Genomic DNA, 288358 nt, shown 5'->3' on the forward strand with positions numbered 1-288358 from the left:
CACTTTATTAGACCACATTCTTTTTCTAATCTCCTTTCTCATATGTATTCAAATGAGGGGAAAGTATCCCTTATTTATACTAGTTAAACCACACCAATTAAGGCCAACTTATCTAGGTGGGGCCGACATGGACAAAGGTGTGAATGGTTCCCATGCATCCTCTCCCACGCATCCAACAGAAAGAAAACATGACATTTATCTTGGATCACCTATCCCATAGTCAATTCACTCATCAGCCCCACTTACATGTTTAATTTCCACGACCTTGAGTCTAAGTTAGAGTCTTAAAATATTTCATGCTACCAAACCAAAAATCTCAACTAGAACTACTTTGCATAACGGAAAATATATAGTAGTAAATCACATATCACAAGTATACACAATTTTTAACAAATATTGTACAATAATGTACAACCCAATCATCGTTATATTAAACAAAATATGAATAATACAACAATCAATGGTATACAAGATACAATGACAAACATGCTTCACAAACTCGATGTTGTATCTTGTCCAGATGGTCCTTCACTTCCGTAATGCTCACTAGATGCCCCTTAGTCCTTCAAAGAACAACACATAAAGACTCTAGGAGGGCTTCCACCCATCATTGTTGCACATCGATTCTGTAGCATGTACATAAGCTGATCTAATTTGCTCTCTGGGTAGGCCTAATTCATAATCTCCAATCTTCTAGGCTAGTAGTCACCTTTGTCCATCAAGGTGCTGCACTTCGACACCAAACTTCACCCAACCTTCAGCGCCTCTTAGTCACTTCAAGGTAGCTCATGTAGGGATACTTTAGGCCATCAACACACTACCCTCCACGAGACAAATGATGCCCAATCCTTCACTGCAATATCTGCTCCTAATTGGGGTTTCTTATTGCTCAAGACAATCCCAATACACGGCTCCCACAGGCTGCACCAATTCTGATCCTAATCCAGTCAACTCCTTGACCCAACGCACCTCCAAATGCGGTTGTTTTAAACTTTCTACAATACTGCAATTTTGGGACTGGTTAGGGCACTAACCATAGTCCATAGAAACCCAACAAACTAGCCCATAATTTCTCCTATTTGTTGCGGTTGTACTCCAACTATATGTTGCTCTTCATGCTGCTCTTTTAGGGTAGTTTCAGCCCAAAGCAAGGGATTGTCTCCCTAAAAGTATTGCGACACCCTACAACACCCTAACTAGGACTGCGATAGCCTCATGGCAAGACTGTCCACCCTCCAGCAAGCCTCCAAAGACCTATTTTGTCCCTCCCTTGGCTGCAGCCTCCAAGAACAGGGCTATGACCCTCAAGACAACACCTCCTTTAGCTTTAAACAAGCTAGCATTCGTCCCTTCAGGCCTCGGCCTACCTTTAAGTGTCTCAGCCTCCAACAAATCCCTCGGTCACCCTATAATAATGCTTAAAAATGTCCCTCTTGCTGCGTTGTTCTTACCTCTCTTGCTGTGACCCAAAACATACCTTCTCCTCCTTCAATGAGTTGCTCTCTCAAGGCATGCGTTGCACAAATCGATGAGTTAAATTGACCTCCAACACCTTCTATTTATACATTAAATGGAGGGCTCCACAAATTAATGAAGAGACATGTCCCTGGGACGAATTCACTTTAATCCTACATGACTTGATTGTCCATTAATTAATTGTCAACTTCAAAAATTCATATCTTTGTTTCTAGAGCTCCGATTTGAGTGATCTTTGGAGCATTGGAATCAGCTTTCCAAGATCTATCACCTAAATTTTTCTCAAGCTCAAATTGATCATGATTTTGACCCAAATACTGATGGGTGAAAAACCCCATGCTTGGTTTCCAAGCCCACAAGTGACCCTTGTGGCACTTTTCCCTCCAAACCCCGAACCCTAAGGCTTGGAGTACCTCCCAATCTACACAAATAAACACTCCCTCTTAGAGAGGGAGGTACTTCCAAGACTAGGAAGTAACTCATCATCAGCATCACTGCTCACAACACTTTCCCAAGTCCTGGTGCTCACAATCACAACAATCCCTGTATGGTGAACTACGCCCTTCTTAGAAGTGTCACTGTCACTAGAAGCATCCTACTTCTTCTTCTTCTCATGTATCGCTTTCCAATCTCTCCATGATTCCTTCTTGGTAGTTGTAGGAGCACCCTTGCTCCCCACTGACCACATGCTCTTCTTGGGTTGCAAAGTCTCCCTCTGAACATGCAAGCTCCCTCTCGAACTCGACTCCCTTTGAGTCTCTGGAACCTAGACCTTCTTCTCTGGAAAGTGTACCTTCTTCTTGGGAACCTATACCTGCTCCTTTGGAGCCCGCACCTGCTCCTACTTCTCTGGAACCTGCACCTGCTCTACCTACTTCTTCCCATGATCCACAGGCTTGCCCGTCAACCTGTAGAGACCATGCTCTCTAACTCTGAGTACAATCCCATTGGACTTAGAGCCTATGGGCCTGAGTCTTGCCTTCCCATCCCGGAACAATACCTCAAACCCCTTCCTCTCTATCATCGAGGCAAACATCACGCTATATCTAAGTCCTAGTACAAATAGTACATCCCGAACCTGCATCACACGTCCTATCTCCATCCTGAATGGTACAACACTCGATCCTTAGATATCCAACTGACTCTTGTCGCCCAACACCATGTGCAACTTCAAGTCCCATTCAGCTAGAGTCTCAAAAACCTCCCATGTCCCTCTCATATGCTTCGTCACACCACTGTCCACATACCATCCATCCTCATTGATAGTACCCTGCGAGAAATGAGAAATCATAGCAAAGTCCTTCTCTTCCAATCTCCTATTGGGATCATCTATCTCAGCTGAAGTGGCAACACTGATAACCTACCTTCCTTTCCTCTTCTCATAATCTCCCTTCTTCTTCATCAGGCATCTCGAAGAATAATGACCCATCTTGCAAAAGTTGAGACACTTAACTTTACTCAAGTCCTTCTTTTGCTTACCCTTCATTTGTACTCTAAGTGCCACATATTCATCGAAAGGCTTCTTCTTAGGATGAAGATCCTCGTCTTGAAACGCCTCCTGAATGAAGTTATCCCACAACCTATCCTAGTCTGGCAGCTTTTCTCTGGCAATGATTCCTTTGATGAAGGACTTCCATTCCTCGGTGAACCCTTTCAAGGAAATCCTTACCATATCTCCATCTAAGATAGTCACATCGATGTCAGCAAGCTCATCTTTGACTTGAGACAATCTTTTCAGATACGAGGTTATGCTTTCACCCTTTATCATCTTGGTGGACTTCAACTTATCCTCCACTGCCAGTACCTGGTTCTCGTTCTTATTTTGGAACAAATTCTGAAGAGCCATCCACATCTCATGTGAATTGTTCTTCTCAGACAAATGAGGTATTAGGGCATCCTTCACACCATCTAGGATGATCAATCTTGCCCTCACATCCAAATCTTCATATATTTCCAGATCCTTAGGTTCGGTTGGCTTCTTGATCTCTTTCTTGGTGAACTCCCAGATCTTGTTGATCTGCAAGACCAACTCGATCCTTTCCTTCCAAGGAGTATAGTTGGACAACCCCTCCAACCTGTCCTCATATCGGAGACCTGCCCGCAACTTCGACATTTTAGTGAGCCCTTCACTTACAATGTGACCAACTCCCTCTCACATTGTACTTCGCTATGCACAACTCTGATTTACTTACTTCCAAAGTAGCTTAGACACGCTCTAATACCATGTTGAATTTCCACAACCTTGGGTCTAGGTTAGAGTCTTAAAATCTCTGACACTACCAAACCAAGAATCCCAACCATAACTACTTTGCACAATGGAAAATATAAAGAAATAAATCACATATGCACAAGTATACACAATTTTTAACAAATATTGTACAATAATGTACAACCCAATCTTTGTTATATTAAACCAAAGCTAAATAATAAAACAGTCTATGTTATACAAGATACAATAACAAACATGTTGCGCAGACTCGATGTCGTATCTTGTCCTGTCGGTCCTTCACTTCTGTTATGTTCACTAGCTTCCCCTTAGTCCTTTAAAGAACAACACATAAAGACTCCAGGAGGGGTGCCACCTAACACTATTTCATGCCACTTATGCAGCATGTAAACGGACTGATCTAATCTACTCTCTGGGTAGGCCTAATTCTTGAGCTCCAATCTGTCAGGAAAGCAGTCACCTTTGTCCATCAAGGTGTTGCACTTTGGCACCAAACTTAACCCAACCTTCAGCTCCTCTTCGTCACTTCAAGATAGCTCGTATAGGGCTACTTTAGGCTATCAACACCCTTCCCTCCACCAAACCAATGACGCCCGATCCTTCATTGCAAGAACTCGTCCTAATTGGGGTTTCTTATTGTTCAAGACAATCCCAATACACGGCTCCCATAGGCTGCTCCAATTTTGATCCAAATTTGGTCAACTCCTTAACCCAACACACCTCCAAACTTTGTTGTTCTGAACTTGCTACAATACTGCAATTCTGGGACTGGTTAGGGCACTAACCACAGTCCCTAACAACCCAACAAACTAGCCCAAAATTGCTCCTATTTGCTGTGGCTGTCCTCCAAGTATATGTTTCCCTTCATGCTGCTCTTTTAGGGTAGTTTCAACCCAAAACAAGGGACTATCTTCTTAAAATTATTGTGGCACCCTACAACACCCTAACTAGGGCTGCGACAACCTCTTGGGAGGACTATCCACCCTCTAGCAAGCCTCCAAACACCTTCGTTGTCCCTCCCTTGGCTGCGGCCTCCAAGAACAAGGCTACGACCCTCAAGACAACACCTCCTTTGGCTTCAAACAAGCCAGTGTTCAACCCTTCAGACCTTGGCCTACCTGCAAGTATCTCGGCCTCCAACACAACCCTCGGTCACCCTATAATAACCCTTAAAACAATCCCTCTTGCTGCGTTGTTCTATCCTCTCTTGTTGCGGCCCAAAACAAACCTTCTCCTCCTTCAACAAGTTGCTCTCTCAAGGCACGTGTTGCACAAATGGATGAGTTAAATTAACCTCCAACACCACCTATATCCACTAAATGAAGGGCTCCATGAATTGATGAAGAGACATGTCTTTTGGACGAATTCACTTCAAGCCTACATGACTTGCCTGTCTATTAATTAATTGTCAACTTAAAAAATTCATATCTTCGTTTCTAGATCTCCGATTTGAGTGATCTTTGGAGCGTTGGAATTGGCACACCAATCTCTATCACTTAAATTTTTCTCAAGCTCAAATTGATCATGGTTTTAACCCAAATCTTGATGGGAGAAAAACCCCATGCTTGGGTTCCAAGCCCACAAGTGACCCTTGTGGCGCTTTTCCCTCCAAACCCCGAACCCTAGGGCTTCGAGTACCTCCCAAGGTACACAAATCAGCATTACACATTAGGGATTTATTTCAAGTTTAATGGTAAAATGCGTATAACATTTATGTTTACACTCTATCGGACGACACAATCACTTGAAACATTCTTTTTTGGATACTCACATCTACACTCCCAATGCTCCCATGATCCAATTACTTTTAGAGTATTATGATTTTATTTACTTTCTTGAATTGCAGCTCTCCCTTCTGCCTCTCTTTAGCTTTTATGGATAGCCTTATCTTTGATATCAATAGCAAACCTCTAAGCTTACATGGATAGCCTTATCTTTGACATAAATAGCAAACCTCTCAACCATATGTACAATATTTAATGAATATTACAAATGGTAATATTACAATGATAGAATGATAACATTTAAAACTTGAGAAGAAAAATTGAAGCATAAAATATGTAAATAAAGGAACTAAATTAAAGTTTATTAAAAAAAAATTGACCTTCCCAAATTCATAAGCAAAATTGATCCGTGGGATGTGAATTTTGAAAATGCTAATGGGAATTTGGCTCAGGTAATAACAATCCTATAATCAAACCACGAGATACGTAAATAGCATAATTGAATTGAAGCTTACTCAGAAACAAAATAACATTATCAAACCTCACAAGCAAAATTGAACTTCAGGGAGATAATTTTGAAAATGCTATTGAGAAATCGATTGGTGTAATAATGTTTAATTTTGCTAGTTCCAAGTAAACTTAGCTTATGGAAACTGTATATAAAAAAAAATTCAAATTTTTTTAACATAATCATATCATGCGACTAAATGTAACATCTCCCGTAAACGAAAAAAGAAACAAGCATAAAATAAATAATATTAAATTATTTAAATACATTCATTACCTCCCCATCTACGGAATTCACCGAGGCTTGAACTTATGTTTAAATTAATTCTATGGTTTTTAAGTCTCCCTCAGACTTCCATGCAGGAAAATCCGTGTTGTATCAACATGACATACATGCTGACAGGCATTTGGACAGTACTCCTCCCTTTGCTATAACAGCAGCTTCTCCCAAACTCGACACATAAGCCCTCCTCATCTGTAGTCATTAACTTCACTGCACTGACAATTAATGGAAACTGCAGGAAGGACACCCTTCTTGGGATTCTTGAATGAATTCAACGGAGGAGATCTCCTCCAATGCATCGGACGGTTGGCTGCTCCCTAATTGTCTGTTCAACCTCTCACTTACCAAAGACGAGACTCATTTTGCTCCTTTTGGTTCTCTGGGTTTGGCTCCGCCTTGGGTTACGTTGTTTGCCATGGTTGCAGACCGAGAATTCTACAAGTGACCTTCCTTACGCGGCAAGTCTACTTGATATATTTGCAAGTCAGGGTGAGACAGATTTTCTATTCAATAATTGGATCTATGCATTTCGATTTGTCTTTCTTTACGGTTCTACAGACAGGTCCTAATGCGTTTTTCTGGTAACAGGTTGGGGTGTCAAGTATCAGTTTCGCCATCAATGGGTGAATGGAGTATCCTCTCCTCCAAGCTAAGCGCTTCACCTCTCCCGGGTAAGTCCACACGTTCATCCCTGAACAAGGTCTGCATGGTAGTTTATAGCAGTTGCCGAATCTTCTTATGGCTACATATTTGTATATATGTGTCTTGTCAGGTTGGGCTGCCGTGATTTCTCTGGAAACCAAAAGGGGTTTCGTTGTTGTTCTGTTGTCGAAGTCCCTTCCATGACTCCGCCGCTCGACGAAGGGTTTCCTCAGTTTTTCTGAACTCTGTCGAAGTGGCATCAATATAAATCTATGGTGCTCACTAGTTACATAATAGTTTAGCAGAGTCCTTATAATGACTCTGGAGCCGACTCTGTCTCGGCCTGTTGTTAAATATGTTTGACTGTTTGATTTCCTTGCCTATTAAAGCGAGTTGATAAGTTATAGGACTTTTATCATGTTAAATGGTGGACCGCTTCTCTATTTTATGTCTGGTATGAAATCTTGTGGCTTTAACGCCAGGATTGAGGCAATCAGCCTTTGTGTGTGGGTTATGGTGTCTGCTCAGCATTTTCCTATTTCTCTGGTTCCAATACATGTATATTCTGTCGACTCTGTGTGTGAAATGCAAGTATAAACATTTTTATCCTGTCTGTAGCATTACATAATTTCTCTGTATGTGAAATGCAAATACAAACACTTCTTATCCCGTCAGTAGCATTACATAATTTGTTTTTAGCTGGTAATAAATGTTGGGGACTGGTTTCCACCAAACTCTTATGCATATTTTCAGTTTCAATAACCTACTTGATATATGGTGTTAACTTTCTTGGTTGATACTTGTCTTTTTCTATTATAAGCTATTCGTAAACTTTATAACCATGATTCAAATGCGTTCGCTGTGCCGCTATATATATATATATATATATATATATATATATATATATATATATATATATATATATATATGCATGTTATACTCTCAGGGTTTTAGAGTTTTTATTGGGACAGAAAGAGCCATGTCCTGTATGCATCTAGACTCCGGAAACAGCCGATCCGTGGCCAACCCATTAAGTTATGCCAGGTTCTTAATCACTCTTGTTCTTGTTAATTTCACCAGTAATTGTTGGGTTTACATGAGGATCCCGTGAGGAAATAATTGGTACATTATGGTGTTTTACTGGTTTTATGGCTAAATTAATTTCCATTCAGGTTCCCCCTCTAATCTGTCATTTGTTTTTTTTTTCCTTAATGCATAGAAGGTGTACCCTTTCCCCGTATTTTATATACTCCAAACATATAGAGGGCAAGGTTTCTCGATTGCAGCTAGGTCAGGGCGGCCGCTTAACTGGCTGTTCCAAGACTAATGGCTTTAGCCCTTAAAAGCCTTCTGTCGTTATCTAATTGTCATAAGGAGACTAGCCTAACTCGTACAGACCATCTAAATCAAAAAACTACTGGCCAACTCAGAAATCTAATTTACCTCACACTCAAATGGGTCCCTCTGTACACTGTTTATCATTTCACTTTTTCTTATTTCGTAACCTTTCTACAGTACTAGTCCAAATAACTGAAATAGAACCTTCAGTAGTACAGTATCTGCAGCACAAGATTGTCATAACGGTACTTACCTGTATCCGGTATGAACAACACTTATTCTCTCTTTACTCAGAACCTTGTCACCACTGGTTCTCTGCTTGTCTTCCTCCCGTCTGCAAGATTTGTTGACGCAACCAAATCTCCCCCCAAGCTTGTCTGCCAGGTCACAACCTTCAACAAACTTTTCCCTGCACTGTCGTGCCAACGCTATCTGGTCCTTACCAGACTTAGCATAACTTTGCCATCATGGTCCCATCTGTCCCCACAGCATGGTTCTCCCCCTTCCTCTTTTCCTTTTCCCACCCCCTTTCCTTGGGTGGTTACGGTTGGGAGGAACAGTTAGGTTTTTTGGCAACTGTTTTATTATTAAAAGAAACAACTCCCAAATGGGAAGTTACAATTTTCAAGTATGACTCGATTTAATTCTCAAGTGCAGAGTTAACAATTACCATTAATTCAAAACAGTAAATAGCACATTGTCCAATGTCTTTTAACCTATAACAGTAATAAAATATTTACAACCATTTTTTATCCGGGAATATTACATCTTCCCCCCTTGAGATTGGACATCGTCCCGATGTCTCCCAGCCATGAACAGTTCTGGGTAATTTCTTCTCATAAACTCTTCATCTTCCCAAGTGGCCTCATCAGGCCCAAAGTGCTGCCATTGCACTTTAACTTGGGTAATATCCCGCTTCCGCAGTGTTGCCTCTCTCCGATCGAGGATTCTCAACGGTTCGACTTGGATCTCTCCTTCTGGTTCTACCTGCACATGCAACATCCTACGTCAGTTTCCTGCTAAAAGGAAGACGTTTATACAGATTTGTCGGTGATAATCCTCACCTGAACAGCCTACCAATTAATTACATGGTTAGGGTCATAAACATATTTTCTCAATACGGAAACATGAAAGACATTATGAATCCGCATGTGGCTTGGTAGGGTGAGCTGGTAGGCTACCGGCCCCACTCTTGCTAGGATCTGGAATGGGCCACAGTATCGAGGTGCTAATTTGGCACACCCGTTCCACTGTAATGAACTTTTCCTTGCGCGTATCCTCACAAAGACATGGTCCCCGACCTGATATTCTTTAAATCTTCTTTTCTTATCAGCAAAGTTCTTCTGCCTATCCTGGGCTGCCTTCAAATTAGATCGTGCCTTTTTCACCAGTTCTTCCATTTCTTTAAGCATCTCGGGACCCAGCATCAATCTGTCCTCCGGTCCACCCCAGCTCGAGGGGGTGCGACACTTTCGCCCATATAATACCTTGAAAGGGCTCATCAACGATGAGGTGTGGTAGTCTTTATTGTAAGCAAATTTGACCAAGTGCAAGTAATCCTCCCACTTGGTTGGTTGCTGCATTACGTATGCCCTTAACATATCTTCAACTACCTGGTTCACTCGTTCCGTCTGCCCGTCCGTTTGAGGATGATAAGCCATGCTAAAATTCAGCTGTGTTCCCAATTCTTCAAACAGAGTCTTCCAAAAGACTGATGTAAATTTTACATCCCTGTCGGAAACTATTACCTTTGGTAACCCATGCAATCTAAATATATTCTGCATGAACACATGTGCAATCTGTGCAGCTCTATAGGTAGATTGTATCGGTATGAAATGTGCTGACTTGCTCAGTTTGTCTACCACTACCATGATGGAATCGTTATTTTCTTTGTCTTAGGCAGACCTGTTATAAAATCCATGGATATGGTTTCCCATTTCCATTCCGGTATGGGTAGTGGTTGTAATAATCCTGCAGGGTGTTGATGCTCTGCTTTGATTTGTTGACACTCCAAGCATCGTGCCAAATAACCCGCCACGTCTTTCTTCATTCCTGGCCAAAAATATTCCTTTCGCAACGCAGTAATCATCTTTTGATAACTGGGATGTCTGGCATAGTGACTCTTATGAAATTCATCCAATATCATATTTTTGACATGGTTCTGATCAGGCACATACAGCCTCTCTTTATAATATAGCATTTCGGCAATGTCTATGGCATAATCTGGTTGTTTTTCCTTGCTGGTGGGTTGCTGTATTTGATGTTTTATTTGCTGGTAATTAGCGTCTTGTTCAGCTGCACTAGTAATAATTTCCCTGAAGGGACTTTTCCCTTCACTGTAGGAGATTTCATATAGGCACTGCACTTTTCTGCTTAAAGCATCCGCCACCCTGTTTTCTTTTCCCTTTAAATGCTTAATTTAAAAATCGAAACCACTCAGAAAGTCTGCCCACCGCGCTTGCCTTGCATTCAGTGTGGGTTGACTAAAATAATTAGTCAGGCTGTGGTGATCAGTTAATAACAGAAATTTTCTTCCCATCAAATAATGTCGCCACATTTTCAGGGTGTGAATCACGGCTGCCAACTCTAAATCGTAAGCAGAATATTTCTGCTCATGTTCTTTCAATTTCCGTGATTCATAGGCTATTACCTTCCCTTCTTGCATCAATACACCCCCTACTCCTTCTTTGCTCGCATCTGTACACACCACATAGTTTTTATTGGGGTCCGCAATGCTTAAAACGGGTGTTGTGGTGAGCAGGTGTTTGAGTTGCTCAAAGCTCCTTTGACATTCTGGGGTCCACCTGAAAGCCCTTCCCTTTTTCTGCAGGGAAGTAATGGGGTATGCTACCCTTGAAAATCCTTCCACAAATCGCCTATAATAGCCGGCTAATCCCATAAAAGAGCGGATGTCCGCTACATCTTTAGGTACCGGCCATTCCATTATTGTCTTTATCTTCTCAGGGTCAACTGCAATTCCTTCCTTAGTGATTATATGCCCCAGGTACTGTATCTGTTCTTTATAAAATTCACATTTACTGAATTTAGCATACAATTGATGTTCTCGGAGGGTTTGCAGTACCAATCTGAGATGCTCTTTGTGTTCCTCCATTGTCCGAGAATAAATCAAGATATCATCAATAAAAATCAGCACAAACTTGTCCAAATACTGGTGGAATACGTTGTTCATTAAACACATAAAAGTGGCAGGGGCGTTGGTCAACCCAAAGGGTAGTACCACAAATTCATAGTGGCCATACCGTGTTCTGAAAGCGGTTTTAGCTATATCCTCTTCTTTAATCCGGACTTGGTGATATCCCGACCGCAGGTCAATTTTCGAAAAAACTGTTGCTCCCTTTACCTGATCGAACAGTTCATCGATACGGGGCAGTGGATATTTATTTTTGATAGTCAATTTATTTAGCTGCCGATAATCTATGCACATGCGCAGGGTCCCGTCTTTCTTCTTAACGAACAACACTGGGGCTCCCCAGGGTGACACACTGGGGCGGATATAATTTTTATCTAGCAGCTCCTGCAATTGCATTTTTAACTTTGTCAATTCCGGTATACTCATTCGATAGGGTGCCTGGGATACCGGAGCTGCTCCTGGCACTAATTCAATGGTAAAATCTATGTCCCGCTTCGGAGGTAACCCGGGAATTTCCTCCGGAAATACATCAGCAAACTCCTGTATTACAGGGATATTTTCTATTGCTGCTGTCTTGTTTTTTGTGTCAGCATAACCCACTTGGATCGCGTAAATCCGACATCCCTTCCTGATGCATTTTGCTAACTGGGAGGCGGTTATAGGCCGAAGCTGCACTGGCCGTTTGATCCCCTGCATTTCTTGTTGAATCCCCAGCTCATCCCTATAGCTGATAGTCTTGGTTTTACAATTAATTACAGACCAGTGTTTTTCCAGCCAATCCATACCAATTAAAACATCATAAGAGCCAAGGGGAAGCATATTTAAGTCTGTTGTAACTAACTGGCCTGCTATTTTTAAGGGGCAGTTTTTAACTTTGGCATTCACCCGTCTCTTTGCCCCTGTAGCCAACTGAACCAGCCAAGGGTCTTTAAATTTAACAGGCTGTAACCTGCACTGCTCCATAATTCTAGGGCTAACATAACTTAGTGTTGCACCAGGGTCAATTAAAATAGTGACAGTAAGGTCTAAGAGTGTACCTTCAAATTCCACCATAGTCGGCTGGTACTCTGCCTGGCGATCCTCTAAAGCAGCATTAATCCTCGGTAGGCTTCGTCCTACATCACCCACTGTAGAGGCTTCATAGACCTGGGACACCTGATCAGTTCCTTTACGTTGGGGACAATTTTTCACATAATGGGGGCCTCCACAACCCCAGCATTGCACTGGAGGCCTTGTTGTCCCCTCATTGTCATTTTTCCCAAATTGGTCATTAGTCCTAGACTCATTGGGAGGCTTTAGTCGCAGCGAATTCTTCTGTGAATTTTGCTGCTGGCTTGGCCTTTGGTAAAACCTCTATGTCCTCCACTACGGCTACCTTTGGTACTACCAGTCAATCTGCTGCTTTTCTTATCCAACCATCTCTTATGTAGGCCATCTCCCTTTTGCTTGCTCTGTTGGTAACACATCCGGGCTTTACGTATGGCCTCGTCCATCATTTTTGGATTATCGAATTCGATTCTTTCCCTCATACCCAAGGGTAGACTGCTGACAAACCTCTGTACTTTGGCTTTTTCCTCCCGGATGTAGGGCACATAGCGGAGCAGAGAAGTAAAACGAGTGATGAATTCGTCCATAGTCTGTTGTCCCAAGCGCAGATCATGGAATTCTCTAGCTTTTTCATCATAGAAGCGTTCTGTCAAGTATCTTTCCTTAAAGTACCTTTGAAATTTTTCCCAGGTAATAGTCTGTTCACTCACTCCCTTGACCATCTTCACCTCTTCCCACCACAAGGTGGCCTTCCCTTGTAGTTGAAAAATGGCCAACCTTGCCTTAAGGTTGTGGTCATATTCGTACAGTTGAAAATATTTGTTCATGTTGATCAACCATGCTTCAGCTGCCTCCTCTTGTTCTCCGTCAAAATGTGGCGGTTTAATCTTGTGGAATTCCCCTTGCAACTCTATCCGCTGCCTTTTTGACGTTTGCTGTTCAGAGGCATTATCAGACCGTTCCTGCTCCCTACCTTCCGATTCTCCAGGTGTTGTGTTTTGGTCCTGTTCCCCTGATATTCCTTGTTGCTCAACACTGGGGTGCGGTGGTATCTGATTTTTCTTATCCGAAAGACTCTTTATAATTCTCTCCTGTTCCATCGTTATTCTGGCGTTATCCTCCCGTAAACGGGCCATTTCATGCTTCAATTCTTGTACAGTTTCCAGAATGGCACGGTTTGCGCTGCGAGTCTCTTCGCCGAGCTGTACCCACAACTCGGGATGGTTCCCTGCAGGTCCCTGACCTGCTACAAATCCCTGGGATACGCTATCTGTTCTTCTCATCCTGTCGACCTTGCTCCTGTACTCAAACAGAATTTATCAGGGGAATAATTAAACAGGTTATTGATTGTTATAAATATATAAATATATTTCCCGCGCCACTGTCCCAGAGGTCACAGTTTCTGGAACTTGGCTCTGATACCATATGTAACATCTCCCGTAAACGAAAAAAAACAAGCGTAAAATAAATAATATTAAATTATTTAAATACATTCATTACCTCCCCATCTACGGAATTCACCGAGGCTTGAACTTATGTTTAAATTAATTCTATGGTTTTTAAGTCTCGCTCAGACTTCCATGCAGGAAAATCCGTGTCGTATCAACATGACTTACATGCTGACAGGCATTTGGACAGTACTCCTCCCTTTGCTATAACAACAGCTTCTCCCAAAACTCGACACATAAGCCCTCCTCATTTGTAGTCATTAACTCCACTGCACTGACAATTAATGGAAACTGCAGGAAGGACACCCTTCTCGGGATTCTTGAATGAATTCAACGGAGGAGATCTCCTCCAATGCATCGGACGGTTGGCTGCTCCCTAATTGTTTGTTCAACCTCTCACTTACCAAAGACGAGACTCATTTCGCTCCTTTTGGTTCTCTGGGTTTGGCTCCGCCTGGGGTTACGCTGTCTGCCATGGTTGCAGACCGAGGATTCTACAGGTGACCCTGCTTCCTTATGCAGCAAGTCTACTTGATATATTTGCAGGTCAGGGTGAGACAAATTTTCTATTCAATAATTGGATCTATGCATTTCGATTTGTCTTTCTTTACGGTTCTACAGACAGGTCCTAATGCGTTTTTCTGGTAACAGGTTGGGGTGTCGGGTATCAGTTTCACCATCAATGGGTGAATGGAGTACCCTCTCCTCCAAGCTAAGCACTTCACCTCTCCCGGGTAAGTCCACACGTTCATCCCTGAACAAGGTCTGCATGGTAGTTTACAACAGTTGAAATATCTTCTTATGGCTACATATTTGTATGTATGTGTCTTATCAGGTTGGGCTGCCGTGATTTCTCTGGAAACCAAAAGGGGTTTCGTTGTTGTTCTGTTGTAGAAGTCCCTTCCATGACTCTGTCGCTCGACGAAGGGTTTCCTCATTTTTCTGAACTCTGTCGAAACAACATCAATATAAATCTATGGTGCTCACTAGTTACATAATAGTTTAGCAGAGTCCTTATAATGACTCTGGAGCCGACTCTGTCTCGACCTGTTGTTAAATATGTTTGACTGTTTGATTTCCTCGCCTGTTAATGCGAGTTGATAAGTTATAGGACTTTTATCATGTTAAATGGTGGATCGCTTCTCCATTTTATGTCTGGTATGAACTCTTGTGGCTTTAACGCCAGGATTGAGGCAATCAGCCTTTGTGTGTGGGTTATGGTGTCTGCTCAATATTTTCCTATTTCTCTGGTTCCAATACATGTATATTCTGTCGACTCTGTGTATGAAATGCAAGTATAAACATTTTTATCATGTCTGTAGCATTACATAATTTCTCTATATGTGAAATGCAAATACAAACACTTCTTATCCCGTTGGTAGCATTACATAATTTGTTTTTAGCTGGTAATAAATGTTGGGGACTGGTTTCCGCCAAACTCTTATGCATATTTTCAGTTTCAATAACCTACTCGATATATGGTGTTAACTTTCTTGGTTGATACTTGTCTTTTTCTATTATAAGCTATTCGTAAACTTTATAACCATGATTCAAATGCGTTCGTTGTGCCACTATACAAACATATATATATATATATATATATATATATATATATATATATATATATATATATATATATATATATATATATATATATATATATATATATATATAGATATATGCATGTTATACTCTCAGGGTTTTAGAGTGTTTATTGGGACAGAAAGAGCCATGCCCTGTATGCATCTAGACACCGGCAACAGCCGGTCCGTGGCCAACCCATTAAGTTATGCCAGGTTCTTAATCACTCTTGTTCTTGTTAATTTCACCGGTAATTGTTGGGTTTACATGATGATCCCGTGAGAAAATAATTGGTACATTATGGTGTTTTACTGGTTTTATGGCTAAAGTAATTTCCATTCAGGTTCCCCCTCTAATCTGTCATTTGTTTTTTTGTTTTTTTTTCCTTAATGCATAGAAGGTGTACCCTTTCCCCGTATTTTATATACTCCAAACATATAGAGGGCAAGGTTTCTCGATTGCAGCTAGGTCAGGGCGGCCGCTTAACTGGCTGTTCCAAGCCTGATGGCTTTAGCCCTTAAAAGCCTTCTGCCGTTATCTAATTGTCATAAGGAGACTAGCCTAACTCGTACAGACCATCTAAATCAGAAAACTACTGGCCAACTCAGAACTCTAATTTACCTCACACTCAAACGGGTCCCTCTGTACACTGTTTATCATTTCACTTTTTCTTATTTCGCAACCTTTCTACAGTACTAGTCCAAATAACTGAAATAGAACTTTCAGTAGTACAGTATCTACAACACAAGATTGTCATAGCGGTACTTACCTGTATCCGGTATGAACAATACTTATTCTCTCTTTACTCAGAACCTTGTCACCACTGGTTCTCTGCTTGTCTTCCTCCCGTCCGCGAGATTTGTTGGCGCAACCAAATCTCCCCCCAAGCTTGTCTGCCAGGTCACAACCTTCAGCAAACTTTTCCTGCACTGTCGTGCCAATGCTATCTGGTCCTTACCAGACTTAGCATAACTTTGCCATCATGGTCCCGTCTGTCCCCACAGCACGGTTCTCCCCCTTCCTCTTTTCCTTTTCCCACCCCCTTTCCTTGGGTGGTTATGGTTGGGAGGAACAGTTAGGGTTTTTGTTTATTTGGCAACTGTTTTATTATAAAAAGAAAACAACTCCCAAATAGGAAGTTACAATTTTCAAGTATGACTCGATTATAATTCTCCAGTGCAGAGTCAACAATTATCATTAATTCAAAACAGTAAATAGCACATTGTCCAATGTCTTTTAACCTATAACAGTAATAAAATATTTACAACCATCTTTTATCCGGGAATATTACACTAAAACCCGGATGAGAAATTATCATTAAACCCTCTCAAAATATAAAAAATAAAAATAATATTAAAGCAATACAAAACAAAATAATAATTCGAACCTGACATGTCTGAGTTTTTTTCATATTTTTAATTAATGAGTTTTTTCTTATTTTTATGTCAATTTTTTTAAACAACATAAAAATGCTGCCATCAATCAAAATACTAAATTTCATTCTAATAAATATTAAGCAATATTAGAAAAACTACTCCACATCCATCAAAATTTTAAAAATTAAATTTTAAAAAAAAAAAAATACTTTCTACTTTATTAAATTTCATTTCAATAAATATGAAGCAACATTAGAAAAGCTTTACAAACAAATTTAAAATTTACAAACAAATCTAAATATTTTGAGTAAAATTTAAATATTTAAAATTTGAATTAATATATGTTTTGTAATATTTGGTTGAAATATGAAAAAATATTTTTTATTCAAATTGTAATTTTTTATTATTTTAAATGTATTTTTGAGTAAATAAATTCAAAATATTAATTATAAAAAATTCATAATTCAAATTTGTTAATTTTAATTTATTTTTATAAATAATTTAAAAAAAATAAAAATTCTCGGGGCAAAAAACAACATAGTCTAGGTGTCAATTTCCCCTGAAAATAATGGAAATTTTAGTGAGATATTTGGCATAAATTTTGGAAAATTCATATTATATCAATTATGCTGCAAGATTTTGAGTGTTATAGAGGTTTTTGATGGTGTTGATTCCATTTCTACTATAAAAAAAAAATTGGATTCAAACTTCCCAGCATTCTTACTGTCAATTTAAAAAAAAAAATATAAACACCATCCAAAATCAAAAGCAAAATAATGGTCCAACAATGCCCAAAAAAATAGGTAGAACAGCATGAATCCCAAAAATATTCCAGAAAAATATGTCCAATAATATAATAGGTAGACTAGGGCAAATAGGAAGCGCTTTAAGTTAATGAGGTAGATTAGGGCTAATCCGAAGTGCTTTAAGTTAATGAGTACAAGGCAAGGGCATTGACATATTTGATTTATCTCATAAAATCTGATCATATTAGAGTTTCAATTGTTTTTTTTATAGTGGAAATAGATTCAACACCATACAAAAAAACAGAAAAATTTGACAATAACACAATTTCCCAACGGCACGCAACTCCAAAGCAACACAGGTGGAAGATAAACCCGCGGAAATACGAGACCGGAATCTTCTGAATTCGAAGGCACTCGAACATACTGGTTTCTTCTACAATTTCACGTAGCTGCCAACGGCACGCAACTCCAAAGCAAAACAGGTGGAAGATAAACCCGTGGAAATACGAGACCGGGATCTTCTGAATTCGAAGGCAATCGAACATACTGGTTTTTCCGTTTATGTATATCTATTCTACAATTTTCCATCCTCGCCATAACCTATTTATTGACTGCATAGAGCAAAACAATTTAGTGGATGTGAAGATTGGTGTAACCAGAGACAAAATCTTGTGCTGGAGACCATGGGAGATCAGAATAAATCAAGCCGACTCATATTGGTGGCCATAGACGAGAGCGAGGAGAGCATGAACGCTCTCCAATGGGCACTTAACAACGTGTTTAAACCGCAGGATAGAATCACTCTAATTCATGCTCAGCGCTCTCCGATTTCCCCTTTTTCAACTGGAAGCCCAGGTCAGTCTAGAGAATTATTTTTCTCCGGCTGCTATGTAGATTGGCGGGATGCATTTCACTGTAAAATAATATAAGGCTCTTGGGTTTATTGATTGAAAGGGTTTTACTCTTTTGGCCACATAAAGCAGAAAAATGAGCGTTTTGTGTTGATTCATCTCAGAACTTGTGATGGAATTTCATCTTGAGGTGTTTTACTCTGTTTTGGGTATGTTACAGAGGCCGAGTTCTAATTGCATTTTGGTGTGAGCAGGTTTCATGGTGCCCTTGGATGTGCTGAAGATGTTGGAAAATGATATCCAGAAGTCTACCGAGAAGATATGGGCCAAAGCATCGGAAATATGCAAAACTAAAAATGTAAGTTAGGTCTACTCATACTGTACATTGGAATTAAAGAATTTGGTGTGAACTAGATTGCAGGGTTGATTAAATGTAGTTTTATTGATGTCCAGTTGAATGGTAATATTGAAAGCCTGTCTCGTTTGATCAGAGGTTGACTGTATTGAATCCCTCCTTGCCAAACTTTCATTGCGAATTGCACCGGGAGAAGCAAGGCGCCCTAGGGGATTCATCAACACTCTGTAACACTATGTATGTTGTGGTATAACAGTCCTAGACGTTGAATTGGAGCTGTATAATGTAGAAATTCAAAGAGATCCATCTACATTTGGGTTAGATAAGCCTTTAGGGTTTGATATGCCTTTAGGTTGCCAAACTGGACTAGGTATTTCTTGAATTCAAACAAATGGTCAATGTATAAAATATTGGATATCAAGATATGCAACTTTGAGCTTTGCGATATTTGGGTGCATGTTAAGCCTAGGATTAGATAGGTCTATGCTCGCATGCTCCTTGATTGAGTGTTGAAATCCCTCAATCCATTGACAAAAAGAAATGATGTGCAGCTAGAAGCCAGTGCGGATTTCCCCATCTACACTGAAAATGTGGATGGCTAATAATCATGGAACTTACATTTGAGCCTTGACCTTTAAAATTTCAAAATCAAATCCCACCTTTCAGCAACATACTGGTTCAGTTTGAATTTCTGGTTATGTTCCTTTATGATTGTTTTGGAATTTATGGATGCGTTCAACTTCAAGCAGATTCTATTCATTAAGGTCTTGGCTCATTTTAGTTAGAATTGCAAGCTTGAATACGGAGGTCCTTCAATAAGTCAGCTCCATGTTATTAATTTTGAAAATTTAATTTAGAGGCTCATTGCCATTACTAAATCGGTCATGATATTCATCCTATAATGTAAATCCTGAGATATTTGCACACTTTTTCACTTCTCACGCCCATGGCATTCTGCAGCTTTTCCGTCTTCTTTTCCTCTGTAGTTTCATAATGCAAAACCTTATAGAGTTTTTCTGCTACCGTTCCAGGTGACTCCGGTGACAGAGGCTCACATTGGAGATGCGAGGGAGGTCATATGCGATGCTGCCAAAAGGTATAATCCTGACATGTTGGTGCTAGGTAGCCATGGATACGGAGCTCTTAAGAGGTATTATTGAATTAAATTTCCCCCTTACTTTCACCTGTAAGAAATGCATTTGCAAAATAAGCAGTGTTACTGATATGCTTGATTTGAAATGATTTATGTCATTTTGTTTCAGAGAACTGGCAACTCTCTTTTTAGTGTTTTATTGCTTTTTTATCTTGTAATAGAACACTTGTTTTAAGCAGAGGACATTGAATTTTGCAGGACGCTTCTTGGCAGTGTGAGTGATTATTGTGTCCACCATGTACAGTGCCCTGTTGTCGTGGTGAAGCCCAAGAATGGCCAGGCTCATTGATTTCCATTGCCCAAGAATGACCAGGCTCATTGATTTACATTGGCCTCATGTCAGCTATGTGCTTTGATTCATCTTATAATTGTTGGCCTTTGTGCCTGATATGCAAAAGCAATTGAAATATTGAAATATTTTGAAACATAGACTAGGGAATCTCAATGGTCACTCATAAGATCTGTTTGTGAGTTCCATTTTTATTAAACATTCAAAATGTACTCTGTTTCATGTAATGTTGTCATGAACATGAAATATCCTTTATGTAATATGTATCGTCATTGCATGACTTGATATTTCATTTGAATCCTGCTCCGTCTGCATCTTATTGTTTCTGATAATATTTTTTATCACTTTCTATTAGGTATCGACGATTCACATTGACTCCATTGGAAGTCTTCTTGCCACTTCCAGGGGAGCGGCTGGGTCGGGGGAATGCTTAATTGCGGCTCCACAAGGCCGAATCTGTGATCCATAGAGGTCATTGTGAGTTGCATCTCATTAAAAAATTTAAAAAAAAATTTGCCTGGTTCCTATCAAATAAAACTCTATCCAACAATAGTTTCAGGTGCTAGTAAATGTCATATAGTGTACTGGTTGTAACAACCTCAGAGGTGGCCTGTATCTGACACCCAATCAACAACTTTAGCTAATACCTCCATGTCAGTCGGATAACTTCTTTCCTCCACAATTTCTCTTTCCACCTGCTTTATTTCTTCTTGAATCGGCCAAAGAGTATGCTCTCTATAGAGCTCTCAGCCCTTTGTTGGGCACAGGAGCCTCCTTGCTCTCTGTAGTATGTTGTGCCCCATCTATTGCATGCTCTTTGAAGGGCATGGTGGACAAGTACCCACAAACACACTGCAAAATGACCACTTTAAGTGGAGCTCACACTAGGAACCGACCACGGGAAACTCATTAAGATTCGAAATAGTGGTTGAAGGAAAGGGGCCAGGATCCCAACATGAAGCAAGTTGACGAGGAAGAAGATAAGCATCAGCAACAAGGAAGGGAGAGTTGGGCTGAAAGGTAATAAAGGTGAAATCGTATGAGGGAAACCCAGAAACAGAGCCCAACTTCCGCAACCAGTGGAGCAGAGGCTTAATAAGAGCAAGATGAACTAGAGGACCTGCCGAAGAGCTAGGATAGGTACAATAAAAAGAGCTAGAAATCAAGAAATATAAATAGAATGCCCAAGAACCTACCAGAATAGGAGTCTACTGAATTGAGTTAAATGGAGCTGTAACATAATTCAACTTTCAAATCACACTTACGTAGATTGTGGAGCCATCCCTCGTGCTGAGTGTTCGCACCATGAATATTTAATATAGCTTCAAAAAAACGGTGGCTGATGGGGAGACCAGAGAGGAGTGGAGTGAGCGGCGGTAGAGGACAAAGAAGCATGAAAAAACGGTGGCTCATGGAGAGACCAGAGAGGAGTGGAGTGAGCCAGAGAGGAGTGGAGTGAGCGGTGGTAGAGTACAAACCAGCATTTAGGACAGGATATCAGGAAATGACTCTTTAAGTCTCTTATTAGATTAGTATTTCCTTTTTTCATAATAATAAAATGTTTAACTATAATACAAAGTTGTTTTTTTTTTAGATTTTTTTGTGAGATTACTGAGCAGTTGGTACAATGGGATGTTATTATTTTTATCTAGTTATCCGGACATCCTTGGGTCATTATGATAAGATTTAAAGAGTAGACTCCCTATCATTTTTATCCAGTTTCAAATAAATCCAAATCTAGTTTCAAATAAATCGAAAGCGGACATCCTTGGGTCATTATGATTTTTGTGAGATTACTGAGCAGTTGGCATGATGGGATATTATTTTTATCTAGTTTTAAATCCAATGCGGACATCCTTGGGTCATTATGATAAGATTTAAAGAGTAGACTCCCTATCATTTTTATCTAGTTTCAAATAAATCCAATGCCCACATCCTTGGGTCATTATGATAAGATCTAAAGAGTAGACTCCCTATCATTTTTATCTCGTTTCAAATCCAAAGCGGACATCCTTGGGTCATTATGATAAGATTTAAAGAGTACACTGCCCACCTTTGTAGAGTTGGGGTACTTATTATAACTAACTAGGTTACTTAAACAAGTTACCAATTCACCATAAGTAAAAACATAAAACTAACTACCACTCAACTTTACTATTCTTAAAAACCAAGACCCTACATTGCCACGTCCTCACTCTTAGATGCTCAGTGGGACAACTGTAATATGGCCCCCACCTGTTGCCCTATCATTTAGGAATATAGCAAGACCATACATTGCCACGTGCTCACTCTTAGATGCTTAGTGGGACAACTGTAATATGGCCCCCACCTGGTGCCCATCAGTTAGGAATATAGCAAGACCATACATTGCCACGTGCTCACTCTTAGATGCTCAGTGGGACAACTCTAATATGGCCCCCACCTGTTGCCCATCATTTAGGAATATTCATTTAATTTTAATCTTGTTGTCCATTTGCTCAAACTTAAAAGGATAATTAGTTTAAAATAAAATAAATTTCATACCTTATGAACTCTTTCCTAGCCTTTTTCTTTCGTGCATTTGTTTAAACTTAACATAATAATTAGTTTAAAATAAAATAAATTTCATACATTATGAACTCTTTCCTAGCTTTTTCTTTCTTACATATCACTCTTCCTAGCCTTTTCTTTCTTACATCATCACTCTTCCCAGCCTTTTCTTTATATGAGTGATAAATTATTAATTTATCTTACATCATCACTCTTCCTAGCCTTTTCTTTATATGAGGCATAAATTATTAATTTAAAATATTTTTATACAAAAATGAATTAGTCTAATTTATAAATGTTTTATGGCAATATAATCTCAATTAAGATTGTGTTGTTTAAAATACACATTTTTGAATTCAGTACTTTGAAAAACTTTTGGAGCAGCCAATTTCTAAATATGAAATACTTTGAAAAACTTTTGGAGCAGTCAAATTCTAGATATTAAATAATTTAAACTCAAGCTTAACAAATTCTCTGCTACATTTAATTAAAATTTGATTAAAATTAACCAGAAAAATATGAAATACTTTGAAAAACTTTTGGAGCAGTCAAATTCTAGATATTAAATAATTTAAAGTCAAGCTTAACAAATTCTCTGCTACATTTAATTAAAATTTGATTAAAATTAACCAGAAAAATACTTGACAAAAACTCTTTACGTTAAATTACACTCGTAGAAAAATTACACTCGTAGAAAAATATAATTTTTATTTTTTTTAAATCTCAAATAAATTAATATTAACGCACTAATTTCTCAAAATATTTTACTCCCTAATCCATTAACCCGTTATTCTATTAATCACTCACTTTTAACTCATTTATCCCTTAAGCCACTAATTCATTATTCCTCTAATTAACCTCTGGGCTATACTGGGAAACTCCAGGCTGAGCTTTTCTAAAATTTAAAGAATATGCAAGTAAACGGCAATCATAGAAAGAAGTATCTATTTGGAGTGAGCGAGACCCAAAACTCTGCCACTAATTCATTACTCTTCTAGTTTCTAAGTGTGTAATTTTTAACTTTATTAACCTCTTGACCCGCTAATCAACTAAAATTTGAAGAAGATGAATATGCAAGTAAAAGGCAATCATAAAAAGAAGTCTCTAGTGGGAGTGAGCTAACCTCAAACTCAACGTGTATAATGAATCATGAAACTATGAACTTACATTTAAATCATCCGTTGGTTTAAGATGGTATTAAATGTCTCAATATGTGTCCACTTAATGTGATATAGAAAGATGGTATTAAATGTCTCAATATGTGTCCACTTAATGTGATATAGAAAGATATCTCAAATTATTGATCCATTAGATAGGAATTCAAGTGTTATCTTAAATCGGATTTTTAGAAATGAATTTGAATTTTCCAAAATAGTGAAAATTAAAAATAGGTTATTTTATTATTTATTTATTTATTATTATTAATTATAAAAATATTCATGCTTGATGATGGTGTGCGATCAATGAACACACGAAGAAACAAATTGGAGGGATGGTCTGACATGCCCCAACAGATGGGATTGATGACGAGGACGTGTGCTGAGGGTACCAAGGCAGAGAGCCCCAAGTGGTAGTAGCAGGGAACAATCGCAAAGGAGCCCATAATTTTTTTAAATGGTAATTGGAGTTTGATTTACATTGCTAGCTTGTTGGTTATGGGAGTAAGTTACAAAGGGGGTGGAGTAGTGGTGTGTGCACATGCTCTCCCCCTGTGCATGCAAGTTCAAACCTGTAGACTTTAGGATGTATTCTTCGAAGGTGATGGGAGCTTGGAGGCATTGGTTGATTTATGGTTTACTAGGAGGGAGTTTTGGGATATAGGTGCTTACAGTGGAGTTGGTAGCTCGGTCGCTGCTGCAACATATGCCTTCCACAATTCTCTTATGAGCGTCGAGGAAGGGACTTGAGACGACCCTCTACATTGCTAGTTAGTGTGGCTCCCTTTTTCCTGGTTTTTATCATGGGGTGGTGGACGACATTGCTTTGTGGCCTTGCATCCGTGGGGTACTATAGGAATTTGACATTGGTTGTGTTTGCTTGGGTGTTGGGGGGCGACTTGAATCATGTAGGAGACCCACAATAATGGAGAACAACATTAGGCGGGTGTTGGCAAGCTAAGGATACATCGAATTGTGTTTGGTCGTGGATGAACATAGCCTCATTGAGGCAAGTGGGCTTGACCACTCTCGGTAGAGCTAGAGCGGGGGTCAGTGGGTGAGAGGGATCAAATGCATAGCAGGGCCAACCCGGTGTGGTAGAATGGAAATGCAGTGATAAAGGGGTAGGCTAAGATGGGGAGCTAACCCACAGGGTCAGTTGGAAGAATGGGTTGTGTGAGGGGAAGACCATGAGGAGGAGGGCACCTTGATGGAAGAGGAGGTGGCGAAGGAGTTGCCTTGATCATCCGGTCACGTCGAACAACCTCTCACAATGTAGACCATTGTAGAGTGTTGATTTGGGGTAGCATCGGATGTGCTCTAATCCTCAAATTTTGCAGGGAGGCTTGGGCACATGCATTCCAAAGAACCCAAAAACTATTTTGGGAAATTCCACCCAGAGACCATTATATTAAAATAATTAATATTTTTAATGGGGTTCCTAAGTCTAAACTTAGGAAAATTAAAATATTAATGGGTATTGACCTAATTATGGGTGAAAATTCTATTAAAAGATGGAGATTAAGTAAAAACGATATGAGCCTTTGATTAGGAGTTAATCTAGGATTTTGGTTGTCCAACATGAAAATATAAGAAGGGGCTTGAGGGTCATCTGGAAAATACACCAAGAGAGATGAAGAAATCAATTTTTTGAAGTGAGAAATTCTTAGGAGGAAAATTTGATTGAGGAGATTTCTTGCAGTTGAGGGGTAGGGATAAATTCCAGAGAGAAATTTTTTCAGCCAAAGAATCATTAGAAGAGAGAGGCAGAGGGTGATCTAATAGCCTAGACCCAAAGGCTGACGTAGGGCCACACAGAGGCAGCGCAAAGGGTGAGAGAGGGTCTGAGATTTTGCTGAGGAGAGTTAGTTTAAGAAGCCGAGAGCTAGTGTAACACCCTACGGTTCATACCGGGCGCGCGCTCCTCCAACTCACAAAATTGACTAAGTGTTGGTCACCATCGCATAAGAGGCGCGCGAGTTATGGGCGAGCGAAGCCATGTTTATATGCGATGGATGATGGGCGATGAACATAACCGAGCCGACGGTGAGAAACGAAGGCAAGGGGCGTTCATTGTTATGTTTTGTAGCGTCGGCCAGGAGACAACGCACAAGCTAGTGTGCGTATAAACATGGCGACCTGCGGTTCATTTGGAGCATCAACCGATCTGACATCGCTCTTCGTCGCACAAGGTAGTGCGCACTTGGAGAAGGCGCAGTTTACCGCAGCTCGGGTGGATGAGCCCGCCGAGCCGGGCGAGGGTCGTGTAGAGGATCCGGTGGCGCATACGGGTATCGCACTTGGTTTGGGTTGTGGCGTGGGCGAAGGTCGTGCACGGGTGCGCCCGCCCGCCCAACGCCGAGTTGTGTGGTCTTGTGTTATTATATCTTGTTGTGTGTTGGCGGTGGGTTCGTGCACGGGTGCGCCCGCCCGCCCAACGACACGAGAGGTGTATGTTGTATGTGTAAAGTTGTATTTTGGTGGAGTCTTGGCAGACCGCCATGCGCTCTTGCACGGGCGGGCGCCCTCCCGTTTATGGAACGCCGGTTGAGCGCGGCTCCCGGTCATGTAACTTCGCATATATAATAAAAGATTGATTATTATTATTATTGCCGAGTTGATTTTATTATTGTATATTGTTAATGGTTTCCGCACATTAATAATATGAATTCATGTGTATTATGAATTGTTAAGGCGTAGTTCGTAAAGTTTATTAACGATGGAACATCTTAATAACTTAGGCGGTGCCGCACCCGGCCAATTTAATGAAAAAAGAATTGGGGGCGTGACAGGTGGTATCAGAGCAGGTTCACGGGGTGTTGAAGCTGTTGAACGAAGTAAAGGTGAAATGGTGAAGCCTGATAGATCAAGGTTGCTCATGACAGGTGAAGCTGATAAGGTTATGGAGAAATCATGGATGAACAGTCTGGGTTTTGTGGACTTGATGGTTCATGGCAAGACCATTCAAGCTCTGGTGGACGCGGGTGCCACACATAACTTTATGACGACACGGTTGGCAAAAGAGGCTGGGCTGACGATCACCCCATCGAATATGGAGGTCAAGGCAGTGAACTCTAGAGCTAAGGTGGCAGGGTTGGTACACGATGTACCTGTGCAGATAAAAGACTGGAAAGGTCAGTTGGACTTCACGGTGATGGAGATGAACGACTTTGATATGATACTCGGACAGGATTTCTTGAAGGGCAACAAGGCTATTGTTGTCCCCTTCTGTGATGAGGTGGTGCTGGTTGGACAGTCACAAACTTGGACTTTGCCCACTCATAGGCAAAGAAGGGAAGTCAAGGTGCAGCATGTTTCGGCACTGAGTTTGGAGAAGGCTATGAAGGATTCAAATATGGAGACATATGCGGTGATGTTCAAGGATGTTGAAGGTGATGGAGTGGGGACGCCTGTTCCAGCTGAGATATCTGATGTGCTTACCAAGTATGTGGATTTGATGCCTGATGAGCTTCCGAAGAAACTTCCACCAAGGCGTGCAGTGGACCATAGCATTGAGCTTGAGCCAGGAAAGCAACCCCGGCTAAAGCACCTTATCGATTGTCAGGGCTTGAATTGGAGGAGTTGAAATGCCAGTCAAAGGAGTTAACTGAGGCAGGTTTCATTAGACCTTCAAGGTCCCCTTATGGAGCTCCGGTATTGTTCCAGTGGAAGAAGGATTCGAATGAGCTACGGATGTGCTGTGATTACCGTGCATTGAACAAGCAGACGGTAAGGAACATGTATCCTTTGCCATTGGCTGCTGATTGCTTTGATAAGCTTGCAAAAGCCCGAGTGTTTTCCAAGCTGGACTTGAGGCATGGGTATTATCAGGTGAGGATAGCTGAAGGAGACAAGAAGAAGACCGCGATACTAACAAGGTATGGTAGCTTTGAGTTCCTTGTTATGCCATTCGGGTTGTGTAATGCTCCTGCTACGTTTTGCACTTTGATGAACGATGTTCTACGACCATACTTGGATTCGTTCGTAGTAGTATACTTGGACGATATAGTGGTGTTCAGTGACAACATGGAGGATCATAAGAAGCACTTGGCGATGGTATTTGAGGCACTGAGGGCAAATCAGTTGTTCTTGAAGAAGTCTAAGTGTGTGTTCGCTCAGACCGAGATTCCGTTCCTTGGGCATATTGTTGGTCAAGGGTACATACGGATGGAGCCGAGCAGAGTGAAGGCGATTGAGGACTGGGTTGAACCGAAGAATGTCCATGAGATGAGGGTGTTTTTGGGCATGACCAACTACCAATGGAAGTTTGTAGAGGGGTACTCCAAGGTGACATCGGCACTGACGGACTTATTGAAGAAAGACAAGAGGTGGAGTTGGACGAGCAAATGTCAAGAGGCATTTGATGACTTGAAGAAGAGGATGGTTACAACACCTATACTGAAGTTGACTGACTTCGAGAGACCATTTGAGGTACACATTGATGCTTCAGATTTTGCCATAGGAGGAGTTCTTATGCAGGATGGGCATCCGGTGGCGTATGAGAGTCGAAAGTTGCAGGACAGAGAACGAAGGTATCCGGTTCATGAGAAGGAGATGACTGCCATCATCCATTGTCTTCATGTGTGGAGGCATTACCTGATTGGGAAGCCGTTTGTTGTCAAGACTGACAACGTTGCAGCAAGTTATTTTGCATCACAACCGAAGCTTTCTGCGAAGCAAGCTCGTTGGCAGGACTTCTTGGCAGAATTCGACATGACTATCGAGTATAGACCGGGTAGACACAATGCGGTGGCAGATGCCCTTAGCAGGAAGGGACAACTTGCAGCATTGGAGGAGGAAGAAGACTGAGCAGCAAGGAGTAGGAGTCGAGTTCAGATGTCAGAAGAGATGCAAAACAAGATCAAGGGAAGTGTTGAAACCGATACTTTGGCGCAAAATATAGTGAAGCAGATAAAGAAGGGGAAGACACGAAAGTTCTTTCTACGAGATGGGTTCTTGTTCTTTGGAAACCGACTCTATGTTCCAAAGTCATCTGGACTCAAGAGGCACCTTTTGAAGGAGTGCCACGACTCACCATGGGCTGGCCACCCAGGGCAGCGTCGTTCTTTGGCATTGTTGGAGAGAGGATTCTTTTGGGAGAAGATGAGAGAGGATGTGGAGGAGTATGTACATACGTGCATCATTTGTCAGCAGGACAAATCGGATACTCAGAGACAAGGAGGACTGTTGCAGCCTTTACCGATTCCAGAGAGGCCATGGATGAGTGTCTCGATGGACTTCATCACTCAGTTACCATAGGTTCAGGGGTATAATGGGATTATGGTCGTGGTCGATTGTTTTTCCAAGTATGTTGTCTTTGTTCCTACAAAGATACCTTGTGGAGTCGAGCGGACAGCGGAGTTGTTCTTTAAGAACATAGTGAAGTATTGGGGGATGCCATTGAGTATTGTGTCGGACAGAGATCCGCGTTTTACAGGGAGATTTTGGACCACATTGTTCAAGTTGGTCGGGACAGAGTTGTTGATGAGTTCAAGTTAACATCCGCAGACAGATGGGCAGACCGAGAGGATCAACGCATTGCTGGAGGACTACTTGCGACATTATGTGACGGCTGATCAGAAGAATTGGCCTGAACTCTTGGATATTGCTCAGTTTAGCTACAATATTCAAAAGAGTTCTGCGACGGGGTATAGTCCATTTGAGTTGGTAAATGGACAGATGCCGGTTGCACCGCATACCGTAGTGACGGGAGGCTTCTTGAGAAGTCCTCATGCGAGGAAGTTCATGAAGGCTTGGGAGGAGACCTTGGAGTTAGCACGGTTACGCTTGCACGATGCTGCAAGGAGGATGAAAAAGTATGCTGATCGTGGAAGACGGGAGGCACACTTCGGTGTGGGAGATATGGTGTTTCTCAGGATTACCAGGGAGCAGTTTCAGCCAGCCAAGGGGACGACGAGCAAACTGACACGGAAGTATGAGGGACCATTTCGAGTGAAGAAGAGAGTGGGGGAAGTTGCTTACGAGCTGGAGCTTCCACGCCATATGAACATGAAACACCTAGTCTTTCATGTGAGTCAGTTGAAGAGATGTAGACTTGATTCAGACCATCCAGAGAGGGTTGAACCGACGAGAGGACCAGCCAGGATTGTGGACAGACCAGGACTAGAGTTGGAGAAGATTTTGAGTCTCAGAACTACAGGAGTTGGTTGCCACATGCGACGGGAATTTCTTTGCAGATGGAAGGATGCACCGGAGGAGGACAGCTGGGAAACGGAGGATTCACTTTGGAGATGGAAGAACAAGATCGCGAAGTACGACAGGAAGTTGAGAAGGAGAGCAGGAATTGTCGGGACGACAATGACTTCTGGTGGGGGAGGATGTAACGCCCTGCGGTTCATACCGGGCGCGCGCTCCTCCAACTCGCAAAATTGACTAAGTGTTGGTCACCATCGCATGAGAGGCGCGCGAGTTATGGGCGAGCGAAGCCATGTTTATATGCGATGGATGATGGGTGATGAACATAACCGAGCCAACGGTGAGAAATGAAGGCAAGGGGCATTCATTGTTATGTTTTGTAGCGTCGGCCAAGAGACAACACACAAGCTAGTGTGCGTATAAACATGGCGACCTGTGGTTCATTTGGAGCATCAATCGAACTCACATCGCTCTTCGTCGCACAAGGTAGTGAGCACTTGGAGAAGGCGCAGTTTACCGCAGCTCGGGTGGATGAGCCCGCCGAGCCGGGCGAGGGTCGTGTAGAGGTACCGGTGGTGCATACGGGTATCGCACTTGGATTGGGTTGTGGTGTGGACAAGGGTCGTGCACGGGTGCGCCCGCCCGCCCAACGCCGAGTTGTGTGGTCTTGTATTATTATCTTGTTGTGTGTTGGCGGTGGGTTCGTGCATGGGTGCGCCCGCCCGCCCAACGACACGAGAGGTGTATGTTATATATTATAACTTGTATTGTGGTGGAGTCTTGGCAGACCGCCGTGCGCTCTTGCACGGGCGGGCGCCCTCCCGTTTATGGAACGCTGGTTGAGCGCGGCTCCCGGTCATGTAACTTCGCATATATAATAAAAGATTGATTATTATTATTATTGCCGAGTTGATTTTATTATTGTATATTGTTAATGGTTTTCGCACATTAATAATATGAATTCATGTGTATTATGAATTGTTAAGGCGTAGTTCGTAAATTTTATTAACGATGGAACATCTTAATAACTTAGGCGGTGCCGCACCCGGCCAATTTAACGAAAAAAGAATTGGGGGCGTGACAGCTAGGGTGTGAGACCGAGAGGCTAAGAGCAAAGACTCTGGGCAGCAAATCGATCAGCATACTGAGTGATACAGAGCTTCGATAGGTTGATGCAGAGCCTACGTGAGGACTACACAGAGCAGCATAGGGCTTGCCAAAGGCCATTCATTCAGTATCCGAATTAGTCGAGATTTTCTTAGTGATTGTGTGAGGTAATCTCACAAATTCTTTCTGCCAGTATTTAGCCCTGTAACTGAATAACCCTGGGAGGTATTCAAAGAGTTATTCAGAATTTTCTACTGCTTGATAATAATAAACCCTCAGAGTTGCTGCACTAGTTTTCTCGCATTGGGTTTTTCTAGGAAAATTTGTCCACAAATAACGATGTGATGTGTTGTATTTTCTTTCTTGCTCAGTGTCTTGTTTCCATATAATAATTAATTAAGTGAAGACTACAGCTGATCCAGATTTAAGCAGGAATGCAATAGATTACAGAGATAACCATAAATACAAAGATGCGATAACCATAAAAACAGAGATGCAGCGGAAATAATACTTCATTTCATTAATGGAGAATACTGAAATGTGCTTACAAATAGAAATAACCCAGCTAGGGCGATGGTAGCTTATCTCTGAGAAGAGATGTGTCGGCTACATGCCTCTGAACTGTTTCGAACTGTCTTTACAATGAGGCTCGAAGGCCTATTTGTTATTGAGAAACAATGGAAAACCCTTAACATTCCAAAACCTAACCCTAGAAGATGAAACGCCAAACTATGGGCCCCGTTTGGGTAAATTGGTACATCAACTTTCCGGGGTCGTAACTTTGGCATACGATCTCCATTTGACGCGCATGATAGCCCGTTGGAAAGATCTTTTCGAGGACTACGACAAAAAAAACAATTTTTTACCTAAAAAATCGCGGAGGTAGATTTCCCAAAAAACATCGTTTAGGGCCTCAAAACGGCTCCCGAAGTTTAGGACCCGAAAAACTACTAAAAATAGTAAACTGCGCTATAATTAAGGAAACTGAAAAACTGAAAGAGACAATTGTGGGGGTCCAAATGGGATAGGTGGGTGGCCACCAACATCCACCTGGATCAGCAGTAGTATTTACTTTGATATTTACAAATAGTAAATAACTTGTATGGATTAACAAGTAGGAGAAGTAACATCAGTTTGTTGCAATAGGGATTCTGGTATAGGATTTTTCACATGGTATCAGAGTTTGATGTGAAACAGGAAGAACAGATCTAGCACTGAAGGAAGGGCCAACTTGTTGCAACAAGCAACACTTCGAATCCTTTGAGGGATTGTGTAGTTCTAGTGAGGAGGGCTATATTTTCGAGGTTGTCTCTCTCTGAGTGAGTTGACAGAGAGGTAAGATTGCTAGATCGAAAATTTTCCAAGGCAGAGGGAGCCACACAGAGCCTCAGTGCAGAGCTAGAGGGATGCAGTTTTTTGCAAGCCGAGTGCTGGGCAGAAAAACTGTCGGAAGAAGGAAGCATATCACATAGTGAGGAAATACTTCCTCAGTGGTTTCTTGCCAAGGAAATCAATATTTCTCATTCGCTGGGCAGTAGAGGAGTAGTAGACTTACCAGCTCCATCAGGGAGTACGTAAGTCAACCTAGAAGCTATGTAGTAGGGTGAAAAAGGGAGTTGTTCGACAATTTTCAGAGGATATGGCAACCAGTGGCTTGAGGGATCAGGACAGGTTGGACAGAGCATCCAACTACGCCATCTAGAAGGCTAGAATGTCTTTCCTTCTAGATGAGCATGCCCTCAAGACGTATGTCAACAATGTGGTGGTTGAACTTGCAAATGCAGATACACTGAAAAAGTACAAGGCTGAGATGGAAAAGGCCAAGAGGATGACCCTGGATGGAGTCAAGGATGTGGGATGCTTTGGCCACATTGTATCAGGGATCTTTCGAGCCGTGGAAGATGTACTTGGAACAAAAGTTGAGATCTGCGTAGATTCAGAAGGGAGAATGTGTGGATCCATTCCTCACGAAGTTGAAGGAGACCCGTGATGAGTTGTCAACTGTGGGGCATACACCTCAGGATTCAGAGTTAGTGAGATTGACCCTAAATTTTGTCTCGGATGAATGACAAGTCTTTGTCCAAAGTACCTTGGGCAACACAACATTGCATAATTGAGATGAGACGTGGGCAACTCTAAAACAAGAAGAGCTGAGGAGAGACCTGGTCAAGGTCAAACTTGACGGAAGCAACAACAACAGTGGGTCAAAGCCCAAGGAGGAGGAGGACATTACAACCCTTGCATCGAAGGGACCACAGGGGCAACATAGATGAAAGAAAGACATCTCCAAGGTGAAGTGTTTCAGATGTGGCGAGATGGGACACTATGCATCCCAATGTCTTTTGAAGAAGAAGGACAAGGATGAAAAGCACGATCCTAAGGTTGCAGCCACGAAGATCGAACAAGAGTTTGCCATGATAGCCGAGATACCTCTAGGAGGGAGTTGTAGTTCAAAGGAGCTACAGATGGGCATGATCATTGAGGAGTCCACCTCTTTGATCAATACCTTGCTACGGGAGTCGGATTTTGCAATAGTAGGATGGACTAGTGTCAGATTGTGCCGAGGAGTGTTGGGGAGATAGTTGCAGTGGCTAGGAGCACCAGAGTCTGAGCAATGTAGAGTAGAGTTGGAAGCGGTGCATATGGCACAGAGCATAGGTCAGCAACAACGCAATAGATTCAAAGGGTCAGCACAGAGACTAGCAGCAGTCAATTCCAACATTCATGAGTGTTAGCAGTGGCAATGCTAGCAACATAGTAGATGCATCGTTTGAGAGAAAGATGTAGTACACATATATCATTGGAAGTGGCAGTGTCAAAGACAACAGTATAGTTGCAATAGCAACGCAGTAGTTGGTGGACAACATGTCATACATCAGCATCGTAGAGGACGATGCTTCAGAGCCAGAGCAGTATGCAACAACAATATATTGCTAGAGCACATTCCTCGCTAAAAGGGAGTGTTGATTTGGGGTAGCATTGGATGTGCTCTAAGCCTCAAATTTTGCAGGGAGGCTTGGGTACATGCATTCCAACGAATCCATAAACCGTTTTGGGAAATTCCACCTAGAGATGATTATATTAAAATAATTAATATTTTTAAAGGGGTTCCTAAGTCTAAACTTAGGAAAAATAAAATATTAATGGGTATTAATCTAATTGTGGGTTAAACTTTTAGAAAGAAATGAAGATCAAGTCAAAACAATTTGAGCCTTTGATTAAGAGTTAATCTAAATTGTTGGTTATCCATCTGGAAGATATAAGAAGAAGCTTGAGGATCATTTGGAAAATACACGAAGAGAGATCAAGAAATCGATTTTCTGAAGTGAGAAGTTCTTAGGAGGAAAATTCGATTGAGGAGATTTCTTGCAGGTGAGGGGCAGGGATAAATTCTAGAGAGAGAGATTTTCTCATCTGGAGATTCATCAGCAGAGAGAGGTAGAGGGTGATCTAGTAGTCTAGCGCAGAGGCTGACGTAGGGCCACGAAGGGCCACGCAGAGGCAGCGCAATGGGTGAGAGAGGGTCTGAGATTTTGCTAAGGAGAGTTAGTTTCAGAAGCCGGGAGTTGTGGTGTGAGACCGAGAGGTTGAGAGCAGAGACTCTGGACAATAAATCGATAAACAAACTGAGTGATGTGAGCCTAGAGAGGTTGACACAGAGCCTGCGTGAGGACTGCGTAGAGAATTGTAGGGCCTGCCAGAGGCCATTCATTCAGTATCTGGATCAGTTAGGATTTTCTCAGTGACTATGTGAGGTAATCTCACAAATCCATTCTGCCAGTATTTTTCTCTGTAACTGAATAACCCTGTGAGGTATTCAGATATGTATTCGGAATTTTCTACTGCTTAATAATAATAAACCCTCAAAGTTGCTGCACCTGTTTTCCCGCATTGGGTTTTTCCGGGGACATTTGTCAAAAAATAACGGTGTCATGTGTTGTATTTTATTTCTTGCTCAGTATCTTGTTTTCGTATAATAATTAATTAAGTGAACGTTGCAATAGTATTTACTTCAATATTTGTCGTAGCAAACAGTAAAGAACTTGTATGGATTAACAAGTAGGAGAAGTAACATCAGTTTGTTGTAGTAGGGATTTCGGTATAGGAATTTTCGCACGGAGTAGCTGTGTGGCATCCAAATCAACCTGGACATCCTCTGAGAGCAGTGATATGAAGATCAAAATGAGGTATTTGCCTATATCAATGATTTGTAGTTTTCTTTTTGAACATCTAGCCTCTATTCAACACAACCAACGTCGAGTTGATGAGAATTTGGACGAGATAGAGGTTAGATTGTGTTGAAGGCTGGAACTTGACTTCCTCAACATCGAGGAATACCACCTGGTCGGGAGCTTAAAGCAACTCCATTTCCGTTGAAATTGGTGGGTCTGACTGGGTATAAAGGGATCAGTTTCCTGTTTTAAAGAAATTTATTATAATAACAAAATGAAACTAATGAAATGATTTTATAGCTAATGATAAAGCTACTAAATAAATGTATTCTACCTATTTCCCGGGATAACACATCTTTATATGTGACTCAAAGAAAGATTTCACAAAGTATATAACAATATAGATCATTCAATACTTTTATGAAAAGAAAGCATATATGATAAACTAAATTAATTAAATAGTTAATTAATTTAATTAGTTAAAACTCAATCACATATAATATCTTGTTATCTCATACATAATCACAAATGATTCAATTTTGCACATCAGTAGTGGTAATGACTGATTGTTTTCAAAGCATTTATATAACGAAATAACGTATAAGAAATTCACTATCTAATTCAATAACACACAACGATAACATAAAGGTAATAGTACCCGATTCATTAGCGCTTAGCTTATGAGAAGATAACTTTCAGGCTCAACTTCTCAATTAGATAACTTTGGATCAAACAATAGTGCAAGTTCAAAGCTGTCTTCTCAAAATTCTGGACCCCTTTCTAAATGCATGAAAGGGGTTTAAATAACCTATTAATATTACAAAAATAGTAAACTTAAAATAAAAGTCTTCAAAAAAATTTCAACAAACTAAGCTAAGATAAAGGACAACTAAATTAGTGATTTGTTGTAACAAGAACTCATGACTGTGCTCCAGATTGATTCTTCATCTGTGCTCTGAGACCACATATGTCCGTGAACGACTTCAACTAGGGGGGATGTACCGGTTTCATGCTCAGAGATCTTGTAAACACTGCATCGCTAAGCACTACAAGAAGTTGCACTGCTACATTTGAGAGGCACCTCAACACGAGCCACTGACGATGTGGTTTCATTAGGAAATGCCAATAACTTTCAAGGTTTTCTTGTGATATACTATGAATATCTTCAACCTTCTTCTGAGATGTTTCTTGCCGAGATTGTTTTAAAGTTTTGACATCTGGTAAGGTCCTTTGGGCATACTTGTATTATATTGGCATACAATAAGGTATTTGTAATGTATTCGGTGAAATTTGAGGCAATATTTCTGACTCTGATAATAGCCATTTCTTCCCATTTCATTTTGATATCTCGGTCACTGAAAATGATATCCTTCTATGATTCTTGAATTCAAGGAAGATCAACTGATCTTCCCTGAGCATTGTCTTGCCAATCTATGTACTCAGAGAATTTCTCATCAATTTCTTCATAAAACGTCCTCAAATCGGACAATTGGTTTACTAGAGAATAACTGCTCTTTAACAAGTCATGAATTAGAGCTAATTTTTGACAGAAGATAACCTACTTGTTTGTTAGGAGTATATCCAATTCTAATGCCTCCTTGCGGACTTCATTTATATCTGGATTCTCCCTCAGCTAGTTTATCATTCGTTGCAATTGCAGTATCTGTTCATATTTGTCCTTCACTTCAAATTGAAATTGTCATTTTAAATCATTAAAAATTTTTTGCAACTCGGTAAGCTTTGGTTGTCGTTGTTGCTGGATTGCTTGCTTTTCAACCTAGAAACTTTGTTCTAATTGAATAATCTTTTGATCTTTTTCTTTTATCAATAGTTGTATTTTCGTAGCTTTATCAATGGTAGCACTAGCGTAAGCTCCTATGAACTGAGATAGTCTGTTCAATTCCTCATTAGGGGTTGTTTGAGCTCCTTTCCAAAGAACTTGAAAAGGAGTTTCATTTGAAACTAGCGCTTGCGATTGTTCTAACTTTATTTTCTTTCTTGACCTGCTCATCACTGCTTTATGTTTTGGACTATAAAATATGTCCAAAGGCGAGATTTCTTCAATCTTGAGGACTATCTCGGTAGTAGGGAATGAAAGAATTATTTCCATATCATCGGCAACAATGGATTTATCGACAATTTCAGCATCAATGTTCTTCTCGGGAGTCTCAAGAATAGTATTCCCTTGGGAAGCCTCAATAGTAAACAAGGTTGTCCTTGTAGTTTTTAGAACCTGCTCTGTCTCTTTGTTCACTGTAACATGTTCTGCTTGTATATTGGCTGACATACCTATAACTTGAGTTTCTTCGGCTGTGAAAACACGATTGAACTCCTCCCATACTTCATCCAATTTGTTCTCCTCTTTAATTTTTTTTATTTGCTCAATAGTTATAATAGTTGTCTCGGAGACTTGGGAAATAATTGGAGCTTTCGAAGGGGAGGCAGTTGTATTTGAAACTTCTAAATTTTGTTGAGATTATTTTAACAGTAATTCTGGAAAATGGGCTATTCTTCGCTGACAATATTGATTGAATCTAATCAATTCATCAGGACTTAGACAATCCGTTGCCGTTTTTTCTACCATAGAATACTCTGGAACCATTTCAAACAAATCATCGAACTTGTCAGGCTTACTTGAAAACTGTCTGAGCTTAGCCTATGCTGTAACATCTTTCATGACCCCATTAGGGTCATATGGCCTGTTTGGTATGGTTGGAAAATTAAAGGCTTTTAATTGTTCAATTTCAAGCAGGGAATGCTTGAAATTCTCTAAGGCATAGGTACCACAAGAGATAGGAAAAGATGGCTAGGCAATTTTCTTGGCATCTTTAAGCACTTTAGTCAAGCCCTTACCAATTGTTTGATAAGCAATTTCCTTGGCCAGCAATTTATCCGGGACAAAAAGGGGCAAAACATGAGGATGGGCAAGGCTACCAAAAACTCGAATGTAAGTAAATGACTCTTCCCCAAACCACTTTCCTAATGGCTTTAAGTCTCTATTGGCTTCTGTAGTGAGTCTAGGGGCTTTGGTGCCAAAGAATTCTTAGCGGAGAGGGAGCATGATCTCATGACAAATTTTATAGAAGTGAGCATGGTATTTTGTTTCCCAAAGGATATCGAGATAAACAGGTATAGGACTAGGAAATTGGTCTGTCCATTTCCATCCTAAAGATGGAAAATCATAAGAAAAGAAAATTGCATCCATGACATAGGTGCTCATAAAGAAAGGAGGAGTCGTTCTTTCAAGAACATTGTGCTTCTGTCTATAATTGCAGATTTGAGTGGTCAAATTGTTGGAAAAAATAGTCGCCTAATCCATGATATAGCCATCAACAGTGGCTTCTATTAATGGCACCCATTCTTCAGAGAATTTATGTGTATTTGGATAACCATAGAGGTGACATAACATAGCATCAATATGAGATAAAGGGCCAACAATAGAGGCTCATATCCTCACACTTGTGTTTGTTTAGGTCCCTTCTCCATTCTTTGATCAGCTCTGCAGGATTCAAATTCTCTTGCATGAATTTATGGACAAATTGTGTATCATATTTCTTCTGAGTTTGAGGTAGATGATACATTTTCCTTAAATCCTCAGCTTTAAAAGACCCAATAAATGTCTTCTTCGGAGTTATAAACGCTCTGTCCGTAATGTCCAGATGATCAACAACCCTTCTTACCATATCTGTATATGGCAGAATTTTTGTGCGGGCAACGATTTTGTGGAGAAATGAATTGGCCACATCATTCCATGCATCGTTATTATTTAGGGGAGAATCATGAACAATAGTAGTCTATTTCTCGATTATTATTGGATTTTCATCCTCGAATAGTTTGCATATTTCCTTCCAGGAGGAGGAACCTACATTCGGAGTGCATGTAGTATCTGTAAATAAAGGAGACATCTCAGACACTTCTTCAGGGGGCAAGATTGATTCTTGTTGAATTACGAACTTCCTTCTCGCCTTGATTATCCTTAACATGTCCTTTAACTGCTCTTTATTTTATCTGTTGAGAAACAAACCAAAATAAGCACCAAGAACTTAAAAGATGCAAAGAGTCATATCAATTCAATGCAAGCCTTATGGAAAATCCTTTCACATTAACTCAAAATTATTACAAATCATAAAAAAACCTCGAAATTAGAACTACGTAGAGTGGTCATTTAATTTTTGAACGTTTGTTCACATGACGCTGACACTTGTCATTATATCAGGAAATCCTTTATCGATGTTTGGTATCGGGTGATATTGACATAACTTAGCGATCTATGATTTCTGAAAAACATAAAGGTGCGAGATTCATATTTAGCGAAATACCGAGGTTTTAACAGAATGTGATATCGACATCTGTTAATTAACGAAATGCGATATCAACATTTGACAGATTGTGATATCAGGTTCGGCATTTCGCTATCGACATTCTACTGCTATCGTTATCGGGATTTCACAGTTTGTCTTTCGCTATTTTGCAATCGACTTTTTGCAGTCGGCCTTTCGCTATTTCGTAATCGACTTTTTGTTGTTAGCTTTTCTTTGAAACTGCTGATACTACCTATGGGTTTTAATAAGACCAATATTTTTATGATATTTCCATTTATTTGTTACGATTTCGGGATTCGTAAGACTTGCAATTTATTTCCTAAAAACTATAGAAGGATTCCTAAAAAGGTTTTATGCATTTTTCATAAATTTTCTTGTTTTATTCAAAAATAAAAGAATAAATATAAAACTTATCCTATTTTATCTAAACAAGAAAGGATTCTATCCTAATTTTTTAAAGGGTCCCAATTATTCTTTTTCCTAAGTCTAAAGATAATGGGGGGTTGTTGAGTACCACAACAATTGGCAACACACTGGTCGAAACAATTAATCTTTGTAATAATAAATAAGATGTCAATCTTTATCAAGAATTTTTTTTAGAAAGTTTAAAAATGATTGAAATCTAGATCGATATAGATAACTTTGAGATGAAATAACTTGTTTTATCGTAAAGTTTCTCAAGGCTTGTTATAGATGATTTTTTTTGTGTAAATCAGTCGCTAATAGGTTGAAAAGATAAAGTAAAAACTATTAGAAGCTTAGCGTATTGGATAAACTTATTAGTCACTGGTAGAGCCTCTGTTGCCAGCAGGCGTTCATAGCCTCAACATGGTTGCCATTTAACCAAAATAAACCAATATCCCATCCATATTATAATAAAATTCTTTAGAGGTAATGAATTTCTTTTTATTCTTTTATTTATTTATTTACTTTAAAGTGATTATCCTGGTTTGGTAGCCAGAAAACCATTCACAAGTTGTAATAAAATTGAACAAGCCGACTTGTAATGAGATCTCTTGTCTCAAATTCTAGTGACTATGAGCCACTATTTTGGTTTGGTTTCCAATAGTGATAGTCTATTTTATTATTTTCCCATGATCATGGTAAACAGGCTCGTGATGAGACCTCTTAACTTTTAAGTTTTTTATATTTTTGAATTACACTCTGAATTTTATTATATAAATGGATGGAGAGGTTTCATTCACTCTTTATGGATCTTGGATGACCTTTTGAAGTAAACGATGCTAAAGACTTCATAATAATTTCTTCTTTTATAAAGATAAGTTTTCAAAACCAACTCATAACAAATAGATTTTTTATGAGTTTCAAACCAAAATATTTCATAATTAAATGGTTATCTTATCTCAAAGCTTTAAAATAGATTCAATATTTAGATTCCAATTTAAAGTTTTGCTTTCTAAATTGTTTCTTAAATAAGTTAACAATTCAATAATAAAGAGAAACTTCCAATGTGTTTTTCAAAAGCGTAGTACTTTAGTAACAAAAAGGAAATGATATTTGCATATAAAAATATTTACATATTGTACAAGAGAACCTATGTTCTTTCAAGAAAAATATTTTTTTGAGTATAAGTCCATTAACAGGAAGAGTTTCCTTCTTCCCTTGTAAATCTTTCAAAATGAAAGTTGATGGACCTATCTTCTCAAAAATATGAAAGGGACCAAGCCAAAGTTTTTGAAATTTTGTATGTTTCCCTTTATCGTCATGTACTTTATCTCATTCCAAAACTAAGTCTTTGATTTCAATTTTGTTTTATCTTTGATTGAATTCATATCAAATGAAGCTTTGACCAATTGTTGATGGTGAGCATTGACTATCTTAGCTTTATTTATTTTCTCTTCCAGCTTTAGGATTTGAGACAGTCGTAATTGTAAAGCAAAAGAAGGATGTTCTTCAATGAATTGAACTAGGGCCAATGAGGGGAGAGCTAGATTTGGAGGTAGGATAACTTCTTTCCCTATACCAAATGGTAAGGAGAAGTACCTATTGACGTCTTCTCATTTGTTTTATCAACCCATAAAGCAAATATTAAAGCTTTGTCCCAGTTCTTTTGATTTTGGTCGATAGTTCGCTTGATAATCCTTATAAGATTTTTATTAGTGGATTCTGCAAAGCCATTTCCCTTAGGGTAATAATTTGTAGAATATTTAAGTTTAAATCCTCTCTTTAAAGCAAATTCAATCATTGCATTTCCAAAAAATAAGAAGCATTGTCAAAAATAAGAGCATGAGGGATACCAAACCTGGTAATAATAAGTTGATCAATGAATTCAATGATGCTCTCAGAATTGACTATCTTCAGAGGTATTTCCTCTACCCATTTTTTAAAATAATATTTTGTAGCCAAAATGTACCTATGTTGTTTGGAAGAATGAGGAACGATCTCACTTATTATGTCCATTCCCCATTGCTTGAAAGGTTTTTCGAAGTTAACTGGTTGCAAGGGCATAGAAGACTTCCTCTATCTTCCTGAAGAAGTTTGACAATTTTTTCATCTTCTTACATACATGTGTGTATCTTTGAATAAAGTCGGCCAGTAATAATCAACGTGCATAATTTTGTGAGAAGTTGTATCTCCACTATAATATCCACGTGCTGACCCATCATGAAGTTCCTGTAAGACCTTTTCTGCTTCAGCTTTTTCCAAACATCTTAACAAAACAGAATCATAATTTTTTCTAAATAACACATCATTGATGAGTTGATATTGATTGGCTTTCAATCTCAAGGCTCTCTTTTTCTTAACATCAAGCTCAAGTGGAGCATAACCATTTTTCAAATAAAAGATTAAGTCAACATATTGAGACTGAGTATTAACAGGGAGTACCTCTGTGATTTGTTCAATATTACCTGTTACTTCATCTACTAATGTATCATTCATTCCTGTGACTAACCTGCAAAAACCTTAACCTTTTACAATTTTAGCGAGTTTGATTTCTAGATCATATTCTTGTAATGCAGTAACCTAGTTAGCCCTTTTTTCTCCTAACTCCTTTTGAATAAGTAATTGCTTGACTGTTGAGAAAGGAACAATAACTTTAACATGAGTTTTTAGAAGAAAAGGTCTAAAATATTTGATATCTTTGTAAACTGTGAAGGCTTGCTTTTCTACTCCTGAATAATTTAATTTAGCTCCTTGAAAATTTGAGCTGAAAAAAACAATAGGGGCTTTGATAGAGAAGGGGCATCAATTACGGCTTGTTTGATTGCTTTGAATGCTTCTCTTTCATGATCTCCCCATTTAAAAAGCAAATCTTTCTTGATCATTGTTTGTAATGGTAGGACGATTTGAGAAAATTCAGAGACAAATCTCTTAACAAATTTGATTTGGCCAAGAAAATATTGCATTGATTTTTTGGTATGTGGTAATGGAATTTATGAAATTGTTTTAATTATTTCTGGATCAATACAAATTCCATGTTTGGATACAATAAAACCAAGGAGTTTACCTTCGCTAAGAGCAAAAAATGATTTCTTGGGGTTTAGAAAAATTCCATACTTTCTGCATCTTTCAAAGATCTTCTTTAAATCATGCAAATTATTATTCCTCTTTTTTGAATATATGGTAATATCATCTAGATATACCACAACCGTTTTATTAATCAACCCTTTGAAAGCAATGTCCATTGCTCTCTGGAATGTAGCTCCTACATTCATTAGTCCAAAAGGCATTTTCTGATATGCATATGTTCCCCACTTTGTTCTGAACGTAGTTTTTAACAATCTTCTGGATGAACAAGGATTTGATTGTATCATGAAAATCCATCTAAAAAATACATTAGTTCGGAACTAGCAACTGATTGTAAAACTTGTTCCATTGATGGGAGGGGAAAATTGTCCTTTTGAAATGCCTTATTTAAATTCCTAAAATCAATACAAATGTGAATATCACCATTCTTCTTTCTAACCAGTACAAGATTAGAAACCCACTGGAAAGATGATTTTGGCTTTTAGAAGTTTATTCAACTCGCTTTTAATCCCAGTCTCCAAATTCGGATGTATCTTCCTAAGTTTTTGTTGAATGGGTTTAACATCTGGTACCATTGGGATAATGTGTTGAATGATGGAAGCATCATAAGTTTTCAGATCTTGATAATTCCAAGCAAAGATGTCTTTATATCTCTTTAACAGACGAATAAATGCATTTCTTTCTTCATATGAGAGACCAAGACCTAAGTTAATATTTTGGGGTTTGATATCAGATCCTAGGTTAACTAATTCAAATCTCAAATTTGAACTTTGAAGTTTGCAGTTGTTGACCTTTTTAAATCTATCTTTTAGATCGTAAAGGTCCTCAAGCTTAACTACAGGTTTTGGCAGAGCATTTTTTCATTTGATTTATTCAATTGAGAATCATGTTCATCCTCATCAATTACTTGGTCAAGATAGGATTCTTCAGATGTTAAAAAATCTAGGATATCTTCATCATCATTGAATACTCGCCAATTGGTAACATTATCAGGAATGGATGGGCAAAAAATAAACTCTATAGAAAATTTGTCTGGACTAAAATATTCAGGTGGGATTAATTTGGATGCAATATTGGAAAAAATATCAACACTAGCATTCTGTATTCTTGGTATTGGAGAAATATTGAATGCTACAAAATGTGAAGTAAGATTTTGAATTAAGGATTGATAATGCCTAAGGTGATTTGAAATGCAATGGATATTGTTTCTGACTTGTTTTATAACAATTTCATAATCATCAAATATTTGAAGATATTCAACACCAAGATTTATCACTTTATACAATCCTTGTACTAATGCTTCATATTCTGCAATATTATTAGTACATTCAAATTCTAGCCTACATGCCAACATAGTTTTTTCACCAGTAGGGCTTATTAATATACATCCAGCTCCTGCACCGTCACTAGATTTAGAACCATCAAAATAAAGTGTCCAAAATAAAGATTCATGCTTATTTACAAAAGTATCTACAACATTAATACATTTAGTAAAATCCATTTGTGAATAATTTTTAATTTGAGAAGAAACATAATTTGCTAAAAAGAGAGATTCCTGAGCTGTAAAACTTCCAAAGAAAGGTTCCAAAGAATAATTGTCAAGGATGTTATTTGTAAAAACTATAGACTCATTTTATTCATCCAAATCAATAATTGAGTGCTTCATATGCTTTTCCCCGTCTACCCGAATTTGATTTGGTTTGCCATTGTAAGGAAGCCATATATGTGATCAATCCATGGCAAAATATCTATGCAATTTCTCAGACCAATCTCTGCTTAAGATAAGACCGTAAAATTCAGGAATATTATCAACACTCAAAATATCAAACTCTAACAAGCCCTTGAATTTGAGGATAATCTTATTAAAATAGAATTTAATTCTCCTAAGACCTTAACCTTGGTTTTATCTAATTGCATAATTTGCACAACAATTTTCTCACAAGTTATGTTCAGTTTGAGACAAACTGAATATGGAATTATATTTGAGGAAGCACCTAAGTCTATTAGGCAATTGTGAACATTTTTATTGAAAATCTCAAAGGTTAATAAAAAAGAGGGGTATGAGAATTGGATCGATCTCCAATTAAAATTGCATAAGAGGCGTCAATTTTGTTAGGAGTATCATCCAAAGGCTTTCCTTTTCCTAATGAAGCTTTTTCAGTTGGCAAAGGAGTTGTAAGAAAAAAATTTAATTCTTTAAGTAAAAACTTTTGTTGTTGCTTAAGTTTACTTACCTCATACATGGAAATATTAGCTTTTACTTTCTTCATATCTTCCACAATATTATACTCTATATCTTTATCAGAAACAATAAGAGTTTTTGATGTAGAAGGAGAATTGGAAGAGGATGGGATGGATTCAGAAGATTTGGGAGGAGATTTATTCATTGTGCTTTTATCCTTACTAACAGGAGTAACTGGTCTTTGTTTTGAACTTGAAGAAGGTGAATCTATAGATCTTTTACTCCTAGTCTCTACGGGTAAGGCTTCTCCTTCTTCCTCATTTTCTGATGTAGTGAGGATGAAATCCCATAATCCATGTGCTTCGACCAGCTCTTCTTCTTCTGATTCTTCTACAGATAAAGATAATTCTTCATCCTCTTCTTGATCTGATTCAACGTTAGATATGACATTAGGTGGTTGAGATGATGAAGGTTGAGCTTTCTTAAATGGTCTAAAAGGCTTTTTTGAGGAATCTAAGACCTGTTTTTTAATCTTGACCATTTCATTTGACATTGTTTTAAGGAATTTCTGTAATCCTTCTAAATCGAAAGGGTCTTTAGATGGCTTCTTTTTGGTTTCTTCTTTGAAAGTCACTTTCTTAGATTTTCTCTCTTCTAGAATGGTTTTCTTCTCTAAGGCTAAAATCATTTTTTCGACAGATAAAGCTTCTTTCATATTATCACTTAGAGTGATTTTATTAGCTCTATCTATGAATATGGCAATATTAGAGGGCAGTGCATAAATATATCATTCTACCTATACATCTTCACTAGGTTGTGAAGTATTTGAAATCTTGTTAAACAATTTGTTGAAACTATAATTGAAATATTTGATTCATTCATTTGGGTTTGTTTTAATATTGTAAGTATCATTAATTAGTGTAGCAGTTGCATGATCATCTCCAAACTTTGTAAAAAAATTCTCTTGAAACACATTCCAATTATTAATTGAACCTGATGGTAAGGAAAAATACCACGATCTTGCTAATCCTATAAATGTATATGGAAAAAGTCTACATACACAATCTTCTTCTGAAACCCCTTTGAGATTAATGGCCAACATATAATTATGCAAATGTTCTTCAACTTGAATCCCTTCATCAGGATTGAACTTAGGTAACCATCTTTCTGGATATTTAGGCAAAGGATGAAGGGGTGATGGCATGTTAACAACACTTGGATTTGTCCAAGGTCTATTAGCCATTGTGGGAATTTGAATAGAAGAAGTTGTAGTAGTAGAAGAGGCTGACTGTGTGGAAGAAGTAGCCCCTGCGCTAGTACTACCTAAACTAGCACCTGTTGGTTAGGAGTGGGCGATAGGGATGAACAGATTGGTCGGATGCGAAGAAGTTAATGAGGCAGAATGAAATAAAGGTGTTTTTTGTGGAGATGGTGACAAAATCTCACTAGTCGATGATTGAGCTTCAAACTTTTGCGTCTTTCTTTGGTGGGAAGGTAAGGAAACTCAAATGGAGTGACCCCAAGTTTCTCATTTTGAGAACGAGTCAAAATATGAGAAGTGGGAAAAGATGATGTTACGCTACCTTAAGATAACTCAAAATGTTGAGGCTTTTCTTTGGAAATAGAGATTCCTTCTAATTTCTCAATTAAAGTTTGAACTTTAGGTAACTCTTGTAAAGGAGGTTGATCGGTTGTCTTAGGGCATGTACTAGGATATTTTTTTACAACTTCCAGACTAGGGGTATGAGATTTCGAGTGAGATCTGGAAGTCACGAGAGATTTTGGGGGAGAATGACTCTTCAGATAACATGTTGATTTGGGATTAGACCTTATTACCATTCATAGTTGGGTCCCTCTTTCTAGCGCCAAAAATGTTGAAGGCTAGAACTTGACTGCCTCAACATCAAGGAATACCACCCAGTCGGGAGCTTAAAGCAACTCCGTTTCCGTTGAAATTGGTAGGTCTGACTGAGTAGAAAGGGACTAGTTTCGCGTTTTAAAGAGATTTATTATAATAGCATAATGAAAAGAATGAAATGATTTTATAGCTAATCAAAAAAGTACTAAATAAACTTAGTTTATCTATTTCCCGGGATATCACATCTTTATATGTGATTCAAAGAAAGTTTTCACAAAGTATATAACAATATAGATCATTCAATACTTTTATGAAAAGAAAGCATATATGATCAACTAAATTGATTAAATAGTTAATTAATTTAGTTGGTTAAAACTTAATCACATAAAAGATCTTGTTATCTCATACATAATCACAAATCATTCAATTCTGCTCCTGAATGCCCAAAAATGCCTGTGTAGCCTCTTTCTGCTCCTGATTTGGTAAAAAATTGAAGAAGTTATGACCTTTCCAAGTTTTGTGCTAATCGCACCGCAAATTCCCCAAAATCTGGCACCATCCTACAAATTCTCCCCAAATTGTGCTAATGGAGCGACAATTTTGCCAATTTTCGAGTGAATTGTTGAACACTTTAAATGTCCTCTAATGCCTATAATCCAAAAATCATGGCCATATGGGGGCCACGTGCCCGGGGTTAAGGCCAACAACCCGCCCCCACCAGCCGAGTCCCTGCTCCATTCACTAGTGGTTGTATCAGTGATGCGTGCCCAAGGGCTGGCCCATTCCTCGGATTGGCATGCTCATACCATTTAAATATATGTCGAAACCATTATATGTTAAGACTTATGGCATGACATTTTGGTATGTGGCTTGTCTCGTTGCTTGGTGATTGCGGGTTCAACCCTCATTGCTACTACCTGGACCTCGACCCAGAATTTTGGTGGCCCTGGGCTGCGACGTGGCGACCTCTGGCTGGGCCACGTGTCAGCCCGTGGTTGGCCACCAACCACCCAATAAAAAACTGCTAAATTGCACCCATGAGAATGTGCCACTTGGCACAACGTGATTCATCGAAGGCCATTGAATAGTCAAACTGCCACATAGACCTGCACAGTTAGCGCCACGTGAACAGTACGGACTGCTGACTAGGCTGTCACATTTTGCAAAAATTCGCTTGTTTGGGAAAGTGAACAAAACATGATTTTGGGAGCATACGGTGTTTGTTTTGGGCAAAACGAGTTGCACTAGATTCAAGATGACGAGCACTACACATTCGTTCAAGTTCCACACCGATCCGAAAACTTTGAATTTTGAACTATTTTTTGAGCACCCAATCAAGTGGGTTTCAACAAAGGATGGTGTGACTTGCCAATGTGTGTTATCTAAGGAAAAGGAAATAATGTTGATAAGTGCATTGATGATATGTTAATTCTTGATGAAGGAGGGGCGCAATCTTCATTTACTATCACTTATCAATTTACATGGATGATAGCATCATCTCACGTTGGGAAATCAATTGTTCAAGTATACTTGGCTCAATGGTGGTGATAATAGGTTTTTTATGGTTGGGGGGCTATGAGGTGGCTTCTCTTATGGTGAAACAAGCACTATGACATTCTACACAATTGAATATGCTTGGATTGGGATCGGTTATGACATGTTGATTAGGTTTATTATAGGTGCTAAAAGTAGTTGATGGCCATGCCCAACTAGCAAGTTCATGCCATTGTTGCAAAACCACTGAGCTTTTTGAGTGGTATGTGATGTTCAAACAAAATGAAAACTCTAGCTCCATGATAGGATCTGCCTATTGCCATCATCCACTCTATAAATATTAGTTGATACATAAGAAAGCTAATTATTCCACCTTAGAAATGTACTTAGAATAGATTATCTATGAAGTAAAACAATTCTCTTTTTAAAATTTTATAGATTTTTATAGATTTGATAAACTTGTTTTATGATGATTGGCATTATAAATTTCAATCATTGAAATTATAACATAGAATTTTTTTATTGAGAATTCCTTTATGAATCGATCTATAATATTAAGATTTATTAAATTACAAAATTTTATTATCAAAATTGTGAATTTTCATTATCAGATTCCATCACATAGCTTAAAGAAGGAAGATTTTGACACAAAAACACTACATTTTAATCGATCTTTCAACTATTGTCACATCAAATACAAATAAGGAAGATGATAAATGTTTTTAAATTGTTTAGACATTGGTTATATTGTTCGTAATGTGTACTAAACATTAGTAAGTAGGATGTTGGAATTTAATATTGAGTATGATATACACAACTAAGGATACAATGTGTGGATTATAATGATGAGATTCCACATAATACAAGATTCTTCATTATATAATGTACAGATAAAGATTAAGATTTAGGAATTCATAATTTTATTTGTGTGTTTGGCAATATGTAACATTTTCTTCTTATTAATAATGAAGAGGCAATTAAAGAGATTATATCTTAAAGTTAACTCTACATAGTAAAAAAATTAATCCTTTACACAATCAAAATATTAATATCTTAAAATTAAATTCTACACAATTAAGAACACTGAATTTAAATTAACTCTACACAATTAAAGATTTTGTATCTTAAACTAATTTTAACTTTTGAAGCAACAGATTCTCCATGAATTAAACTTGTTTCTCTATTAACACGTACATCACCATTACTAGAGTTATCACACACGAATGCCTCCCCTCTATCGGCTAAATAAGTTTCATTCCCTCTCCATCGATTAATACGTTTCATTTAAATAACAATTAGCATTTGCACCTTATGTTGCAAAGGAAACGTCGTAAGGCATAGAGTGGGGAAGAATAGGGACATGTATAGAGTGGGGAAGAATAGCATAGAGTGGGGAAGAATAGGGACATGTGAATGGACATTGTTGAAAACAAGGGTGGATGATAATGAGTTACAATTGCAATAGTTAGTTATATGTATTCTGAAAATGGATATTTTGTAAATAATAATAGTTTGTGGAAGAATAGCGACATGTGAATGGAGATTGTTGAAAGAAAGGGTGGATGATAATGAGTTAGAGTTGAAAGTATTACTTATGTGTATTTTGAATATGGATATTTTGTAAATAATAGTAGTGTGTGGAAAAATAGCAACATATGAATGGACATTGTTGAAAGCTAGGGTGGATGATAATGAGTTATACTTGAAATGATTAGTTATGTGTATTCGAATATGGCTATTTGGTAAATAATAGTAATGTCATGTAGAGGTTATCCATTATCCATGTTGTTGTTTTTGATTATGTGAACACGTTTATTTTTTTGTTTTTGTTTTTGTTTTTGTTTTTTTGTTTTTTTGTTTTTGTTTTTGTTTTTGTTTTTGTTTTTGTTTTTGTTTTTGTTTTTTGTTTTTTGTTTTTTGTTTTTTGTTTTTTGTTTTTTGTTTTTTTGTTTGTTTGTTTGTTTTGTTTGTTTTGTTTTGTTTTTTTGTTTTGTTTTGTTTTGTTTTTTGTTTTGTTTTTTGTTTTTTGTTTTGTTTTTTTTTTTTTTTTCGAGATGTAATTTTCCCATGTGCTACCTATTTATGGTGTTATTAGAAAATACTATTATATTGTAATGGAAGAGGTGAAAGAAACGATACGACATTGTGAACAACATCATGGTCGTCGTTCCATATTTGAAAATGCATGAAAAATTGTTGGAGCCATGATGATAATAATAAAAATTCCAGCATGATTTTGAAAAAATTTAGCTAAATTTTTTGAAAATGTGGATTATAGTTGTCATGTTTTATAATTTTGAGTGCCTTAATTTTGCACAGAAAATGATAGAAATTACAGCATGATTTTGAAAAAATCCAGCTAATCTTTTTTTTTAATGTCAATTACAGCGATCAAGCTTCAATATTTTGGGTGCCTAGGCATTCATGATGGATGCTAAATCCATTTTCGCCATCCAAAAACAATTTAAACACTCCCACAGTCAAATTTCTGAATTTTCCGTCCAGACAAAATTGTGACCTCTTTAGATAAGACTGGAAAAAAATGGTCTAACTTTGTGTGGGAAACATGATTGAACATCAAAGTTTCAAACGAATGCGTACACGCATAGAGCATTATTATGGAAGATTCCTTCTTCAGGGAATTGTAATATAAGCCATGAGGATATTAAATGTCCTTAAAAACTAAAGCACAAAACTTGGGAGCTTCAAGTCCCAGGAATGGAATTTGGTATTTGGTAACATTTTACAAGGGAAACATGATTGAACATCAAAGTTTCAAACAAATGCGTACACGCATAGAGGATTATTATGGAAGATTCCTTCTTTAGGGAATAGTAATATAAGCCATGAGGATATTAAATGTCCTTAAAAGCTACAACACAGAACTTGGGAGCTTCAAGACCCAGGAATAGAATTTGGTAACATTTTTAAATGGAGTTTCCAATACAAACTGGCACGAATCACCCACAAGCTTTCAAGTTCATGGCCCCTAAATTTTTTCATTCTTGATAATTTTTTCTCACTCTTTCAATGTCAATTTCATGATGCTTCCAAAAAAAAAATTACAAAACAATTTTATAAGTTTTAATTTCTATCTATAAAATAGCTACTCCATCGTGAAGAACAGATATTATTGCTACTCCATCATGAAGAATAGAGAACTTGCGAGCTTCGAGACCCGTGAATGGAATTTGGTAACATTTTAAATCGAGTTTCCAATACAAGCTTTCTCAATCTGACAGAATCACCTACAAGCTTTCAAGTTCGTGGGCCCTAAATTTTTGCATTCTTGATGATGTTTTCTCACTGTTTCAATGTCAATTTCATGATGCTTCCAAAAAACTATAAAACAGTTTTAAAGTGTTAGTTTTTATCTATAAATTAGCTACTTCATCATGGAGAATACAAATTTGTTAGGTAATATTTGGCATTTCACATCATGTTGTATTATGAGTCATTGTGTAAGTAAAGCAACATTGTGAATCTAGTGTGAGGAGGATCAAGGTGTATTTAGTAGTCACAATTGATTGAGGGATGAGGCACATTGAAGAGTCATAGATAAGAGAGACGCATTGAAGAGCAATTTGGTAGTACACCATGAGAAACTGTGTGAGGCATTTTGCCACCATTTGGTCATCTCAACATATTTGTTACTTTCTGAAACTAGCATTTCCCAGGTATGCTTGTCCACTAAAGTTTGTTATGTGATTCATTGTAGTGTTGTAAGTTACACTACATGGTTTCTTAAATTCTGCTGTGGTTTTACTAATTCCCTATATGGTCTGCTAAAGCCAAAATATTATAGCTTATGACATGACGTGTGAAGTTTACTTTCCAGGCTTTAGATATAGAAAACAGTAGCTGAGTTTTGTTACTTGTTAACTGTTGAATAGTTGGGTATACTAACATGTGAAGTTTACTTTCCAGGCTTTAGTTATAGAAAACAGTAGCTGAGTTTTGTTACTTGTAACTTGTTGAATAGTTGAGTATACAAATTTAGATGAATATATTACTGTAAGTGCTAGTATGTGGTTGGGCACATCATCATTTAGAAAGAAGAAACAAATGACACAGCAAAAAGAGTCAGCATCCGTCTTAGTTCCCAAGGTTGAAGTTCAACAAATTAGATGTGTAGCTAGCTCATTGAAATAGGATTTAAGTTTGGAACTCATAATTTTAATCCAAGTTCCCCAATTTGAAATAAGCAGCCACCTTCAACATGCACATAAATTCTATGGTGGGCTGGGCAAAATTACAAGAAAAATATGTATGTATTAAGAATAATTGATGATATAGCTGTGGGTTGTTCTCAATGGTGATAGTCAGCAACATTTCATTGTATTATTCCCATACAAGGGGAGGCCACAGTTGCTGCCAAGTTAATAAAAAATTTGTTGGTATAATCACCTTACTTACAATGACAATAACCACTATTACACTAGTAGCACATCAAATCATATCTAAAAACCAGTACACAAGAAGTTTATTATATCAGAGTAAATGTAACCCGCATGTCTAATTCAACTCCATTACCAGTAGTTCATTCTATCAATTTGTGATGCTTATATGACATATATTGTCTAAAATGACGCAAGCATAAAAGTTCAATGCAGTACTGCAAGCCTCCTGCTCTGGTTGAACTCATTCAGTCAATTTGTGATTCTTATATAACATATAGTCTTTAAGGAAGCAACAAAGAAAACTTTAGTACAGTCCTGTAAGCCTCCTGCTTTAGTTGACATTCCATTCATTTACATTCCAAGGAAAATTGTAAAGTTATAACTAAAATTGTAAGTTGGTTTGGATGGCCTAAGACCCGACATATCAAATCAGCAAAGGTAATTACTAAAATTCAGGTTATAAAGTCCCAAAGCCGTTGGCATTGCTCCACTATGAAAATTATTGATCTTAGTGAAACCGCATATTTATGATACAAAGAAAGTGTAGATACAATATGATCTTTGGATGATAAGCCTTCACCTAAAGGCTAAAGTGTCGACACATCCTTAGCCTGAGATATCTCTAAATAGAATGGATACAATAAGATTTAGAACATGACATTCACTAAACTCGTACTTTGAAACCAATTTCGAAGTATCCTCATTTATTAACTTGCATATCTACAAGCATACAGTGCAACAGGGTAAGTATAAACAGGGCAGGCCACAACATAAAAGGTTTGAAGCTGATGCAGCTTCTCCTGGTTACAGTGCCTCTCTTCACTTTGTCCATTGTATGACAAGTACATGTAGAAAAGCTAGCAAGTTGATCAATTGGAAATCCAACATACCATTACATTTCCTCGAAGAGCTATTTAATCCTAATCCACATCTGAAACCATTAACAACTCACAACCAGTGCAACATAAATGTCTGCCAAATCATGGAAATACATGTAAACAAAGAAAACTACTATGCTAGGCATACTAAGCAACCTGGAGTTCTTTGATTTTTGTTCACCTTAAAACTGTTTGACAAATTTAGATGAATCTATTACTGTAAGTGCTAGTATGTGGTTGGGCACATCATCATTTAGAAAGAAGAAACAAACGACACAGCAAAAAGAGTCAGCATCTGTCTTAGTTCCTAAGGTTGAAGTTCAACAAATTAGATGTGTAGCCAGCTCATTGAAATAGGATTTAAGTTTGGGACTCATAATTTTAAGCCAAGTTCCCCAATTTGAAATAAGCAGCCACCTTCAACATGCACATAAATTCTATGGTGGGTCGGGCAAAATTACAAGAGAAATATGTATGTATTAAGAATAATTGATGATATAGCTGTGGGTTGTTCTCAATGGTGATAGTCAGCAACATTTCATTGTATTATTCCCATACAAGGGGAGGCCACACTTTTTGCCGAGTTAATAAAAAATTTGCTGGTATAATCACCTTACTTACAATGACAATAACCACTATTACACTAGTAGCACATCAAATCATATCTAAACACCAGTACACAAGAAGTTTATTATATCAGAGTAAATGTAACCCGCATGTCTAATTCAACTCCATTACTAGTAGTTCATTTTATCAATTTGTGATGCTTATATGACATCTATTGTCTAAAATGGCGCAAGCATAAAAATTCAATGCAGTACTACAAGCATCTTGGTCTGGTTGAACTCATTTTGTCAATTTGTGATTCTTATATAACATATAGTCTTTAAGGAAGCAAAAAAGAAAACTTTAGTACAGTCCCGTAAGCCTCCTGCTTTAGTTGACATTCCATTCATTTACATTCCAAGGAAAATTTTAAAGTTATAACTAAAATTGTAAGTTGGTTTGGATGGCCTAAGACCCGACATATCAAATCAGCAAAGGTAATTACTAAAATTCAGGTTATAAAGTCCCAAAGCCGTTGGCATTGCTCCACTATGAAAATTATTGATCTTAGTGAAACCGCATATTTATGATACAAAGAAAGTGTAGATACAATATGATCTTTGGATGATAAGCCTTCACCTAAAGGCTAAAGTGTTGACACATCCTTAGCCTGAGATATATCTAAATAGAATGGACACAATAAGCTTTAGAACATGACATTCACTAAACTCGTACTTTGAAACCAATTTCAAAGTATTCTCAGTTATTAATTTGCATATCTACAAGCATACAATGCAACAGGGTAAGTATAAACAGGGCAAGCCACAACAGAAAAGGTCTGAAGCTGATGCAGCTTCTCCTGGTTACAGAGCCTCTCTTCACTTTGTCCGCTGTATGATAAGTACATCTAGAAAAGCTGGCAAATTGATCAACTGGAAATCCAACATACCATTACATTTCCTCGAAGAGCTATTTAATCCTAATCCACATCTGAAACCATTAACAACTCACAACCAGTGCAACATAAATGTCTTCCAAATCATGGAAATACATGTAAACAAAGAAAACTACTATGCTAACCGTAGTCAGCCTATGTGATGAAACAATATCACCAAAAGTTCAAACTAAGCATGTTACCAATAAAACTGTTGGCTAAACCTATAAACAATCTTAATCATCCACTTCTACCTGCCTTCACAGTATTAGGCCTTTACCAACAGGTGTGTGATTAAGTCATTTCTCATCTTTTATCAGCTACCAGGTTTGACAGAAAAGAAGTGCAAATTTCCTGCCTCCACTATCTAACAGATCTGCTAATTTCTGAATCATTCAAAACTTGAACAGGGCCAATATATTGAAATAACACCATGAGAGCCTCAGAACTTGTGCCTCCATTTATAAGCTATCTTAACTAAGCCATTTCTTTTGGTAATCCAAATAACAAAAAAACCATTCCATTTCTTTCCTTTAAAATAGATATTTTCATCCAACAACTTCTAGTGGCACGCAGAGGCAGATTCATTGACTTTTACCATTCATGCCAATCTTGGTATTGAGAGGCAGATTCATTGAAATCAGATATTTCTTTCAGCAAAATATAGTAGTGTGATGAATATGTTGGCAACGATTAAATGACCCCTGGTCCACTGCAACGAGGAGAACATGATTCAATAACTATTCGAAGGCTCTGCATGTACAAATCTAGTACACTGTTTTCTTCTACCCAAGCTGCATTTATGGTTGTGATTATCACAGTCTTGTTAGGCATTGAAGTCTTTTCTAGATCACTCCCTAAATCAAAGGCAGTTACAGATGAATTCAACTCTGAACTCTGTAAGAGATTGGCTCTTAATTGAACTGTAATAGCCATGGAAATTTATTTATAAAAAGTATGCCATCAACTACACAATTGATATCTACAGAAATAGAAGGCTAGAAAACAAGAATTTTAATTTATAAGATCCAATTTACATGGTTGGTCAACATGTAGAAACCCCTTGTGTCATCGCTTTGTCCAAGTGGGGAATAGTAATATGACAGTGGAATCACTATTGTGAATATGCAGAGACATAATACTATGGCATGCTTATAGATCGTTGTTGGTTGAATGACTTGCAATTGGCTTTCAAGCTGTTGGTTCACCATAAGTTAGATATACAAAATATTAGTTGGATCTTAAGAACAAATAAAGCTAGGATAAAAGGTCCAAATTTATGAAATTATTAGTTTCTTCCTTCCCCACCTTTCCATTGTTATTATTATTATTACCAGATAGCTCCCTGGATGCCGTCAAACAATTAATATTTATTTTATTAGAACAAATCAAGGTATGGATAGAAAGCTAAAATTTTTGAAATTATTAGTTTCTTCCTTCCCCTCTTTTTCGCTCTTAGCATTATGACACTTCCTTTCACATCCTACAGTGGATTGAACTTGCAAGAAAATTTGAGGTGAACCTTAGATCTCTGCCTCTTTTGTTCATTTTTGTACAAAAGGAGGTATATACATCTTCAGTTCATATTTCTAGCCATTATCAACACCTAATACATGCTTTTGTATACAGGGAATTAAATTTTCATCATGTTTGAACTCAACTATTTTCCTTCCAAGGCTGGCTAAAATGGTTGTTGGGCTGAGGGCCTCCACTGCAAATATTTTTATTGACAATGGCGCTTACAAAGAGTTTATTTTCAAGCATTTTCAAGTGGCTTCTATGGATGAAGAAAGTGCAACAGTAGTTCTAGTAAGTTGATTAGTCTATAAAAGAAATTCCCATTTGAAGCCTTGAGTAGGCTATGAGTGAGACTTTTTGCCTCTACATAAGAGTTCATTAGATAATGTGTTCTAAAAACCCCTCTCACATACTCAACTACATGACTGCCCTATTCAAGAAGCCAACTATTCCAATAAGCATGTGAATGAAAATCACCTATACAATTTACAAATTACAACAACAACCAACCAACAAAAAAAAAATGTACTCAACAGACTAAGGCAACAAACTGGTCAAGTAATAATCCTCAAAAGGGCCAATACACTGGGACTGTCCATTCAACTAGGTATTACCACCTATATTTTATCCCGATTTAAGTATATTTCCAGTAACAATTCACCAAACCGTAGTCAGCCTATGTGATGAAACAATATCACCAAAAGTTCAAACTAAGCATGTTACCAATAAAACTGTTCGCTAAACCTATAAACAATCTTAATCATCCACTTCTACTTGCCTTCTTAGTATTAGGATTTTACCAACAGGTGTGTGATTAAGTTGTTTCACATCTTTTATCAGCTACCAGGTTTGACAGAAAAGAAGTGCAAATTTCCTGCCTCCACTATCTAACAGATTTGCTAATTTCGGAATCATTCAAAACTTGAACAGGGCCAATGTATTGAAATAACACCATGAGAGTCTCAGAACTTGTGCCTCCATTTATAAGCCATCTTAAATAAGCCATTTCTTTTGGTAATCCAAATAACAAAAAAACCATTCCATTTCTTTCCTTTAAAACATATATTTTCATCCAACAACTTCTAGTGGCACGCAGAGGCAGATTCATTGAATTTTACCATTCACGCTAGTCTTGGTATGTAGAGGTAGATTCATTGAAATCAGATATTTCTTTCAGCAAAATATAGCAGTGTGATGAATATGTTGGCAACGATTAAATGACCCCTGGTCCACTGCAACGAGGAGAACATGATTCAATAACTATTCGAAGGCTCTGCATGTACAAATGTAGTACACTGTTTTCTTCTACCCAAGCTGCATTTATGGTTGTGATTATCACAATCTTGTTAGGCATTGAAGTTTTTTCTAGATCACTCCCTAAATCAAAGGCAGTTACAGATGAATTCAACTCTGAACTCTGCAAGAGATTGGCTCTTAATTGAACCGTAATAGCCATGGAAATTTATTTATAAGAAGTGCAAATTTCCTGCCTCCACTATCTAACAGATCTACTAATTTCTGAATCATTCAAAACTTGAACAGGGCCAATATATTGAAATAACATCATGAGAGCCTCAGAACTTGTGCCTCCATTTATAAGATATCTTAACTAAGCCATTTCTTTTGGTAACCCAAACAACAAAAAAACCATTCCATTTCTTGCCTTTAAAACATATATTTTCATCCAACAACTTCTAGTGGCACGCAAAGGCAGATTCATTGACTGTTACCATTCACGCCAGTCTTGGTATGCAGAGGCAAATTCATTGAAATCATATATTTTTTCAGCAAAATATAGCAGTGTGATGAATATGTTGGCAACGATTAAATGACCCCTGGTCCACTGCAACGAGGAGAACATGATTCAATAACTATTCGAAGGCTCTGCGTGTACAAATCTAGCACACTGTTTTCTTCTAACCAAGCTGCGTTTATGGTTGTGATTATCACAGTCTTCTTAGGCATTGAAGTTTTTTCTAGATCACTCCCTAAATCAAAGGCAGTTACAGATGACTTCAACTCTGAACTCTGCAAGAGATTGGCTCTTAATTGAACCGTAATAGCCATGGAAATTTATTTATAAAAAGTATGCCATCAACTACACAATTGATATCTACAGAAATAGAAGGCTAGAAAACAAGAATCATAATTTATAAGATCCAATTTACACGGTTGGTCAACATGTAGAAACCCCTTGTGTCATCGCTCTGTCCAAGTGGGGAATAATAATATGACAGTGGAATCACTATTGTGAATATGCAGAGACATACTACTATGGCATGCTTATAGATCGTTGTTCGCTGAATGACTTGCAATTGGCTTTCAAGCTGCTGGTTCACCATAAGTTAGATCTACAAAATATTAGTTGGATCTGAAGAACAAATAAAGCTAGGATAAAAGGTCTAGATTTATGAAATTATTAGTTTCTTCCTTCCCCACCTTTCCATTGTTATTATTATTATTATAATACTAATAATAATAATATTATTATTACTAGATAGCTCCCTGGATGCCGTCAAACAATTAATATTTATTTTATTAGAACAAATCAAGGTACGGATAGAAAGCTAAAATTTTTGAAATTATTAGTTTCTTCCTTCCCCTCTTTTTTGCTCTTAGCATTATGAAACTTCCTTTCACATCCTACAGTGGATTGAACTTGCAAGAAAATTTGAGGTGAACCTTATACCTCTACCTCTTCTGTTCATTTTTGTACAGAAGGAGGTATATACATCTTCAGTTCATATTTCTAGCCATTATCAACACCTAATACATGCTTTTGTATACAGGGAATTAAATTTTCATCATGTCTGAACTCAACTATTTCCCTTCCAAGGCTGTCTAAAATGGTTGTTGGGCTGAGGGCCTCCACTGCAACTATTTTTATTAACAATGGCCCTTACAGAGAGTTTATTTTCAAGTGGCTTCTGTGGATGAAGAAAGTGCAGCAATAGTTCTAGTAAGTTGATCAGTCTATAAAAGAAATTCCCATCTGAAGCCTTGAGTAGGCTATGAGTGAGACTTTTAGCCTCTACATAAGAGTTCATTAGATAATGTGTTCTACAAACCCCTCTCACATACTCAACTGCATGACTACCCTATTCAAGAAGCCAACTATTCCAATAAGCATGTGAATGAAAATCACCTATACAATTTACAAATTACAACAACAACCAACCAACAAAAAAAAATATGTACTCAGCAGACTAAGGCAAAAAACTGGTCAAGTAATAATCCTCAAAAGGGCCAATATACTAGGACTGTCCATTCAACTAGGTATTACCAACTATATTTTATCCTGATTTAAGTATATTTCCAGTAACAATTCACCAAACCGTAGCCAGCCTATGTGATGAAACAATATCGCCAAAAGTTCAAACTAAGCATGTTACCAATAAAACTGTTGGCTAAACCTATAAACAATCTTAATCATCCACTTCTACCTGCCTTCTTAGTATTAGGATTTTACCAACTGGTGTGTGATTAAGTTGTTTCACATCTTTTATCAGCTACCAGGTTTGACATAAAAGAAGTGCAAATTTCCTGCCTCCACTATCTAACAAATCTGCAAATTTCTAAATCATTCAAAACTTGAACAGGGCCAATGTATTGAAATAACACCATGAGAGTCTTAGAACTTGTGCCTCCATTTATAAGCTATCTTAACTAAGCCATTTCTTTTGGTAATCCAAATAACAAAAAAACCATTCCATTTCTTACCTTTAAAACAAATATTTTCATCCAACAACTTCAAGTGGCATGCAGAGGCAGATTCATTGAATTTTACCATTCACGCTAGTCTTGGTATGCAGATGCAGATTCATTGAAATCAAATATTTCTTTAAGAAAAATATAACAGTGTGATGAATATGTTGGCAACGATTAAATGACCCTTGGTCCACTGCAACGAGGAGAACATGATTCAATAACTATTCGAAGGCTCTGCATGTACAAATGTAGTACACTGTTTTCTTCTGCCCAAGCTGCATTTATGGTTGTGATTATCACAATCTTGTTAGGCATTGAAGTTTTTTCTAGATCACTCCCTAAACCAAAGGCAGTTACAGATGAATTCAACTCTGAACTCTACAAGAGATTGGCTCTTAATTGAACTGTAATAGCCATGGAAATTTATTTATAAGAAGTGCAAATTTCCTGCCTCCACTATCTAATAGATCTGCTAATTTCTAAATCATTCAAAACTTGAACACGGCCAATATATTGAAATAACACCATGAGAGCCTCAGAACTTGTGCCTCCATTTATAAGCTATCTTAACTAAGCCATTTCTTTTGGTAATCCAAATAACAAAAAAACCATTCCATTTCTTGCCTTTAAAACAGATATTTTCATCCAACAACTTCTAGTGGCACGCAGAGGCAGATTCATTGACTTTTACCATTCAGAGGCAGATTTATGATTTTTTTGTGCAGAAATGAAGATAAAGCATACGAACATCATCCACTTCTACCTGCCTTCTTAGTATTAGGCCTTTACCAACAGATGTGTGATAAAGTTGTTTCTCATCTTTTATCAGCTACCACCTTAAAACTGTTAGCAGTTTGACGAAGTGTATTCAAAACATTAGAATGAAGATGTTTGGACAATACAAATTGTGTCTATTTCCATACAGATCAAACTCTATGAAATTGACACAAGCAGTCACAAAAAAGAGGTGAATGAAGTTTTCTAGACATTGTTTATAACACAAACCTAACATAAGATAGTTCCAGATTTTGAGATCGAAAGATACACAAATTCAACATCAAACTAAGCCTCACCAAAAAAATATTTCAAATGCAATCCAACATACCATTACATTTCCTCGAAGAGATATTTAATCCTAATCCACATCCGAAACCATTAACAATTCATAACCAGTGCAACATAAATATCTGCCAAGTCATGGAAATAGATGTAAACAAAGAAAACTACTATGCTAGGAATACTAAGCAACCTGGAGTTCTTTGATTTTTGTTCACCTTAAAACTGTTAAAAATTTGACGAAGTGTATTCAAAACATTAGAATGAAGATGTTTGGACATTACAAATTGTGTCTATTTCCATATAGATCAAACTCTATGAAATTGACACAAGCAATGACAAATGCTTTGCTAAATAGAATGCAGTCTTCACAAATTAAAAACCAATGTAGCTATAGACCCCAAAATTGGCTCCCCTGAAATAGAGATTTCCACTAAAGATCATTATGAAGGGTTGCAGGTCTAGAAAAAAAACCATATACAACACTAATATGATTTCACTTACTGACAATCCAAGCCTGATTTAACAATCTTAAGCACTGACCGTTCATCTGTTAGGTTTAGTACAAAACCGAGTGGCCAGGAGCTGAAAATGGATAGAGATATATTCGCGATAGGTTTTCTTCATTTAAACGTATAAAATTTCTGAATTCTTAGTTTATGCCCAACTTTCCCCATCTCTAAACATTCAATGGCTGGAGTCTTGTTTCCATATATAAAAATTTCCTCTGACTCCATATATAAAAATTTCCTCTGATCGTTGCTGGCGGTGTGAGTGGCATCTGTTTCTTTTCATATGTATTTTTGCGCACTGCTAGGGTCGATGTGGTGTTCTGCTTGCGAGGAAATAGTATCGAGGCTTCGATGTGTTCCGTGGCAAAGGCATCTTGCCGCTGCTATTGAGCAGACTCTCTGGTCTTTGAAAATTCTGAAATATATGTAGTGTAGGTTTTTAAGCCTGTTCGTGGACTGATTCTTGGTTGTGCAACTCTTACAGTCTTTATCTAAATGGCATCTTTATGTCGATGACAAATCCCTAAAATATTTTTGAAATATTAATGTACCTCTAGAATGCCATTTGTACTCTCTCCTTTTCTTAATGCCATTTGACAGTAGGAGATCAAGTATGTCAGACTCTGGAGCGATGCATGTGATTTCTCTTGGCAAGGATAACTGGCAGGCGTGGAAATTGGGGTGTAAGTAGTTGATCCCAGCAGATTAGATAAAGAAGCTGTAAGTTTCTGCATATATATAGAGTTAGCATTGGTATAAGTATTGAAAGCAATCTTTTTCTGTTGGCACCAAAATGCTACATGCACGTGGAATGTCTTCGGCCACACCCACCCTGTCACGATTTATCGCCTCACCTGTTACGAGAGGGGTGAAGGGATTCACATTTTACACTAACCTCAATTTTCCATTAGTTTAGCACATAGCTCATTCCTATTCAAATTCATGTCCCTCCCTTGGATGAACTTTCCTGAACTGACTCTACATATTCACAGTCATTACAGGTTAGTGCTCAGTACCGTGTCTGCCCAGCCAAGAAAGATGAATAAGTTCGGTATATTATTATTTGTTCTATCTATAGAAATGATCAAAATAGAAGCAACGAGTAGATTCAAAGAGGTGTTAGACTCTTCTTTCCCTGGCAATGGAAATTTTGACTACAAAGATACCCTATCGAAGAGCATTATGTTCTTCGAGGGGCAGCGGTCGGGTGTTCTTCCACCAAATCAGAGATTGACATGGAGGAAAGATTCAGCCCTCACAGACGGATTCGACCAGAATGTATGGATATTTTTAAAAAACATACGAATAACTGTTTTAGCCTTTCATCTCAACCCTTCAACTATTTTAGTTTTTCTTCAATGGGTACTAAATAAATCGAATGAATGCAGGTTGAATTGGTTGGACTATATTACCATGCAAGCGATAACGTAAAATTTTGGTTTCAATGGCTTCTACTACTACCATGTTAGCCTGGAGCGTGTTCGAGTTCGGCAATTTAATGGGCCAGAAGATTGAAAATGCCAAAGCTGCGATTCGTTGGGCTACAGACTATTTCCTCAAAGCTACCATCCAACCGAAAAAAATCTTCGTGCAGGTATGACCGACTGAAAGCTATAGCCTGCCCCACTCAATCCAAGCATTTCAAAGAATATAACAGACAAGAAATGCATGAGTAAATTCTTATTGATTTGTGATTGCCAAGGTGGGTGTTCCCAACACTGATCACGATTGCTGGGACCGACCAGAAGACATGGACACATCTCATACTGTTTACAGCATCGACACCCGAAATCCGGGCTCCGATGTCGCTGGAGAAACTGCAGCAGCAAAGGCTACCACGTCCATTGTTTTTTGAACATCCGACTTCTCTTATTCTCAAAGTCTTTTCAAACTACAACTCAGGTAAATTAAAATATGGGCGACTAATTCATGAACTGTTTCAGTTTTGGATCAACGATCAAACCTTGTTCAATCGTCTAACACCACAAATCCACGGTGAACAATAGGACACGGTGACGGTTGAGGCAATTCATTTCAAAGCGAAACGCCTTACGACGTAAATATGATTTTTTGTAGTTTAAATGGAATTGGTTTTATTTTAAATGTGTACACCTCGCAAATGTCATAGAACATTTAATTAGTTTTCTATTTGTTAAGTGGCGAGAAGTTTGTTTTTAACATCAAAAAATCATTTGAACTATTAAAACCACAGAAACAATGTGAAAATGATATATTTATTGTGTAGAGAGGTGTATTTTACAATTTAATAGGAGGGATAGTATAATTTTTTTAGTTAATATTAAATTGATATAAGTATTTCTAAAATAAAAATAAAATATTATCTAAATAAAAAATAGTGTCTACTATAACATAAAACAAAAATGAATATACATATTTGGTTAGTTTTATATAAAACTAACCTAGATCTATCTTAATTTTAGATTTATCAAGAACATAGAGTGATTAAATCCCTCGAGGTGCAAACCTCTTCTTTTAGTGCAAAACTTGAGGAAATGTTTTTTTTCCTAGATTTGATCCCTTTCGGTGCTTGAGAGATCTGGGGTTAATATGGATCCTGTTAATTTTTCTTTAAGAATTGTTCTGTGCTACAACTATTACTTCAACAATTTTCAATAGCTTCCAAAATTACAATTTCCACTTCTTCAATTAGCCAATAACAATAGAGCAATAGTAGATGGAACAATTATACAATGTGCACAGTGAAAGACAATCAAGAGACAAGACACAATATTTGGTCAATGACCAGGGAAAAAACCCAACGAGGGGGGAAATCCTTTACAATTCTTCTTCTATTAAATTGTCTTCAAATATTCAACAGAGAGAGTACATAATCTAAGAGTCAAAGTCAAGATTTTACTAGCCAATATCCAATATCCAATCAAGTCAATCTTCCAAGCAATTTTATCCAAAATAGAGACAAGAGAGAGAGAGTCAACTCTTGGTGCAAATATTTCCAAGTCAACTGCAGTAATGTTTGTCCCTAACTGGTCATTAGTCAAAGGTCAAAGCAGTCCTCCAAGAGCTCAATCAAAGGTCGATGAATTCAACCTTCTTTGTTGGTCAACCAAAAGTCAAAACAGTCCAAATCTAAGTGATCAAACTTGTTCAACACAATGATGAAGCCTGTGGTTAAAGTATGAAATAGGTTTGCGGTCAAAGTGCTTAGACTTTCTCCGTTTTTGTGCCAAAAAGTGCATCCTACCCAATCAAAAACATTCCCAAAAGACCGAAGTAAAATTCATCCCAGAAAGTCAAAGTCAATGCTAGCCAAAGTTGTAGTCATCTTCATATTTCGACCACTTGTGATTTTTCATCCTCTTTCTCTTTCGCACGTGTGAGAAAAGCCCTGGAATTTTAGATAGGCCAAACCCAAGAAGAGAGAGAAGATGTGTGTTGATGTGATGCCAAATGAGGACTCAACTTGTATTTATATGTGTTGTAGGATTGCTCATTTTGCTTCTAGGCTGACCTAATCAAATGTGCCAATGTGGGTTTTCCATCAAAAATATATTTTTCCTTACCCAAATTGAGTTCTTCAAGAGTTAATTTTGGTCCTCTTGGAAAGAGGAATTTAATGCAAAGGTTGGAATTTGTCACTAAGCCGCCAAATTAACACCCCCTCTCAGCTAGGGAGAAAATCCAACTGTATCATGTGATCGTCATAAGTATCTCACCATCATGTCATGTGCATCTGTGCTCATATTTTCTTTTCTATGCTCATCTCATGCTGAAAACTCTCAAATCTAAAAAAGAAGAATTATTGCAGGGGAGCTCCAGCTACCACCCTGACTCCATCACCATCGGGAAGCTATAGATACCACCCAGAACTAAAGACAATGGGAAAGATCAAACCTACCTTGAAGCGTAGGGATCACAATTTATCCCAAAGTCCTTGACAATAGGTCAGATAACTTACCGTAGGTAAGGATCACACTCTACCCTATTGTCCCTGATATTGCATCTTAACCCTAAAGTGTCAAATGGTAGAACACTTGCATCCACCAACTTGGGAAAGATCCACCTACTACAAGGGGTAGGGATCACACTCTATCCCAATTCCCTCATCCCATTGGCCAGATGGGGAGATTATCCCAAAAAGTAGGAAGGATGCTAATTGGGGCATACTCTAACCAAGGGAGATCCTAGGTCTCTACACCCTATCGGTCAGAGGTCTCTCATCCCTAGTTGCCCATCAACTCCATTCCTCACCTTGGGAGCTTAACCAAGGGGGAAGAGCACTGAGCAATGTTCTTGATCAATTAGCAACCTTATCTAGAAGGGTCATCTCAACCAGTCCAAGTTGTTCTCTAAATATCAAGAACTTCCATTTCGAAAAAGTCTTGGTGAGGATATCAGCTATCTGCCCATCTGTCGAAATGTGAAGGAGTCTCACAACCCATCTCTGCACCATGTCTCAGATGTAATAATATTTGATCTTAATATGCTTGGACTTGTCGTGGAACACATGATTTTATAACACACGAAACACACTCTTGTTGTTGCAATAGATAACTGTTGTGTCTAGGACCTACTCAAATAACTCTCCAAATAGCTTTCTCAACCAAACTGCTTCACAACTTGCCAGGATGGCTTCAATATACTCGACCCCAGTTGTGCTAAGGGATACAAACTTATGCTTCCTTCTCATCCATGATATCATGGAATATCTTAGACTAAAACAACATCTGGAAGTACACTTCCTATTGAACATACTGTCATCCCAATCTGCATTTGTATTTCCATGTAGTCTAACATCTCCAGCGACATATCTTAGTACAAGGTTAATAATCACATGTAGATATCTCAATACATGCTTGGTAGTGACCCAATTTACATGGTGAGGCTCGGTCATAAATTGGCTCAAAGTGTTAATTGCAAAGCATATGTTAGGGCGAGTGTTCATAAGGAACATTAGAGCACCAACTAGTTATCTATACTCAGAAGGGTTTGCTAGGTCTGGTCTGGAAACCTCTCCACATAGCTTCTTGAAATTCATCTCCATAGGTGTAGGCAAGGACTTGCATTCAACCATGACAAATATCTCTAACAATTTCACAACATATTTTCCTTGTGAAAGGAAAATCTCGCTCGATCTTTTCCATACCTTTATTCCTAGGAAATAGTGCATCAAACCAAGATCTTTCATCTCGAATTATGAAGCCAACTCCCTCTTACATTCAAGAATGAGAGGGTATACACCTATCAAGAATAAGTCATTAACATATAATACCAAAATGAGAGGCATACCTTGGATTACTTTGAAGTACAAGTTTGGATTGACACCGTTCCTTGTGAATCCAAACTTCATCAAGTAATTGTCAATGTGAGCATACCAAGCATGGGGGCTTGCTTCAATCCATAGAGAGCTTTCTTCAGTTGGCACACATAGGTCTTTCTGTCATGAACTTCAAATCCTGGAGGTTGTTCGACATATACTTCTTCTTGAAGCAAACCATGCAAGAAAGAAATATTCACATCCTTTTTGTGAAAAGTCCATCCCTGACTAGAGGCGAGTGAAACAATGGATCGAATGGTGGTGTAGCGAGCAACCGGATAAAATATATCATTGTAATCCTCTCCCTCTTTCTGGGAGAACCCATGGGCTATGCACCTTGCCTTGTATTTTTCAATGCTTCCATCAACCCTATCCTCAATTTTGTGGAGCCATTTTGAAGTCGACATGGATTTCCCATTTGGTCTCAATACAACATCCCATACATTGTTATTCATGATAGGTTGGTATTATTTTGCTATAACATCCTTCCAAACTTGTTTTTTAATGACTTATTCAAAGGTAGGAGGCTCAATTTGAATAATCTTGCTCATCGCTACAACATATCACTTGTAGTTGCATGACTTCTTGCTTTCTTTAAGGGTCCCTCTGGTGGGAATGTGTCTCTAAGAATCCTATAATGTGTCAAAAAGCCATAGTTACCTGTTCCTAGCAGGAGGATCACATGGAGGAGGATCCAAGGGGTTCATGGGCTCCATAGGATCATCAACAATATCTTTCTCAGATTCTGGAATGGAAGGACCTTTTAGAATATCCATATCATCACTCTTCTTTTCATGAGGAGGAGGCAGAGGAAGGTCCCTTTCTTTTCCAAAGGCATCATCTTCATCAAATGTTAAATCTAGGCTAATTTCAACCTTCCTTTGACTAGGAATAAATGCTTTGGAGTCTTCACAATATCCATCAAACGTACATTTTATTCTAGAGGCTTGCAACTTGTTTCTTTTGTCTTTTGGTACATGAAAATACATAGGGAAGCCAAATATATGGAGGTGACAAATGTCGGGCTTGACACTCGTGAATACTTCTTTGGGGGTCTTGTTGTCCAATTCTTGAAAATACATCCTATTTTGAACATATATTGCTATATTTGTTGATTCTCCCCAAAGGAACTTCGAAATTTTTTGATTATGGAGCATGGTTCAGGAAACTTCCACAATAGACCTATTATTTCTCTCAACCACTCCATTTTTTTCAGGATTATAGGGCATGATGGTTTCCTTCTTGATTCCTTCCTTCTTGAAAGAATCTATGAACTCATTTGAAATGTATTCCCCACCGTTGTCAGGCTTGAAGATCCTTCATTTTCTTCCCTATTTGATTTTCAGCCAAATCCTTGAAGTCCTTGAATATGTCGAAGGCCTTGTCCATGTTCTTTAAGTAATATATCCATGTATTCCTAGAGGAATCACCAATTAAAGCTATGTAGTAGAGATGTCATCCAAGAGAATGTATGGGAATTGAACCACATATGTCAAAATAAATGAATTGGAGGATTTTGTTCATCTTGTTCTCGCTAGAGGGGAATAGTACCATTGTCTTCTTTCCACTGACACATTGAGGACATATGTCATCATGTTGATCTTGAAAATCAGGAATCCCAAAGACCAACTTCTTCAATTTTGGAAGTGCTTCCTAGTGAATATGGGCCAATATTTGATACCACAACTCACATTGATGATTTATGTCATGAACGATTGCTAAAAGGGTCTTTCCAGTGACTCTATAGAGTCCTTCAAATCTAGATCCCAATGTGAAAGCATCTCTCATAGAGGATCCAACAGGCCAATTACGTACTTTTCCTTTGATGAAAGCAACCCTCATTCCTTTCTCTTCCAAAGAATATATGGATACACAATTATTCTATCCCAACACATGCATCACATCATGAGGCAAAAGAGATTCCACAAAGTCCAAGTGAAATTTAATAGACCCAAAGCCTTTATCGAGTTGCGTAGATTTATCTCCAAGAATAGTATTCAAACTTGACTCCGTCTCTACCAAATTGGAGAGAACTTCCTTATACCTAGAGAAATTATGAGAGACCCCACTATCAACCAATCAACTATCCCAAGCATCCAAAGGAGAGGAACTAGAGAGAGCAAAAATAAGGATATATTCAAATTGATTAGTAGCATTATCTCATACCTAGAATTTCTTGACCTCTTTTGTGGACAATAGCCTTCTTCATGATCATCAAAAGTGTCTCTTCTTCTTCTATCATTCCTTCTTTCATCTCTTCTATCATATGAATTGTTGTGGTTGTAGCCATGGTTATTGTTGTAGGACCTTGAAGTGTTTATTATTGAAACATCTCTCTTCTCAAGGAAATCTCGAGCATATAGAATTTTTCGATGGAAATTGTAGCATTCAACATAGTTATCTCATATTCTTGAGTCCTTAGAGTCTCCGTTAGATTGAGGAGGTCTTCTTCCATTAGATGGCTTTCCCTTTCCTTTCTTCTTGTTCTTCTTCTCCTTCATTTGGCCTTTGAATTCTTCCACTAGATATCATCAATATTTCCTCTTGATTGCATAGAGCAAGTAGCTCATCAAAAGAATGGATCCTTTCTCTATTGTTGATAGAAGTAATGAACATGTCGCATGATGAAGGGAGGCCACTAAGGACAATCATCACCAAATCCATGCCAGGTACAATTTCTTGAGTAGTCCGAAGTTGATCCTTGATTTCAATGATTCTCATGAAGAATGATTGCATAGTCTCTCGCTTGTGCTTCTTAGATTCCTTGATTTTATTTTTAAAATCCATAATGTGGCTCAAACTGTTCACTTCATATATGCTAATAATCTTATCGTACATTTCTTTGGAAGTCTTAAAAGATGAAATGTAAATAAGTAGATGATCTCTTAAAGAATCAATAATGATCTTCTTAGCTTTGATCTCAACTTTCTCGTACTTGGACTTGACAACTTGGGGATCATTTTCTTGTGGTGCTGAAATATTTCCTTCCACATATTCCAAGACATCATACTCATCTAAGGTGACATTAATCCTGGTCTTCCAAGCTACAAAGGTAGATGCATTAGATATCTTTTCATTATCCTTTTGTAGGTTTTAACCTCGTACAGAAATTACCTGCATACGAATTCTATAACACATAAAATAAACAATGCGAGAGCATAACACATAAAACACATATACACAAAGATTTCCCCTGGATCCCAAAACCGGGACTACCAGCTTGATTTTTCATTATGTTCCTTTCAATGTTACAATACATATTTATACATGCCGAAGCATCCAATACCATGGACCGAAAACCATCGCGTCCAAAACCATGGACCGAAAACCATCGCATCCAAAACCATGGACCAAAAACCATCGCATCCAAAACCATGTGCGAAAAATCATGCACAAAACCATAGGTAGGTCCACCCAACCTAATATAGGGTCCAAAAACCAAATTTTCTGGGGCGCTGCTCCAGACCCCATAGAGTGGGGTTACCTACACCCCTCAAACCCCCTGTGACCCCCCCGCTACTCAATCGGCACAACAAAGAGGGGGCTCCACCCCCCGTTTAACTACATGGGCTAGTCATGGAAAGAATATAACACAACCCAAAATTCTCCCACTTGTTGTTTTTTTTCCACATAGGGCCACAAGAGAGCTTATTCATTTATCCAGCCCTGCAACACCCATTGTTTCTCTACACCAAGAGAACTTCTTAGAGCTCACATATTTTGTCAATGCATCTGCAGTATTCTTTAAAGTGTCCACCTTTACTAGCAACACCTTTTGGTCTTCTATCATATCCCTCACAAAGTGATACTTAACATCAATGTGCTTTGTATTTGAATGATATGCAGGGTTCTTTGCCAAGAAAATTGCACTTTTGTTGTCACAGTCTATCCTTATAGCTCCCTGTACTAATCCCATACTTGAACACAATCTCTGCAACCAAACTGCTTCCTTGCTTACATGAGTGGCTGCCATGTATTCTGCCTCTGTAGTTGATAGTGCCACTACAGATTGTTTATTACTCATCCAACTGACTGCACCTCCAAATAGGTTAAACACATGCCCACCTGTAGATATTCTTTGATCCAAATCTCCAGCCCAGTCTGCATCAACAAAGCCATGAATATCCAACACTCTGTCCAATCTTGGTCTTCCTTGGTAGCACAAACCATAATCACCAGTGCCACGCAAATACCTAAAAACCTACTTCACTGTTTATCCAGTGCTCCTTCCCTGGTTTTGACATAAACCTGATCAATACTCCCACTGCATATGCAATGTCTGGTCTAGTACAGACCATTGCACATATAAGGCTACCAACTACACTTGCTTATGGAACACGGGACATGTCCTCTTCCTCTTCTTGTGTCCTGGGACACTGTTTAGCAGATAACTTTACACCTACAGGAATAGGAACCTTCATCGGTTTACTATCCTGCATATTAAACCTCTGCAGTATTGTCTCAACATACTTCCTCTAGTTTAACTAGAGTTTCCTATTTTCTTGGTCTCTTTTAATTTCCATGCCCAAAATATAGTTTGCAGCACCAAGATCTTTCATGTCGAATTTGGAGGAAAATTGGGTCTTCAAATCCTCGATAATTTCTTTGTCATTTCCAACCAACAACATATCATCCACATACAAGACCAGATAAATAACATGGTCACCAATTAAATTAAAATACACACAATGATCTGCTTTGCTTCTTGTGAAGCCAAGTCCCTGTATAAATGTATCAAATTTCTGATACCACATCCTTGGTGACTATTTTAACCCATACAGAGACTTCTTTAACTTGCATACATTTCTTTCTTACCCTTCACTGTAAAACCTTCAGGTTGTTTCATGTAGATCTCCTCTTCCAGATCCCCGTGAAGAAATGATGTCTTCACATCCATCTGTTCTACCTCAAAATCAAAAGCAGCAACAATAGATAAAAGTAATTTAATAGAAGCTACCTTAGCAACAGGAGAAAAAATATCACCAAAATCAATTGCTGGCACCTGGGAATAACCTTTTGCTACCAACCGAGCTTTGTATTTCTCCACCTTTCCTTCTGCATTTGTCTTCTTCTTGAACACCCATTTGCTGCCAATGGGTTTCCTTCCAGCCGACAACTCCACCAGATCCCAAGCCTCATTTTTGTGCAAAGATTGCATTTCATCAACCATGGCCTCTTTCCAGAGTTTGCCATCCTCTGAATCTATTGCTTCCTTCAAAGTTATGGGATCATCATCAGTAATAGATAAAGCAAAATTTGAATAAAAAGCAGATGGACTATACCTTTTTGGTTGCCTGCTTTCTCGAACTGATCTTCTCACACCCGGAGTTTGTGGCTCTTCATCTTTTGATTCCTCCTCTATTGTAGAGTCTGATTCTTCCTCCTTTAGCTCAAACTCTATCTTCTCAGGTTCCTTTGATGGGACTACATGTTTAATAACATTTTTCACCTCTCTAAACACCACATCTTGGCTTTACACAACCTTCCTTGTTACTGGGTTCCAAATCTTATCACCCTTTAAACCTTCCTTATACCCAATAAAGAAGCACTTTTCAGATTTACTATCCAACTTGGTTCTTTTCTCCTTTGGAACATGTACATATGCATCACATCCAAATACCCTCAGATGTGAAAGAGAGGGTTTCTTACCAGTCCATACCTCTTGTGGAGTCTTATCCTCCAACGTTGATGAAGGTGATCTGTTGACCAGGTAACATGCTGTCTCCACCGCCTCCACCCAGAATTCTTGTCCTAACCCAGACCACTGAGCATGCTTCTTGCCCTTTCCATCAACATCTTGTTCATTCTTTCTGCAACTCCATTTTGCTCAGGTTTATATGGAGTAGTCTTCTGCTGTGATATACCACACTTCTTACAAAATTCTTCAAATTCCTTACTACAAAACTCTCCACCGTTATCTGTCCTCAACACCTTTATCTTCTTCTTTGTCTGGTTTTCCACCAGAGCCTTAAATTCTTTAAACCTGTCAAAGACTTCAGATTTCTTCTTAAGGAAATATATCCATGTATTCCTTGAGAAGTCATCTATAAATGATACATAGTACACAGACTTACCCAGTGATGGAACCTTCACAGGTCCAAACAAATCACTGTGCACAAGCTCTAATATACGTTTCGCCCTCTTACCACTAGAGGGGAAACTCACCGATTTTTCTTCCCATATACACAATTTTCACAGAAATCAAAATCTAGAGAGCTATTACTCATACCTTCTACCGTACCTTTACCATGAAGTATTCGAAGGCCCTTCTCTCCAATATGTCCAAGCCTTTGATGCCACAGCATGGTCTTATCTCCAGAGACCACTAGATTTTCTGCTCCACTTTCAGGAACCACAGAACTGTTGCACCCATCAATAACAGTGCTACCTTTCATCTTGTATAGAGTTCCAATCCAAACTCCCCGCATCAATACCAGTGCTCCTCGAACCAGTTTGCAGGTATCCTTCTCGAACATTGCTTTTACACCTGCATCATCCAACTTGCTTACGGAAATAAGATTTCTGCCCAATGCAGGAATATGCAGAACACCCAGAAGTGTTCTAACCCTTCCATCTTGCAACTTCAACTTTACTTTTCTGTGACCAATGATTCTAGCCTTCCTGTCATTCCCAAAGAAGACATCACCACCATCATATTTCTCATACTCGCAGAACCACTCTTTATGGGGAGTGAAGTGAAAGGATGCACCTAAGTCAATCAACCATGCCTCATGATCTACAGGTGTACTTGAAGAAGCCAAGTACACATCCCCACCTTCATCTAAGGTGGTTTTCGCCTCTACAAGAGGAGCATCATCAGATCCCTTTCCTTTGTTAGGAGCTTTAGATTTACAATCCCTTTTGTAGTGCCATTCCTTTTCGCATTTCCAGCACACCACCTTTATAGGTTTTCCAGGAGATTTAGATCTCCCTCTCAATTTAGATTTCCCACTTGATGACTTATTTTTGTTTCTGTTCTAGGATCGTCCTTGTACAGACAAGGCATCACCATTCTGGCTCTCCATATTTTTCCGTCTCATCCCCTCCGTCAGCAAGGATGAGACTATTTCATCAAACTGCAAGGCAGTTGTATTGCTACCTATTGCAATAACCAGAGTATCCCACGAATCTGGTAGAGAACACAACAAACTGATGCACTTATCTTTATCTAAAATTTTAATATCAACAGATAATAATTGACTTACCATAGTATTAAATGTGTTCAAATGCTCTGTCACTGAGTCTCCATCTTTCATCCTCAGGTTATACAGTTTTTTCCGCAGGAACAATTTATTCACCAGAGACTTAGATTGGTACAAAGCCCCTAACTTGTCCCACAAAGCCTTCACTGTAGCTTCCCTTGATACATTCAACAGTACTGAATCTGAGACACAAAATCGTATTGTGCTCTTTGCCTTCCGATCCAACTTCTTCCATTCTTCATCGGACACTCTTGTTGGTTTAGTACCCGGATATATCACGATCCATTGATCTTTATCCACCAACAGATCCTTCATCTTGTGTTTCCACAACTCAAAACTCCGACCATTAAATTTCTCGATCTCTATCTTTCCACTACTTGCCATCTTCTTTCACCACCAGAATCAATCTTGCAAATCTCCCACTGAACAGGGTCTACCACAGGCCCGAGTGAAACCCCTCAGCAACAAATGTGTTCCCTTGAAGCCAAAATAGATCTGATACCAAATTTAGGTTTTAATCCCGTACAGAAATTACTTGCATTCGAATTCTGAAACACAGAAAATAAACAATGTGAGAGCATAACACATAAAACACATATACACAGAGATTTTCCCTTAGATCCCAAAACCAGGACTACCAGCTTGATTTTTCATTATGCTCCTTTCAATGTTATAATACATATTTATACATGCCGAAGCATCCAATAACATGGACCGAAAACCATCGCATCCAAAACCATAGACCGAAAACCATTGTGTCCAAAACCATGTGCGAAAAATCAAGCACGAAACCATAGGTAGGTCCGCCCAACCTAATATGGGGTCCAAAAACAAAATTTTCCAGGGCGCTTCCCCGAACCCCATAGAGTGGAGTTACCTACACCTCTGAAACCCCCTGTGACCCCCCCTGCTACGCAATCAATGCAACGAAGGGGGGGGCTCCACCCCCCTTCTAACCCCCTGGTTAACTACGTGGGCTAGTCGTGGAAAGAATATAACACAACCCAACACCTTGAAGTATGAGGTAGACATATTTTCCAAACCAAAAAGGAATTTTCAATCAGCTGCTAGAAGATGGATGATCTTTCTCTATGTCTCTTGGGCTTCTCTTCACTTCAACTTTGATACCATGTTAATTTTTCTTTAATAATTGTTCTATGCTACAACTATTACTCAACAATTTTCAATAGCATCCAAATTATAATTTTCACTTCTTCAATTAGTCAATAACAATAGAGAAACGATATAAGATTGTTCAAATTAACTGAGAGCGGGAACGGCCTCTGCAACCCAATCTAGGGTTTCTGCAACTCCTGCAACGGCAGACATGCCAAGCATAGTACAGCAGGTAAAGATCAAGCGGACGGGTGGTCAGAATAGAGCGGCCATCGACAAGGAGTAAAATGCAATCCCCTCAGGGGGAGGGCCAGGAGCCTCCCCCCGATAAGGATAGTCGGATGCCGTCAACGGAAGAAAAGGAAAATGATAATGAACAGAGCGGAGGTAATACGGATCGTAGCAAGCAGAAGGGCAAGGACATAGATCAGGAAGACAGAAACAGAGCAAGCTCTTCCACATGCAAGCCAGTAGCAACGGACAGGCCAAGAGTGGAGTTCCCAAGTCATCGCATCAATGCAAGGATACAGTACATGAGAGATCACGCGCTGATTGGCAAATTCATAGGAATATGGCCGACGGAGAAAGCGCTGAGAAGTTGGATTAGCGCTAAATGGCATCCAAAAGGAGACATCACTCTGCATCTAGGAGCAAAGGGGTTTTTTACGGCAGTTTTCAACTGCTTGGAAGATCGCAATAGGATTCTGGATGGGGGTCCCTATTTTTTCAACTCTGCAGGATTATATCTCAAAGCGTGGGTGGAAAGATTCAATCCAGATAAGGAAGACCTGAGCTACGCTCCAGTGTGGATAAGGTTGTATTCGTTGCCATGGGAATACTGGGAAGAAAAATCCCTTCAGGAGATTGGGGATGCTCTTGGTGAGTTTGTAAAGATCGCAGAAGAAACAAAATCATGTAGATACACATCTTATGCTCGAATATGTGTTTATATGGACCTCAAGCAAGCACTGCCAGACACGGTAAGTTTCTTTCATGAAGATTCTGAATGGATTCAAGTTATAGATTACGAGCATGTCCCATTTAGATGTAGGAAATGCCATGATATAGGGCATCTCTACAGAGACTGTCCACTTAATAAGAAACCCTCTTCCCAAGAGAGCTCAGATAATCAAACATCAGATGGTTTCACTAGGGTAACAAACCGAAGGAGAGGGAATAGAAGAACATCAGGCAATCCCAAGGCAAATCCGGTCAACAAGCCAATACCCACAATGAGTAATCGCTTTGAGACCCTAGCCAAAACTGATATGCAAGACCTGGAAAAGGAAGCGCAGGAGAACAAGGAATCCAATAAAGAACAGCTAGGAGAAACTTCAGTGCAAACAGGAGATATGACTCATAAGCAATCAACCCCGCAATCGCAAGCAAAATCTGTATCCTGGCAATCTCAAGGAATGGAAGTGGAATACACTGAACCCAACAACAAATCATCAAAGGAACGAGAGGAATCCTCTCAAGAACCTCAAATCATGGAAGAAGATCCAGAATCTTTAGATATAGGGGATCTGGATATTCTAGGCCTGGAACAAGCTTGCAAGACAGGGAATTTTGAAAAAATACCAGATAGGCAGGTGGATAACCTAGTAGAAGTGTTAAACAGAGCATAGAATAAATAATCGCTAGGTGTCCAGACATGAAGCCCATGGGATGGCAAGTTCATCAGAAAGGATAATAAGAAAAGAGGCAGAAAAACAGCGCTTGAGAGAACCATCAAGATAGGAGAGGTATTAGTGGAGTCAGGGAGGTATGCCAAACTGACAAAATATTTTAATACTGACCCCCATCCTTCTCAATGAAGCTGATATCATGGAATATAAGAGGGCTAAATGGCCCAAGGAAAGGCAGATTATTAAAAAATATGCTTATGCTAGAAAAACCAAGTATACTCTTTCTGCAGGAAACGAAATGCAACTCAATAATCTTGGAAAAAATAGCAGCGAAAGTCTGGCCGGGAGGGCTAGTAACAGCTGTTGATGCACAGGGAGCCTCAGGAGGACTTGCAATTCTCTGGGATGCGCGAGTTATACAATTAAATGACATACAAGCTAATAAAAGCTTCATTCAGGCAACATTTCATCTCATAGGTACTAACACCTATGGATTTATAACTAATGTCTATTTTCCTCAGGACAATGCTCAAAAAGCTCAAATCCTGAACACATTGTCAGATCTCAGCTCAGAAAGGCCACACCCACTTTGGATTTCTGGAGGTGATTTCAATATGACAGCAAGCATGGAGGAAAAACAAGGGGGTAGAAGCATAGTAAATAATGATGGTAACCTCTTAAAAAATTTCATTCATACTAATTGGTTGGTGGATGTTCCCACAAGTAATGGCCTCTTCACCTGGAGCAACAAGAGAGAAGGAACGCAGCAAATTGCATCGCGCCTTGATAGATTTCTTATCTCAGACAATGCAACTCATTTAGGAGGGGAATTTACAGCATCCATACTGCCTATCTCAGGATTTGATCACTGGCCCATCGAACTTCAATGGAACAGACCTGGTAACAACCTCAAGCGACCCTTTCGATTTGAATAATTTTGGCTAAAGCATCCGGACTTCGAGAAATTAGTTAGTTCAACTTGGCTCAACTTCAACCCTACTGGAGGTACCAGAATGTCCAAGTTTCAGCAAAAACTCAAGCATCTTAAAGGAGTAATCAAGCGCTGGAATCATAATACTTTTGGTAACATTTTTAAAGCTCAAGCCACTCTCAACTTAGAAATGAAGAGGATCCAGCAAAACATTATAACTGAAGGTCGCACGGAGGAATTATCCAAGCAGGAGCAATTCATTGAATCTCAAATTTTAGAGAGGGACAAACAGGAGGAAACATTATGGAGGCAGAAATCGCGGATTAGATGGTTAAAAGATGGAGAAAAGAACACAAATTTTTTCCATAAAACTGCAGTCCAACGCAGAATGAACAATTGTATTACTCACATAAAAAATGAACAGGGGGACAAAATTGAAACTCAGGAAGGCATTGAAGAGGAATTTCTCAGCTATTTTAAGAAAGTACATCAGGAACCCAATATAGACAGAATGCCGGCCATTAACAGGCTCCTAAAGGACATCCCTAAGTTAATAACAGAGGAACACAATAGTCTTCTCCTCAAACCCATCAATCTACAGGAAGTTGAAGAAGCGGTTCATCACTTAAAGGAGGGAAAAGCGCCGGGTCCGGATGGTTTTACCTCAAACTTTTTTCATAAGTTCTGGGACCTTATAAAAGATGAGGTATGGCAACTAGTGGAGGAATCCAGGGCACTTCGATGGATGTATCCAGGGTTAAATGCCACATTCATCGCCTTAATTCCAAAGGGGGAAGATTCTAACACTCCTGACAAGTATAGACCGATCGCATTGTGCAATATCATCTATAAAATTACATCAAAAGTCATAGCAAACAGATTAAAACCGCTGCTCCCTCTGATTATCTCGCCCGAGCAGTCTGGGTATGTAGAAGGCCGGCAAATAACGGATGGGATTATTCTAACTCATGAGATAATCCATTCCTTAAAGCAAACCAAAAAGCCAGGTATGCTGCTTAAATTAGATTTGTCCAAAGCTTTTGATAGTATCAGTTGGGTCTATATTCAAAAAATTCTCACTGCCTTTGGGTTTGCTCCATCATGGGTCAGATGGATTTTTAATCTATTGTCTTCAGCTTTTTTATATGTTTTAATCAATGGAATCCCCTCGGCCACATATCGCCCCTCTAGAGGTATAAGGAAAGGAGACCCCTTATCCCCCTTTCTTCTTGTTATTATGGCTGAAGGTCTTGGCAGAAGTATCACCTCGGCCAGGCGTGCTCTGCTTCTAAAAGGCCTTTCCTTCAACAATTCACCCTCCTTCACCCATCAGCAATTTGTTGATGATAATATGCTCTATGGTCATCCATCGGTGCAAGAAGCACGCATTCTCAAATCAATTCTGTCAATTTTCTCTGATGCTTCCGGAGCCCTTATAAATCGAGTCAAATCCCAGATTTTTTTCTTTAACACCCCTGTTTCCACCCAAAAAGCTATCGGCCGCATTCTAGGATTCACTACTGCTTCCCTGCCCTCCAAATACCTAGGTGCTCCTTTAATGGCCTCAGCTCTCAAACACTCCTCTTGGAATCAGTTGCTGGAAAAATTGGAAGCTCGTCTCTTCCTTTGGACTCACCGAGCCCTTAACATGGCTAGCAGACTTGTTCTTATAAAGGCCGTCCTAAATTCCATGCCCTTGTATCTCTTCTCCATCCTTGCTGCCCCTAAATGGGTTCTCAAAGAAATCAAGAATCTCCAGCGCAAGTTTTTATGGGGAAGCTTAGGACACAATAGGAAATGGGCTCTAATCAAATGGGATAAAGTTTGTCTTCCTAAGAAAGCAGGGGGTATTGGGCTAAGAGATCCTGAGCACAGTAATAAAGCAATGGGCGCAAAAATCTGGTGGAGATGGCTAGCCTATCCTAATACTCCGTGGGCCTCTCTTTGGATAGCTAAATATGCAAGCAATTTTCCTATGGAAGAAAGAATACGAATGACGAAAGTCAGTATGGGATCGGCAATTTGGAATGCAGCTATACAACATAGAAGTCTCATACAAAATATATACTCCAAAATCAGCCAATATCAGAGCAGGAGACCAGTCAGTTAGCTAAGGTAAATCAATTCTGGAGCTCCTCTACATCTCAAGGACACAGGCAATGGAAAAAGGCAAACCAAACATTAATGAATAGCTCTGAACAAATTCAACAGTCTCTCAATATAGAATTACAAAAGAGGCAAATCACCATTTCAGAAGAATCAGACATTCTAAGATGGGGCTATGAGGAGAAAGGAACATTCACCACAAAGGAGGCATATAAGATAATAGTCCAAGATCAAATAAACAAAGACACTTTATGGGACAAAATCTGGGACACTCACAATTGGCCGAAGGTCTCCACCTTTTTATGGCTCTTATGTCACAATAAAATTCTGACTTGGGACAATCTTCGGAAAAGAAGCTTCTTGGGCCCATCCATATGTCTGGTATGTAAGCAAGAGGAGGAAACAGCCATACATCTTATGCAGACATGTCAAATGGGAAGAAAACTTTGGGAAAAGGTCGCCTTCCGCTGCCAAAAAGATGGTAGAGTGCAAGGAGATCTCAAAGCAACCATTCGCAACTGGAGTCAAAAGCCATTTCAAAGTAATCTTCTTAACACTATGTGGCAAATTATACCTGGCTTACTAATGTGGAACATCTGGAAAGAGCGAAATAGAAGAGTTTTTAAGGATCAAATTATGCCTTTAGAGCAAATTTGGACTAAATTTCAGCAGAACATCATGGAGTCTCTATCGATCAAAGAATGGTACGCAGAAGACCTCCCCACTTTACCACAGGAGAAAACAGTATGGGACAATTGGAGAATCCAGATAAACCAACAGCCAATTATAAAAAAGAATCCCATAATGCAGGTAAAAGAATCAAGTCAATGGATACCGCCTCCCATTAACATGTTCCAGCTCAACTTTGATGGCGCATCAAAAGGAAATCCAGGGAAAGCAGGGTATGGAGGAGTCGTAAGGGATCACAACGACAATCCTCAATGCATTTATCTGGGCTCGAAAGGCTGGGATACTAATAACTCAGCAGAATTGGAGGGACTATGGAGAGGTCTCAAAATGGTTCATGAAAGGAGATTGTTTCCAATCATCATAGAAGGGGATTCGCAAATTATAATTCGAATGATCACAAATCTCATGCATGGATCTCCCATTCACAAAGTCAGCAATAGCTGGAGAATGGCCCAGAGGCTGGAGCTGATAAACAATTGGCTTTCTAAACATCAAGCGATCTCATTGAAACATACCAGAAGAGAAGGAAATAAACTTGCTGACTTTCTTGCTAATCTTGGAGTGGAAGCTGAGGTAGGTTATTTTGAAGGGTTGTTATAGCTCCAAATCTCACTCTTATGGTTTGTGATGCTGCACTTATGGCCTAGGGCAACCCCTCCTTCCAGACCTGGTCCAAAAATTTAAAAAACAGTGTTTTATTCCCTATACGCGACTTTGCCCTGTGTTAAACGCGTGTACACGCGGGTCTGTCATACCCAACACGCGTGTATCTATTAAAACACTTAAAAAAATATAATTTCCTCTTTTTCGGGCGGTGATCGCGGGTTTACCTGCTGGATCACCTGTTAGTGCCCGTGGCCCAACTGTTCCCAACCAACTCCTAACTAAAAAACTACTTTGGAGAGGGTATAAAAAGACATCAAAGGGAAGGCCAAAGGGGAGAGAGAAAGGAGAGCAAGATTATTATGCTGAGATTTTTCCCTTAGACCAGGTCTGAAGTCCTTGGTGCATCCTGCACTTCCCCAGTGGAGTCGCCAATTCTGGTGAAGTCCTCCTCGGTTTTTCGGCAGAGTTCCTTTCCTTGTACTTACTTAATGTATTTCGGCCATCATGTTCCCCTTCTGATCTCATACATTAGGGGGCATCTGTTATAGCTCCAAATCTCACTCTTATGGTTTGTGATGCTGCACTTATGGCCTAGGGCAACCCCTCCTTCTAGACCTGGTCCAAAAATTTAAAAAACAGTGTTTTATTCCCTATACGCGACTTTGCCCTGTGTTAAACGCGTGTACACGCGGGTCTGTCATACCCAACACGCGTGTATCTATTAAAACACTTAAAAAAATATAATTTCCTCTTTTTCGGGCGGTGATCGCGGGTTTACCTGCTGGATCACCTGTTAGTGCCCGTGGCCCAACTGTTCCCAACCAACTCCTAACTAAAAAACTACTTTGGAGAGGGTATAAAAAGACATCAAAGGGAAGGCCAAAGGGGAGAGAGAAAGGAGAGCAAGATTATTATGCTGAGATTTTTCCCTTAGACCAGGTCTGAAGTCCTTGGTGCATCCTGCACTTCCCCAGTGGAGTCGCCAATTCTGGTGAAGTCCTCCTCGGTTTTTCGGCAGAGTTCCTTTCCTTGTACTTACTTAATGTATTTCGGCCATCATGTTCCCCTTCTGATCTCATACATTAGGGGGCATCTGTTATAGCTCCAAATCTCACTCTTATGGTTTGTGATGCTGCACTTATGGCCTAGGGCAACCCCTCCTTCCAGACCTGGTCCAAAAATTTAAAAAACAGTGTTTTATTCCCTATACGCGACTTTGCCCTGTGTTAAACGCGTGTACACGCGGGTCTGTCATACCCAACACGCGTGTATCTATTAAAACACTTAAAAAAATATAATTTCCTCTTTTTCGGGCGGTGATCGCGGGTTTACCTGCTGGATCACCTGTTAGTGCCCGTGGCCCAACTGTTCCCAACCAACTCCTAACTAAAAAACTACTTTGGAGAGGGTATAAAAAGACATCAAAGGGAAGGCCAAAGGGGAGAGAGAAAGGAGAGCAAGATTATTATGCTGAGATTTTTCCCTTAGACCAGGTCTGAAGTCCTTGGTGCATCCTGCACTTCCCCCATTTTGCATAGGAAACCCTTGTTTCCATGTGTATTGGTGATCATTCATCCTTGACATCATCATTGAGTAAGGCTTGGAAGGAACTCTTGTTGGAGGCTGGAGGCTGGAACGAATCCGGGAGGAAGCTTGCTTGGAGCCTGCTGAAGGTGTTCAGGTGATATCTTTCTGATATATGTACTTTATTTGCCTTTATATATAAAGAAACACGTCTTTGTTCCCGAATAATCTTTCTTTATGCTTATGAGATTCTTGTGTTGAATTCTTATGAAAGTGGTTACTTAAAGATTTCTTATAACTAACTTTATAGCATAAAGATGATTTATATATAAACTTCTATACATGTACTGTTGTATTCTTTGATTTGTTTGTCTTGCAGGTCAAAGAAAGAAGAAGGGAACTCCAAGAAGGGTTTGCACCCTAACGGTCTTCTCGAACGTAGGACCTTAGGTATGTACCCTAAACATTAGAATTTGCTTAAAAGTAAAAAAGATGGCTGTGTGTGTGTGTTTCTTTGTATAAGCAATTTTCAGTCTGGTAGAGTCTCAGCCCAAAGGACTCTAGGGGTACTTTCCCTTCAACCAAGGGTCTATAACCAGTATAGCCACCGAGGACCAACTTGCAAAATTCCAGGAAATTGTTAATTGGGATAAATCTCAGAAGAAGAATACACACCCAGATGCGGGTGGTATTAAGACTCATTTATGACAAGCCGCATAACACAGGCAGCTGGCCTGGCAGACGACAGGTGGATCGTTTGCAGGGTACGCGTAGCAGGTGGGCAAATGGACTTAAGCGTAGGTGAATTCAATTCCGGGCAGTCTCGAATGTTGGTCTTGCAGTCCGGCATTAATGCAAGCATGCGTGATCGGCAGATAATTTGGTTTATTGTCATGGATCTGTTCACTACGCCTGTTTCAGTCACTGGAGCGTTTCATAGCGAGGCAGAGCTGCTTCAGTACCCCTGTCTGGCGTTCCGAATCTGGCTGTTAGCGTGGATTTGTAAACTCTTCGAAGCTGTCTGCGTTCCTCAGGTAATAGATTTACTTTGTCTCAATCCCTCTGCTCGTCAATTCGTGCTTCTGAAGATGCCTCGACGTCGAGGTGTTCCCCGCAGAGGCAGTCATACCGGGAATAGAGGCCAACCTTCTCGCCCTGTTCCTCAGAATGTTATCCCTATTGCCTCAGCATCCCCTTCTTCTCCGCCTCTGGAACAAGCTAGGCCCATTCCGAATAATTCATTCCAGACCTCCAGATTCACTTTTCAAAGCCGGCTTAATAGGCCTGTTTTGACAGCAAGTATCACTATCATTCTCGCGGAGGAAGACAGTAATCAGGTCAGCTCGGCTACAACTACCCCCTCTCAATCTCAGGGAGACAGTGTGCTTCTCGGGGACCTGACAGGGATGGTGTTCCAGGCAGACAACCAGCAAGATGTTGGCCATGTCTCGGAGGTGCCGCAACAACCCGTGGATCCGGCTCAAAGTGATATTGTGCCTTGCGGCCCGACTCAGTGGGCAGGCGGTATTTTAAATTTGGTGACCACTCCTGATGGTGGCGCACCAGTATATGATGACAGTGGTTTTGTGACCTGGGTTGCTTCTTCCAGCCAGGCGGAAAAGGAAATGCCGGATTCACCAAAGCATGCAGATTAGAACTGTTTCCTCACTGCCGGGTGGTCTAAGCAATTTTGGGTATGTGTCGTCAATTCTGAGGTTAGATGTCTCTGTCTGGTTCATACTCTGGCTACAGAGTGTGGCCAATGTCATTCCAGTCTCTATTTTTTGTTATAGAAATGGCTATGATAGTTGCTTCTCAGTTTTTGTGGTCAATGAAGGGCATGACGAACTCAGTCTGGGCAATCTATTTCAGTATGTCAGGGCCCGAATTAAAAATTTTGTAGTATGTTTTGTAAATTTGGCATTAAGTCTGAACTGTAAGGTCTCTGAGTTTTTGGTAGAGGAATGGTCGCGGCCTCCTTTGAGGTTATAACCTCTTTGTATATATTTTTTATTTTTCTTTAATAGAATTAGCATTTACGGAGAAAAAAAAAAATAACAATAGAGAAACAATATATAGAACAATTATATAATGTTCACAATGAAAGAAAACCAAGAGACAAGAGACAATATTTGGTCAATAACCAGGGGAAAAAACCCCACAAGGGGGAAAATCCTTTGCATGTGTTCTTCTATTAGATTGTTCAAATGTTCAGTAGAGAGAGTGCATCATCCAAGAGTCAAAGTCAAAATTTGTCTAGCCAATATATAAAAACCAATATCCAATATCCAATCAAGTCAATATGCCAAGCAATTTTATCCAAAATAGAGACAAGAGAGAGAGAGAGAGTCAACTCTTGTGAAAATCTGTGCAAGTCAACAACAGTCAACTACAACAATTTGTGCCCTAACTGGTTATCAGTCAAAGGCCAAAAAATCCTCCAAGATCTTGGTCAAAGGTCAATGAATTCAACCTTCTTTGTTGGTCAAAAGTCAAAATAGTCCAAATTTGAGTGATCAAACATGGTCAACGCAATGATGAAGCCTGCAGTCAAAGTCTGCAATAGGTTTGTGGTCAAAGTGCTTAGGCTTCCTCATTTTTTGTACCAAAAGTGCAGCTTTCCCAATCAGAAATATGCCCAAAAGACTTAACCAAAATTCATCCCAAAAAGTCAAAGTCAATGCTAGTCAAAGTTATAGTCATCTTCATATTTCGATCACTTGTTGTTTTCGTCCTCTTTCTCCTTCGCACGTGTGAGAGAAGCCTTAGAATTTTAGATAGGTTGAACCTGGAAAGAAGAGAGAGAATATGTGTGTTGATGTGATGCCAAATGAGGAGGACTCCACTTGTATTTATATGTGTTGTAGGTTTTCTAATTTTACTTCTAGACTGACTTAATAAAATGTGCCAATGTGGGTTTTCCATCAAAAGTATATTCTTCCTTGTCCAAATTGAGTGCTTAAAAAGTCAATTTTGATCCTTTTGGAAAGAGGAATTTAATGCAAAGGTTGGAATTTGTCACTGAGCTACCAAATTAAGAGATCTAGGCTGGTTATATCCCCCTCCATCTCTCCTTCTTTGTCTCTTTATCTCATCCCCCCAAACACATACACACACTCTCTCTCTCTATATATATATATTTCTCCATCACTCCCTCTCTCTGACTCTCTCTACTTCCCTTTCTCCCCCTTCCATCTATATCTCTATTTCCCTTCGTCTCTCCTTCTTTGTCTCTCTGTCGCACCCCCATAATAAACATTCTCTCTCTCCATATATATCTTTCTCTCACTCTTTCTCCATATCTATCTACCTCTCCCTCCCTCCCTCTTCCCCTTTCTCTCTCTTTCTTCCCTTTCTCTTTTCCTCTCTTCCCCATTCTCTCGCTTTCTCTCCATATCTCCCTTGTCACCCTCTCTCTCTCTCTCTCCTCCTTTCTCTCTTTATGTCTTTCTTCTTCGCTTCCTCTCTCTGCCCCTCCAACTCCATATCCTTCTCCCTCCCTCTCTCCTTCTCTATCTCAAGTCCTCTCTATTTTGCTTCCTCTCTCCCTTTCTCTCCAACCTCCCTCTATCTCTCCCCCCATCAGTCTCTCTCTCTCTCTCTTTTCCCTCCAACTCTGTTCCTATCTCTTTCTCTCTCTCCCCTTCTCCCCCTCCACATGATTACATCTCCCTCCTTCTCTCTTTCCCTCCTTCCCTCTTTCCCTCCCCTCATTTCTCTCCTCTCCTCTCCTTCTCTCTCTCCTTTCCTTATATCTCTCTTCCCTCCTTCTCTCCTCTCTCTCTTACTCTCTCTCCATATCTCTCTTGTCACTCCCTTCCTTTGTCTCTCTCTCCAGAGTCTATCTCTCTATACTTTTTCCTCCCTCTCTCTCCCAAATCCCTCCCTCTCTCTCACTATCTCCATCCCTCTCTCCTTCTCTCTCTCCCCCTCTCTTCCCCCCGATCTCTATGTCTCCCTTTCTTTCCTCTCCTTCCCTTTGACTTCCATCATCTCCTTTCTCTTTCCATGTTTCCCTTGTCACTCCCTCTCTTTTCCTCTATCTCTCTACGTCTTTGTTCTTCCCTCCACCTCTCTCCCCCTTTAACTCCATATCTCTCCCCCTTCATTTCTCCTTCTCTACATCCCCTCCTCTCTCTCTTTATTCCTTTCTCTCCCTTTCTCTCACACCTCCCTCTCTCTCCTCCCCATCACACAATCTCTCTCTCTCTTTCTCTATCTCCACTCTCCAACTTTGTCATTATCTCCCTCCCTCCCTCCTTCTCTCCCCCTCCCCCCATTTTCTCTCTTTGTCTCTCTCCATCCACATGATCGAGAATTTTCACTCTTTGTAATCAATGATGTTGAAAAATGTAGCAAGAAAGACTTAATTTGACTTTAGCCTTAGTCAATTGAGTAAAATCGAATTTCCACATCAGCAGGACAACTTGGAGGAAGTTAAATAGTGTGACATGGATCTTGTGTAATGTTCCTAAATATGAATTTAAGTGATAAACCAATTAAACAAACAGTGCAACAGTGGAAAATTAAAAACATTTAGCAAACACCCATGAAACACTGTAATACTAGAACTGTTGAGCCATATATTATGAAATATGAGAGCATGAGTACAATATATAAATGGAGTAGTGCACCTGGGCTTGTCTCAAGGACAAGCTGGACCAAACCCAGGTGGTAGAATAGTTGGAAAGATGGTTGTTCAGCTGCTACTCTACTATGCTCTGTGTTGTCCCAGTAAACTGTTGATCTGCTGACTTCGGCCTGCTGGAAAGTGCCCAAAAACTGCCCAGAAAATTCTGCCCTTTTAGCCTTAGAATCCTTGGACTAGAAAAACCTAGAAGGAAATTTCTTTGATTTTGACATTGGATTTTCAGCCTCTTGGGATATACTCTCCACCTACATCTTCTGACTTTTGACCTGCTAGAAAGTGCCCAAAAACTGCCTAGAAAATTCTTCCCTTTTAGCCTTAGACTCCTTGGATAAAACCCATAAAAACCCATAAGGGAATTTCTCTTATTTTGACTTTGGACTTTTGGCCTCTAGGGAGCTGCTCTCCAGTGACTTCCGCTGACTTTCGGCCTACTAGAAGGTGCCCAAAAACTGCCCAGAAAATTCTTCCCTTTTAGCCTTATACTCAGACAAAACACAGAAAAACCTAGAAGGGAATTTCTCTGATTTTGACTTTGGATTTTTGGCCTTTTGGGAGCTGCTCTCCGACTACATCTGCTAAATTTCGGCCTGCTGGAAAGTGCCCAAAAATTGCCCAAAAAATTCTGCCCTTTTAGCCTTACACCTTGGACAACACCCAGAAAAACCGAGAAGGGAATTTCTCAAATTTTGACTTTGGCTTTTTGGCCTCTTGGGTGGCTAAATCAACCTCTGCGTATTTCTGGCTGCCCAGAAAACACACAGTCCCTTCCTTTGCGTGACTGGCTGAGCTATAAATTGTTGCTGGAAACTCCTACAATCTCTGTGAAATAACTTCCCTAAGGCGAGCATGGATGGTCCCCCGAAGTAGAAGTTGAATCTTCCCTACAGAAGACTTGTGGCTAAACAGCCGGTAGACTCGCTAAGCATCAGAGCGTACAAGAGTGAGTTTATTTGTCAAATATTCAAAATGAATACAAAATGAGAGTTGATCTCTCTTTATAACTCCTTGGGTCCCCTTAGCCTCATGTGGGCACCTCCATCCACTCATTCGATTTTCCCTCCAAGCATATCGAATGGCTAATTCGAACTCCTATGTGGGTGGCCCCCATATTCCACTAGCAGCTAAATAAAGTTGATTTGGCCCCTAATTCCCTAAGTCGAAAGTGTGGGGCCCTCTTCCTTAGTTGAATGTGCAAAATTGTGTAGCAGCACCCTGTTAATAATGTGTTTGAGAAGGGACATGACATCTTGTCACTCATTTAGCTTAGTAAATTTGAGTTAGAGTGCTTGGAGTTTAATTACACATGTGTTATTGCTAAATTTTAGTAATCTCATTCATTTATTTTCAGTTGTATTCAGTTAACTGGCCTCTAACTATTGTTAGAATTAGTTGAAGGTCAGTTGTGTAGTGGGACATCAGTTTAACTCAGAGATATGTTACTTAATTGATCAATCGACCCAAAATAATTAGTGCATGCAAGGAATTGGAGTTCCTCAGCTGAAGTGGAGATGAAAAGGCAGTGTAACAATAGTTGTAAACTAGCTTGAGTGTACAAGTGTTGCATGAGGTCAAGTGATCCATCCTTGGGAATTGCACAATCAATTTGGAGGAAATTCCTAAATAATAGGGGATAATTTCCTCAAGATTTGCGCAAGGAAATAGGAGGCTAGGTGAGTTGATATTTGGCTAAGTGTTGGCCAGAGTTGTTCATTGAGCAGAGAGAACAATTATTCTTTTGCAAGTTGAGCTCAGAGTTGGAGCTAGAAATTGTAATAGATTCTCTATTCATCTGATTAATGCAAAGAGGCTTGAGGGGTTTTTCCCAGTTGGGTTCCCCTAGAAATCATTGTGTATTTGTGATTTTTCTTATTGCATGTCTATGTATGTTTTTCTAAATTATTAATTTCCTTCTGCAGATTAGTAGAGTAGAATTACCTCTCTTGATAATAGATTAAATTTCTTGAGAATTTGCAATTCTATCAAATTTCTACATCGTATTAGAGCCTCATAATTCACATTAGAACCAATATTTAGAACTTGTCTCTCAAGAATTTCGAATTTGCATTTTCTGTGCAACAGCTTTTCTTCAGGATCAGGAGGATGTCTTTCAACGGACTGAGATTGTATTATGCCTTGGAATGTATCTAAAATTTCATAGCATTGAAGGATCAAATGGAAGTAGTTCTTGATGACAATGGTGTGTTAGAATATGTTAAAACTGACATTTCAAACCTCCACAGTCAGATGCACAACAATTAGTCCAATGGAAGAAGGATGTTGCGAAGACCAGGAAAATTCTTTTGGAAGGTGTGAGAGAACAGGTGGTCTCACATATCCATGGAAAAGAGACACCATTTTCTATGTGAAAGGAACTGACTGAGCTATTCAAAAATAATAGTGACCATAAAAAATTGGCCCTAAAAGGAAAACTTCAAAACATTAAGATGCAGAAGAATGATACTATGATGCGGCATCTCTTCACATTTACACAATTTCGGGATGAGCTTGGAGGGGTTGGTGTGAATTTTGTAGAAGATGACCTAGTGATCCTAACTCTTCTAGGCCTTCCAAAATCTTGGCACAACTACTAGGAATCTGTGAATGGAAGGGAAAAAATATCGAATTGGGAAATGTTGTGGTCCGATTTGGTTCAATAAGAGTTCAGGAGAAATAACTAGGATGGAATATCATACTAAGCTGAGGATGAAGAGAATTTTGCATTGGTTTGAAAGGGAAGAAGGGAAAAGGGAAGAATACCCAGAGAAAACCTGAGTCCAACCAAAATAATGGCAAGAAGAAATAGACGAGTAAGATAAAATGCTTCGACTGCCACGAACTCAGGCACTATGCAACAAAATTTCCACACAAGAAGTCAACCAATAAGCCTTCAAGAGTAGAATCAGGTGAAGCACTAGCTTCATAATTTGAATTAGACTTCACCCTAATAGCATGCATGGCCAACACTCTTATGGGGAGTGTGTGGTATCTTGATTCTGGTGCCTTGTTCCATATGACAGGGTGCAAGGATTTTCCCAGTAGCCTGGAGGAGAAGGATATCCATATGCATATCGAAATGGGGTATGATGGGAGGTCTAGTGCTACAGGAATTGGTACTGTCATCTTTGAGAGGGAGAAATCTTCTCCTCTTCGCCTCAAATATGTTATGTTTATACATGGGCTGAAGAAGAACCTAATCTTTGTAGCAGTATTGGAGGATCATGACTATGAGGTTATTTTCAGTAGAGGGAAAGCATTTTCTAGACACATAGCTACCGGGAAAGTGAAGTCGATTGGGATTTATGTGAAGAACCTATACAAACTTTAAGTGGGAGATTTCACCGCATCAAGCAGTAAGGCAGAAAATGTATAGAGACGCGATGTTAAAGAATCATGGCATAGGAGATTGGGTCATCTAAACCATGGTTCCTTAAAAATCATGCAAAAAATACCCACTGGTCTTTGTAGACGCTTCCTTGACCAACAGGATGTCTGCAAGGACTGCATATTGGGGAAATATGTCAAATCCAAATTCCATGATCGAGATTTTCGAGCAGATGTAATCTTGGAGCGAGTCCAATCTAATGTTTATGGACCCTTTTCTAAAGCCTCAATTATGTTATTTTTATTGATGATTTCTCTAGGAAATTCTAGATAATCTTCATGTGGAAGAAGGATGAAGTTGTCTTAAAATTTGTTGAATTCAAGGCATTGATTGAGAAGGAGACTAGGAAGAAGGTGAAGGCTCTCAGGAGTGACAATGGAGGTGAATTTGTTTCACATGCCTTCAAGGATTTATGTGTGAAAGAAGGTATTCGAAGGGAACTGATAACACCCCATAACCCACAACAGAATGGGGTAGTTGAGAGGAAGAACATGAGAATAGTGGGAGTAGCAAGGGCCATGTTGCATGATCAGGGGTTTCCATTACATCTATGGGAAGAAACATGCAACACTGCAGTCTACTTGCAGAACCAGAGTCCTCATAGAATACTTGGCATGATCACACTGGAGGAATCTTTCTTTGGGAGAAAGCCTGATGTGTCTCATTTCATAATTTTTGGAGCTTCAATTTATTTCCATGTCTCCAAGGATTCGAGGAAGAAACTTGAGCCTACAACAAAGTTGGGAGTTTTTGTGGGATACACCGAAACTCCACACAATTACTGGGTGTATTTTCCTTCACTGAGGATGATAGTTGTAAGGAGAGATGTCAATTTCGATGAGGACAAAGCTATGAGATGCTCTCTGGAATGAGAGATGAGTATCCCATCAGAGTAGGAGCTTCTAGCTCCAATGGAGGAGCCTCAACATGAGCTTCATGAGGTTTTGGAGCAGCCACATGTAAAGGAGTAGACAGGACGCAGAGTGGAGCCACCCACTCAACTAGAATCTTCTAGAGAGGGGAGAAATAGAACCAAAGAAGTTGATAGATTGTTGCAGGATGCGCAGAAGAATGCAAGAGCCCCCACATCATAACAAGGTAGAGGAGGTCACCTGATAGGTACATGGGTTACATGGCTATCATGACTGAGTTCGTTGAGATAAATCCTTCCTCATTTGAGGAAGAAGTTGCTCAACCAGTTTGGGTTGATGCCACGGTGGAAGAGTACAAATCCATCATGAAGACATGCAATGGACGGGAGCATCAAGAAGTAAAAGGCCAAATTTGTGCCCTAAGGATTCTCTCAGATAGAGGGAGTGGACTATGAGGAAAAATTTTCACTAGTTGTAAGATATTCCTTGATTAGATCCATTCTAGCATTGGATATGCGGATGAGGTGGAAAATCCACTAGATGGATGTGAAGACCGCCTTTCTCAACAATGTTGTTAAGGACAAAATTTACATGGAGTAACCAGAAGAATTTGAGACACATGATCGAGAGTCGTATGTGTTCGGACTCAAGAGAGCATTGTATGGTCTCAAATAGGCACCCTGAGCATGGTACACTTGGATCGACATTTATCTCATTGGATTGGGATTCACCAAAAGTGAAGCAGATGCAAACCTCTATCACATTGTGGTAGATGGTAAATTTCTTATTCTTGTTTTATATGTTGATGATTTAACATTGATAGGTGATGAGAAACTGATTCGCTTTTGAAAAGAGGATCTTGAAAGGGAATTTGAGATGAAATACATGGGCCTCATGCATTACTTCCTTGAGCTGGAAGTATGGCAAGGTGATGGTGAATTATTTGTGTCTCAGAGGAAGTATGCCTTTGAAATCTTTCATAGTTTTCACATGGAGAATTGTAAGTCCATGGATACACCTCTAGCTATAAATCGGAGGAAGGAGAATGCCACTTCAGGTGAAGAGGTTGATGCTACCATTTACAGGAAACTTGTGGGATCTTTGATGTATCTGGCGAACACAAGACCCTACATGTTCTATGTAGGAAACCAACTAAGTCAAGCTATGGTGAGGCCTACCAAACTGTATTGGAAGGCAACAAAGCATGTGTTACACTACCTTAGAGGCACTACCGAGTATGGATTATGGTACAGGAGGACAAACAGAGTGAAGCTCCAAGGCTTCACCAATGCAAATTGGGTAGGGAGTCTGTTAGATAGGAAAATTACATCAGGTGGTATCTTTAGTGTTGGGTCTAAAACTATTTCTTAGTACATTAGGAAGCGAAGGTCTGTGGCGCTTAGCTCAATAGAGGCTGAATACATGGCTGCAAGTTAAGAAACATGTGAAGCAATCTGGATGAGGAAAATACTTGTGAGACTATTTAGTCAAAAGATGGACCCAAAAGTGGCATATTATGATAATTAAACTAGAATTAAGCTCTCTAAGAATTCGATATTTCATGAAAGGTCCAAGTACATTGATATCTAGTTTCATCATTTGCGGGACTGTGTGCAAACGAGAATTATGTTGCAACAATACATTCCAACTGAGGAGCAAGATGCCAATATCTTGACAAAGGCATTGTTAAGAGGCAAATTCAAATTCCACAGATGTAGGATAGGGGTGGTGAAAAATTTCTTTCTTGCTAAGAGGGAGTGTTGAAAAAATGTAGCAAGATAGACTCAATTTGACTTTAGCTTTAGTCAAATTGAGTAAAATCGAATTTCCACATCAATAGAACAACTTTTAGAGGCACTTAACTAGTGTGACATGGATCTTGTCACTCAGTTAGCTTAGTAAATTCGAGTTAGAGGTCTTGGAGTTTTGGTAAACTCGGGAAGTCCAGTTTGATTATGATACAAACAAAGAATGATTTAAACGATCAAGCATTGCATAATGAGAATGAAATGCCTACCCAAAATTGTGTGCTTTATCCATATAGATAAAGGAATTTCGAGAAAATATAGTCATCATGACACAAGATCATTGCCAAAGAATTAGTTCTTATACAATTGATAAGATGATCACTACAAATCCATATATGATCATAATATGGAATGCATTAGTTAATCTATCTTAAATTATTGATTAGGCGATTTGAATACGTCAGATTAATAGGGATGATTGAGGATTTCCTAAAATAGGAGGAAGTTGGAGAAAAAGTCATTTTCTCTTTCCCAGGGGGATTGAATCATTACCTTATTCATTATCTATTTATTTATGAAAGATTGAACTGTTTGTACCCGAACAAAAATAATTCGTAAGGAAGTTGCTATTGAATCATTTTGTTAATTACAACCAAGAGATCTCATAGGAAAGAAGGATGAGCAGTTCAAGGCGTAGCATTAGCACTGTTATGTAGGCTTCTCCTTACTGAGGGTTCAAATCCCTCTCTTATGCATGTGTAATTGCTAAATTTTAGTAATCTAATTAAGTTATTTTCAGTGATATTCAGTTAAATAACCTCTAACTATTGTTAGAGTCAATTGAAGGTCAGTTGTGCAGTGGGACACCAATCTCACATATATATTTTTTAGTTAAGTGATCAATCAACCCAAAATAGCTAGTGCATGCTAGTGCTGAAGTGGAAATGACAAGGTATTGTAACAACATTTGTAAACTATCTTGAGTGTACGTGTGTTGCATGAGGTCAGGTGATCCATCCTCGGAATTAGGCAATCAATTTGGAGAAAATTCCTAAATAATACGGGCTAATTTCCCCATGATGTACGCAAGGAATTAGGAGGCTAGGTGAGTTCATATTTGGCTAAGTGTTGGCTAGAGTTGTTCATTGAGCATAGAGAACAATTATTCTTTTTCAGGTTGTGCTTAGATGATCCGGGTGGATCTTCAGATACAATGGCATGGAAAAACTTAGAAATCAAAGTGATCGGAATGAAGTCAACCCAGGAACAGAGCAGAGATCTTGTCTTTCTGATTCCAACGGCGCAAATAGTACTTCAATCCAAGTTCAGATGATGAAGTTATTGCAAAAAAAAGGGCTCTTCAATCCTTAAGAAAATGAAGAATTTCCTTTAAAAATGGGTCTTAAAGCCTTAAAGGCAAATCACAATCGGAGGTTGCATGTGGGTGGACTTAAGCTTTTCACTGTGGAACCCCCGATCGCCAATCTCCGATCATATCGGAACGGAGGATCGGAGGCAATTGCAACCGGTGGTTGTATATGTATATATATCGGCAGTGGCAGGGAGCGGTCGGTGATATATCGACGAGCAAGTAGTCGGATTGGTGATACACCGATCGGCGGAACCATTATCGGGACATTAGAGAATTATATATAAGCGGGACCAACGCGATCGGTCGACGCCGATATCGGCGATCGGCGGTCGGCCCTTCCCCATGAATAGGACCTATGGACCAGCGAAACACCGATTGCGACTTCAGCGCAGACCCGATAGGAAAAATAAGCCCGATTTCATGATTTTGAGGTCTGGGTATATGGTTTTGAGGCGTTTTTTTAGTGTTTTTTTGGGATTTTAAGCCTTTATCCATGCAATGATAAAAGGACCCTTTTAAGAAGTGGTTGCGCCCGCCAATACTTCCACTCTTCCACTCTAGAGGCAGGGCGTGCACCTCAAAGAAGAAACATGGCTGAAGAGGAAGCTCGTATTGAAGAGGAGCGCAATTTCAGAAAGACTTTCTATTCAATGGCAGAGAATATCAGTCAGCTAGTTATAAGACTGGAAAAAGTAGAAGAGAGGAACCCAGAAGGACAAGGTTCAGCTCATGGGAATGATGGAGAAGAACCCCCTCCTTCTCCTTCTAGTGGTGAAGGTTCTTCTTCCCCTCACCACCATAATTAGAGAAATCCAAAGGATGCATCTAAGAAACCTTTTTTTAGATTAGATGTTAAATTTGATCTTCCTGTGTTTAATGGTGAAAGTAATGTAGAAAATCTTAACAATTGGATTAGGCAGATTGAGGTTTATTGCAGGATTCAACAAATTGTAGAGGATGAGGCGAAAATCTAGTTGGCCTCTCTACGGCTGGGCAACACAGCTCTCTTTTGGTGGGAGAGTAAATTGCAGAGCAGAAAGAATGTGGGTAAGCTCTTTTCCTCATGGTTTGATTTTACTTCTGCGTTAAGGGAACAATTTTATCCCTTAGGATACAAACAGAAAGCTTTGATGAATTGCAATATTTAAGGCAAGGCAAAGGGCAGGATGTTCAGAGTTTTACAAAAGAATTTAGGAAGCAAGCACTGAATTTGGGTATTGCACTTGATACACCTGAAGTTGTAACTAAGTATATTGGCTCACTGCATAGTTATATTCAACATTCATTATTGTTGTTTGAACCAACCACTATTGATGCAGCTAGTGTGAAAGCAATTCATATTGAGAATAGGGGCAAGAATGAAAGAGAGGACCAATCCAGGAAGCCATCGTTCAAACCTCCCAATCCCCAATCCAAAGCGAAATGGAAAGGGAAGGAGAAGAAAATAGCAGCAGCCAAAGAGGGAGAGCAGCCTTATTGTAATCATTGCAAGAAAGAAGGCCACGATGATGATCACTGTTGGAAGAAACACCCAGAAAAGCACCCAAAGGAGTATGGAGGAAAAGGGAAGTAGAAAACAGTGGTAGTAGCACATCAAGACCTTGGATCAGATTTAGGAGATGAAGCGTTGGTCACAACAGTGGGAACAAAAGGTACCTTTACACCTCCTGTTGATTCTAAATCACAAGGAAGCACCAGTTCTATAGATGATTCCATTTCAAATGATAGAAAAAGGATTGAATTAATTCATATCAGAGTTGTAGTAAATCATACCAAAGTAGAAACTCTGTTTGATACGAGGTCCCAAGCAAATTTAATTGCAGAATCCCTCGTAAAGAAGCTTGGCTTAGAAACAAAATCGCACCCAAAGCCTTAGTCGCTGGGATGGATACATGATAAAGCTAAATTGAATGTAACCCAGCAATGCAAGGTAAAATTTGTGATTTCTTCTAAGCTAGTAGATGAAGTAGAGATGGATGTTATATTGTTAGACATTTGTGGCATGGTATTGGGGAGCCCTTACCTGTATGACAGAAAAGCTATATTTTTCCACCATGAAAATAAATACCACATCACTAAGGATGGGATAGAGTACATAGTGCGGGCTCATCAAAAAAAATTTAACGCCAACCTTGTAAGCATTGGGTAGATGAAATGGCTGGTGAACTCCAGCAAGGCGTGCATGCTTATGGTCGTCAAGGAAAAGGAGGCCGAATTCGCAGACGCGTTCCAAGGCTGCGATGGTAAGCATAAACAAGAATTGATGGATTTAATTGCTGATTATAATGTATTGTTTCAGGATTCGTGTGGACTACCTCCGCAGAGGGAGATCCAACACGATATCCACCTATTGTATGATGCCCCTCTCCCGAATATTGGCATGTACAAAATGTCAGCAATCGAAATGGAGGAGATCAAGCGTTAAGTGCAGGAATTGTTGGACCAAGGTGTGATCAGGTCGAGCTCCTCCCCATGCGGGTCGTCGATTGTTTTAGTGCCAAAGAATGACGACAACTGGATGATGTGCATGGACTACCCCGCACTCAAAAAAATATCAGTAAAAAATCACTATCCCCTCCCACACATAGATGATTTATTGGATGAATTAAAAAATGTTGTATATTTCACAAAATTGGATTTGCGTAGTGGCTATCAACAGGTTCGAATTGCGGAGCAGGACTTGTGGAAAACCGCTTTAAAAACCAAGTAGGGGCTGTTCGAATGGATGGTAATGCCATTCAGGATTTGCAATGCTCCAACCACCTTTATGTGGGCTATGAATCATATATTTTAGCCTTTCATTGATGAGTTTGTTCTTGTATATTTAGATGATATACTAGTTTTCAACAGGATTTGGTTTGAACATATGAGTCATGTAAAGAAAGTGCTTAATGTGTTGAAGAATGAAAAACTCTTTGTAAAATTGTCAAAGTGTGAGTTTGGGAAAACCTCTTTGGGTTACCTAGGTCATATTGTTGGTCATGGTCAATTAAAAATTGATCCCGCTAAAGTTGAAACAATTGTAAGTTGGCCTAAACCTACTAGTGTAACTGAGGTCTGTAGATTTCTAGGTGCAGTCCTATATTGGAGGAGATTTATTGCTAATTTCTATGTTATTGCAACACCTTTGCACACATTGACAAGTGTGAAACATGTCTTCCAATGCGGAGGAAGACAACAGAAGTCCTTCGAAACATTGAAGGAAAAAATTAGCACCGCGCCCATCTTAGCCTTACCCGATCTCCAACAGTGATTTGAGATCAAAACCGATGCTAGCAGTTATGCCATGGGAGCTGTACTGATGCAGCAAAAGAAGCCAATTTGTCACCATTCTGAGAAGTTTTCTCAAGCTATGATAAACTATCCCACCTATGACAAGGAGCTTTATGCCTTGATGCAGAGTGTGAAAAAGTGGAAACACTACCTGATCGACAAGGAGACCATCATGCATACAAATCATCAGCCCTTGTAGTACCTTCAGTCACAAACCAAGTTGTAGCAAACTCGTCATTTTAAGTGGATGGGCTTTCTTCAACAGTTTCATCTGGTAATAAAGTATAAGAAGGGCACTAGCAATAAAGTGGCCGATATGATATCTCGCCCTCCTATTTCTGCTTCTGTTATTTTGCATAATGCTTCGTTGTCTTTTGAAATTTATGCTGAACAATATGCTAACGATGATGACTTTAAGGAGGTTTATGCAAAAATAACCCATGGTTCACAGGTGGACAACTATCACTTGCAGGGGAAATTGTTGTATCACCTTGGTAAATTGTGTATTCCCACAGGAGAAAGAGTGCATGTAATTCGAGAGGCCCACACCTCTCTTGTGTCTTGACACTTTGGTGTCGAGGAGACTTTAAGTCATGTACAAAGATTTTGCTTTTGGCCTCATACGTAAAACATTGTGACTCTCTATGTAAAGGGTTGTGTGATGTGTTTTGTTTCAAATCCATCTAATAGAAAACATGGGCTCTACACACCACTCCCTATTCCAAGTCATCCATGGGAAAGTGTGTCAATGGACTTTATAGGAGTTCTACCTTTGTCTAGGTGTGGAGCTATAAAAAGGGTCTCTTTCACCTCTAATTACCTCACATTAGTTGTCAATCCAGGAACGTTTTGTTATTTCAAAGAGTGTCTCAGTCTGAGGCTATCATTTGTCAGAGTAATGCTAGTAGTACAGTGTTCAGAAATACAAGAGTAAATGGATGCTTGTTTATAGTAAACTACTTCAAAAGATTAAACTACACATTCAAAAAACTAAGCAAGTTATCAATCAAGGGTTCAGTAGCAGTAACTCATCCCTTTGTAAACTGATGGAACTAAGGTAAATCAGAGAATGGATCATGCATCTGGGAGCCAGGCAGTAAATGTCAATGCTCACTACAACCCTGGATCGTTCTTCACACCAAAATAACAAAGAACAGGAAATAGAACGGCAGATAAGAAATGGAATAGTGAAATAAGAAATAGAATGGAAAATCTGAAATGGAACAGAAAACCTGAAATAGAACAGCAAATCTGAAATAGAACAGCAAATAGGAAACTGTAACAGCAACTAAGTCTAGCAAGCAGTAACACCTTAGTCTACAAGATCAAATGCACGAATCGTGACCTACAGGAATCAAATGGCAATCCTTCACTCTTAAGGATGAATTGAACAACACACCAAAATGGAACAGCACTGATCAATGATGAATTATAGAACAGTACTTCAAAACCATATATGCACACGGCACACCTTGATAGTAACCTGATCTCGTCAAACCAGTTATCACTCTTAGTTATAAAAGATTACGACTGCATTTCAGAATGGAACAACAATGTCTATAAATCTGACAATCGCAAAGAACATAATCGCTAAGATGAATTCCGTAATATCAATGAATAAGTGCACAACATAGAGGCTTTGTAATTGAACAGCAACAATATTCTGTAAAGACTGACAATATTATATCAACACTTAGAAGAACAGTGATATGTTGCAGAGTCAATGCGATAGTTCTGTCTTAGTAAAGTAAACATAACAGAGCATGTGATGTAAACTAACAAAACACATTAGATTACCAAATAACACTGATAAGCAAACCATGCATAAACCAAACGTAATATTATAGGAGCAAGTGTCCTCCAGGGCTGGGCCCTTAGCCTCCAGGCGTACACCGCTTGAAGTTATTCCAGACTCAGGGATGAAATAGCAACCGAGTTTGTATTAATGCATAAAATAGAATTACAGTAGATCAGTTCTCAACGAGACTCGATGATCAAAGTTCCAATCTTCAGAGAAATTACATAAAACATAAGGATTCGACCCCCTCGAGCTAACAGTGCTGCCCCTTTTATAATGATGAAGACGGAAATGTCTAGGTGCAAAAATAGTTAAAGCAACGATCCCTCAGGATCAAAGGATCCTGAGGGATTCACGGACCATTAGTTCTCAGTTATCTCTTTTCCTTCTTGCGCCGAGCCGACATCTCCACTTCCTTTCCAGGGCTAATTCGCTTTGATCTTTTTGCCTTGTTTGCATACAGTTCCTTGTCAAAGGGACATAGGTTAACCCGGCCTTGATCTTTCCTTCAGCACGAAAGTCTTTTGTTTTCCCTACTTTATGCATAAGAAAATGACAATTGTCAGTGTTTTCGCTTTGCACATTAATCTCATAGGTTTCATTACAATTTCTTATCATTTTACTAGTTCATGATGCAAAAGGTTTGTAAGTTCTAATGAAAAGATGCTGAAATAATTACCAGAAACATACCTTCTTTAGTACTCCACACACCCCCCTGCTTACCCTTTTTCATGCCCTCATGAAAACATTGTAGTTGACATTTAAGGCAGTGAGGGACTAGGCTGGAGATGGAATCTCATGTGGAGGTCTACAACCATGATGCATAACTAGGTGTTCAAAGAAATGGCCTGTCTGACCCTCAAGCATCTCATACAGGGCTTGGTACCCAGGTGCAGGGTGCCAAATAATTGGACTCCGAAACCTATATCCTAACCAGGATGGCCCTGCCCTCAAAGTGACTTCGCCATAGAGGCGCAAGTGATCGGCGGCTAACTTAAAATTTTCATACTTAAATGGCTCCCTGAGTTGGATATTCGGATTAGAGATTTGATATCAAAATTTAGCCGCATCAATGGCAAGGTATTTAATAGTGAAAAAGTATTCTATTCCTTGTTGATTGATTGCTATGTGAATGGGTCCTAATGCTTCAATTACACCTGGAGTCTTCATGAGGTTCCTATGTTCTCTCCACAACTATACTGGATTCCTAGGCTCAGCTCTTATCCACAAATCTAATCTGTTTTCTTGCCTTTGGAAAGCGTTATAGGCTTTAAGCCATTTAATTTGATTAACCCCAAATGAAATAAATGCCTACAATTGGATATCCCCAACAAAAGGCCCAGGGTTCAGCTCAGTCTCTTGGTCTAATACAAGGTTATGTAAGTAAAACTCACACAGTAGTCTTTGAACTTTTACCCCGTAGTGCTTACAACAGTTTATAAAATCATCGAGGGTATTAATTTGTATGGGAGCACCTGCTTTAATAACCTTTATTTTCAATTGCAAATATCGTTCCATTAAAAACAAGGCATAATTCTTAGCAGGGGCTCTACATGCTAGGACGTCATTGTACAAAGAACATAAGGTATCCATCTGCTTGATAACTATATCTAACCTACGAGTTACCTGCGCGACTTTTTATTCTTCCCTTCGCCACCCTTCAAAGGCCTGGCTTTCGGATAGATCGACGTTCCTAAGCTATTTCTATAGCTCTTCATACCTTTCCCGAGGGACCATTTGCTCTCTGAGATTTTTTGTTGCTTGCTGAGCTTGAGTCAAACCCTCCCATAGGGTTTTCGTTCTCGGATCTCTTTCCCATGTGGCGGTGGAGACCTGGAGTTTTACCTAAATTTTCCTATTACGTTGTTTTGCGTTCATGACCCTTATCACTCCCGAGGGTGGTGCCACTGTCTGAATTTCATTATCGCAGGTCAATCTATCATCCATTTCTATCTTAACGTGGATATCAGGCGAATGTTGTTCCTTTTTAATTTGAACAGCAGGCTGCTTCTCAACAACATTTGGAACAACATCCCGTTTTTCGACAGGGTTTTGAACAGCAGGGTGGACTCTGGTCCTTCGTTCCTTTGTCTTGAGGGTTTTGCTGGATCAATTACATGTTTCCTCCCCGATGTCCTTTTTACCCTTTTCTATGCTTTCAAAATCCTGATTTGCTGTCGAAGCTGGACTATTACATTCAATAGTCGCCGTTGTTCTTTCCGTAACTTCTTAATTTCCTCAATTTCCTTAGAAGGAACAGCAGACTGTTCACTGCGGCCTAGACTATGATCAATTCCCTGATTTTGTTTCTGGGGTGCTTCTTTGTTGCTCTGCTCTGGCTGCTCCGGGGCAAGAACCCTAGCTGGTTCTGTTATTTCTTGCGTGACTTCCTTTTTTGCCCCCTGCCTCCAGAGTTTCTTCTGGTGTCGTCTGGCTAGGAACAGATTATTCCTGTTCTGCATCTCCTGTCATGTTTTCATCATGAATGGGCTGACTCTGCTCTTCTACTTCCTCTGCATGTGATTCTTCAAGTGCATTTCCCTCCTGAGCAGAGTGTTCTTTTGGTTCTTCTTCAGCATGGAGGTTTGATGGGATGGAAGATTGGCCATATTCGCCTATATTGGCCAAAACTTTGGCCAATTCATCTTCTCTCAATGGGTCCTACACTGGGCTACCTTCTTGCTGTCCCGTTTCCTCCTCCTGCTCAGATTTCTCGGTTTGTTCCTCATTTTCTCCTCCCTCGTTTTCCTGCATTACTTTCTCATTGTTTTCTTCTTCTAATCGTGGGGGTTGCTCATCCCCTGTATCTTGTATCTCTACCGGTTGGCTGGTATTTCCTTGGGGCTTCTCTAGCCTCCCTTGTAGCCGTGCTAGTCGAGCCGATTTCCTTCATTTTTCTGGACGCTCAGGTGTACTGGTGGCATGTTTATGTTTCGGGGATGGTGTGGTCAATCTTCCATCAATTATGGCAATTAGCTCTTCCCAGCTGCTCTGCTGCTGGGTAAGGCTATGGCTGACTATTAACCATATCAACCCATGATGACTAACAACTGATTCTACATGCTGTGCCTTTTTCATGCTCCGTGCAACATCATGTAGTAATGAATTCAAGAATGCAGGTAAATTTACAGAGCATTTTTGTTTTAACACAGCTAAAAGTTTAAGGTGTCGTGGTCTTACCACGTCTTTTCTTCCTTCACAGGTGATGTAGCTTTGAATGGTCCTTGCCAATTCCGCCCACGGTTCTCCTAATGCTGCTGGCAAAACCCCCTTTCCTCTAATTGTCAGGCTCTAGCCTTCGTCCTGGAAGGTTTCTATAATCTTCTGCAATCTCTCCTTCTTTAGCGTCCATACAGGCCTAGTGGCTGGCAGTCTCGAGACCTCTGCGATTATGTCATCGGTGACTGCTATGTGTCTCCCCCTCACTGTGGAGTGATCCTCTTGAAAGTTATGCAAGAATTCAATTGCTACAGTCTCGTTGGGTTCTTGTAAGCGATTGAAATAAGTTAGCCACCCGACTCTTGCCAGGATTTCCCGTGCAGCATCAGAGACTGTTAACACCAGTGGTTCTCTCTGAATCGATCTCCCTCCCATGTTTATAGTTTTGCTGTGAAATCTCAGAATTTTGACAATGGAACGGCAGTTGTTCACGCTGTTAGAAACACAGAGAGGTTGACAGACGCGAGAATCGCTCAAAATCTAATGCTGCGGAATATACAATGGAAATGGCTTAGGAACAGCAAGTCATGCAAAAAATAAAAAATAGTATACCGTTGAGCCGTGCTATTCCCAAGTACGCAGTTTCCCGAATAGCGGTCTGACACGTCATCCAAGGAATGATGAGGTTAACCTCCCCCCCCCCCCGCAATGTGATAGGCCGTCCTGGCCGTCAAATAAAGGAGCGGCGTGCCAGTCTGTTCTGAAGCAGAGTCATAAAGGAATAGCGTATGGCAATATGCCATGTTTACAAAGGTAGTAGATTACCGAAATCGAGGTGTCAAGTTGGATCGCTTAATACGTAAGAGACTGTTGTGATATGATGCAAGGCTGGGAGGATAGGACATCTATCGTACATACCGAGTCTCATGCGGTCATTATCAACTGCTCTGTCATGATTGGTGATAATAGATTTCATGCGTTGTATGGTTCGGAAAATAATATGCATTCATCTTATATGATTGATTACTAAGGTATAAGAAACAGAAGGGTGCTAATAACTACCTATTGGTGTAAATAATGTGACTTCAATACCATTAACAGTGCTCTGCTGCCGACAGGTGTCCATAACCTTGGCAGAGTTGTTTATTTCACCCATGGAACCATGATCCTTTGTGTATGCTTAGGAAGTGTTGTGTGATGTCAAAATGTAGGCCATTATGCTAGCTTGGTGACTAGTTAGCCATAATTCCATTCACGAGGAAGGAGCGAAAGGTGGGTAGGCCGGCTCGTGATGAGACCTCCTATTCCAAGGGTTCTTTATGCAGGCTGGCTCGTGATGAGACCTCCTGTTCCAAGGGTTCTTTATTTGATATACCTTTTAGACCATATCCCTGGTGTGGTGGCCATAGTGGGAATGCCACTTCACTTTCTTCCTCACGATCATGGTAGGCTGGCTCTTGGTGAGACCCCCTATCTTGCATTTGACAACTTTATATAAACAAGTCAATTTGCTCTTTTTTCTCTTCTTTTTTTCTTTTTCATAAAGTACTGTCCCATTTATACAAAAAGGGTGGTTCAACACTCCTTAAGAGTGGGAATATTGGAAGAAGTCTTAACATCTCAATAGGAAGATATAAACCCTTTGCTCTTATTCCTGAATAATAATCAAAGAGGATTTAAAAGGAACCAACATGATAAAGATAACTAATCAAAGCATAGTTAGTGAATCAATGACAACAAAAGAGAATAGGTAAGTGTGTCCTTCCCTCTGTCCTTTTACCAATCCAGAGTAATTTCTTATAAAAATAAGGATTTTATAATTCACCTGATTTCAGTATGTTGTGATTTTGTATCCATTGCATAAGTGCATAGCTGTATTCCAAAAGACTTGAAAGAACAGGAACAGTAAGCATCCTTAATTTAAAACAGCAAGGGGAACAACCATAAGCAAAAGGAATACGAGGATGTTGCTGCTTCAAAGAGGAAGAGCAAAAGAATACAAGTGGTGTTCCTTTTAGAAAAAGGAACAGCAAAGATCAGAAACGTTGTTCCTTTGGAAAAGGAACAACAAAACACACAAATGCCATTCCTTTGGAAAAGGAACAACAAAGAGCAAAAGTGTTGTTCCTTTGGAAAAGGAACAGCAAGACACACAAATGTCGTTCCTTTGGAAAAGGAACAACAAAAAGCAAAAGTGTTGTTCCTTTGGAAAAGGAACAGCAAAAATCGAAAATGTTGTTCCTTTGGAAAAGGAACAGCAAGGCACACAAATGTCGTTCCTTTGGAAAAGGAACAACAAAAAGCAAAAGTGTTGTTCCTTTGGAAAAGGAACAACAAAAATCGAAAATGTTGTTCCTTTGGAAAAGGAACAGTAGAAAGCAAAAATAAAGAAAAAGAACAAAATTAAAGCAAAATGACGGCTGATCCAACAGGTGTTGTTCTTTTGAAAAAGGAATAGCAGAATGAAAAATGTTGTCCCTTTGAGAAAAGGAACAACAAAAATAATAACATTGCTGCTGGTTCGAAAAGTAACAGCAAAGCATTTGATTCAAAAATATGTACAAAAACAAAATAAATTATGTACAAACTGTGAAAATATATAAATTACTTAATGAATCACAGGTGAGGAAGACTTCTCTCCCTCCCCGAAAATTTCCATATTAGAGTCTTGGCATAGCTGCTGGCAGAAGGACTCCTGAGTGAGTGGTTTGCGATAAAGGCGAACTCAGTGGCCATTTGCCTTGAAGGCATATCCAGAACCGTCAATAGTGATTAGAGTAAGAGTACCATTGTCATGTACCTTCTGGATTTCGTATGGTCCCAACCAACGAGTCTAGAGTTTCCCGGGAAAGTCTTGAAACCTGGAATCGTACAAAAGTGCCCAGTCTCCTTCGTGGAAGACTTTATTTTTAATGAGAGAATCATGCCATTTAGCTCGCTGCTGTTGGATAAGTGCAATATTTTGGAGTGCAGAGAGCCTGATTTCATCGAGCTCATTGATCTGCTGCAATCGATTAATCTGTGCCTTCGTTAAATCTAAACCAACTTCCTGTGTTGTTCGCAGTGTTTGGATTTTGAATTCTATGGGAAAAATGGGTTGCTTGCCAAACACTAATTGATAAGGTGAGTAACCAGTGGTACTTCTCCATGTTGTTCTGTAAGCCCACAGTGCCTCTGGTAGTCTGGCAACCCAATCACGTCTATGTGACGCAATTGTTTTTGTTAGGATTGCTTCTATTATTTTATTGCTGCTTTCTACCTGACCATTTGCCTGTGGGTGGTATGGAGTAGTGATTTTGTGTTGGACATGATAGTTTTTGAGTGTTGCAGCTATTTTGTTCCCAACAAACTATGGTCCACCGTCTGTAATTATATCTCTTGGAAGGCCATAATGCACAAATATATGGAACAAGAACTGTATGACAGAATCTTCTGTAGCTCTCGGAAACGCCTCTGCTTCAACCCATTTGGTGACATGTTCTATTGCCGCCAAAATATATGTTTTCTAGTTTGAGGGTGGGTTAATTGGTCTGACGAAATCAAGGGCCCATCATTCGAATGGTTCAATGACAAACTGTGGATTCAAGGGCATCTCATTAGACTGACCGGGGGGTCCTGCTCTCTGGCAACTGTCACAAGCTTGGATGAATTTCTTTGCATTTTTAAGAATGGTAGGCCAATAATACCCTGTTTGTAGGACGTTATGTCCGGTTCTGCAATAGGCGAAATGTCCGCCACATGGTCCGTCATGGCAGGCTTTTAAAATGTCAAAGATTTCATCCTCTCGAACGCATCTTCTAATATGCATGTCTGCCCTGTGTGGAACAGGTAGCCTCCAACCCACGAGAATCGAGCACTCTTCTGAACAATCTGTTTCCGCTCATTAGGGGTTAGATGTTTCGGTAGTTTACCTACTACTAGGTAATTGGAAACATCAGCATACTAGGGTGTTTGAACAACAACAACAAACAGATGCTCGTCTGGAAATTGATCTTCAACTGCTGCTGCATCGATTGGCTTTGGCATTCTTGAGAGAAAATCGGCTACAGGGTTTTCTTTTCCAGGTCGATCCTTGATTGTAATATCAAATTCCTGCAATAAAATCAGCCATCTAGTTATTCTGCCATTTGTGATAGGCTTGTTTGCTAAATATTTGATGGTAGAATGATCTGTATACAAGATAACAGGGTATCCAGTAATGTAATGTCTAAATTTATTGACAGCATGTATTACAGTTAAAAATTCTTTCTCAGTAATAGTGTAATTTAATTCAGCAGGGGATAAATTTTTTCTAATATAATAAATTGCATATGGTTTTTTATCCTCTTCCCGCACAAGGACTGCTCCAATGGTTGTATCTGAGGCATCAGATGATATCTGAAATGGCAAATCCCAATTTGGTCCTCGAAGGACTGGGGCTGTGGACACAAGCTTCTTTAGATCTTGGAAAGCGCGTTCACATTTTTCTGTCCAGAGAAAATCAATGTTACCAGTTAGTGCATACAGAGGTGTAGCAATATGCGAAAAATGTTCTATAAACCTCCTATAATAACCAGAATATCCAAGAAAATTGCGTACCTCAGTTTGAGTGGTAGGAGTGGGAATAAGCAAAATTATTTGGATTTTGGCTGGGTCTACCTGAATGCCAGCTGCTGAAATATAGTGTCCGAGAATAAGTCCTTCAGTCATCGTCATATAGCATTTTTCATGGCTTAAACAAAGCCTGGTAGCAATGCAGCGTTGTAGGACTTTTTCCAATGTATCCGATGCTGGATCGAAATTGTCTCCATACGGTGTAAAGTCATCCATGTATACTTCAAGTCCTTCATTTATTAAGTCTGAAAAAATGCTGAGGATGGCCCTTTGGAATGTGGCCGGAGCATTGCATAAGCCAAAAGGTAGAACTATGTAGGAAAATGTTCCCTAAGGACAAGTAAAAGTGGTTTTGTCTTGGTCTGCAGGGGCAATCTGGATCTGATTGTATCCACTGAAGCCATCCAGGAAAGAAAAGAATTTATTTCTTGCCAAAGTGTCTAATACTTGGTCAATGAATGGGAGAGGGAAGTGGTCTTTTTTTGTTGCTTTATTTAGTTCTCTATAGTCCACAAAAATTCTCCATTTCCCATTCTTTTTTGGTACCACCACAAGTGGAGAGACCCATTTACTATCGGAGATAGGATAGATGAAATTGACATCTAAAATTTTTTGAAGTTCAACTTTTACTACATCTTTTAGATGAGGATTAAGTCTCCTCTGAGGCTGGCGAACAGGTCTCGCATCTTTTTCTATGTAAATGTGGTGGGTACATAATTGAGGGTCAATTCCTTTCATATCAGGATAGTCCCATGCAAATGCTTCTTTATATTTCCTCAACAGGTGGATGAGCTTCGTTTCTTGTTTGGAGGTGAGGTTGGCATTAATGTTTAAGGTTTTTCCCGGTTCGATTTCCACAATTTTACTATTTGCAACAGAGGTAACAGGTATCGTTTGATCATGTGTATCTTTAAGAGGATCTTCTTCTAATTCGTTATCGAATGCTGCCTCTATCATGTGACACTGTGTGCGGGATCTAGATTCAGTTTGACTAATAAATTTATTAATGGCATCGTCCTCTGTCTGATCTTTAAAATCAAGTGCCTCTTGTATAGTTAATGGAGATCTAATGTTGTCAGTAAGGTATGATACAGGGTGCTTATTAGTTTTGATCATTGTGACACTTGGCTGTGCTGGAGGATATAAGGCTAAGTTCTTGATATTCGCTCCCCTCGTTATGGTCATATTGCCTTGTCGGCAGCCAATATAGGCATCGGCAGTTGCAAGCCAAGGTCTTCCTAAAATCAATGGGTGTCCATCAAGTCGGCTTTTGGGATTTATTACCAGAAAATCAGTCAGATATTCCCAGGAGTCAACAGATACCATGACATCATGTAGCGTGCCCTCTGGCCTAACCATAGATCGGTCAGCCAGCTCTAACAAGGTAGAGGTGGGTTCTACAGATGTAATGCCTAGATTTTGACAAGTAGTAGTTGTTAAGATGTTGATTGCAGCTCTTAGATCAACTAATGCATTAGGGAAGGTTTGACCATAAATTTGTACGGTGACTATTGGATTTCTTGGGTCTTCGTATTTAATGGGCGTTTCTTTTCCTGATAATAAGTCAGATAGAGTGCCAACTACTTGGACTCTTGGATTTTTTGCTGCATTCCTCCTTGGTTTCTTTACACACAATTCTTTGATAGTCTTTGCATATATCGGAATGTCTTGAATGGCTTGGAGGAATGGAATTTTTATGTACAAATTTTGTGATTCTCCCAGAATGTCAAAATCAGGATATTTTGTAGGTCGAGGTATGATTAATCGTTCTCGGAATGGGGGAGAGGGTGTGGTTGTTTGGTTATGAGTTTGTTGTTTGTTCACATCCTCTTCTTGTGACAGATGTTCTATGGGTAACTGATTTTCAACATGGGCTGTCTTTTCTCCCTCAGTTTCAATAATACGCCCAGATATTAACTGAAGATCATTACACTCCCTCAAATTAGCTCCTATTTATGATGTTTCTATTATTTGGATAGATTGGACCGATCTGTTATTTGGATTGGGGTTGGGTTGGGCTGGGAGTTGCGGTCTCATATTAGACTGGGGATTTTGTTGTAAGGATGGTAGTGTAGGTTGAGGGAGCGACATGGTTCCTACTGGCTGCTGCATCGGTCTTTGCCAGTTTGTCTCCCAATCTGAACTTTGTGAAGTAGGTGGAGTCCATTGTGGTGGGTATGCGTTACTTTGCAAATATGGTGGAGTATAGGGAAAATTCGGCCAACCAAATGGGCTTGCCTGATTCAGCCATGGGGTTGATGAAGGAAACCACTGAGGTGACCAGTTTGGGGGCGGGGGTTGGGATTGACTTTGCCACATATTATATTTTTGAGCATTATACTGCAGAGACTAAAAAGAAGAGGTCGGGTCTGAAAACATACCAGATTTTCGCGGCTGCCACTGACGGCACTGGTTGAGCAAATATACCGATTCTGGATCTTCTTCTGCTTCCTTATATACTGCTTTTAATCCAGGAAGTGAGGGACAGCTTTCAGTAAGGTGATCTTTTGTGTAGATGGCGCATGTTCGGACTGCATCTAGTGGACACTCCTTATGGCTATGTTTTTTCCTGCATCGGGGACAGAAGATTGCCAAATTCTGTTCTGCCTCCATTTGCTTCTGCTTGGCCTACATAACATCAAGTTGTGTAGTTAACGTCCCTAGTATATCAATTTTAAAATTTTCCAATAGATTTCCAATTTCTGCACGCGTTACTCCTTCTGTTGAAATTTTATTATCTCTTACAAACCGATCATGTTCTGTTGGTTTCAATCTTGTGCTGCCTCTCGAACTCCTGATACATAAGTCAATAATGTCAGCAAAATTTTCTTGATAAATATCTCCTTTTCCCATAATATTTAATGTTTCAATCCATTGTTCCTTCATGCCCCTAATTAATGTTGTTTTTAACACATTATCAGGTAAAGGTAGTGATGCATAAGGAGATCTTTGAAGATTATACTGAAAACGTTCCACATACTCCTCTAATGTTTCATTTGGTCTAGCTACCATCTGAAATATTTCATCCTTCATTTCTCTAGACCTGCAATAGTCCTGATATTTCTTTAGAAAAGATTCTTTCATTTGATCCCAGTTATTTATAACCCCGCCACCTAATCCCATAAACCATCTTAAGGCAGCCCCTTTTAATGTAGATGGAAATAATTTTAGTTTCTGGGGTTCGGTGGTGTAATCATATCCCCTACACAGCACATTGAATTCAAATAGAAATGCATCCAGATCTTCTGATGTAAAACCGTGGAATGTAGGGATATGTTGAAGAGGTATTGCTTTCATGGGCACATTTGCTACAGTATTCACTATGGGGTATTGTAATGTAGAGGTTTCGGTGTTTGGCTGGTTTTGAGCCATTTGGTCGAATATATGCCAATAACCTTCTGGGATATCTAGGAGGGTATTCCTAGGTTGAGAAGGAATGGATTTAACAAGAATGGTTTTAGTAACACTTCCTCTGTCTGGGATAATGAGAGTGCCTAATGTCTGAGGAGATTGAGTTTCTTCAACAATTATTTTTGTAGCACTTCCCTTGTCTGGGTTGTTTAATGGCTGAGTTGTTCCAAGAGGAGACTTTGGTTTCTTAGTCTCCCCTGTTTCTCCTCCTCCTTCACAAAGATTGCTGAAATTCCCTTCTTGCAATAGTTCTGGAGTAGAATTTTCAATTTCTTGAAAGTCCTGCTCTTTAGTTTGACTATGCACCTCAGCAAAGGCTACAGATGGTGATCCTGTGGCCTGAAGGGAACTAGTAGGTTGTCTAGAAATAACTTTTCTGGGTCCTACTGAAGGCTGAGATTCTGCTTTCTTGAAGATTTCGTCTATGAAGGTTGATCGACCAAGGGTCACCGGCCCCTTAGCTTTTTCTGGCTTGGGTAGAGGTTTGGAATTCTTTTCTGGCTTTTTCTTCTTAGTCATGCACACAAATCAACTTCTAAATTCTACCCAGACAAAACAGCAACAAATCTATAGGAAAGCGGGCAGGGGAGCAGGGCTGTTACATGCTCCACACGTAGGTTCTTACCTTCCGTTTTTAAAACCCAATTCTTCCCTAACAGGTTCTTACACTACTCTGAAAAAACAAATGGCTACACTCTTTCCCCGACAACGGCGCCAAAATGTGGAGCTATAAAAAGGGTCTCTTTCACCTCTAATTACCTCACATTAGTTGTCAATCCAGGAACGTTTTGTTATTTCAAAGAGTGTCTCAGTCTGAGGCTATCATTTTTCAGAGTAATGCTAGTAGTACAGTGTTTAGAAATACAAGAGTAAACGGATGCTTGTTTACAGTAAACTACTTCAAAAGATTAAACTACACATTCAAAAAACTAAGCAAGTTATCAGTCAAGGGTTCAGTAGCAGTAACTCATCCCTTTGTAAACTGATGGAACTAAGGTAAATCAGAGAACAGATCATGGATCTGGGAGCCAGGTAGTAAATGTCAGTGCTCACTACAGCCCTGGATCGTTCTTCACAAAAAAATAACAAAGAACGGGAAATAGAACGGCATATAAGAAATGGAACAACGAAATAAGAAATAGAACGACAAATATGAAATGGAACAGAAAACCTAAAATAGAACAACAAATCTAAAATAGAACATCAAACAGGAAACTGTAACAGCAACTAAGTCTAGCAAGCAGTAACACCTTAGTCTACAAGATCAAATGCATGAATCGTGACCTACAGGAATCAAATGTCAATCCTTCACTCTTAAGGACAAATTGAACAACACACCAAAATGGAACAACACTGATCAACGACGAATTATAGAACAATACTTCAAAACCATATATGCACATGGCACACCTTGATAGTAACCTGATCTTGGCAAACCAGTTATCACTCTTATTTATAAAAGATTAATACTGCATTTCAGAATGGAACAACAATGTCTATAGATCCAACAATCGCAAAGAACATAATCGCTAAGATGAATTTCGTAATATCAATGAATAAGTGCATAGCACAGAGGCTCTGTAATTGAACAACAACAATATTCTGTAAAGACTGACAGTATTATATTAACACTTAGAAGAACAGTGATACGTTGTAGAGTCAATGCGATAGTTCTGTCTCAGTAAAGTAAACATAACAAAGCATGTGATGTAAACTAAAAAAACACATCAGATTACCAAATAATGCTGATAAGAAAACCACGCATAAACCAAATGTAATAGTATAGGAGCAAGTGTCCTCCAGGGCCGGGCCCTTAGCCTCCAAGGGTACACCGCTTGAAGTTATTCCAGACTCAAGGATGAAATAGCAACCGAGTTTGTATTAATGCATAAAATAGAATTACATTAGATCAGTTCTCAACGAGACTCGATGATCAAAGTTCCAATCTTCAAAGAAATTACATAAAACATAAGGATTCTACCCCCTTGAGCTAACAGTGCTGCCCCTTTTATAATGATGAAGGTGGAGATGTCTTGGTGCAAAAATAGTTAAAGCAGCAATCCCTCAGGATCAAAGGATCCTGAGGGATTCACCGAATCATTAGTTCTCAGTTATCTCTTTTCCTTCTTGCGCTGAGCCGACATCTCCACTTCCTTTCCAGGGCTGATTCGCTTTGATCTATTTTGCCTTGTTTGCATACGGTTTCCCATCAAAGGGACAGCGGTTAACCCGGCCTTGTTCTTTCCTTCAGCACGACAATCTTTTGTTTTCCCTTCCTTTTGCATAAGAAAATGACAATTGTCAGTGTTTCCACTTTGCACATTAATCTCACAGGTTTCATTACAATTTCTTATCATTTTCCTAGTTCATGATGCAAAAGGTTTGTAAGTTCTAATGAAAGATGTTGAAATAATTACCAAAAGCATACCTTCTTTAGTACTCCACACGAGGAAGGGTCACGACTATTTGTATGTCGTCGTTGATCATTTTAGCAAAATGTGTATTCTCATGCCTTGTAAAAAGAAGATTACTGCAGAGAAGAATACTTCTCTTTTCTTTCAGTATGTTTGGGTCCACTTTGGATTACCCACGTCAATTGTGTCAGATCGAAACTCTTGCTTCCTTGGGAAGTTCTGGACCAGCTTGTGGAGAATGATGGACACCAAATTGAAAAGAAGCATGACATTTCACCCACAAACCGACGGGCAGATAGAGGTTTTTAACCGTACCATGGTACACTTATTACAAGGCTATTGTGGGAAACATCCCAAGTTGTGGGATGAACATCTCCCCTATACACAACATTCCTATAATCGAGCGATGCATTCATCGACACAGTGTTCACCATTCGAGACATTCTTTGGTTACCTGCCAAAGGACCCTTTAGACATGGTCTTTAGAAGGGAGGATGGCTCCAGTGAATGTAATGATAAAGACAAAGCTCAGCAGTTCATTCAGGGAATCCAAATGATTCACCAAGCAGTGCAAGAACAATTGGAAAAGAGTCAAGACTATTACAAGGCTCAACTTGATAAACACCAAGTTGACCATCAATTCCAAGTGGGCGACAAGGTTTGGTTCCACATCAGCAAAGACATGATGAAGGGAGAAGGAAAGAAGTTGCAGCCAATATGGTATGGACCATTCACCATATTGGAGAAGATTGGAAATAATTCCTTTCGTCTTGACTTGCTAGTATATATGCAGATGTACTCAGTAGTGAATGTGGAGAACCTGAAGCTGTATGAACCACCTTTGATCATGGACACTGATGAGGTGGGCACAGTTCCTACCATCGATGATTTTGCATCTGAATATCTCGATGAGTTTCTCGAAGACATCATCCTCGACAGAAGAACCAGGACTTCACGACGAGGAGATGTAGAATACCTTCGAGTTGGATTCAAGGGAATGCATCCCAGCAAGGCCAGATGGCTGGAGAAAGAGAAAGTGAGGGCACAGTACCCTCACTTGCCAATTGACTAATGAAAAGCTTTTGGCAATCCAAAAGCTCCTTAATGGGGAGGATTGATCTAGGTGGATCTTTAGATACAATGGCATGGAAAAACTCGAAAATAAAAGTGATCGGAATGAAGTCAACCCAGGACCAGAGCAGATATCTCATCTTTCTGATTCCAATGACACAAAAAGTACTTCAATCCAAGTCCAGATGATGAAGTTATTGCAAAAAGAAGGGCTTTTCAATCCTTAAGAAAATGAAGAATTTCCTTTAAAAATGGGTCTTAAAGCCTTAAAGGAAAATTGCAATCGGAGGTTGCATGTGGGCGGACTTAAGGTTTGGACCGTGGAACCCCCGATCACCGATCTCCGATCAGATCGGATCGGCGGATCGGAGGCAATCGCAACCGGCGGTCGTATATGTATATATATTGGCGGTGGCAGGGAGCGGTCAGTGATATATCGGCGAGCGGGCAGTCGGATCGGTGATACACCAATCAACAGAACCATTATCGGCACATCAGAGCATTATATATCAGCGGGACCGACGCGATTGGCTATCGACAATCGGAGGTCGGGCCTTCCACATGAACAGGACCTATGGACCAGTGAAACACTGATTGTGACTTCAACGTGGACCCGATAGGAAAAATAAGCCCGATTTCATGATTTTGAGGTCCGGTATATGGTTTTGAGGCGGTTTTTTAGTGTTTTTTTTGGGATTTTAAGCCTCTATCCATGCAACGATAAAAGGACCCTTTTAAGAAGTGGTTGTGCCCGCTGATACTTCCACTCTACCAACTTCCATAGTTAACTAGGAAAGCCCAATTTAAATGGGATCTTTTCTGAAAATCCATTATAAAAGAGGATCAATGGAAGAGCACGGGAAGAGGCATCTTTATGGTTGCAACACGCTATTCGCAGGAGGCCGAGAGCAATTATTGATCTATTTTGAACAATTTAAAGACTCCAACCCTTGTTATTGCTACGGGAAGCTTTGGTGTTGCATACCACTCCATCTCAGGCATTCATTTCATAGCCATCAGGAAGATTGGAGGTATAAGCCTCTTTATGGATAGATTGATAAATGTAATTCTGTTTATTCATGCCATTTAATAAGAAAGGCCTTCCCATTGTTGAGTCGGGCCTGGAGACGTAGTCCAAATTGGATGAACTCTGTTATCAAGCCTTGGTGTTCTCTTTTGTGCCTTTTTATGTGTTTTCTTCTTCTTTTCATATGTGCACATTTATGTGTTAAGTTGCAATTTTATATGCAATTGTTTTCTATACATCTATAAGCGAAAACATCCTGGATCATTAGAGCTGGAGCTAACAATTGTAGTAGATTTTACTATTCATCTGATTAATGCAAAGAGCCTTAAAGGGATTTTCCAGGTTAGGTTCCATTAGAAATCACTATGTATTTGTGATTGTTCTTTGTGCATAGAGAACAATTATTCTTTTGCAGGTTGTGCTTAGAGTTGGAGCTACCAATTGTAATAGATTTTACTATTCATCTTATTAATGCAAAGAGCCTTGAAGGGTTTTTCTAGGTTAGGTTCCATTAGAAATCACTGTGAATTTGTGATTGTTCATTGAGCATAGAGAACAATTATTCTTTTGTAGGTTGTGCTTAGAGCTGGAGCTAACAATTGTAATAGATTTTATTATTCATCTGATTAATGCAAAGAGCCTTGAAGGGTTTTTCCGGTTAGGTTCCATTAGAAATCACTGTGTATTTGTGATTTTTATTATTGCATGAGTCTATGTATGTTGTTCTAAATTGTGAATTTCATTCCACAAATTAGTAGAGTAGAATTGTGTCTCTTGATTTTAGATTAAATTTTTTGAGCAATTATAATTCTATTAAATTTCTACAAATGATATATGTAAGGTCTAATATATTTTACAATTTAATTTTCTGTTGTGAAATGAGTTATGGTTTTTGGGCATGTGGTATTGATAAGTCATGGTATTAGCCCATGGTATTGTAACAAGACCTCTTTACAAGATAATAATATCCATGGTAAAGTGGGGATAAATATCCATGGTTAAGAATATTGTTATATTGTAAGTATACAATATTTTTTGCTTATTATTAAATTTAAATATGGTTATGGAATCATTATTAGTCCTGCCAGTCGATCCACCTATTGATCACTATTAGTTTATCATTGACCAATGCAAATTATAATGTTTAACTTTGAAAAATAAATATTTATTTTTAAATGTTATTAAAAAAAATAATTTTCAAACATTTGATTGGAATCTTATTGCAGTTTTTTTCCAATATAATGGTTCATGCATAATTTTTAGATAATTGTGTAGTGATTATTTTCTTAAGATTTGCAGAAAAACCATCCATAACTTTAAGCTTTGAAAACAGGTTATACTTAGGTAAATAAAACATTTCATTAAAAAATGGGTAGGAATAACATGCAAATAAATATATATTTCCCACTATTATTTATGTTTTCCTTGAGTAAAACTATAAATAAGTAGATGTTTACTACCAACTAAAATTGTTATCCACTTCACATCTCAATTTATTAGTTCCTACCAAAGCAAGACTCTAGGGTGGTTTTTCTATAGAATACTATTAATTTAACATTAACAAATTGAATTTTCTTATTTTTAATTTTTTATATATAGATGTTAAATGTTTATATTTACAAATATTTAAGCCTGCATATTTTTCTTTGTTGTTAAACACATAATATTTATATAACATTATATATTATATATGTTATATGTTATATGTTATATGTTTTTATTTTTTAATTTAGCGAACCTTATATTATTTTGTTTATTTTGTTTATGTTAAATGTTAAATTTTACAAACATTTATGCTACACATCTCCCTCTATACTAATGTAATAATTATAAAGTATCGCTAATCCCATAATCATTGTAATTCCTTTCGTGCTTAACCTAGAATTGGCATGTATCCCTTTTAAAATAAAAATAAAATATTTTACAAATAAAAAACAATGTTCCTTATAATTGTTGTGTCAAGAGGAGAGGTGCTCTAGAGCCTAGTATGAGACATCCCATAATCATTGTAATTCCTTTCATGCTTAACCTCGAATTGACATGTATACCTTTTAATATAAAAATAAAATATTTTATAAATAAAAAAACAATGTTCCTTATAATTGTTGCTCCGAGAGGAGAGGCACTCTACATCGCAGTAGGGTAGATCTCACATAAAAATGTAAACATGTAAATGTAAACATAAATGTAAATGTAATGTCTAATTATTAGTATGTATAAACACAATATAAATTTAAAATATAAAGAGGTTTAAGAACACTCAAAAAAAGATGTATGGTAAATAAATAAAAATATAAATAAACTAGAGGTATGGTAAATAAATAAAACCTTTTTTTTATATTTACTCAAGAGTATGGTAAATAAATATAAATATAAATAAACTAGAGGTACTTAAATAAATAAAACCTCCTTTTATATTTATTCCATAAACCTCTTTATATTTAAAGAAAACTCAAAAAATATGTTTTATTTAGGTGAAGCCTATGGGCCAAATACCATATTTATAAAAGAGGTATGGTAAATAAATAAATATAAAAGAGGTATAAAGAGGTATGATAAATAAATAAAAATATATCAAATAGGATTAGAAATCAACATATAATTATATACCAAGCCTATGGGCCAAATACCATGGTAAATAAAAGAGATATGATAAATAAATATAAATATAAATAAACCAGAGGCATGGTAAATAAATAAAACCTCTTTATACTTACTAACACTCAAAAAAATAGGTTTTATTTAGGTGACGCCTATGGGCCAAATTATTATTAATACCATACAAAAAAACATTATTAACAAAAATATTAATATTAATATTATTCTTATTCTTATTAAATCTAATATTCATATTAATATATTATAATATTAATATTTTTAAATTTAATAACTTTGGATTAATATAATATTAATTTTTTTTTATTATAATGTATATTAATATATCATGATATATATTAACTTTAGATATATATGGGAGGGAAGAATGGAAGAACAAAGACATAGAGTGATAGAGGTGGAGAGATAGGAGGAATGACAAAGGAGAGATGGAGATAAACTTAAGGATAGGGGAGAGGAGGAATGAAGAGAGAGAGAGAGGGGGAGATGAGTGAGAGATGTAGAGAAGGGTAAGAGAGGGAGAGAGAGACACAAAGATGGAGGGTGCGAGAGAAGGAGAGGGGGAGGGAGATAGTGAGAGGAATGGAGGGCAGAGAGAAAGAGAAAGAGAGAGATGGGGAAGAGAGGGGAAGGTGGGAGAGAAAGAGAGAGAGAGGAATTGAAAGAGAGGAGGAGAGAGGGAGGGAAGAAGAAAGACATAATGAGTGAGAAGTGGGGAGAGATGGAGTGACAAGGGAGAGATGGAGAGAGAGAGTATGTTTAGGAATGAGATAAAGAGACAAATAAAGAGAGATAGAGAGAAGGGGGGCACAGAAGGAGAGAGGGAGGGATATAGTAACATATTTGGAGAGAGAGAGAGAGAGAGAGAGCGATGGGGGAAGAGAGAGAGAGAGAGAGGGAGAGAGAGGAAGAATGAGAGACAAGACTTGAGAGAGAGGAGGAGAGTGATGGGGGAAGAGAGAGGATTGAAGGGTAAAGAGAGAGAGTGATGGAGGAAGAGAGAGGGAGGTAGGAGAGAAAGGGGGAGAGAGGAAGTACGAGAGAGCGGACTTGAGAGAGAGGAGAGAGGGAGGGAAAAAGAAATACATAGAGAGTGAGAAGTGGAGAGAGAGGGGGAGTTACAAGGGAGAGATGGAGAGAGAGTGTGTATGTTTGGGGTGAAAATGGGCGAGAGAATGAGAGAGGAGAGAGGGAAGGATATAGTAACAGAGTTAGAGAGAGAGAGAGAGAGGGAGGGAAAGAGAGATGGAGTTGGAGGGGGAGTGATCCGAGTTGACTCAACTCCCGGATTTAACCAAGATCTTTTAATTTTGTGATGTGATTAGAATTGCATTTAAAATAGCATAAAGGAATCTAAATTCATGTTGTAAAGAAGAAGGAACATGACACCATCAACAACATAAAATAACAAGACATTGATAATGGAGTTCATCCAGGAGGGACTACGTCTCCGGGCCCTGGTGTCAAGATGGTGTAGGCTGCTGCTTTAAGTGTTGTTAATAGTGATGATGTACATAGGTGGTGGCGTCGCTATCATACAAGGAAAATGCCCTCACGCAGGAGTGGCTCCAAGAGATGTTCCGCTGCAGGAACTCTCATTCAAAAAGGACTCCTATCATTATGACCTAAACTCATGCATGAGGATAATGAGCATCCCACCAACATGGCATAAAATGGATCTCAATGCAAACATACATGGCGACAAATGAGTATCCCATCAACATAACAACAAAGAGATCTCAAACAAAACATGATGAATCATGACAACAAGTACATCCCACAGATGATTTCACGTCACATCAAGCAAGAATCATGAAACAAATAAGAAAACAAGATCCCACATCAAACATCAAACATGGATTTGTGCAACACAATGCATCTCATAGCAAAAAGAAGTACATGAACACACTTCATATACCTCACATCCTAGGGCAATCTGAAGAAAAGGATGTCAAATTGTTGAAGCTGGCCGTACCATCAATCTCGCAGCGTTGAATCTCATGGAATGATTGCTCGCACATTGAATGCTGACACCTGCACTCCACTTTGAAAAGTGGATGAAGCATGAAATGCTCAAATGGGAAATCTGAATGCACCATCAGATTTATGGCATCGAATAGTGAAAAATTGACTGTCAAATTTCTGAATTCTGAGAAAGTGAAAATCTGGGGCTTAAGGAATCTTTTAGATTCCCCCTAGATTCCTCAAATATTCTTTCCTCCGTGTAATCTGAAGATCTGCTGCTTAAATCAAAATTCTGACTGCGCCATCAGGTTCGTGTCACTGAGAGGTGTAGGAAAGACATAAAGTTTGTCCAATTTGAACACTGGAAAAATTTCACCCTCCTGAAAATTTTGCTCAATCATGGTTCTGCGTGCTCTTTTTTTAGGGTCATGGTTCCGTGACAAGCTAACATATCTATAAACCATGTTTCACTTATCAATGTGAATGGGTTGTTCATGCCTCCTCCTTTTCTGTGTTGCCATTCTTTTCCAACACTTAGAAAATGTATGGTTATGTAATCCACAAAAGGTACATGTTTTTCGATGCTTGATTTATGTTTATCATTAACAACATGATTATAATCAAAATGAACATTCGAATATCGAAACTAGTTATACCTTTCCTTGCCGTCTCTGGTGTCATTATGGTGATAAGAGCTTGCCTGAGCTCTCTCCCTGTAATGGCCACTACCATGGGATGATGGTGAGGTGTTCCCATCATTCTCTTTCCTTGATGATTTCAATGATATCTCGGAAGAATCTGACACCTTTGAGCATTCTCCTTTGGTGTATCCCAATCCTGCAAATTGAGGTCTCTACACAACCTATAATGGTTGAGTTATGCCTTGGTTATTAACACCAAGTTCTTTTTCCTCCTTGTACCTCATCCTGGTAAGGAGCCTCATGTTTGTCCCTATAATTGGTATCTCCACATCTCCAACAGAAATCATACCATGTGAGAACAAAACTGAAAGGAAATCAACATATTTTACCTCCTCTGTTGATTTGGAAAGAACTGATGAGGGCTGCTCATCATCTATTGTTGGTGGTTCATTGTCTGTCTTGGCGCATTCCCCAACTTCCTTCCTGACATACCCAAGTCCTGCCTGATGGGGTAATTCTTCTACTTTGATGGGGTTGACAATGCCTTGGCCATTAATGCCCAAGCATTTTCCTTCATAACCCATTTTCTTCAATAGTTTGGAGCCAATTCCTGTGGTATGATTTTCAAAAATAGCGAAATCATCATCAGGACACATACATGAATTTAGAGAATTACTTTTTACCTCACATGGGTCATGCTGCAGCTTTTCCAAGGCCTCGTCCTTAGCTTGCAGCTGTTGTAGCAAACTCTGTTTTTCCTCTTTCTCTTCATGTAGAAGCATCTTCAATTCAACGTTCTTTGTTTGAAGATTTTGTTTGTTGTGCTTCAGTTCTTCCAGGGCCTCTTCCGTGGCTCGCAACTGAAGCTGCAATCGCTCCTTTTCCTTTGTCTCTTTTTGTAGAGCTTCATACATTATTTCCACCCTTTGGGAAATTTTGAGCATGGTCTTGTACATCACTTTTTCATCCTCTGTCGCTGCACGTTCCATTGTTCACACTTGCAATTCACATCCATGCAAAGACTGCTCTGATACCAAACTTGATCCAAGTTGACTCAACTCCCGGATTTAACCAAGATATTTTACTTTCATGATGTGATTAAAATTGCATTTAAAATAGCATAAAGGAACATAAATGCATGTTGTAAATAAGAAGAAACATGACAACCATCAACAACATAAAATAACAAACGTTGATAATGAAGTTCGTCTAGGATGGACTATGTCTTCAGGCCCCGGTGTCAAGATGGTGTAGGCCGCTGCATTAAGTATTGTCAACAGTGATGATGTACATAGGTGGTGACATCGCTATCATACAAGGAAAATGCCCTCATGTAGGAGTCGCTCCAAGAGATGTTTTGCTGCAGGAACTCTCATTCAAAAAGGACTCCTATTAGTATGAACCAAACTCATGCATGAGGATAATGAGCAACCCGCCAATATGGCATAAAAGGGATCTCAATGCAAACATAAATGGCGACACATAAGTATCCCATCAACATAACAACAAAGGATCTCAAACAAAACATGATGAATCATGACAACGAGTACATCCCACAGATGATTTCGCATCACATCAAGCAAGAATCATGAAATAAATAAGAAAACAGGATCCCACATCAAACATCAAACATGGATCTGTGTAGCATAATGCATCTCATAGAAAAAAGAAGTACATCAACACACTTCATATACCTCACATCTTAGGGCCATCTAAAGAAAAGGATGTCAAACTGCTAAAGCTGGACGTACCATCAATCTCGTAGCGTCGAATCTCAAGAAATAACTGCTCGCACGTTGAATGTTGACACCTGCACTCCACTTTGAAAAGTGGATGAAGCATGAAATGATCAAATGGGAAATCTGAATGCACCATCAGATTTTTGGCATCGAATAGTGCAAAATCGACTGTCAAATTTCTGAATATTGAGAAAAGTGAAAATCTGGGGCTTAAGGAATTTTTTAGATTCCCCCTAAATTCCTCAAAGATTCCCTCCTCTGGGTAATCTGAAGATCTATTGCTCAGATCAAAATTTTGACTGTGCCATCAGATTCGTGTCGCTGGGAGGTGTAGGATAGACATAAAGTTTGTCCAATTTGGACATTGGCAAAATTTCCCCCTCTTGAAAATTTCGCTCAATCATGGTTTCGCCTGCTCTTTTTTCAGGATCATGGTTCTACCTATAAATTAATTAATAAAAAAATTATGTCTCGATTTTCATGCACACTAAGAAAATGAAGGGTTTATATGTAAAAACATGGGCGGAGTTTACCAAGGAAGTTGGTTGGCGCGTTGGTGAAATATGGAAATTGGTTAAGGAGAGGTCGGGGGATCAAATGTCGCCTCCCCACATAATCCGCATATATTTTTTTCGCAATTTGTTTGAACGGCATGGATTTGTCACATCAAAATAATACGGTGGATTTGGGTTGTATTAATGTGTTGGCTATGGTTTTTGTGTATGCCATACGGGGCCACCCGGTGGGGGTCGACCCACGTGGGCTGAGCGGGTTCAATCCCCAACGGCTCCACAGTTAACATGACAACATTAATGGAGAGGTATTTGGGGTGTGGTCCGGGTCCACCGAAGGTGGCCCGCCCACCCCTTTACATAGATTTTGTTATATAGTGGGAGGTTGGAGGGTTGGCGGGGGTCATGGCCTGTCGTCCCACTTTTAATATTAATTTATTATGAAGGTTGGGGCCAGCGGGGGTCACGGCCTGTCAGCCCAATTTTTAAATAAAAATTTGTTTTCTATAATTAAAATTGGGTCCGGTGGAGGTGGTGGGGGTGATGGCCCGCCACCTATATCTATATATCTATATATATATATATATATAAGAGTCATTTCTTAATTTGTCTAATATAAGGGATATTAGACAAATTAAATATCCAACAAATTCGCCCGCTTTCAAGAGATAGGTTTCATGCCCCGGAGTCGGTCAAATAGTAGGACGCTTAAACCTGGCCCACAGTCCAATTTTGAACAAAATTTTGACTGGCTCGTTCTCCCTCATATGAGCTTGGATTGACGAACTGTTCACACTGCTATGATCAGGACAACAAGATCTACGCTCTGGTCCTAGTTCAAAATAATTCTGATCAATTTGATTTTTGAGCTTCCATAAGCCCTCTTTGTCCTGTGTGTGTCTCTGGAGCCACTTGGATCAGGGAGAGAGGGAGGTAAGAATAAAGAAATAGAGAGAGAAAGGTGGAGAGAAAGTGATCAAGTGCTCAGAATTATGCTCAAAAGCAAAGTGTCAGAATCTTTTCAAACTTAGCTTCATATTGAAGAGCTCATCATTTTGAATCCAATGGTGCAAATGACACTCAAATCCAAGTTCGTATGCAGAAGTTAGAGAAAGTAAAAGTTCAAGTTTGACTTGTCTACATAGCAAGATTGGGATGATGTGGCAAGGTCTTCAGCGAATGAGGAGAGGCCAAGTGGTAGCCCGCCATTGGCCCTCGCATATCGCATATCATAGCGATAAGTGGTTCAGGTTAAAGAATCGGCCTCGACGCAGACAGGTTGCAATACGATCTAATCGCAATCACAAATTGCAGATGGACTTGTATTATGGAAATTGGCCCCCGACAGGTTGGGTTGCAATGTGATATCGCAATTTCATATCGCAGGAAAACACAAGTCCCACTAAAGACTAACGCTAGTTCTTCACCGATTATGATGAGCGATAAGACCTCGGATGCGGGATTTTATATGTAACAATTTAAGTTCCCATCGGATATGTCGATATCGCAATCACAACGTTTCACTGTGTTAACAAGACCTTCCACTTGCAAACACTCATTGATTGCGATGAGCGATAAGACCCGAGATGCGAGATTTTATATGTAACAGTTTAAGTTTTGTTGGGTCCGACAATATCACAATCTCAACGTTTTTGCTGTGTTAACAAGATCTTCCACTTGCAAACACTAGCCGGTTGCGATTTTTGATACGACTGACATGTTATGGCCTGTAGTGCAGTGAATTTCTCGCTCTGCCAGTGGATTTTGGAGAAAAAATGTGGTTTTTGGTAAGATTTTAGAGCATTTTGTGGAACAAATACTGGAAGAACTGGGAGAAGTCATAACTTCTTCAGTTCTTATCCAAATTGGATGCAAAAAGAGTCAATTCTAGCAGTTTTGGGGATTATGAACTCATTGAGACAAGTTTTAGAGACATTTGAGCATTGTAAACACACTTTTGTTGTAATTTGAGCAATATAGAGAGGACCAAGCATTGGAGGCTGGACTAAGGAGATGTTGCCTAGAAGGGGTGAACTCCTCATCAAATCTCTGTGTTGTGTGTTGCATTTTGATGTTCTTTGTTGATATTTTGTTGTTGTTCAACATATGTTTTATGTTAAATTGTTTCTAACATTTACATAAGAAACTCTCATGGGAATGAGTTAATTAAGCAAAAGTATTGAATCCTTTGGCACTTGATAAGAAAATGATAAGCATCTTGGGTTTTAATTTGAATGGGGAAGTAACACAACATTACTAATTTTCTCCATTTCAAATTAATTTGGTATCAAAGCAATGGTTTTTGCTTACTAGATTTGCTTTGTGAAAGAAGGATTTAATTGTTTTCAAGTTTATGTCATGCTTACAAGGTTAAAAATCAAAAGAGGAGAAGAGAAGTGGGTTGAAAGCCATATAGTTGGCTCAAGGGGAAGAAGAGCAAGGTTGCCAAAGTCTTCTACACCAGTACATCCTCAAGTTGCAAAAGTTGCAGTTGAGTTTTCAGAGACCATGTCTCATGAAGGAGAACCTACAAAAATGACAAAAGATGATAAGACATTCAGAAAGGCTTTCTTTGATATGACGGAGATGGTGAAGGTCCTCTATGAAGAGAGGAACAACAGGTTACAAGGAGAGAGTTCCAAACCTCCTAAAGGAGAAGGCTCTTGAGGAGATGGAAAAGGAGGCAATGGGAATGGAGACAAACCTCCATCCTCTCCACCATCTTCTTCATCTTCTACTTCAAAATCATCTTCACCCTCTTCAACTATGACAATCCATACTCATACTCATTATCATTATGCAAAATGAACTGGTAAATCACCTTTTCTAAATCTTGATGTTAAATTCGAGTTGCCTATGTACAATGGCAAAGTGAATTCAGAGAAGCTGGATAATTGGATTCATCAATTGGAGGTTTATTGTAGAATTCAGAACCTTCAAGAGGATGATATCAAAATTTAGTTGGATTCATTGAGAATGGAGGGTGCAACACTCATTTGGTGGGAAGCAAGGACTCAAGACGAGATCAAGAAACATCGTAAGATCTCTATTACTTGGTCTGATTTCATTGCCGCTATAAAAAGACAATTTTACCTTTTAGCCCATATGAAAAAAGTTAGGTAAAAATGTGCAAGAGTGTACTCAAGAGTTTAGGAGAAGAGCTCTTATGCTAGGAGTAGACTTTCATTCAGAAGATACTTTGTTGAAATATATAGAAGGTTTGCATAGCTATCTTCAACATACCATTCTTATGTTTAATCCCATGAATCTTGATGAGATATTTGTTCAAGCTACACACTTCAAAGCAAGAGGGAAAAATGTACAAGAACAAGGTAAGAAGAAGCCAATCTAGACTGGTGAAAAAGGGAAGAAATAAAAAGGAAAGCAAAAGAAAAATGCTTTTGTTAAGAAAGAAGGGGAGAAACTCATGTGCAAGAATTGTTCCAAAGAGGGCCATGATGAAGCGCATTGTTGGAAGCTTCATCCAGAATTATGACTGAAGAAATATAACAATAAAGGGAAACATAAGACAAACGTTGTTGTACAACAAGACTTGGGTTCCGACTCAGGTGATGAAGCAAAGATTGCAGCCACAATCACTAAAGGAAAAGTCGTGGAAAAATCAAGCAAAGAGGAAGTCGTGGCAAGCACTAGTGTAGCAAATAAATCCAATAATGCTTTAAATGAGGAAAACATAATTGAGTTTTTCCATATCAGAATTATTTCCGAACACACCAAGATTGATACGTTGTTTGACAGTGGATATCAAGGAAATTTAATTTCTATGGACTTGGTCAAGAAGTTGAATCTGGAAACCGTGCCTCATCATAAACCATATCCGTTGGGTTGGATAACCAAGGATGAAAATCTTCAGGTCACAAGGAAATGTGTTTTCAGGTTTGCAATCACTGCCAATGTCATTGATGAAGTCGAATTAGACGTTGTGCCATTAGATATTTATGGGATTGTGTTGGGAAGCCCATATTTGTATTATAGGAAATCTGTTTTCCATAGATTTGAGAAAAAATATCATGTTTTCAAAGATGGAGTGGAGTATATTGTGAGATCCCATCACAGAAAGCTTAATCTATTTTTGGCAAGAGCAGGGCAAATGAAGCGACTGGTCAATTCGAGCAAGAATATCGCGCTCCTTATGATCAAGTAAAAGAATGACGCTGAGCATGAATCCTTTGTAGGCTGTGACATGAAGCTGAAATATGAATTGGTTGATGTGGTCAATAAATATGGAGACATGTTTCAAGAACCAAAGGGATTGCCACCAAAAAGGGGAATTCAACGCGAAATTAAGCTACAACAAGACTATCCACTTCCAAATATCAGTGTTTCTCTAATGCCAATTCTGGAAAGTTTAGAAATTAAGAAACAAGTCCAGGAATTGTTAGATAAAGGTGTAATTATTCTCTCTACTTCGCCATGTGGTTCACCAATTGTTTTGGTACCCAAGAAACATGGAACCTGGCACATGTGTGTAGATTATCGATCTTTGAATAAGATTACAATAAAAAATCGATACCCACTGCCTAGAATAGATGATTTGCTAGATCAGCTGAAGAATGAAAAATATTTCACTAAATTAGACTTGAGAAGTGGATATCATCAAGTTAGAATAGCTTAGGAGGATATTTGGAAGACTTCTTTTAAAACCAAACAAGGATTGTTTGAGTGGTTGGTTATGCCTTTCGGTCTTTGCAATGCTCCAACTACATTCATGAGAATTATGAATGATGTTTTAAGATCCTTTCTTGATGAGTTTGTAATTGTCTATTTAGATAATATTTTGATATTCAACAAATCATGAGAAGAGCATGTCAAGCATGTGAAGAAAGTTTTGGATGTCATGAGAAAAGAACAATTATTTTTGAATATGTCTAAATGTGAATTCGGGAAAACTTCCTTAGTGTATTTGGGCCACATAGTTGGAGGAGGTGAGTTGAAGATTGACCCCTATAAAGTCCTAGTCATTGTGAATTGGCCAATACCCAAATCAATCACAAAAATAAGGAGTTTTTTTGGGAGCAGCGTAGTATTGGAGGAAGTTCATCGCCAATTTCTCTTCCATAGCAGCTCCACTACATGCTTTGAACAACGTGAAGGTTGTCTTCCAGAGGGGAGGAAAACAAAAAAAAGCATTTGATGCTTTAAAACAAAAGTTCAATTCAGCCCCACTTTTAGCATTTTCGAACTTGAAACAACCCTTTGAAATACAAACAGATGCAAGTAACTACACCATGGGTGCAATTCTTTTATAACATGGTAAGCCCATTTCATTTCATTCTGGCATTTTTAATGGTGTTGTTATTAATTATCCTACGTATGATAAAGAGCTTTATGCATTGGTGCAAAGTGTGAAGAAATGGAAGCATTACTTGATGGGAAAAGAAACCATTATTCACACCGATCATCAACCTTTGCAATATCTACAATCTTAAACAAAATTTAGCAATCAAGGTACTTTCATTGGATGGGATTCTTACAACAATTCCACTTGGTAATTAGGTACAAGAAAGGTATTTATAACAGAGTTGTTGATATTCTTTCTAGACCAATTGTTAATGCAACCATTTTACTCAAGAATCATTCTGTTTTGCCTGAAAGTTATGTTGAGCAATATGCACATGATGCTGACTTTCAAGAGGTATATTTAAACTTGAGTCAAGGCCACCAAGTTGAAGAATTAGACTATGATGTTCATGATAATCTGTTGTATCATTTGGGAAAACTTTGTGTTCCACAAGGAGAGAGAGTAAATGTCACAAATGAAGCTCACACTTCTCTTATTGCTGGACATTTCGGTGTAAGTAAAAAAATGGCAAATCTTCAGAGGTATTTTTACTGGCCTTGTATGCTTGAAAGTGCACCACATTTTGTTAGAGGTTGTTCATTGTGTGCGGTCAGTAAACCTAGTAATAGGAAGATAGGATTGTACACACCACTTCCAGTACCTTCACATCCATGGGAGAGTGTTTCTATGGATTTTGTAGGAGGTCTTCCTTTTTTGGAGCTGTAACAAGGGTCTTTTTCACCTCTAGTTATCTCACATTACAAGTCAATCCGGGAGCGTTTTGTTATTGTAAAGGATATCTCAATTTGAGGCTATTTGTCAGGATAATGATTCGTAGTATAGATCTAAAGAATACAAGAGTAAACGGATGCTAAGCTACGCTAAATTACTTTTGCATAAAGAAATCACACACGCAGCAACTTCGTCGGTCGAGGGTATGGAATTAGTAACCTATCCCCCTAGAAACTGATGAAGGAGTATGGATCATGATCTGGGAGCATTATAGCGTCTGCTGTATCTCACAACAGCCTTGACCCTCCTCTCATGCCACTTCAATAAATGCAAGCGAAAGGAACAGCAAGAAAACAGAATGGAACAGCAACTTCAGAAATGGAACAGCAATAAAAGGAACGGCAGTAAATGGAACGGCAGTAAAGAAACTAAGTCTCGCGAGGTCAACACTTCCAATCCTTGGCACACACTTACATACAAAGGGAAAGCAATCGTTTATACAAGTTTGCAGCTTAATCAAATGGAACATCAAATTATTAAAGACAGTAAACGTCAATCATATACATATCAAATGGAACAGCAAATCATTAAAGACAGGAAACGTCAATCATATATACACGATCTGCAATAATCACCAATAGTCCATTACTCCAATCACCTGTAGCTGAAATATTCTACTTATGAATTCTGTAATTGATGCAAACAACTCAGATCAACAGTATGCGAAGAATCCTGAAAGTATGATATGAACTTGTTACAGAGATTTATAACAGGAAAGCTACAGGTGAATAAGTATGAGACGACATGCAATCATAACAGATTATAAGAAACAAACCACACAAAGCAGAATTGTAATGGTACAATCAGCCAGTGTCCGTTGGAGCCGGGCCCGAAGCTTCCAATGGCGCACTGCCGTAAACTACTTCAGACGCAGGGAGAAATTAACACCAAAGATATTATATTAACTCATCAATGAGAGTACAAAACTAAGTTTCAGATAGACTCAATAGTCTGAGTTCAACTAACAGTAAAATCCGTGAACAGAAAGTTAAAGATACAAAAAATAAATCCCCTTAATTTCCAATGCTGCCCCCCTTTTATACAATCAACGACGGAGTTCTCCAGGCGACAAAACGATTGAACGTAGCGATCCCTCAGGATCAAAGATCCTGAGTGATCCGCTAAACTGTTAACGCCTTCCTTTACTCGGCCTGTATTTCTGAACTGGCAGTCCTTCGTCTCGTTCCGGACTGATCTTCCTTGATTTACTCGACCTGGTCTGAACCTTATTTAGAATTGGAGGGACAGCCGTTATCTTCTCATCAAATTCTCGTTTTGCGTTGCGCTTTCCTGCTTTTACCTTTCCCTGCGTAGAGAAGACAACTATTAGTGATTGGATCATTTTGGACTCGTTCTTATTGCGTTTTCCCTACCTTATAATAAAGAAAAGATTACAACTATTGCTTAAAACATCACTAAATTATTTATTAAAACATACCTTCCCAATGCTCTACACACCCCCCGACTTACTCTGTTTCATGGCCTCATGAAAACGTTATAATTAACATGGAGAGCAGTAAGAGAATAGGCTGGAGAGGGTACTTCATGAGGGGGTCTGCAACCATGATAGGCAACCAGATTATCAAAGAAGTAATGCAACTGATCTGCAGGCATATTATACAAGGCCTGGTACCCCGGTGCAGGGTGCCAGATAATTGGGCTACGGAACCGATATCCTAACCATGATGGTCCAGCTTGCAGAATGCACTGGCCATAAAAGGGCAATCGTTCAGCAGCCAGCTCAAAGTTCTCGTATTTGAAGGGCTCCCTGAGCTGGACGCTTGGGGTGGAAATCCGATAACGGAATTTGGCAGCCTCCAAGGCGGAATCTTTAATAACCAGGAAGTATTCTAAGCTATTTCGGATCAACTCCTCATGCATGGGTCCTAGTAGTTCTATAACGCCAGGGTTTCTCATAAGGCTTTTGTGTGATTGCCATAGGCGAACTGGATCTTGAGGCTCAGCCCTGACCCATAGATCTAGGCTGTGCTCCTGCCTCTGAAAGGCATTGTAAGCCCTGAGCCACTTTAACTGATTGACCCCGAATGAAACAAAGGCTTGCAGCTGTATATCCCCCACAAAGGGACCAGGGTTTAGGTCAGTTTTTTGCTCAAGCACCATATTGTGCAAATAAAATTCGCATAATAATCGTTGGACCTTAACCCCATAATGTTTGCAACAATCAATGAAATCATTAACAGTATTAATCTGAATGGGGGCACCTGCCCTGACAGCTTTTATTTTCAATTTTAAGTATCTTTCAAGGAGGAATAAAGCATAATTCTTCGCGGGGGCCCTGCAAGTCAAAACATCATCATACAACGAACATACAGTGTCCAATTGTTTAATAACAGCATCTAGTCGACGTGTTACCTTAGCAACCTTTTCCTGTTCCTTCTGCCATCCTTCAAAAGCCTGACTCTCCGATTGACTCATGTTTCTCAGCTGCTGTTGCAGTTCTTCATGTTTTTCCAGAGGGATCCTTTGTTCCTCTAACTGCTCAGCCCTCTGCTGCAATTCTTCGTATTTTTCTCGAGGAATCCTCTGCTCAACTTCCTGTTGCAGCTCCTCATATTTCTTTCGAGGGATCATTTGTTCCCGTAGCTGTTCAGCCTCCTGTTGGGCCTGTCTTATCTCGTGGCGCAAGGCCTTAGTTTTTGGATCCCTTTCCCATGATTCCTTGGAGGCAGGAAATTTCGCCTGGACCTTCACATTTCGTCACTTAATTTTCCCTGAAGGTGGTGTCTCAGTGTGAACTGCTCTATTTTCCCCTTCCTTCTTGACATGTATAAAGGGGTACGGTGGTCCCTCTGTAAATGCGATGTCGTCTTGTGGCTCTGTTTTAATTGGAACGACCGTTGGTTCTAATGGGCTGTTTGGAATATCAGCCTGCTCCTCTATGTCAATAGGAACGACATTCTGGTGTTCTATTCCAGATGGAACAGCATTTTGTTCCTTAGTATTAATTGGAACAGCTGCAGGTTCGCTGGCAGAGTATCGACCTACTAGATGCCTATAGGTGCTCTGCCTTCTCCTCTGACAGGACCCAGCTGTATTTGTCCTTCTTTTTCTTCTTACAGTCCTCCTTATTCTCAAACTGGCTTTCAGACTTCGAATTTTCTGCCGAAGCTGGCCTATAATATTCAGCAATTTCTGCTGTTTTCTTCTCAACTTCGTAATTTCTCTTGCCTCGGCTGTGGCCACATGGGCGGCCCTCAGTTCTGCTCTGCTTTCATCGAGGGTTTCTTCTGTCATTCGGGGAACATCCTGTTCCCGACAAACATTTTCATCCTCCATGGCATCAGCAGGTGGATCTCCTCCTGGAGTTTTGGGAACGGCTTGTTCCTGATTGGTATTCACATTTTCTTTGTCAACGACAGGGGGGTTTTCTTCCCCTGCCATTCCATCATGCAATTCTTCACGCGTCTCTTCCTCAGAGGGTCCTTCGGGAGGCTCTGCCGGACTGGAGGGTGAAGGATAACCTCTAAGGCTGGCCAAGATGGTGGCCAACTCTTCTTCCTCCACAGGGGTTTGCGGATGGCTACCCCCCAATTGTTCCATCTCCTTCTCCTGAATTGGCTGCTCAGTAGCTGCCTCTGGATAGCTGGTCTCGGCCGCAGAGTCATCATTCTTATTTCCTTCTTCAGCTTCTACTTCGTTCTCTGTTTGTCCCACGTTTTCCCCAGGTATTTGTTCTGGCGCTGGAGGTTCCTCTATTATTTCAATCGGCTGGTCAATGTTTGGCTGGATTTTTTCCAGCCTACCTCTTATCTTTGCCAACCGAGCTGACTTTCTAGGCCTCTCGGGCTGTTTGGGTGTGCTGGCCACCTGTTCTTCCACCTCCACCTTTCTGCGTTTTTCAAACTGTTCTGGCGTGCCAGAGGAATACCTTCGCTTTAAGGTAGCACGTCTTTCTTCGGGCAATTCCTTACGTTTTTCTGCATGTCTAGTTGCTTTAGGGGTACATTTTTGTTTCCCCAGCTTTATGCGTTTCTTCGTTTGCTCGGTTGTGCCCGAGGGTTGCTTAGGTTTTGGCGATTCTCTGGGTTTTTTAGGTGTTTCAGAGGTGCTAGCGGGGTGCTTCGCCTTTGGGGATGGTGATGCTGCTTCCCCTCCAATTGCTGTAATAAGTTCCCGCCAGCTACTCTGCTGCTGAGCGAGACTGTATGTCACTATCAGGCGGATTAACCCGTGGTGGCTAACCACTGCGTCTTCATGGTGTGCCTTTTTCAGGCTCCGAGAGGCATCATGCAGCAATGAATTTAACAATGCAGGGAGATTCACAGCACATTTTCCTTTTAACACAGCTAAGAGCTTAAGGTGACGCGGCCTTACCACATCTTTTCGTCCTTCGCAGGTGATGTAGCTCTGTACTACCTTTGCCAGTTCACTCCAAGGTTCTCCCAGTGTTGCCGGCAGCACTCCTTTTCCCTTCACTGTCAGCTTCTGCCCTTCATCTTGGAAGATTTCTATGATCTTTTGCAGTCTTTCTTTATTTGTCGTCCATATTGGACCTGAGTCTGGTAATCCGGTTACTTCCGCGATTATTTCCTTCGTGACTGCTATCTGCTTCCCATCTACCACTAAGTGTTCTTCCTGCAAATTCTGCAGGAATTCCATGGCCACTATTTCGTTTGATTTGCGCAGGCGGCCAAAATAAGTTAACCACCCTGCCTTTTCTAAGATCTTCCGAGCGGCTTCGGAGACTACGAGCTCGCTCGGCTCGCTTCTGATAGACTTTCCCCCCATGGTTCTGTTTCAGGGTCTAGATGGAACAGCAATGCAAAGAACGTAATTGCGGCAAAAAAGAAAAGACACAGAGCATGCATGAATAATTGATCATAAATAACAACTTTTGCAAAAAATAGCATTGTCATGCCGTTAACGCATATCGTACCTTCGTATCATATCATTTCCGAATGATGTGTTAACACGTGGCCGGCGGAGTAATGAAGTCACCTCCCCCCCGCGCGAAATGATAGGCTGCCTCAGCCGTCAAATAGAAGAAGGCGGTCATCCCATCACCGAGTCATAATGGAACAGCTTATAAAGTTTTGCCATGTTTCAGATTAGACAAAGAAATACCGAGATCGATGCGACAGATAGATCGCGTTTAACATAAGCCTTCGTGATGTGATGCAGAACATAAGGATAGGACGTCTAGCACTCATGGAAAGTCTGAGATAGTCATAGTCAATACCTTTGCCATAATTGGTAATGATAGATGTTCATGTGACGTATCCATTAAGGTGTAAGATATAATTATTACGAGGATAGAAAGAAATATTTAATAAGATCCAAATTGGTGTATATGTTTTGACTCCAATACCATTAACAGAGCTCTGCTGCCGACCGATGTTTATAACCGTGGCAGAGTTGTTTATTTCACCTCGGAACCATAGTCCTTTGTGTAGTTTTGAAGAGCAATTCTTGTCAACATGCAGGCCATCATGCTGGCTTGGTAACCAGATAACCATGACGCCATTCACCAGAGAGGCGCGAAACGTGGGCAGGCTGGCTCGTGATGAGACCCCCTGTTCCAAGGTTTGTTTATATAATGAACCTGTTGGACCATATCCCTGGTGTGGTGGCCATGATGGGAATGCCACTTCGCTTCCAATCTTATGATCATAGTAGGTTGGTTCTTTAATGAAACCCCCTATCCTGCATTTGACAAATAATTTCTTTTGATTTTGCTTTTGCTTTTTTTCTTTTGAGATGGACTTTTGCTCTTGTATAGTTACACATAAGGGTGGTTCAGCCCTCCTTAAGAGTGGGAATGGCGGAAGAAGTCTTGTTATCCCAATAGGAAGATATAAATTTTCTATTCTTATTTCCAAGTAATAATAAAGAAAATTGTAGGAACGTAACATGATGAAGTTTTCCAACAGGGCAGAGGAGGTGAGACTTATGGCTGAAAAAATGATGAGTGTATGGATCCTTCCTCTGTTGCATCAATACTAGGGCTGTTATAGATAGCGATTTATGATGTGCTGATCTCGATATATCATGCCTTTTATATTTGTTGCATATATAGCTGCTACTTATGGCCTCAGGAAAAGGATGGACAACGCTTTCTTCTTATAGATAGGACGAGGGCATACTATTTCTTTCTTACAAGGGAAGGTGGGAGGGTTCTTTTGATGCAATGTCCTAAGATAACAAAAGCACTCAAATGCTGCTTGCTAAAAAAAGAACTGAAAAAAACACACAAATGTTGCTCCTTCTAAAAAGGAATAAAATTCAAAGGTGCTGTTCCTTTTGAAAAGGAACAGCAAAAATTCAAAAGTGCTGTTCCTTTTGAAAAGGAACAGCAAAAACTCAAGGGTGTCGTTCCTTTTGAAAAAGGAACAGCAAAAACTCAAGGGTGCTGTTCCTTTTGAAAAGGAACAGCAAAACATGCAGGTGTTGTTCCTTTTGAAAAGGAACAGCAAAACACACTAGTGCTGTTCCTTTTGAAAAGGAACAGCAAAAAAATTCAAGAGTGTTGTTCCTTTTGAAAAGGAACAGCAAAACACGCAAGTGCTGTTCCTTTTGAAAAGGAACAGCAAAACACACAAGTGCTGTTCCTTTTGAAAAGGAACAGCAAAACACACAAGTGCTGTTCCTTTTGAAAAGGAACAGCAAAACACACACGTGTTGTTCCTTTTGAAAAGGAACAGCAAAAAGTGCTGTTCCTTTTGAAAAGGAACAGCAAAAATTCAAGAGTGCTGTTCCTTTTGAAAAGGAACAGCAAAACACGCAAGTGCTGTTCCTTTTGAAAAGGAACAACGAAAACACGCACTCGAAACATATATACAAAATTTACAATCTTATATACAAAATGTGGTAATAAAGAATGAACTGCTTACCAATCTATAGGGGGGGAAGTTTTTGCTTCCTCTCCCATCATCTTGATGTTAGTATCTTGGCGTAGCTGCTGGCAAAATGATTCCCGAGTGAGCGGTTTGCGATACAGACGAACTCGGTGGCCGTTTACCTTAAATGTATATCCAGATCCATCGATTGTAATCAAAGTAAGGGTCCCATTGTCATGGACTTTTTGAATCTCGTATGGTCCCAACCATCGAGTCTGAAGCTTCCCCGGGAAATCCTGAAATCTAGAATCATATAACAGATCCCAGTCTCCCTCGTGAAATATCTTGTTTTTGATGAGCGCATCATGCCACTTGGCTCGCTGTTGCTGGATGAGTGTTGTATTCTGTAATGCAGCAAGCCTTGTTTCGTCCAACTCATTAATTTGCTGTAATCGATTTTTCTGTGCTTCACTTAAATCCAATCCGACTTCTTGGGCAGTTCGCAGGGTTTGGATCTCAAATTCTATAGGAAAAATGGGTTGCTTTCCAAACACTAAGTGATATGGTGAATAGCCGGTGGTACTTCTCCATGTGGTTCGATAAGCCCACAGTGCCTCCGGTAGTCGGGCGGCCCAATCGCGGCGGTGTGAGGCAACAGTTTTTGTCAAAATTGACTCTATTATCTTATTACTGTTCTCGACTTGCCCATTTGCCTGCGGATGGTATGGGGTAGTAATTTTGTGGTGGATGTGATGGTTATTGAGTGTTGCAGCTAATTTATGTCCCACAAATTGTGGTCCTCCATCTGTAACCACTTCCCTTGGAAGACCATAACGTACAAACAAATGGAACAAGAACTGTATTACCGACTCCTCTGTAGCTCTGGGTAATGCCTCCGCCTCAACCCATTTGGTAACATATTCAGTTGCCACCAAAATGTAGGTTTTTTGGTTTGATGGGGGGTTGATGGGTCCGACAAAGTCCAGAGCCCAGCGTTCGAAAGGTTCGATCACTAATTGAGGCCGCAAAGGCATTTCGTCTGCTGGGCCAGGTCGTCCTACACGCTGACAACTATCACAGGCCTGGACAAATTTTTTGGCATCTTTGAAAATTGTAGGCCAGTAATATCCCGTTTGTAATACTTTGTGTGTTGTTCTGCGTTCAGCGAAATGTCCTCCACATGGCCCGTCATGGCAGGCTTTCAAGATATCAAAGATTTCGTCTTCTCGAATACATCTTCTGATTTCCATATCTGCGCCTGTGTGAAACAGATAGCCCCCAACCCACGAAAATCGATTGCTTTTCTGGACGATCTGTTTCCGTTCATTGGGAGTTAAATGTTTTGGAGGCTTACCTACTGCGAGATAATTAGCCACATCAGCGTACTAGGGAGTCTGAACAGCGACAGCAAATAAGTGTTCATCTGGGAATTGGTCCTCAACTGCTGCTGTTTCAACTGATTTTGGTATTTGTGAAAGAAAATCAGCTACAGGGTTCTCCTTCCCTGGTCGGTCTCTGATTGTAATGTCAAATTCCTGTAACAAGATCAACCACCTGGTTATTCTTCCATTTGTAACAGGCTTGTTTGCTAAATACCTAATAGCAGAATGGTCTGTATACAAAATAACGGGATAGCCTGTAATATAGTGTCTAAACTTATTAATAGCATGTATCACAGCTAAAAATTCTTTTTCGGTGACAGTGTAATTTAATTCAGCCGGAGCCAAATTTTTGCTGATGTAATAGATAGCGTATGGTCTTTTCTCTTCTTCTTGACCCAAAACTGCACCGATTGCTGTGTCTGAGGCGTCGGTTGAAATTTGGAATGGTAAGTTCCAATTAGGTCCTCATTGAGTCTTCTCTGTGGTTGGCGAACAGGTCTTGCATCTTTCTCGATATAGATACGATGTGTACATAGCTGGGGATCAATCCCTTTCATATCGGGATAGTCCCAAGCAAATGCCTCCTGATACTTTCGTAGGAGCTGGATGAGTTTGGTCTCTTGCTCTGGTGTCAGATTAGCGTTAATATTTAAAGTTTTGCCCGGTTCAATTTGTATTACTTTGCTGTTAGCAACAGAGGTTACAGGTATATTTGGGTCATGGTCATCTTTTAGAGGATCTTCCTCTAATTCGTTATCAAATGCCGCTTTTATCATAAAGCATTGTGTATACGATGTGGATTCTGTTTGATTAATGAATTTATTGATGGCATCATCTTCCGTTTGATCTTTAAAATCTAGCGCTTCCTGGACTGTTAATGGTGGTCTAATATTATCAGTAATATATGAGGCAGGGCACAGATTGGTCAGTGATATATGAGGTGTGATGCTTGGCTGGGCTGGCGGGTACAAGATTAAATTTTTGATATCCGGCCCTCTGGTTATGGTCATGTTTCCCTGCCGGCATCCAATGTAGGCGTCAGCAGTAGCGAGCCATGGTCTACCTAGAATTAGCGGATGTCCATCTAGTCGGGTTTTTGGATTAATCACCAGAAAATTGGTCGGGTATTCCCAAGAGTCCACTGAAACCATGACATCATACAAGGTGCCTTCTGGTCTTATTACTGATCGGTCAGCTAGCTCTAGTAAAGTGGAAGTAGGTTCTACCGATGTGATTCCAAGCTTCTGGCAGGTTGATGTTGTCAGGATATTAATTGCAGCCCCTAGATCTACTAAAACGTTGGTCAGGGTCTGCCCACGGACTTGAACAGTGACAATTGGGTTTCCAGGATCCTCATATTTAATTGGTGTTTCTTTCCCTGATAAGAGGTCGGATAAGGTGCCGACTACCTGGACTCTAGGGTTAGGGGTTATATTTCTTTTTGATTTTCTGCTACACAGGTATTTTATGGTTTTTGAATATATGGGAATATCCTGTATAGCCTGAAGGAATGGAATTCTTATATACAAGTTTTGGAGTTCTCCCAGAATATCAAAATCCGGATATTGCATTTGTCTCGGAATGGCCAGTCGTTCTGGGAAAGGTGGAGAAGATGTAATTACTTGCTGATGAACCTGGTCTTTACTTACATCTTCTTGTTGTGACGGTTGTTCTATCGGTAACTGGTTTTCAATATGAGCGGTTCTATGTCCCTCAGTTTCTATTATTCGCCCAGATCTCAACTGAAGATCATTGCACTCCTGCAGAGCAGATTCAATCTCGGAAGATTCTATAATTTGAAGAGATTGAACTGGTCGATTATTTGGGTTAGGGTTGGGTTGGGCTGGGGATTTTGTTGCAAGGCTGGCAGAGTTGGTTGAGGGAGCGGAATTGATCCTGGTGTTTGATATGTCGATCTTGGCCAGTTGCTCTGCCAGGGTGAACTTTGCGAAGTGGAAGGGGTCCACTGCGGAGGATATGAATTATTTGGCCAATATGGCGGAGGATAAGGAAAGTTTGGCCAACCAGCTTGGTTCATCCAAGGGTTCGGAGTAGGAAACATTTGAGGCGACCAATTTGAAAACGGGTGCTGAGACTGATTTTGCCACATATTCTGTTGCTGAGCATTAAATTGCGGAGATTGAAAAGAAGAGGAGGGATCTTGAAACATACCAGATTGCCTAGGCTGCCATTGACGACGCTGGTTAATAAAATATGCTGATTCTGGTTCCTCTTCTGCTTCTTTGTACACCGCCTTCAAACCAGGAAGCGAGGGACAGCTTTCAGTCGGATGGTCCTTGGTGCAAATAGCACATATTTGAACTGTATCGAGCGGGCATTCTTTCTGGCTATGTTTCTTTCTGCACCGAGGGCAGAAAATTGCCAGATTCTGTTCCGCCTCTGCTTGCTTCTGTTTAGCCTGCACAATATCAAGCTGTGTAGTTAATGTCCCCATGATATCAGTTTTAAAATTCTCTAGCAGATTTCCAAGTTCCACTCGTGATACTCCTTCTATTGATGTTCTATTGTCTCTAGTGAAGCGATCATATTCTGCTGGTTTTATCCTTGTGCTGCCTCTTGAGCTCCTGATACACAGATTAATGATGTCAGCAAAATTTTCCTGATAAATGTCTCCTTTTCCCATAATATTCAACGTTTCAATCCATTGCTCTTTCATACCTCTAATCAATGCAGTTTTCAACACGTTATCGGGCAGAGGTAACGATGCATAGGGAGATCTTTGCAAGTTATATTGGAAACGTTCTACATATTCTTCTAAAGTTTCATTTGGTCTGGCTAACATTTGAAAGATTTCATCCTTTAGTTCTCTTGATCTACAGTAATCCTGATATTTTTTTAAGAAGGCCACTTTCATTTCTTCCCAATTGTTTATGACTCCACCACCTAAACCCATGAACCATCTCAGAGCTGCTCCCTTCAAAGTAGAGGGAAACAGCTTTAACTTCTGGGGGTCAGTGGTGTAATCGTATCCCCTGCATAACACATCAAATTCGAATAAAAATGCATCAGGGTCTTCTGATGTGAGTCCATGAAACGTCGGGATATGTTGAAGCGGAATTGCCTTCATCGGTGCATTCACAGCGGAATCTACTATGGGATATTGCAAAGTAGAGGTTTGGGTATTTGGCTGATTCTGCGCCATGGAATCAAATATATGCCAGTAATCTTCAGGAATTTCTAAGAGAGTATCCCTTGGTTGAGGAGGGGTAATCTTAGCGGGAACTGTTTTTACAGTACTCCCTTTATCAGGGATAATGATGGCCCGTACTGCCTGAGGTGAATGAATTCCTTCAACGAGGATTTTTGCAGCGCTTCCTTTATCCGGATTGTTTAAAGGCTGGTTTGGTTCAATAGGAGATCTAGGTTCCTCGATTTCCCCTGTTTCTCCTTCTCCTTCGCAAAGATTGCTAAAATTTCCTTCGTGCACTGGTCCAAGAGTCGAATTGTCAGGTTCTTGAAAGTCCTGCTCCTCTGTCTGACTGTGCACCTCAGCAAAGGCTTCAAATGGTGATTCTGAGGCCTGAAGGGAACTAGCAGGTTGTTTAGAGTTTACTTTCCTATAACCTACTGATTGCTGAGATTCGGCTTTCTTATAAATTTCATCTATAAAGGTCTTTCGTCCAAGGGTCGCCGACCCCTTGGCTTTTTCGGTTTTGGATGGAGGCTTTTGATTCTTTTCTGGCTTTTTCTGCTTAGTCATGCACTCCAATTAAATTACTAAATCAATTCTGCTAGGAAAGCGGACGGTGGAGCAGGGCTTTTACATGCTCCGCACGCAGGTTCTTACCTTCCGTTTTTAGAATCCAGTTCTCCCCTAACAGATTCGCACACTACCCTGTTAAAAGACAAATGGCTATACCCTTCCCCGGCAACGGCGCCAAAATGTGGAGCTGTAACAAGGGTCTTTTTCACCTCTAGTTATCTCACATTACAAGTCAATCCGGGAGCGTTTTGTTATTGTAAAGGATATCTCAATTTGAGGCTATTTGTCAGGATAATGATTCGTAGTATAGATCTAAAGAATACAAGAGTAAACGGATGCTAAGCTACGCTAAATTACTTTTGCATAAAGAAATCACACACGCAGCAACTTCGTCGGTCGAGGGTATGGAATTAGTAACCTATCCCCCTAGAAACTGATGAAGGAGTATGGATCATGATCTGGGAGCATTATAGCGTCTGCTGTATCTCACAACAGCCTTGACCCTCCTCTCATGCCACTTCAATAAATGCAAGCGAAAGGAACAGCAAGAAAACAGAATGGAACAGCAACTTCAGAAATGGAACAACAATAAAAGGAACGGCAGTAAAGAAACTAAGTCTCGCGAGGTCAACACTTCCAATCCTTGGCACACACTTACATACAAAGGGAAAGCAATCGTTTATACAAGTTTGCAGCTTAATCAAATGGAACAGCAAATTATTAAAGACAGGAAACGTCAATCATATACATATCAAATGGAACAGCAAATCATTAAAGACAGGAAACGTCAATCATATATACACGATCTGCAATAATCACCAATAGTCCATTACTCCAATCACCTGTAGCTGAAATATTCTACTTATGAATTCTGTAATTGATGCAAACAACTCAGATCAACAGTATGCGAAGAATCCTGAAAGTATGATATGAACTTGTTACAGAGATTTATAACAGGAAAGCTACAGGTGAATAAGTATGAGACGACATGCAATCATAACAGATTATAAGAAACAAACCACACAAAGCAGAATTGTAATGGTACAATCAGCCAGTGTCCGTTGGAGCCGGGCCCGAAGCTTCCAATGGCGCACTGCCGTAAACTACTTCAGACGTAGGGAGAAATTAACACCAAAGATATTATATTAACTCATCAATGAGAGTACAAAACTAAGTTTCAGATAGACTCAATAGTCTGAGTTCAACTGACAGTAAAATCCGTGAATAGAAAGTTAAAGATATAAAAAATAAATCCCCTTAATTTCCAATGCTGCCCCCCTTTTATACAATCAACGGCGGAGTTCTCCAGACGACAAAACGATTGAACGTAGCGATCCCTCAGGATCAAAGATCCTGAGTGATCCGCTAAACTGTTAACGCCTTCCTTTACTCGGCCTGTATTTCCGAACTGGCAGTCCTTCGTCTCGTTCCGGACTGATCTTCCTTGATTTACTCGACCTGGTCTGAACCTTATTTAGAATTGGAGGGACAGCCGTTATCTTCTCATCAAATTCTCGTTTTGCGTTGCGCTTTCCTGCTTTTACCTTTCCCTGCGTAGAGAAGACAACTATTAGTGATTGGATCATTTTGGACTCGTTCTTATTGCGTTTTCCCTACCTTATAATAAAGAAAAGATTACAACTATTGCTTAAAACATCACTAAATTATTTATTAAAACATACCTTCCCAATGCTCTACACCTTTATCAAGGAAAGGTCATGATTATTTGTATGTAGTTGTGGATAGGTTTAGCAAGATGTGCATATTAATGCCTTGTAAAAATAAAATTACAGCTAAACAAACAACTCAACTTTTCTTTCAAAATGTATGGTTTCATTTTGGATTACCTACCTCTATTGTAATTGATCGTGATTCCCGATTTGTTGGGAATTTTTGGTCTAGTTTATGGAACTTGATGGACACCAAGTTGAAGAAAAGTACAACCTTACATCCACAAACAGATGGTCAAACTGAAGTGGTTAACATGACAGTTATTCATTTACTAAGAGGATATTGCAGCAAACATCCTAAGTTGTGGGATGAACAGTTGCATTATGTTCAACATGCTTACAACTGAGCAAAACACTCTTCTACTCTAAATTCACCTTTTGATGCATGTCTTGGTTATTTGCCTAAATCGCCTTTGGATTTTATCTTTGAGAAAGATGTATTTGTAGATGGACATAACAACGTAGACAAAGCAAAGAAATCCATTGAGAAAATTCAGTTGATTCACCAAACAATTCAAGAACAACTAGAAAAGAGTCAAGGGAAATATAAGGCAAGGCATGATAAGCATCGTGTGGATCATCGATTTCAAGTAGGTGATGAAGTTTGGATATACATTAGCAAGGAAAGGCTGCAAGGTGAAAGTAAAAAATTGAAACCAATCTGTTATGGTCCATTTAAAATTCTGGAAAAGATTGGTAATAATGCTTTCAAGCTAGATTTGCCTTCATATATGCAAATTTATTCCATTGTTAATGTTGAAAATTTGAGATTGTATCAACCTCCTTTGATTTAAGATCAAGGAGAAAGTGTACAAATTCCATCAGTTGAATATTTTTCTCCATAATTTCTTGATGAACTTCAACAAGACACCATACTTGACAGAAGAACGAGGTCATCAAAGGGGAAATTTTGATTATCTTCAAGTGGGTCTCAAAGGTTCAAATCCATCAAAGGCCAAATGGATTGAAGAGAGGAAGGTGAGAGAATCGTACCCTCATCTATTCAATAACTGAATATAATATTTTGGGTCGAAAAGGCTTCTAGTGGGGAGGAGAGATCAGGTGCTGAGAATTATACTCAAAATTCAAAGTGTCAGAATACTGTCAAACTTAGCTTCAGATTGAAGAGCTCATCATTCTGAATCCAACGGTATGAACGACACTCAAATCTGAGTTCGTTTGCAGAAGTTAGATCAAGTCAAAGTTCAAGCTTGACTTGTATAAATGGTAAAATTGGGATGATGCTTCGGCAAATGAGGAGGCACCAAGTGGCAGCCCTCCATTGGGCCTCACATATCACATATCACAACGGTAAGTAGTCTGGGTTAAAGAATTAGCCCTAGTGCAGACAGGTTGCGATGCGATCTAATCGCAATCGTAAATCGCAGATGGATTTGTATTATGGAAATCGACTCTCAGCAGGTTGGGTTGTGATGTGATATCACAATTGCATATCGCAAGAAAACACAAGTCACACTAAAGACTTCCGTTGGTTCTTCGTCGATTGCAATGAGCAATAAGACCCCGAATGCAGGATTTTATATATAACAGTTTAAGTTCTTGTCGGTTTCTTCGATATCATAATCACAACGTTTTACTGTGTTAATAAGACCTTCCACCCGCAAACACTCATCGATTGCAATGAGCAATAAGACCTTGGACACAAGATTTTATATGTAACAATTTAAGTTCCCGTCGAGTCCGTCAATATTGCAATCGCAACGTTTTATGGTGTTAACAAGATCTTCTACTTGCAAACACTTACCGATTGCGATTTGCGATATGAACGACAGGTTATGGCTCATGTTGCCGAAAATTTCTCAATTTGTCAGTGGATTTTGGAGCAGAAATGTGGTTTTTGGTTGAATTTGGAGCATTTTGTGGAACGAATAGTGGAAGAACTAGGAGAAGTCATAACTTCTCCAGTTCTTATCCAAATTGGATGCAAAAAGAGTCAATTCTAGCAGTTTTGGTGATTCTGAACTCATTGAGATAGGTTTCATAGGCATTTGAGCATAGTAAACACACTTTTGTTGTAATTTGAGCATAATAGAGAGACCCAAGCATTAGAAGCTGGACCAAGGAGACATAGCCCAGAACGGGTGAACTCTTGATCAAATCTTTGTGTTGTGTGTTGCATTTTGATGTCCTTTGCTGATATTTTGCTGTTGTTCAACATATGTTTTATGTTAAATTGTTTCTAACATTTACATAAGAAACTCTCATGGGAATCGATTAATTAAGCAAAAGTATTGAATCCTTAAGAACTTGATAAGAAAATGATAAACATCTTGGGTTTTAATCTGAATGGGGAATTAGCACAACATTACTATTCTGCTCCATTTCAAATCAGAGAGAGAGGGAGAGAGAGGATAACAAGAGGGAAGAGAGATAGAAGTGGAGGAGAGGGAGAGAAGGGGCAGAGGGAGTGAGGTAGAGGGAGGAGGAGGGAGGGATATATATATAAATTGGAGAAAGAGAGTGTATGTTTTAGGGGTGATATAGATGGACAATGTGAGATAGAGATATAGATGGAAAGTGAAGAGAGGGAAGAAGAGAGAGATGGAGAGAGAGGGGGAGGGATAAAGAGAGTGATAGATGTGGAGTGGGAGAGCGTGTGTGTTTGGGGGGTTGAGATAGTGAGACAAAGAAGGAGAGATGGAGGGATATATATATATATATATATATATATATGGAGGGGCGAGAGAGGGAAGAATATTTATTGCACTAGATGCATTGTAAATGTTGATTTCTAATCCTATTTGATTACTTGTCTTAGATGCATTGATTTCTGTAGATGTTTATTTCTAATAATATTTGATTGCTTGTATTAGATACATTGATTTCCATGTAGATGATTTCTAATCCTATTTTACCGCTTGCACTAAATTCATTGATTTCAATGTACATGGTGATTTCTAATCCTCTTTGATTGCTTGCACTAGAAGTAGATTTCCGTGTAGATGTTGGTTTATAATCCTATTTTCTTACTTGCATTAGATGCATTGATTTCAGGTAGATGTTGGTTTATGAACCTATTTGCTTACTTGCACTAGATGCATTGATTTGAGTGTAAACGTTGATTTCTAATCATATTTGATTGCTTGCATTAGGCACATTGATTTCAGTGTAAATGTTGTTTTCTAATCTTATTTGATTTCTTGCATTAGATGCATTGAGTTCAGTGTAGATGTTGGTTTATGATCTGATGTAATTGGATGTATGATGGTACATTAATTTTAAAGTGATTGGATTAATATTGTGCATTGATTTCAGTGTAAGCATAAAAAATTATTGTCAATGTACATTGATTTTTGTGTTATAGTAATTCAACCTATTAATATTGGGGAGAAAGAGAGACAAAATATGGTGTTTCTACAATATCTCGAGCTAAAGATTTGAATGGTTTATGATTTAACTTGTGCTTTTCATATAATCGATATGAAAAGATGACAAAAGTAATGAGGGTGACAATTAAAAAAATAGTAGAAGAAAATAGTTTGAGATTAATCACAATGAAGACTATTTGTAATTTCATTTTCTATCTATCACATTGTCAGTTTACATTCAAGATTTTTATTTCATCATTTTTCATCATTAAAGTTATTCACAATATTTATCATCTCAACAAACTAAGGTAACTAAGCAAATCTGAGACATACATATTTAAAATGATTATATTAATATTATATGATTTTACATATTATTGATAAAATCAATCATCTTTTTGCTAGATTTTCTTTGGATGCACACGACTAAAACCAGCCTAGATCCATCTTAAATCTGGATCACTCTGGATCTATCAAGCGCCAAGAGGGATCAAATCTCTCCAGGTGCAAACCTTTCTTCAAGTTTTGCACCTCAAGAGATTTGATCCCTCTCGGAGCTTGATAGATCCGGAGTTAAGATGGATCTAGGCTGTTATAAACAAAAAATGAATACACATGTTTGGGTAGTTTTAACTAAAATCATTATAAAACATCAAGAATCTCAATCTCAATTGGTTGTTGATATTACATGTAAAAATATTTTGCTCTCACTCTCATTAATAAATAAACTATTTGGATGTCCATGCACAGTAACATAGTTTTATATAAACATTTGAGAGAAATAAAACAATTAAGAGTAAAAAAATCTTATATTTTTAGTTTTCAATATGAGAAAGATATTATAATTCTTATACCTTTTAAAGATACTTCAATGCAATACTTAAATAAACTATTATAATATTTATATTAATAATTTAATTTAATATTATATTCATTTCCTCAAGAGACACATTTTATAGCTAATGTAGGAAGGAGATGTGTAATCCTTTTTGTGCTTAATTGAAATGTGTCTTTTTAAAAAAAAAAAATAAAAAAATATTGACTATAATATAAAAAAATGAATGTACATTTCTCATTGTGGTTGCTCAATTGTTGTTGATATTACAACACAATATGAAGAAGATGTGGTAAAAATATTTCACTCTCATTCTTAGCCATAAATAAATAGTCTCACTTAATTTTAAGCATTCTTGATATTACAACCCAGTATGAAGAAGATGTGGTATATTTCAGTGTCAGTCTTAGTCATAAATAAATAGTCTAACTTAATTTTAAGTATTCTTGGTATTACAACCCATATCAGGAATACCGGTTAAACATATTTCAAATTGTATTGAAATCTACGAGAAGTAACATATTTTTAACCATGTGGTTAAAATTATGTTACTTCTCATTGACATCAAAACAATTAATTTTTGTGTTATATTATAGCAAACATTGATTTTTGCTTAGAGAATAATTTATTTTTCTTTTAAAAGGGACATGTTTTAATGTGAAGTTGAACATGGAAGGAATTACACATTTCCCTGGTATTATAGCAAACATTGATTTTTATTTAGAGAATAATTTATTTTTCTTTTAAAAGGGACATGTTTTAATGTAAAATTAAATATGGAAAGAATTACACATTTCCCTCATATTTGACTATAAAATGAGCCTCGAAGTGCAACAAGTGTATACCCATCTTATATCCTATCAAATCTATCAACCTACAAACACTTTTTAAATTTTACATTATAAAAAAAAAAAACAAAAATAACAAAAATTGTTTTTCAAACAAATTTAATATCTCAATACTTAATAAATCCATGATTAAAATAAATTACTAATATAACAAATCTCTCTCCAATACTATCACATAAGAAGTCATTACTCCCATGGGTCCCAATCTTTGCTCAAGTTTTTGCCATATTTAGAATTGTATAAAACCCAGCGAAAATAATGCCTCACTCTGTAATGGACGTGTTTGCCATATTTAGAATGGCACAAAACCCTGCCAAATTTATGTCACATTTGATAATTGCAATCTCCAAGATTTTATTGAGATTCAACTCTACGATCAAAATTACAAAAGTAAAAATCATGGATCTGTGACCTACTGGATTCCAGTGAAGAGCAGTGTTTTTAGTTAATAGGCGCAACGCCGGGGGCACATTTTGAGCTGCGAATGCGAATGAATATCACCCAGCTGTCAATTCCGCCCAATGTTCAAAACCAAATAACTGCTGAAACTCGTAGAACACAGGAAACCCACGGAATCGCAAGGAGGATTTTTCTTGAATTCGAGGGCACCCGGTTTTCCAATTCCTGTGTGCCTGCAACTTCCCGTCCTCATTATAAGCTCCTTATCCATAGCATCTGTAGCCATCCTTATTATAAGCTCCTCATCCACGGCATGTAGCAAAACTATTTAATGGGTGTGAAGATTCGTGTAAGCAGAGGCAAAATTTAATTTAGTGCTTTAATGGAATCCATCGAAGAACAGGGGAAATCAAGCAGGCTCGTATTGGTGGCCATAGACGAGAGCGACGAGAGCGTCAACGCTCTTCATTGGGCTCTTAACAACGTGTTAACATCGCAGGATAGAATCATTCTAATTCATGCTCAGCGCCCTCCAAATCCCCTTTTCGCAGCTCGAAGACCTGGTCAGTCTCTTCAAGCTTCTGTCTCCAGCTGTTACGGAGATGGGTAGGATTTAATTCATATAGGTTTTTTCATTTTTTTGTTTTTCTTTTACAAGAGTTTAGGGAGTTTAGGCCAGTCTTAATGTTGGATGTTGCAGGGAAGAACTATCTGTTTATTTTAGGGATGGAGGCTATTCCCTGAATTGTGTAAAGTTTGGTTGAGTTTGGAGGTTTTTGGTATAGTTAATTTTCCAAAGTTGGCTCCCTGCTTAGTACTCTCCAAATTCCTTTTTCTAATTTATTTACGGTTTTTGTATTTTTTTCTTTTTTTTATAAAGTTTAGGACAGTTTTAATGTTGGATGGAAGAATAATCTGTCCACTTTAGGGATGGGATGCTATTATCAGAATTGTGTAAAATTTGGTTGAGTTTAGTTGCCTTTGGTATAGTTAATTCCCCAAAGTTGGCTCCCATTCTCAACCCCTCTCCATAAAGATTTGAACCTGTGACCTGGCTAAACTCCACACAACCAATTGGCCTACGCTCCTATTTTCAACCCCTCTCCATAAGATTTGAACCTATGACATAGCTAAACCCCACATAAACCAATTAATCTACACCTAACCTAGCTAAAGCCAATACAAATCAATTGGTCTACCAAAAAAAATCAATATTTTAGCCACATAAAACAGTAGAATGAATATGCTGTGTTGATTCATCCCAGAGCTTCTGATGGCTCTTCATCTTGAAGTGTTTCATTTTGTGTTGGGTTTGTTATAGAAACCCAGTTCTGATTGCAGTTTAGCGTTGCAGGTTTCATGGTGCCAGCAGATGTGCTGAAGAAATTCGAAAACGATGTCAAGAAGTCTACAGAGAAGATTTTGGCGGAAGCCACAGAAATATGCAAAGCCAAAAATGTAAGGTCCACCACTATTGTACATTGTAATTAAAGAATTTGGTGTGAAGTAAGTTGCAGGGTTGATTCCAGATTTAAAATAGTTTTGTTGCTCAGTTGAATGGTAAAATTAAAAGCAATTTTCCTTTAATTATTGGATGACTGTATTGACTTCAATTTGTTTCTATTAATCGGATTCTAAATTCCACCATGAGGTCGGTCATAATTTTCATATGAAAATATCACATTGCCAATTCCAAGGTTACAACACAGGCTTGCACTGATCATACCAATTGCATTCTGCACTTTTTCAGTCTCCTTTTCTTTTGTGGTTTCACAATGGAAAACCTTATAGATTTTTTCTACTACTGTCTCAGTTAACTGTGGAGACGGAGGCCTACACTGGAGATGCCAGGGAAGTCATATGCAATGCTGCCAAAACTTATAATCCTGACATGTTGGTGATAGGTAGTCATGGATACAGAGCTCTCTTAAGAGGTATTGTTGCATGAAATTTCACCTTATTTGCAGCTCTAAGAAGTGTATTTGCAAACCAGCAATGTTAGTTATAACCTTGATTTAGAATGATTCATGTCACTATTTCAGTAAACAGGAAATCCTCTTTTCATGTTTTTTTAATGTAACATTTATTTTAAACAGAGGATGTTGGATTTTGCAGGGTAGTTCTTGGCAGTGTGAGTGACTATTGTGTCCACTATGTACAGTGCCCTGTTGTTGTGGTGAAGCCCCGGATGATCAAGACACAATGATTTTCATTAGCGTGATGTTGTCGATGTGCTCTGAATCATATTATGCTTGGGGGCCTTTATGCCTGATATGAAAAAGCAGATAAATTGAAATATTTCAAAACATGGACTAGGGAATATCAGTAGCCACTGGTAATATCTGTTGGTAATTTTCATTGTGTTTTTTGAACATTCAAAATAAACTATGTTTTATGCATGGTTGTATTGAAGGATTAAATATGTCATTACTGGAACCAGAAAAATGAAATGCCCTTTCATGGAATATATTTGCAACTGTATGATTTTTTGCTTTGCACTTATTTTGGCGGATCATATAAAACCCTATACTGACATTCTATAAACTGGGATTATCTGGGAACTGATAATTCAAGAGTGGAAGATTAATGGAGATTTATATGGTTTGAATTTTGAATAACACCTGTGTCTAATCTTTGGATGATTAGCTGAACTCTAGCATGAAGAATTGTCTTGGCTCACACACAATAAGGTCAGACAGAAGTTACAACTCACAGGGTACAATCCAAACTAATTTGTCTTTATCATGTTTCAGACATTCTGAGCAAACCTTAGTTAAATAGTTTCCATCTTCTGAGGTTTGCCCCCACCAAAAAATATTAAATTTTATTTTTAAAATATTCATAAACTATTAGTTTACAAAATAAAATTATAAAATAACTTTAAAATTTTACTATCAAATAATCTGATTTTGTAAATAATAATTTAATTAAAAATATTTTTAAATCATTAATAATGTGAAGATAAGTAACCATCTTATCAATCCATTATTCTTATAACTTAAATTAAATTTTAAATAAATTTCATCATAATAGCTTAATTAAACTTTTCCTATAACAATGTTGTATTTATTTATTTAGTAATTATTGTAAATATTATCCAATGCAATTTATAATATTTAATTTTGAAAAAAAATATTTATTTTTTACTATTATTAAAACCTTAATTTTCAAATTCTTGATTGGACCATAATTTGAAGGACAAAATAATGTCATATGATTAAATGCCTCACATATTTTGTGCCATAATTTATAGATATAGTTTCAATATTCATGTATTATTTTTAGATATTTGTATAATGATTTTTTATTCCCAAGGTTTGAAGGAAGTAAATAACATATTCACCATTAGTAACTTCCAACCATAATTTAAGCGAGACTTTGTATAAAAAATGGATAGGAATAAGATATAAATAAATAGATTTACCACTAGCAATTGTCCCAAAAGGTACAAAGAGAGGCCGATAGGATTATTAAATTAGAATTGTTGAATTTCTCTAGAAGAGATGTTGGTTCAAGCCTAACGGATGAGCAATTTGAGCTAGCTAAACGCCTTCTAATTGTTTTTTTATTATGGTAAAATTATATTGATAATTCATTGGTTTTGCTTTCAAAAGCTTGAAGGAATTTGAAGAGCAGGTATAGAATTGCTAGAATTGCTTTGTGGGATTTGATCCCAAAATCACTGATTTGTAGATATATACTCAATGAAATGTTAAGCAACAGACATGCAGAATTCAGAGTAGAATGAAATGGATAGGCCTCCACAATATTTTTTGGATAATTTATACTTATCTGTGCACTCTAGGGTATGTCTGCCTAAAACTATATATTTCTTGTAAACCTACGCTATATGGTTTAGCCACAGTTTTTTAGAATATAAATTCTAACTGTTATTGTCTAATAACATAATGATTTCTAGACTATGTGATTAGTTATATTTTTCTTGTTCTGGCACTGTTTTGGTAGCCTGAGGTATTTATCTATATATTTTTCCAAGCAAAACTTAATGAGAACCTGAGGAATACTTTGTCACATTTTGGATGACATTCTTGATAAACCCATGAACATAGACTGGTACACCTGATCAAAAAGGCTTTAATCCGGCACTTGCTATCACAAAATTAGCTAAATGCCTAAAAACATTGGCCATAGCCAACTGAACTAACCTCTTCGACTAAGATATATGTGTGTGTGGCATTTAATTCATGTCTCTAACCTCAAAAAAGGGAAGACGTTAGATGAAACATGCTTCTAGATAATTTAGTATCTGCAGTTTATATATATAGATATATATTGGAATGCTTGACATAAACATACCTCAAGGGGCTGCAGTGCAAAGAGAGGCTTCCTTTAATAAAAGATTAATAAACTTATGCTATCCTGATTCACAATTGCTTACATATTTAGCGTTTTCCCTGCAACCTTTATGACCTTTTCCTTTTACTTGTTGTCCTCTTGAGGTTTGCTTTGAACTGAGAGTCCATATATCCAGTGGGCTGCGAGGTTTGTCACTCTGTCCTGTCATACGACATAAATTGCCGACAACTTGGGGGAGTCGTTTTTGTTGATTTGGTCATGGCGTTAATTGAAGTGAAGACGTTTATATGTAAATACTGAAGACCTCGCAATTGTGAGAGATCCAATCCTCTGTATATGATGTGTGGAATCTAAACAGTTCAGAAGGTAACCCCCATAAGAGCTAGCTTCTGCAGACAATGACAGAGGCATTTGAGTTAATCATAGGATCAATCGCCATGAAAAAATAATGTGCATACACTATGTAGGTTGAGGTTGATGGTTGTTACATCGATCTCGATGGGGGCATGCTGCATATGGACGATATAGATCAGTCTCAACCAGTGTCGTTGAAGGCATGAATGCCCACATGTTATAATTCTAATCATCAAGAGAGAGTCAGGAGATTAATCCCCATGGTAGTTTGAGATGTAAATGCTCAATTTACACTGCAAACTGCAACTTTGGCAATATCTGGTTAGAAGATGACAGAGAACAATAGGGAACTCCTGTAGTGTTGAATTCTTTGAAGTACCTACCAATAACTATCAACTAAGGCAACCGAAACCATTCAAGGATTTCCAAGGAAGACATAAAAATTTCACCATGCACTTCACAAAAAGCCAACAATGCTGCTCTTCAAAGAATAAGAACTTCAGTTTTCTAAATTTTCATATGTGTGTCTTTGGTTTCACTGAGAATTGTTTGTATCTTTTGATCTCTTACTGTTCTCCACTAATCTCTTCCTAAACAGCAGCAGAAAATAAACAGCACTCTGTGCCTCATGCAAGAGGGTATTTTTTTAGAATGTAGAATGTAACATATGCAATCTACATGTATGCTGTAGCAACAATGTGCATGCACTATTAAGTGCGAGAAGGATCCTAGCCCTTAGTAATGAATGGAACAAGGGCTACTATGTGACTCTTGGACATTGCCATTTATGCTGTGAATCTTCTTTTCTCATGAGTTCACAAATGAAATGTTTCGAAATTTTCATGGGTCAGAGTTCTTTTTCAGTTCAAATGATATTCAATTTTTTAGCAAAATTTTGCTGTGTCCTAATTGGAAATAAAAAGTTCATATTTTCATTATTCTTTTGTTATCATTCACAGGATTTTGTTTCAGATGATTCAATCTTCTGTGGGATTTTTTATGGCCATGGTCCTTATGGTCATCTTGTTGCCCGTAGGGTCAGGGATTCATTACTAGTGAAACTGCATTCTTTTTGGCAATCCTTCAAGGATAAAGCAAACAACATCAATGCTACCGATACATACAATAACAAAAAGAAGGCAAAAAATGGCCAAAATGACTTGGGTGGTGATGGCCAAGTCAGTTCAAGAAAGGAGTCCAGTCTTTTTTCTGCCTGGAAAGATACCTACCTGAAAGCGTACAAAGTAATGGACAAAGAATTGAGGTCTCGTCCGACTATAGACTGCTTTTGCAGTGGAAGCACTGCAGTTGCAGTTGTTAAACAGGTAATCTGTAATTAGTCGATATATTTTATATGTATTAGTTATGAATGAAATTTCGTTTCTTTCTGTTTCGTCCTGTTTTCTGCTGTTTAACTTGAAATAAGATATAGACGTTCCTTGTACTGAGGTAAAACTACATACCTTCTGTTTAGATTTATAAGAAAAATATGGTACATTTTCAATGCCCAAAAAATTAACATCTGAAAACTATAGGACCTGTTGGCACATAATGTCCTAGCAAGCAAGCAAACAAAGGCAGATGCTATTACCAAAGTCCAATCTCCCCATTCTCTCAAACTTTCCTATGATATTAGGTAAATGGGGATCGGGAGTAACACTCGAGGATGACATTTGAATTACTTTACCTACTTGAGACTGATAAATAAGGCTCCTGGAAGCCTAATGATATTTTTTATAATAATTAAATATTGAATAACATACATTTGAATTACTTTACCTACTTGAGACTGGTAAATAAGCCTAATGATATTTTTTTATAATAATTAAATAGCGAATAATATTATTTTATGATTACGGAGTTCCATAATTCAAGAGGGAAACCTCCACGCAGTTAGAAACAGTTAGAGACAGTTGTACCTTTCTTTCTCGGAGATAAAAGGAAGTCTCGGTGGAAAGAAAGGGGTTTAGTCTTTGTTATGGAAAAAGGATAACAAAGGTATGTGAAATTGAGTGGAAAGAAAGGGGTTCAGTCTTTGTTATGGAAAAAGAATGAGAAAGGTCTGTGAAATTGACAGGACGCTGTCAAAAGAGGGATAACTTGAGCTGGACTTGAGCCAGTGGATAACCTAAAGGTCTGTGAAATTGACAGGACACTGTCAAAAGAGGGATAACTTGAACTGGACTTGAGCCAGTGGATAACCTCATTTGGGGGTCTGTGAAATTGACAGGACGCTGTCAAAATAGGGATAACTTGAGCTGGACTTGAGCCAGTGGATAACCTCATTTGGGGGGAGAAGAGGACGACATTGCCCTTCTCAAGGTTGGGTGGAGAAAGTTACCCTGTTGAATTCATGGATTTAACATAAGGCAGATAAGTACACAAAAATGACTTGAAATCTGTAGTTAAATGCATGATTGAAATTATTTACAATTTACTGTTAACAGTATTGAAATATGGTTCCAATATATACATTCTGTTGTAATCGAAACTGTATAAGTCCTATTAATGATGTGCAGTAGATATATAAATAAACATGTAGTGGGAACAGTAGACCCAGCATTTTATTTTAAAAGGGAAGAACTCTGAATGAATTTGATGACTTTTAGGTGTGTTACAGATAAAACTATTATTTCCCTTAGAAGGCAGAGTATCGAACTCTGGAGGAGAAAGAGGATTTTGGGTTGTGAATCAACCTATATACTAAAACCGAAAGGAAAGACCCGGAATTAATTATGCCTGTAACAGAAAATTAAGAAAAGAGTATATAATCGTTGCCTGCTTTTATAAAGAAAAGTAAATTAAGCAGTAGAACAAAGAGAGTGATGGAATCGTTCTGATTAATATGGGTTAAACTAATTATTCAACAATCGAGGGGGTTAGGACTAGGCTGCCAATCTGATACCGACCCCGTCCAGAACCCCACAAAAGATTCTCATGGTGAATAAACCAATTGAAGTTAGGGGTGCATGAATTTATTCTTCTGTTCACATTTAAAGAACAGGGAACAATAAACTGAAAAAGAAACACAACTCTAATTTATATCTCTGTAGAGAGAGAGAGAGAGAATTCGTAATATTTGGCTTTGGTATGTTATAACCAGTGCGACAGAGAAACCTTTTCAAAGGAAAGGAGAAATTATTTGAAGTCAATAGGAAACCGATAAAGAACCTGTAGCATTTGCTTATTCCCAATTTTATAAAATTACCAAACCATTTAACTAAACACGACAGCCACAATCGAAAAACAAACATTAAATATCAATCTGCATCCATTCTCCTTTAAAAAAATTATATCACCCCGCAGAAGAGTTCTGTCTAGCAATTACAGTTATACACTATACACAGAAGAAGTCAAAACATTTTCTTTCTATGGAAACCCCAAATTTTTACATGAGCTGTCCAAAACTCAAAGTTGCAAAATGTACAGTTATAAATTATGAACCCCACAGGGTTAATACTGGCCAGGAGACCTCTCGATAAGCAAACTATTCAGTTCGGTATAACATAAGAATGTAAACCCTCTTCCTATAATTCTTTAACCCGCCGTAAGGCTGCAAGTAAGTCAGTAAAGAGCACCTGTGAAGCCAAGGATATCAGTGTTGAGAAGCTGCCAGACTCCCGAACCCCAGTGGAAGCATACCTGAGAAGTGCACGGCGTGAGGTGAAAACCCTAAAATAATCATGTGTATCAATGATAATGAACCATAAAGCAAAAAATGGGTGCATTAATCTTACCTACGGCAAGGGTTCCGATTATTTGGAACTGGGTATTGAAGAGTACGCCTTCTGCTATCTGGAGAGCGCAACCTGCGAGAAGAATTTCAATTCATGAATTAAACCTAATAAGATACCAGGAAACCCGGTCATGGAGCGAATTAATAGAAGAGGTGTCGAGATGATGAATTACCTGGAAAGGGGCAGAGCGTCATCCGCTCGAACCTGGAAAAACCCCCGACAGTAAAACTGTCTGATAACTGGACACTCTGTAACAGCACGCGCAACTCAGACAGGAAGTAAACTCTGGGACAATGAAAATACTGGCAAAGCGACCTGAATAGTAAAACCTCCTCCCAAGCGAAAGGGTCAGATTATGATAAAAACAGAGACGATGACCTCACCTGGAAGAAATGATGTTGTGTTGATTTCCAGCTCCGAGACCCGTTCGTGAGATTGTTAAACCAGGCTCCTCTGTCAGTTTGAACAGTGGTATACTCTGTGAGATTGATCGCTGCCGGTAGTTTGATGCAAGAAGGAACCGCAGAACAGTTACTACTGGAACTTAAAGAATGCATAAGCTGGAAGATAACTGCACGAACTTAACACGACGCCGCCATTCCCTCGCAGAACATAAATATCCATGAATACACGACCACTCCCTCGCAGAACTGTCCCGCTCTGTTCCGATGCCACCTGTCAGCACGAGACTGAAAAACCCCTGGTTGTGCCATTCGGAATCCGATGCCACGTGTCAGCATCAAGAACAAAGGGACGACGAAAGTCCCTTTCAAAGGAAGGCCTATCGGCCTAATTAGTTACTTCTAAAGCTGTAAATATGTAGTCACTACTCACCAAAATTTATGCAAGTCAAGTAATTAATTTATCCATTTCACATGTCAATTTTTAAGTTCCTCCCTAAGCAAGATAGAATTCCATTTGCCTATTAACCAGTGTTAATTAAGCTAGCATTGCCCAATGTAGGTTATAATTTTTCCTCCAAAGGTGTCCCAGTTTGAAATTGGCCAAGCTAAGAATTGTCTACCCTTTTCATCTTTGTTTGACATCTGTCTCGATGTATACACATGACATTTGTCTGCATGTATGCTGCTACGGGCTGGAATCCTTGTTCGATTGGGGCCTTCACAGCTTCGTGAATATCATGGCATGCAAAAAGGATGTTTGCAGAGATGGGCATGTCACATATTAACATGTGGAACTCCAAATTTGTGCGAGATCCTCCATAGGAATGGAGGTTATGCAATGAGTTATCATTTGTTCACCACATCATGCAAATATCAGGCGCCTTTTCTTCCTCTCCTATTGATCTTTGCCTTCAGTATATGATGCAACTCATGAAGCACGGACACCGATGAAGAATGGCCCATATCCACCATTTCGTTTTGAATGACATAACATCCACGAGAACAACGCAGGCAAGTACATCATCAGTGCCAAGAAAGGATCCTTGCTTGAATTCCCACTCGTTGGGGTCGCTAGCAACTTCTATTCTATTTGCCTCAGCATCGAGCTACACTTGTCCAACTTAGAGTGCTTTTGGAGAGGGGCATGCAAACCTTGTGCCTCTTTCTTGACAAAATGTTTGCCTTTCATGCACTAAGATTTCCTAGTTTGCAGTTCCGCGACACTATGATCTGGAGCTTAGGCCTGATTTGAATGCTATAAAGTTGATGACAAATTGATTGTCGCGTTGAATGTCATCCAAGATATGTATCTCGTTCTCAATGATGCAGATTTGGCGATTGCAAACAACTTCATCCATTTACAGAGCACTGCTTCGTCGAAGGTAAATAATAACATCTAATTAAGGCTTTTTCAATTTATTATGTGGCGATTGGTCAATGGGGTCATTGTTCAGTAGTGGTGGCACACTCTTTTTTTTTGTTTCTGTCTCTCACCAAAATTCAATTATGCCAAAGAAGAACAAGTGTTTCAGGCCATGTCCAGGTATTGGGGGAACTTGATGGAATAGTAAAGTTGTAGGGGAAGCTATTGGGTGAATTTGATAGAATAGTTAAGCTGTAGGGACATGTATTGGGTGAACTTGATGGAATATTTCTGTTGTAGGGGTAGAGTTTGTGATGGAGTTCTCAACAATGATTCTCTTGAGTGCAGTAATGTTTCCCTTGAGTTTAAAGGAAAATAAAGCAACATGGTTAATTCGAGAAAAATATCACAATGAGGTATTTTTATTATGCTCATTCTAAAGCCTTATGATTATTTGACATATTGCAATGTTAAGATGGACATGGTTTGCAAGGATTCTTGATTCACTGGTGTGTTGGGTGGAGTGCAAGTTCTGAGCTAGAGTTTATTTTTGTTTGGTCTATAACACTGGATAACATGTTAAGAGTTGATGAGCCTAGGTGTAAGTCTTGTACGATTTTGACATAATAGACGCTTCTCAAATCCGACATTTAATTCCATGTGTGTTTGTATTCATAGAAGCAACCTAAAAAAGGAAAGGATAAATATAATAGAATAAATAGATTTTTTTTGAACCTCCACGACACCAATTGGTCTATGAGACAAAAGGCATACTTCTGATTATACCATTCCTGTACAAAAATATGAAAATAAGATCATATTCCAAATGCTGATGGAATTGTGCCAAATCTCTCTTTTAGTTTTGAGATTTGATCAAGCTTCATTTGGTTGGAAAAGAAGAAAAGAGAAAGAGGAAGAGAGATGATATCCCAACTGTTGCCAGCCTGTCTTGGATTCAATTTGAAATTTGAATTATTGTTTACAGGGCATAATTGTGCCCAATCTCTCTTGTAGTTTGGAAACTTGATCAAGCATCCTTTGAGTAAGTGTTGAGCAATAACCACCTTTAAAGAGGCAAATGCTTCCACCTATAGTTTAATTTTGTATGGTATCTTTCATGATCTCTTTAAAGAATTTCCATTTAACTGATTTGGACTAAAAGGGAAGAAAAAAAACATTGCCTATATTATTGGGGGTAATTAGGGTTTTGATGTTAGGATTTATAATTATCTCTGAGTGTTATGAACTGGTATTTAGGGACCCTTGCTGTTGTGTTTTCTTTATGCAGGTGATAAATATGACCAATGTTAGTGTTGATGCAAAAGATGATATTTGGTATTGGACTTCGACGAAGCCTTGCCATATGATGAGACAATTTTGGACATTGAATTTCAGGGTACTCTGAATGATCAGATGAAGGGATTTTATCGAAGGTACATGTGTTGTTTCATTTTTCTTCATATTTTTAGTTTTTTCTTTTTTTCCAAAATTTAGTTTTTTGGAAGGGTAAAGTCCAATGCTCAGAGATTTTTATTGTTTAGAAAATTTAATGTAAATTTATTTAAACACAAGCTCCTATGGAAATGGATTATACTTTCACGTTAGGCTATGGATGCTACAAGATGCTACAAAATTCTAACCAAAAGTAGCTAAATTGACTTGTTGACTTGCATGCTTCAGTGCATATGTGATCAATGGTGAGAAAAGGAATATGGAAGTTACTTAGTTTGAGCCAACAAATGCTCGAAGGTGTTTTCCTTGCTGGGATGAACCTTCTTACAAGGTACAATATTAAAAATACCCATGCTTTTGATGTTGAAGTAGTAGTTTTTGTAAGTGTTACTAGAATAAATTTGTTAGCTAAAAAGGTAATAGTGGAAATGTAATAAAAGGCATATGCAACTGAAGTGGAAACATAGTAAATATGAGGTTGGCTTGTAAATTGAAGTTGAAGGGAGCATCCACCTTTGTCCTCCTGACTTGTATCTTGATATGAAAGAGTTGGTCATCTCCTTCTCTTTTCTCTGATGGAGGCTACTCATGTTCACCTTGCTTTGCATTGTTTTATAAATAATCTTTTTGTCTACATTTGATCTCCTCAATCTTTTTGTCTACATTTGATTTCCTCTCTTTTGGTTTCTTGAATCCATACCTAGCATGATCTTCTTCTTAGGATCCCTTTACAATTCCTTGTATTCAATGTAGGACGTGCTTCCAAGTTTTTTTCTTTGGTGTTACTGTCTATGGTTATAATGGTTGCAATGGTTACTTGGATCCTTGCACTGATGCATAGTGGTGACATTTTCATTGCCTTTCCCTTTCCACCTCTTTTCTTCTTAGAAGCACATTGCTGGTTTGTTTGCTTTGAATCACATAGTTGTGCTTTCTTCTTATCTCTCTCTAGGTATTGTGCTTGTAGAAAAGTACACAAGTGTTTTCAATGGATATAGGCTTGAAGAGCATCAGATGCCTCTTTTAAATGAGTATGTAGACCACCCAACTTGAGGATTTCCTTTGTGCCCTTGGGAGATATTACCAACTAAATGTCTTGTTTACCTCCTCTCCTCTTGCATCACATGGCCATGATGTTTAATTCAACGTCAAACATTTATATTCATATGATGAAGGTCATAGATTTTGTAATGAGGAGAAAATTCTCAACTATTGAGTATATCCCTAAAGAATATTACAAGAGAGGGGCGATAGTGTTTTTTCAAGTCATTATATAACTAGCATTTGCACTGAAAGGGCACAAAGACACATCGATAAGACTACAAAATGGATGATCTTACTGTTAATGATACAACAGATTGAATCTTCCTAGATAAAGCATTGGAAAAAATTGTTAACACATATTTGTTTCATTCGATGGTGTTGATCAAGAAAAATGTCCTGATCAACATATGGGGAAATCCATGAAGTCAAGATTTGTAACTTAGATCTATATATGTTTAAGTGGTGGTTACGACTAGTATAATGGGACTAGTTATCCTTTTACACAACAAGTGTATAATACAAGAATAAATGAAATATAAACTATAACTCTAAGGTATGTATTGCATACATATTACTCTAATATAATGTAAACTATAAGCCTATTAAGTAAATGTACCTGGGTTTTATTGAGTTGACATGCTTTTACAATTTTCCAATGTTACTTAGTAATATAGATTAATAAGTAAAACTAGAAGTAATTCCCTTAAATGATAAAAGTAATCTTGATTAAGTAGCTAATCCAAATTAGCTTTTAATGACAACAGACATGTAAAACCCAAGCAAGGAGTAAGTTCTTAGAGTTTTGTGGCAAGTTGGTTACCAACTTTGATATAATATAAATGTTATATTTTTGTTCTCAAATAGCATTCCTGCAAGGCTTTGCATTTCATTGAGGGAACATGAATTTGACATATCTAAGAGCCGATATTACTTTGTATTCCATATGAATTTACATTGAAGTTATGTAACAACAATCTAATTTCATTTCCAGAGAATATCAATGAAATTAACTTGAATAACTACATTTCCTGAAAAAAAAAGAGTAATTCTCTAAGGAGTCCTCACCTCTACTTATTGGGAAGCAACAGAGGTTCTTTGAATCCTCACTTCAATTGTTCTTGGGGATTTCTGACTAACAACTTACCAACTATAAGAAGAATATCTAAAAACATTTATTTTGTTAATTTAGGTTAGGTTTTTTTTTTCTTTCAAGACCGTGTTGTGGTAAAAACACACCCCCTCTATTATTCACTTAATTCTCATTATGGGGACTCTTTAACTGAATGATTGGTCATATTACTATTTGACTATTGAGAAATTGGATTGCTCTGATGAGTTCGATTTGTTTTTCTATCAAAACTCGTTTGATCTCATTTGGACATTTGGTTTGCAAATAGCGCCTAATTGAAGATTGGATGTTTTTCACTGCTTTGGCCATATATAATGTATTTTATCTTTTATGTTATAAATTTGTCTCTTTGTAAATATTTATATTTGTAAATATTATTTTTTATTTTGTATCATGCATTTCATAGCCCCCGAGACCAAGCCTTTTATTATGTAATGACTTAATGTTTAAAAGCGGATTTAAACCTTTCACATTTAAAAAGTGGTCATAGACGAAGACTTAAAACAAGTGGCACACACACACACACACAGACATATATTGATATAATATCAGAGCTATATTAAAAATATTCAAAGTCCGAACTCATATTTATATGGCTTATGGCATATATTAAAAATTAATCAAAACCTAAAGTCCAACCATATAGACAACGAGAGGACCCACCTGCCACATCATTACTCCCGCTCCCAATAGGGTCAACAGTTATAAGAGATTTTTGACTGAAAAATATTTTAAAAACTCCGATACAACACTCCCTTCGATCTCCGATAGCGATATAACCTCCCGCTCCAATATTCCAATACACCTTTGTCAGGCCAGGGTAACTCCACATTGAACGAGAGAAAACACTGATTGATCTTTATTCATTAGCTAGTACTTTACTTATACAAATACAAAACGGATCAGTTCATCTTCTCGATGACTGTCCGGCTTCACCTCATCCGTTTCGGATTAGGTGTCAACATTCCCCCCCTTAATCTGAAGGGATGTTGGTGAGTCCAAGCATCATTCTGAATCTTTCAAGCTTTTCTCTTCCAAGCGCTTTGGTGAAGATGTCTGCAATTTGCTCGTTTGTGGAACAATGACGGAGATGGATTGTTTTGGCCTCAACATGATGTCAGATCAGATGATATTTAGTATTGATGTGCTTAGTACGATCATGGAACTTTGGGTTCTTGGCCAACTTTATTGCAGATGTGTTATCAATCATGAGTGGAGTTGATTGTATTTGTTTTACCTGCAAATCTTCAAGAATTTTCCTGAGCCACACAATTTCTTTCGTTGCTTCAGCTGCTGCCACGTATTCTGCTTCTGTTGTGGAATCTGCTGGTACTGATTGTTTGCGTGATCTCCAGGAGACAGCTCCTGATCCAAGACTCATAGCATATCCTGAAGTAGATACCCCAGTTTCTTTGTCTCCATCGAAGTCTGAATCAGAGTATCTAATCAAGTTGAAGTCGTCCACCTGTGTATACTTGATTCCAAGGTCTTGAGTTCCCTTCAAGTACCTTAGGACTCTTTTTGCAGCAGACCAATGTCCCTCACAAGGCCTTTGCATAAACCTGGAGAGGATTCCAACAGCAAATGAAATGTCTGGTCTGGTAGTAGTGAGGTAGATGAGACTTCCTACAAGCTGTCTATACTTAGTTGCATCCTCAAATTCCTTTCCTTCAGTAGATGTGAGCTTCAAGTTTTGTTCCATTGGAGTAGAAAGGGGATTGCACTCTGTCATGCCAAATCTGTATAACAAATCTCCAATGTATTTCTTTTGAGAAAGAAATATGGACTTTGGGTGTTGGGTTACTTCAATGCCAAGATAGTAATGAACATAGCCCAAATCAGTCATTTCAAAAAATTTTCCTAATTCTTTCTTTATGGATGCAATATAGCTTTCATTGTTCCCTGTCATTAAAAGATCATCTACATATACCACAAGATATACAACTGTTTTTCCAACTTTCTTGACAAATAAAGTTGCATCATCAAGATCAAAATGATTGAAGTTGAGTTTCAGAAGATGCTCAGTTAGTTTTTCATACCAGGCTCGTGGTGCTTGTTTGAGGCCATACAAGGACTTCACAAGTTTGCATACTTTGTGTTCATGTCCTTTCACAGCAAATCCTTCAGGCTGGGACATAAAAACATTCTCTTTTAGATCTCCATTCAAGAATGCAGTTTTTACATCCATTTGATGGACTTTCCAACCGTTCTGAGCAGCTAGTGTAAAGAGTGTCCGGATGGTGGCCCATTTTGCTGTGGGAGAAAAATTTTCCTCATAATCGACCCCTTCCTTCTGTGCAAAACCTTTTGCCACAAGCCTAGCTTTGTGCTTGTCAAGTGAGCCATCAGCTTTGTACTTGTTCTTGTAGACCCACTTGCAGCCAATTGGTTTGGTTCCAAATGGAGGATCAACCAGCTTCCAAGTGCCATTCTTTATGAGGGCATCATACTCCTTCTGCATCGCTTCTTTCCATTCATCATGAGAAGCAGCTTCTTTGAAGGAAGTTGGTTCAAAATCTGTAGACAAGTTCAATTCACAATCATAAGTAACATCCATATCAACAGGTGAATTAGAATTATCTACATCACCTCCATCTTGTCGGTTTGAATTTCTGGTTCCTGTTTTTCCAATTTCATCAGGATGAACACTTTCAAGTGTCTTTGTCAGCCACTTTGGGGGACCTTTCTGAGATGGTCCAGGATGTTCTGTTGATTGAGTTGGGTCTGAATCAAGATTGAGTCTCCCAATTCTATCAATTACATCACTTAAAGCATCATCCGTTGTTGGAGTGTCATGCAGGGGAGATTGTTCTTCAGAAGAAGATTCCACATGTTGATCTAGTATAGGAATCCCCCCTTCAAGATGTGGAATCTGATTATCAAACTCTTGAAATGATTTTGGTTTTGTGAATCTATCCAAGCGATCAAGTTGCCGCTCAACAACACTGTCAGATTTGGATGATTCAAGAAAAATGACATCTCTAGATAAAACAAACTTTTTATTTACTTCATCATAAAGGCGGTATGCTTTAGATGTGTTTGAATACCCCAGGAAGATACACTTACGACTTCTAGCACCAAGTTTGTTTCTATGCACCTTTGGTATTAAAGCATAACAGGTGGAACCAAAAATCCTGAGATGTTTTACCGAAGGAACATGTCCATACCACAATTCATAAGGAGTCTTGTTTCTTATAGCACTAGATGGACATCTATTCTTTATATATGCAGCACATAGAACAGCATCAGCCCAAAACATTGTCTTTACATTTTTGAAGAAAAGCATGGATCGTACCATATTCAAAATTGTTCTGTTCATTCTTTCAGCTACACCATTCTGTTGAGGATTATAAGGTACAATTGTTTGATGTTTAATCCCATGTTGACGAAGATAGTGTTCAAATTCATTTGATGTATATTCTTTTCCATTATCAGTGCGAATAGACCCAATATGAGATTGTGCATCATTTTCAATCCACTTATGAAAATTCTTGAATGTTTGAAAAGCATCAGATTTGTTCTTCAATAAATAAACCCAACACATTCTGGTGTAATCATCAATAAATGTCATGATATACTTATTTCCATTTGCAGAAGGAACATGCATTGGACCACATAAATCTGAATGAATAAGTTCAAGCTTCCTATGTGCTCTTGAATGTGAATCATGAAAAGACTGTTTGCTATGCTTTCCTAGAATGCAAGCATCACATTGTTTATGTTTTCTAGGAATTGTAGGCAAACCAGCGACACCATTTTTCTTCAACAAGCGGAGACTATCATAGTTTAGATGTCCAAATCTAGCATGCCATAATAAACTTGATGGAAGTGTACCTTCATCATGATGAGAAATATATGAAAAATGTTGTGCATGAGCAGAGGTTCCTTGCAGTTTAAGAAGTCTTTCTTCTTCTATACCCCTCATGACAAGTGAATGGTCAGATGCCTTTCTTACCTCAAGCTTTCCATCAAACATATGAATGGAGTGACCTTGCTGGCGGATGTGGACCAGGGACAACAAGTTTCTCTTGAGTTGTGGGAGATATAGAACATGATCCAGAAGAAAGTCTGGAAGACCAGGCAGTTTAAGCCTGACTGTGCCAAGCCCTGATGGCTTGATTTTTGACTGATCTGCAAAGTATACTGCTCCATCAACATTATCAGTGAAATCTTCAAAAAAATCTTTCCTATGAGTCATATGACAGGTTGCTCCTGAATCAAGCAACCAGTCATTTTTCGACGAAGTAAGTGAAGCATTAAACAGATCTTCATTTACTCCAATGTTACATTGTGCCTCAATATAGTGAGCGGATTCAGGTGCTTTACCTTTGTCTGTGTCATCAGTTTTACCTTTCTGCTGATTTCTTCTCTGCTCAATCCTCTCCCATGGTAGCTTGCATGTAGAAGCATCATGAGATCCATTTTGTTTGCAGCGAATGCAATGTAAGTCTGCCTTTTCTTCTTGAGGGTGTCTGCCCCCCCTGCCTCTGAAGTATCTTCTTCTTTCTCTTGAAGGCATACTGTAACAAAAAACTTCTGCTGGAAAAAAAATCTTATTTCATAGCCTTATGCATTCTGTAAAAAAAATCTCTGCCAAAAACACTTCTGTAAAAATATCCTTATATGATTGCCTTATGCATTATATATATCACTGCTCACATATATATATCATTGTTCAAAAATCAAAGGGCGCTCAATACACTGTTCACTGTTTTAACAAAAAATGAGGGCGCTCACTGCTTTTCCATATATCAATATATATCACAGTTCAACAAAAATGAGGGCGCTCAGCATATACCATTGTTTTGAAAAAAGGGCGCACATATATATCACAGTTTTGACAAAAAATGCAGTCACCAATATATTCACCATATACCATTGCATATATTCAAGGCTAATGTCAAATTCTGCAGCCATTTTGGTTTATATTGCAAATTACAACGCATTGTGGCATCTATTGGTATGAATGCACAAATGTATTTGTGGTTCTCAATCAACAATTGAAGTGTCACAATTCCATCGAACGCTCACTTCATTGAACGCTCGCCTCACTTCATACAATCAATAGCACCGTTAGAATACCAAAAACGTTGTAAGAATGCGTTGTAAGTTGATACCAAAAATGTTAAATGTTTTCCAGAATACTTGTAGTCACTTTTCCTTAAGACCGTGCTCAAAAAAACGCAGTCAGCATTAAAAAATGCAGTCTTCAGCCACCATTACAACACTCCACTCCTTTTTTCTTAAACACCATGCGTATGCGTATATGTTCCCATTAACGCAGTCATGCAGTGGTCATTAAAAAATACGCATCCAGCATTAAAAAACGCAGTCTTCAGCTTGCATCAATACACCATTAAAATACGCATCCAGCATTTAAAAAACGCAGTCTCAGCTTGCATCAATACACCATTAAAATACGCAGTAATAAACCACAGTTCTTTTTAAAAGCAGAAATACACTGTTCTACCATAGACCACAGTCATATTTCAGGTGAGATGGGGGTAGAGTAATAAACCCAACGCAGCAACTGTTCTACCATTACTTCAACGCATTCACCATCACTCTTCATTAAACTAAGAAGGCAGCCAAAATCTTGAACGCATACCACAGTCACCATTAAAAGAAAACGATACCTCAGTTCTTAGTTCAACAGCATCAACGCATAGGTAACGGACCTCAACGCAGCGTTCCAGGGAATGAACGCATCAACTCAGAGTGCAGTACTCAAGGTCTGAGGGCGCAGTCTCCAGAGGCGCAGTCTCTGGCAGTCAGTGAGCAGTGTCAGTCTCAGAGGCGTTGCGTTCAGGACAGAACTGACCAGGAGTTACAACCAATTTGGGACCTGTGCTCTGATACCATGTCAGGCCATGGTAACTCCACATTGAACGAGAGAAAACACTGATTGATCTTTATTCATTAGCTAGTACTTTATTTATACAAATACAAAACGGATCAGTTCATCTTCTCGATGACTGTCCGGCTTCACCTCATCCGTTTCGGATTAGGTGTCAACAACCTTGCCTCTCCGACTACCCATATTCATATCCCTCCAATCGCCGATATTCTGATATGGCACTCCGTCGATACTCCGATAATCAATCCTTCTGACCTCCGATATATGACATCCACGATAATATGATATCCTCATATCGCTGATCTCCTATACCAGGCTCTGATACATCGAACCCGATATGGTATTAATTCTGGTATATATATATGCAAAATGATAACATTGATACTTGGCATTAGATTTTACAAGGCGATATGGTTAAAAGGTTCTCGATTCTCACCTGCTTGTTAATGGAATTCTGGGATAGGTATTCATGAGAAGGAAACACAATAGGACATGCACCAACAACAACAAGAGAAACAGAAAGAGGGCAACGACAACAACAAAAATTTCAACCTGAAAAGCAGCAGAATAGATCAAGGTGAAGAGGCTAAAAAGAGTACATGTCCATCCACCAACTAAGAAAAGGGAGCAATTCTTGAGAGTAATGACAGATGACATAGAGCTTGGTGCTACTAATGACAGAGATCTTTGTGCGAGCAAGAATAAAGTGAGAATAAATGCACATAGTCGGTCCATTAATTAGATTAATGAATAAAATAGCCCCCGAGACCAAGATGTGTGCATAGGCTTTAAGCCTTAATCATTAAACAATGTGGCATATTGATTAAATATATATCAGAGCTTTTGGGCATTGAGACTTTGACATTAGAAGAATCCTTTTGGAAATCTCTGAAACCCAAAGTCCAATCCATCATATTAATGTGGCTCTTTTCAATAAATGTATATTATAAAGTGGCTAGGGCATAAAACATATGATAATCAACTGTCGGAGTAAAGGACCCACATTCCACGTCATTTCCTCCGCTCTCGCATATCGGAGGTAATGCATATCGGGGTTTTCATTTTTAGACACATTTAAAAAACCCTGATAACATCATTCGTTGATACTCCGATATGGTTCCTCGCTGATATTACGATATCCTAATCTCCCGTTATGCCAATACACCTTGCCTCTCTGATATGCATAAAGTTCTGATAGCGTTAAAAACTTTCGGGGATCACCGATAAAGATTAACAAAGGATTTCATTGGAAAACCAAAGGTTGACAGGCCCTTTTCTCTCTCCTCTAGCGGGACATGTGGCAACGTATGATTGGTTCTGAAAAGCTACATATGACAGCATATGATTGGATTCGATAAAGACACATGACAACATATGATTGGTTTCGATAAAGGTACAGTGACATCTAATGTCAGAATGACATGGCGGCACGACAGGACACGTGGCAAGCCGTTTTGGCATTTTGAGGGGCCCAAGGGGACAATTCTTGGTGACACATGTCACCACTCATGAGGTGCCATGTGGAGTGATGACGTCATATCAAAGGTTGAATATGTCGACACTTTATAATAGTTGGCGATCATAAACTTCCAATAAGGGGGCTCCAATATTGGGTTGGCACATGGTCGAGAAGTGTTTAAAGGACCCAGGGCATAAATCAATATCAGAGCATTGACACATTGGAAGGTCGGTGAATTGGAGAATTAGAACTTCTTAAGGTGGCAACCTTTGAAAAGTTGCGACATGCATAAAGTGCCGATAACATTAAAAACTACTGAGGAGCGCTAATAAAAATTAACAAAGGATTTCATCACAAAAATAAAGGTTGACAGACACTTTTCTCTCTAGTGGGACACGTGGAAGCATATGATTGGTTCTAATAAGCTACACATGGCAGCATATGAATGGCTTCGATAAAGACACATGGCAGCATATGATTGGTTCTGATAAAGCTACAATGGCATCTAATTTCAGCATGACGTGGTGGTACGACAGGACACGTGGCAGGAAGTTTTGGTGTTTTGAGGGGCCTAAGGGGACAAATATGGGTGACACGTGGCACCATTCACAAGGTGGCACGTGGAATATGATGACGTCATATTGGAGGTTGGCATATAGGAGGTCAGGATGTTGGAGGTCCCGCATATCGGCACATCACATATCAGAGGTCCAACATATCAATGGTCACAACATTAGAACATCAGGTACATCGACACATCACAATATCGGAGCACTGGCACATCGGAAGGTAAGAGAATCGAAACTTCTTAAGGTGACAACCTTAAAAAGTTGTGATATGCATAAAGTGTTGATAGTGTTAAAAACCGTTGGGGAGCGCCGATAAAGATTAACAAAGGATTTCATCACAAAACCAAAGGTTGATGGGCCCTTTTCTCTCTCCTCTAGCAGGACACGTGGCAACATATGATTGGTTCTGATAAGCTACACATGGCAGCATATGAATGACTTCGATAAAGACACATGACAGAATATGATTGGTTCCGATAAAGCTACTATGGCATCTGAGGTTAGCATGATGCAGTGGTATGACATGACACGTGGCAGGAACTTTTAGCGTTTTGAGGGGCATAAGGGGACAAATATGGGTGACATGTGGCACCACTCATGAGGTGCCACATGGAATATGATGTCGTCATATTGGAGGTCGGCATATTAGAGGTTGAAGATTGCAATATCGACATATCGGAGATCAAGATGTCATAGGTCCTGCATATTGGTGCATCACATATCGGAGGTCTAGCATATCGACTATCGCAACACAAAGCATTAGGTACATCGACGCATCGAAATATCAAAGCATCAACACATCAGAAGGTCGATGAATTAGAACCTCTTAAGGTGACAACCTTTAAAAGGTTGTGATATGCATAAAGTGCCAATAATGTTAAAAACCATCAAGGAGCACTGATAAATATTAACAAAGGATTTCATCACAAAACCAAAAGTTGACGGGCCCTTTTCTCTCTCCTCTAGTGGGACATGTGGTAACATATGATTGGTTCTGATAAGCTACAGATGGAAGCATATGATTGCTTCCGATAAAGACATATGACAACATATGATTGGTTCCGATAAAGCTACAATGGTATCTGACATCAACATGATGTGGTAGTATGCCATGACACGTGGTAGGCAAATTTAACGTTTTGAGGGGTCTAAGGGGTCAAATCTAGCTGACATGCGGCACCACTCACAAGGTGCCACATGGAATATGATGACATCATATCGGAGGTCGAAATATCAAAGGTTGAATATGTCGAAACTTTATAACAGTTGGTGATTGGAAACTTCCCATAAGGGGGCTCTGATATTGGGTTGGCACATGTTCAAGAAGCGTTTAAAGGACCCAGGGCGTAAAGCAGTTAACAAAGCAGAAATAGCCCCTGGTAGGAACAAAATGCCCTTGCACCATAAGGCTAAGTGGTAGGTCATAGAAAGTGGTCCTATAATGAGAAATGTGGGGAGGAGCTAAGCGCAGAAGGGCCAAGGACATCGGAACTTGATGTTTTTGTAATGTCTTTGCAAATGAAGTTCTGATGAGTTAAAGCTCCGATATAGCACTATGGTAATGTTATAGGACATATTAGGTTCTGATAGTGTAAAGAAAAAGAGTTAAGAGATGGATGAGTCGACAACTATAATTCCAGAACACCACTAAGGCCACCATAGTTGATCATTCCTGACTGTAGAAAGTGGGAATTCAAGCGGTTAAGGGGAAGAAATACCAGCTTCATCCCTGGGCTGTCTAAATGCCTTGACACCTTAAGGCTAAGAGCATGTGCATTTGGGTCTTTGTTTAAACTATGAGTCAATAACCACCGTCGATAAACTGTGAGTCAATAACCACCGTCGAATTGGTATATTCTTTCTAGGCCAACGAAGGTCTTGCATATCGACGGATCACATATCAGAGTTCCAACATATTGATGATTGCAACATTGGAGCATGAGGTACATCAGTGTATCGCAATATCACAACATCGACACATTAGAAGGTCAGCGGACCAGAAATTATTAAGGTGACAACCTTTAAAAAGTTTTGATATGCATAAAGTGTCGATAACATTAAAAACTGTTGGGGAGCACCAATAAATATTAACAAAGGATTTCATCGCAAAACCAAAGGTTGACGGGCCCTTTTCTCTCTCCTCTAGCGGGACACATGGCATCATATGATTGGTTATGATAAGATACAAATGGAAACATATGATTGGCTCTGATAAAGACACATGGCAACATATGATTGGTTTCGATAAAGCTACAATGGTATCTGATGTTAGCATGACGTGGTGGTACGACAGGACATGTGGCAGGTAGTTTTGACGTTTTGAGGGGCCTAAGGGGTCAAATATGGGTGACATGCGGCACCACTCATGAGGTGCCACATGGAATATGATGACATCATATTGGAGGTCGGCATATCAAAGGTTGAAGATGTCGACACTTTATAACAGTTGGCGATTGGAAATTTCCAATAAGGGGGCTCCGATATTGGGCTGGCACATGGTTGAGAAGTGTTTAAAGGACCCAGGGTGTAAAGCACTTAACAAAAGGCGAAATATCACTTGACATGAACAAAATGCCATGGAACCTTAAGGATAAGTGGAAAGTCACATGAAGTAGTCCTATGATGAGAAATGCGAGGAGGAGTTAAGCGTAGAAGGGCCAAGGACATCAGAACTCGGTGTTTTCGTAATGTCTTTGCAAATGAATTTTTGATGAGTAAAAACTACGATATAGCATTATGGTAATGTTACAAGACATATTGGGTTCCTATAGTGTAAAGCAGAAGAGTTAAGATATGGATGAATCAGCAGCTATAATTATGGAACACCACTAATTCCACCACAGTTGATCGCTCTCAGCTGTAGAAAGTGGGAAATTTAATCGGTTAAGGGGAATAAATACTGGCTTCATCCCTGGGCTGTCTAAACACCCTGGCACATTAAGGCTAAGAGCATGTGATTTGGGTCTTTATTTAAACTGTGAGTCAATAACCACCATCGATAAAATGTGAGTCAATAACCACCGTCGATAAACTGTGAGTCAATAACCACTGTTGATAAACTATGAGTCAATAACCACCGTCGAATTGGTATATTCTTTCTAGGCCGATGAATATGCTACAGTGTCGTGAGGAAGAACCTCATAATAAAAAGCCTATCGACTTAATTAAATATAAAATTTTAATATTTAATTATATTAAATATTAAGAAAGAAAAAGTAACTTATCTGAATCAACGTTTAGTCCACCCATATAACTAGAATTTAAAGCATGATTATATTAACTAAAGTAAATATTATGATAAATATAAAAAAATTATATATTTATTTATATTAAATACTAAGAAAAAAAATTAACATATCTAAATCAATGCTTAGCCCATCCATGCAATTAGAATTTAAACCATAATTATATTACCTGAAGTAAATATTATTATTCCAATACTAATAAATATAATAATATTTATATTTAAATATGAAAATTCTAATGTGAGTTGTTAAGAATTTACTTCAGAACATAATTAAGTACCGAGATTTGCAGAGAAGAACAATAACCAGAATAACCAACAACAATCATAAACACATAAACACACATGTTTATCCAGGAAAACCCCAAATCCATGGAAAAACCCAACCTAATGAGATCTCATTAGCATTAGCCACAACCCTGGCCAATCCGGCCAAGTGAGCCTTCATCGCTCACCTCCAGACCTACATTACAATGGAGTATTCCTAGCCTTTTATAGGCTCCATTACATGCAATACCACATACCATAATACCATGGGTACACTATACCATGTGCCCAAAACCACTACTGTTTAACCATGTCAACCTTGACTCAAACCCCAAGTCAAATTTACCTAATAATTCCCTCCTTAAATGTTCCTTGACTAAATCCAGCCAAAACCTGCTAAGTGAGACAATCCCGCTCACTCTAGTCCTTACCCCCCTCAAAGTTTAATACCCGGGGTATCAGTTAACCCGACATCCCCCTTATCACCTAGGTCTAACCGAGACTTTACCAATGATTACCAAGGGGTACACATGCCATAACAGGTCTTACAACATTATGCCCATTTACATGTAATAAAATTTGACTCCACAATATTTTGTTTTTCTTTGTTGTTGTCTTTGTACATATGACATCAATGTCCATATAAAAAGAGCCCATCTATTGGATTACATGGGTCACCTGCCACTGTAACTGCCAATTATCTAGGTGTTCTTTTCAGGTACATGGTTCATAAATTAATTAATCCATGTGCACATATCTTCTCATCTCTCATGATCCACATTCAATCATCTCCGTTATGGGCCTTGACATATTCTCCCTTAGATCTGACTATAAAACAACATAAGACCAAGACATCATCGTCATTTCCATTGATGTTGATGTCCATCATTTCATCAATTTTCTTAGATCTCTCTGAATCCAATGTTCGCTTTCAGTTGTTGCTTGTGCCATGTACAAAAAAATGTATGCTGCCTTTTCCTATAACAATAGGGACTCTAACATCGCCCAATTTTCAACCTACAAAAAAAGCTTGCTCGTACAACACGTTCTCCCTCGACATCTCCCGATCATCTGGAAATTCTTACTGAAATTATGTGCCTACTTGACATTGACTACACATTAAAAAAAAACCACTTCAAGTGAGGAAATTCTCATGCGGTTGCAGATCCACAACCTCCTATACAAGCCACTTGACTTTCTCCAAAACCCATCCTCAACGATTTAATCCATCACTAACCATATCATATTGCCTTTGCTTTCTTTTCATATCTGTGATTAGATTTCTCCAACCATTACCGCATAAACCCTTGGCATCAAAGAAGCCCTCTGAAGCCAATATTTGGTCTGGCACGCAGGTGCCACATTCTGCCATTGATATAATCGAGAAGATATGAAAATCAACACTATAGAGTTGATTTTTCTCCTTGAGGGACACTTCTTTTGGTTAGAAATATCATCCATGGTCGGTATTTTCCTTTTATGCCCATATTTGCACCTCTCCCTACATTTCCTGCCCCACAACAAGACCACGTGAGGTTTTCCCTTAACGCTGAGTAGCTCATACCCTGATGTCAAACTAGTATTACCTCAGTGTTTCCTTCCATGCTTCATAACATTAATGTCGCTTCTAGATCTACGATCGGATCTATCCATACTTGGCAAGATACAATCGTTGGTAGTCTTCGGATCCAACTTTTGCACTACCATTCCACCGTTCAATCCTTTAATGTCGATGCCCATTGTGGATCTCCTTCTCCACAATTTATGTAGACTCTATTGCACAAACAATGAAACCTTTATATTTCATCATCGATATTCCAGATCCATGCATCCTCACTCCATAAGCCTCCTTGGAAGCTTCATACCTGCCTTTGAGCAGTGCTACCAGTTCACAGAGCTTCGTTCAAGAGAACCCTAGTTCACTTGTTCATTCTCTAGCTTTGGAGTAGTGGCCTATCTGAGCATTTCTAGAACCTTGTTCTGGTTGCATTTAGATCAGATCTGGGAATAAATTATGCATCAATATTTTCTATGTCCACTAAGCCAAATAACCCTTGGAAACATAAGCATTGTTTTGAAGTCAAAAAATAAATCCTTTGCCACATAAGTGTACATCTAAAGCGCAAATCCTAAACCATGGCTCTGATACCTATTATTAAGGATTTACTTCAGAACATAATTAATTACCAAGATTTACAGAGAAGAACAATAACCATAATAACTATCAACAATCATAAACACATAAACACACATGTTTATCTAGGAAAACCCCAAATCCACAGAAAAACCCAACCCAATAAGATCTCATTAGCATTGGCCACAACCCTGGCCAATCCGGCCAAGTGAGCCTTCACCTCTCACCTCCACGCCTACATTAAAATGAAGTATTCCTAGCCTTTTATAGGCTCCATTACATGTAATACCACGGACCATAATACCATGGGTATACTATACCATGTGCCCAAAACCACTACTATTTAACCAGGTCAACCTTGACTCAAACCCCGAGTCAAATTTACCTAACATGAGTGTCCCAGAAGCATATTCATTGAGTATACTTTTTTATATAAAAAAGTTAGTTTAATGTATTATTGTTAAAATTGTTGTACATTTACTAATTATATGGAAGGTTTCTCTCTGAGGGGTTGGGATGGGCATAAACCCTGCCAAACTAACAAGTTGGAAATTCCCAACAATTTTTGCCTGGTCAATTTTTTTGTCTAGCTCTTTGAAGTTGTCCTCTAAGTTGTATTGATTGGACTGATGAAAGCTATAGTGTAAAAACTAATCCATTTTGTCTTCGCAATTTGCCCTGCCCAACATAGCAGTATAATAAACCAGAATTTTTTCAATACTCCAAGAATTAAATAAGGAATTGTATAAATTGTGTGGTCATTTACCTATTTACCTACCTAATTTTCCATCAATCATGTTACTCTAAGCATAATAAAATGTTGTAACCACAAATTTTCTATCAAGAAGTAAGAAACAACTGAAATAGAAGGTTTCTCATAGAGTTTTCTCAATTATTTTTTCAAATAATATTTTATCTAATATTTATTCTATTATATTTAGTGATTTTGTTTTTCAATATGATCTTCCAAAACCTTATATTCCTTTGGCGTATCTTTTCACCTTCAGGGGAAGTTGCTAGTTTGTGCAATTTTTCCCAATAACTATTTTTAACTTGAGTGGCAAGAACTAAGGTGCCCTGCAACACTTGTTTTTTCTAATGGTTTTTTTTTTATAGCTTTGGATTATAATATCTTGGTGTCATGACACCCCTTTGTCCAATTCAATGCATGCCCATGATCAACGCTTAGGCTACAATATGTCTTAATTGTTGCATTTGTTAATGTCTCATTGAATTATTTGTATCATGGTTTGTTGGTGGTAATTACATGTGTATTGCTTTGAAGCACATCAAGGGTGTTTCTCATTCAGTCGCTTGTTTTTTGTTGCTTCCATCAGGCCTAGTTCTATTTGCAGGGTCTAGGTGTCTTGTTGTTGAACTTGAAAGGGGAAACACAAGCTATAAATTGGCTTGTGAAGAGTTGTCTCTCCCTCATCAACCACTGCATGTGTAATTGTCCTTTTTGAGTTTGGCTATGTTTCTTGTTTTTCATTATCTTGTTGCTAGGCTCTCTCTATTTGTTTGTTTTTATTTATTTAATTATTATTTAACTTGGTGGACATTTATCTAATGTGTAAGTTCATCAAACCTTTAAGGGCAGTAAGGTACATTGTGTTGTTAGAATTTTAGTTGTTCCTATGATTCTATATAGTTAATAGCTAGCAATCTTGACATGGTGGTAACTTGGGGTCAAAGCCACTACGTTTGAATGCCAAGTGTGGGTGGGTGTTAAATATATTTGTTAACATTTCATTTACCTCTTGGTATGGTGGGTGGTTGGAAATTATTGTATGTTCATTTCTTAGCTTCTTATTAAGGGTGGATCTCTCCATAGTTGATTCCTCTATTTCTTTTTGGTTTTGTTTAGTGTGTATGGGTGTCTTGTTGTGGAATTTGAGGTGGTGGTGGATATCCTAACCTCACTTGTGACTCTATTGACTCTGATTATGTTTTTTTAGTTGTCAAGGTAGGATACAAGTGCATGTGTGCAAGTGTTGTTGTGATTTTCCTTTGTTGTTTCACTTGTTTTGTTCATTCAATTCATTATTGTCTTGTTTTTCAGTTTGTTGGCTATTTTCCTATTTTCTTTCATTGTGGATTTGTTGGGTTTGTTATGAAGTGGCCTTGGGTTTATAGAGATATAAAAATTTGTTTAACATTAGGCACGATGTTGAGGAATATAGTGGTTGAGTAGTTTGGATGTTGTTATTGGAATTTTGATGGTTTTCTTCTCTCTATGTTAGGCTTATTTCTCTTTCTTTGGTTTGATGGGATAGCATGGTTGTTTTAGTCTCTATGAGAGGAATTTTTTATTGAGTAATGGTTATGATCAGTATTATCAAGACCATACCAGACCAATTTGAACTAGTCGGTTGGACTAGTTTTGGCCAAAAAACGGTCTAGACTGGACTCATAGACAAGAAATTGTTGGCTTGATATCAAATTGACTGGTATCGTATAACTGCATACGAAGAGACTCACGGGGCTGATTTTATTTTATTTTATTTTAATTTGTGAGATGGCCCGCTTAAAAAATGCATAGGCTCCTCTCAAACTTATTTAAAGACAATACCAAATTTGTTGGTTTCGTACATCCGCATATGGAGCAACTTATCGAGTTAAAAAACCAATTTTTTTTAATTTGTGAGTTGGACCAATAATAAAAAAAACCCTTGGCCCCTCTCAAACTTATTTAAATACACCCCCTCCCATCTATTTGACTCACATTATTCATTTGAGCTTTTTGAGTTTTTTGAGTTGAGTTTTTTGAGTGGGTTTTGGAGAGGTATTTGCATTTTTTGCAAGCTATTTTTAGGAGTTTCTTGTGCATATTTGGACAGCTAGTTGAAGGGATAAGTTGGATGGATTTGCAGCTATTTCAAGAGTTTTCTTCTCAAAGATTTTGGGCTGGTTTTTAGTTGTTTTCGGAAGTGACAAAAGGAGTTTTTTAGGTTTTTTTTTGGAGTTTATTTTTATTTTTTATTTTATGTTATTTGTTGTTGCTCTTGTTTTCAACTTTTGGATCCTAGGGATTTGTATGATTTTTTATATTTTTCTTGTATTTCTCTCTAAAAAATTGTTCATTTGTTTCATAGAAAGTAAGATTTTCTAGGATTTATATGAAATTTTTTATTTGTTGTTGTAGAGGTTTCCATGGCCCCACAAAGAAAAAACGATCCAACATGTCTCAATTTCCATTTGATTGAAAATGGCACAAAGGTTCCAATGACTGTGGAAATAAAATTAAAGGTTGGGGTATCTATAGGATTAAGAAATACATAGCACATTGGAGAGGCCAAGTAGAACCTTATGGTAGTCTCTGATGACCTAAGAACTCACTTGATGAGTTTAATTGAAGCTTGCATAATAAAAAGAGAAAGAACACGAAAGTTAAAATGGAAATAGGTAGAAGTAAAAATGATGTTGTTGTTTTGATGGACCTAATCTTGAAGCATATATCCCTAGTTTTGAAGAATCCTCTAGTTTCCTTGTTAGAATTGGAGATAAACATGTGTATGCTTTTGGCCCTAGTTCATTTAGTTTGAAAATGGCACATAGATGGATTCACTCTTTCTTTTTACCTCGCATGACCCTTGGTGCTCAACTCACTATTGATGCCAAGTGGAAGTAGATAGAGAAGATGGTTGCTTGGGAATGCATTGCTAGATGGTAGTATGATGCACACATACTTTTCAATGCTTCTAATTATGCATGTTATCAACCTATTATTGATGTTATAATTGCATGTGGTTTGGTCTTAAAAGGTTCTAGTTTTCATGATATCAAGGGGTCACTTTTGTAAAATGAGGTCCACCATTTTATGTTTCTTAATTGTTTTCCCAAAATATGCCATGTTTATGAAATCTGTGGATGCATTTCATTAGGTCAAGGATGAAAAATTATCATATTGTCTTTTGCATGAAGTTGTTGTGGAATTAGGGGTAGAGAATGTTATACAAATGATCATAGAAAATGCCTCCATGTTGTAGCTAGAAAGATGTTGGAGGAAAAGCATAGCACAATTTGGTGGACTCCATGTGCAACCCATTATTTCGATCTCATGCTTGAGGATATTGGAAAAACATTGAGTGGGTGAAAAAGTGTATGAAAGAAGAAAAATCCATCACTAGGTACATCTAAAACCTCTCATGGGTTTCTAACCTTATGAAGAAAAACCTTGATGGTGGAGAGTTTATTCATCAACCATTACACAATTTGCAACAAAATTTATTTCGTTGTAATCCCTTTTTCAATAAAAAGGTAACTTGCGGAAGACGTTCTATTGTGATGAATGGAAGACATTTCAGTGGAGAAAAGGGCTTGAAGGGAAAGAGGTGGTTGAAAAAGTGTTTGAAAAATGTTTTTTGTGAAGGGTATAAGAGATATTGTTATTCAATGAGTTTCTTGTGAGAGTGTGTAGATGGTGGATGGTGATAAACTCACCATGGGTTTTTTTTATGAGGCCATGGATCAAACCAAAGAGGTAATGAAGGAAACATATGGGGATAAAAGACAACAATATCTTTCTCTGTGGAGAATCATCAATGAAACATGGAATAAACAACTCCATAAACATTTACACAAACTATTACCTAAACCCAATGTATGAAATTTTAATTTTTCAAAGTTCATGACTTTTTTTATTCATTAGAATTTATAAAAGCTTTTCCAAACATTAAAAATCAATCGATAAATGCCTTTTTTCTTTTGAACTTTGAAGGTACCATTAAAGTAAATATTTTGAAGAAGATGGGGAGGTAAAAAGGGGATTGTACAAGTGTAGAGTGCATCATGGTCCCAAATCCCAAGATTTAGGATGAGATACATAACAAGGTCTTCAATTCAATGAGGATTGGTACCTTTGACATGTTAGTATGACTATAAGAAGCAAAACAAAGGATCCACTAGGTAATAAATGTCAAAGTTTTGAAATTATGTTACCCATTAAAATACTTTACTCTAAGTTTTAGAATCATTTATTAATACTTATTTTCCTTCAAATATTATTGCAACCTATTGGTGTCAACAATTTGGTAGCCAATGCCCTAATTTGCAAAGATTTGAAATTTAGATATTGAGCCATACATGCAGTGCTTGGGGGTGTGAATAGAATTGGAGCATTTTTTTAGCATATACACAACAAGAAGAGGAACTGTTTGGAGCAAAAAACTTTGAATGACATGGTTTATGTTCAGTGCAACCTTAGGTTGAGGTGTAACCAATTGCTAAACATGATACTTGACTCAACATTATTTTGGATGAATTTGATCCATCATCAAAGTGGGTTGTGGAAGAGCTAGGAACTAGCATAAATTGAAAATGAATACCATTCTTGGATGGACTTGGACCCACCTCCACCTTCAGTGCCAGGGGAATCAAGTTAGAATCCCACTATAGAGTCAACCTATTGACGCTAAGGATGAAGATGAGAAAGAGGATGAGGATGATTATTATGATGATAGCCAATAGTACTAATCGTATTGTAGTTTAGTGATGTACTTAGTTTTGGACTCTAGAGATCATTTAGAGCATGTTTATTGATGCATTTGGGTTAAGAGATGTATAAAACTATGTGTTATTTTGGTTATATGTAGTCTAAATTGCTATAAAAATGAGAACTTTTATATATTTGTGTATACAAGGTTTCAATTTATATGGATGCAGATGATTTTTCGTTTTTTTTTTTGTTTTTTTTTGTTTTCCTGTCTTTTTGGTTCTAGTCCAGTTCACATTTTTTGGCTTTATGAGTTCAATGTATGGCCCTGTTCTCATAACATTTGTTACAATTATTTCCTTTTGCTTATGGGTCATAGTGGGTATGTGGGTTTTAGTTGTATTTGTTGTCTAAGATTATCAATGGTGACTAAACTAGTTCATTGTTAAGGTTATTCATTGACTTAGTCTTTTTAGGGCTAAAAACTGGCATGTTGGTAATAATTGTGTGCACTTCTTATTGTAATTTTCCTTTGCAATTTCTAAGTTTTTTTTCTTGCCTTGCTTGTTTGGATTATTGTCTGTTGTGACGCGACTAAGTTGGTCAAAGGGGAGGCTTCAAGTTTCTCATAGAAAACCCATGTTGCTATGGGTGAATCTCTACATGCTATGTGTGTCTCTTTAATTATATTCATTATAACCATGGACTATTTCATTTGATAAGGAATATAGGAGTTTGATCCACTATTTTAAAATGTATTCCAAGATTGCTACACTATCAAGTATGGTTTATTTCATTAATAGGGTTTACTCAACCACCTTTTATAAGCTTTTGTTTCATTCCAACATCCCTTTGATTGTTTGTAACATAGTTTTCGTGTGTGTTATAGAGTCACATCTAATCAATAGGCCTACAAAATGGGTCCATCAAGTTCCATGAACACCTTGTCATCATCCCTACACAAATCCCTAAGCATGACTCTCTCAAATCCCTGAGTTTATGACCTTGACTACTTCATTCTAGTGCTTTTAAGGCCCAACGCACCCTGGCCCTTTAGGAACCTGCGTTCAACAATAGGTTGCTCAATTTTGCACCTTCTCTGATCAGAGAAAGTTGTCCCTTGTTGCCTGTGTGTTGATTCTAGAAATTCAGGAAAGATAAAAAGAATCCCGAAGATTCCACTTCTAGAAGCTTCTAAGAGTTGTTACAACCATTTACCTTGGATAAGAACTTCTAATCCTATCTCATATTATCTTGGGGATTTCACCTTTTATCCTTTGAGCTCATCCACCCATTAATAGTGGATCTCAAGCCTAGAGTGGTAAATGGATAATAATTCCTAAACTACCATCCTCTCCTATATATTTACTGCCATCCAAAAGCTAGAGGTTGGCTTTTGGAGACTAATCATACCCTTATGTTGTTTCTTTGATCATAAGAGAGTTATCATTCCCATGCATTAGGGTGACCTTGAGGTGTACATTGTGGCAAGGAAGGACAAGTCAACTTGGAGGGATCTCTACAAGATCAAATTCCACTTTTGATTGTAAACTCTCTCCCTTTCATATTAATACAAAGAGTATACTATTTTCTATATTTGCTATGTAATGTTTACATTCATATATTTTCAATGATATGTTAATCCATTGAATAAAGTGATTTGATAATGCTACATAGTTGTCATAGATATTTGGCTTGTGTTGTTTGTTTTTACAAGTTGTAATTATAGCGATCAAAGCTATGGTTGGAGCTTACAAGCCAAGAGGAGAGAAGAGCTTACAACGGATCACAAGTAAGCATCTTTCGATTCTCCAATTTCTCTAAGGATAAATTTATAGTCTTTGTTTTCTGTTGTTCTAGACCAAGCCACTAGGTCTAGGGAAGATACTTCTATCTGTAATCATAGATTAGGTATAACAAATTGGCAACTCCACTGGGGATCGATTCATTCCCTTAGTGGTTTCTTTGTCCCTAGTACTTCTTTCACCTCTTGAAAAAACCTCCATTGCCTCACTTAGTTTGAATTGACCCTAGGAATACCTTTCATTGAGATTCATTTGATTTTTTGTGTCAGAACTTAACTTTACCTTGACTAATGCTCCCCCTAGTCTGGAGACAGAGCATTGAAATGCTACCTGGCCTTCTCTGCACCTACATTGCAGAGCACTAGTATCCTATCTGCACCTGCGATGACCCCTATTTCATGCAAAAAATAGTCTTTTATGATTTTCTCTTTGATTAAATTTGTTCCAATTGGTTCTCCTCGTGTTCCTATCTCTCTGAAGCCAATACAACATTTGATTTTGTGTGAAATTGAGTGAATTTCCCTTTGGTCATTATTCATAGGTTTGATTTAGCTTCTTAACAATTTTTTGAGTGTTTTTGCTTTCATTTTTGCAAAAATATTTTCCCCTCAATTGCGGGGGGGGGGGGGGTTGCGTTAAATTGTGTACAAGTGTTAATTGCCTCTGAGTGTCATCGCCTTTTTTTATAAGATTTTGTTTTGTTCTTTCTTTCTTCTTGTCAATTTAGGTTTTTATATGCATAGATTTATTGTTGAATTTGAAAAGTAAATTTTACATTATAGTTAAAGTCTGTGTGGTTTCTTTTCGTCAGCAATCAAGTTGCATTCATATGTTTCTTTGCATTTGAAACATTAAAAGAAAAGAAAAGAAAAACAATTATTTGCATTGCATATAGGGCTTTGATTTTGATTGGAATAGTGAAGTTGAGGAGATCGATTATTGCATCACTTGTTTGTTGCATTGTTGATTGATTTCTTCTTCCCCTACTTAGTTAGGTCTTTCATTGTTAAAAGGAAAATGAAAAGAGTTATTTTTATCATATTAGTTGCATCATAGGTGTGTTCAGATGACATCAAGTTTTGAGCCTTGAAAATCGAAACTTAATTCAAGTTAAACTTTAAAATCTATTGAATCAACCTAAGGATCATTTGTAACATTAACACAAACATCTAGAGGTCTAGGCTAGAGACGTGTTCCAATGTCTATAAACATAGGAGTTGTCATTCTTTGCCAGTGTTGCATTCCAAGGGTGATATCCTGTTCCACGTACATAAGTGTATCAGACCGTTATCCATATACTATGATACATTGAACACGACATTTGGGGAGATTGCTTGCCCAAACGTAAACTCTTGGTTCTCCAAGGTGGTATATTGCAGTCATAGTTGATTGGTAAACCATTTTTCCTAGCTACCCCCTTTTGATTTATTTTTGTTAATTTATAAAATAAATTAATTGATCGTGAAACAACATCCTTACCATGGAAAAACTCCTTAGTAGATCTTAGGTTGAGATTAAATGGAAACAATTTCAGGGTCTACCAATTAAAGAAACCCCTCTTACGAGAATCCTGGTCCTTTTCCTCCTTTTGGAAATATTGGTGCTCCTTATATGGCAATGTTGTCCCTTATTGGATTTACCATTGGTTTTCCAGTTTGGTTTTTTTTACCCTTATGGTTCCGAATGTCCAAACTACTCCTCAACCAAGTTCTCCTCCACCTGAACAATATCAATCTCAAGTTGATCCTAAATTTGAGCCTTTGCCTTCTTCACCTGTTGTTTCTTCATCCCTTTCTTCCTCCTCGCTCGGTGAAAGTCTTGATTCTAGTAACCAAGAAGCTAAGAAGAAAATAAGAAGAGATTGAAGAAAAAGAAGCCAAATAAGCAAGGGGGAAACCAAGAAACCATTGCTACCCTTGCAACTAGTATGGATAAATCTTCCAATTGGGTCGGCAAAGTTAAATTCCCTTGCAAGTTATGTAAGGGTGGCCACCTTCTTAGAGATTGTCCTCATATTTCCAAGGTATTAGAAGTGTAGTCCACATTCTCACATCAACCTTTGTCACTAGCTTCTGGAGATCATGCTGGTGACTAACCATCAACTAGTGATCATAAGGTTCATGGAAATAAGGGTAAATGTAAGTTCCCCTGTAGGTTATGTGAATGGAATGATCCTATTGTATGAATGAAGCTTCAAAAGTGTTGGAAAACATTATAGCTTCTTAGCCTCATCTTCCGGTTGGTTATCAAAATCTTTCCCCTAATCCTCCACTACTTGATGAAGTGATTGATCATAATCCATCTTGAGTCAATCCCACTGTCTCTAAACGTCAATACCATGAGTCCATTCCAAACCAACCATCAGTTGATAAAATGGTTGACTTGATTCCACCTTCAGTTGATCATACCTTTCCTATAGAGAGTGAACTCCATACTACTCAGGTTCTTCTCATTTCTTCAGGTTCCAATGAACTGGGGGGAAATCCTCCTGCTACAACAACACAAGGGAGAAATCCTCCCATTCCCACAGCACAAAGGAGCATTTCTTCTATTCCCATAGTAGAAGAGGGTAGTTCTCCCGTTCGCACAACACCCCATCCAAATAGTATGGTCACTTCCTTTGATTGGAGTCAATTGGAAAGATATCATCTTCCTCCTTTTGTGCCCTTCCAGATCATAGTACATGCTTATAATGTGCTCGTACTTAGAATAGTCATAGATGAAGGTGCATATGTTAGTATTCTATCCTCAACTGCTTGGAAAGATTTATGTTCTCCACAACTTGTGCCCGTTACCCAGAATTTGTTGGTCTTTAATAGAGGAACCAATCAATCGTTAGGGATCCTCCTTACTTGCCTATTACTTTGGGAGGAAATATTGTCTATAAATATGTAATGGTAGTCCAAGTCCCTTTTTATTTTAATTTACTCCTTGGGCGTAACTATGTTTATGACATGGGAGCTCTTGTCTCTTGTCTCTTTCATGTGATGTGTTTCCCACATGAAGGAAGAATCACGACCATTGACCAAATTTCTTTCTTTGCTCCAAATCTGGATCTCAGTGAAAAAGCTTCCCTAAATGGTCCTTATATGCAAGTAGTGTCTCTACCACCACAAATTAATTAAGTGGCAACCTATTCCATGTCTGCGTCTACAGATGATCTCGTAGGTGATGTAGTGCATTATGTATTGGGAGGACTGACACATGATCTTTCCCTTGGATCCTTTGATATGTATCCCTTCTAGAATGCTATTCTCCCATATGATGAGAGGCTCTTGGAAGCCATGGCCTTTTGTAGGTCACGATTAAGGCACTAGAGTAGAGTTCTTTTTCTTGTGTCATGCTACTTTAAAAATGAAACAAGGTCTCGGAGCAAAGTTCCTTTTTCTTGTGTCAATATCGTTATAAAATGAAACAAGGTCCCTTGAGCATAGTTATTTTCCCGTGTCAAGATCGTTAAAAAATGAAACATGTTGTCTTCCAATTTGAGTCTTTGATTAGATCTCGTAAATTCCTAGTCGAGTCTTTCACTTGATCTTGTAAATGAGCGTTCATTCCATCCACCTATTAGTAACTAGTAGTCTACTTGGGTGAATGAAATGAAACTTGGGGGCTATGTGCCTAGAATTTAGTCATTATGCTAGGGGCATGCAAACTTATATCAAGCATAGTTTTCCTTTGTTTCAAGCTTGTGTAAAAATGAAACCACTCTCAAGCACATTTGTTTTGACGTTTCAAGCTTGTGAAGAAATGAAACCATCTTCAAATATCCTCAAGCATAGTTTCCATAGGTTTCAAGCTTGTGAAAAAAGGAAACCATTTTAATCTTACCTCTCGTGATTTCCATTTTTATCATCCTATTTTTGCCAGATGAGCCTTGAGTTTCTCATTCCATTGGCACCATACGCTTGGTAGATCACATTCTTTCACTTGATGTTTTACCCTTTCCTGACGAATTTCTACGATGAGTGGTCTTATTATCAGCCTCTTGACCTCTACGTGTTTTGAGCAGTTCCATCATGACCGGAACCAATTTCTACCCTTTATACCACTCGTTCCTCTAGGATGAGTCCTCTTTCAGCTCTTTTAAGACTCCCTAAACATGAAAATATTGTCAAGCACTTGTATTTTCAAACTCGTTAAAGTAAATGCAAAGATGTCTAGTCAATATAAGTTTAACCCTTTTCTTGACTAAGATAGACTATCTACAAAAAAGGAATACCTTAGTCGAACATGGATAAGAGGTTCTGTTGAGTATTGTTTCCTACCTTTTTTGACTCAAGAGACTATTTATGAAAAGGAACCTTTGGGGTTTTCTTTTTCGCCATTTTTTCAAACTTTCTAAACATGAAAAATATGTGAGTTAGACCTTCGCTGGACTCGTAAAAAAATCAAACAATGATGGGCTTGTCGAACATGACGGGACTCAACCACTCCTTCTCAGGGTTCGTTAAACATACTTAAAGGGATTCATCCAAAGGATGAACTTACATATTAAGCATATGTTATACTCCTCAAGCTTGTTAAAAAATAAATAGGCACTGACCAACGATGGTGGGGGAAATTAGGAAATGGGATATTCTACCTATTATGGCAGTGAGTTGTTCTTGAACATGACATTCTTCCAATTCATCTCCATGTATGTTGGGCTAGAAAATCAGCTTGTCTTTTGGTTCATCATACCATTTCAAAGTCTCTGTTTTCGGTTTTGGGTCAATGTTGCCAACTCCATTCGATGTCGCCGATGTGTTCAAGATAATTCATTTAATTCATATCTTCTATGATACTCTTAAGCCTTCATTCCATGTCTTCTATTCCTGAACCAATTCCACATTGATGTCATTCCGTCTTGAATCATGATACCCATTTGATGTCATTGATGGGGGATACATTAAGGCCCTCCTGCGATGGGTTGCTTCATGTCGACATCAACTCATTATCCAAGAAGTTGACTTAGAATCTCTTCCTTCAGTACCTTGGGGCTTGCATACATCAATGGCAAGTTTCCTCGCTCTCGGCGATAGATTTTCATCATTGGCCTTCGACCGACATATTCTGTGTGGTGTTTGACTTCAACTCATTCATTCACACAATACAGATAGTACTAATGTACCTTGATAGCCATTAACATAATCGATGGTTTCTCTCACGTCTGTTAACTAATTACATCATTGGCCGGTAATCAGATGGTGTTTACCATTTTTGACTTCAACTCCTTTGTTCGCATGGTTAGACTCATATGTTGTGCGATCGAGTGAATGAAATAGAAGACCCTAGATCTAGTTCCATCCATCCGGGCTGTGATTTCAGGATTAATACAAGATCACAATGTATGATGGCTATGATCATACAGACAATCATCTAATCATGGGTCCACCCTTTTTCATCAGTGGACGTGTATAATTCTTGATCATTGTACATATAATGTTAGATTATGCCTTGAGCATGGGTATGCCCCCCTCAACAAAGATATCATGATGAAAATGTATTGTAATAGATGATGATCCAACCTATTGTTCTTGATATGCACTTGTCACAAGGTAAAACACTTCAGTCATAGCCACCATTTCTGACTTTTTTCTTTAGGGGGCAATCTGTTATAGGCCATTTTGTCACATCTGGTCAATAGGCCTAGAAAATGGGTCCATCAACATCCATGAACACCTTGCCATCATCCCTACATAAATCCCTAAGCACGAATCTCTCAAATCCCTGGGTTTTTGACCTTGAATACTTCATTCTTGTGCTTTTAAGGCCCATCACACCCTGGCCCTTTAGGAACTTACGTTCAACAACAAGTTTCTCATTTCTGCACCTGCTTTGATTAGAGCAGGTTGTCCCTTGCTGGGGGTGCGTTGATTCTAGAAATTCAGGAAAGATAAAAATAATCCTGAAGCTTCCTCTTCCAAAAGCTTACGAGAGTTATTACAACCATTTACCTTGGATAAGAACTTCAAATCCTATCTCATCTTACCTTGGGGATTTCACCTCTTATCCTTTGAGATTATCCTCATATCAAGAGTGGATCTCAAGCCTAGATTGGTAAATGGATAAGAATTCCTAAACTACCATCCTCTCATATATATTTACCATCATCCACAAGCTAGAGGTTAGATTTTTGAGACTAATCATACCCTTATGTTGCTGCTTTGATCATGATAGATTTAGTATTCCCATGCATTAGGGTGACCTTGAGGTGTACATTGTGGCAAGGAAGGACAAGTCAACTTGGAGGGATATCTACAAGATCGTCTTCCACTTTTGGTTGTAAAATATCTCCCTTTCATATTAATACAAAGAGTATACTATTTTGCTATATGTATTATGTTATGTTTACATTCATATATTTCAATGCTACGTTGATCCATTGAATAGAGTGTTTGGATAATGCTGCATAGTTTTCATAGATCTTTGGCTTGTGTTGTTTCTAATTATAGCGATTGGAGCTTACAAGCCAAAAGGAGAGAAGATATTGCAACAAATCACAAGTAAGCATATTTCCATTCTCCAATTCCTCAAAGGAGAACTTTATAGTCTTTGGTTTATGTTTTTCTAGACCAGGCCATTAGGTCTAGGGAAGATACTTCCATCTGCAGTTGTAGATTCATATAACAGTGTGTATGTAAGTAAGTTCATTGTAATGTTGTGGGTTAGATTGTTTATCATGAATACACAATTATCTTGTAACAAGTTAAGCATTGAAATACCTATGAAATAGATAACATTTTTGAATACTTAAAAGAAAAAATACTAAGCGCAAAAAAAGGATTGCATTGTTGTGAATTAATGTTTATGAAGACATTAAAATAAGTGTAAGATCTCTTTCTATGATCATGAAGGGATTATGTATGGATTCATATGCATTGTCCCACTAGAACTATCTTGTGTACAATATTTGTATCATTTTCCACACATACATTCATGCTTACCTATAGCCATCATAACCTTGTCTAGATGGATTTTTTTCTTGCATGCTAGTTGTCTGTATAGAAACATTGACAATAAAAATAATTGTTTCCTTTTGGTTGTCTGTCACCTAATCCAAAATTAAATAGTTTGTATAGTGCATGTGCCTATTTCAAATCTTATTTTTGGCTTCGCGATATATTTATTTTATTATTATATTTGAACATAATGGACACCTTAAAAGATAATTTTAATAGTATTAAAACTTAACACTTTATAATTTATTTATTTTCCTCTCCATTCATTGTTCATGCATAGTTTTTCTTGGTTGTCTCATCTTTAGAGTAATCTCTTAGTTAATTTCTCTATATTGCCTATATCTCTTAGTTAATTTCTCTATATTGCCTATATACCACGACTTTCTCTAAGAAAATATGTCTTGACTTAATAGTAAAAATGCAAATATTTTTCTCTTATATGATTTCCATTTTTCTTGAGTGCATTTATATTGTTGTTTAATATAGTTAAATCATGTTTATATTGTTGTTTAATATAGTTAAATCATGTTTATATGGTTGTTTAATATAGTTAAATCATGTTTTATTGTTAGTTTATGTGCTCTTTCCTTCAACTTTTTATTATTTTGTTGTTGATATTATTTTGTTTATGTTACATGAATCCACGGTCTTCTTGAGACTTTATGAAAAATGGTGAAGGGTTTAAAACTAAATTTTGAAAAAGAATTGAAGGGTTACAACAATTCATAATCTACACTCATTTTAGAAAGTGAACTGATTTTATTCATTAACGAATAAGTTCAATACATATGATTTTCCTTTGTTCTTAAAATACATGGTCTCCTTAAAACACTAAAACACATGCAAATTGGTGAAGATTCAAAATTGAGTTTTGAAGAAGCCTTTAATGGTTTCAAGAAGTTCATATCATAATATTAGCACTAGTTCATAGAAAACAAATAGCACATTTATTTTAGATATATGTGGGATTAGTTCACAACAAAAAGTTACTAGTATTCTTTGAACATTTGATAGATAGGTTAACTATGTTTTTGTTCATGGTTACTAAGATCTCCGGTTTTTGTTCTTAGTCTATCTACTTTAATTAGTATGAATAATTTGTACATGACTTATTGCGGCCCCATGCAAATTCGACCCAAAAAAATTCTATCCACTATAAAATCTTCTCTCTTAAATATCTCTTTTATATGTTTCTCTAACTTTTATAAAATAATGCAGTAAGGGTTAGGACTTTCTTTTATACACCTAAAATCTATGTATGTATATATATATATAAATATAAGGATACCAAATAAATAATTTTCAATGAAAATATAAATGCAAATATCCGTTAATTAAAATTGTGCGAAGGTTTGTGCATCATAAATTAATGCACCAAGTTGTTTAGAATGTACATACGTAAGGTTGTGCTAATGGTGAATTAAGCACACCAGTTTCTTATAAAATAGTTGCAAAATATTATTTGAAGTTATAATATTATTTATAAATTCAAGGTAGAAGGTATATACTATTAGGAATTTAAGCCTATATGCTGCTATAGGGGTCATCTAAGAGTTTGTGTAAGGTGATGATGGATGGGTCAAATGTTTGTCTACATGATAATGTAAGGTTACGATGACAGATGGATCATGTAAGGTTATAATAACAATGGTCATAGCGACAATATGGAAATACCTTCATTATATTAATAAGTACTCAAATTGTTATCATAATACCCAAAGTGCCATTGACTTTGAATTTCATAAAATGTTCACCCTAATTGACAAACACAACATTAAATACCACATCCCAACTCAATTATAATTTCCTATTATGTTGTTTGCATTTACTAAGGCTAAGATTCTACCACCATACATGAGGGTGGATTATTAATTTAGAGACCTAACATCAATGATCATTTTGAGATTTAATGTCAAAGTGTCATAATCATTCTTAAAAGTATTACTTTGTGGTAAATTAAGTGGCAATTGAGTTTAAATGTTAAAAGATAAAAGTAAATAATTTAAAATATTAATCTATGGTAAATTAGTAAAATTAATTTTATTAACTATAAGAATTTTAAAGTCAACATATTTTTTTCTATGTATACATGTAGATGTGAAATTGGTACCCCTTAAAATAAATTTAAGTTACTCATAATAATAAGTATTTTTACAATTTATCCCTGATCGAGGTGAGTTCTAGGAGGAGGAGGATGGTGGGATTTGTACCGCTATGTCATGTGAGGAGGTGGCATTCCCACCCCACACAAGTATCACCATGCACGAGACGTTAAGGCAACCTAATCATCATGTGAGAGGGCATTTGGAGAATTATGAAGCAGTGAGCTATCAAACCTGCTGAAGTTGGCAGAGCAGTGAGAACCGTCAACAAAGATCCCTCATCAAGTTTTCAGTGGCATAGGAGGTTTTCTAGCGAGGCTCTAAGAGGCGATTGCTACGTTTGGGTATAAGCTATTGAGGGTGAGGTTTCACCTCTCCATCTCAACCTTTGATGGTATGTTCCATCTAGTCACCCTCTTCGCAATATGATTTATGTTATAAGTCTGTATTGTATATTGATTTTGACAGTTGGTCAAAACAAAATATTCTGGAATCAGGTTGAGCTCAACTCTTTAGAGGTCACGGGGGATGGATTTTTACCTTATACCAGCCTTCCATAGGTTTGAAGATCTCGTGGTAAGCTGCCTAATACAAAATTTAGGAACTTTCCTTGCCCAGGAACTTTGCATCCATGCAAGGATAATAAAATTCCCTAGCTCTGGGAAGTCTACCAATTAGCAACTCTTATCCCCTTTTTTGTTAACATGCCTCCTCTGAGAGAGGAAATCCAAGACTGACCTGTATCTAATATTTCATATTCTCATTATGAATCCTTTCTTTGGGCAGAAAGACATCTATAGGATAATGGGGTTAATCCTTTAAAACAAGCCCATGATGATATTATGGAGATATTCTTTCAAGTAAAGTTTAATGTCTCTCTCTGTGATGTATATGTCTCTATAGATCCCACATGCTCTCTACCTCATCTGATTCATGTGATTCTCCACACTGGCCACCTTCAAGACATCAATTTTGCATTTTTCATTGAGAGGATCAAAGGTTGGTTTCCAGCCTATCGGACTTACCATAACCTAATTATTATTGGGGGAGGGGTCGAGGCCGCAAGAGAGGGAAATCCTGACCCACTAGAGGCAGGGGTCAAGGCTCTAGGCATCATCTTTTCTCGACAATAGTCAAAGCGTTCATGACCAACACCCATCCTTGAGCTTGATAGACCATAAATGAATGGGAAACAAATATTGTTAATTAGACTAAAATTAGTGACCAGGAAATTTTGGAGGAGCTAGGGGACTTAGTTCCAGACCTTGGCCATACCCAGGTCGCTACCCTCAATACTAGAAGACATTATTTCTATTCTGGTTTGTGAAAAAATTCCTAGCGAAGGCTTTGATGATGAATACTACTGATAATTTAGGTTCTATATATGAGATTCAGGAAATTCATAAGGAATTTTAGTTAATCCAATACTAGATCCAACAACAAAACATTTGACTTGCTTGCATGATTCAATGGATATTGGTGGCCACCTGCATATTCCACCTATACCTCCAATCAGTTTCATCTGTTTCCTTGTTTATTGCAACATTTACTATTTTTAGCAGTTTTTCGGGTCTTGAACTTCCAGAGTAGTTTTGACCCGCTAAACGATGCTTTTTTAGGTTCATAATAGGCCCATAGCCATAGTCAAGGGCCTTTCACAAATCTTGTAGTACTTAGAGGGATCTTTCTAACAAGGTATTGTATGCGCTAAATGGAGATAATATGACCAAGTTACGACCCTGGGAAGTTGGCTACCCAACTAACCCCAACGGGGCCCACACAATCTTAGCATTCCATCTCCTGGGGTTAGGTTTTTGGTTGTTTTACAATTTTCCCTTGTTGTCAAGCGTCATTGTAACAAAGTTCAGAGGCATGTAGCAACTACATCTCTTCTTAGATATAAGCTATCATCGCTGGAGCTAGTTTATTTCCATTCTATTTGTAAGCATATTTTGGGTATTTGATGTTAATGAAATGAATTGTTATTTTTGTTGCATCTCTCTATTTATGGTTATATCTATGATTTGTTGCATTCCTATTTAAGTTTGGATCAGTGGTATCATAGTGGTCTTCTCTTTCTCTATTTTTCTTTTCATGTCCCTAGCGATGTCGGGATATAAGGAGTTAGGGCTCAAACTGGTCGAACCTTTGCAAGACCAGCCTTGCAAATGCCGAGGACCTCCCATGGCGGAAGAGAAGAAAGATGAGGGGGCAAGAAATCCTTTCAAAATCTTGCTTGAAGAATCCCTCTAGCGACAGAGGAATGTGATGATGGACAACTTTACCCAGATCCTTCATCAGCTACCCAAAGGTGGCACATCTTCTTCCAATAGCCACTCTAGAAGCGCCCCACCCTTTAAGTGTAGAAATTTTGAATAATATGACACTTATTCATAGAGATTATCTCGATTATACACTATTGTGGAATACATGCATAATACATAACCTCCTCTACGTTGATCATCAATTTTTGTGGAATTAAAAACAATGAAACATCAATCGCATGCACATTAACACAGTATGTAACCTGGGGAAAGCATACAGCTGAAAACCCCACACTATTTGTATATTATAATGATTGAGAACATGTAACAATACATAGTACAATACTCCTCACAAGTACTCAATACTATCTCCACCTGTTACACACAAACTAGCTCAGATCTGAATCAATCACAGGTTCAAATCTCCTCCTGTTGCTTGCCTACCTCCACTACGCAATCCTGCATGAGAATAGATGAGAATCACTGATCCAAACTCGTATTTCCCTTGGCTGAACCACGCAATCCTAATTGGCAATACTCAATCCATTGATTGTGCAAATCTCATGCACAATTATAGTCACAACTGACAGCTGTCTTGCCCTTTCACTCACCTCTAACACTTATCTCCACTGAACTGTCCATGCACTGAGTTAACTGATGTATTCTTTAGTTGATTTATGAGTTAATAATTAGTGAATTAATTAACAATTAATTCACATCACTCATCACTAGTGTATTCTGCAATTAGACTAAATACAACTAGTTCAACTAATTCAAACTGAACACAACTCCATCAACTCCTCAATCAACTCCACCAAACTCAATCACTTGAGTTGGAACTAAAGTCCATCATGCAATAGCTCAACTGACCCATAAGAAAAGCGTATTTCCTTCTGGCAGTTGCATGTGCCACATCCGTAGCTCAAACTGAAGTGCTCCAAGAGGATAAGATAATGTTTATAGTCCAAATATTATTAAGAGCTAATAATATTCGACTGTTCTATTTTTAGCCTGGCAGTCTAAAAATAGACTCTGCCCATATGTCTAAAAATAGAAGTCCATCTATTTTTACCAACATTACCAATCATCCACAAATAGCATCCTGCAACTCATAGACCATGATCCATATGTCTAAAAATAGACATAGTCTAAAAATAGACTTTGCGCCAAAAATAGCCTGCGGGCCCACTTAGTGAAGGCAACTCCTTTCCACTAAGCTCCATCATCTTGCTGCATTTTCAACACTCCCTCTCAACAAGATATGGATTATCTGCAACCCCTATCCTGCAACTCTAGAATGTTCTACATGCAACACATTTGCCCGGTCAACTTGCGCCAACAACACTTGGAACAAAAACACTCCCAATTGACCACTCTGTTGGGCTAGGAACATACTCTGATGCTGAAGCTCTACCTGCTGCTGAAAAGTGCTCCCTCTTTGACATCTGCGCTACTGCAAGATCTCCATGCATCTCGCACCATTGCACACCTCCCTATGCCACCTAGCACTGTGCAAAACACTTGTGCCTCTCGCATTGTTGCAACCTTCTAGCTATGCGCTGTCCTAGGATTCCCTATACTATCGCTCTCTCTGTCGCTCCATCCGCATCTGTCTCTACCCAATCAGTCAGTTCCTGCTACTCCACATTGGGGCTCTCGTAGCAAGGTCTCATCCAAGAGGTTGGGTACCTCAAGGATCCTGCCCCTCCTCCTTGGGACGATCACTCTATATCACCCCATCTCCTACCTGGAGGTATGGCTGCATGTGATCCCTCAGCCCACCTGGCTCGAAGTTTCCCCCTACTGGAGGTCTCTGCATGAGTAGATGTCTCTACTCGATCTCCTCTCAGCTTCCTTTTTTGTGGCTGCTCCACAACCTCCTGAAGCTGCTGCACCAATCATGGCTCCTCCACAATCGTCTGAGACTTCTTCTGGCTTTGCATGTTGAGAGGTAATATACGCTCCCTCTCAACCACCAAGTCTCCATCAGTTGCTTCGCTGCTCAAGGCTTTGCATGCATCTTGAACCTCAAGAGCATATAGGTTCTTGACCCGTGAACCAATCTGCTTCACCTGTCTAGTGAAGATGTGTCCAAGGAAAACCTTTCCCTTATTGAAGACTACATCATAGCCTCTGTCTTCCAGCATCGTGATCGACACCAAGTTTCTCTTTAGTCTTGGTACATACTTGACATCGGTCAAGGTAAGGCGAGCTCCATGCTCTCTCTAAAAAATAACCGTGCCTACACCTAAGACACTATACTTCTCATCATTACCCATCGCTATGAGTATCTGGAGATCTTTCTCCTCCAAAGTACTAAACAGACTCTTGTCACCGGTCATGTGGAAAGAAGCTCCATTGTCAAGAAACCAACCACTTCCCACCATGGATGAAACCATGCATGCAAAGAGTGTGAAATCCAACTCAAACTCTGAAGCAAGTGCCTCACCTTCAGATCCTTCCCGGATCCCTTCTTGGATTTCCTCCATGGACAATTTGCAGCATAATGGCCCACCTCATGACAACGAAAGCATCGCACTTTCGATTTGTCAACCTTCTTCCCATCATTGGAAGAACTGGATTCGGAAAGAGAACCCTTCTCCTTCCCCTTCTTTGCTTGGGCAGCTAAAGCGCAATTTTCTTCATCAGATGCCTTTGATGAAGATCCGTCCCTGGTATTCCACCTGATCTCCTCTTGCACAAGATCCGACCAAAGTCTCTCCCATCCTGGAAATTTCTCCCGACCATTGACAGAGTCTTGATAGGAATGCCAACTCTTCGGAAGACCAAGGAGAGCCAAGCTCACCAAGTCCTCATCATCAACAGTCACCCCCACACTTCCCAGCTCATCTCGGCACTGGGTGAACTTCATGATATATTGGGGCATACTATCTCCATTCTCACACTTAATGTTTCTGAGTTTATCCTTGAGCGCCAACTTCCTCTGGTCGCTCTTGCTTTGGAATAAATCTGTCAATGCTTTCCACATCAAATATGGAGAAGCCTTTCCATGCAGGCTGGATACAATGTGATCCTTCATGCCCTCCAACAGAATCCTTTGACACTTTGTTGTCTTCTTTTGCCAAGCATCAACTTGAGCAATATCAGTAGCCTTTGGGACCTCAGCCTCTATGAAATTCTTCAACCCATTATCATCTAACACTACCTCCATCCTATCTTTCCATGCAATATTGTTTGAGCTGCCTTCAAGAGCATACTCCAATCGCAATCTGTAGAAAGACATTTCAACTTTGACACCAAGAAAACACTGCTGCAAATTCGAATTCCACCAGCTCAAAACTCAACCGCTTCTGATCTAAAATTCGTGAGAACAAAGTATTTCTCGTATAGAGATTGACTGTATTGGCTTTTACTGGATATCTCAACTTCCAAAGGAAGGATGAATCCAGAGGCTACCTGGCCTGATTACAAACTCTGTCTGAAGAAATAAAATGTAAACACTTTCTGAATAATAGATCTGATGATCAACAGCTCTGATACCATGTAGAAATTTTGAATAATATGACACTTATTCATAGAGATTATCTCGATTATACACTATTGTGGAATACATGAATAATACATAACCTCCTCTACGTTGATCATCAATTTTTGCGGAATTAAAAACAATGAACATCAATCACATGCGCACATTAACACAGTACGTAACTCGGGGAAAGCATACAGCTGAAAACCCCACACTATCTGTATATTATAATGATTGAGAACATGTAACAATACATAGTACAATACTCCTCACAAGTACTCAGTACTATCTCCACCTGTTACACAAAAACCAGCTCAGATCTGAATCAATCACAGGTTCAAATCTCCTCCTGCTGCTTGCCTGCCTCCACTGCGCAATCCTGCATGAGAATATATGAGAATGGCTGATCCAAACTCATATTTCCCTTGGATGAACCACGCAATCCTCATTGGCAATACTCAATCCATTGATTGTGCAAATCTCATGCACAACTATAGTCACATCTAACAGCTGTCTTGCCCTTTCACTCACCTCTAACACTTGTCTCCACTGAACTGTCCATGCACTGAGTTAACTGATGTATTCTTTAGTTTATTTATGAGTTAATAATTAGTGAATTAATTAACAATTAATTCACATCACTCATCACCAGTGTATTCTACAGTTAGACTAAATACAACTAGTTCAACTAAGTCAAATTGAACACAACTCCATCAACTCCTCAATCAACTCCACCAAACTCAATCACTTGAGTTCTAACTAAAGTCCATCATGCAATAGCTCAACTCATAAGAAAAGTGTATTTCCTTCTGGCAATTGCATGTGCCACATCCGTAGCTTGAACTGAAGTGCTCCAAGAGGATAAGATATTGTTTATAGTCCAAATATTATTAAGAGCTAATAATATTCGACTGTTCTATTTTTAGCCTGGCAGTCTAAAAATAGACTCCGCCCATATGTCTAAAAACAGAAGTCCATCTATTTTTACCAACATGACCAATCATCCACAAATAGCATCCTGCAACTCATAGACCATGATCCATATGTCTAAAAATAGACATAGTCTAAAAATAGACTTTGCGCCAAAAATAGCCTGCGGGCCCACTTAGTGAAGGCAACTCCTTTCCACTAAGCTCCATCATCTTATTGCATTTTCAACATTAAGGTACAAGTTAAATTTGACATCCCCATATTAGAAGGTTAGATAGATGCAAACGTTGTAGATAAATGGTTAAATCTTCTAGAAGGATATTTTTATGTTCATGATTTTTCCAGCTAGGAAAAGATTACTTTTTCCTTCTCAAAGCCACCCTCGATGTCAAGGACTGGTGGGAAGCCTACTATGAGAATAAGGATGAAAGTACATCCTCACTATTTTTAGCTGCACCCACTTGGAATTCATTCTGGGATGCCATCAAGGAGTAGTACTACCATTTCGAGAGCTATGAGGATAAATACATAAAGTGGACCACGCTGTAGTAGGGAAGGGACGAAGATGTCCCAGAGTTTACTGATGTTTTTCATGCCCTTCACACGAAGTTGGGTATCAAATATTCTAAGCGACATTTTGTACTTAAGTACAACGACTGTCTATAAAGATACACCTGAGACGAGATGGTGTTCCTGCACATCTCCCCGCTCGGCACACCGTACTGATACGCTATCAACATTGAACATAAGTTTAAACAAAAGAAGCAAGACTTTGGATCTGCGAATTTGAAGCAAGGGAAAGGCACCCCTAAACCACAAAGCAAAGGGAAAAGTCAAGGTGGGGTGACCCAGGACAATCTTTTGAAGCCACAAGTAAATAACAACACCCCGAAGACAAAGAAGGACACGGGAAAATGGTGTGAGCTCCATAAGAGCTCCACTTGCAACACAAGTGAATGTTGCACCAAGCAGTCACTAGTGGCCGAGCTGAAGGCTTCCAAATTAGATGCATGTTCCAACTCTGAGTCAGAACTCGAGAAGGGGAATGACAAAGGGAAGCATATCATTGACTTGGAGCCCAATGCCACCATGGCCACCACTAAGATCTAGAAGAATGAGCCTGAAGATCCATAGGAGGGAGAATGCCTCTTCCACTCACTGATGTGGGTGAAGGGTTCTCCGCTGCAGTTCATTGTCGATAGCGGGAGCCAAAAGAACCTCATTTTACTAGAGGTTGTGAAGCAGTTGGGTCTACTCACTACAACACATTCACAGCCATACACCATCAAGTGGCCTCACCAAGGATGAGATATCCGCGTCAGCTAACAGTGTCACGTTACCCACAACATCAAGCCCTTCACAGATGAGGTAATGTGTGATTTTTCTCCTCTTGAAGTTTGTGATGTATTATTAGGACAACCATACCTGTGGAAGCGACATGTTGTATGTGAGTCTAGACCCTACTCTCTAATTATTACTTTGGGCAATAAGTTGTACAGGATACCGTAGGTGGCCTCACCTACCGCCATCTCTTTGATATCTACAAAGAAATGTGGTAACATCATTTCACAGACCAGCAAATGTATTTTCCTTATGATTGGCCCTTAGGGAAAGAGGAATATTGTGGCCTCGGCTTCCAAACATGGCTCCTCCATACAAAAACAACAACAGATGGACAAGGTCGTGGAGGAGTATAGGGAAATTTTCACCTCACCTAGGGGGCACCTCTCCACTATTAGGTCAAGCACTCCACCAATCTGACTACGGGCGCGCTACTACCCAATGGGCTGATCTATCGACGCTCTGTAATGGAGAACGATGACATCAAGAGGAATATTCAGGAGTTATTGCAAAAAGGGCACATCAGACCAAGCTCATCACCTTGTAGGAGCCCGATTGTATTGGTACAAAAGAAGGAAGGGACTTGGAGACTCTGTATTGTCTATCAGGCATTGAACAAGATCAATGTTCAGAATAGGCACCCAATCTCACATATTGATGACCTTCTAAGCTAGCTCAAGGGGGCCAAATATTTCAACAATATTGACTTGAGGTTTGGTTATCACCAAGTGCCTATCAAATCCTACGATGTGTGGAATACTGCCTTCAAATCCAAGGAGGGCCTTTTTGAATGGTTGGTCATGCCTTTTGGGTTAACGAATGCCCCTGCAACCTTCATGATATTGATGGATGACATCTTACGACCCTTCACCAATGCATTCGTGGTGGTGTATTTAGATGAAAAATTGATCTTCAACCAGAGTTGGGAAGAGAACCTCCACTATAATCAACATGTCCTCCAAACCCCGCGACAACAAAAACTGTGTGCTAATCTAGAGAAATTCACTTTTGGCATGACCTAGATTCAATATCTAGGGTACTTCATTGATGAGAAGCATGTGCATGTGGGCCTAGCCAAAATACAAGTCAGTTGGGATTGGCCAGCCCCAACCACTCTAACAGAGCTCCACAACTTTCTGGGCCTTTCCAATTTCTACCGCAGGTTCGTTTTGGGGTTCTCCCATATCACTTGGCCTTTAAGTTAAGTCACCAAGGGCAGAGCGAAATAAAATTTCTTTTGGTATGAAACCCAACAGAAGGTGTTCGCTGAGTTGAAGCACCACCTCTTCTTTGCACCAATACTCACATTACCAAACCTAAAACAACCATTTGATATTGAGGCAGATGCCTCCAACTATGCTATTGATGCAGTTCTTACTCAGTATGGGCATCCAATGGCTTACCACAGTGATACACTTTCAGACATAGTCCAAAAGTATCCCACCTATGACAAAGAAATGTATTCCATTGTGTATGCTTTTCGTCAATGGAAGCATTACATTATGGGGAGGAAAATAGTCATCCACACAGACCATCAACCCCTGTAGTTCATACAGACACAAGGGAAGTTGCAGAATTATCACCATCAGAAATGGTCCACATACCTACAACAATTCCATTTGAACATTAAGTACAAGAAGGGAAACACCAATAATGTTGTAGACTACCTCAGTAGATCACTATTCATGGTGCTAATCAGTGTGCTCGACTCCTGTGGGCCTGAGACTTCGGGGTGGCCACATCTTTACAAGAGCGATCCAGAATTCAACAACACATACCAGACACTCTTGGAAGGTAAGAAAGTTCCAAATTTTCACCTCCAGGATGCATTTTTATGCCACCTAGGACACATCTGTGTTCCTTCAAGCGAGCGTGCCAAGATGATTTGGGAGGCGCACTACATTTAGGTCGCTGGATATTCAACGTAGAGAAAATAATGGCAGTACTACATAAGTATTTTTGTTGACTGAACCTTTGCTAGGATGTTGGGAGGTACATTAAATTTTTCACTACCTGCTCCATTGCCAAACCAACCATTAAGAATCAAGGCCTATATACTTCTCTACCTACTCTTAGTTGAACTTTGGAATCCATCTCCATGGATTACATGTCGGGCCTTCCTTCTACTACGAAAGGCAACGAATGTGTTTTCGTGGTCATCAAAAGATTCTGTAAGATGGCCATTATGGCGGCCTACAAGAAGAGTACCACAACATACGCCACTGCTAAGGTCTTCTTTGAATGAGTGTGGGTACACTTTGGGATCCCAAAATACATTGTCTCATATCGGGACAACATATTCCTAAGTGTATTTTGGTTAAGTCTCTGGTCGATGCTGGACACCAAATTTACTAAGTCCACAAATTTCCACCCCCAAACTGATGGCCAAACAAAGGTCATAAAAAAGATGATTGCACATATTCTGCATATGTACAACTAGAAGCATCCATGCACATGGAATGAAAGCCTCCCCTATGTCTAGCACAACTGCAGAAGAGCTCTCCTCAACTCGATGGGCCACAACCCCTTTCAAGTAGGTTGGGATTTCAACCATTGTCCCATTGATGTGGCCATACCATTTACAGCTACTCAAGCAGATTCGACTCATGTCTAGTCTGAAGCCAACATAGATAACAACTTCATTGAGTGCATTCAACACATCTCCCAGTAGGTCCATGATATATTGGACAGATCCAATGCTAAGTACAAGAAATTCCATGATCAACATTGGGTGTTGCACAAGCTCCATGTGGGCAACAAAGTTTGGCTACATTTGCAAAAGTAGTGCCTTGCTAGACCCCATTGCAACCTTCACCCGCTTTGATATGGGCCATACACCATCAAAAAGGTTGTAGGGGAAAATTCCTTTGAGCTCAACATTCCACCATTCCTTGCTTTGCATCTAGTGTTCAATGTAGACTTCCTTCAGCCATACTTTCCACCATTGCTGGACACATTTGACATTGTAGAACAACTTACACAAATAGATCTAAACCCAGACTTCATGGAACATGCCACAACTAATCAGATTATGGAAACACAGATCAAGAACAATCTCTAACAAAATATCCAACTATATCAAGCTGTCAAGCAGGAAAACTCCTTCACCAGGGAAAGTGGTTCACCATGGTCTAGGTTCAACAAAAATTTCCTCACCTCATGGAGGCTCTGCTTGCGATGGGGACCATTTCTTCCTAAGGAGGGAGGAATGATCTAGGTGTATATTGGTGTCCACCCTCCTATTCCACATAGAACTCTAGTCTGTTTCATTCTTTTCCTTGTTTATTATAGCATTTACTATTTTTAGCAGTTTTTTCGAGTCCTAAACTTCTGGAGCAATTTTGATGCTCTAAATGAATTTTTTTTGAGGTCCACAATAGGCCCATATATATAGGGAAGGTCCTATTGAAAATCCTGTAGTACTCTAAGTTATCTTTCTAACAAGGTATCGTACACGCCAAACGAAGATAATATGACCAAGTTATCACGTCGAGAGGCTGGCTGCCCAACTAACCCCAATGAGCCCACAAACTCCTGGCATTCCATCTTCTAGGGTTAGGGATTTGGTTGTTTATGGTTTTCCCTTGTTTTTCAATAATAAGTATGCCCTCGGGCCTCATTGTAACACATTTTAGAGGCATGTAGCTGCCACATCTCTTCTCCGAGATTAGTTACCATCACCCAAGCTAGTTTATTTCAATTTTGATTGTAAGCATATTTCAGTATTTGATATTAATGAAATGAAGTGTTATTTTTGGTGTATCTTTGTATTTATGCTTATATCTTATGGTTTGTTGCATTCATATTTAAGTTAAGATCATCACATAGAGAAGCACATCCCCTGCTTGCCTTAGACATAGATGTCGAGTTCCAATGCCAAAGACCCAACTCTAGTTGAATCTTCTGATGAATAACATGGTTTTTAGCATAGTATGGATTTTCAGATATTTCAGTTCTGGTTTAGATGATTAGAAAATATTTTTTATATATATGGTGCAGGATTATCGTAAATAGGAGTCATACAGACAATCAAGTTTATATTGCTATGCAAGACATTCTCAAACAATACAGATTTTGGATGGCTTATAATGCTACCAAATCATCAATAGACCTAGCTACCCACTGGGCAGGTTGAGACCATTTGGTTCAGATTATTGATCTTGTAACACCAACCCTATTTTGAAATAGTAATATAAAGGTCTTGCCAAGCTTACAAAAAAAAACAAGTATTTTTACAATTTAATATGCACGATGTTATGACCATATAAAATTGGAGGAATGGTATTTTGGTAGACTTAACTATAATAATATTAATTTTATTAAAAAATAATGAAAATTTTAATAAAACATCAAAGAATAAATTCATAAAATAATTTTTTTCTTTTTAATGATAATTGAGAAACTATATCAAGTGGGTGTAGCTCGAGTGGTGTTGAGGAGTCACCCCTAACCTCCCCGCCCAGGTTCTAGTCCCACCAAGATTGACATGCTTTCTCCTTGGAAGTAGTTTCTACATGAAAGATAACCAACTCCCCTAGTCACATGTGGGTTTTTTGTGGATGTAGCTTGTATCGATCTCTAGTACAATGGAAAAAAATAAATAAATAAAAAGAAAAAAATAAAGAAATATAATTGGTCTAAAATTATATTAAGTAAAATTTAGGCATGGAGACTATTACATCAATTTTAAGTAAAACATTATCATGGTCAACATCAAGACCATAATTATACTTAATTATATCAAACTAGGGAAATGGTATTGTATACATTTTGTAAAACAACCCTAAAACGAGACAAAATTTGACCTACATGTAGATTTAACTAGACCGAAGGAAACCAAGTTTGTACTTGGTGTGTTGGAGCTAATGTTCATTATCAATCAAAATTTCCGACATTGATGCTAACTAGGTTACCAACGATTCATCAAGTAATTGGTTGAAATTACACTCTCGAGTCGCTTTGCAAGGTTTTGATGGACTACCACATTGTTAAGGGATAAATTCCCCTAGGGTCTTGGGTTGATACCCTAGCAGATCAGAGGTTATCTACACAGAGAAACACACGTTCCACACAACCATGATGCTAATATAAACAAACTAAATGAAGAGAGGTGCACCTGAGGGTCTTTCGTTTAGGAAGATCCAGCGAGGGTCCAAACCCTCTTGGAGTTCCTTTCGCTCCTTCAACCTGCAAAAAAATCAATTCAAGAAAGTTGGACCAAGCATCATACATAAATCATATTCATAACATATGGAAAGGTAGTTAGTTATACAATTAAAACAACCATTCATATGTGAATCATAACATTGATATCATAAACATAAAGAAGATTCATATCAGGAACAAGACAAGTGTTTCTTTTATTATATATAACTAAAGTACAGAAAGGAATGATTTCACTTGAGTCATCCTTTCGTAGGCTCCAAGCGGAACCGTCCTCCAGATTCGTCCAGTCTAAAGCATTCAACAGACTCCTTCCATGACTTACTCCATGATATCTCAAGTAGTAGAAAGACATCATAACATAAGGAAACAAGGGTTTCCTGTAAATGGGGGAAGTGCTGGAAGCACAAGGATCTTCAGACCTAGTCAGGGATAATCTCAGCAGAGTGATATTTCTCTCTCTTCTCTCCTCCCTTAGGCCTTCCCATTGAAGCCTTTTTATACTTCTCCCAAAGTAGTTTTTTAGTTGGGAATGCGTTGGGAACAGTTGGGCCACGGGCACTAAGAGGTAATCAGCAAGTAAAACCTGCGATCTCCACCCGAAATTAAGGAGATTTATTTTTTTTAAGTGTTTTAAGACATATACATGGGTTGGGTATAGACAGACCCACGTACACATGCATTTATCTCAGGGAAATGTCGCGTATAGGGAGTAAAACATTGTTTTTCAAGTATTTGCACCAGGTCTAGAAGGAGGGGTTGCCCTAGGCCATGAGTGCAGCATCACAAACATTAAGAGTGAGATTTGGAGCTACAACAGATGCCCCCAATATATGAGGTCAAAAGGGGTACATGATGGCTGAAATATATTATGTAAGTACATGGAAAGGAAATCTGTAAAAAACTGAGAAGGACTTCACCAGAGTTAACCCTGCCAAGCCACAAAAGGAGATCAGAAAGAAACACTGTCTGAGGCAGGCATACCCATGCTTAGAGAAAGTAAAGCATGTCTGCATATCAAGTACAAGCAGATCCACTAAGTACACAAGTATAAAAGACTGGAAGATACATAATGGATCATCTGATCATGATCGAACAAGTACATGTCTGAATATCACATATAAGGATGTCAATGATGCTGAAGGATGAAGCGGATCACTGATATCAAAGACTGATCCCAAAAAGTACCAGATGAACATGATGGAGTAAAATGGTACTACACTGCAAACTCAGGTGCCAGCATATAGAATGTCGCCATGAATGACTGCAACATATAAGGTGGAATGGTATCAACTAGCAGCAACTGGAGCAACTGTCAAGTGAACCAATGAATGCTGATACAACCTGAGGTCTTCACCGACCACCATGGTACATTTCTACACCATGGGAATAAATGATCTGAAGTCGACCATGTGATAAATCATTTGATTACTGGTCATTGATGTATACTGTTAACAAATGCGAGACTACTCATCGATAATGATAATGAGTGTCAAGGTACCCAGTACAATCTAACAAGTGTGAATAGATAAGTTGAAGTCGAACACTTGTAAGAATCTATCAATCAGGAGACAATGATGGTTTCCCACTGTCGATAGCGAAGGATCTGCCACTAATGACTGCAAACCCCAAGGTACTGCCAAATGGACTCTAGATCTTTGCCCCAGAGCAATGAGTCGTAGTCGATAGGGAAAGATCCGCTAGAAGGAAGGCATTAAGTCATCCTTCATCAATCTAGCACGAGTGTAACCCGTAGGCCAATAATGTGGAAGGAATCGGATGAAAAAGATGTAGTAACCCGGCCGAATCACGTTTTCGGTGTACACAATATGTGACTAGCGCACGACATAAACCCTCTGAACCAACCAATAATGAAAGCTGACACAGAGGTGAGGTATCCACCAATAGGGTCAAATGGAAACCAAGGTATTGCACGAATCCCAATGTGTGATAATGTAAGCTGATGTCAAACACAAGGGAAACCACTCAGTCAAAGACCCATGATACTGATTGATGCTGAGCACAAGGTGACCTATCAATAATGAAAATAGGGCCAGGGTGCAACTCTAGGCCTGTCCTCAGAGCAAGATGTCATCGTTGATAAGGACAAGACCCGCCAGCAAGAAGTCAATGGGGACCTTCTCAAACTGGCATGAGTAAAGGACCAATATAGCTGATGTGATGATCGACAAGATACTGACAACTAGGGATGGCCGATTGAAAAATGAGTCAAGGGACACCACAAAGAGGCCGACTCAGGTTAACTTCCCTTGAACAAAAGCACGACTCAATATGACTATGTGGCAGCATATGATGACTCTGTATAAGTTTTCCATGCAGGAGGCATGAACGAACCCTCCATATGATTGGAAGAGATAACCAATCGGGGGAGAACTGACTCAATAACAAGGTTAAGGCGTACCTAAGTCAAACTAAATCTCGCCAAAAGGGAGGAGGCTTTCTTTTGAGTGCTTTGTTCAGGGGCGACACGATTGACTCTAGTTGCCAACAATAAGTGGAAATAGTGTCTCATTAGTGCTCTTTTTTGGAATATATATTTTTTTGTCTTTTTCTTTAAGCTAGAAGAAGAATAAAAGAATGCTATAGTACAGTGGAAAGAACGAGTGTCGGTGAAGCAGATGATCTAGTCCCTGGGATTGGAACATTCCTATGCTCAATGCAGGGAGGTGAAAACTGGTCAAAGATTCGCAAAGGTATGTTCCTTCCACGGGTCAAGGTGTGTCAAGTTGCAGAATTCAAGGGCATGCAAGTTTGATTTTGCAGTTGTCATGGTCAAAAGTCGGCTTAAACACAAGTCCAAGTGAAGCCGGCTCAAGGCCAAAAGGTGCAAGTGGTCAAAATGCAATGCAGTAGTACAACTCAACACAAAGGATCCTCTAGGGTATAAGGCCAGAACGAAGCGAAGAAGCAAAGAGGAATGAGTCTTCATCGCATAAGTCATGGCGGGACTACAGAGGACTCCCGAGCCTACGTAGATGAAAGAAGCATGGGCAACAAATGTCAGTGAGGTGCTAACTACGATGCCCATGAAAAGGATGGCTCTACCATTGTGTCATGATTTAAAAATCGGCGAGTGAAGGTGGTTTACGAACCATAACACGATGGGATCAACCCTATGGCAAGTGTATCGACAAATGGAGGCTAGTATGCATAATGCAACGGAAAAATGGCTTCCCTAACCTATATGCCAGTGAGAAAATGATACCTGTCATTAGGGAAAATTTTAAGAACCCCCCCAAATTTACATGTATAATAAATGGGCGAATCTCCATGGTGTATAGGAAAAATAGAAGGCGATTTTATCAATAATATGATATGTATATATAATTTTTTGGCGAATCTCTCACCAGGCATGGCGAATATTTTACTCAATTATAAAATCTTGTGTTTATTGAATACACAAATGAAATCATTTCATTTCTTTAAAATATCTTTTGAAATCAAAATTACCGAAATTACATATCGATAACCTAGTGGGTGTAAGATAAAATTCACCCGTGCCATTCACAGAAAGCATGAGAAAACACCTAATACTATATATAAAACCAAGAAAAATTCAAATTCATCACTTCTAGGGACCTCGTAACCACCTTGCCAATACACAAGTATGTTCCTGTTTGCAATTAGAAAAATTACCCAAATTGCAATCTGTTTACTCCACTTCTATGGACCTCGTAACCACCCTGCCAATACACAAGTATGTTCCCGTTTGCAATTAGAAAAATTACCCAAATTACAATCTGTTTACTCCAGCATATGTTGGAAAGTTATAGAAGGATGACTAGTGCAATCAATCCATTCCTTTTAGCCCTAGATTTGTTTCAGTTTAAAACAGAAGTATATAAATATACTTGTCCAATGTCTATGCTTTAACCATTCACCTTAAGATGTTTTTACAATATAATTTCCTCAGTCTATTTAATATCTTCATTATCATAAAAACCAACCTATATCCATCTTAACTCCACATCTACCACTCTTAGGGGATGAAATCTATTTATCCCTCTGAGCACTTGGTAGACCTAGAATTAAGATGGATCTAAGATAGAATTTCCCCTTTAAATAGTCTATGCTCACATGAATACCATGGGTTATCATAAACCTAGACCTTAAAAATTACTATTAGTAATTTATAAAAATTAATAAAATTAATAGTTGATTTTTATTTTATTTTTTATTTTAACCAAGCTAAAATGTTTAACATACATTAAATTACAACATCCATTTTTACTCTTGATCGGATCAAATATTTTTTCACTCTATGCTAGTTTGCATATCACGATATTTGATAACTCTCGGGGGTTAGTAGATCCAGAGTAAAGATGGATCTATGCTAGTTTAATTCCCCCATTTAAATAGGCTACATTCCAAGTGAATACCATGGGTCAATACCATATGCCATTTTGGTGAATACCATGGGTCAATACCATGTGCCATTTTGGTGAATACCATGGGTCAATACCATGTGCCTTTTTATTGTTATTAATACTAATATTAGGGTTAATAACGTTTTTTTGCATGGTATTAATTACAATCTAGTCCATGGTATTTGTCCCATAGTATAAATATAAGGTGACTTATGGAGTAAATATAAAAAAATGTTTTATTTGTTTACCATACCTCTCGCTTATTTATATTTTTATTAATTTACCATATCTCTTTTACAAATATGGTATTTGGCCCATAGGATTCACTTAAATAAAACCTCTTTTTTGAGCCTCCATAAATAGAATGAGGGTTATGGACTAAATATAAAAAGAGGTTTTATTTATTTACCATGCGTCTAGTTTATTTATATTTTTATTTATTTACCATACCTTTTGAGTAAGTATAAAAAGACGTTTTATTTATTTACCATACCTCCACTTTACTTATATTTTTATTTTTTTACACCATTGCATGTATATAAGGTGACTTATGGAGTAAATATAAAAAATGCTTTATTTATTTACCATACCTCTCATTTATTTATATTTTTATTAATTTACCATACCTCTTTTATAAATATGGTATTTGGGCCTTTGGCCCATAGGATTCACTTAAATAAAACCTATTCTTGAAAATGAGCGAATGGAAGGTTGTAACTCCTAATTTCAAGGGCTAAATTTACCTTTTTTACCCTCTCCCTTAAAATACAGTGGGCTATTTGAGGTGATTTGTAAAAATGTACTATGATACAAAATATTTGCCCACTAAAAATTTAAAACCCCTTAATTTCGCCAAAGGGCGAACATTCACCCCTAAAATCACCCCTACCTATCATGATGGGTCAGCAGTCATGGAACCGTCTCAAAATTGTCGAAAAAGCATCCAAAATATCCTGAAAATCAAACCATTCTCGACATTCCAAGCTCCCAAGTTAAAAGTTACATGAGACCAAACAAAATCAAGTTTTGAAAAAATTTTGCATTTTCAAAGCCTATAAATAGTTTTTGGACTCATTATTTTCACCATTTGAGTTTGAGAGCAAAGGAGTGGAGTAAAAGGAGCAAAGTTTTCCATACACCGAATTCAACCGTTCAACTTCTTCCAAATTCACCAGGTAATCCTTAGACCTGTTTTGTATCCAATTGTGACTAGTTTTAGAATTTTTAATTTAAGTTTTACTGTTGAATTTTTGTAAAAAAAAAATCGCACGGTGTATACGCGGGTTGGATATATGAAACCCGCGTATACGCAGGCCCTACACGCCACTGTGTGTAAAACGGACCCGCGTATACGCCGCGAAATCTTCAAACAAAAAAAACTAACGGTCTAAATTCATTTTTTCTTCAGGATGCCAGTCACTTGGAGAGAAAGAGAGCATGTCGCAGTGGATGATGAGGTTATGAACGATCCTAATGCTTTGGATGCCTTACGGGGATGTGGTTTGCTAAAATTCTTTAAAATGCCAAATATGAAAGCAAACACTCACCTACTGGAAATGCTCATTCACTATTGGAGCATCAAGGATGACGCATTTATGATTGACCAGATGCCGCTCAAGATAGAGGCAGAAGACATTTATTTCATCATAGGCCTTTCCCGGAGGGGAGAGGTGGTACACTCGACGGGTAGATCACGAGACCATCTCTTGATCGAGGACTACATACATATATACTGCCCGAGACATCCAGAGAAGTTTGGAAGTCAAATTCCAATCAAACATGTGGAGAGTTTATCACTGAGGATAATCCTGTTCACCATAGCTAGAGTGAATGGATCAACTTCTTTGCACTAGGAATCACGACTAGCCATGAGCTTGGCAGTAGACTGTCTGACCACTGTATTTGACTGGTGTACTCCTCTTCTGGCCAACCTGAAAAGCCAGCTTACCTCTATCAAGAAAGGGTGGACCAAAAACTTCGGATATGGAACTATCTTGTGCTCTTTCTTCTTTGAGAGGGTCCCATCCCTTCGTCCTAGAGTATCGGTTTTGATTAGCACCCCACGAGATCCACAAATGGCTAGGTGGGCTGACTTGATGAAACGTCTAGGAGGTGGGGACGTCCCACAGACTACATTTGACAATGACTTCTTCTCCTGGTGGGAGTAGTAGATCATTGCCATAGATGACTACCCTTATGCTGGGTTGGACTTCCGAGGAGATCCCGATCTAGTATTACTACCGACCGCAGCATGGGGCGACATAGGTAAGTGTTTTTTTGATTTTTTCTTTTTTTTAGTGAGTTTTCAAATATAATAATGAATTTCGAAAAAAAATAAATATTTTTGATAGGATTCAAATGACTAATATGATGCTCATGTTCCAAATATTGGGCTGGTACGACCAGATGGGTTCCCACGGCATGGACGTCATGGCCGAAGAGGCGGCTATAGATACAGAGCGACTACTACACACAGTTCAACGACACTTGGTGAGACTAACTCACCGAGTACCGATGGCGGCCGTAGAGGATCTCCCTGTAGATATGCAGCGTCATGTGGTTGGCATGCCACGAGACTGGGTTCACACTCTTAGGCGTGTGGCCAATGCAATAGTTACCTACTTAGCCGCTCATCCTGAGCTGGGGCATTAGATGTACTAGACATGATTATGGACATTTGAGTCCCAATTTTTGTATATTATTTTGGACAGACTTATGTACACTCGAGATGTTTTATCATATATATATATACAGTTTGACTTTTTGATGTTTACTTTTATTGTGATGAATGATTGATGTGCCAGTCTAATGTTTGATTAGCGATAGAATCGGATAACCAATTATGGGATCTTGGAATGTGAAAATAATTAATATAAGTAAATGATCTTTGCAACAACCTCACCCTTAAATACTAGTGATATAAACATGGATCCCTTACCCGATAAATGTTATTCAATTGTGACACTATCAATTGTGAATCAAGATAGACTACCAATGAATCGATTTCATAAGAAATATCTTTGGATAGTAAATTAATGACGGCAGTATACTCAGCCATATTATTTGAAGCGGGACCAATGCATACTCCCCTTGACACCATCAATTGACTAGTTGGATAGTAGAGTACCCAAGCTGCGGAAGCGAGGTTCCGAGTGTGCTGACTAGCACCATCGACGAATCCAAAATAGACCAAGTCATCCATCAACACCTGCCACAGCAGACCAAAAAGTGTTGATATCAAAAAACTCTCGATGAAATATGTACAAATATACAAAATGTATAAAGAAGCCATTGCCTAGCTGCTACTTAAGCAAAGTACTTCTTGAGGTAAAGCTCGTTTCAGGGCTCTGCCAACTTGTTTCCCTCAAAATCGATTAACTCATACAATCCTTTTTTCTAAAACTCATTTAATTATGAAGGGATTGTACCACATATAGGCTTGAACTTGCCTACCCCCAAGGCGTCCTTATCTTGGTCATAGACCAAGACAAGATCACCTTCAGAAAAGACTCAAGGATGGACAACTTTATCGTACTGAGTTTTAACCCTTTTCTTATGAGCCTCATTGATTGTGGCGGCATCTCGATGCTGCTCATCGAGATGTTCCAAATGAAGGAGGCGCTCTCCGAGACTAGAAGTCTCTGGAAGGAGCTCAATAGCTAACTTAAGAAATGGAATTTCACATTCAATAGGAAAGATAGATTCCATCCCATAAACTAACTAAAAAGGTGTAAAACCTATAACAGTCTTTACGGAGGTTCGGTATGCCCAAAGAGCCGGATACAACATAAGATGCCAATTGGACCGATTTTTGTCGATCGTAATTTGTAGGATCGTCTTAAGGGTTTTGTTCACTGCATCGACCTGTCCATTGGCCCGAGGATAATAAGGAGACGAATGTTCCTGTCAGAAACTGAATTTGAGAGCCAATTCAGACATCAGTTGATTCTGGAAATGATTGCCATGGTCAGTGACAATCTCTCTTGGGATACCAAACCTTGAGATAATCTGATTAAAAAGTAACAATGCCACTCTTTCACTATCATTTTTATAAGTGGGCATGGCCTCAGCCCACTTGGTGAAGTAGTCTACGGCCACGATAATGTACTTTTGATTAGTTACCGAAGGTGAATTACAAGTTGTAAAATCAATATCCCACTTAGTAAAAGGACCGATAGTGACAACAGGAAAAAGAGGAGCTGGATGTGCGTGCATCTTCCGAGTATAGATTTGACAAGGGTGACAGCATTTGACTGCTTCAACACAATATTTGAAGAGCGAAGGCCAAAAATAGCCGGCACGCAAGATACACTGAGCTGTAGCAAGCCCTGAAAGATGACCACCACAAGCTCCACTGTGGCAGTCATTGAGCACTGACTCTGCTTCCTCTAGGGTTAAACAGTGCCGAAGAATTGAATCAACCCCTCAACGATATAATGTATCACCAATGATAACATAATTCTTAGCTAGGTGATGTAATTTTCGGCGTTCATCCTTAGAGAAAGTAGAGGGAAACTTCAAAGTCTGGAGATAGACAATGATATCTCCATACCAAGGGTTGAGTGAAGAGATGAGGAATAAATGTTCGCCGAGAAAACTTTCCTCATAAATAGTATCCTCTCCACAAGGCAGCTCAGAAATTAGCTCAGCAAAAACCATAGATTTCTTAGACTTGGCGGACAAGAACTCGAGATCAAATTCTTGTAAAATGACTATCCATCGATTATATTTGCCCCCAATCACTCGCCTACTGAGGAAAAATTGAAATGGATTGACTGCCGCTAAGACAAAAGTTTTGTGTAGCAAGATATAATGGCGAAGCTTCTGGACAACATGGACAGTTGCCAAGGCTAACTTCTCAATCGGAGAATAGCGAAGTTCAGGTCCTATCAAGCCTCAGCTCAAATAATAAATCACATGCTCTGTGAGAGCATCATCTTCCTGAACAAGAACCATACCTATGGTTGATTCTGTTGCAGTGAGATATAAAAGGAAGTCCCTACCATAATCCGGTGGACTCAAAAGCGGGGCAGAGACTAATGCCTTTTTCAAGGCATCGAATGACCACTGCGCAAAGTCATCCCATACAAATGGAACTCCTTTCCATAGCAAATGCATGAACCCTTTAGTGATCTTGGCATAATTCGCTATGAACTGTCTTAAGAAATTAGCCTTCCCTTGAAGACTTTGAAGTTGCCGAATTGAGGATGGGGGAGGCAACTGAATTATTGCCTCTACCTTGAAGGGATCAACCCTAATCCCTTCATTTGACACAATGAACCCTAATAACCGACCAGATGTAACCATGAAAATGCACTTATTGGGATTCAACCGGATCTTGTAAAAACAAGATCGCTCAAAAACCAATCGAAGGTGACTAGGGCAATCAGTTCTCTTTCGAGAACGAGTAGCTAGATCGTCCAAGTATGCTTCGATGATATGTTTAATGTCGTGGAAAGCATATGACATGGCCCGCTGGAAAGTAGCTCCAGCATTTTTAAGACCAAAAGGCATCTTTCTGTATGCAAAGGTACGCTAGGGACATATAAAAGCCATCTTATGCTAATCTTCAGGACAGATAGAGATCTGATTATAACCAGAAAAACTGTCCATATAGGAGAAAATCTCATTACTCGCACACTCATTAATAATCTGATCAATAAATGGCGTGGGGTAATTATCTTTGAGACAAGCTTTATTTAGGTCTCTGAAGTCAATGCATACTCAGATTGTTCCTTGCTTTTAATCCACAAGGACTGGATTAGAAACCCAATCGGTAAGAGGAATAGGGTATATAAAACCCGCCTTGAGTAGCTTCTCTACTTCAACTTTAATGGCTGCTGCTTCCCTAGGATTAACCGGTCGAAGCCTTTGACGAACTGGTTTAGTGTTTTCATACATTTTGATCTCATATTGAACTATGGATGGATCAATGCCAGGAATTTCTTCATAAGACCAAGCAAATACATCTCGAAATTCCTTAAACAGGTCGGTGTAATTTTGAATTTCCTCAGGGGAACACTCAGCTCTGATGAAGAGATTCTCAATCACACTAGGGTTCCTAGAGATGTTTATGGATATCGTTTTTGAAATCACCGACATATTACCTTCGACACGAAAGTGTGCTGGAGCCAAAGGATTTGATAATGTACAAACATCACTAGTAAAGAGCTCGGATAACTTAGATTCTACTTCCTGCAATGGAGGAAGAAAATATGAACGATGGTGTAAGTCTTCCCAAGGTCGATCTACACCCATCATTACTTCTAGGATTGCTTTGTCAAAAGGTAAAACCGTATCTAAGCAGTCCATGGTGGAGGTAGAATCAAGGGTCCAAGCCGGGGCCACATCACCATCTATCTCCTCTTCAGAGAAAGGAGTAGAGTGGTTGTCTGTAGAGTTGACAATAGACTGATATCTAAGCTCTGTTGTAGACATAGGGAATGCCATTCCACTGACTTTTCCTTCAACTAATGTGGTCGTAGGTGAAGGTAAGGTCCAAGGATCTGAAAAATAATGAGTTCGAAAGAACCCTTCTCGTGAAGATTACTTGGTTGATGAAACAACATTGGTTCTAATGACATGAGAGGGAAAATCAAAGGTACCCATCAATGAAGAATACATCCCAATTCCTAGATTCTCAGTAGAAGGACGAGGGTTATCCACTAAAGGAATAGTATAATCAGAAGTGGCTTGAGGATCGACTAGACAATAATCCAATTGATCAACCTTAACGATTTTCCCTTCATGATGAAAGAAAATGACACGAAACAGAGTCAAAACAATGACGTCCATTTTGTATACCTAGTTCCTTCCTAAGACGAGATTGTAGTCTAGGTTAGCATCAATGACTTCTACTTCGATATTGACGACCTTCCTCCCAACACATATGGGAAATGCTGGGATAATCCCATGCGGCTTATAAGAATGCCCATCAAATACAGTCAGGAGGGTAGGTGAAGGAACAACCGAAGACAATCCAATGGCCTTCCAGCATGACATCGACATGACGCATGTGGAAGCTCCTTCATCAATAATGGTGCGAAAAATGTTAATTTTCTGGTATGTAGACTTTATTTGAAAAGCCATATGATGAGGGAGTCGCTTTTTGACATTTAACATGTCGAAAGTGAGCACTAAAGAGTTAGTTGGATCAACTGCCCCAATCGCCGAAAGTAAAGCACTTCGTTGAACTGGACATGACTGGAGAACCTCTAAAGTAGACATGGCGCATGGACTTTGAGCCAGATCCTCAACAATGGAGTAATTCTGGGGAGCACTAGCATTAGGATTTAGTCGCGCGTTTAGCAGAACCTTTCGGTATCCGTGGTATAGTCTCGACAGGGGGTCGCTCAATATGAAGGTCAGTATTTCTGGGAGCAGTTTTGTCCTTGGAAGTTTCAGATTCACTGTAATCACGTGACCGAGTGGCCACATGGACATTAGAACCCATCATGAAAACATTTGATGATTTCTCCCTGTCCTGGTTGCCCCCTGCGAAGGTACGAGGATTTGAACTCACACCAGCAAGAATTTTCTGCCCTTGGGGAAAAGGTTTGGTTAACATAGCTTGAGAGCTAGAAGTCCCTTGCTGCCCTAACAAGCATTGAGCATCTTGAATCTTTGGGCAGAGATGAGTTAAATGGCCTCCACTGCATAACTTGCACGAAAACTTGAATTTCTTTTTAGACTCATTTCTACCACCACCAACATTATTGCAGGATTTATTTGTGTTAGTCTTCTCATCTTGACTCTTTTTATTACCTTGTCCTTTCTTCTTCCCATTGGAATTTTGATTTCCTTTGGGGTTGGCAGATTGGACGACATTAACTGAAGAGGGTTGGGAAGACGAAGGGTTAGACGATGTGACCTGGTTGTTAGAAACAATTTGTAAAGACAACTGTTGCAGTTGGCTCAACAAGTTCACTACATTTTATGTCTACCGACCCAACGATACCATCCGCATGGGGACCTGGCTTCAACTTGGCTATATCAACCTTAGCCCCGGGAGCATCAGGCAAGATTTTTTGTAGAATCCCAGACTGAGAATAAATCAGCTCTAATTGCTGGGCCCTAAAAATCGCTTGCTTCTCATAATATACTCCGGATAGGGAGACATCCTTAGAGATTTCAGGTTGTAAATATTTCAAAAACCATTCGAGATGGTATTCCGAAGGAATTTCGACTTTAATAAGCTTCTTTCTCCATCTCCATTCCTGAATGTGGTCAGAAATGTGAGTTGCCATATCATGACGGAAATTGGCCAGAAGTTCAATTCTGGCATCATAACGGATGGGCAACTGGAAATGATTTAAGAAAATATTAGCTAAGTCAGCGAAAGATGTAAAGCTGCCCCCTGGAAACTCTATATACCACTTGGCCGCATTACTAGTCAAGGTGCGTTGAAAAAGTCTCAACCTAATCGAGTCATCAATAAGGGAGTTTGATGAGCACCACAAATGGAATGTGGTTACATGGTCGCCTGGGTCTTCACCGCCCTTCCCCTCGAATTTTGGAATGTCCGAAGGGAGTTTGGTTGGGACCAAGGCTAGGACGGATTTTATTTGATTGGATCATTTGTTAATTTCGTGAGATCTGGCAAGTTCAACGTTGCCAGAAAAGGAAGCCTAGGAGGACCTTGGGGATACCACCCAGACTGGGCGGAGCTCCCAAAGTTCTGAAAAGACTGGCCTGGATTTTGGAAGGCACCAGCCTGCCCAAAGTAACTAGCCAAACTAGCTGAACCAAAAGGTGAACCTTGTGATCCAGCAAAACTTAGAGTTTGATCAACTTCGGCTAAAAAACCTCCATAACTGGCGAAGCTCCCTCCTAAAGGATTATAAGGAGTCGATAATCCTTGATAAGGATTCCAAGCAGAAGCTAAGGGAGGAATACTTCGAAATGAACTAACTGTGGAGTACGGCCTATTCCCTTTTTGGCCAAAAAACGGATTCTCAGTTCCCATGCCACTAACCGCAGGGTTAATCCAACCTTGAAAGGGATTACTGCTTTGTCCTGTAGCGGAAAAAGGCATAGATCCTATCATCGGGTTGGAATGTGGTATATGATCACTTCCAAAAGGAAAACCCTGAAATGAAGCCGACCCACCCATTATGGATGTGGAGGCACTAAATGGAGCTGACGGAATACCCTGTGAATGGGTGCCAAACAGGAAGAATCCAGAACTAAAAACATTGACTTGGGAATTTCCACTTGTAGAAGGAATGGAGGTAGACCCAACTAAAGATGTGCTAGCAAAAGACCCAAATAAAGATGCAGAGGGGATGGAAATAGTTCCTCCCCCTTGTACTGATGTTGGAGTCTGCATAGTTGTAGCACTTGTAGTAGATGACATGCTTCCAGTAGTGGTCATTGATGGTAAGTGCATAATATGCCCTGGAATTGACGGTCTATGGGTCGGAGTCCCAACGTATTGTAATACTTCTGGATAGCTAGATGGTAGTGGAGAATTCGGAGCCGCTAACGATTCTAAGAATTCTTCTACCTCAATGTTATCTTCCGATTGAAAGAGAACTTGAGAAAGGACTGGAGTGTTCCTCTCTAATTCTGCAAAAGTGTCAGGCCTATGGTGAACACTAATTCCCCCGAGAGGAGGATCAATCCCCGATGCATCAGCTGCCATGGGATGAAACCCACTGGTAGTATTACCTCTGCGCCTTCTAGGAGAAGGCTCTAAACTTGGTTGTGAAAGACCACGAAGTCTTCAAGACCATCTAGGTGATCAGTCGGCCACTTTGGATTTTTTATTAAGATCTAATTAAATACTCAAGAAAAAATGAAAGCTAGGCCAACTAAGAGCACATAGCACACACTAAAAAGTCCCTAAAAGATATCAACCAGTCAAACAATTTTCAAGTATTTCCACTCCGGGTGATGAGGACCAGACACCAAAATACAAGAAAGTGAAGTAAGGGGCCTTCCGAAGATAATCTGGGATAATGACGGCCCAATCCTACCAGTGAAGGTAACAGAGGAAGTTACGCTGACCTCCTAACAACAGCCTGCGCCAGTGCAATCCCCCAATCTTCGCAAGGGTGCCCTCCTGTAGTACCGTTGAGAGTGATACAACATCGACCTCAGGTGCCACGGGATTCCCCTCCGCAGCCACCTATGTAGATCCCTAGGAGTAGCAACTAAGGTTACCAACTTGTGTCAGAAGCCAGGTGGAACAGTCTTGAGGTAAGATCCGACAAGTAGGAGAGGGGGTATCTCTCATCCTTATCTTCAAAAACTCTCGTGCTTAACTCCTAGATCCAGAGCTTTCCTAGTCTCCCTAATGCTATTGGATTTGCACTCACTATTTAGACTCCTATGTTTGACAGTTTAAATGACCTTGGAGAGTTTTCTCTCCACTCACCTAATCCAAGGCCCTAAAATATCCTAAAACTTGTTGGTGTGTCTAACTTGACAATTATGAAAAGTTCTAGTATATTTTAGTTAGCACCTATTTTTAAATGGGTTGTTCTTAAGTCAAGGGATAAGCGGAAATGAAACTTGTAGCGTTTTGATGCAAAATAAATTAATAAAAACCAAACTATATGCAAATGCACTCGTTTTGTTCTTCGATGAAAGAAATTTCTACTAGGTTCAGAGGAACTTCAAAGAAAGCAACAAATTTTTCTTTTCTTTTCTTTTACTCAAGCTTCACATTCACAAAAATTAACAAAACTATGGATGCCCTAAAGGATGCACAAATGTATCTTAATGCAATGAGTACCTGTTTATGCAAAACTTAAGGCTACTCTAAATCAAGAAATGAAAGTAACTTGTTTATCAATACTAATTTGCCACTTAAAATGTTTAGATGGAATATGAGTTGCTAATGCTCATTTTTGTCTCTACACTAAAAGCAAGTTTCAAGACAAACAAAAATGCACTTTCATTCACAAAAAGAAACTAAATCAAAACAAAGTTCAAGAAAGCAAAACCAAGTTTTCAAGAAGTTTTCTTCAAAAGAAAAAACAAAAACATCTTTTCAAAAGTGCTCTCAACAAGACTGAAACTTTATGATTGAAGAATAGGCAACAAAACACTTTGCAAGTTGACAACACAAAATGGATGAAAACTCAAAAAAAAATGTGTTTCAAGATGCTCTTAACAATCAAAAGCAACAACAAGAGCTTGGCAATAAAGACCAAAAGATTGAAAAGACAACTTTCAAGAAAGTGTGAATCAACAACTTTCGGAAAGTAAGAAAAGCAGATGGTCATAAAAGTGTAGTTTTGACATGCAAACAAAAAGTCACCAAAACAAGATTTAACACAAAGATTGAGATCAATATTTCTACCCTAGAAGACCAGAGCAGCCAAGATTCCCAGCAAGAAACCTTGTGTGCTTGAGCAAAAAAATGACGCCTGCAACAAAACAAGACAAGACCGACACTTTCCACAACTGGAGAGAGTTTGAAATCACGAACTTGTTGTAGAACTAAAGACTAACACAAAAAGTAACAGTTCAGGATTGATTCAGACTAGCAGACAGATATTCAGAAACAAAAATATTTGAAAAATCTTGAAGATTTCAGGATATACGAAACTGTGTCAGTGCACAGCTGCGTGTATATGCAATTTAGACTAAGGAAACATGTGTATATACGCTTCTGTAAACTGGAAAAACAACGTATATAAAAGATTACAAGAAAAATCAAAAAACAATTTGAAGAAACTAAACAAAATTACAATTCAAGTTCCTACAAGAATAGACTACACAGTAATAGCAAGTAAATAGACAGCTGAGCCCTGATTGGCTTGAATAAACCCAAACTACGAACAACAATACTGTTGTCCCTAGTGGAGTCGCCAATTCTGTTAAGGGATAAATTCCCCTAAGGTCTTGGGTTGATACCCTAGCAGATCAGAGGTTATCTACATAGAGAAACACACATTCCACATAGCCATGATGCTAATATAAACAAACTAAATGAAGAGAGGTGCACCTGGGGGCCCTTCGTTTTGGAAGATCCAACCAGGGTCTAAACCCTCTTGGAGTTCCTTTCGCTCCTTCAACTTGCAAAACAATCAATTCAAGAAAGTACAACAGTATTTAGACCAAGCATAATAAAGAAATCATCTTCATAACATATGGAAAGGTAGTTAGTTATACAATTAAAACAACCATTCATATGTGAATCATAACATTGATATCATAAACATGAAGAAGATTCATATTAGGAACAAGACAAGTGTTTCTTTTATTATAGATAACTAAAGTATAGAAAGGAATGATTTCACCCGAGTCTTCCTTTCACAGGCTCCAAGCGGAATCATCCTCTGGATTCGTCCAGTCTCAAGCCTTCAACAAACTCCTTCCATGACTTACTCCATGATATCTCAAGTAGTATAAAGACATCATAACACAAGGAAACAAGGGTTTCCTGTAAATGGGGGAAGTTTTGGAAGCACAAGGATCTTCAGACCTCGTCAGGGATAATCTTAGCAGAGTGACCTTTCTCTCTCTTCTCTCCTCCCTTAGGCCTTTCCATTGAAGCCTTTTTATACTTCTCCCAAAGTAGTTTTTTAGTTGGGAATTCGTTGGGAAAAGTTGGGCCACGGGCACTAATAGGTCAGTAGGTAAAACCTGCGATCTCCGCCCGAAATTAAGGAGATTTAACTTTTTTTTTAAGTTTTTTAAGACAATACGCGGGTTGGGTATAGACAGACCCGCGTATACATGCATTTAGCTTAGGGCAATGTCACGTATAGGGAGTAAAGCACTGTTTTTTAAGTATTTCGACCAGGTCTGGAAGGAGGGGTTGCCTTAGGCCATGAGTGCAGCATCACAAACATCAAGAATGAGATTTGGAGCTATAACACACATTGCTTGGGAAGCTAATTCATTTGTCATGGGGTTTTTGGAGAAGAGAACATGAACTTAACTTTGGGGGGATTCCAATATTTGATCATATATGCTAGAATATTGATAGGAGTTGAGGGTTGAGGGTGGAAGTGCCATAATGCAAGTGATTTATGGTGTTTTTGGAGTCCCCTATTATATTTATATTGGCCATATGAAGCAATACCACTATAAAGATTCCTTAGAGCAAGGCATAGCCCTTTTCATGGATATTGGAGGTGTGTTTGAGACTTCAAGAGAGGGTTGTGTCTATTATTCCTTCTGGGTGGTAAATTGCACCCCCCCACCCCACCTTGCACCTACCATGTCTTATAAAATACAGTTTGATCCAAAGAATCAATTTATAATATTAGGCAAACCAGATAACCATTAATTGAATTATTTAATTGAGCTTGTAGACATGTTTAATCAACATATTATTTTTTCTTGCACAATGCAAAATGACCTTGAAAATGGTTAAACATTATATAATGAAACCAAATTAAATGAATGGTACATCTTGAATTTGACTTAAAAAGATGTAATCATTAACACAAAAAATACATCATAAATCAAACAATACTAACATGAAATAGAAAGAAATAATATACATGAATTATTATATATATATATATATATATATATATATATATATATATATATATATATATATATATATATATATATATATATATATATATATATATAGATATATAGATATAGATATCACATGTACAATGCTATATATTCCATATGAGGAATATTCATGTGACTTGTGGGAATTGAACATGGATGGGGAGGATTCCATTCCTTCCTCCCGACCACCCAAGATAACCCCAATTGACATAAAAAATCATTATATATAAAAATTTTCAAAATTTGCATTTCAATTTTAATTTAAAAATAGATAAATAATTAGTAATATATGTCATTAACATACACACAAAACATTTTATAAACAACAACATGAACATGATATGAAAATGCATAAAATATATGAACAATAATATCAAAACCATTATATTTCTCAAATATGCATCTCAAGTCAAATATAAATGTCAAATATACATATAAAATATGCATTGTAATAATCAAATATGTCAACAAATGCTACAAGCTAGGCGTACCACTAGAACCAGAGGCATTAGTACCTCTACCGTGGGGGTCAAAGGTATCAACAACTCGACCACGAGAGGCAAAGGCATTATTACCTCTACCATTAGAGCCAAAGGCATCAATATCTTATAGAATGCAACATATGTTATATCTCTTTAATAGAAACTATATCGCTCAATGTAGTTGGAGATTACATAGAATCAATGGTGAGTACAACGAGTGTAGTGGTTAGTTGGTTGATTGAGGAGATGGTGATCAATTTGGTGCTATATTCAAAGATTGCGGTTAATCTCATGATAGAGTTGAAAGTGGTGGTTGGTATGCTCATGGAGGAGATGGTAATCACTCAATTCATAAAGTAGGAGTATGTGGTGGAGGATCATTCTCCTTAGTAAACAAATCTAAAAATATGATTGGCAGTCCCTTAACCTCTTAAGTAGGTTGAGGGAATAGACAATGTGACACATCAATAACATCATATCATATCGAGGGGTCACTGATATTTCTATGAGCTTAGGGTTCGTTATGATATTCTTAGCTCATGCAGAGACAACTCTTTTGTGAGAAATTAATGAACGATATGATCTGCCACCTCCTAATATAATATACAATATGGAATATGTGAATTTCTTGGTCTCTACAACTAAGGAAGATCATTAGCCTTAACCATCCTCTCATCCTATTAGGGAGGAATAACATATGTGTTAATATCTACAACATAGCAGACACCAATATGTAGACAATTTAAACAATGTTACAATAAATTACATGTGCATTAAATATCACAATAAAAATGTGTAACTAGATTTAAAATTAAAGCATAACAATAGTATTACCTCTAGCAATTGGATTCTTTTCCTAGCTAAATAATATGTTTGCACATCCTCACCAGTCCATCCTTGCATATTGATATGGGGGAGATCAAGGATGGGATTGTAGAGTCCAAGAACTGCTTTACCTTGACACCCTTTTTGCAATAAGTATAAGGTTTTGTTAAGGTAAGCACTTATATGTCCTATTTTTCATATTTTTTCCATATACCTTATTGTTTTATTAAAGTTTGCATTCAGCTATGGAATTGGCCCGATTCTACAACTAATCCACAGATCTGCAGCTACTTCCATTATTGACAGGGTTTGAGTGCAACAAAGGAGTATATGGGTAGATGGAGAATGATCCCCTCATGGATTTCTTCTGGTTTAATCGAACTAATCCATCAAGATAATCGCACTACAATGCGGTCAACCATGAAAATCAACTACAAGATAATGTGCCGAAATAGAGTCCGAGTTTCACGAAATATTATTGATTTGATTTTTCAAATAGAAAATCGATGATTAAGCGATATGATTTGGTTTGATAAGGATTGTAGCGAAGATACCTAGGCTTGAATTTCTCATGTTGTTAATTAAGAAAATGTTATAAGAACAATGGTCGCTCTGTGTTTTGGTGCACGCCACCGTATGTAATTTTGAAAGCATCCTGTTAAAACTATTTTCCGATTAATAGATCTTGGTTCATACATTTCATGTTGCATTGATTAAATTTGTTGACTGCAGATCAGGTCTTTGACTCACTGCAAATAGATTTTCTTTGGTTTCTTAGAATTAAATTGTGGATGCTCTGTTTTATATTTTTAGGATGCAGTCCAATGGAGTTCACGATTAAATTGACACATGATTCAGTAATTTCATTTGCTTTATACCTAGCATAACTTGATCATTTCATTTTCCTTTTACCTAGTATAATTTAGTTATTTCGTTTCACAGTTTAGTTATTTCATAGCTTATCAATCTCGTTCTTGTTTACTTTTTCATTGAGTGAAGCTGCAATAGTTAAGAGTGACAGTCTTTTCTTAGCAACTAAATTCAAGCATCTTTCATTTTCCAATTCAATAAAGTAGGATCTCCTTCACATCATTCCATGCTTTCATAGTTAGTCTAGTTTGGCTACAACATAAAAATCCAAACATAATAAAAAATAGTCTAACAGAGTAGAGTTAGGATCACCATTCAACCATCCCACAAATTTCAATACAATTAAGATTAATTTTAGAATAACCAGTTAACAGATCTCAAGGATAATACTCTAATATAGATAGTAACATCGTCCCCATACTGATTCTAGATTTAGACATTAAGAATAACATAAACACCTTAATGACATAAGTAACTTATAGTACATACAATACACTTGTACTTCATCATTTTACCTGCCCTGGTCGATAATTTATGCTTACAATTTAAGAACATTAAATTAACTAAACATTTTGGCATTTTTGATGGGGAAGTACAAATAGAAGTTAAAAAAAAAACATAAATTCAAAACATGATATGCGTAGGGATAGAGACTCTAGAGGTAGATTTGTAGGAAGAGGAAGAAGCTTAATCCCCACAAATCCACTCACTTCACCTCGAATTCAAAATTCCACACCACCTACTCAAACTTGAATCCCATTTGTAGGTCAACGAAGACTTCCTGAAGTCTCAATATCAGAAATCCAATCCAGAAATTCACCTACTTCATCTGCTTAAGCTATAATTGAATAAAATCCTACATCCCCAACTACAGGAGTAGTTTTTCTATCTTCCACTGGTGAACAAATTCTAGGAGAAGAATTAGAAATTACCAGTGAAGAAGAGGAACAAGAAACTTATTTTGGCTACCTATTGATAGAGGAACCAAAAGAATTAGAAGAACCTTACACTAGTTCTGAAGAATCTATCATAGCTCAAGAAAGGGGAGGTGAGGTACACAATGTCAGTGGTGAGTAAAATAGGATTGGAGGAGGAAGAGGTAGAGGAGGAGGTGGAGATGGAAATAAAGGAGGGGGTAGAGGTAGAGGAAATCAAGATCCTTTTAGATTCCTTATTTTCTATGAAGATACAATCCTCACAATGAAAAATATTTCACCTTCTATTCTTCGTAATTTCCATGGAAAAAGAAGTGAAGACCTAGAGACATTTCTCTTTGAATTTGAAGTATTATGCAGATCATATGATTATCTGCATGATGCTCAAAAATTGAAATTGTTCCCTGCTACCTTAAAGGATTCAGCATTAAAATGGTTCATGAGTCTAGGGATGAATTCTATAAGGACATGGGCACAAATGAAAGAAGCTTTCTTAGAAAAATATAAAGATTACTGTATGCCTCATAACATTAAAGATGAAGTCTTCAAAATGACACAAAAAGAAGATGAGAATATTGAAGACTTAGTCGAGAGATTTGTCTATAATATTAAAAGAGAAAAAATGGATAATTTGGATGAGGAAACTTTGAAAGCCCTCCTACTCAAAGCTATCAAAGATGAATGGATCGATCTCCTTAACTTAACAGGAAAATGAGATATTTCTCAATTACCATTTGCAGATATCTGTGATTTATGTGTACATATCTCAAGGGGTAAAGCATGAGTTGGAAAAAGTCCTAGAGACCCTCTCTTATCAAGAATCAATAAATCTGTAGTCGGGTCAGTCGGTAGCGCAGAATTAGGAAGCTTGCTTGATACTTCAAGATAGATATTTTAGGGAGTCTAAGTGAACAGATAAACACCCTTAAAATACAAAACAAACAAAAATCCGAAAATGGTGCATTATCCATTTTCTTTCCTAGATGGCGAAAGAAGCATGCTCTAAGGGAATGTCCTTTAGACTAAAAAACTATAGAAATTTGTGCCATATGTGAAGATAACCATGATACTAAGGAGTGTCCTTCTTTACTAGGTCTCAAGGTTGTATTTAATGATGAAGGCATACCAGAACAAGTAGACCCTATTTACTTTATTGCCAAGAGACCATGGCAGAAATCTCAAACAAATCAACCACAAGGATTTAGATCACAACAATTTTCTCAGTCTTCACAAAATAATTGGAATCCATCTTGGTAGCTTTGGGTTTAGCCACAATCACAATCTTGGAATCAAGGATGGGAAAATACTTATGGGGCTTATGCTCAATATCAACAATATTCACCATCCTATCCTAATTTTCCACCACAATTCCTACCCCAATCTAATCAAATTCCTCAAGCCAATCAATTACCTCAAGTCCAAGTTTAGAATCAAAATCCATAGCTCTCCCTACCATTTGCACAAAAATCAAATCAACTACCCACTCAACCACTTCTGAATCCCAATAATAAGATGTCACAACAACAACCTGTTTACAATATGGAAGGGAAAAATCCTCAAACCTATGTAATAACTCCACTAGATCTAAATAATGTTCAATTAAGGTCTGGAAGAGTATTGCAAAGAAAACCTCCTATTGTTATTCAGGAAGCAAGGACAAATCTTAAAAAACATAAAAATCAATCTAAAGAAGGAGAAACTTCTCTCCCTCATAAAGAGAATAATCAAACAAAAAATGTTCCAATAAATACTCCTATTATAGAACAACCCTTGGTATCCATTAGACCACCTTTTCTTGAACGCTTGAGAATTGATGGAGTAGAAAAAAAAATCACATTGTTTGATTATAATATGATGGATGAATTAAGAAATGTCTGTATAAAAATTCCTTTATTACAAGCCATAAAAGAAATATCAATCTTTGCAAAAACAATTAAGGAATTAAGTACTCAAAGATCAGGAAGAAAAAGAAAAGACATAAAAAGAATTCAATTAGTCAGGAAAATTGCAGACATCATGATGGGGAAAACAACAATCCAAAAATATCTAGATCCAAGGAGCCCCATTGTGAAAATTCACATCAATGGAATTGAAATACCAAACACACTGATTGATCTAGGAGCAGCCATAAACATAATGAGTAAACAAGTTATGGATTCACTTAGGCTTCCTAACCTTCAATACACACCAACACTATTACAATTAGCAGATAGGTATGTAATTAAACTTGATGGTGTGTTGGAAGATGTTTGTGTATCCTTATATTCTTGGGAATATCCTGTCGATTTCATGGTCTTAACACCCAAGAATAATCTAGGAGGAAATCCATTAATCCTAGGAAGACCTTGGTTAGCTATAGTTGATGCTTTCATCGGTTGTAGATTAGGTGACATGTTTATCTCAGATGGAAATTCTACAAAGAAATTTACATTATACCCACCTGCAAAAACAACAATAGAAATAGAGAATGAGGAATGGATAGATGATGATGATGATATACAACCTGTTTTCACTATTAAACAAGTAAGAGAGGAGGACCAAATTTTAAATCTATTGGAAAATAATGAATCTTCCTCACATTATGACCGTAGTCAAAATGAATATCTCTCATCTAGACAAGTATCAGTGCTCTCCATGGAGAAATGTTTGAATTCTTCAATAGAAATTTTTCCAAGTAAAACTTTGAATATTAATAAAAACCTAGAAGAATTACAAAAGAATCAACTGGTAGAAGTTTTACAAAAACATTCTTCTGCTTATGCATGGGAATACACTGATATGAGAGGAATTGATCCTAAAACTTGCATACATCATATCTACATTGAACAAAGTGCAAGACTAGTTAGACAGCCACAATGAAGAATGAACCCAAATCTAAAAGAAATTGTTAAGGAGGAATTACAAAAGCTGCTAAATGTAAATTTCATCTATCCAATATCAGACAGTCAGTGGGTTTCACCCCTAGTAATCGTTCCAAAGAAAAATGGGAAATGGAGAGTATGTATCGATTACAGGGAATTGAATAAAGAAACATTAAAAGACCACTTTCCACTTCCTTTCATAGATCAAGTCTTGGACACATTAGCAGGGAAAAAGTATTTTTCATTTTTGGACGGTTTTAGTGGATATAATCAGATTCAAGTAGCACCTGAAGATCAAGATAAAACCACATTTACCTGTCCATGGGGAACTTATGCTTATCGAGTACTTCCCTTTGGATTATGCAATGCTCTGGCAACATTCCAAAGAGCAGTCCTCAGAATTTTCTCTGATCTTATTCATGATTGTGTGGAAGTGTATATGGATGATTTCACAGTTTATGGAGATTCTTTTAACGAAGCACTTGAAAATTTAGAATTTTTTTTAATAATATGTAAAGAAACAAATCTTTCATTAAGTCATGAGAAATGTTTTATGATGTTTAATGAAGGAATTGTTTTAGGTCACCATATTTCAGGAGATGGAATTAAGGTAGACTCATCTAAAGTTGAGGTCATTTCTAAATTATTAGTGCCAAACTGTCAATGAGATGTTAGGAGTTTTCTTGGTTTTACTAGATATTATAGAAGATTTATAGAAAAATTCACAAAAATTGCATCTCCACTCTTTAAACTACTTACCAAAGACTGTGAATTCAGTTGGAATTTTGATTGTCAAGCTGCCTTTGAAACTTTGAAAAAGAAAATTTCTGAAGCACCTATCTTAAAAGGACCTAATTGGAAATTGCCTTTCCATATATCAACTGATGCTTCAGATACAGCCTTAGGAGCTGTGTTAGGGAAAAAAGACCTTACTCCTTATGCAATCTATTACACCAGTAAAAATTTAACTCCAATAGAGCTAAATTATACTGTAACTAAGAAGGAGTTTTTAGTTGTAGTTCATGCCATTAACAAATTTAGACATTATATAAGTGGCTATGAAACTTTCATTCACACAGATCATTCAGTCGTTAGATACCTAATGAATAAACTAATCACTAATGGAAGAATAACCAGACGACTCTTATTGTTACAAGAATTCAACATCACCATTCTAGATAGAATTGGAAAATAGAATACAATTGTTGACTTTTTATCTAGAATTCAAAATGATAATAATGATCAACCTATGGAGGATAAATTTCCTGATGAATATCTTTTTGCAACATGTACTAAATCACCTTGCTATGCAGATATTGCTAACTATTTAAGTACAGGGAAAATACCATTTCATTTGTGTCCTAGAGAAAAGAGGAGGATAGTTCACAATAGCACATCTTATTCATGGATAAACGAAGAATTATACAAAACAAGACTAGATCTCATCATCAGAATATGTGTTCTAGAAGATGAGATACCAGAAATACTTAAAGCATGCCATGATGAACCATGTGGAGGACATTTTTCTGACAAGAAAATTGCTTATAAGGTCCTACTTTTAGGATATTATTGTCCTTCCATTTTCAAGGATACCAAGGAATATGTTAAAAGATGTGACAGTTGTCAAAGAATGGACAAACCTACTCTTTCAAATGAAATTCCATTGTAGCCGCAGGTACTCATTGAACCATTTGAAAAATGGGCACTAGATTTTGTTGGTCCAATCAATCCACCTTCAAAGCAAAAAAGGTATATTCTAGTATGTACTTATTATGTCACTAAATGGGTAGAAGCTAAAGCACTTCCTTTTTCTACTGAAAATAATGTAGTTTCATTTCTTTTTGAGGATATTTTCACTCGTTTTGGTGTTCCAAGAGAAATTGTAACAGATCAAGGAACACAATTTACATCCAGATTAGTGCAGAAGCTTGTGGAGTAGTACAAAATCAAGCATCGGAAGTCCACTCCATACCATCCACAAGCCAATGGACAAGTTGAGTCTACAAACAAGGTGATTGAAGCAATTCTTACCAAGACTGTACACTTACATAGGAAGGATTGGGCAGAAAAGCTTCCAAAAGCTTTGTGGGCTTATAGAACTACATGGAGAAGTACTACATGACATACTCCCTATGAACTTGTTTATGGGAAGCAGGTCTTACTTCCAATAGAGTTCCAGATCCAGACCTATAAAACAACAGTCCAGTTGGATCTTGACTTATCAGAAGCACAAAAGCAAAGGATGGGACAACTCAATGAGCTTGATGAAATAAGACAAGAAGCCCTCCAGAAGACCAACCTAGTTCAACAACAGAGATCCAGATGGCATGACAAGTACATTAAAGAAAGGAAATTTCATCCAAGAGATTGGGCATTACTCTTTGATTCAAAGTTCAAAAATTTCCAAGGAAAATTCCAAACTCACTGGCTTGGACCTTATGAAGTTGAAAATGTCTTTGACAATGGTGCAGTTAGAATCAGGACTATTGATGAAGAAAAAATTCCTCTTTTAGTGAATGGACATCGACTTAGACTTTATCAGAAGCCATTGACAAAAGAAGAATTTGTCAAAATTTTCCAAGACAATTTAGAATTGAAGATGGTTGAGAAGAATTCTTCTTCTTTTCCACCTTAGAATATTTACTTTTCTCTATTATAAAAGAAAAAGAAAAAAGAAATAAATTATGTATCTATATATATATATATATATATATATATATATATTTTCTCTCTTTACCATTTCTTCCAAAAAGAAAATTCCCTTTTCCTAAGTATCCTTTTCTTAAAAAAAAAAAACTCTCAACTACAGAATTAGTGACTTTCTTTAGCTCAGACAAGTTTCTGTAGCTTTGATAATATTTATGTAGCCAATTTGATAGGAACACTTGGTGGCTCAAATTGAAGAATAATTGACTCCTTTTAAGTGCAAAGTACCTGCAAAAGATATCAAAGGACAAATAAAGGTTAGCAAATCAGTCGAAGGTATGTGACACTTTAATCTTACAATAAGGGTTAATATATTGCATATATGAATTATGTGGACATAGCACTACCGAAATAAAATGAAATCATTGCAAATCATGGGTGATAGTCGCTTGTCAAAACCATTATAGTCCATCATTTTAACTCCTGTCTTGTCCCCATTTTGAATCCATCAAATTGATCGCTGAATCATTGAATTGAATGCATTCCAATGGCTAACTCATTTCCGCAAGCCTTCATTATAATTCACTCATTCTCTCATTTCTCCAAATTCATACATCCTCGCCATCTCTCTCCATCATAGAACGAAACCCTACCAACACCATTTTTCCCTATCAAGTAAACAACTCTTGAAGATAAAACATCTCTCACCATGGGTGTTATTGTCTGAATAGAACCAACAGGAAATAAGTTCTTGGAAGAATACCCTCACACCAAGGAACTATTGCAAAAATTACAATGTTTAAAATTCATAGAAAGTTTGATGGTTTCCACAGGGAGGTAAAAAATACTTTTGCATGATCTTTTGATGGAACAGAGGTTGAAATAGGTGATGTCAAGTTCGCAATAACAGAGTCCCTGATTGCAGAAGCCACCGAATTGCCTAGAAGTGGAGAGAAGTGGTTCAAAAACATAGGAATCAAAGGGGAAGATTGGAAAATCTTCTTGAAGAACCCAAACATGGACACTACCATCTTCAGAAAAGGTATTCCTAGTTCAACCGTCAAAAGTAAGTGGAGAAATTTGCTCCTTGTACTTTAGAAATTTATTACTTGTGAAGGATGATTTGGATGCATGTTTTTCTACCACATTAGGATAATGATGAATTTCCTTGAAGAACATCAAATGAATATTCCATACTTTCTCTTGCATAGCCTTAAGAAAATGTCAGTGACTATTCAAAAGAAAATCCAGTCTATAGACAATACAATGTACCATCATGGATTGATAAAAATCTTGATTGAGTTTCATTTTCAAAGAAAAATTGGGAAAATTTTCTAGTAAGAAATCATTTTGAATAGAAAACCCCTGAATAACCAAGTGGTAGTAAAACCCTCAGGGAAGGAAGAGAAAAATGGAAACAATAAAAGAGCAGGAACCCCAATCCCAACAAGAATTATCAGAGGATGAACTACCCATTGTATATATTTTGCAGAAAATGAAAAAAGGGGATTTTAGAAGAAAAAAGTAGGAAAGGAAACAAAGGTTTTATCCCAAACCAAGATCCTTCCTTATAAAGAAAATCCAAAAGCTAAATAGAATAAAACTTAGGGATTTCCAACCATAGGTCTAAGAAGAAGTACCAGATTGAACACAGTACAAAAAGCAGTCTGAGGAGTTGTAGAATATATCGATCTTGAGTCGAAAGAACAAACTAAATATCTTGAGGACTCTCGAGGAGAGTCACTGAGACTGTCACCAAGGGTGTCACCATCTCCCTTCAGTTCACCTCCAAGAAGTCCAGTACAAAGCCCAAGCATTGATCCTGTTCAACAAGAAATTTATGATTACATAGAATCATTAGAGAGAAAGGAAGCAACAACCAAAGGATCAATCCAAAGTCCAAGAGAAGGAAGTAACCAGTTTAATGAGCCACAAGAACCTTCAACATCTAATGTTTTGAAGCAAGAAATCTTTGAGCTGGAGACATTAAATAGATACCTCAAAAATGAAAATCAAACATTGAAGGCACATAATGGAATTCAAATTTCCAAGCATGGCAACCTTATTCTTCACTTAAGTCTATGGTACAAAAAGAACAAGAGGTTGAAGAAAGAAAACAGGTCAATGCAAAGAGAAATCATCAACCTAAAGTATAAGATCCTCATGAAGAAACCAAGAATGGAAGTGGCTGCTAGAAAGAAGAATAAAGTGAATCCTAAATGTGATAGCAAGAAGGTACAGGAGAATGACAATGTTGAGTTGTATGAGGACATACAAAACCTCTAGTGTGGGGGAATGTAGAGTCCAAGAACTGCTTTACCTTGACACCCTTTTTGCCCATATTTCCTCCTTTTTCCTATTCCTATCATCTAAATAAATGCAATAAATATAAGGTTTTGTTAAGGTAAGCACTTATATGTCCTCTTATTCATATTTTTTCCATAGACCTTATTGTTTTATTAAATTTTGTATTCAACTAAGGAATTTACTTGATTTTGCAGCTAATCTACAAATATGCAACTACTTCCATTATTGACAGGGTTCGCGTGTGCCACATCAGAAAATGAGTATATGGGTAGATGGAGAATGATCCCCTCATAGATTTATTCTTGTTTACTCAAACCAATCCATCAAGATAATTGCACTACAATGTGATCAACCATGACAGTCAACTGCAAGATAATGTGCCAAAATAGAGTCCGAGTTTCATGAAATATTATCGATTTTCTTTTTCAAATAAAAAATCGATGATTAAGTGATATGATTTGGTTTGATAAGGATTGTAGCAAAGATACTTAGGCTTGAATTTCTCATGTTGTTAATTAAGAAAATGTTATAAGAACAATGGTCGCTTTGTGTTTTGGTGTGCGCCACCGTATGTAATTTTGAAAGCATCCTATTAAAACTATTTTCTGATTAATAGATCTTGGTTCATACATTTCATGTTGCATTGATTAAAGTTGCTGACTACCTCATGGAGGGCCCCTGCATGCAGATTAGGTCTTTGACTCACTGCAAATAGATTTTCTTTGGTTTCTTAGAATTAAATTGTGGATGCTCTGTTTTATATTTTTAGGATGCAGTCCAATGGATTTCACGATTAAATTGACATCTGCATCAGTAATTTCATTTGCTTTATACCTAGCATAACTCAATCATTTCGTTTGCTTTCTACCTAGTATAATTCAGTCATTTCGTTTCACAGTTTAGTTATTTCATAAATTATCAATCTTGTTCTTGTTTACTTTTGCATTGAGTGAAGCTGCAATAGTTAAGAGTGGCAGTCTTTTCTTAGCAACTGAATTCAAGCATCTTTCATTTTCCAATTCGATAAATTAGGATCTTCTTCACATCATTCCATGCTTTCATAGTTAGTCTAGTTTGGCTGCAACATAAAAATCCAAACATAATCAAAAACAGTCTAACAGAGTCGAGTTAGGATCACTATTCAACCATTCCACAAAGTTCAATACAAATAAGATTAATTTTAGAATAACCGGTTAATATATCTCAAGGATAATACTCTAATATATATAGTAACATCATCCCCATACCGATTTTAGATTTAGACATTAACCATAACATAAACACCTTAATGACATAAGTAACTTATAGCACATATAGTGGACTTGTACTTCATCAGTTTACCTACCCTGGTCGATAATTCACGCTTACAATTTAAGAACATTAAATTGACTAAACAAGGATTGTCCTCATTAACTACCAAATTCAAAACCTTTGAATTAATTTACCTACTTGGGTACTCTAGCTAGCTCCTCTTAGGAAACATATGCTTCCACATGTGCAAACACACATTAATGAATAACCTAAGAGGAGAATAGTCCAATGTTGGTCAACTAGCCAAAGAACCTTTCAAAATATTAAGTAAATAACTATGAAAAAATGCAAATAACATCCTCCCATTCAGCACAACATGACAATGATAAAGAACAAAACAAAATTACCAAATGATATATACCTTATGTCCCACCAAAAATTAATGCATACATATGCTCATTTAATCATTTAAAAACACTGCTTTCATGAACCATATGCACTTATACAATAGACAATATAACAAGGAATCAACAAATAGTTACCCACTATTTAGACGATGCCATAATATATGACCATTAAAAACTTTGACTTATGTATGCCCACAATAAAACATGTATCGGATTCAAAATTTGTTGCAGATCAGAGTGACAGATTCCACAGTGCGATAACTTGAAATTTACATCGTGGGATCCAATTTTTTTCTCACTTCATCGCACAAAAAATCAACACACAAAAATCAAAAGATAATTATTGCTCCACTCCAAATCAACGACAGTCCATTCTAAGAATGCAGGCTTCAATGGCACAAAAATTCCTTGAATATGTAGGCTTCAATTCTCTAGTTCAATGGCGCAAAAAGTCCTTGCTTCTAGATTGTTGACTATAAATCTTATTGTAGTCTAGCCACCTGGAAAGAGAGTACATGGCTTTGAAGTTGGTTCAACAATGCAACACAGTGTTTATTCAACCAATTCAAAAGATGCATCTTATGGAGAGCACTGTGTATTGAGGCGGAGCTTGGAGATGAGCCTGGTTGGTATTTTTTCTTTGACAATTAGCCTGGGGGGAACTGGTTTTCACACCCCTAGGTGTAGTTATCATAAGTAAGCAAAGCCCTATGGCCCGAGCAATCAAAGAGGAATATTTCTGTCCTCAATCTTCAAGCCATCGCCTTGGGGAAAGCAAAATAGCATCGGGCTTGAATGAATGTGGGGCCTTCCTTCCGAACAATCAATCGAGCCTTTTCCATGGGATCTTTGGGGTCTCTTTTCGCTTACGTGTGGTATTAGCTAGTGCATCGTTATATAAGCATCATACTCAAATATAATTGACCTATATCCACATACTTTCTCAAGAAAAGGATGGAGCTAAAACAGATTATTGAATTCCCATATCCATTAACATGTGGCAAACAAAAGACCTTATAAAATGAACATTTTTTTAAGTAAAAAAATACCTCCCGGGAAGTCCTGGTTACCGGGTGCAAGCCCCGGAAGTGATGATTGACGCTATGTGATTCATTTCACTAGTTTCAATCCCACTTCTTCACCCCTGTGAGCATCACCCGATGCAATGAGTGCTAAGTGAACTATTCAAAAATCATGAGAAATTGGTCAGTTACGACTACCTCTCATGGAAATGGTCATACGTTAATGACTTACTTAACGCAGTTGAATCCCAAAATGATATCTAATATAATGCACTGCATAAACCCCCATACTTAAATTCAAAAAGAGTGAAGGGATCTCTACTTGAATGGTTCATGAGGCATAATACTTGCTAAGGTTTTGCAAATGGGGTAGCAAGCTAAGTGGGCTTGATTGTGGGGAAAACTCCACAGTTAAGTGTGCTTGAGCCAGAGGCGATCTGGGATGGGTGACCTCCCAGGAAGTCCTGGTTACTGGGTGCAAGCCCCGGAAGTGATGATTGACGCTATGTGATTCATTTCACTAGTTTCAATCCCACTTCTTCACCCCTATGAGCATCACCCGATGCAATGAGTGCTAAGTGAACTATTCAAAAATCATGAGAAATTAGTCAGTTACGACTACCTCTCATGGAAATGGTCATACGTTAATGACTTACTTAACGCAGTTGAATCCAAAAATGATATCTAATAAAAAAATACCATTAAATTCCAAATGGATTGGAATAGAATAATTGGAACGACTTATTGTGAAAACTGTGGAAAGAGTTTCAGCACAGAGATAATCTCAAATCCCAGGAATGAATCGACGACCATAAGGGAATCGACTGATGTGTACCATGCCTGGATCGATAGTCTAGCGACCGATGCACATAGAGAGAGCTTGGTTGATATGAAAATCTTGGTCGATGCAGAAGAAAATGACACTGGGAAGAGGAATTTGGTTGACCAACGTATGGTGGATTCAAGTGGGAGTAGTGTGGTATGGAGGATAATTTAAACGGAACCGTTATTGGGTGTGATTTGGGTGCTGGAGTATGGGAGCAACGCAACGTATACTGTGTAACACACGGTGTAGCCTGTAACCTGAAATGTAATATGGGTGGCCAAGCATGTAATATGAAACCGATTGAGAAAGAGGTATGGAGAAGATGGTGTGGCGATGTTTGTTTAACTGTGATTTAATATGGGTGAATGCACATTAAATGAGGGTCCTAATCACCAGAGAAAATATGGATTCCCAACAGTTAGCATCCAGGTCTGTGGGAGCATCAACATTTTCTTCATGCCTTGCAACTCAAAATTTATTATGCAGTTTGTTTCAATCATCGCGATGGCACAGGTAGTAGGCATGGAGAAATTCTCCTCTTCTCCAATGAGCTTAGACATATAATTTTCTTCAAGCTTCCTCTCAAGGAATCTCTTCTTTAAACTTATGGATTCAACGTTGTGTGTAAATTTCTAGGAATTATGCATGGAGACTGCGAACAGGGGCGTTCCAAACATTCAAATTTTGACCAATGTGTAATGGGTGTTTGTGCAGTTAATGGCAGGCTGATGGTTCAAATCCTTAGATAATGCAGGTGAACATTGACAACAAAAAGGTACACAGAGGAGAGGCAACGGATTTCTGACAAACAATAAATTAATGGAGCATTACAAAAAGTGGGCAAAAACAAGATGTAACGCACACGCTGGGGAGAAGGAAGATGAGTTAGGTTTAAGACGAAAGGAGCACCTAGGTGGAGAAAAGTAACATTATTTCTATAGCTGATTGACCAAATAGAGAATCTACAGACAAATTTTGGAAATAATGCAACATTGACAAGCTCTGAAAATGCTGAGGCCTAACCTACGCTATGATACCATGTTAAACACACATGGAATGTGAACATAATATGAATGATAAAACCTTGAACTTCATTTCTATTAACAGAGATATACATTTCTATTACATTCATATGACCCTTGGTTTTGTATTCCAAGGTCCCTTAGACTCCCTTAGACTATTCACATTCCATCACACCAACCCTTAGCGGATTAGGTGTCCAACAAAAAATGTGATAGATATCAACTCATGATAAGTATCAAAACATTTATTTCATGATACATCTCAAGTTATTAAAAAAAAAAACATAAAAAATAAATAAATTATAAGTTTATTATTATTATTGATTACTAAATTTTTTGATATATAACATATATACATTTAAAAAATAAGTATCAATATTCTTCATTATGGAGATTCATCCCCATTCTACCATAAATATTGTTAATTTGTAAATAGGATTTGTTATAATATCATGGCTTATCAATACCACATGCCCAAAAAAACATAACTCATTCCTAACACTCGTTCATATAAGATTTTTTTTAATTAATCAGTATAGATCCATGTTAAGCACTGATCTAACATGGTTAGAGAGGTATCAAATATCTTATGTGCAAATATATTTTAAAATGTAGTGGTTCTCTCTCTCTATACATATATTTTGTATTTTTTCAATGTTTAAATTGTGTTTTTATATGCTATATAAAGTACACAACTTAAACTTGTAAGTCCAATATATATATATATATATATATATATATACCCAAATTTAAAATAGTAAGACTACTCCAAATGTTTTAAATATTAAAACATATTTTTTAATTGTTTTATATAATATATACATAGTTCACATTAAAATATTTTATATAACATGTGCATTGAGACATTTTATCAATAAAATTCATTGTACACATTAAAATGGTTTTCTTTTTTGCTATTAATATGTTTTTTTAGTAATTAATATATTTTTAAATATGCACCGATAATACTTAATCCTGCATGTTAATATATTTTATTGATGACTCGAATTTTTTTATTATTATGAGTATTTTTAACTATCACATATTACTTTTATATTAAGAATGGAATGAATTACACATCTTCCTCTTGTTATTCTTATTAGGAAGTACTTGATATTTTTTATTTTATTTGTTAACTTTCAATTATCTTTTTCCTTGAACATTAAATTTATTATTATACACTAACACAAATATTTTCTTTTCACATTTGGCGCAATCAATTTAATCAAAAGGAAAAAAGGGGATCACTACTTTGGAGATAAATTTCAACTTTTGATTTGTGAATACTACTATGCATATTCTACAATATTTTATAGAGGTTAGATTCCTACCCTCCACCTAATAATTATTGATAATTAAATTAAAATTATGGAAGCCTATCAACGTAATAAAACATCAATAGTATGAAGGAAATGTGGTAAAAATATCACTTTCATTGTTAACGATGAATAAAATATCTCAATGTTCATGTCATGATTAAGGAAAGAAGAAGAAAAAAAAACTACTTATAATTTTACTTTTGAGTGTGAAGAAGAGATATAAATCTTATACTTTTAAAAATCATTTAAAGGTAGGAATTAAATAAACTATTTGTAAATCCATGTTAACTAAAATATTTGAAATATATGTATATATTAAAAGAAAGTTAAAATACTATTTTATTATTAATTGAAATAAAATATTTCAATGCAAAAAAAAATAATTGAAAGTAAAAAAACTCAATTATTTCCAAATAAGAGGAAATGTATAATTAATTTGATTATTAATATAAAATTTATAGGTAACATTTAAATAATATTAATAGTAATAGTAATAAAGTTTGCATGTGATAGCACAATTGGAAAAAAACATGTTGGCAAACCCTTGTGTATCCAAGTGATCATAAATTCAATCCCCTCGACATGTCTCACCAGTCGAACAACACACACACACATATAAATTGAATGTGGATTATAAATAAAAAATTTCAATACACAATTATGTAATATTTATCTGTATATCCAAGTGATCGGAAGTTCAATCCCCTCGACATGTCTCACCAGCCGAACCGCACACACACACTCACACATAAATTGAATGTGGATTATAAATAAAATATTTCAATACAAAATTATGTAATATTTATGTGTATTTAAAAATATATTAATGAAAAAATTAAAGTGGAAAATATGATTTTTTTTAATGCCTATTTTAAACAAAATATTTCCATATCAATAATGTACATATTATATATGGTTAAAAAAAATAAACAAACCTAAATCCATATTAACTAAGGATTTACCAAGCCAACATGGATCTAATCTCTTTGCATCTTAAGATATTTGCATCTCAAGAAAATTTATTCCTCTCGTCCCTTGTAGATGAGTAGTTAAGATGGATCTAGGCTGGTTTAATCCGCCCTTTAAATAGGCTATACTCCACATGAATACAATGGGTTCTCATAATCCTGAACTCAAAAACAACAGATAACTTGATAAAGTCAAGTTTACCTTAACTATCCAACATAAGTTAATAAAAAGAATAATAAAATAGTTTTTTTTTTTTAACATAACATAACATTATTATTATTATTATTATTTGACCAATTCAAAATGTTTACAAGGCAGAACATTACAACATCTCTTGCATAGTGAGCTAGACATCTCTTTCATAATGAGCTTGAGAGCGCTCATCTCCCCGGTACAATTTTTCTTTTAGATTTAATTTTTAAAATGTTCTAAAATAAAATAAAATTAAAATAAATTATTTATAAAATATTTTGATTTTGAAATGAGTTATGGTATTTGGGCACGTGGTATTGATAAGTCATGATACTGGTCAAATCATATTTATAACCTAAAAATATCCATGGTAACCAGAATATTGTTATATTGTAAGTATTAAGTTTTTATTTAAAAAATGTTATAAAAATAAATAAAAATGAATATTTATAAAATATTTTGATTTTAAAATGAGTTATAATTTTTAGGTATGTAGTATTGCTATTTGATTTTAAAATGAGTTACGATTTTTGAGCATGTAGTATTGTTAAACCATGATATTTTCCCATGGTATTGTAAAAAATTCTATTTAGAAATTAAAAATATCCATGGTAAAATGGAGTGAATATTCATGGCTAAAAATCATGTTATATTTTACATATTATTTTCTTATGTTCTTATTAATTAAATTTAAATATGGTTACAAAATCATTATTTTATTTTATATGGTAAAATGCATCTTAATTTATAACTACTATTTTAATGTAATATGTATATTATGATTTTGTTTTTATCTAAAAATTGCTCATAAGATTAATAACAATAATAATAAAACATTAAAAAAATTGAATTTAAAAAATGTTAAGATCTATAGTCTAACATCTAACACCTACACATCTCCCTGGGCTGTAGAGTGTCTCTCCACTCAAAAACTATGTATATTTTATATACAACAACTGAGAAAAAAATTCCTTATGGTTAAAAACATTTCAATATTCTTACTATTTACATTTTGATCATTTTTTAGGTATATTTTTTGGTCAATTTTCTCTAAAATATAGATGTTGTAATTGCAAGTTTAAGGTATGCATTCTACACAATTGAAATGCCTTCCAGGGCATTGGCATTGAATCCATTCATGTAATTAAAAATGAGATTTCAATTATGAAAAACTATATATATAAATAGATCCATGCTAACCATAGGTCTATCAAGCTCCTTGAATGATAGAAGGATAATATGTGTAGAGATGTAAACATTTTTTTGCAATATTTGCTTGCTATATCCTTGGTTAAAATGGATCTATGCTAGTTAATATTACAACCTAGTATGAATGAAATGTGGTGAAAATATTTCACCCTCACCATAAATAAAATATTTCATGGTCCATGTATATATTAGGTAACATAATTTTATATTAATTTTAGAGAAAGATAAAACAATTAAAAGTATTTTTTATTATATGTTTCCTTTGATTATGAGTAGGATTTCAAATTTTTATATATTTTTAAAAATATTTTTTCGCCTATATGCGTATATAATATAAACTTTAAATGGAAGGAGGTTTGTTGATTTTTTTTTTTCAATTGAGGGCCTAGATTGATTCTCAAGGGAATATGCTCAACATATGCTTCTTCTTAATTCTTATCAATGACTATAGTGTATTACATAGTTGTTAGGTTGCATTGACTTTTAATAAATTTAAAAAATTAGATTTGTGCCATGTGGCTCCCCACCCACCAATTTCCTAGGGATTTGAGATTATTCTAATTCTAATAAGTTCCTCCATGTTGAGATTATAACAATTCTAATAAGTTCCTTCATGTTGAGATTATTCCAATTCTAATAAGTTCCTCATTATTATTTATAACGTTAATTTATATATAAGAAAATTTTATTTAGAAAAATGGTCCATTAGTTTTAATCAATTTAAAAAATTAGTTTTGTGCCACTTGGCATCCCACCCACCAATTTCCTAGGGATTTGAGATTATTCCAATTCTAATAAGTTCCTCATTATTATTTATAACATTCATTTACATTAAGAAAAAATTATTTACCAAAATGGTCCATTACTTTTGATAAATTTTAAAAATTAGATTTCTGTCACATGTCTCCTCACCCACCAATCTCCTAGGGATTTGAGATTATTCCAATTCTAATAAGTTCCTCAATATTATTTATAACATTCATTTATATATAAGAAAATTTTATTTAGCAAAATGGTCCATTATTTTAATAAATTTAAAAAAATAGATTCGTGCCACGTGGCTCCCCACCCACCAATTTCCTAGGGATTTGAGATTATTCCAATTCTAATAAGTTCCTCCATGTTGAGATTATTCCAATTCTAATAAGTTCCTCATTATTATTTATAACATTCATTTATATATAAACAAATTTTATTTAGAAAAATGATCCATTACTTTTAATAAATTTAAAAAATTAGGTTCGTGCCATATGGCTCCCCACCCACAAATTTCCTATGGATTTGAGATTATTCCAATACTAATAATTTCCTCCATGACAAGTTACTCATTATTATTTATAACATTCATTTCTATATAACCAAATATATAACAAGGTATTTTCCTATGTCTTCACTACGATGCAAATAAATTTCATCCATTTCGGTGTTAAGATGTCCCTCAGCGTGTTCGAAGATCAGATTGTCTACTCCAATATTCTTCTCATGCTAGAAGAATGTGGGCTACAAGTTGTGAATGCTACGTCTTCTTCGATTAATAAAAAAGTTTTCCATACCATATATAACAAGGTATTTTCCTATAATCGTGGCAACAACTTACTTCCTTATCTGCTTTACCAGTATCTGAACATACATATATTTGTACATTGCCATAGGTGTCTGATAGTGGCAAATTTAACGTGGACAACCTCTATGAGAAGTTTGGGCATTTGATATTGGATCACGAGGCCAACTTACAGGCCCTTGACTCTCGAGAGGAATATGTGTTGCCGCACAAATGAGGAGTAGAAGGTTTGACCAACTTATGCCACGAATCTCCATGAGATCAATTATGTGTCTGCTATAAATTTAGTGACTGAGTGTGGTTTATATGTTAATGATTTGAAGGAGTTCTCAATGGAAGATTTCTATACTTTTCAAATAAAAATATATAAAATTAGCTCAACTATGAATTTGGTCTGTCCTAGGTTTTCAGTGTAGGATTAGTGTCGAATTAGGTAAAGTAGCATGAACAAATTTGTGGTCTAAAATTAATTAGCAATCATTCAATAACAAATTTTCAAATTGCAAGCTGATCTTATTAATTTTTTCTTTAAAGATCAATATTGATTTATTTTAATCACAAATCTAAGAAGTTTTTAGAGTGATATAATTTCTTCTTGTGTAATTTTTTTTTAAATAAAAAAATTGAAAAAAATGTTTGCATCTCAAAGATAAAATTGACAGAAAAATATAGCCCAAATATAAAATAATAACATTACTTGAAATGCTTAAAAATGTTTTAACCATGAAAATTTATTTCTTTTCATTGTACATATTACTTGACATTGAAATATTTTACTTAATATGGGATTGAAATATTTTACTTATGAAGTACATTGTTTATATTAATAAGTTCCATGATAAGTTCCTCCATGATTAATAAATTATGAAATTTATTAATCCCTTGGGTTTATAATATTTATCTTAGGGTTTATATACCTTGGGTTTATAATATTAATCCCTTGGGTTTAATATTATTCCCTTGGGTTTATGTTAGGCCCCTACACTACTAGTGTAACCCCTTTATTGTTATTAGTACAACCCACTTATTATATTGATGTACACATGTAGTGCCCATATTGTTACTATTGTGCCCCATAGAAGCCCACTATTGTTATTATTGTGCTCTTACATTATTATTGTTATGTCGGCTCTCATTATGGTATGACCCCTTAGACTCCTATATATAGAAAGGAGGTCTTTTCATTTGTATCATCCAAGAATTGTTCATTTATGTAATGTAAAGGAGGTTTCCCCCTCGAAGAGGCTGAATTCTAAGGCGTTGATCTATCTTTTCTATCTTTTCTTGAGCTGGTTTCATAACATTTGGTATTAGAGCTTTGGATTCTAGGGTTTCGCTACTCCAAACAGGTCATCGTGGTATTTTCGCTATAACCTTTTTTCTGCGACGTTTCAGAAGTTACAAATAAAACCCATTTGAGAAGAAATTGTGCTGAACCTTGGATCCGAATTTCAGAGCTTTTCGCACTATATTTGTGGAGATATGATCTGAGGAAGTTGGTCTTTTTGCAGACTCCTGAATTACATTCCAAACAGGTGACCTGGGGAAAATAGTCATAACTTTCTCTCTGAGAATTGGATTGAAATTTCGTGAGAAGGTATAGAAATAGGACGGACTGTAGTTTCTTGTATATCTTTTTTAGAGCCAAAGGTCAAAAAATTGACACGTGGCACTTCATACAAGTTTGCTCTTCTGGAAAGGTCTATAATTAGGTCATCTTGGGAGATTGTGCATAACTCTTTTTTGGAGAATCCAATTTGGATTAGACTGGTGGAATTGGATAGAGGACACAGAGGGCTACTACAGGTAGAAATTTTAGAACTTAAATATCCACAAGTACAGAGTTACAGTCGTTTCAAGATAGAGGTCCTAAAATCAAGAAAAAGCAAGATGAGGAAGTTTGATGGCAAGGATCCGGTAAATTGGATACTTCAGATGGAGCAATATTTTGATCTACATGGTGTACCACTGTTACAAAAGGTATGTATTGCATCTTCATATTTAGAACCAGATCAATTTTTATGGTATAAAGGGCTTTGTTCTCGTAAACAACTTGTTACGTGGTCAATTCTCACGGAGGAAATGATAGCACATTATGAGGATACAAAGAGCAACACCTTCTTTAGAGCAACACCACAACAATTGGAAAGAGTAAAAGGGCTTTGTGACATATTTGAAAGTAAAATTATGGCAACAAGGAAGTCTAACCCTCACAACTTTAAAGATGGATGTGTTGTTTCTCCTAGCCTTCCACAACCTACAAGGGTTACACCACAACAATTGGAAGAAAAAAGAGAAAAAGGGATTTGTTACAATTGTGACAGCAAATGCACTAAAGGTCATAAGTGTGCTGAGAAGAAATTATTTTACATAGAGTATGAAGAGGAGGAAGAAAAGGATCAAGAAACATCAAAAGAAGAGGATATATGCCAGGACCCGACCCCAGAGAAAGAAGAAATGAATCAGAACATATTGGCAAGAATGACCACTCCTCAAATTCTCAAGATAGAAGGACATATCAAGAAGAAAAAGGTGCAAGAAGTGAAAGATCACATCAAGAAAGAAGAAATGAATCCAGCCATATCTTGTAATTCACTGGTTAGAATTACCACTCCTCAAACTATCAAGATAGAAGGACATATCAAGAAGAAAAAGGTTCGTGCAGTGAAAGATCACATCGAGCATCAACAACAAGTTCTCCAACTTTTAAAGGATAACGCCACTTCGGTGCAAAATCAAATGAAACAACAAGTATATCAACATCATAGTGAAAAATGTTTTGATGTAGGCGACTGGGTATTTTTACTGCTACATCTAAAGCAAGCTATTTATGAGAAGGAAATGTTGGCAATACTACATGCACTTAAAAAATGGTGACCTTACCGAATGGGAAGTCTCTTCAAGGATGAGGATGTAGAAGCATTGTTTTATGCTATTTCTATTATCCAGCCAGATTGGATAAACGAAGCAAGGGATGAATGGAAGAAGGACAAAGAAGTATGGCCACTTATTCAAAAGTTGCAAAAGATCTCAATTCAAACAATATTGCCAAATATTGAAACGGAAGGAAAAATCATATTGGAACCTGGAGTAGTCACAGAAACAAGAACCCGACAGCTATGAAATCGATCAATTTGAGAGTATCTCATCAAGTGGAAGAACTTACCCGCTAAAGATTCCACATGGGAGGAAAAGAATTTTATACAGAAGCATCAAGAACTACTGAAGCGTTGAGGACAACGCTTTCTGAAGGAGAGGGGCATGTTAGGCCCCTATACTACTAGTGTAACCCCTTTATTGTTATTATTACAACCCACTTATTATATTGATGTACCCATGTAGTGCCCATATTGTTACTATTGTGCCCCATAGAAGCCCACTATTGTTATTATTGTGCTCTTACGTTATTATTGTTATGTTGGCTCTAATTATGTTATGACCCCTTAGACTCCTATATATAGAAGGAGGTCTTTTCATTTGTATCATCCAAGAATTGTTCATTTATGTAATGTAAAGGAGGTTGCCCCCTCGAAGAGGTTGAATTTTAAGGCGTTGATCTATCTTTTCTATCTTTTCTTGAGCTGGTTTCATAACAGTTTATATTATCAATTTGTTGAGATTTTAATCCCTTGGGTTTCAGTGTTTATCCCTTGGGTTTATTATTCACTTGGGTTTATGATATCAATCCCTTTATGGTTTATATACCTTGCATTTGTAATATTAATCCCTTCAGTTTAATATTATTCCCTTGGGTTTATAATGCCTTTGGGTCTAATCATGGTCAATCATGGTCACATTGTGACAAAGACTATCTCTTGGTCAAACATCACATTGTCACAACCATGGTCCAACGTCGCATTGTGACAAATATTGTCTCAATATAGACAGCTTGAGTGGGCCTAATGGTTAAAATCATGTGTTTCCTCCTAAGAGGTCACAGGTTCAAAACCAAAGGGGGGTAGAGTATGCCCTCGTAGAGTATGCCTTCGTAGACTTGGCAGTCAAATCGCTGCACGGAGGTGGGTCCCTTTTCCCACAAATAAGGGGGCCTCATACACCAATTTGGTGTCTGGATTGGTTGTGACCTTAAAATTGGATAATAATAACAATAATAACCATGGTCAACGATGGTGAGCCATTTTCCAACATCACATTGTGACAAACGTTGTCTCAATATGAAAATCAAACATGGTCAACCATATTCCAATGTTGCATTGTGACAAATATTTCTCTTAGGGTTTATATTACTTGAGTTTCTAATATTTATCACTTGGGTTTAATATTGTTCCCTTGGGTTTATTATTCCTTTGGGTTTATAATATATATCTTAGGGTTTATATACCTTGGGTTTATAATATTAATCCCTTGGGTTTAATATTATTCTGTTGGGTTTATATTATCAATATGTTGGGTTTTTAATCCCTTGGGCTTTTAGTATTAATCCCTTCGGTTTATTATTCCCTTGGGTTTATAATATTAGTCCCTTCAAGGTTTATATAACTTTCATTTATAATATTAATCCCTTGGGTTTATTATTCCCTTCGGTTTACAATATCAATCCCTTAGGTTTATTTGGTTTATATTCCTAGGGTATAATATTATTCATAGGGTTTATAATATTAATCCTAGGGTTTAATATAAATCCCTTCGGTTTACAATCATGGTCATCCATGGTCAACGATGGTCCAATGTCACAATGTGTCAAAGATTGTCTCAATATGAAAATCAACCATGGTCAACCATGGTCCAACGTCAGATTGTGACAAACATCATTTCAGTATGAAAATCAATGATGGTAAATCATGGTCAACCATGTTTATTTGTATCAATATGAAAATAAATCATGGTCAACCATGTTTATTTGTATCAATATGAAAATCAATCATGGTCAACCATATTCCAATGTCGCATTATGACAAATATTTATGTTACAGTTTATAATATTTATTTTAGGGTTTATTTATCTCTTGGGTTTAATATTATTCCATTGTGCTTATAATCACTTGGACTTATAATAATTATCTTAGGGTTTATATACCTTGAGTTTATATTATTAATCCTTTGGGTTTAATATTATTCCCTTGCATTTATATTATCAAGCCGTTAGGTTTTTAATCCCTTGAACTTTTTAGTATTAATCCCTTGGGTTATAATATCAATCCCTTCGGTGTCTATATACCTTTACATTTATAATATTAATCCCTTGGGATTAATATTATTCCCTTGGGTTTACAATACCTTTGGGTTCAATCATGGTAATCCATGGTCAACCATGGTCACATTGTGACAAAGACTATCTCTTGGTCCAATGTCACATTGTCACAACGATGGTCAACGATGGGCCAACGTCACATTGTGACAAAAATTGTCTCAATATGGAGATCAACCATGGTCAATGATGGCTAGTCATTGTCTAATGTCACATTGTGGCAAACATTGTCTCAATATGAAAATCAATCATGGTCAGACATATTCCAATGTTGCATTGTGACAATGATGGTCAATGATGGCCCAACATCACATTGTGACAAAGATTATCTCAATATGGAGATCAACCATGGTCAACGATGGTCAGTCATTGTCTAATGTCACATTGTGACAAACGTTGTCTCAATATGAAAATCAATCATGGTCAACCATATTCCAATGTTGCATTGTGACAAATATTTATCTTATGGTTTATAATATTTATCTTAGGTTTTATATTCCTTGGGTTTATAATATTTATCCCTTGGGTTTGATATTAATCCCTTGGGTTTAATATTATTCCCTTGGGTTTATATTATCAATCCATTGAGTTTTTAGTTTTTAATCCCTTGATTTTATTATTCCCTTGGGTTTATATGTCAATCTCTTGAGGGTTTATATACCTTGCATTTATAATATTAATCTATTGGGTTTAATATTATTCCATTGGATTTATAATACCTTTGGGTTTTAGAATTAATCCCTTCGGTTTATAATATCAATCCCTTGGGTTTAATTGGTTCATATTCCTAGGGTATAATATTATTCACAGGGTTTATAATATTAATCCTAGGGTTTAATATAAATCCATTGGGTTTACAATCATGGTCATCCATGGTCAACGATGGTCCAATGTCACAATGTGTCAAAGATTGTCTCAATATGAAAATCAACCATGGTCAACCATGGTCCAACGTCAGATTGTGACAAACATTGTTTTAGTATGAAAATCAATGATGGCAAATCATGGTTAACCATATTCCAACGTCACATTATGACAAATATTTATGTTATAGTTTATAATATTTATCTTAGGGTTTATATTCTTTCGGTTTATAATATTTATCTCTTGGGTTTAATATTATTCTGTTGCGTTTATAATCCCTTGGGTTTATAATATTTATCGTAGGGTTTATATACCTTGGGTTTATATTATTAATCCCTTGCATTTAATATTATTCCCTTGTGTTTATATTATCAATCTGTTACATTTTTAATCCCTTGAGTTTTTAGTATTAATCCCTTGGGTTATAATATCAATCCCTTTATGGTATATATACCTTGAATTTGTAATATTAATCACTTGGGTTTAATATTATTCCCTTGCGTTTACAATACCTTTAGGTTCAATCATGGTCAACCATGGTCACATTGTGACAAAGACTATCTCTTGGTCCAACGTCACATTGTCACAATGATGGTCAACGATGGCCCAACGTTGCATTGTGACAAAGATTGTCTCAATATAGAGATCAACCATGGTCAATGTTGGTCAGCCATTGTCCAACGTTGCATTGTGACAAACATTGTCTCAATATGAAAATAAATCATGGTTAACCATATTCCAATGTCGCATTGTGACAAATATTTATCTTACAATTTATAATACTTATCTTAGGGTTTATATTCCTTGGGTTTATAATATTTATCCCTTGGGTTTTATATTATTCCCTTGGGTTTTTATTTCCCTGGGTTTAATATTTCCTCAGGTTTATAATATTTATGTTAAGGTTTATGTACCTTGGGTTTATAATATTAATCCCTTGAGTTTATTATTCTCTGGGGTTTATAATATCAAACCCTTTAGGGTTTATATACCTTGCATTTATAATGTTAATCCCTTGGGTTTAATATTATTCCCTTAGGTTTATAATATCTTTGGGTTTTAGAATTAATCCCTTAGTTTATTATTTCCTTCGGTTTATAATATCAATCCCTTGGGTTTATTTGGTTCATATTCCTAGGATATAATATTATTCTTAGGGTTTATAATATTAATCCTAGGGTTTAATATAAATCCCTTTGGTTTACAATCATGGTCATCCATTGTCAACAATGGTCCAATGTCATAATGTGCCAAAGATTGTCCCAATATGAAAATCAACCATGGTCCGACGCCACATTCTGATAAACATCGTCTTAGTATGGAAATAAATGATGGTAAATCATGGTCAACCATGTTTATTTTAGGGTTTATAATATTTGTCTTAGGGTTTTTATACCTTGGGTTTACAATATTTATCCCTTGGTTTTAATATTATTCCCTTGCAATGAGCCACTGTAGATGTTGGAGACGGAGAGAGGCAGGGTCTTATATTTATAGCTATATCAAGAGTGAAATCAATAGATGGTTTGTAGATTTCATCACCTTTTTCTTTTCAACGTTATGCAAAAACAAAAGACAATGTGAGAAGGGATTGGTTGGAAAGCATGACTAGTCATGATTATTGTCCTATTGATTTGAATTGGTGTAGCTTTTGTCATCGGTCTCGGTGTGTTTTAGAAGAAGCTAGAGTTTAATAATTGTGTTCGGGTGGAGTGTTTAAAGTTGAATTTTGTATCAACCACATTTAAATTGTTGTTTTATTTTTATTAAATTTTTATTTCGTAATTACTTCATTATTGTTTATTAAATGATTATTAATATAATTGTTGTTGTTATTATTATTATTATAATACTAGTTATTATTAATATGGTTCTTATATTTATATTAAATTTATTGATAATAACATTAACATAAATTTTAAATATTATTGATAATTGATATATGTGCTTGATATGGGCCTATCGGCGTTTATCAACCACATTTATTAATGTGGTTGTGCTAGTTTTTGTTATATGTTTACTTTGATCATGAGCATCATGTCTAATTTTCATATATATTTTAAAATATTTTAATATTAGACTTAAGTAAATTATTTCAATATCTATGTTAACTAATGTATTTCCATATATAAAGAGAAAGTTAAAATATATTTTAATCATAATCTTAATAAAATATTTCAATGTCTAAATAAAAAAAATAATGGAAATTAAAAAAAATCAATTCCTTCGTGTGTAATTTATTCAATTGGAAATAGAAAATTGAAATGTAGCATAATAATAATAATAATAATAATAATAAATCCATGCAGATGTTAATATGATATTAGCACTGGACTCTGTATCTGTCAAGGAAAACTGGAGCGACTAGGGTTTGCAGGAAACTGTGACGGCGCAAGACAGCGCACCTCTAGCACTGTACTCCTCCCTCCCGTTCCCTCTGGCGTTTAGCAGACCTGCACTGCACTAGACAGGCGCGATGGAACATCCTCAGGGGGGGCGTCAGGGCCCTCCCCAATGCAGAACGGCGAGGACCATGCACTCCGTTTTGGATCGATTAACAATGAGATCCTGAACAAGGGGAAAAAACAACAGCCTGAACACAGGAAAACAGAAGGATGACAAGACAATGACAACGGCAATCAGGGAAGGGGAAAAAACCCGGAGGAAGCGCCAAAGGTATCCTCTACAACCTGTAAGCCAGTAGCCACAGAAAGGCCAAGAATCGAGTTACCGGGGCACATAATAGAGGCACGAATCGAGTTCATGAAAGACCATGCCATCATTGGGAAATTTATAGGGTTCTGGCCGACGGAAAGAGCTCTATATGGGTGGATTGCAGCAAAATGGAAGCCAAAAGGCGATGTTACTCTGCAGTTAGGGCCTAAGGGTTTCTTTACAGTAATCTTCTACTGTATTGAAGACAAACTCAGGGTACTGGGAACAGGACCTCACTTCTTCAACGCAGCGGGCCTGTACATGAAAGATTGGATACCAAGATTCAACCCGGACAAGGAAGACCTCACCTGGGCGCCAGTCTGGATCAGAATGTATGGACTTCCAGATGAGTATTGGGACGAGAACATCCTCATGAAAATTGGAAATGGACTAGGGGAATACATTAGAACTGCAGAAGAAACAAAAACACGCAGATTCATTTCCTATGCGCGCATCTGCGTCTTCATGCGGCTGAATGAAGCACTGCCAGATTCGATACATCTCTCTCACTGGGACGAAGAATGGATCCAACCCTTGGACTATGAACATGTGCCATTCCGGTGCAGAAGGTGCCATGCTCTAGGACATCTCTTCCGTGACTGCCCCTTGAATGCCAAAGCTACTGACCCTTCTGCCTCTGATGCCCAGGATGGCTTCACAAAAGCCCCAAGTCGAAGACGTGCGCACAGGAAACCCCCAAATGGGCAAAAGCCCCAGCATTACAGCTCCAGTGGTCCGGCATCCAAGAATAGTTTTGAAATCCTAGCTCAATCTTCCGAGGAACCGCCCCCAACTACTGAAGCTAACCCATCCCATCCCTCATCTTCATCCCACCCTCCCCCTTACACCTCTTCCCCCACTCGCCATTCCCCCACCCGCTTCAATGATCCCCCCTCTGGGGATTCGAAGGATCAGGCAAAGAACGACAAGGAAGAAGAAATGGAAGACAAATCAGATGCTCCTCCTAATGGAAAACAGATTGAGGAAGAAGACACGCAGGCGCAACCAATGGAAGAGGAACCGGAAAGCGTAGACCTGCAGGGCCTGGATATCCAAGAACTGGAACTTGCATGCAAAGCGCAGGCTTACGATAGCATCTCAGAAGCCCAACTCAGCAAGTTGGAAGTGGTCATCTCACGAGCATACCAGCAGAAGCAACTTGGGATTCAACCAGGCAGTCAGTGGGACGGAAGCCAACCTCCAAAAGAATAAAAAAAGAGGGGACGAAAAACAGATCTACAAAGAACGATTGAGGTAGGGAAAATCCTGGTTGACTCAGGCAGGTATGCGAAACTGACAAAGTACTACAAACCCTCTCCAATTGGTTGAACCATGAAGCTGGTTTCATGGAATTTAAGAGGGCTCAACAGCCCAGGTAAACTTAGAATGCTAAAAAACATGATTAAAGCGGAGAAGCCACAAATTTGTCTACTCCAGGAAACCAAATGCAACGGCACCACTTTGGGCAACATCCTCACAAAAGCTTGGCCAGGATGCCGCTCAGTAGCAGTAGATGCATCAGGAGCGTCAGGAGGACTCGCCATAGCATGGAATACGCAAGCAATAGATCTCTCAGAGTTCCATGCCTCTCATCACCTCATACAGGCAGTCTTCCACATTTTGGGCACGAATGTACATGGTAACCTCTCGAATGTATACTTCCCGCAGGACACAGGGAACAAAATAGCACTTCTTGACACCATTGAAGCTCTGAATAACACCAGAAGGTACCCTCTCTGGATTATCGGAGGAGATTTCAACATGATCACTAAGCTAGAGGAAAAAATAGGAGGACGAAATAGGCTGGAGCAGGAAAATACTCATTTCAAGAACTTCATTCAAAGTGCCTCCCTTATAGACATGCCCTTCTGCAATGGCACATTCACATGGAGTAACCGCAGAGCAGGCAATCACCAAATTGCTTCCAAGCTAGATCGCTTCCTCATCTCAGATAATGCGATCCATCTTGGAGGAGATTTCTCAGCCGCCATTCTCCCGCATACAGGCTCGGACCACTGGCCAATAGCTCTCCAATGGCAATGCCCCGGAAACCAGACCCGAAGACCCTTTCGTTTCGAAAGTTTTTGGCTCTCGCACCCTGAGTTCAAAGACTTTGTTAAAGCCACCTGGTCCTCCTTCACCCCTCCAGAAGGATCCAAGATGTACAAATTCCAACAGAAGCTCCGATTCCTAAAATTCCACCTAAAGCGATGGAACAGAGAAACCTTTGGAGACATATTCAAAGCACAGCAAGAGCTCAATCGGGAACTAGCGGATCTCCATCAAAAAGTCATCACTGAGGGACACACAGAAGGGACACTAGAACAGGAAAGGCACCTTCACAGGCAGATTGAGGACAGACAGAAGCAGGAGGAAATCTACTGGAAACAAAAGTCCAGAATCAGATGGTTAAAGGAGGGTGAACGCAACACTAAATTCTTCCACAGAACCACCATTCAAAGAAGAATGCACAACAACATTCCGTTCATTCAAAAGCCTGGAGGAGAGAGAGTAGAATCGCATGAGGAAATCGAGGAAGAATTTCGCAACCACTTCAATCAGATCCTGCAAGAGCCGGAAGGAGATAGAAGACAAGCAATTGAGAAAATCACTAACAATGTGCCCAGAATCATTACAGAGGAACATAATGAGCTTCTCCTCCGCCCGATTCAGCTTCAGGAGGTGGACGACGCGATGTCCCAGCTCAAGGAAGGAAAAGCCCCAGGACCAGACGGATTCACCACCACGTTCTTTCATACCTTTTGGGAGATGATCAAACAGGAAGTATGGCAAATCGTTGAAGAATCAAGGGCATTCCACTGGATGCTTCCTTCTCTCAATACCACTTTCATAGCCCTCATTCCCAAAGAGGAGGACTCCATCACACCTGACAAATTCAGGCCCATTGCCCTTTGCAACGTTATTTACAAGGTTATCTCCAAAGTGGTGGCCAACCGGCTGAAGCCCTTGCTGCCGCTGCTAGTTTCCCAAGAACAGTCAGGTTACGTGGAAGGAAGACAAATCCTGGACGGCATCCTTCTTACGCACGAGATCATTCACTCCCTCAAACAATCGAAACAAGCAGGTATGATTCTTAAGCTTGATCTTTCAAAGGCTTTTGACAAACTCAGTTGGAACTTTATTTAGCAAATGCTAAAAGCTTTTGGCTTCAATACTATGTGGGTTCGATGGATAATGAGCCTGATAAGTTCAACCCAATTCTCCATCCTCATCAATGGAATCCCTTCTCGACCCTTTAAACCCTCCACAGGAATTAGGCAAGGGGACCCTCTATCCCCCTTCCTATTTGTTCTCATGGCAGAAGGGCTGGGCCGTCACATCAAGCAAGCTCTCCTCTCCCACCAGCTCAAAGGTCTCTCTGTACACAACTCCCCTGCCTCCTCTCATCAATAGTTTGTCGATGACACCATGCTTTTTGGATATCCTTCAGCCCAGGAAGCCTCCCACCTCAAATCCTTGCTCAATGATTTTGCTGACGCTTCTGGCACTGAAGTAAACTACGCCAAATCGCAGATTTTCTTCTTTCACACGCCCCCTCAGGTTAAATCTGCTGTCATCCGCATTCTTGGCTTTCCATCTGCAACCCTTCCCTCAAAATACCTGGGAGCCCCTCTCACAGCCTCTGCTATTAAGCACTCCTCATGGCGTTCCCTCATTGAGAAGCTTGAATCTCGGCTCAACCTATGGACGCACAGATCTCTCAACCTGGCCAGTCGAGTCGTGCTCATCAAGTCTGTTCTACAGGCAATGCCATTATACCTTTTCTCTGTCCTTGCAGCTCCCAAATGGGTCATAAAAAGAATCAGGAAGCTCCAGCGCAGTTTTCTTTGGGGTGGATCAGCTACAAATAGGAAGTGGGCGCTAGTCAAATGGACTACAGTATGTCAACCAAAGGAAAAAGGAGGCATAGGACTAAGAGATCCGGAGCATAGCAACTCTATTATGAGTGCCAAAATATGGTGGCACTGGATCACTAATCCTGATAAGCCCTGGGCAAGAATCTGGATGGCCAAGTATGCCAACAACCATCCCCAGGAGGAGCTAATTCGGTTTACCCCCAGGGATAAGGGATCACTAATCTGGAATGCGGCAAAACAACATTACCATTTAATACAGCAACACAGTTTCTGGGAGGTCAGGAATGGCAAAACGGCGAGATTTTGGATGGACACATGGAACCAAATGCCAAATCTGACCCACATCCTTAATGCACCGGGGGACCAATTAAGGCAGGAGCAGCAGCAGGAAAAAATCCATCATCATTGATTGCAGGAGTCGGAGCATGGATTCAGGAAATGGATGCAGGGAAATCAGCTAGCTAATCTCACAAATCTACAGGATACAGGGGACTTAGAAAGGGAGCTTGGAAGAAGGAGAATCAGACATGATGAGGGCTACGATATCCTAAGATGGGGATACCGCCCAAAAGGTAACTTCTCAACTTCAGAGGCCTACAAAATAGTCTGCACCCAGAACAATCCTTCGGACCCAATATGGAGTTTAATTTGGGATTCTAATTCTTGGCCCAAAGTCTCTTATTTTCTGTGGCTGGTAAATCACAAAAAAATCCTCACCTGGGACAAATTACGAAGGAGGAACTTCCATGGACCTTCTATATGTCCTAACTGCCATCAAAATGAAGAGACTCTCCAACACTTATTGGACTCATGCCCCCTAGCCAATCACTTGTGGGAAAAGGCTAGTTTCAGATGTCAAAAGAAATGCAAAACAATGGATGACATAACGGACTCCCTCAGACATTGGTCGCAACACCCCTACAAAAGCGCGCTCCTCAATTGCCTATGGAAACTTCTACCAGGCCTCATCTTATGGGGTATATGGAAAGAACGGAATAAGAGGATTTTCAAGAATCAGAGCTCGAAGATGGATGAACTATGGACCAGAATATGCGGCAACCTCAATGAAACGTTGGTTCTCCACTCCTGGACAAAAGAAGATCTCCCATCTCTAGACTTCGAGAAAGGCATTCTAAGCAACTGGAATTTAACTCTACCTCAGATCCCCCACTCTAGAAGTACTTCCACAAGCAGCAACACCACTCAGGCCACATGGAAGGCCCCCCCCATGAACTCTTACAAGCTCAACTTTGATGGGACCTCCAAAGGCGGCAAAGTAGGCTTCGGAGGCATCATCAGGAATCAAGCTGGCACACCCTTGCAGTTATACTTCGGATCTTTGGGCTGGGATACCAACAACTCGGCAGAAATCGAAGGCCTATGGCAAGGAATTCTTCTCGCAGGGAATCTCAATCTTCAGCCGCTAATTGTGGAAGGAGACTCCCAGATTCTCATAAACATGGCCAGGAGACTTCAGAATGGCTCACAGGCTGGAAAAATCACCAATAGCTGGAGACTTGCTGCCCGGCTAGAAGCCATTGAACAAGCTCTCCGCAGCAATAGAGCAATTACCTTCACCCATACCAAAAGAGAAGGTAACAAGGTTGCGGACTGTCTAGCTAACATAGGTGCAGACAATGATCACTATCTCCTTACAGGATCCATAGACATCATACCAGACACTTCAAGGGCTCAGGAACTAGACAGCCTGATCCAAGAAGAGGCCATCACCCCGGATGCGGGTGTCACCGGGCATGGCGTGCCACATGCTCAACATGTGCCGCCACGTGAAGAGCGAAGGGAATTAATGTCCAGGGCCGCCGAAACGTTAAGAAGGGGGAGGCGCGACAGAGATCTTTATGACGACGCTGGGAACGATGGAGAACCCGCAGCAGGAATTCAATGCCTGCAAATCCCAAGAGAATGAATGCAAGGTTAAATGGGAAAGAATGTTGCTGCTCAGGGCTCAGAGAGCCAAGCCAGCAACACAGAGTTCTGAGGGCAGAAGGAACGCATCTGAGGCGGGAGGTGAAGGCGTTCACCTGGGCGACGTTTGCTTCTTGCTGGCTCATCCTGTGCGTGGTACCTGGGCAATTGAACTCGGCTTTGTTTGGAGTTGGGGACGACACTCAGGTAGTAGAAAGAGTTGGGATTTCAAACCCACAAGTTCGTTCTGGGAGCAATTTGAAGGAATCGTGGAAATTATGGTGCGACTGCGGGAGAGACAGCCGAGCAGGAGGGGACCTGGTCGCGGGACATCTTCTCGCACCCCTGCAGCAGATGAACACCATCACTGCTACTGCTGCTACTGCTACAGGAGGGCGGGAGCCTTACCAGTTCCGGCCAATCAGTTCTTGGAGGTGGGTAGCTCCAGTGAAGGTGAGCCCGTGCTTCCAGCTTTCGGCTCAGTTGTTTTCACATTGGGCAGCTCGCAGGGAAACACAGGCATCAATGCGCATATATCAGTCCTCTTTACGAAGGTTCCGGAGGAGAACGACAAGGGAAAGCAACCGGTTTCGGCTGAGATGCCTCCTGAGGGAAATAGCGAGGATAGTCCAGTGTTGCAGCCTCCAATTGAAAAGGGCAATTCAGGGAAGGAGCCGCAGCAAGCCCCTCCTCAGCCTCCAGAGCAGATTCCGCCGGCCACTGAGAAGGATCCCTGGGCAATGTGGGCTGGTGTTCCTGAAGGCCAAGGATGGTGCTATATCATTGAGGAAGAGCCTGAAGACTAATCCTCAGAGGCACTCTCTGGTTTACTTCTCTCGCTATGTTTGTATGCTTTTAGTTCTTTTTCATACTCTATGTCCATCTGTTATGTGTCATGGCAAGGTCCACTATGAGTCTTTTTGCTAGACGCCCCTGCGCGGGCTGCTAAACTACTGTCTAAGTTCAAGTCTGTGTCAGATGTTTTGGTTTATCATGGAGGTGATGCCCCTGCGTGGGCAAATTCTGTGTCAAGCAAGGTCTTCCAAGGTGCCACAGTTGGCCCTGGACAAACTGTTTTTCTGCATGTAATGTTACCTGTATATAATATAATCGATTAGCTAGTTTTACTGAGAAAATAATAATAATAATAATAATAATAATAATAATAAACAACATTTATTGTGGATCATCAATAAAATATTTCAAAATATATGATTAAGTAATTTTTACCTCAATGCCGTTTATACATACAATATTTCAATATCCATATCAAACAAAATATTTTGACAATATCAATTATGTATGTACTCTATATGGGGGTGAATGCATGAAGTCGGGTTATGCTTTTGGAACAAATGTAGAGACAAAATTTCAATTTTTTTTTCTCTTTTATCGAATTGAAGCTCTCAAAATTCATATAAGCATTGTGAATTTCGATTCGGAGTAAAAGGATACTTTTTGGAGAATTATGTTGTTGTCCTAATGATATTTTTTGCAAAACATTTTAGTGTCATATAATCTGTCAATTTCCCATTAAATTCAATGCTTGTCCTTGCAAATTTTCACACATCTTAAGAGGTATGAGTGTGTGTGTTCGTGTAGCATAACTTAGTCTAATATATATATATATATATATATATATATATATATATATATATATATATATATATATATATATATATATATATATATATATATATATAATCATGATCTACATGGAGAGAACTAAGTTTTTCATATTAATTTTTTTTTTGATTGTGAGAATGATTTTAGCAAAATCACATAGAGAATCATTTGTTGACGCATTTCGAACCAACTAGTGTGGTTCATCATCAGGACAAGTTGATGAACAATTCTGAGCGATTCATTCAATAGAGCATGCAGGTCCTTCAACGGCTATATGAACGGGCAACGGTTAAAAAGACCCTTAACGGCGAGATTAGACCACAGCCTAGGGGAAAGGGTCAGGGTTCGATAAATTATTCAAAAATATAGTCATTAAAGAGACCATGGTTTAATTTATTACCATAATTATTAACTTCTCAAATAAATATTAATAATTTAATAATAGACTAGGGTAAATTTTATCTTATTCTATTCTATTTTATTTATTTATTGATTAATAATTATATATATATATATATATATATAAATTTTATTTTATATATCAGTTGCAATATTATTATATTAACATCAAATTATTAAAATATTGTTATTAATAGTAATATTATTGTATTAACCTTTAGTAATATTATTATATTAACTCCAAGCTAATATTATTATATTAATTTCAAATTAATATTATTAATAATATTAGTCTAGGGTAAATTTTCTAATATATGAGTAAAATGAATAATATTACAATTGCTACTTTGTCATTGATGATACTCGCTGTATTTAAAAAGACTTAATTACTAATCATATAGGTCTAGGAAGAAGATTAAGATTATTAATTACTAAAGAGACTAAGTTATTAAAAGAGCGATATTATTATTACTAAACCATTGTTATCATAAGAAAACATCATCCAGCTAAACAAACTGAGAAGGGTTAGGCGAAGAAGAGGCTAAGGTAAAAGGGCTGAGATCCAACACCTACTAATCTTCTAGTCATCATCCCTATTGAGATTCAAAGGTCTTTTCTCGATCTCAAGGGCTTCCCTCAATTTACGATGGTGAAACTGCGCAACTTTTGCGATAACTTGAGCCTCTTCGATACAGACATGATGTTTAGTTTTCTCGGCATGCTCAGCAAGGGTTGAGGACTTGGCCCTTCCATGCCTCAAGTCTACTGAGTGCTCACTAATCCTCTGATTAATAGAACAACCAGTTTAACCAATGTATGGGGCCCCACAGGAACAGGGAATGACACAGACCCCTTTCATGTCTTTCGAGTCAACAAGATCTTTAACAGATCTAAGAGAGCTACAGATGGTTTTAAGAGGTCTAAAGGTCGAGGGAATATTATGCTTCTTAAGAATCTTGGCGATCCTATCAGTGGTTCCTTGGATGTAGGGGAGATGTACCCCCAGGATTCGGTCTTTAGGATCTTTATGGATAGAGTGCTCGTTTCGGACCTTGAGGAAGGCTTTTTGACCTAGGTGTCTATTGTAACCATTTTTAACGAAGACATCCAGGAGATGAGCCTTCTCCTTTGCCAAGTTTTTCTCATCAGAGATTCTTAATGCACGAGTAAGTAGCGTGTTGAGAAAGCCTAACTTCTGAGCAGGGAAATGATGAGAGTTGGCATGGAGATATTAATCGGTATGAGTCTTTTTTCGAAATACCTGGTGGGAGAAGGAACCATCATTATTCTTAGAAATGAGAACATCAAGGAAGGGAAGACAGCCGTTGACTTCCTTTTCCATAGTGAACTTAATGGCGGAGGATTTCTCATTGAGATGACGGAAGAAGAGATCCAACTCATCATGACCATGAGACGAAATGACACCAGTGTCATCTACAAATCTCTTACAAAGCTTTGGTAAGAGACGAGCTGAGGACAAAGATTTGGACTCAAAATCCTCCATAAAAAGATTTGCGACGACCGGGAATAGGGTGGAGCCCATGGCCACCCCACAGGTTTGCTCATAGAACTCCCCTTCGAAGCTGAAAAAGGTGGAAGTAAGACAGAACTCAACTAACCGAGCGGTATTTGGGTCATTGAGCCTGTTGATAACCTCCATGGCCTCATTGATGGGAATACAAGTATAAAGGGAGACCACGTCAAAACTAACCAGAATATCATCGGGGTCAAGCTTTACCTTCTTAAGATCATCAACAAACGACGCAGAGTCTTTGACGAAGGACTCCGTGCAACCAACCAATGGTCTAAGCTTTAAGGCAAGGAATTTTGCAAGAAGGTAAGTAGGACCACCGATGGTATTGACAATAGGTCTTAAGGGAACCCCCTCTTTGTGGATCTTTGGAAGGCCATAGATCCTAGGGGTGATGGGGTTGCTTTCTATGAGCTTCTGGGATAAAGAATTAGTAAAATTACAGGACTTGATAGCAAGAGCAACTGCCCTTGAAACCTTCTTTAAAGGATTCTTGGAAAGCTTTTTGTAGCTTCCACTATTGTTAAGATGATCCAACATCTTGGAGTGGTAATCATCCTTGTTAAGGATGACTGCTGCTCCTCCTTTATCGGCTTTTAGGACGACAATATCGCGATTCTGGTTTAAGGTTTTTAGAGCCTCAAACTCAGCTTTGCTGATATTACTTCGGGGCGGTTTTGCCTTCCTAAGGGCCACGGCACAATCTTGCCTAATCGTGTCCTTAGTTTTATCAGGAAGGCTCTTAATACCAAATTCCACACTGCAGATGATGTCTTCAACTGGAATTTTCTTCGGAGCTAAGGCAAAATTAAGACCCTTACTTAAGAGACTGAAAACGGACGGGGGAAAGGAAAAGCTAGAGAGATTGATCACTTTATTGCTAGGAGGCAGAGGGTGAGAATTACTCCCAGGATCAAGGCTATTATTATTATTATTGATATTAATATTATTATTTCCTCCCCTATTATTATTATTAATGCTATCATTATTTAGATTTTGTTCTATATCGTACACCTTATTATTATTATTATTATTATCGTACATAATAATAATAATAATAATATCATTATTATTAATATTATTATTATCTACGCTGATATTATAATTATTATAATTGTTACCGTTATTTTCAAAGTTATTATTTTCATTACCATCCTTATTCACGTTCAAGTTTATGCCACGCCTATTACTACAAACCCAGTCTTGGTTTATCACGCTCATATTACTGTAAGCCTCATTATTACCAAAAGAACTTGAGACATCACTCAAATAAGGCACGCACAAGGGATTCTTACCTGGAGGCTCACTGAAAACCGCCCTATTTGCATGAGCCAACACGCTCTCACCATTCTTTCGTTGCCGAGCAGGTAAGGCCGAGGTGCTCGATACATCCCGATCCATGCTGGACGGCCGGGATGGAGATCTATCCACCAGATAGATTTCCGAATCGCTGGGGCCATGCGAGTCCGAGAAGATCTTCATGGGAAAGCTCGAGACCCAAGAACGGAGGGCCGGAACCTGGTTCTTCATAACTTGGCTGCTAGAAGGAGGATCGAAACCCTGGAACGCAGCGAAACACCTGGAAAGTTTGAGAAATTTAGTGGATTGCTGTTGCTTGAGTAACTCCTCTAAGCACTGAGATTTCAGAGCAGAACAGGCATCTATCCTTGCCCAGAGGGACACGATGAAAATACTGGAAAATTCCAAATGCAAAGCCAGAAGGGACTAGGATACTAGGTCGAGACTTTTTCTAACTTTACAAATCTCAGCTCTAACCAACCCTAAGCTAGCTTTCAGAAAAATGCCAAGATTACTGGGGATATTAAGGTTATGCTTAATCCAGGCAAATGCGAGAATAACCAAGGAATCCCTGCAATGCTTTAGAAATGCTAGATTTTTCTTCAACTTCGAGACCTGCATGTGTGCCCTTTCGAAATGATGAACTTTTTTTTGCAGTGGCTTCTCCGTGCAGGGAAATTATTAAAGAGTTTAGACTTCTGTGATCCATACTTTGATTGTGAGAATGATTTCAGCAAAATCACATAGAGAATCATTTGTCGATGTGTTTCAAACCAACTAGTGTGGTTCATCGTCAGGACAAGTTGAGGAACAATTCTGAGCGATCCGTTAAATAGAGCATGCAGGTCCTTCAATGGCTATATGAACGGGCAATGGTTAAAAAGACCCTTAATGGCTAGATTATACCAGGGCCTAGGGGGGAGGGTAAGGGTTCGATAAATTATTCAAAAATATAATCATTAAATCCATGGTTCAATTTATTACCATGATTAGTAACTTCTCAAATAAATATTAATAATTTAATAATAGACTAGGGTAAATTTTATCTTATTTTATTCTATTTTATTTATTTATTAATTAATAATTTTATTAATATATATATATATATATATATATATATATATATATATATTATTTATATATATATATCAGTTGCAATATTATTATATTAACTCCAAGCTAATATTATTATATTAATTTCAAATTAATATTATTAATAATATTAGTCTAGGGTAAATTTTCTAATATATGAGTAAAATGAATAATATTACACTTGCTACTTTGTCGTTGATGATACTCACTATATTTAAAGAGACTTAATTACTAATCATATAGGTCTAGCAGGAAAGATTAAGATTATTAATTATTAAAGAGACTAAGTTATTAAAAGAGCGATATTATGATTACTAAACCATTGTTATCATAAGAAAACAGTGTCTAGCTAAACAAACTGAGAGGGGTCAGGTGAAGAAGAGGCTAAGGTAAAAGGGCTAGTATCCAACACCTACTAATCTTCTAGCTGTCATCCCTATTGAAATTCAAAGGTCTTTTCTTGATCTCAAGGGCTTCCCTCAATTTACGGATCGCTCAGAATTGTTCCTCAACTTGTCCTGACGATGAACCACACTAGTTGGTTCGAAACACGTCAATAAATGATTCTCTATGTGATTTTGCTGAAATCATTCTCACAATCAAAGTATAGATCCAGAAGTCTAAACTCTTTAAAAAAATATTTGTTTTATGAAAAATTATACTTTTTATTATTTTTCGAAGTTACGAAGTAATATTTAAATTGCATTTTGTAGACACATGTGTTTGCACAAGAATTTTTTCAACTGTTTAAATATATTGAAAAAATAAGAGTACACTTTTGAAGAGGACTCGTAAATGAAGATAGTGGTTTTTTTGAAAAAAATTCGTTGTGTATATTTTATGTTATTTATTTTTTATTTAGCCCCGTTGAAACTGTCCAAAAAAATTTAAAACATTATGTTTAAAATAAATTAGATGAAAAATATCATATGAATTCGGAAGTTTCAAACCCATATGCCGTTGGGTAGAGGATTACTTCATGAATCTAATATGATCAACTCTGCCACTTAAGGATAAATTCTGCACTAAATCTATTAGGGTACAGAATGCAATTGCAGAGAAATCTGCAGAAGGGGTGTTAAAACTGTGATTTTTAGGACCTCAAAAGCTTAATCGAGTGCTTGAGTTCTAAATTCAAATAGCTCGATCGAGCGTTAAAGAAGCCCTCAATTGATCTGTGCATGTGGTTAACCAATGACTTGATTGAGCTTTAGAGCTTGATCGAGATTATAGCTCAATCAAGTCATTTAAAAACCAATTGCTAACCAATCGCCCACTAAATCTTATTAATTGCATTTATGTTAAATTCTATGGAATAGGAGCTCGATCGAGCTTATGCTGTCAACCCAAAAAAAAGAAAACAATCCAAATTTGAATGCATAAAAAAATAACAACAAATATTCATTCATAGAAAAATATCAGAAGGTGAAAATTACACAAGAATTCACATCAAACATGGGAAATTGGAGTTTTGGATCTTGAATAGGAAAGAAATTTCCAAGCATAGAGGAAATGCAAGAAAAAGTTAGAGAAAGGATGAGAAAAATATGACAAACATCGAGAGAACAAGAAGATCATGTAGTTCAGGAAATTCATGCAAATATAGGCAATTCAAGTTGTCTCACTTCTCATATTAATTGCTCAGTATTGTATGCATTAGGAAATATAATTAAAAACAAGAAACAAATGGAGAATGAAATAATAGAACTAAGATAAAATAAACATTGAAAGTAGTACCATGTAGTTAAAAGTTGAGATGGAACAACATCTAAAGAAAACCACTTGAAACCATGCAAATTATTGAAAACCACTTGAAACCATGGTTTATTGGAATTTTCTGAAACCACTTGAATTCATGCAAATTATTTACCACCTTCGAATTGTAATGGTTTAGGATAACCCACAAAAACTAAGTATGTGATTTAAATAAAGAAAATCATTGCATTTCCATATATTATTTACATGAATTACAATTCATGGACATTTATTTACAATAGGCATTAGCAAAAATGGTTGTCACATAGGTGCTCCATAACCTATAAACATTAGCTTGATTGAAGCTTGATATCCTTGCAGGAGTTAGAAGAGAGAAAATGTGTCAAGATCTAGAAGGAGAAAGGGTATCCCTCCTTCCGATGTGCATGTTGAGAAGACATTCTTTGTTAAACATATAACAAGATTACATTTTTGTGACATCCATCATCATATATAACATTTAATGGTTCTTTGAAGCCTAAATGAGAACAAGTTTTTTAAAGACATACAAAGTGTAGTGTAGATTCATGCTTACACAAATAGGAGTGTCTTATTGCATTAAGGAGTGTCCACAAAAGGCTCATGTGATTAATCAATATTAAATTCATAAATTATAAATGCAAAAGAAATAAATTAGCATGCACATATTGATGATATGCTAGAAATGATTACAATGTTAATCTTCTTAGACCGTGGCAATATAATGTGGATTAAATTCATCTAGTTGCTTCTCAACATGTAATCGTGAAATATATTGCAAAGTATGGTTCGAAAGTAAAAAACGGGAACATTGTTTTGAACTTTGTCAAGATTTGATCAAAATAATTAAAAACATAAAATACATTGGAAATCCATCTTTTCATGTGCAAAAAAAAGGTTACTTGTAGAAACATATAGTTTTTTAAATCCTCTTACACCTCCTTGTGCCCTACTTGATTGTTGTGCTAAAATTTGGACATGTACGTTCTCCCAAAAAAACAATCAAATCATTTGTGCCCCTCTTCACCACAAAGGATAACAATGTACATCCATTGTTGATAAGACCTTGAAGAATATTCCTTGTTCCATAAATCCATTAAAACCTCTATCTCTTAGTTTCTTTTTGTTTCCTTATCAACAATTTCATTGGCCTTCTCATACTTCTCAGCCCACATTTCTTCATCTTTTTGTTTGGAATTGTGAAAATATCTATAGTTATGATAAGTTTGTCCTTTAAGAAATTTCTTCTTACTATTGTTTTATGGTAATTTTAATTACATGTTTTAAAACGTTAAATGATATGGTGCTTCTAATGAAGAAATCTTTTTCCAACTAATTTGATCTTGTATAGTAGGATTTCAAAGATTAACATACTTAAAAACTAGTTGAATAAGTACCTTATTGTATCATGGAGCATGTATTTATGTATTGTATGGTGTTTTAGTCAAAATTATATTTACTTGATTAAATTTGTATAAATTTAAAGATATAGGTTTTGTTTTCTTTCATGAAATAAACTTGGCCCTTCAATTTGGTAATCACTAATTTGATTTTTCAAGAATATGCCATTCTCTCAAATTCAAAAGATTTTCCATATCATTAAGTTATGTTGATAGTGATGTACCTGCCAACATTCAGAGGGGTCTCCCTAATATGCAGTCCCAATTTGACCTCACACCATTTGGTATAAGAGCCCCATCTGAAATATTGCCTGATTTTTGTCTACTTAAAGATTTACCTTGGCTTTAGCTGTCATCAAGATAGATAATCACATATGTACCTTGGAAAAGAAAGTAGGTGTGTCTAGTGAATGTTTGGTTGTAGGTGCATCAAGGTTCTTCTACTGCGGAGAGGAAAGAAAGTGAGCCTCTAAGAGAGAGGTAATAGTACCACCCTAGTAGAGACACACATAAACATGAATGTTTCATCTAACATCTATCGAAACGGTCCACAAGGATGCAACGATCATTATAACCATTAAATCACAATCTCAACATGATAAGCACTAAAATAACCGAAATAGTTCAAATACTTTAGTACTAGTGAAAGTAAAAATGAATCATAAACATTTACAAAATAATCTTACAAATATCCATAATCCATGCATGAAAAGCGTGTTGTCTCAGGCTTCAAATATTAAGTAAAAGTCTCAAGATGCATGAATACAATGAACGTCACTTGATCCAATAATGGAGCGTTGGAGCCACTACTTGCTCCCCAAAAGTACTAACTTGTCTCTATGATGCCTTATGGGAGAAGCCAAGGTGAAAAGAATTATGCTTATACAATGAGGATGTATATATAACAAATGGGGTGATTGTTAAATTGAGGCTTCTGTGATCCATATCAAGTTATGAGAAAATATTTCAGCGTAAACCACATGATAGTACATTTGTTGACGTGTTTCGAACTAGCAAGTGTGGTTCATCGTCAGGACAAGTTGAAGAATCAAATCATGGCTATATCTTAAATAGGGAGATTAGACTTTCCAACGGCTAGGATTGACTGAGAAACAGCTATATTGGACTGGACCGGGCAAACGGCTATAATTGACCCAGAAATGGCTATATTGAACTATTTAATTAAAATAATATTATTATGTTAAAAAGTATCTCAATTAATTTTTAATATAAGTCATATATATATATATGTATATATATATATATATATATATATATATATATATGTATATATATATATATATATATATATATATATATATATATATATATATATATATATATATATATATATATGTATATATATATATATATATATATATTTCTTTTATTTATTTTTAATAGAATGATCTAATATTATATTAACATAATAGAAATACTCTCATCTTTAATACAAATTAATTAGTAGAACACTAAAAGAATAGTGTGTAAGGATTAAATATTAACTAGAATAATAATTATTAATATATTATTAGTATTTCAATATTAATAGATCCAGGGAGAATAATTTCAAGATATTTATTAATTAGTTAATCATAGTTCTTAATTGAAAAGATTAGATGATTAACTAATTAATGTTATATTATTATAATAATAATGTTATATTATTAATCTTATTAATAATGGTTTGTGTAACTAATTAGAGTAAATTTAGTAATGAGGTTAATTAATGGGAATAAGTATTATTAGATCTAGGGATGTTAGAAGATAGTAAAGATTTCGTAATAACTAATAAAATATTAATTATTGTTATATTATATATACTAGATCATTCGGATTAGTTTAATGTATATTATTAGTAATGTTAACCAAAAATAATGATACTAGTTATTTTCGTAAACTAGCTATAGTATTATTCTAATTATTAATGGTTAGGGTAACAATAGTTTCAGGAAAAATTAGTGATAGTAAGGATTTTATGTATTAATATTATAATAGTATTATTATTAAATGAAGGATAACTCATTAATATGAACATTATAGGTAAAGTTGTATACATATCATATGTAATTAGATAGTTATAAAAAGGATTATATAAAAATAGAAAAAAATAAGGGGGATATTTATAAGAGGATTAAAGGAATAAGACTCAAGAAAGAAGGCTACGGGTAACAAGGGAAAAAAATTAAGAACACACTATGAATAGAGGGAGGGGGGAGGGGAAGGGAATAAATGATTAGGAAGAGAGGGCGGGGATCCATCAACTACTGATCTTCCAACCATCGTCTCTATTGAGATTGCTAGGTCTTCTTTCAATCTCAATGGTATTTTTTCAATCTTAATGAGTTACCCTTAATTTAATAATAATACTATTATAATATTAATACATAAAATCCTTACTATCACTAATTTTTCCTGAAACTATTATTACCCTAACCATTGATAATTAGAATAATACTATAGCTAGTTTACAAAAAAAACTAGTATCATTATTTTTGGTTAGCATTACTAATAATATACATTAAACTAATCTGAATGATCTAGTATATATAATATAACAATAATTAATATTTTATTAGTTATTACGAAATCCTTACTATCTTCTAATATCCCTAGATCTAGTAATACTTATTCCCATTAATTAACCTCATTACTAAATTTATTCTAATTAGTTACACATACCATTATTAATAAGATTAATAATATAACATTATTATTAGAATAATATAACATTAATTAGTTAATCATCTAATCTTTTTGATTAAGAACTATGGTTAACTAATTAATAAATATCTTGAAATTATTCTCCCTAGATCTATTAATATTGGAATACTAATAATATATTAATGATTATTATTCTAGTTAATATTTAATCCTTACACACTATTCTATTAGTATTCTACTAATTAATTTATATTAAAGATGAGAGTATTTCTATTATGTTAATATAATATTAGATCATTCTATTAATAATAATACAGGTAAAAAAAATAAATTATATTTTTGACTTGTATTAAAAATTAATTGAGATACTTTTGAACATAATAATATTATTAAATAATAATAATAGCCCGCAAGGGTATGGTCTATTGGCAAGCGAACAATTTGCTAAGTCGTTCATGCAAATATGCAAGTCATGAGTTCAAACCCCAATATTACCTGGGGGACGTGCAGGCGGGCTGTTGCGGCCCTCTTAGAGGTTATAGAGTTAGCCGATGAGACTCGACCCCGTATAACGCGAGTACGATGCCACCGCCATTGTCGATTCCTCTAGTATAAAATAATAATAATAATAATAATAATAATACTAATATTAATAATACTAATAATACTAATAATAATAATAATAATAATAATTTTTAACATAATAATATTATTTTAATTAAATAGTTCAATATAGCCGTTTCTGGGTCAATTATAGTCGTTTGCCTGGTCCAGTCCAATATAGCCATTTCTCAGTCAATCCTAGCTGTTGGAAAGTCTAATCTCCCTATTTAAGATATAGCCATGATCTGATTCTTCAACTTGTCCTGACGATGAACCACACTTGCTAGTTCGAAACGTGTCGACAAATGTACTATCATGTGATTTATGCTGAAATATTTTCTCATAAAATGGGGTGATCCTTCACCTCCCTTATGACCCTTGGACAAACCTCATGACTGTTTGACTTCCTATGACTTTTTAAACTTTTACATGACTCTTTACATTCTATGCATGTCCTTCAAACTTCCACTTCACAATACATTTTTGAATAAGAATTTATAGTAATCCACAAAATGATGTGGCACATGATGACTCATGACATGACACTGATGAATTGGACTGCATGACGATATGGAAATGTAAATCTATTATTTGTTTTTGCTTTCTTTGTGTCTTATTGAAGGTGATCCCTTCTTCCACCTCCATATGGCTTATAGATGAGGAGTCTTTAGTGTTATTAGATCTTGAATTACTATCGCAAAATGACATCCCTTTGCTTCCTCTTGATTGATCAACTTGTATCTTCAGCTAAAGAGGTGCCTTCTAGCATGGTCTCCTTCTCCACCTCCTTCTTCATCATCTTATCATAGCATGATAGAGTACCTGCATCTTCAATTCACTCTTGACAAGATGATCTTAGTCTAATAAATCCCTAGTTTAAGATGTTGCATGATGATCCACTGACTCAGCTAGAATTGGGTGGTAAGCCAATGGAGAGACTGAGGGACTGTGCAATTTCACAGTTCAGGCAGTCAAGGATAAGGACTAAGGCTTATGAATGTGTAATGTGCAGTTCAAGCTAGACTAGAATTGGGGATTTCACAGTTGAGGGATTCAAGGAACTAGATGGAGGGCTTGAGCAGTGTGTTTTCCCATTGCGTAGTGCTTGAAGGATAGGGAGGCTAGGTGATTGAAAAATTGCATAGTTGAGGAGCTCAAGGCTGAGGCTTGAGGATTAAGACTGTGCAATGCATATTTCATGCCTGGCTGGAGGGAAGGATTACACAGTTTTGGATCTTAGGGGCTATGCTTGAGCATTGAGATTACACAGTTCTAGAAGGAAGAAACTACACATTGCGCGATGCCAAAAGACAAGGTTGTTGCTTGAGGGATGAGATTGCTCAATGTTCAGTTCAGGTTGGTTGGAAGAGGCTGAGTGGCCTGGTAGGGGAGTTTTCCAATTTTGGCTAAGTGTTGAGTTAGTGCAATGAATATGAACAAAATAAGACTCTATGGATGATCTCACACTTAGATTACTTGACAACACAAAAAGGAACACTCAGAACACATGAATAACGCACTTTCCTCAATGCGACAACTTTGCGACCATTGACACCAAAGATACACTTTGAAATGACTGTGAAAACACTTGTGTGACATTGCATGAAAATTTTGAAATGAGTGCGACATATTTTTTCTTGATAAGAAAAACTCATTTGCACATGAATTACTCCCTAAACACACCAAAATTAGCTTGTGTACATTGTGCGACACTTAACATGCTAAAATACAACATTTTGATTTTCTCACAAACGAGACCAAAACACTTAAATAAAGCACATATAATGACTCTTAATGTTTGTTATGACAACACATGAAGTCGAAGTAGGCACCAAAATTTGGATGTAGGAAATTGTTTTGGAGGGTGTTGTAGCAACGACAACACTTGTCAACACACTAGTAGAATTCTAGCTTCTTAGCCTTAGTTGATTCTTTTGTGCAGGGTTTAGTTCTTGAAGGAGTATTGACTCATTGTTCGGACCACTTTGTTTCCCCACCTATCCCGTGCACAAACTTAGTCCCATTTTTCCTTTCTCGGTCAAACAAAAACATGAGACCAACAATATCACAATGTTTCAAATCAAGGAAGGGTAGTTTAGTTTGCGAGCTTTAGATTTTCAAAGTATAGTTTTCATCTCTGGTGTTGCTCTGCTGTCAGCAGGCCTGAAAAGTACCGCGACGGATTCACTACAGGAACACAATCATTGCTCCACTACCATCGATCCTGGATAATACCCAACAATGTTTCTTGCTTCGCCTCCCTTGTTAGGTCCCTATAATACTAGTGTATTCCCTTATTATTATTGTCATTGTAGCCCCTTATTAATATTGTTGTGTCCATGTTGTCCTCATATTTTTATTATTGTGCCCCATAGAAGCCCACTATTGTTATTTTTGTGCCCTTAGATTATTATTGTTATGTCGGCTCTGATTATATTGTGACCCCTTAGACTCCTATATATAGAAAGGAGGTTTTTTCATTCGAATCATCCAAGAATTTTTCATTTGTGTAATGTAAAGAAGTTTTCCCCCTTGAAGAGGCTGATTTTGAAGTCCTTGACCTATCTTTTCTTCTATTTTGTGAGATGGTTTCATAACATTTGGTATCAGAGCTTTGGATTCTAGGGTTTCGCTACTCCAAATAGGTCATCGTGGAATTTTCACTATAATGTGTTTTATAGGAAGTTTCAGAAGCTGAAATTAAAACCCATTTGAACCGAAATATTAATGAACCTATGGTCATAATTTCAGATCCTGTTTAGCTATGTTTTTGGAGATATGGTCCAAGGAATTTAGGGTTTTTGTGGGCTCCCAAATTACATCCCAAACATGTGACCTTGGGAAAATCGTCATAACTTTCTCTTTGAGCATCATATTGAAATTTCGTAAGAAGTAACAGAAGGAGGATATGATTTAGTTTTCTATGTATATTTGTCAGGTCAGAAGGTCGAAACAGTGATATGTGGCATGTCATACAATTGCGCTCTACTAAACCAGTTTATAATCATGTCATCATGGGATATTTGACATAACTATTTCGTGAAGAATCAAATATTGATCAAACTTGTGGGGTTGGAAAGAGGACTTAGAGGGATACCATAGGACAAAATTGTTGGCCATGGAGATCCAGAATTACAGAGATAAAATAGATTCAATATCGAGCTCCTATGAAGTGAAAAAATGTGTGTAGTCTTTTAAAAAATTTGTATAAGTTTGGTCTGAAAAATTAGTTTGAAGTGATTCAAAGGGAATAGTGAAGCATAATTATCATTAATTGATGCCCCAAAGAAAGAAAATGGAAACACCTAGTAAGAAACCTGGAATATCTACCATTACTCATGAATAAGAAGAAGAAATGCAACATGATATATCACTCTCACAAAAAGTAACAAAAGATAAGATAGATGGTTTAAAGAAAGACATAATGGATGGCATGGAAGCTAAGATGGATGGTTTAGAAGAAAAATTGAAAGGAAATATTGAATATTTGAAGAAAGACATGGAAGGTTCGGAAGGAGGTTTGGCCATGTTGCTACAAGAAATGCTTCCTAATGGAAAAAAGGTAGTAGAGGAAACTCATGATGAGATCAAAAGAAATGTTAATCATGATTGAATAGAATATAACATTGGATCGAAGACTCGCCATGTTCCAAAGATCGATATGAGGAAGTTTGATGGCAAGGATCTCGTAACATGCATGCTACAGATGGAGCAATATTTGGATCTCCATAATGTGCAAAACACACAAAAGGTACACATTGCAACTTTATATTTTAGAACCCAATCAGTTTGTATGGTGTTGATAGCTTTGCTCTCGTAAAAAAATTGTCACTTGGTCAATTTTTATGGAGGAAATGATAGCACATTATGAGGATACAAAAGCAACACCTTCTTTAGCCAATTAATAAATATCAAAAAAAGGGTTCAATGTTGGAGCACATTGAGGACTTCAAAAAATTGAATATAAGGGTAAACGCTATTCTAGAGGAGCATAGGATTGATGTGTTCATAGGGAATTTAAAGGATAACATCCAACATGAGTTTTTCCTTTGGGAACCTGATTCATTAGAGAAGGAATTTAGGTTGGCAAGAAAAATTGAAAGCAAAATTATGGCAACAAGGAAGCCTACCACTCACAACTATAAATATGGAAGTGTCACTTCCCCTAGTGTCAGACCCCCAAGTCACTGTCGCACTTGGACGAGTCGGGCACTCACACCAAGCGTGTTTAACCAACGAGTTAGCGGATGAGTCGTCGAGGCGCGTTTAACCGACGAGTTAGGCAGGTGCACACATAACCGACGAGTTGGGTAGGTTCACTTAGGCGACGAGTCGTGGGACACGTTTAACCGACAAGTTGGGGTGAACACACTTAACCAATGAATTGAGGGGTGCCAACACTAAAAAACATCTAAGTGTTGGGCGCACGAGTCATCTCAGTTTATAGGCGGATGAGTGGGGTTGACGAGTTGGCACACCAGTGAGACCGACAAGCCAATGTGTTGGATTGTGGAATTGGAGTGAGGACGGGTCGGTTGGACTAAGTTAAGCCCCCTCCCCACATCCAAGCTCACATATAAGAACACAAGAGGAGAGGACCAAAAGAAAACCATCGAACAAGCCAAACTCGCAAAGGTGAAAACACATAAGTTTTTGGGTGTAGCAAGGAAGGCGAGCCAAGCCGAATGGGTATGAGCCCGCAGGTTGGGTGGATTTGAAACAACAGAACAACGTAGACATCGTGAGGGAGATCGTAATTGGGCAGTTCGACCTGTCCTAGAGTTCAAGTGTGTAGCCAGGTGGACGGGCCATGAGCTAGGTGGGCCTGCATGCGAGTTGGGTGCGGGTAGTGTGGTCACAGGCTGAGAAAGCCTGTACACGAGTTGTGCGATGGGTCTGAAGCATAATGGGGCACGAAAAAGGGAGGCACGATGTTGCGATCTAAATGAGCTACGATCAGGTCATGCTACATGTTGACCGACCAGGAAGCTTGCCCACATTGTATTGTAACTGATAAAATCGGTCGATTTTTATCTCCCAGGAAATTGTAAAATATGCAACATTATTACATGATATTTCTATGAAAATGTGTCTCATGCATTTGTAAATTTTATGAATGTTGTTTAAGTTATTCCACACTTAAACTGAATAAAAAGATGAAAGATGAATGTTATAGGCATAGTCCAGAAAATGATAAAGAAACTAATGTGTTGAAGCATTTAACCGGTGTCGCACGATGCTCAATTCGGGAAAAATGAGTTGGGGTTGTGATAGATGGTATCAAAGTTTTTTAGACAACAAGATGTAGAGACCAGGTATGTATGTAGTTTGGAATTTTGGGAATGAAATCTTTAATACATAGTTTTGGGTTTCTTGACTTGGAAGTTCATGGAAAAACTATCCAAGCATTGGTGGACATGGGTGCCACACACAACTTCATGAAGACAAGATTGGCAAAAGAAGTTGGGTTGTAGATTGTTCCATATTATGTGAAGTCAAGGCAGTGAACTTAAAGGCTAGAGTGTCAGGATTAGCAAATGAAGTGCCAATTCGAATTGGAGTCTGGCATGATCAATTTAACTTTACGGTGATAGAAATGAACGACTTTGACATGATATTAGGGAAATATTTTTTGAATGGAAATAAGGTGACTGTTGTCCCATTTTGCGATGAGGTTATGTTGATTAGAGGCTCACGAACTTGGACTTTTCCTACTCATAAGCAAAGGAAGGAAGTTAAGGTGCAACATGTTTATGCACTAAGCTTTAAGAAAGAAATGCAAGAGTCAAATGTGGAAACATATGCGATAATCATCAGGGGAGTTGATAGTGATGATGGAGTGGGGACGCCTGTTCTAGCTGAAATTTCTGATGTATTGGAAAAATATGCAGATTTGATGCCTGATGAGCTACTGAAATCACTTCCACCAAGGCATGCAGTGGACCATAGCATTGAGCTAGAGCCAGGGAAGAAACCTCTGACAAAAGATCCTTATCGATTATCAGGGCTGGAATTGGAGGAATTGAAACGACAGTTGAAGGATTTGGCTGATGCAGGTTTCATAAGACCTTCAAGGTCCCCATATGGAGCTCTAGTATTGTTCCAGTGGAAGAAAGATACGAATGAGCTACGAATGTGTTGTGATTATTATGCTCTTAACAAGAAAACGATAAAGAACAGGTATCTATTTTCCATTAGTAGTAGATTTCTTCGACAAGCTTGAGAGGGCCTGAGTGTTTTCCAAGCTAGACTTGAGGCATGGGTACTATCAGGTGCGAATAAAGGAAGGGGATGAGAAGAAAACTGTGATTGTGACAAGGTATGGAAGTTTTGAGTTCCTTGTTATGCCTTTCGGGTTGTGTAATGCTCCTACTACATTTTTCACTTTGATGAATGATGTACTATGTCCATATTTGGATTCATTAATAGTCGTATAATTGGACGATATCATGATGTACAGTGATAACATGGAGGATCATAAGAAACTCTTGGCTTTGGTGTCTGAGGCATTGAAGAAGAGTTAGTTTTACTTGAATAAATCAAAGTGTATGTTTTCCTAGACATAGATTTTGTTCCTTGGACATAGTGTAGGCCAAGGACACATACGGATGGAGCCGAGCAGAGTGAAGGAGATAGAGAATTGAGTCGAACTGAAGAATTTCCATGTTATGAGGGTGTTTTTGGGGATGACCAAATACTAAATGAAGTTTGTAGAGGGGTACTCCAAAGTGACATTGCCACTGACAAACCTTTTGAAGAAGGACAAGTGATGGAATTGGATGGAGAAGTGTCATACACCATTTGAATACTTGGAGAAGAGGATGGTTACAACACTGATAATGAAGTTACATGACTTTGAGAGACCATTTGAGGTACACACAGATGCTTCATATTTTGCAATAGGAGGAGCTCTTATGTAGGATGGGCATCCGGTGGAGTATGAGAGTCAGAAGTTTCAGGTTAGGGAACGACGATATCTGGTTCATGAGAAGGAGATGACTGCAATCATCCACTGTTTATAAGTATGGAGGCATTACTTGATTGGGAAGCCTTTTCTTGTCAAGAATGACAATGTTACAGTGAGTTATTTTTCATCACAACCGAAGTTGTCAGTGAAGCAAGCTCGTTGGCAATTTTTCTTGGTAGAGTTTGACATGACTATTGAGTATAGACTGGGTAGACTCAATGCAGTTGACGATGCCCTCAGAAGGAAGGGACAATTATCCGCACTTGAGGAGGAAGAAGACTGGGAAGAACGAAGTAGGATTCAAGTACATATGATTGATGAGATGCAAAATATACTTATAGCAAGCATTGAGACAGATACTCAAGCACAGAGAATTATGAAGCAGGTGAAGGAAGGAAATACACGGAGGCTTTTTCTATGAGATGGGCTCTTGTTCTTTGGGAACCGAATTTACATTCCAAAGTCATCATGGCTTAGGAGACACCTTTTGAAGGAGTGCCATGATTCTCCATGGGCTGGCCACCCAGGGCAGCGTTGTTCTTTGGCATTATTGGAGAGAGGATTCTTTTGGGAGAAGATGTGGGGGTATGTAGAGGAGTATGTGCATACGTGCATTATTTGTCAACAGGAAAAATCGGATAACTAAAGGCAGGGAGGATTGTTGCAGCCTTTACCAATTCCAAAGAGACCATGGATGAGTGTTTCAATGGACTTCATTACTCATTTACCGTAGGTACATGGGTATAATGGGATTATGGTTGTGGTCGATCCTTTTTCTAAGTATGTCGTCGTCTACATTCTCACAAGGATACCATGTGGAGACGAGAATACTGTTGAGTTGTTATTCAAACATGTTGTGAAGTATTTGGGAATTCCATTGAGTATCGTATTGGAATGAGATCTGTGTTTTACTGGAAGATTTTGGACCACTTTGTTCAAGTTGTTTGGGACAGAGTTGCTGTAGAGTTCAAGTTACCATCCGCATACAGATGGGTAGACTAAACAGGTTAATGCACTGCTGGAGGACTACTTGAGACATTATGTGAAAATTGATTAGAAGAATTGGCCTGAACTCTTGTATGTGGCTTAGTATAGCTACAGTATGCAAAAGAGTTCCGCAACCAGGTATAGTCCATTTGAGTTCGTAAATGGATAGGTGTCAGCTGCTCCACACATCGTGTTATCGAGAGGTTTTATGAGGAGTCTACATGTGAAGAGATTCATGACAGCATGGGAGGATACCTTGGAGCTGGCACGGGTGCACTTGCATGAAGATGCAAGGAGGATGAAGAAATGGGCAGATAAGGATAGATGGGGCACACACTTCAATGTTGGGGATATGGTTTTTCTTAGGATCACCGGAGATCAGTTTTAGCCACTGAAAGGGACTACGAGATCTTTTATGAGGAAGTATGAAGGGCCACTCCAGGTAAAGAAGCGGGTTGGATAAGTAGCATATGAGTTGGAGATTCCAAACCACATGCGTTCGAAACATCCTCTGTTCCATATGAGTCAGGTTAAGAGATGTTGACTTGATGCACATAATCCATACATGATAGAACCATTGAGGGGACCAACCATGATTGTGGACAGGCCACACCTTGTTCTAGAGAAGATTCTGGATCTTCTAACTATGGGTATTGAGAGTACTACATGACGCAAGTTCTTTGTTAAATGGAAGAATGCACTAGAGGAGAGTAGCTGGGAGATGGAAAATTCACTCTGGAGATGAAAAAAAGAGATTGTTGAGTATGACGAAGAGTTGAGGAGAGTAGCTGGATTGCCAAGGATGACAATGACTTCTGGTGGGAGAACATGCTAGACCTCCGAGGCACTGTCACACTTGGGCAAGCTAGGCACCCACACTAGGCAAGTTTAACCGACGAGTTGGCGGACAAGTCATTGGGGTGTGTTTAATTGACGAGCTGGGTGGGAACGCACATAACCAACGATCTAGGCGGGCGCACTTAGTTGATGAGTCGTGGGACGTGTTTAACCGAATAGTCAGGTAGAATGAAATTAACCGATGAGTTAAGGGGCACCAACACCGAAAAATGACTAAGTGTTGGCCGCACGAGTCATATCAGCTTATAGGCGGATGAGTGGGGGCAACGAGCTGGGCGCACCACCGAGACTAACGAGCCGACGTGTTGGATTATGGAATTGGAGTGAGGATGGGTCAGATAGACTAAGCTAAGCCCCCTCCCCATGTCAAAGCTCACATATAACAACAAAAGAGGTGAGGACCAAAAGAAAACCATCGAACAAGCCAAAATTGCAAAGGTGAAAACACATAAGTGATTGGGTGCAGTGAGGAAGGCGATCCGAACCGAACGGGTATGAGACCACGAGTCGGGTGGATTTAAAATAGCAGAAAAATGTGGACAGGGTGAGGGCAACCGCAGTTGGGTGGGTTGACCCATCGCGGAGTTCCAGTGTGCAGCCAGGTGGACGAGCTGCGAGCTAGGCAAGCCTGCACGCGAGTTGGGCGTGGGTAGTGTGGTCACAGGCTAGGCGAGCCTGCACGCAAGTTGTGTGACAAGTCTACAGCATAACGGGTTGTAGAAAAGGGCGACACGGTGTTGAAATTTGAATAATCTGCGGTAGGCCGACCGACTAGGCGAGCTTGCACGCGATTTGTGTGATAGGTTTACAGCATAACGGGCTATAGGAAAGGGTGGCACTGTGTTGCAATCTAAATAAGCTGTGGTCGGGTCATGTAGCAAGCCGACCGACTGGGTAGCTCACCTACATTGTATTGTAACTTATAAAATCGGTTGAGTTTTATCTCCCGAGCAATTGTAAAATCTACAACATTATTACATACTTGATATTTATATGAAAATGTGTCTCATGTATTTGTAAATGCCGTGAATGTTGTTTAAGTTATTCCACACTTAAACTGAATAAAAAGATGAAAGATGAATGTTATAGGCATAGTTTGGAAAATGATAAAGAAACTAATGTGTTGAAGCATTTAGCTGGTTCCGCACGATTCTCAATTCAGGAAAAAAGAGTTGGGGCCGTGACACCTAGCCTTCAACAACCTACAAGGTTGACACCACAACAATCGGAAGAAAAAAGAGAAAAAGGTCTTTGTTACAGTTGTGATAGAAAATACACTAAAGGTCATAAGTGTGCTGAGAAGAAATTATTTTACATAGATTGTGAAGAGGAAGAAAAGGAACAAGAAACATCAAAAGAAGAGGATATACACCAGGAACCAACCCTAGAGAAAGAAGAAATGAATCCAACCATATCTTGTAATGCACTCACAGGAATTACCACTCCTCAAACCCTCAATATAGAAGGACATATCAAGAAGAAAATGTAATAGTGTTGATTGATTTGGGTAGTACCCATAATTTTATTCATTGTAAGATAGCCAAGGAATTGAATTGCTTCCTATATCCACCACCAGAGTGTCAAGTGATGGTTGCAAATGGAGGAACCATAAATTGCTCCAGAAAGTGCCATAATGTCAAGCTATCCATGAGAGAATATGTATTGAATAGTTCAATTCTTTTCATTCCAATGGGTGGTCCTGATGTTGTATTAGGAGTCCAATAGGCTACAATATTTGGGTACGGTAACTTTTAATTTTTAAGAACTTTACTTGAATTTTTTTCGAAAGGAAAGGAAGTTGAATTAAGGGGGATCACAGGGAAACATGGAAAGATAATCAACTCTAACAACATGAAAAATATTCTAAATAAAGAACAATGGGGTGCAATTGCATAGTTACGTTCACTAGAGGTTCCCACATCAAAATCATCTATTTCTCCAAATCTCCAAAAAAAATGGATAATCATTCCAAGGTATTTGAGACTCCCAAAGTCCTCCCACCTATTCGCGATCATGATCATGCTATTCATTTGATTCCAAGAAGTGTTCCTCCAATCATCATTCCTTACAGATATCCATATGCCCAAAAGAGTGAAATTGAATGTATGGTTGCATAAATGCTAGAGACTGGTATAATTCAACCTAGTCAAAGTTCTTTCTCTACTCCAATAGTATTGGTGCACAAGAAGGATGGATCATGGCGCATGTGTGCGGATTACAGGGAGATCAACAAGTTCACTATTAAAGGTAAATTTCCCATTCCTGTCATTGATGAATTATTGGATGAATTACATGGATCAATTTACTTCACCAAGTTGGATCTTCATTCAGGATATCATCAAATCAGAATGCAGAATTAAGACATTCTGAAAACAACATTTAGAACTCATGAGGTTCATTATGAATTTTTGGTCATGCCTTTTCACCTTACCAATGCACCTTCTACATTTCAAGGTTTGATGAATTACATTTTCAAATCCTTCCTTAAAAAATTTGTGTTAGCATTTTTTGAAGATATACTAATCTACATTAATTCTTGGAAGGATCATGTTCAACATGTTGACATGGTGCTCAAACTATTGGAGGAGAAGCAACTATATGAAAAGGCCTCCAAATGTTTCTTTGGAGTACAAGAGGTGGAATATCTGGGTCATATTGTATCTCATGAAGGTGTTAAGGTAGACCCTAGAAAAATTAAAGCCATTGAGCAATGGAAAATCCCCACATCCATAAAGAATCTGCGACGATTTCTTGGGTTGACAAGGTATTATCACAATTTTGTTATGAATTATGGGAGAATAGCAGCACCTCTAATAACATTGCTGAAGAAATACGAATTTTCTTGGAATCCAGAAGCAACGAAGGCATTTGAACATCTTAAAGAGGCAATGTGCCAAGCACCGGTCTTAACTACGTCAGTCTTCACAAAAACGTTTATTGTGTAATGTGATTCCTTAGGAAATGGAATTGGTGTTAAAATACCCATTTCTTTTGAAAATTGTCCAATCAAAGGAAAGTATTTACACAAAGCTATTTATGAGAAGGAAATGTTGGCGATACTACATGCACTTAAGAAATGGTGACTTTACCTAATGGTAAGACACTTCAAGGTAAAAATGGATCATGATAGCTGTAAATACTTTTTAGAACAAATACTATCTTCAAAAGAGCAACAAAAATGGGTTAGAAAGATGTTTGGTTATGACTTTGAAATCATTTTACAAAAAGGGGAAGAAAATTTTTGTTGAAGGTGCACTCTCAAGAAAGGATGGGGATGTGGAAGCATTCTTTTGTGCCATTTCTATTATCCAACTAGATTGGATAAATGAACCAAGGGATGAATGGATGAATGAAAAAGAAGTGTGGGAACTCATTCAAAAGTTGCAGCAAGATCACAGTACATCAGATAAATTTAGTTGGAAAAATCATTCGTTATGGTACAAAGATCACTTATACCTCTGTAAGAATTCCCAACTCAAGCAAAAGATTCTTTTGGAATTTCACACCTCTCCCTTAGGAGGGCACTCAGGATTTTTAAAAACTTACCACAGGGTTAAGAAGGATTTTTTTTGTGATGGCCTTAAATATTATATTCAAATGTTTGTGGAAGAATGTTTGGTTTGCCAACAAACTAAATTTGAGATAATTAAGACCCCAGGTCTGTTACAACCTTTATCCATTCCAAGTAAACGATGGGAGGAGGTTTCAATGGATTTTATCGTAGGTTTACCCAAGTCTGAAGGAAAGAGTGCCATCATGGTGGTAGTTGATAGAATTATGAAGTATGCACACTTTTGTGCACTATGTCATCCATTTAAAGCTAGTACAGTTGCTACATCATTGATGGAAACAATTCAAAAGCTACATGGAAACCCAAAGATTATTGTAAGCAACAGAGATCCCATCTTCACTAGAAATTTTTGGACATAATTATTTTCTTGTTTGGGTTCTCAGTTAGGTCATAGCTCATCTTATCATCCCCAACCTGATGGGAAAATTGAGATAGTGAAAAAAAAAATGGAAGGATATATTCGTTTCTTTGTATCTGATAAACAGATACAATGGGTCAAGTGGTTGCCTCTGGCTGAATGGTGGTATAACACTTCCTTCCATACTACAGCAAAAATGACCCCATTTATGGCACTTTATGGATATCATCCATCGTCCGTCACATCATCTTTAAGAGAAAATTCTAAGGTTCAAGCAGTGGAAGATCACATCGAGCATCAACAACAAGTTCTCCAACTCTTAAAGGATAACCTCATTTTGGCAAAGAATAGAATGAAACAACAGGCATATCAACATCGAAGAAAAATAAATTTTGATGTAGGTGACTGGGTATTTCTATGACTACAACCATATAAAAAAATGTCCCTCAAGAAAGCTAAGAAGGATAATAAACTATCACCAAAGTATTATGGTCTGTGTAAGGTGTTACAAAAGATTGGTACTATGGCATACAAATTGCAGCTTCTTGCATCTTGTCAAGTGCACCCAGTTTTCCATATGTCATGCTTAAAGAAGGTTATAGGTGACAAGCTCCTAGTTCAAACAATATTTCCAGAACTTGACAAGGAAAGAAAAGTCATATTGGAACCTAAAGCAGTCATAGAAAGAAGAAATCGACAGCTACAAAATCGATCAATTTTAGAGTATCTCATCAAGTGGAAGAACTTACCCGCTAAAGATTCCACATGGGAGGATGAAAATTTTATATAGAAGTATCCAGAACTACTCAAGCGTTGAGGACAACACTTTTTTGAAGGAGAGGGGCATGTTAGGTCCCTATAATACTAGTGTATTCCCTTATTATTATTGTCATTGTAGCCCCTTATTATTATTGGTGTACCCATGTTGTGTCCCCATATTGTTATTATTGTGCCCCATAGAAGCCCACTATTGTTATTTTTGTGCCCTTAGATTATTATTTTTATGTCGACTTTGCTTATATTAAGACCCCTTAGACTCCTATATATAGAAATGAGGTTTTTTCATTTGAATCATCCAAGAATTGTTCATTTGTGTAATGTAAAGGAGGTTTCTCCCTTGAAGAGGCTGATTTTGAAGTCACTAACCTATATTTTCTTCTATTTTGTGAGATGGTTGCATAACATCCTTGCACAAGAATCCTTTCTCTTCTTTCACCCTTTTGTTTGTGTATTTTATATAGGACTGTGCATAGGCACTTATTCATTTCATGGGAAGAGGATGGATCCTGACTTATTGAGAGCAGGAGAGGTTGTTCCTTCAAAGAAGGATATATAAGACCTCTAATTTTGGTTTTCTTGTTTAAATTCCCCCCCTTGTACTTCCCTACTTGATTGGATAAGCATGGAAAACACTGAAACATAAGGAACCGTGTGTAGGCATAAGGTTTCTAGAATGGACATGGATATCATGGTTCAACACAAATCTCTCCCTATGCAAAAATCGTATTTTCCGTCAGAACATCATTGACCAAAATATGTAACCAAAATGGAGAAGAAAGACTGAAGGTTAGCCAAATGTTGTAGTGTCACAAGAAGTTTTCAAATTCAATGACATGAAATGAAGCCAAAGAGCATGTTTACATAAGAGAATTATTTACATGAACAAATAGAAACAACAACACAAGACCAAGAAAACAAAAAAAGACAAGACTATGTACATGATAGGGTAGGGAACAACCCTAGACCATCATTGCAAATATTGTTTTAAATCTTGGCCATTAACATGAAGAGATTCAATCTTCTGGTCTCAAGATTGGCAATGAAATGTGTGTTGACCAAGCTTCTCGTGCAAGGTATATGGTCTGATCCACAAGGATTGGAACTTATTATGTTTACCTTTGTCTTCGTGGGCTTTGTCCCACTTCAAGACCAGGTCACCCACACTGAATTCACTTTTCCCTGCAAAATTATTGTCGAACCACCTCTTGATAAGACTTTGATGGAGAGAAAAAATATCTTTATTTTTTTTTCTTTCTTCATGTAGCTTGATAAGGGTGTCTATCCTACTCTGAACTAATAGGCATGGCTTACTTTGAGATTCTTGCGAGAGTTGAGGGGCAGGGAAATAGATGCTTGAGGGTAGGATGAATTGTTTTCCATACACCAGTGAGGAGAGGTATTCAAAAAAGGTTTAGGTGTGACTCGGTCAGCCCATAGGGCATTCATCATAACAGAGTGCCAATTCCTTTTCTCAGAGAAGACAATCTTTTTTATGATGCAGATGAAGTTCTTATTGGTTGGCTCGGCAAGAGCATTCTTGCATATAATAATTACAGGAATGTTTCAATATCATACCATTTTCTAATGCAAAATCATATAATTTTAGTAATGAGAAATATGTTGCATTGTCGAAAACAAGTGAATTCGGAACGCAAAACCTAGTAAGATATTTTGTTTAAGAAAGTTGATGACTTCTTGATCATTCACTTACTTAAGAGGATCTGCTTCTGTCCACTGCGTGAAATCATTTGTGGCAGTAAGGATATAATCGTGCTACTTTGATGAGTGTAGAAAAATCTCATCGATAATATCCAAAATCCATTTTTGAAATGGTTCTTCCACAACAATAGGTTGCAATGTGGTGGCTGACTTCTTTCCTCAGCTGGCACATTCATGATAGACCGAACACTTGCAAGCATAAGTGTGAGCATCTTTGAATAATGTGGGCCATTAAAATATGGCCCACATGACTTTGTGCATTGTTGTTTCACCTGCAAAGTGTCCTCCGATTGGTCTATCCTGAAGGTCACACAACACCTTTTTTGAATCTAGTGCTTCTAAGCATCTGAGCAGGAATTTGTTATGGTGCTTTCTAAAAATCACCCCATGTACTAACTGCTAAGATAAAGGTTTTAATATGATTTCGCTCTTCTGTTGTGTAGATAAATAAGAGGGTGTTGTGTCCTACAACAACCCCCCATTTCATATCATCTGTATTTACAAATAATCAACGTATGAAATGGGTCCCTTTTAGAAATTAATTGGTATTAATGAATTTGTTCGAAAAAGCCATGATAATCAAATAAGTATGTAAAATGAAGCCTTTTTTGAATAACAATGTTACCAAAATAAAACAATCTTTTGTTATTGCGATAAAGCGATCGCAAGATCGCATATCGCAATGACAAGAGAGACGCACTTAAATGGCACTTTGGCCTTTGCCGATGCGATATCGTTATCGGCAATCGGCGGTATTCATGGCATACACAAAAAGAGCACATATCTCACACCCCGATGCGACGCTATATCGGCGATCGGCTATCGGCACTGCCTCTTATGAGAAAACGCGTTAAGTTATAAACCCCAACCCGATGCGATATCGCTATCGGCCGTCGGCGGTATCCCATGCATTTTTATAAGGCGCCCAGCTCTTTCCCCGATGCGATGTGAATTCGCTATCGGAGTTCGGAAAATCACGTAAATTGCATCTGGTAATGGGTTCATATGCTAGTCCAATGCGATATCGCAATCGGCGTTCGCCAGGGCTACTTTCAAACGATAATGTAACACTCTCCCCCCATGCGATGCGACATTGTTCATCGGTAATCGGCATTTTCAAAAAGTGATTGTTTTAAGCTTTAAAGTTATATTTAAATCCGGTTGATAAGGCGCAGATTTCAAAATGCCGTTAAATGCAGGGATAAGGTAATGCATGCGTATTTAATAACCTTGCCCCTTTGATTAACGAATACTTGCGTCTAAGGCATATCATATCTGTTGCACGCGTTGGGTGGTCATTCAACTGAATAACAGCGTAAAGGTCATTTAATGGGTAGCAAGCCTTAAAATCACCATTAATGCATATGCAATCTCTTACCAGTGATTGGATCCGCAGCCACTTTTTGAAGATTAATAGCGCCACGCTTCAAGTGATATATACCTTTCCAATTATGCTTTGTCTTCATTATTCCTCGTGTTACGATTTCTCTCGCACTTGTGTAGAGTTCGTTTGTTGAAGAAAGCCTGAACATGATGGGGAAGAAAAATAAGAGGAGTTTTGGTTCTACTACAACATCTGTTGCAGGTCAAGCTGCTCCAATTTCAAAGAAAGGCTTAATCTCGGACACTACGTGCGCTGGTCTTCACAGGACCACATGGCAAGGCACATATAATCTGTTGGAGGCCGAGCAACCAAAAGTGACAGTGAGAACGGCTAGTGTAGATGTATTAAGGAAGTCTGATGCAACGCTCAAAGACTTGGCCGACTCCTTTTTACACAGAATAGCGGCCAGAGAGCAGGTTCTCCCTTACACAGACGTGGTGCGCTGGGCAATCAAAGAAATCCCCATCACTGATAGAAATTTCCATACAAGGGACGGAAGGATTTTCGGGTCATTCAAGCCTGATGACCTGAGGCGAATGTATCATCTGCCTGAACCGGAGCTAGTCTACAACAGAACCTTCGTGGAGAAATTCGCAAAAGAAAATGAATCACCATCCGAACCCCTTCGAGATTGGAGGCAGAACCCAGCCAAGCACAAGCATGAAAGTTCGGGTAAGTACTCCAATGTTTCTTTGGCTTCTCCCTATTGCTATGCGGGGAT

The 288358-nt window shown here is 38.0% G+C and overlaps 4 protein-coding genes across 5 annotated transcripts; 3 read left to right on the forward strand and 1 right to left on the reverse strand.

Moving 5' to 3' along the window:
• Positions 1 to 17891: 17891 nt before the first annotated feature.
• On the forward strand, positions 17892 to 151191 carry LOC149201689 (universal stress protein PHOS34-like). 2 transcript variants are annotated; one of them, XM_089402982.1, is made up of 4 exons: positions 17892 to 18401; positions 18652 to 18755; positions 19784 to 19902; positions 150809 to 151191. In XM_089402982.1, the coding sequence occupies exons 1-4, from the start codon at positions 18230 to 18232 to the stop codon at positions 150897 to 150899; spliced, it is 486 nt and encodes a 161-aa protein (XP_089259108.1). In that variant the 5' UTR covers positions 17892 to 18229; the 3' UTR covers positions 150900 to 151191. The 2 variants fall into 2 exon arrangements, with proteins under 2 accessions (XP_089259108.1, XP_089259107.1); XM_089402981.1 differs by lacking the exon at positions 150809 to 151191 and adding an exon at positions 20104 to 20492 and having other exon boundaries at positions 17901 to 18401.
• LOC149201690 (uncharacterized) lies at positions 148663 to 150656 on the forward strand. Its single transcript, XM_089402983.1, has 3 exons — positions 148663 to 149256; positions 150048 to 150151; positions 150507 to 150656. Exons 1-3 carry the CDS (start codon positions 149076 to 149078, stop codon positions 150639 to 150641), a joined length of 420 nt encoding a protein of 139 aa, XP_089259109.1. The 5' UTR covers positions 148663 to 149075; the 3' UTR covers positions 150642 to 150656.
• Positions 151192 to 156743: 5552 nt separating the features above from the next.
• On the reverse strand, positions 156744 to 157752 carry LOC149201691 (uncharacterized). Its single transcript, XM_089399794.1, has 4 exons — positions 157485 to 157752; positions 157274 to 157349; positions 157102 to 157173; positions 156744 to 157006 (listed from the first exon to the last, which is right to left on the reverse strand). The coding sequence occupies exons 1-4, from the start codon at positions 157656 to 157658 to the stop codon at positions 156960 to 156962; spliced, it is 369 nt and encodes a 122-aa protein (XP_089255920.1). The 5' UTR covers positions 157659 to 157752; the 3' UTR covers positions 156744 to 156959.
• Positions 157753 to 254193: 96441 nt separating this feature from the next.
• On the forward strand, positions 254194 to 257148 carry LOC149201692 (uncharacterized). The gene is made up of 3 exons (XM_089401332.1): positions 254194 to 255280; positions 255500 to 255946; positions 256313 to 257148. Exons 1-3 carry the CDS (start codon positions 254194 to 254196, stop codon positions 257146 to 257148), a joined length of 2370 nt encoding a protein of 789 aa, XP_089257458.1.
• The last annotated feature ends 31210 nt before the right edge of the window (positions 257149 to 288358 follow it).

This window comes from Pinus tabuliformis, chromosome 2_1 (genome assembly GCF_031772625.1).
Source record: "Pinus tabuliformis cultivar Carrire ecotype Pingquan chromosome 2_1, CPIR1, whole genome shotgun sequence".
Classification (NCBI taxonomy): Eukaryota; Viridiplantae; Streptophyta; class Pinopsida; order Pinales; family Pinaceae; genus Pinus; species Pinus tabuliformis.

Coding starts and splice junctions, on each gene's coding strand:
- LOC149201689 (XM_089402982.1), top strand. CDS start 18,230: ATGGGAGATCAGAATAAATCAAGCCGACTCATATTGGTGGCCATAGAC. Junction 18,402..18,651: donor TTTTTCAACTGGAAGCCCAG/GTCAGTCTAGAG, acceptor TGGTGTGAGCAG/GTTTCATGGTGCCCTTGGAT. Junction 18,756..19,783: donor AAATATGCAAAACTAAAAAT/GTAAGTTAGGTC, acceptor CTACCGTTCCAG/GTGACTCCGGTGACAGAGGC.
- LOC149201690 (XM_089402983.1), top strand. CDS start 149,076: ATGGAATCCATCGAAGAACAGGGGAAATCAAGCAGGCTCGTATTGGTG. Junction 149,257..150,047: donor TTTCGCAGCTCGAAGACCTG/GTCAGTCTCTTC, acceptor TTAGCGTTGCAG/GTTTCATGGTGCCAGCAGAT. Junction 150,152..150,506: donor AAATATGCAAAGCCAAAAAT/GTAAGGTCCACC, acceptor CTACTGTCTCAG/TTAACTGTGGAGACGGAGGC.
- LOC149201691 (XM_089399794.1), bottom strand. CDS start 157,658: ATGCATTCTTTAAGTTCCAGTAGTAACTGTTCTGCGGTTCCTTCTTGC. Junction 157,350..157,484: donor CACAACATCATTTCTTCCAG/GTGAGGTCATCG, acceptor GTGCTGTTACAG/AGTGTCCAGTTATCAGACAG. Junction 157,174..157,273: donor GACGCTCTGCCCCTTTCCAG/GTAATTCATCAT, acceptor TTCTTCTCGCAG/GTTGCGCTCTCCAGATAGCA.
- LOC149201692 (XM_089401332.1), top strand. CDS start 254,194: ATGAAGCTGGTTTCATGGAATTTAAGAGGGCTCAACAGCCCAGGTAAA. Junction 255,281..255,499: donor AATCAGATGGTTAAAGGAGG/GTGAACGCAACA, acceptor GAATCATTACAG/AGGAACATAATGAGCTTCTC. Junction 255,947..256,312: donor CAAACAATCGAAACAAGCAG/GTATGATTCTTA, acceptor GATATCCTTCAG/CCCAGGAAGCCTCCCACCTC.